The following is a 269276-nucleotide window of genomic DNA, read 5'->3' as shown; positions in this document are numbered from 1 at the left end:
AGGCTACTCGTGTGCGAGGAGGTGCTAGAGTTGAGAGAGGAACTGTCCCTGAGTCGATTCTGCTGGATACGGATCTCTCTGCTGAGTATCCCGTCTTGGTCAAGGTGCGGCATATGCTGAAATCGGAGGTTGCATCTCCTCGAACTGGGGCGCATAGTATTGCCGAGGATGGGAGTTTGAAGCCGGAGCGAGGTTTCATTGATGCGTTTGGAGGGGATCCACATGAGATTTCTTCGAGTGTTGGTGGCAAAGAAGGTAGCGTTGAGACAATCCGGGCCAAGTACGTTATTGGAGCCGACGGTGCACACTCTTGGGTGCGTAGAAGTCTCGGTCTGAGCATGGAAGGAGAAACCACCGATGCCATTTGGGGCGCCATTGGTGAGCGGTTGGATTCTTTGAGACGATGCTCATAGCTTTCGCTGACCATTCTGCAGACATCAAACCGCTTACAAACTTTCCCGACGTTCGCAAAGTCACGAACATCTTCTCTCGGCATGGATCTGCGCTGTTGATTCCTCGTGAGCTCGGTCTCGTCAGAGTATATGTTCAGCTGCCAGATGACTACATCCTTCGAAAGGGGTATGAGCCTGAGGAAGGCGTGAGCGATATCATGTCCACAGCCCGGAAGATTCTGGCTCCGTACACGATGGATTACAAGTACTGCGACTGGTTTACAATCTACGCAGTTGCACAGAGGATGTGTAAGACCTACTCTGTCTCCAATAGGATATTCCTGGCAGGTGATGCCGTGCACAGTACGTTGTTCTCATCCGAAGCATTGATACATCGCTGACATATGACAGCACACTCGCCAAAAGGAGGTCAAGGTCAAAATGTCTCACAGCAAGACACGTACAACCTCGCCTTCAAAATCGCTGCAGTACTACGAAACCAAATGTCTCCATCGATTCTCTCAACCTACCAAACGGAGCGACTCCCCGTCGCATACGAACTCATTGAGCTCGACCAGATCCAAGGCAAAATCATGGACAGTCGAAAAGAACCTTCAGCAAACGACATCAAGCTCATGGTCGATCGTCTTCTCAAGCAGAACGGTACGGGTGTGATGTACTCTCCAAACGCTTTAATTGCCGGTCCTGAACAGACGAATCAAGAAGCTGCCAAGAAGCTCAAACTTGGGATGCGAGTACCCAATACTTCCGTCTTCAACCAATCGAATGGTGTGGCTACTAACGTACAGTCTCTGCTTGAATCCACGGGATCCTGGAGAATCCTTGTATTYGCTGGCGATGTCACGAAAGCTGAGCAGCTCGAGAGGATCAACAACTTGAACGAAGACCTTGACGTCTTGATCCACAAATACCCATCAGCTTCAACACGACAGCCGGAGAAGTTTGCGGAAATCTTGACTTTCCATTCTGCGAATATCAATGACGTCGATTCGAAGGTTTTCCATTCAGCTTTCTTCCCGCATGATGCTGTGGATGGGTATAATTATGATACCATCTTTGGAGATTTCACGGATCTTGCGGAGGAATGTACGGGTGGAGCTTACAGGGCATATGATGTTGATCTTGAGCAAGGCGCTCTGGTGCTTGTTCGGCCTGATCAGGTTGTTGCTTGGGTTGGATATTTGAGGGATTTAAGTGTGATGCGGGATTGGTTGGCTACTTTTATGATATCGAAGGACGTGAAGTTGAATGGGGTTTTGAAGGAGAATGGTGTGCAGGACGGCTCGCAGAATGGTTTGCCGAACGACCTGCAACATGGCGTACATGCATAACTTTGATATCATATGTCAATGTATCTTTCTCTTTGCAACGAAATCATTTGATACAGTACAATTTCTTTCTACCATGACACAGAATGGCGTCCGTCGATCTCACAGGAAGTCGCATCGAGCCTTGAATGGTCTATCAAAGGCCTTCTTGCCTACCGATGGCGATGTAAAGCTACTGCTTTCATCCTCAGGGATGACGATCAAAGTGGCCTGGCTTCACTTTCGGAGTTGAGCTTCGCAACATATCACGAGGACCTGGGAGGGATCGGAACTTTCACTTTCGTCTCTGCAGAAAATGAGAGTTCCGCAAATCCCTTTCTATCAATCGAACTATGCAGATTCCAAAGGATCAAATTGCGGACTCAATCCGATTCTCCTGTTCACTGCCTATCGGACCAAAGAATTTCGTAGTCTTGAGCTGCCGTCCCGCAGTATAAATTTGTATTGCCACGGTAGATAAACCATGAGAGAATGAATGGGATAGAAGGTAGAGTGTCGACTTGTGCTGCATCTTGGGTATCGAGATGTAAAAATCGAGCACGGTATGTAATTTGCCAGCGGCGGAGTCCTGGACGAAGTGAAGCTCGGTCTTTGTTAGTGTCAATCGCAGTGCCCGGAATGGCTACACGGATGCTAGCTGGCAAGGTGCACAGTCTCGTCAACGTCATTTCCGAAGAAGGTCACTGCCAGTGGAGTGGTGAAGTCGCCTTCTGCATGTGTTGACCACCCAATACATAGAAAGTCTCCTCCACATTCAAGAGAGACGAGTGCTGATTTTTTAGATTCCCCTACGGGCTTTCCGTAGGACTGGTATTGGTCAAAGTATGAGTACCGTATGAATAGAGCTTGACAATCTATTGAATAGACATGATCGAGACTTGATTCCGTGGAAGCTGGGGCTGAGCGGCAAGGATATTTGATATGCACCTTCGTACTATCTCCCAGAAAATGCCAATCTTCACCCAGTTCAAGTTCCAGATATTTCGGCTGCGTCACCTTCGCCGCCTCACTCCGTACCAGGTAACAAGAGATTGTGTGCTTACCGATCTGAAAACGCGTGAGAAACGACAACGAGAGAGGCGTGAAATGATGAGCTCTAGGACTGAGCATGAAAGCCTACTCAAACCCCGGCAGCGGTCTCATCGTAAAGTATCTGCCATCCGGAAGATCCTGTGAGCGGCGAGCAACAGATCCATGACGACCACGCCCAGGAATCACAGTAGACTCCTCTTCCTCTTCCTCTTCCTCTTCCTCTTTCTCTTCCTCTTCCCGCTTCTACTCCTCAGCGGAGGCAGCAGCAGCCACCTCCAAGAATGAGCGTGGTAGTCCACTTGAGTTCTGGCCGCAATCCCTTCGCAGAGGATTGATCACGCGAGGTTTCCGGCAGGCGACGAGCAATAGGGTCATACCCTGCAACCGCAGCAGATTCCTCTTCGTCTTCTTCTTGCCCCTTAGCAGCCGCGGCGATAGCAGAGCCCGGAAGCGATGGAGGATCGCGGAAGTCAAGGCACCAGAGTCGTCGAAGTCGTCGTCGCCGTCATTGATGGCGGCGGCAGCAGGTGATACGTGGGCTCCATCTTCTGCTCCTTCTTCCTAGGTCGTCTCGTGGTGGTGGTGGGTGGAAGACCGCGGGCCTCTGCGTCGGCGCGAGAGATCTTGGGAAATCGTAGGCGTTTTGATGCTGGGTTGTGGCCCAGTCGTATTATCAACCCGAAAACAAGATTCCAGTCATGTCTATTCCTTCACTTTTCCCGCAGCAGTGTAAGGCACTCTCATCACCCTCTGTTCTGCTCTGAAGGTTGTTGGCTCTTCCTCAAACCTATAACAACATGCCAAAGATGTCCTCACCTCCAGCAACATCGAAGGTTTTGACGATCGGTGCAGTTCAATCGGCTACTAGCATTCTTGCAAACTGCGTCTCATCCCACTTCCACCCACAGCAAGACCAGCGCCAGCGTCGCGCTCAACTATCGGGGCAATTCAATCGGCCACTAGCATTCATGCAGACGGTATCTCATTCCCACTTCCACCTCCAGCAAGACTACCTCCGGCAAGACCGGCGCCAGCGTCGCGCTCAACTATCAGCGCAGTTCAATCGGCCATAACCAGTCTTGCAGACGGTATCTCATCCCCACTCCTACCTCCGACAACACCGACACCGGTGCCGGCGTCACGCTTAACTATCAGCGTAGTCCAATCGGCCACTACCATTCTTGCAGATGGCCTTCTGACCAAATCTTGTGAACTCGCAGAGCTGTGGATATGGGAAATCATCAACAAAAGCAGCGCCCTGAACTGCTCTCTCGCACGATTAACGGCCACTATGCTAGTAGTAGGGATCCTAATAGGCTCCAAATTATCAAGCCTGTAGAGAGAGCGAGGCCTCGAAATATTATGGAGATGAGTGAAGATGCCTTGTCCTGACGGATAATCCACATATCGACAGCTCTGAGGAGTTGAGAATTATCCATTTCTATCATGTCCATTTCTCCGTTTTCCCTCCGACAAGAACGCGAGCTTTTATTGATAGAGTGCGCTTCACTATAGCACAGAGTTCGTGGAGCGATGGTGAGAGTCATGTTAAAATGCATAATAGACAAGCGAAATGGTCATCCATGTTGGTGGGAGGCTTTCGCTCTATTAAAATTTCCCAGATTAAGAATTCTCTGATTTTTCTCTGTGCCCATTTCTCCACTCTTTTCCCAACGAGACAGAGAGCTATTATGGGTAGAGTGCACTCATCTATAGCATAGATCGCGTACAGCAACRCTGAGAGTCACAGTAATATGCATGATGGACAGGCGAATTGCTCGTTCAAATTTGTGGWGGCTTTTATTTCATCGAAGTCTTTCCAAATCGAGAATTCTCAAAGTTTCCTCTAGGTCCATTTCTCCAATCCCTTCCCAACAACACAGCGAGCGATTGTTCATAGGGTGCACTTATCTATAGCATAGACCGCGTACAACAACAGTGAGAGTCACAGTAACATGCATAATAGACAGGCGAATATTTGTGCTGCTTTTATTTCATCGAAGTCTTTCCAGACCGAGAATCCTCCATGTCTATGTCCATTTCTCCAATTCGTTCCCAGCAATACAGTGAGCATTTATGGATAGAGTGCGCTCATCTATAGCATAGATTGCTTAGAACAACAGTGAGAGTCATAGCAGAGGACAATAGATAACGAATAGGCGGAACGGTTATTCGATTGGTGTAGAACTATTACTCCAACGAAATCTTTCCAAATCGAGAATTCCCTATTTTTTTCCCAATGTCCATGTCCATTTCTCCAATTGTCCCTCAACAAGAAAGCGACTTATTGTTAATAGAGTGCACTCAGCAATAGCATARACCGCGTAAAACAACAGTGAGAGACACAATTGGGGACAATGGAGAGTAAAAACAGGCAGAACGGTCATCCAATTAGTGTGGAGCTATTGCTCCGTCGAAATCTTCCCAAATCGACAATGTTCATTTTTCCCCATGTCCATGTTCTTCTCTAGTACTCCCTCAACAATACAGCGAGCTATTGTAGATAGAGTGCACTCAACAACAGCATAGACCGCGTGAAACAACAGCGAGAGTCACAGGAGACAATGGATAGTGAAACAGGCGGAACGGTCATTCGATTGGTGTGGAGCTATTGCTCCAGCGGAGCCCTCACACACGCAGAACAGACACAAAAAACTCCCCCCCAAAACTCCCCCCCAGCACACAACACGCAGCCCCAAAAAAAAATCCCTTCACGGGTTGTTGTTGGTGGTGGTGGTGGTGTTGGCGGCTGCGGCCGCCGCCGCATGCAAGGCCGCCACCTCTCTCGCCAGGAGGTCATTCTCCGCCTCCGCCTCCGCCAGAGTCACCGCCATTCCCGCCGAGATCAGCCTCTCCCTCTCCAGGAGCCGGTCCAGATGCACAACTTCGCCCTGAGAGCGACGGAGCTCCTCGTCCTTCTCGAGCAGCAGGCGCACCAGCGCCGCGTGCTCCTGCTCCACTACGAGCGAGTGTTAGCGAAATTCACGTTGAGAAGCTTGCTGGATGTGAACTTACTGTCGTCGCAGGTCTGACAAGCCATTTTGGCTGYTACTGCTGCTGCTGGTGTTGCTGTTGGTGTTGCTGTTGTTGCTGTTGTTGCTGCTGTTGCTGCTGCTGTTGTTGTTGCTGCTGCTGATGTTGTTGCTGCTGCTGATGTTGTTGCTGCTGCTGTTGCGGCGGTGGTGGTGGTAGTGGTGGTGGTGATGGTCGATGTTGTGTCGATGGAGAAGCGAAAGTGAAGCTGAAAGAACAGAATTTATATAGTAAAGGCGCTAGTACCACCAATTCTAACCCCAGAATGACCCTGCATGTCAAGAAACAGGCAACAATGCCATCAAAAGCCCACAATAAGATCACGCGCTGCCAGCTCGCGATGTCAACTTGAGCGGCAGATTGTCCCTGAAGTGCAGCACCTCCTCCGTGTCAGGCATCCTATTCCTGAAGGATACACCAGAAGGGTGATCAGTTGAAGTGGTATGCTCCCGAATGTCACTCCACATCTCTGCACAGTCTGCTCTATCTGCAGGAAGCTCTGCTAAACATCTCTCAACCAGATTACAGAGCTTCGCTGTGTGAAGGGGTCGTACCCAACTCTTGAATTTGAGGTTGGGAACCCCCTCCGCGTACGTGTATGCATCCTCTTCCTTCACGTGCTCGACGTTCATCAGGGACAACATGATACGCCCAACTCCCCACACGTCAGCGGCCGTCGTGGTTGGCTGTCGGTCGAACCTGGATACAACGCCCTTGGCCTCGTAATCGAATTGCTCCTGGGAAAAAAGTCAGCGGTGGCACGGCGGTGAATACACACAAGAACCTCTTACCGGTGCCTTCCAACCAGGCGTGCCCTTGCTCGTTTTCTCGGAATCTTTGTCTGTCTCTAAACAAGCCAGTCCGAAATCGCCAAGCTTTGCTTTCGGGAGTTGAGGCCACTCGAGTGGGCTGGAACGAGCTAGAAAGACTGAGATGGCGATGTGAGCAAGACACCTTCTGAAGGGCAATGAACAGGAATCAGCTTACCGTTGGGATTCTTGATGTCCAAATGCATCATGCGTTCAAAGGTCTCGTCTTTGCGCGGCGTGGGAGGCGATCCGCCTGGCAAACATCCATCGCGCATCAGACACAAGGCACCGATCAAAGATTCAAACACGGCCCAGAGCATTCGAGTTGGAATCGCACTAGAACAAGAGTCAGTCAACTTGGGATACCAACAAGAGGAGGGTCATGCTTACACTATCGCCCCGGAATTTCTGCCTGCTACGATGTGCTGCTGCAGTATAAAGAGCAAGTCTTCATGCTGGCAATACTCCATATACAATCTGTACATCTTGATGCCCTCATAGATTGCATATGCTCTCGGCTTTGTGATACAAGATCCACCTGGCAGCTCAGCAAGATACTTGGCGAAGAAGTACTCTTTGGGACGGCGAAGATCGACGTCTCCAATCCACCAAGTTGGATCATCCCACGCCGTCGTGTATGGCGTGTATGCCTCTTTCACAATCAAACGATCAATAACGTTGTTGTTCTCATCGATCTGATGCCAGCTGCTGACTTGACCGAAACCACCTTTACCGACATTCCCCTGGAACTTCCAGGTACCTTTCAAGCCACTTCGATCAGTTCCACTACCTCTTGCTCTTGGATCTTTATCAGATTCAAGTATAACAGGCAATTTCCAAGGTGCAAAGTATGGCCCTCCTTTACGGATGTTGGTTTGCAGCGTCCCAACAAGGGCTTCGTATGCAGGCCTCTCCTCTTCGTTCACAGCCACGTGTTGAAACTGCGTACAAGCTTTCTTTGCCGCCGAAGACATCCTCTTTCTCACCGAACGCGTGAGCGCGGCGAAGTTCTTTTCGGAATACACAAAGTTTCCCCGCGAGGATCTCGGCCTTACAAAGGCTCCAAAGATTTCCACAAGCCCCTCTACTTCCTGATGCAGATCTCGGAATCGACCAGCGAGCACACTTGAAGGATCTGGAGCCTCGAATGTATCTCGCAGCTTCTCCCACATCATCCTCCAATCTTCCTGTTCTGGTCCATAGATAGGTCCATTATCGGATCTTGCCTTGTCCCACATGCGTGTCTTTGCAGCAATGAGGTCAGACCGCTGCATGTACATGTTGGGATTTCTGATGGCAAAGCTGTCCCAGATCGGACCCCAGTACGCCAACTCGTACTCAACGAAAGCCGGTCCAAGGACTTCAAACACATATTCGGCTGCTCCGACGCCCGGAAGAAGAATCGGAGGAGCCACAAAGATTCCACTGCCGGCCAGAATATGAGCCATGTTTGAAAGCCGGCGGAACTCTGCTGCTACAGTCGATGGAAGCCCCAGTGCATTGAGACGTCTTTCGATGCTCAGCCAGAGATGCTCTCTTGGACGACGATTCTCCAGACCATACGCCCAGCCCGCTTCGACATGAGTGTGCATTATCGTAAACCTTGACTTGAGCTTCCCGCGTTCATCTTGATCGGTGGTTTCGCCGAGGACTCCCTTCCACCTTTCATAAACTTGGTCGACGCTCATTTGGAGCTCAATTTCAAGCGCTTTCCACATGGTGTCGCAAAAATCTTTACAATCAAAATTTGATCCTTCGACTCTCTTGGGCTGTGGAAGTTGCAGCGTTCCGTAGCGTGTGAAAAGCTCTTCCACGTAGAGAAGGATTGCATCATACTGCACTTGATCTTCAGTCGTAGGTCTCCCTGCAGCAAACTTCTTCCCCATAAGTCTCCATTGAAGACGAAAGTCCCATCCTCCAGGTGACATTGGACGACGCTCACCGCTCTCAGATTCCAAAATTGTCTCTTTCTCCAAGTTGTTCGCCTCGGAAATGTAATCCTGGCCCCATTTCCGACAAGTAGCGTACTTCTTCACCAAACGGGCATCATTGTTGATGCTCTCCAATGCCGACCATGTCACCCTCTTCAATTGATGTAAGAAGCGAGCAACAGTGGCATTGACACCTTCCGCCCCCGAGCTAAATAAAGAAGGCAAAGTCTGAAACGAGTACAGCGATCCAGCTTTCTTAGCATCTTCACAAAGCGAAGCAAAACTTCCAATATCATCTCTCGACGCACCAATGACCTCCAACTCCCTCGCCCTAGATCTTCGACTTTCCACTTCCGCCTGCGAATATGGATCATCCCAGTCTCCGCCAAAATCCACACCGCACTTGAGATATGTATCAATCGGCCAGGCATGCTGCCAAATTTCGCCCGGGCCATATTTTTTGAGTAGTAAAAAGACCATTTCGAAACAATCCTCTGAATCGGATCTTTCTTTGCTCATGATGCCTTTAACGTATCGTGTGCAGAAGTTGCTGATGCCTAACTGAGCTAAATCGTCGTTTCCTAGGGCATCGTGCGGTAGCTGGAACATCGTGCGGACCGCGTATTCGGCTGGTCTTGCATCTTCGGGAGATAGAGGTTGTGTTTGTTCAATAGTGTCGGATTCGCCGTCCAGAGCAGCTGCATCACTGTCTCTTGGAGATGTGAGCTGTAAAGATGCCATTGGCAAGGCTCCTACGCTGTCCCTCGAAGAAATAGCGCCCGCTCCAGCAGCCGAAGATGACGTTGACCTCCTGGGAGATTTCCTCGCTGACTGTGGCTCCGGAGTCGATGCTCTCTTGACGCCGTACATTGGTGATCCGACCCCACCGCCTGGCGATGTTGCGTTCCGGCTCGATCTTCTCCTATCTGCGCCACCGCCTGCGCTGCTTAATGGGAGATTTGACATGATTATTGTTTTGAAGCAATAAATTCTTGATGGATGGTCTGTGGATGTGGATCCAAGACGGAACTCTTGTATTTGTTCTTTGTTAGAAATGGGACTTCATGGAGAATACCGCATCGGGACGAATGTCGATATTGACGCTTTGGGACCCCCCCCCTTTGTTCTTCGAACGAACTCATCAAACGCATCCGAATGAAGAATTTCTGTGGGAAGGTCACAGCTTGAGGAAAGCCGGTGGGATTTCCGGAGGTACGATAAATTCTGTGCTGCCGGCGCTCAATGCTCGTCGGTAGGGACTGCTTCTGTCGAATCCTCGCCAGAGTCGGGCATCAGTTCCGCATCTCAGATTCATGTGTCGATCATCGTTCAGATGTCCAAGGTCGCCGAGATGGAAGTGAAGGCCAGGAGAGGCACGGGATAGCGGCAGTCAGGTCTTCTAGGCGGGCGCCATCTACCTACGCAGAGCTTCCCGATCGATACTCTGCGCAGGATGAACGATGATTTGATCCTCTTACCGCGACTCATAACAGAAAGCGGAAAGTTGGGCATAGATGAGCCAGTACCCGCAGAGCCGGTATTGGGAGAGAGAGTGCAGAGTCCAGGTAGTTGGGATGGCCTAGAAGGAAATAGGATTTTGGATCTTCTAATTGAGTGATCTTGGCAGGTGGAGAGCTTTTCCTGAAATGCTTCGAAGTGCCTTCGTGTGTGCATGGGAGATTCATCGCGATGAGGAAGGACTCTTGCTTCGCTAGATCGGAAATCTGGAGTACGCATGGAATCGTCATTTGCTATCTCGGTATCATGTCTGTCTCGGATGCTTCTGTCTGTCTTCTATCAGCAGGACAAGCCTCCCCAGTTTACAGCAATGTCGCAAAATGGTATTGTTCCCTGCTTCTCCAGCTCGTTCGACTACATCGTATGTGAATAAGGCGAATATTGCCCAATGACCTGAGTATTGGTGTGGGAACTTTGCTATTCCATTCAGTCGGCTTTGTGGAGGCGGGATAATAAGGTCTATCGGCATCCAGTAAAGGGCATTTGGTTATGGTTCTGCTCCCACTGAACGGAATGTTATTGCTGTGAGAAATGCAACGAATGACCAGATTCCCCAAGCAGTAGCCCAAGCAGGCCGATATGTACACTGCATGAGGTACTTGAGCAGCGTACCGCTGGCCACAAGCCTCAAAAGGTCATTTTGAAGTCTCTTCGTTCATGGCGGTGTCATCTGGAGTTGCAGCCCGTCAGTATGAGAGCAACGACTCCGGCCACGATAATGTCCGTAGATGTTGTTTTCGATGAATCTCCAGTGATGAATGAAAGCACCGTGAATGATTCGCTCGTCAAGGATTTGTTACCTGGTAATGCTTTGCGCTCATCGCAATGGTCGTGACGCTCCATATTAAAATACAGCTTGACATTCTGTAGATCATGACTGAATCTCCTCCCTAAATATATACTCCGGCAAATCCATGCCACTCGCAGGCGGCTCACCACCAAACAAGTTCGCAAGTCCACTCCAGCTGACGAATCCAAAGATCAGATGAGCCAGCCAGATTCCCCATGCAGACTTGGGATGAAGGATCCAAGGCACACCAGGAGGCAACTTCTGCGCACGATCCACAAAGTCCTTCATCCCAATTTGATAAGCCTGAAGTGCTGCAGGAACATCATCTGTATTTTTCGAGAGCTCTCCAGCGAGTATGTAGGCTCCCACAATGGCGAGTGTGGTTCCCATTCCAGTTACCTGAGATGGCGAGTATCCTGCATCGCCGACCAGGGTAATTCGGCCTTTGGACCAGCCGTTGGGGAGCTTGATTTGCGCTACCTTTTGCATGTAGAATTCATCTGTCTGTTGGAGGCCATCGAGAAGTCTGTCCTTCTTCCAGGTCAAGTCTGAGAAGAGCTCTGTCCAAAGTGCTTTTTGAGTGTTGACGTCTGCTTTCATGACCTTGTCGAATCTGTCGTCTTCCGGCATGCAAGAGAGGCTTGGTCGACTGATCTTCTTGTTGTCGGGTCTGAACAATATACTTCTTCGGAGTGGTAAAAGGAACCATCGAGCCCAGCCATCGTCCTCGGGCTGGTATGGAATGGTGTAGAAGCAAGACCAGAGTCCAAGATCATTGATGGCAGCGTTCGAAATTTCAGAACCGAATGCTAGTTTCCTCGTACGGCTTCCCAACCCATCACAACCCACAAGCACATCAACTCGTCTTGATGGCAAGCCATTCTCAAACTCCACTTCCACCCCATCAGTGTCCTCCTTGATGGTTTTCACACACTCTCCAAACACATACTCCACATCATCCTTGGTGGCGTCGTAGAAGACACTGGCAAGATGCCCTCTCATAATCTCCACCTCAGAGGTGAATCCCTTTCCGTCTCCAACAGGAAAGGCTCCTTTATTCCGGTTTAGGTCGTCCACAAACATCATACCCTTTTCATTGGTGATGTGAGAGCGAACAGCCGCTTCAACTCCCATTCGACGGACAAGCGAGATCCCATGGCCACGGATATCAACACTTTGTCCTCCCAGGCGAGGTGTAGGAGAACGCTCGATGATGGTGACTTTGTGGCCAGCTTGCGACAGGAAGAAGGCTAGAACTGGACCTGCGATTCCCGCTCCGCTGATAAGGACGTTAAGAGTGGTCATGCTGATTGTATTGACCCGTTGAGTTTGTTCCAGTCGGAATACCACATACTTTAGTGAGGTATGAGCTACCTCTTATGTCTTGTTTCGATGGTAATGGCGCAGGATCGTGAACGGAATCTCGGACGAGACTCTCCGCACTGCGACGGAGCTCGGGGATCCAAAAGACTGCTGCAGTGCAGATCCTTGAAAGCTTCTTGTTGTTGGAGGCTCCGTACCGCCTCAGACACAATCAAACAAAACAGATCATCCCGAAGCCGACTACAAATATCAACTTTACGTTCTGCCACTGTGGTCTGTTCTTTACTAAAGAATCCGTTGCTTGCACAATCCGTTTGGCTGCGCTTTGACATTCGCAGCCAGCTTTGCATGCATGCATGTAGACGTCATGACTGAGCCGCTTCCAAACCGGATCCTTCATCCTTCGTGCTCCACTGTCCCTCATACTTCTTGGAAAAGGATTTTAATTCGCATCACTYACGGTCTTGCTACAACCCGAGTCCCGACTTGAGTCACAAGGATATCTAATCGTTCTCGGCACCGACACCTTGGTGTTGGAGGTGCATGCTACACGGCATGTTCTAAGGATGCGGACGGTAGGGTTAGGGTTAGGGCTGAACCCTAGTCAGATAGCAAGCCATGACTACCTTACTGCATGAGACTTACTGACACCGGAGCTGTCAATTTGCGGAGTCGTTCAGAGAAACAAGACACTGTACCTTCAGTTATCTATGGGTTCGTAAGTCGATCGCAGCACACGGGCAGCTATGCGGCATCGTGATCGATTCCGATGTTGAACAAAGAAAGCATACTACGCTGYATGCAGTTTCCCAAAATGTTTTGTGGACAAAAACAAAGCCACCCAATCCTAGCCGCAAATCATCGCTCAGCAGTGGTTCTTAGATCTACTGCACAATTTCTGATAAACTCAATAAACAAACGCGATCATGGTGACAAGAAGCGGAAGCAGACAGGCAAATACTCCACTGCTGTCATATTCGGCGCTCGACGAGGCAAATCGCGAGCGGCTCGACAGTATGAAGAGGAAGCGTCAAGAAGACCAAGCCGGAAACAGGCCGCAGCTCGCACTGGCCGCGGTCTCGGAGGAGCCTTCTGGTGATGAGGAGCAAGAGGAGCAAGAGGAGCAACCAGCTCAGCTGACGAAACGTGCCAGACTGAGTGATGAGGACCAACAATCGGACTCAGACGGCAGCAGCTCGATAGATCCTTCTGCTTTGGATGGCAGAGACTCAGAGGTAGCTGTCGCAAAGGAGGTAGATGCTGGGACTGGAAGCGAAGACGGTMAATATGGCGGGAGKGATGTGGGGAGTGGACGCTCTGACGATGAGGACCAAGATGCCACGGCCACCACCGCAATGATCAAAGAGCTGGGAGGTGGTGAAGACGTCCATCAAGGACTCAGATACTACGTCTCACGAGTAATAAATTACGAAGGAAAACTCTTGCAAAGGGCCCAACAGATCATCCGAGACATGATCAGGGTGTCGAGTTCCTTGCCGAATGAAAGGAATTGGAATCGTCCGATCCTACCGATGCATACCTTCTTGAGGCATTTCAACGAATTGGATCACCCCTGGGTCGAGGTCGACACCAATGTGCGAGCGACTGTATGGCTATTCATTGCTGTCAAGATATACGCCTATGGAGGAATGGATCACGGTCCCCAACTTTATGACTTTCTGCAGCTCTACGAAGATGTCAAAACAATGGAAATACTGGAAGATGTCAGAACAATGGAAATACTGGAAGATGCTATTTCATTTCTCCCTAATGATTGGCAGGATAATGAGTCTCTGGATGATTACATCCGAAGCGTGAGGGAGGGTGTTTGGAGATTTGCTCCCACAACTGCGAATTGGCGCACCATTGACGACGCTACTAGAACAGAGATTGCAACGGTCTTTAATCAACACCTTGCCGACTACTTCGATAACGGACGGCCGCTTGGTTCCCCAGCGCGACTGTTGTGGGACATCCTGTGGGACCAGGTCTGGCAAGAATTTCAAGAATGGCGTCTATCCACCGACGCTGAAGCAGGTAAGTTTCAGGCGCTCTGGGAAGGGGCTTATCAGGCCGCCCATCTGCATCAGCTGCATCGATTTCCTCCCCTGCTCGATGCAACTATGCAGGCAGAAGATGTTTGTGATAAAGTAGACGACATTCGCGAACGAAGTGTGTCTCTCGCTCGTGATCAATGGGCACTGGGAAACACAAGGGCGCATCAGGAGAGCCAGAACTCTTTCCAGGATCGCTTTGATAGATTTGAAGAGGCAACTTCAGCAGATCCCTGCTTTAACTGGGGCTACGGTCCACTTGACGACGTGGAAGACTTCACCATTTCGTACTCGATATACCGCGAGCGCCTCAACGATCGATCTGTGGAAGACGAAGTTCGAGCTTGGGCAAGAGAACTGCATCTCCTGAGATCGCGATTTGATCTATATGGTCTTGAACCATACTGGCGGCACGATCAGCCAGCGAGGAACTGGGTTTTTAGCGATTTGCAAAAAGCTCTGTACGCTGAAGCCAGAGCAGCCGCGGCGCCGCGATGGGAAGCTAAGATCGCAGATGCAGAGGCACGAGCTGGGCAGTTGAGAAATTTCAGTGCAACGGCGGCGGATCTACGCGCCTACCGGGACCAAGAGATCAACGAGAAGGGAATTCCATTCGGACCAACTTACGCCGCTCTCGCCCATTCATGGAGGATGGTGAGGATGATGGTTCCCGACACCACGGACACTGTCACGAAAGAACGGATCAAAGAATTGCATATCCTTGCCAAGAACACGGCTTGGAGGTATGAGGGAGACTGTATCTTTCCCCTCGCGTGGAAGGCCGGGGAATCGGCGAGTGACTACTGTGCTCGTCTTTCGCCTTACATTTGGAGCGAGCTTTGGGGATACTGCGAGAAAGCATGGCGAACAAGGAAAAGTGAAGCGGAAGATGCAGGAGAATTGGCATCTATAGAAAAGGCCATGGAGAAGATGGAGAGGATGCGAACGAAGTACGGAAGGTTCTACAGACCCTTGGAAGACCGCCCCGCTATCAGCAGAGAATCGAGGGATGGCGATGTGTTGATGGATCTTGGTGGTGGCGCTTTTGCTCCCGAAGGACATTGGGAGTTTCTATACACTGCGGGACAAGGATCTTTTGGCCATGCAGGTGTATGGGCCCAGTATAACAATACCCTCGGTGTGATTGCGAAGATTGTCATCAAGGAGACGTATCTTCGAACAGATTGGAACGTGGACTGGCCATGGCTTGGAGCCCGTGACAGGCGTATCCCGTTGGAATATCACCTTGTGTCCAGGCTTAACACTTTGTCGGACTCCTTCAATATTATAAGATACATCGGCTACGGAATCTATGAGGAGCTGAAAATGCACAGAATCTACATGGAGGTGAGTTGAAGAATACGAACACATCATGAAAAGTCCCTAACTTTCTCTAGCTGTGTCAACATGGCAGTCTGGCAGACGTTGCGCAGTTGTATTATGATCTGAAAGTTCCCGGCTACAAGGACCGGGACGGCAATCCTATTAATTGGCAAGTATTTCATCTCCACGGAATCGCTCTCGCTAATACAGACATAGGAAAATCCCTCCGAGAATGCTGTGGGCCATTTTCGAAGCACTGACGACTGCTCTTTACCTCATGCAGGAAGGCGTTGCACCGCCTGCTGAACGGGAACTTGAGACTTCGGTCCTACAACAGGTTGTGCATCGGGATATTAAGCCGCTGAATAGTAAGCAACATCTTACCTGTTTGGTATGGGCTATCAGTGGCTAACGGTCATCACCTCAGTCTTCATGGCAGCTCCGAGCGAGAAGTTCTGGCGTGGAATCCCCACTGCAAAAGTAAATTCCCCTTCCACCAAAATGGATACTGCTTTGCTGACATGCAATCTAGCTTGGTGACTTCGGCAACGCGGTAACAATAACAAGTGAAAATCTTCAGGCACTTGAAGTCGGAACTCAAGGCTATCAAGCACCGGTACGTTCCCATCCTCAAATCCATCCACATAAAAAGCTAACACATCCCAGGAGCATCTCAGATACGCAGACACCGACCCCGAAGCAAACCACGGCTTCGAAATAACAACAGCAAGCGACACCTGGGTGCTGGGAGAAGTCATGCTAGACCTCATGAACGTCACAGGAGGAGGCAAAGCCTATCCCTTTGGATCAGACCCCGAGATCCCTCCTTTTCAAGCTGGCGTAGAAGCTTACTATCCCGCGGAACTTTGTCGATTGGTGAGATCGTGTCTGGAACCTATCCCTTTCGATCGACCGGGTATTGTGCAACTTTGGAAGGAGGTGCATGGGTTGGTTGCGAGTTTTGTGGGACTTACGGGAACTGCTATAAAGGATTTGGAAGGGGGGGATGGGGAGGTGTTGCAGTTTCCAACGGAGAGTTATCTTTTGTTTGCTGCGCCTGCGTCGTAGGAGGTTGTTTTGTGAGATTGCTTGGGAGATATGCGGTGTGGATTGGGTTTTTGGTGATGCGATATATGTACTTCAGAAGGGGTTTCGGCCTCCAGTCACGGGTTATTTTAGATCATTCTCTGCGGCTTCTCGACTTTGGAACATGATGTGAGGTGAATGTGCGGGTCCGAATTGGAGACGGACCGTAGCTTATATACGTAGAGAAAAGTGATCTAAGAGGTGCATGAGCCTCGTAGTTTCAAAGGAGASCGATTGGAAGTCACAAAAGTTCCTTCGCCCGAATGCGAGACTGCTTTCACCACACAAACTCTCTCTCTGGAGGAAACGAAGACCTTCCCATTTTTAATGCCGCCCACCAGACTATTGAGACGTCTCCCTCAAGGAACTCACCTGGTTAGAAAAACCTTTTGCTGGAAGCGCTGGCATCTTGCTCGAATCACTCATCAAGAAGCGATTCCTATGACGAGCCCGACACATACACAGGAGAATTGAGATAGCCTCATTTTGAAGATTTCCAGGTCTGGAACAAAGGCTCCGAACCACATGCGGTCAAAATCTCGAGCTGAGAACAAAGAAGATTTCGAAAAGTCGTTCATCTCCGCATGATCCCCGCTTGGATGCATTTTGCACGACTTCATCTAGCCAAGAAAAGTTATTGGTAGTGATGGTGAACACAAGGTCAAAAAGTACGCCGCTGATTGGAAAAGATGTTCTGGACAGGGTCACGAAGAGAACAAGGCAGCCACGGGCATCAGCAGCAGCACCAGCAGGACCAATACTAGCACCGATCAAAGCAGCGGTCGCTGCAGCTGTGCAAGCGGCAGCACAAGTTCAGCAAGAGGCGCCAGCAGTACAGCAGGCACTGGACATCGGCCAGGCTCTTCCAGAACCGCAAGATGATAGTACACAGAGCTCTGATGATAGCCTGCTAGATGGAGTGCAAAATGAAGAGAGGGAGATTCTGAGCTTCATCCAGGAGTCCGGCGGTACAGATAACCCACATCCAGCGTTTTGAGAGAGTACGTTCGTGGATGGCTCCGTACTCCCGATGGACCCGTTTCTCAACGCACAGAGACTATCATCGCTGCCATGATCAACTCCAAGGGCGATGGCGTGGTTTGGGACAATCCTCTCCCCATACATATCTTCCTAACGTATTGGCCGGACTTGGAACATCCTTGGACAGACGGTGATTCTCCAGAGGTACAATGGCTTCAAGGCGCATGTGCATTCACTAGAGCGGGCGCATCGGACCTTGAGCTTGAAAAGTACGTCGAAGCATATGAGGAGTTCAAAGCGCTGTCGGTCCTTGAAGGATACCCTCTGGTCGGCCCAACCAACTTGGATCCTGGGCCTCTTGTGGACCATCTCGTCGACTTGAAGGGACAGATCTGGGACCATGCGGTTGCAGGAGCTGCTTCGCTCGCGGATAATGACGAGGATGCCGCTTCCTTCACACAGCAGCTTACCGATCAGAGGGATAAGGGCCCTGCGACTAGAGGATCGCCCGTTCGTTTTGTTTGGGAACTCCTTTGGGGTCAAGCGCGGACATCGTTTTCCAAGAAGGAGCCTCCAGGAGAAGAGCAGGCCGAGTTTGACGTGCTTTTGGAAGAAGCCTACCGTCTCGTCGAGATGAGTGAGAGGTTCAGGTTTCCCCCAAGAATCACCATGGAGATGGCTCCGGAAGATGTTTGCCAATCGATAGATGAATTACGCAGACAGAGCGTCGACGAGGCCGTGCAAGAATGGGATCGAGGTAACATCACGAACGACGGCTCTTTCAATCAGCGAAGAGATCGCTTCTTGAACGAGATTGGAGAAGACGGATATACCGGCTGGGGTTACGGTCCGCGAGACGAAGTCCGATGGGAGCGCAACATAGCCAAGTCCTTCTCCAAATTTTCAGCACGTTTCAATGCCGAACGCCCACCAGGACTTGCCTTATGGGACGAAGTGATGAAACTGACATATCTCAAAGCTCGTTTCAATATGGAAGTACTCCTCCCGCACTGGCCTCTGGATATGCCAGCAGCGGGTTATGTCGTGCCAAGAGCCAAACCTGCAATGTTTGAAAAGGCCATTGAGTTGATGACTTCACAGTGGGAGATAGCGATCGATCAGGCAGAGGCAGCTATTGGCGAGGTGGATGAGTATCAGGCGAATGCAGACCAAATGCGCACTCAGTATGACCAGGTCTTGCGCGATGCCAGAAATCTGACGGAATGGCCGATTCTGCCAGATCAGTTCAGGTTGAGCTTTGCATGGGATGCATTGTACGAGAGACTCCCTCAGTCAACGGATGTGGTTGCTAGATCGCGGATCGATGATCTTCGTAAGGACGTCTACGAGGCAAACTGGCGCTTTGGTGATCAAAGCATCCTTCCTTTGCCGATAGACGACGACGAGAGCCTCGAGAGCTATACGAGCCGGCTTTCACCACATGTTCAAGAAGCACGGAAAGCAGCACCTTTCGCAGCGTGGCAAAGTCTTATTGATCGGACACCAGTAGGAGCAGAGAAGGATGGTTGGACCGCCAGATTCCAAGTGATGAAACAGTCTGCCAATAGAAATGGAAGGTATTACAGGCCTGGGCAAAGAGCGGCTGCTGTCCCACCCCTTCCATTAGGCGGAAGAAGGTTGGGACCTGGATCCGGTCGTGGTGCTCCGGCCGGAACGTGGAAGTTCCTCGCGACGGCTGGAATTGGAGGACATGGACATGCAGGTGTTTGGGYCGAAGCAAACAATTTCAATCTCCCGGTCCGCAGAATCGTGATCAAAGAGTCTTATTTGAGGAGTAATTGGAACAAACCCAGGATGTGGCATAGAGACCAGAATTTCAGAGTGCCTCTGGAGTACAAGATTGTCTCTGATTTGAATGCACTTGAACAATCCGTAAATGTCATTCGATACATCAGCTATGGAATCTACGAGAGGCTGCGAATGCATAGGATATATATGGAGGTGAGTAAACCTTACCGGCGTTTGGACTGACATTGAATCTGACTGATGTTCTTACAGCTTTGCCCGCATGGAACCCTGCACGACCTCCAGTCACGACATAGAAACATCTTCACCATGGGCCAGATAGATGCGTTCGGAAACTTGCTCGAGTCGTAAGTGCGAGCATGAGATCTGCTCGACGACGAAAATCACGACTTAGTTCACAGCTGACCGCTTTCAGACGTATCCCAGTCCGCGCGATCTGGTGCATCTTTGAGGCTCTAGCCTCAGCACTGTACCTGCTGCAAGAAGGTAGCCTCCCGGGACTTCCGAGACCAGCTGTTCAGGCCACGCCAGTAATTCATCGTGATCTTAAACCTGCAAACAGTGAGTGAAGCGTGGATTACGTCAAAGAAGATAATGCTGATAGTCTAGTCTTCCTGGCCTTACCAGACCAGACTCTATGGAGAGGAATACCGATACCAAAGGCAAGTGAATTACCACGAAGATCAAGTTCCATCACTAACAATCCGCAGATGGGAGACTTTGGACAAGTGATCCCAATAACGAGCGACGACCTCCAAACACTCAACGTTGGCACATCAGGATGGCGAGCACCTGTTCGTATCAAGTCCAGACCTTTGTAGAATCAAGCTGACACAGCACCAGGAACACATGACCTACCTCCCAACACACCCTCACTTCGACCACAACAACCCCGTGTCCGTCGCATGCGACATCTGGGCCATAGGCCGAATCATGCTAGCATTAATGAATCGCGACCCTACTACTGATATTACTCCGCATCCCTACGGCAGCATCCCTATCATTCCCCCTTTTGCCCCAGGAATCGAAGCCTACTATCCAGCGGAACTAGTCAGGCTTGTGCGTGCCTGTTTGGAAATGGATCCGGCTGATAGGATCAGAATTGATGTTCTTTGGCGAGATATTCATTCTGCGGTTGCTAGTTATGTCGGATTGTCGGGGATTCCTTTGAAGGCGAGAGATGGGGATGTAGGGGAGGATATTCGGTTTAAAGGTGATACTTATTTGGCTTTTGCGCCGGATCTTCAGGGGGCGGAGTTGAATAGACCTTATGAGGGGTCTGGGACTCCTGTGTGAGAATGGCGTAGAGCAGATCTCGCGTGGAAGTGAGAGATAGTGGATGTTAGCTTCCGCAGTTTAGTCTCTAGTCTTGAAATTTTGCATTTAGACTCTTATCTCACTCATGCCATGCTACGTTGTGAAGCCGCATCATCATGTTGGTCGGAAATGCCAAGTCGGATTCTTGTGCCGGCATTCCCAAACGGGTTAGCTCGAATTGGAAGTGAATGGAAAAGCCGCACCTCACTACACAATGTGCAATCACGAAAGGTTTTGTTGCGATGTAGACAAACATCGCAAGTCGATCACGAGTTAGACATGGTGGAAGATTGAGATTACCTGTGATCGATGGCCAGGTATGCAAAAGACTGGTAAATTTCCGCGGCCAAAGCTGAATTCACTAAGAACTCGATCGATCGACTGACTCTGGTTGAGCTCCATCTAAAGCTTAATACTTGCACTGTACTCGATTCGCTGTCTAAGAGCTTTCTTCACTGCTCGATCCTGCCAGGAGATTCACGGACAATAAGCCGACGAGTGCTTTGTGAACCTTAGCTTCCAAGTCTTCCATCAATTACGATTGTTAGCAAACTAGTCATCCATGGCTGGTTCTTGTAAGACTCGATGCCGTTTCCTTAATGAGCACGCTGGAGGTCTGCTTTGTGAAACAGGGTTGCGACAGCTCCATCGGTACGCCTAACGTGCTGAAGGACGGCTCAACCGCCCTCCGGTGAGCATCCTCTCTTCTTTTGATGTTCGAGGGGAATGAATGTGAGATGTTTTTGCACTGGTTCCGTTGGTATTCCGTCGTTGACGCTAAGATGGCCTCTTCACAGGTGGCGTGAAACGACTGGAGAACGACCCCAGTCAAGACCTCAATCAAGAAGTGCAGAAGTCTTCAATGTTCTCCTCTGAYCAATTCTGGGGTCGGAGCGTAGACCTGGACTTTCAACTCCTGCTTGAGCGCAAAGCGTCCGCTGCTACGGATCGCTGGTGGTGAACGTGAGCCCGCCACAGGTGAGCATAGATAGTTCGATGATGCATACAATGCTTCAATCTCAATAGTTCCACCAGCGTGTATAACCGTGTCCAGCTTTTCCTCATTGCCACAACCATCGACAGAAGCGCAACAACTTCCCATTCTCGAACTGACAATGCCACAATTCTTCTCCTCACATAGAACCTACCAATGACCACCCGATGATTTGCTGCATCCCGCACCGCCCGGAATCTTCCTCCGCGAGCTGTCAACGTCCAGAAGTGGTCCCGAAGTATGTCGAGCAAGAACGGGATCCTCCGTGAGCCGCCGCAGAAGCAATTTAGCTCTTGCACCCACGCTTGTTGCAGTTGGCTGGAGGGTTCAACCATCGACCCAGGTCCCAGATAGCAGCGCGAAAGATGAAGATGTTCCCATAAGAGGCTATTGAGTGGATGGCGCGAGTGTACTGGTTGACGTGGAGTRGGTGGATGGTTGTGAGCCTGTGGCCAGTTCTGATGCCTAAGAGATGGGGTAAGAGGTCAGCAATGTCTTGGACAAGTGTCGCGTGGGATGGGCCCAGAGTAGATTTAGAATCATCTCGAGAAAGCCCCGGAACATTTTTGCTGCTCGACTTGCTTGCCTGCTGCGATTCMGAATGTTTCAGTCAGGATCTTGTTAAGAACCTCACCCGAGAGCGCTGCGATGTGTTGCGAGAGAGTAATGACGGCCATTGTGCTTGTTCATCAGCCTGCTGGATGTGCGACCGTCTTGATGTTTGGAAATGTGTTGTGAGCGAGGAGGTTGTGGAGCCGGGAAATTGTTGGAGCCGAAGCGCACTGGTAAATTCCTCAAGCTGAATGAAAACCATGATCTACATACTCTCTCTGCGCCACCTGACGAGCTACTCAACACACGCACACTTTGAGCTACCTGTATCACCTCTGCCGCCTTTCCCACCCTTTCGGCACGACAGCAGGCCAGCTTAGCGTCCACGAACCGCACAAAACAGCACATCACGTTCGAAATCGAGCTACAGAAATGGCCCAACCAGCATGTCCAGAGGGAAGACTTGAAGAATGCATCAAGATCATAGTCCGATATATGCAGACGCCAAATGCGCAGCATACCCTCCACCACCAAAGCTATATCCACAGACTTCAGCCCCAAATCGAAGCCCGTTTCAGTGAGCTCCAGGGTACGGCCAGCATACCTCCACAGCCCACTCAAAGTGGAATCTTCTTCGAAGCCATCATGGAGTACGACCGCATCTTCTTCAATGGCAAGCTCAGTGGAAACATCACCGTTGAATTCGGCCCACTTCGTCCTGATAGATTGGGAGAGACCCATGCCTTTCAAAACAAAATATTACGCCCTCGGATCATCATCGACGCACGCAAAATGCACACCGAGGAGGAGTTCCGTGCTACTGCGCTGCACGAAATGACACACGCATGCATTTATTTGCAGAACTGCTGGTGTACGGAGTGCGAAAGGACAACGTCAGACTTGTTTCAAACAGGCAGAACTTGGCATGGATGGCTTTGGCAGCGGGTTGCTCGCGAAGTGGAGACACTTGCTGAGAGGCTATGGGGGAAACCTATTGATATACTTAGGAAGGATGCTGCGATGATTGAGTTGCGGGAAGGTCATGATATCTCGGCGTTGAATTATCTTCGGCTGTCGTTTGGCCAGGTTAAAGGAACCGAAATTTACAATAGCTTGTGATCGAGGGGTAGGAAGCAATGCCGAAGACTGTCTCTCTAGAGCCAATTGTGCCATTGCTCATGTCTCACTGATTGTGATGTTCTACTAGTCAGACGCGTGAGAAACCACATTAGAGAGATTGCAGTCGAACTTGTATGCACCAAAATTCAGGCGGAAAACAAGCCATGTTGAGGGTGTTTCTAGCAATCGCATTGCTGAAATTGCCTGGATTCGCTAACATCCATCGTTCATGATTGAATGTTTCCCTATTCATCCCTCACACATACATCGAGACACCGTTACTGAGCAGCATACCATCAGCTTGTTCTAGCGATACAGATACGGAGCAGCAACAGAGAAATGCTAGCATATTTCGATTGCAACGGACATTGAACGTAAGTTGGAAGTGGTGTGAATGTTGATAGCCCTACCACAACGTAGTATCCACATCGAGATACACTTCTACGCCCATGCTGGGCGAGTAGAAAAGCCGTGTCTCAGGTTGATCTCTTATAGGTGTGTAAGAAGGCTACTACTGTCCAGTTCCCTGTATAGACATACTCCCGAATGAGATTGGAAGCAGCGAAGGAGGAACCGCAATGAGTCTCGATCGCAGGCGGCAATGATCGCTGCTTGTGCTGCGTGTTTACTGGCCTTTCCGCCGCRGAGTCGTTTTATGTTGAGCCTGACTTCTACGCCAGTTTTGACCCAGTGGGAGAGTCATGCTTATGGTCTCGTGTTGCTGCACTGCAACTCTGACATTGTGCCGTCTGCTGTGTAAACTTGCTGAATGAACCGACGAGGAGTAGCAGCGGAGATACCGCTAGAAATACATGTTGAATGTCAGCACAGGCAGCAAACATCCCATCGCAAGGACCTAATTGTTCCTTCAGAAGCAAACGTTCGTGCTGAGACTTTGATCAGCATCTTGTTGCAAAAGCGCCTTGACAGCAGGAGTTGTTGTGGCTCGACGTAGATTTGGCGAGACGATGTCGGCATACTCTACGCTGTCGTAATATATGAGCACTTTGCATCGGAAGCAATGCTGGAGTGACCGTGTCCGAAGCCAAAGATATTGACATTGACACATCCGACGGGCTCCTCGGTGGTAAGCCAAGGGTCGCTTTCGCAAACGGCGAGGACGAGGAGGAAGAAGGCGAAGACGAGTGGAGCGGCGAGAGCGACGGCGAATACCAGGTGGAGAAGGGTTCTCGACCACAAGCCAGTGCGAGGTCAGATTCGCTCTCGCATCAAGTAGCTCGGCTACGACGATGAGACAGCCGAGACGTGGGAGCCAAAAGAGAACCTGTACGCCTTCCGTTGCGATACCATGGGCGAGCAATGCTAACATATGAACAGTACAGCCTAGTGGCAAGTCATCCGCCCAAAAGGCCGCCCGGTCAGCAGCAAAAAGCAAAGGCAAGCGAGCTGCCTCGAGCGGAGACGACTCACCGGTGTCCACTAAGAGAGACAGAGTGCGCAAACCAGAAGGCGCCATCAATCGCAACAACTTGGCACCGTCGATCGGCTCCAACCCAACCGAGGCGATGGTGGGTTGCGTTGTAGTGTAGGCGCCGTAGCAACCGGAGATCATGGCGCTCGGGTTTTTGCGTAGTGGTATGCTACTTAGAGAAGTTCAAGATCTCGTCGAACAATGCCTGGCCTATGTTCGACGTTCAGAGAGCTTTTAGAATCAGCGTAGCAGTCAGAAGGCCAGAAGAGAGAGTGGGCTTTGTTGTTTTAGGCGGCTACTGTCGCCGTCCCAGCTTGGGTGATGGAGCCCTCCAGACCGTCTGGAGCGTTCGAGGAGGCTGTGGGATTGTGCGATGGGTAGAACGGAGCCGCAGAGTCCCGGGAAATGCTCGAGCTCAGTGTGACTCCAGGCACCGAAGGAGCAACCCCTGAACATACTTACACTACATGTCAGACGGCCATACTGTATTGAAGTGTCCAGCAGCCACAGTTGATTCGGTAGGTAGCGACATAGACATAGGTGGATGAGGGRGATTGCCCCTTGGCCGGCTGGGGCATATGAGCCAGGAGATGGGCAATAAGTCGGTCAGAGAACCGTGGACTCGAGTGAGAATGTCCGTCCCAAGCACTACCAGGCGACACACCAGAGAGGGAAGCACGAGTTGGCTGTTTGAATCTTCCAGGATGAGTGAACCTCTCGCCAGCACGTCTGACATGCGAACCATGGCCAAAGTTTCCTGTAAAGACAGCATAGCGGCAGCTGTCTGGCCGAGTGTGAAGCCGAAGTGCTTAGATCCGATCTGCTTGGCTTGGTCGATCGGGATTGTAGTAATGACAGGCAACACGTTGTTGAGGGCTGGTATCTAGAACAGATGCTTCGGTATCCGGATATGGACACAGAGAACTTCGCCGTCTGTGACGCAAAGTGTTAGCGTGGGTTGTTCAAACTCTCGACCAAGAAAACAGGGAACTTACGGACGGCGCCATCGAGCTTGAAGATCTGCTCGTGCCAGATGGAGGCCGCAAACTTACGCGCCCACTCGACTCCTTGGCCCTGATGCATCTTTCCTGCATGGCTTATCCCAAAAAGTTTCTCATACAAGCGTGCCATCGAGTTTTACACCTTGCTCAAGCTCTTTTGGCTAGTAAACTTCGGCTTTCATCCTCCTAAAGCAAACCTCGCCTCGTCAAAGATGTTGTAGCCAAGGATGTATCTTGAAGATTCATTCTTCTCCGACCATCGGGTGGCGTGCTGTGAAGCAGTGGTGCAGATGTTGAACTTCCCCCCGCATCTTGTCCATGTACGGGCAGAATCGACTCTGTCCTGTAAAGTATCTCGGCCTCACGAAGACTTACGCCTGCAAGGCGATGAATGAATACTTCAGCGACATGCTTGGTGGTGTACTCTTCGTTTCTGTAGCTCATCATGCCGGTCGTTTGTGGAGAGAAGTAACGTTGGCCGATGAACGGGTTCATTGCGAAGAACTTGCGAGTACCTGTCGAGTGTTAACGGGCATAGTGCCGCACGGGAATTTCAAATACTTACTGACGTAGTCTACTACCAGATAGTTGGGAACATAGGATGCGCAGCACACTAGGTCGTCAACGCTCGCGTAGTTTACATATCTTGCGGCCAGGGAAGTATCATAGAAACTCTTTCTGAATGTACCCAGACTCTCTTGGTGGATCGTGAATCGTGCGGAACAAGTTGGTCATCAGCGCCTGTTCTTGGAATGCAGTGTTATGCTTATCGTCGCAAATTCGACGGTGATTGGTGGTCTTGGTCGCCATTCATTCGGAGGAGTCTGCAGGAGCTGCGCATATGTCACATTAGACCCAGCAGCGAGTTTCACGGCTATTCTCGAGCGTTCTAGAGGCGCATCCACACCATCGCGGAAGGCCAGAGATCGGAACAGCAAAGGGTATCGGATGAAACAAAGGTGTTCGGTCTTTTCTTCTCCATTTTTGGCGTTGGACGACGAGGTGAAGGAGGGCTCGTGTATCAGCTGGTGGTATGCTCGATTCGGTGGAAGGTATGATGCCTGGAGAGGGCAGAGGCCTGACTGAATCCGGCTCCCAACACCATCGGAATTCATTGTCGTGGAGAAAGATGTGTTGCGTAGCATGTTGGTGCGCCGCATACGCTGGATGATTTCGATGTGGTTGAAGAGGAATTTATCTCGGCAAGTCGATCCGTTGCTGTATTGGAATTGAAGAGCGAGGGAAAGCTGTAAGGCATCGTCTGGGTCGAGTTCCCTCAGGACCATGTCGCACAGGTCCGGGATGAGGTCACCAAGCCAGAATGCCACTGCGTATGACAATTCGTGTGGCGAGCGGTGCGCGGAGGTAGACGGCCTGGTCGGATGGAAGCAATTTGAGTGTTGGGACGGCCTGTGGTTTCGTGTTTATAAGATATAGATGTGGCTGGATGGCACCTGGATGAAGGTGAAGGTGGTGTCGATCCTGACCTGACGCTAGATTGAAGGTGCAGATCATCGTGGTCACTGGAGAATCAAACCCCAAGATGCATGGATGCAGCAGGCAGTATGAAATACGTATGATTGTTACGACTTCATCTTCATATGACGGATGCCTCAGGCATGAGTGCATGCTGAGTCATCCTTGAACATCTTTAACTTCATTCTCAAAGCTTAGACTTAGACTCTCCGTACAACTACGTGTCTATCCTTTATATTAGTCCCTTTTTATCTACGCTCCGTAACAGTTAGTTATACCAAACATCTCTGTTTATAGCGAGGAAGCAATTTACTTCTTCGATTTACGGTCTCCGACCGCTCTTCACGGTCGCAATCCAAAAAGAACTGATGTCCTCTTCTCTGGTTCTGGAGCGCAGGACTGGCTCACGTCAGGATTCCTAGTATGAGAGCATGCGGTGTCTATACGACTTACGAACATGATCTGGAGACTCACATTCCTTCTTTGGACATCACGTCGCCAAAGGACTTGTGTATCCTCTAGGTGCGCTTTCCCTGCTTACACGTCGACTTGAAGCACCATCATCGCCACACACCACGCTGTTTGTGCGGATCAAACAAAAGCAAAGGAGCCCACGAAACTCTTTTAGGCCCACGCCTGGAGAGTGGAGCCAAGTGATGAGGACACGGAAAGCGCATATAATCAAATGTAACTGTCTGCTGTTCATCCCAGGTTCTCTATTCCTACATCAGAATTGCTGCTACACACACCTTGACATCACTTCTACCAAGTAAGCGAGTAGTAAAGGCTGTGTTGTGATCCTTCACAGCAAGCTAGTGTCGGGATATAAATCAAGTTCCTCGAGCAAAGAGACAGGTCGCGAATCTCAGCCTGAGAGAGAGAGAGCAAGAAGCGGAATGGATTTTCCAGTGGCGACATCTACGCCAGCCGGGCTGGAACTGACCACCGGCATGATGAGAGAAGACTACAGAAGATAGTTCAACTGTATTGGATAATGTTGGCCTGTAGTTCTATCTGAGCTCACTCGATCGCGTTCAGTCAATTCATTCATCGCTTTTCGGGAGTGCAAAGGAAATGAAAACATGCTCTCCGAAGTTGGGACAAGCCAAGAAAAAAAAAAACCAACGCTTTTGTGGGAAATTGGGCAGAAGAACGCGCCAGTTAGTGCCAGTCATCCTCCGATTGAGGCGAACTGGTCAAGTGAGGATGGAAGGCTGCTTGCGCAGTGTGGAGTATCACACTCCGTTGAGATGCTGCGCCATATCATCATACTCGTCAAGATCCATCGGGTCGTCAAACGCCACCTGATAGCCATCGGCTCCAAGATTCGCTCCAGAAGCGTTGAGGCCATTGGTGTTGATGGCGGAAGACAGAATAGTGCTGTTTCCGAAGACGGCCGTCGACAAGTTCGCTCCAATGGTCGTCGTGGCGTCTTGCGGCAGAGGAAATTGAGTGGATGTGAAAAAGGAGCCCTGACTCGTAGAGGGAGTAAAGTCCAAAACAAGTGGCTCCAGTTGAGAGGACTCAGTCGCGGGACATTCAGGGTAGCTCGCCAGAAGAATAGGCATTGGGGCCGTCCGAGCCGCAACCTCATACCAAATCGCAGAAGGGTATGCCTCATGATTGAAGCCAGCCGCGATGGCTGCCATGCTGGGTGTCCAAGCATATGGCTCGTCCCTGGGAATGTTCTGTCGAAACATCCAATACCTCAATGGCACGTGTGTGGGTGGCGGCCCGAAGATTCTTGATGGAAGCTCGTCCCCGAGGACAGCAAGGCTGGCGATCAAAAATACCATATCATTGTCATCGATTTGGTCGATAATGATTTTGACCGCTCTTCTCACCACAGCCACGAACGGAATGTCGACGGAAGTGTTCTGCAAAGATAGCATCGCACACGCCATCTGAGACAAGGTGCAGCCGAAGTAGTCGTAAACCACCCGGTTGGCGTCCGGTAAGGAGATGATGGGCATCGTTGGATCGAAAAGGTCCGCTGGCAGCTTGAGATGTACAATCAGGACGTCGACGACTGCGTTCAATAGTCAGTTTGTGCTTGCACTCATATGAAACTCATGGATCCAACTTACGCATTTTTTCGGTCTCCTTGAACAGCTGCTCATGCCAGAAGTGGGTAGCAAACTTGCGGATGTATACATCCTCTCCCAGCAAGATCTTGTTCGGATACTGCCCGGGCAACTTCTCGTAGTAAGAAGCCATGCACTTGTAGATCTCGATCACACGCTCAGCTCCAGACAGGTCCACTCGGAGCCAGAAGATACATCGCAAACTCAAGTCAGGTTGGATGTTGTGATAAAACTGCCCTTGTGGAGAGCTCTGCTGGGCTCCTTGGGTGTACCATTGAGTCGCGAGAGTTGCAGCGGTACTGCAAATGTTGAACTTATCAGCCGCCTCTTGTCCTCCATAGCCTACACCGTCAAGTGGCAAGGGCATCGGTCGATCGCGAAGCACGGCGAAAGTGACTCCCGCGAAGCACTGAGCAAAGATTTCGGTGAAGTCTTTGCTAATCCATTGAAAGCCCACCCAATCTTGAGTCGTGAACTGCTTGACCCAGGCAGTGTCAAGGTGAACTCTGCGGTTGATTCGTTGAACTTCCCCCAACACTCCCGAGATGACCACCAATGATATTAGGTCGCCATAGAGGTGACCCGTAAGGATGTGATTGATCGAGAGGCGCTTATCGCCACACGGGCCACAGTGTACAACGCCGAATACTTTATCGTATGCAACTCCGGGCCCCGTTTTTACAGTATGCACGAGGCAATTCCGGCAGGTACGTGGCAAGAAGAGGGGATCCTTGAACAGTTTGTAGATAACTTCCCCGAGTCGGTCTGCTTGAGCTTTCATCCTTGTTCTCTCATCACGAATGCGCTGGCTCTCAAATCCCACTCGCTCGCGTTCGCTTGTTGCCTGGTTGATCAGTTGCACGTATGTATCAGAGTTGTCTTCCCTCAAGCCCAGCCTCTCCTTCGATTCGCTCAACGGTGCATCTCGATCATTCCGGAAAGCATTAGATTTGAACAGCAAACCATCCCGAAGTGCAGCCAGATGCTCTTGCTTCTCGATGCGGACCAAGTCGCGAGGCTGTGTGGGATCCTTCAAGAGTTCCGCGTAGGTCCTGTCTTGAGGTAGACTCGAAGTAGGGAGAGGCTTGAGCTTGCGTGGGTTACGAGAGTTGCGCACATCTGAACGCAGTTTGTCGCAAAATTTGGTGTTGTTGATGATGTTGTCTTGTTGGTCCCTAGTGACGTTGATCCAGTCGATGGGGAAAGTGCGAGACGCCTGGTGAAGGTGTGCAATGTCGCAAAGGTCGAGGTAGCGAAAGATTAGATCATGCAGCTCGCTTGGCAAGCCAGAAAGATGGTCTCTTGGCGGAGAGGGCGTCAAGAGTATTGGTGGAGGTATTGTCCCAAACGTTGACGTAGACATCGGTGCGGACATTGGCGCGGAAATGTCGTGATGATGAGGTTGTAGGTCGAGAAATTCAACAGATTAAATGTAGATTATATAGGAAGTGTCGGTCAGGCGCGCTCGGAAATCTTCCTCCACACTAACGTCGAAGCAGCCAGTAAAACTGTGGGGAGAGTGGAGAGGAACAGTGAATATGTGTAGATTTAGGGCTGTGTAACCTCAAGCACGGGACAGATAGACATTCACTAGATGTAATGATAATCAAGAAGCCGGTTTCTGTCAATTCGGACATTATGGTAGACAGTCGAGAGATGGCTAGATAGAGCCTTTTCCGACAACACTTTCACCTGTTCTCTCGTGCTTATTATCTTCACATTTGAATACCGCACGAGAATTCTTCGCTTAGGAGTCGCGTCGTGTGATTTTCGAAGACGCGTCGAGTGCTTCCTCCGCATGTCGGTCGCTACGGCTATATCGTAGCCAGAACCATTTTATACCACGGTATGTACGCCGCCAGCCTCTTTATCAGCCGCTTAGGTTGAGAAGAGGGCTTTGAAGACAAATCGCAAACTTCTTTTCCCTACTCCTAATATGCCCCTAAAGTGATCACAGCTGCCGCATCTCTAGCCCTGCTCTTTAATGAGCAATATTTACTCACCTTCACGTAGTCTCACACGGCGCACCCTCTGGTATTAAGCCGGTATATGGAGCAATCTCGCGAACGCGGTTAGAGACGCGACTTTACTATAGTCTAGGGTCGCGGCTATGTATAAGCGGGGAGAAGACGCCCGGCGAGCTTCTGTTAATTCGTCAATTGTTCCTAATACATAAAGAGTAGTCCTAACTATCGCTTGCTATTGTATAGGGGTATATGACTTCGTCGCGGCTACTCATCCCTACTTCCTATCCACGATATCCTTGGCATAAGATACTACCAAGCTCAGGGCACGGGTAAGGGAGTAACGTGAACCTAGAGTAGGGAGCTTGCTATAGAGGTGATTATAGTCGCAAACCACCCTAAGATCTTCGTGAAAACAGATGAAGTTAGCGCTGTCCCTGCTTTCCTACGCCTGTTGCTAATATAGCCCCGAAAAGGGACCTGTCCGCCGCTTTCTCAGCCACGTACCTTACACGTGTCTCACTCTGTACTTCTTACCCCTCGCTTTTAATCAAGCGTGGAGACAATGCTTGGTGTTAGCAAGGGGCATGTACTTTACGGCGCTGCCTCGTTCAGGGGTCGAAAGATGCGTTCTAGTCGCCTTAGCGACATTCACTACGGAGAGGTGGGGAGCTGCGAGGTGCTAAAGGTCTGCTAAGTATGTCTACTCAGATTGCAACCTGTTTGAAAGCTCTTAACGAGCGGTTCCCTTGTCCCTTGCTTTAGGAAAGGGGAGATGAAGGGACGTGTTCATGTGGCCGTGGCTTTCCCATGTCGATCGCAGCTTGCCAGTGATTTTGAACGATTAAAGGCTGTCCAAAACCGATATCAGCCTCTGCTTTCCTTGACTCTCCGTGTAAAATCTCAAGGATACCGTCGTGTTCGTCGCGTCGAAAAGTCAGGGGCAGTCTCCTAGTACCGTTCGACGAGTAGATGCTTACTCTTCTGACATTCCTGAATATCCTCAGCTTCTGCATTCAAGCATGTGGTACAAGGGTGTCCTTTTTGATTCCTTGAACAGAGCTGCCTAAAATATCCCGGCGGTATGTCGAGCTAGCGACGCGTCGTAGTATCCATTGCGCTTTCCTCCTTTTCTCGTGTCGTCCGTCAGTTCGAGGAGACTTGGAAATGACTACCTTGCTGCTGCCAGCTTTGGAAAGCGCGTGAAGGCCATGTCGCAGGACGAATCGTGTCGGCGACGCGTCGTGCGGCGGAAGCGGCCATCCCCTTTTTCTCCTGCTAGCAGTTTTCCGCAATCGTGAGGATCTGGAGGGCCCTAATTTTTCCGCGGGATATCGAAGGAGAGCGGGAGGAGTGGCGAAATGGTGGCACGCTTGCTGTTCAACTCCATATTAGCATTGTACGGTGCGAAAGGAAACGTTCGCGAGAGACGTAGGGGATGGAAGTAGCGTGGCCAAAGCAAAGATGGGTGATGGAGTCCCCGCTCTCACTTGTGGCCAAGCTACTCGTGCGGTACTCGTCGGGGGAAGTTAAGTAATGGATGTTCTCACAGGAGCTTGCTGCCTTCGGCCCTCTTCAACCAGATGAGATCACCACGATCTGTCAGAATTCTTTAACAGGAAGGGGAGGGGATGCTCTATGGCCGCTACGGTTGTGCTAGAGGCAGTTGTCGGAGTCAGGGATGCTCAAGTAGTACGACTATGTTTGCTGATCAAACACGTAGAAGACTTCGTGAAGTCAGAGACGCGTTTTATGGCTTTACCGGAGCAAAAGACCCATGGTGATCGGAAAAGTGCTCTCGACGTCCCGCTGTACATAGGTGTATGACCATTCTTTGCCCTTTATGTTCTGATCGCTACGAATAGGGACGTTGCAGCAGTTGGTATCGTACGAGCATGCTCGACCCTCGCCTCTGAGCCGATAGAAGGGCAAGTCTAGATATACGTCCTTCCATGTGCTTGTATATCCTCTCTTCCGCCGTGCTCGGTGGAGAAGTTGCTTACGGCGCCTCGTCTCCTTTACGAATGTATGTTTTGCTTCCTCCTTCCGTTCCTTACAACCGTATGTCGGTCTCCGTCAGCCTATGTCTCTATGTAGACAGCAGATATCACGACGCGGCTCATTGCAAAGCTCGCTAAAGCTGTAGACGCGTCTTTCGATGGTTTCGTATGTTCCTCATCCTTTCCCGATTGCCAATGTATTCACGACGCGGAGGTCTATTCGGTTAGGTAGTCGGCGCTCCGGTTGGTATCGTCGCGACCATGGAAAGAGGTACGTTCGTTATGGTAATTGCTTAGCAGGCTCGGTGCTCGAAAGACTGTCTAGAGATCTCCTACCGCCGATATTAGAGACGCGTCTCGTCGACATGCGGCCATCACGTGCACTGTGGCCAGCGCCGCGTAGAGTCTCATACTCCCGGTGCGTAACCATAAACGAGAGATGCTGTCCTTATGTCGTTGTCGTAGATCGTTGTAATTTACTTTGCTACGGCACGAGGCGCGTTCGTTGTTCGATGATTCAGGACTACGGAGGTTTGCTAAAACTGAGCATACACGCCTTAAGGCTGTACTGTGTCTGGCGCTATAGGCAGCGGTCTAATCGCCCTTCTTCCTCCAATTACTTCATATGCAGCATGCTCGCTACGTTCGAATTGTCATTACCTAGTTCATGTAGCCGCTGTAGGCCTCCACACGGCGCTGCTACTCTACGTCCCTCGAAAACAGAAGAGATGTGCTCAAACTAAGCGGGCTGGTATCCTCTGGCTCTTCCATCGCCAACAGTACTTTAATCGCTCTTGTGCTTTTGATCGCTTTGGGTACAGCATAGGCGCTTCCCTTACCATGTTCCCCCGTTACACTTAGCGGTGTGTCTTTGCTCTTGTAGTGCGGCCATATTCCATCCTCCAGCATTGCCGACGCTCAGCAAGCTTCTACGCCTCTTGCAAAGCTGAGGCCGGCTCTTTCACCATCAACAATGGTCCGTTCCCTCTCGTGGTTTGGTTGGGCTTGAATAGAGGAGGCGAAGTCGTCTTCAATGTCTCGTGGTTTCGTTTTGAGCTACGTGCATGGTGTTGTGGTGCGAGCATGTTCGATTCTGCAACATTGCCCGATGCTCAGCGAGCTTCCGCGCTTCTCAAAAGATTGAGGCCAGCTCCTTCGCCAAAGATGGCKAACCGTTCACTCTTGTCTTCTTCTGGAGTTGAAATATAGGATAGGCGCTTCATTCTCAATGCCGCATTGTATCTTTTGGGCTCGTGTGCATGGTGTTGCTGTACAGCCATTTTCCGTCCTCCAACCTTACCGATGCTCAGCAAGCTTACACCCTGCTCTTGGGAATGAGGCCACCTCCTGCGCCATGAATAATGGTCCGTTCGCTCTCCTCGCTTCGTTGTATTTGAATACAGGACAGGCGCGTCATTCTCGATGTCTCGTAGTATCGTTCGGAGTTGTGTGGATGAGGTTGTATTGCGGCTATGGTGGATGCTCCGCCTCCGCCCATTTCGACACTTAGCAAGCCGCTGCGCTTCTCGCCCAAATGAGCCGTCTCTTATGCCATGGAACATTGTCCATTCGCCCTCATTGCTTCGATGTGTTTTATTACATGACCGGCGCTTCGTTCTCGATGTCTTCTAGCATTGTTCGGAGTTGCGTGGATGGTATTACGGTGTTGCTGGATCTGGCGCTCCAACTCCGCCGACTTCGACGATCAGCAAGTCTCCACGTTGCTTGCACAAATAGAACCGGCTCGTACGCTATGGAACATCGTCCGTTCGCTCTCGTTGCTTTGATATGTTTGAATACATGATCTGCGCTTCATTCCCAATGTCTTCTCGCCTTGTTTGGAGTTCTATGTATGGTGTTGCGTTGTCGCTGGATCTGCCGCTTCAAATCCACTAGCCCTTAAAACAGCGCTGCATCTACCACCATCCACCACCTTACATCTCAACAACCACTCGGTGGAATCACTCAAAATTTGCAGGGGGCTGTTGCATCAAGATGTTGTGATGTTTTGCATACTCATATTGTCCATATGTTGCCAGGGGAAGAAGTCATCTCTCGCCAGCTCAAATCTCCCAAAGGAGTTTCCACGGCTCTTAAAGCTCGAAGTGTACTTATTTCCCGCAGATTCCAGCATTCTCGCCGAAAACCTTGGAGTCCTTAGGATCTTGGTTTAGCGGTACCGCTTCAGAACATTGGCTAACTTATTCGTGTGTCTAGGAAAGAAACCCTCGGGGAGGTTTCACTGCGCTGCGGCGTTGATCTTTTGCTCTTCCAGCGTTCATTTTGCCTGCTCATACTATTGGGAGTTGGCATTGGCAACAAGCTATATCTTTTGATTCCCCGATCGTCCAAAAGCAGTCAGGTCGCGGGTTCGAGACCCCAACATAACCCTGTTCGAGCCCCAACTTGACAGGCTCCACCCTAAGTCCCACCTTTTACTCACCCACCATTCAGCATTTTACTACCCAGACAACTCCGATGAATCAAACCATCATGCACTTCCTCAACAGCTACTCGAATCAAGCGCTGCGCACGTTGACATCGCCGTAGCAGCTCATTTTGAACATGAGAGAACTCTCTATGCACCCCAATACGCGTTATGGCATTTGGCTGGCTTCTGCACATTGCACCTTCACCGGTGGGGACGCGTTCAGCTCTTCGACGTATCCCCGTCGACAGTGCGCAATCACTGACTCCATCATCGCTACCTACCCGACGCAGCATCCATTCACGAATCACACAGGCATTAACATGCACCCACCAGCAGACGGAAGCATCGCGTTCTTCCATCCTTCTTAGCACGACGACGACCAGAAAAGAGCTGATCCCGTGGTCAACATCCTCCATATCGAAGAGCATGGCTCAAGGAACCTCATTAACTCCAGCCACACCGCCAATCGCGACCAACACTCTCGGTCTCGCAAAGCTTGACTCGATCAATTCTGCTGCAGAAGCGCAGTCCGAACAGGATCGGTCATGCGAAGAGCTGGATTGACGAGGTGGAGCATGAGAACAATAACAGGTTTCGTCCTGCGACGAGACTAAACAATACAGAATAGCTGGTGCAGTGCGCACGACGTGTCAAGGCTGCATGTCCGCTGCTACAAACCATCTTCGAATGAGCAAGAGGACTGTTCAAGCGCTTGAGGATCCATGGGACATTGCGTATGCATGTCACTGAGTTTGGAGTTCACCAGCAGCCAGAATCAGTTACAGTGGAAATGAGATGCATGGCAGTGAGATAAAAGGCAAGGAGATTCACGGCAAAGGTATGCACCGCAAGGAGATGGACGGCAACGAGATACGAGGCAACGAGATGCAGGGCAACGGGATACACGGCGAGGAGACACGGCAAGAATAGGTGCGGCAAAGAGTTGCAAGGCAGTGAAGCTTCTCTGCCTTCTAACGCAACATCCAGTCTTCTCTGCTACGATCACTCGCCAAGCTGTCTCTGCTTCGCGTCTCCGATAACCCCAAATGCTTCATGCACTATGAACTGCCGGTTCCCTTTCTGGCTTCATTGCCCTCGACTTCCCTTGCGGCTTCTTCACCTCTGTCTGCCGCTTTCCAGCAGCAAACGGCCGCGCCGGACAAGGCGACAATTTCTTTTGTAGCAGACAGTCACCAGCCAGATACTCGCAATCCTCCCCCAACAGATTCCTGCCTCAACACATTCGATCTATCGAACCGTTATAATGAACCCGAACGGTTCACCGAACGGCCCGTCCACGTTTACCGTGGAGAATGACATCGCCGGCATCAAGCGGAGCATCGAAATCCTCAACACGCAAGAAACTGAGCAGTAAGCTGAGAAACAAAAGACGCTTCAGGAAACCGACGATAAGCTTCTGAATCATGACGTGAAGCCCGTAGAAAGCTTGCTGAGACTCAAGAAGACGAAGCTGGAAAAAGTTTTGGACAAGCAACGAGATCCGGGTCACGCGCTTGTACCTGTAGGTACACATGAGAAAGAGTCGTTTGTGCAGATGCTGAGTTCTTATGGTAGTTCTTCATCACCCCCCTGGGGATAACATGATCTAGATTCTCCTCTTGCTGTCGCTTCTCTCTTGTTGCCGCTTTCTCTCCTGCCTCAGCTCCTCCTTATCTCACCGCCACAGGCTCCAGGCTTCGTCGCCAGTTTGTACACCACGGCTGTGTGGATCACGATGTCCTCATGCGAACCAAGTCATACACCAGGTTCTCGCCATGTCCAAGATTGAGGCCCGCAGGGCCTGTTGCTAATCGAGCAGGAGACTAGCTATGCGCTGTACCTGCAAACTACTCTCCCAATACGCCGCCGTTTCCTCCGCAGACCCTCCGACCGCAACGCAGGCGGAGTCCCTGTTTAATTTGGCTCCAAGGCCGAACCTACGTCAGTAGTGAAGTCAGGAAAGCGCCGTCGTGAGTCCTCCTCGGCTCCTCGCCGCGACCTCCTTCGGGATCAAATCGCGCAGCTCTCAACGAAGACCTCGACAAGCTTTCCCCTGGACGGCTGTATGCCAAGGCTGCTATGCCTGTGCCAGCACCAATTCTTCTCGCTGCCGGCACACCGGACACTAGGAATCGAGTTGCGTTCCGGGGGGAGTCCGTCAGCACTTCGTCGTCCGATGGTCCTAGCAGCAACGATGGCGAAACGCCTACGAAGCGCAGCAGGAAGACTGTTGTCGTCAAATACAAGAGGACGAACCATTGCCGGGGAACACCTGCTCGTGGTAAGGCCGCCAAACTCAAGAAGCGCCGCCAATCCGTTCCCTTTTGCATCCGCTAGCCGTAAGGACCTCGCGGGGGCATACCTTCCGTCATCTGAAGATGACGACGCCATAGACACCCGTGGTGATGGCTCACCCGAACCTCGCGAGGTTGAGTCGAATGCCTCGTCGTATGCCGATGGGATCACAGACTTGGACAACATCAATTGGTCCGCGAAATCTTCCCGGCGTAAGAGTCGCAATAACAAGGGCCGTAAAGCCAAGAAGAGCAAGGAGGATGATTGCGGTGCGCTCACGGAGGTAGAAGAGAAGGAGCACGGCGCCAACCTAGCAAGCGGAGAGAGAGCAGCATGTCCAAGATCTCTCCGCTCGAGCGGCTTGTCGACTGGCTTTTCGGCATGAGCCACTGGCTCCTAAGGCTGAAGAGGACGCGGTCTGTATCACCTCAGAGGAATAAGAGAGCGTGGTCGATCGGCGCGTCTCTCCATTCCATCGTCCCGTCGGTCCCCGAGCCGGCTTAGTCTAAGAAGAGCTTCCTCATAGTTGACGCAATTGACTGTCCAGAGGGTCGGGTCGTGAAGTCAGACAAGCAACCGGCAACTCTCAGGACATATTCACTACGGTGTATTTGCAAAGGAGGTATGTAGCAATCGATGTGAAGGTTTTCAAACAGCTGTCATTAAACCATGTCGTGACGCTCCTGTCGGGCCTACGGGCCTCTGGTGCGATAGAATCTTGACCCGCCTCTGTGGAAATGTCTCGCAAGCCCAAGAGTGCTCGAACTAGACAGACAGTACAGCAATGCCGAGTGAAATCTGACCTCGCATCTTCGGCACAGGCTTGTCTTGGCAAGGCTACTCAACTCAACTTCTACTTAAGGAGCCGGATCTCTTCGATCATGTGCTTCAAGTCTAACGGAAGGAATCGTGACTTATATTGATGAGATCCGATGAGAGCGTGTCTCATCAAGGTGCCCAGTATCGCATATTTCTCCCTGAACATCACACTACGGGACCAGGAGAGTGAGGCGGCTCGCAACGGCGAGTAAGTGTCAATGACGCCGCTGCATGATCCTCGCTCGGAGGCAGACGTGGCGATACTTATGCCATTCCGTGCCCGCATGACTACTAGTACCCACAGTTCGCAGGGTCCGGGGCCGCGTCTCCATGGCCCTTGTGTAGTGAGTACTTGCGGTACTCCTTAGCATCGGGTTCGCAGTGGGTGTCTGCTTGCTGACTTTCATTCTCAGCAAACCATGCTCCCTATCCGCCGATCGTAACATGGACGGTGTGGCCGCTCGACGTAGTTCGGTGGCTGGTGCTCCTCCGGCCAGTAGTCGGCCTTTGTCTCTGCAGCGTCGTCGTGTAGCGTTCCCTCCTCGTGACCTTATAGCCGAGCATCGCGCCAAGATCAACAAGGAACTGCCCCTTAAGAGTACGAAGCGTCATTAAGGAGGTCCGGCTAACGAGATTGCTTTGCTGACGAGCGCTATCCGTTCTTCCGGACTACGCAGGAGCGCGGGCAAGCATGTCTCCTTCAGCAAGAAGTCCGCACGGGGTCGCAAGGCCTTAAAGACGAAGGTCACCGCGGTCATTTCAACTGCGTCTTGGCTTCCTCATCCGCTCTCTGACTCTTGTTGAGTTTCCTAGAGCCTCGTTGCTCGTCTCTTGCGCGGGAGTTGGAATCAGAAGCCTCTGCTAACCCGCTGCTATGGAGTGCAATGTTTGTCTCCAGGCGGCTGCAAAGTGTGACGAGGGATGAGGGCGTTGCAGCAAGGCAATTGCCATACTCCTTTCTTGGAGACATTGCATCGAGGCAGATAAAGCCAAGCCAGGCTACTGCTCCTTGATGGCGAATTGTCTTCGAACATGGGAATCTTTCCCTGTTCGACATCGCGAAGCCGAGTTGGACGCTCTGGCCGCCCCGGCTTTTCTATTGTGCATCCGCTGACTGTGCCGATGATGGGTGCCTGACTTTTCTTCGATGCTGCGGAATGTCTTGATGACCAGTGCCGCTACTACTCTGGAGACTGTCGTGAGACGATCTGGGGAAAGGGACCTGGGGAGAGCGAGCTGGGAGAAGATGTTAAGAATCAGCCAGGATCTAAGCCTGAAGTCGAGCTTTCCAAAGTCAAATCTCGGGTGGCGGCCAAGAATCGCCTTTCCCGGTAATTTCTCGAGCATGATCAGCGTTCACACTTCATGTAATTGGATCTCAGTCGCATTGACTTTGGCGGAGGAAATGTGCCATGTCGAGCAGCTGTAGCCTTCGGGTTGGTAAAGGCAGGACAACGAGAGTACTTCTGKCAACTTTGGAACTTGGTGTTACGTGGCGAGGTATTTGCTTCAGCAAACGCCACTGCGACTGCATATCGCTGGCGAGGTTGGTGTTGTGCTCCTTTTCGGCCTCAGCCGCCTCTCAATTCTTTGCCTCCGCTCCATGAGCGCACCGCAACCGGACTCCTTACTCTTCTTGGCCTTGCGGTCCTTCTTCGTGCGACTCTTGTGCGACCTTATGCGCAATCGGCCTCTTCGTGACCCCTTTGCCGACTCTCCTGGCTTCGCTGGTCGCAGGGACCCGCAGGGAGACCGCCACGCCCTTTCCTTAGTTGAGGCCCGCAGACCTGCCGAGAAGGACGTTGGTGAGATCGCCATGGAGAGGTGTTGCGGAGCGGAGTGCCGTTGTTGACGAGCTCGCTCGAAGAAAGAGTTTTGCAAGCACCCCCAACTGGCATGAGATAGGTTCCGCAGGAGAGGCCAAAAACGTCGAATTTGAAGATCATTCTATCACTGGCATCCAAAAGTACTTTTTCGACACAGGAATGCAGCCATCTGTGCCGAAGCAGGGTTTGGGCTGAAAGACTTCCGAGAAATTGGATAAAAGTTCTTGCCAAATGTAGATGGAACTGCATCATGAAACCGTTTTGGCTTCTTCCGAGCGAACCGCTCTGTGCCGGGAATTGACCACCTGTTGATGTCCTTCAGCGCCGTCTCGTGTAACAAGACATGAGGGCTATCATATTATGGCCCTGCCGGCCTGAACAGTCTAAGATGTCGAACAGCGAAGCGCCGAGCTGGCTTTTTACAGGCCACTGGCGACAGGCCACTGGCGGATGCTGAAGGATGCATGGAAAGACATCTCCGCATATTTAGCAAGGCCGTTGGAGCTCTTCACGGACTGGAGGAGTATAGCTGAAATCGAGATTGGCGCGAAGTCTGCTTAATCCAGCCCGAGAAGGTGAGGCTGGTTGTAAGTGTCGGTTTGCCGAGCTGGTTGGAAACGATTTAGTACCGCTGTAGGGAAGGACGCCAGCAATTGCTCCATTCCGGTAGCCCCGGTCTATGCTAATGCTCGTAGAGCTTTGTAGAGCGTTAATTTAGATCGCCTTTGCTTATCCGGTGCCTCGCTTGACTTGGAATACCTAGACAAAGATGAGTTGCGTCAAAGACGCCACCCTAGTCGAAAGCTAGTTTGAGTGACCGGGAGGATGAGTGAATGTGTGCAAATCAGCGAATCTTCTCCGGCTCCAGTTCGATTGCGGTGCACCAACTGGACTGTCAAGACTCCCGGACTACAGCTTGCTGTCGCGTACTGCCTGGACTGTGAAGACTTACGGACCTCAGCTCTCTGCGGCACTGCGACAAGTACGGCGTGGAATGAACTTTCTAGCTAAGTGGTATGGTTAGAGTCACGACCCGGCGAAGGATGAAAGGCGTCCGCACTGAGATTTGGAGCGCGGAATGGTCGAGACAGTGAGCTGGCTCCCTTAGCCGGGACAATTTGCAGCGCATACAGCTTGAACACCGGGAAAAGCTTGCGGAAAATATGCAAAGACAGTCTGCCTGCGGGTGCGGAAGGGACGGTGCTTGAACCCGCTACCGAATGGTGCAGGCCTGCGGGCTCCACATGCAAACCCAACTACTGCAAAGTATCTGCTGAGGCCTGACTCTGACTTACAGTAGTTTCGAGCCTTGCAAAAGTGCAAGAATGCTTGGAGAAGACACGTCTGGGATTCTGCCGTGGAATAGGTCTGACCGAGGCGCACGAATTGTAGGATTACCAGATTGAGGTCCTTGTTGTCTTGCCTTTCATTTTCCTGGTGGAACTTTCGATCCGGCTGTGCTGGTAGTCTTGATTTGAAGTGTTCTCCTTCTCCAGCTTCTCTTCCCACCGCACGCGCCGGCACGGTGTATTCAAGGTGTATCCGCGTCAAAACATCTCCGCCGCCACTTCTTCTCCAGATCAAACGCAGGTGCTTGGCTAGTTCAGATTGATCCAACAAGGCCACTGCTTCGCCGCGTTTTCCCGTTGGTCAAGGTTCCGCTCCAGCTAACGAAAGCGTCCTGGTTGAGAAGTCAGAGTCTGAAAAGCGCTCTCCATCAAGCTGGCAAATGCCAGTAGATTCCTCCACTGTGCAACCTTAAGCTCGTCCACGTATTATCTCTGTCGGAGGTGGCATATTCGATTTTGCCTCTCTTTGCGTCCGCGAACGCAACTCATTGTCCCCATGAAATCTTTATCCTGGTCTTGTGGCGGTCTGTCTGACGAGAACACAAAAGCGAGGCCTGGTAGTATCCGGAGGAGGACTGTTCGAGTTGAGAAGGGACCAGGCGCTAAAGCAGCTTCCAGACTACGAACGGCGTCTCGACGAGCACTGACAATCTTGCCGGTTGTGGCGCGTGAGTTGCGGATGGGCTTGCAATGTCTAATCCTTCTAGCGACGAGATGCTCGTTAGGTCTGGTTGGAAGTCAGTCACAGATCTCTGGTGACCTTCATGGTCTGCTCCGGCGGCATGCCGTGGCAAGCGAGCTTCCATGCTAGGAAGCCCTTGGATAAAGGAGTAGGTAGGGGAGGAGGAGGATGAGGAGGAGGTGATCTTCTTGCGGCCTCTAGCAAGTTTCAAAGGGGAAGCGCTGGGGTTTGTCAGCTCCGAGAGTTGAGTAGAACTTGTTCCGTGAACGTGGATGGGTCAGAGTGGTCAGACTGGTTCGTCAACCTGTACACTTGAGCATTGGACACGAGCATGGAGCTCAACCAGAAGAAAGGAAGCAGATGAATGAGGCAGATGAATAGACGAATGAGCAGAGATGGTATTACTGCTACTCGTGGCAGGGGAGTGGAGTTCCGCAAAGCGTCCATGAATCCGATCTGCACACCCGCGATCCGTACCTAGTCCTCGGATGTGACCCTCCATCCCGCCCTCACCCGTACCGCACCGTCATCGGCGAGGCCTCTCTGCGTACAAACTGTACCTAACGCGCGAGCTGTAGCACGTCGTTAGCGCCGCGCCGCAAGCATAAATATCTTCGTTTCTGTCTCAATCTCTTTCTTCTGCATACGAAGTGTGAATCTGATTTTTTCAGATTCGCTTACAATGGGGTAACACCCATTGACCTTCTTATCAATTTTTGGAACCGGCTCTTTTGAGCACCGTGTCGCTGGTATTGCACTGCCTCCAGCTGACGCAACCTTTTCATCTGTCWCTTGCCTTGTGCAAGTTCCAGGAGAAGAGCTTCTTCTCCATCGTCGTCGTAGTCTTTCCTCTGTCGCCGTGACTGTCGTGGTCTTTGATGCTGGATGTTTGTGAAGTGTGCCTGTCTCTTAGGACGCGGTGTCCGACGTGACCGGACTTCTGTCGACCTGGCCGGTGTTCAGGCCTAGCATGTTCACGACACGGTAGCACAGTAGTAGCAGTTGCTCCATTCTCTGAACTCGCGTCCATTCCRATTGCTAATTATCACAGCTCCATTGATGCGGTGTCCACCTTCAAGAGCGGAGGAAGGCGAGAATGACACAGGCATTCGAGAATGGCCTCTTCTTCGGTCCTACAGCTCTCGAAAGACCATTGAGAGAGACCTGAGGCTCGCCACTGTATTGACGACGACTCCAGGAACTGCAGATTCACGATCACGGCCTCCATTCCACAGAGTCAGAGTCCACAGCCTTAGCGGCGGCACTCTACCACGAAACGGCAGCAACGCTCTACGGTCACCAGTCTCAGCCTCGCCCATCCTGACGCACAGAAGCTCAGCAACGGCGACAAAATCGTCAGAACATCCTTCGTGGACGAACGAAAACTTCGACGTGAGAAAAGGAGGGCAGCATCGCTCTTGCCAACACCGTCCTTGCCACAAACTTGAAGCTGAAAGCCGCAACATAGGGAGTGAAAAGCTGGAGGAAGATGTGGGACATTTCAAGACATCTCTCGGTGGGGGACAGAGCTGTGGAGCCGCACAAGATACTGTAGTTGGATTATGGAGTAATGATCGCTCCCATTGAAACTTCCCGCATCGGCGCAGAAACGCTTCCTTCTAGACCTGTGTATAGATTCGTAAAAGATCATTTCCCACCGCTTGGTGTATCCGTGCGGTTCTCTTTCGATCGTAGTATTCTCCCGCCCAGTATCTCGCTACCGGACCAATGAAAGATTGAGCACTGTCCACGCACTAGTGAAGCTGCTGCTTCGTTTTCCACTTTTCTCGAACCGCTTTCTGTTTTACAACAGCAACCATCACGCTGTCACAACCGCTCTCCCTCTCTCTCACCATCACCACCACCACCACAACAACAACAACAACAACACCATCACCATCACCATCACCATCATCAAGGAGATGGCCCTGTCGTGGAATCGGCGGCAGCTTCTGGCGGAGGTCGAGGAGCGTGGCGTGGAGATCGACTTTTGTATGTTCGCTCGCTCATTCTCACTTCATAAGGGCTGGATAGCTAACGCAGCATGAAATTCAGGCTACGAGCGGATCGGAGACCTCGAGCGCCAGGTCGAGGCGGTCACCGCCGAGCGTGACTTCTGTAAGCCTTCCTACCCGATCCCACTTCTMATAGCTCAGCTAGCTAACGTTATATGTACTACAGTCCGTCGTGCTTGGGAGGGGCTCCGGCGGCGGTTCGTCCGCTTGGCGGACGCTGCGTGGGCGTTGGCCGCTGTGCGTGTTTGGGGTCCGGCGGACGAGGAGCRCCTGCTCCTGCAGCACGTCCTGCAGGACGTGGACAACGACTAGCTCTCTGTCCTGCTTGCTGGTGGCTCCGGTGTTTGGGTGTGTGCGGTGTGTCTGGGCGGTGGCGGCGGTGGAGAGGGCCTTGGGCTCCGCGCAATGAGCGCACCATAGCCCAAAGGGCATAGTCGGCAATCGCTTTGTCGAACTTCGAACACATCAGGATTTATCAGATCTCACACTCACGTCTCAAAGTTCTCTGTTATGACGCTGGCAAGCTACCTGCTGCTCTGCTTACTATTGTATCTGTGTTCATAGAGAGTCGCTGTGCATTCGATAGGCGGTATTGCTGTCAGCTCGTATGCGTAGACATGAACAGGTATTTTATGGGACTTGAAAGTGTCGGGCTCTGGATTCGCAGTGTGGAAATTGAAACGGCTACGTAGTTCGCCAAGCATATACATTCCTTCAGTGCTCATTTCTCAACGTCCGAAGGATAGCATGCTACTATTGTCTAAACCATAGGTTCATTGTATATCAGCAGCTTCGAAACATGGCCACAGCTTTCCGGTGTTACTGCCTGTTCGTATGTGTGGAAGTGAACAGGAAATTTATCGGACTTCAAAGTGTCGAATTTGGAATTCGCAGTGTGGAATTCGAAACGGGTACGTAGTTCGCCAACTATCTTCATTGATTCATTGCTCATCCCTCAATTTTCGAAGGATAGAAAGCTACTATTGTCCAAACCATAGGTTCAATATCAAGCAGCAGCTTCGAGACATAGCTACAGGTTTCCCAGCAAGTCGTAGCTTTGGTCCGGTGGGAGATCATCAATGAGCAGAGCGACAATCTCAAGAAGCAGAACGACTTCACTCAGCTCAGGATGCTCATTCGTCTATGCTCATCTCCAGACAATCTACGCCTACAGTGTAACTGTTCTCGGAGTTCTGTATTCAGCGTATAGCTGTATTGTTGAAGCATAGGGTTGAGATGCATCATATTAAAAGCGTGGGTTGAACAGGGTAAAACGAAGACTGTGGGCTAGCCGGTGGACTCATCGATGATGCTTTACTTGCCGTATTTTCTATGGATATTTTTTCCCGAACATTCGAAGACCAGCATGCAGGAGAGGTCGTAATCATAACCCGGCGTGTGTCAGATCTCTAGCCTCTTGGAGTAAGCAGCATGGTTTTCGAGCAGGGCAGTGGGGCCGACGGGCCAGCTACGAGCCCTGTCCGGTGTATTCGTACTTCTCTCGAGACAGTAGAGGCCTGGCATACGGCTGTACTTGCAAGACTTTATCCCATGTGACTTTGGCTCCTGAAGGCATGGCAATCTTGGTAGTATTGAAGATGGGACGAGCTCTCCGAACGTTCGGTCAAGATCACGACGCGTCGAGCAACGCGTCCAACGCATGAGCGGCTTCCTCACCACGAGTCTGCTCTGGCTGTCTGGTCTGAGTCCCTGATAAAAGCATACGCTGGACTTCCTAGTAATCGATCAAAGTTGCTGGATCCGTTCAAGAGAAATTGGCAAGTTTCTTGAAGCAACGATGGGAGTGGTCGAGATAAAGTTTCGACCCCTGAAGCCATTCTTGGCAACTGCTAATATGGTACCCCAAGGAATAACTCTCAGGATAAGTGCTCGCTGATTACTCTGAGCTTCGATTCTGTTGTAATGACGATCTTGAGCAGTCCCTTTCCACGGATATTGAGCACTGTGCGTTCAGCGATACAGCGACCAAAGCCTGGAAAAGGGGATGTGTCGAGACTGTAGAGGCATCTTTGGCAGTTTTCGATGTGAAAATCRAACGAGTCGATCGCGGGCGAGGCCTTCAATGGAGACTGCAGAGCTCCTCYAGCTAATCTTCCCGGGGTTCCCTCTCTGAACGTCCACCAACGTCGCGGGACGACCGGCGTAGGTGGAGTTCATCGGAGATATGAAGGTACCTTCGGCTTGCGTGACACTTCCGCCGGTGATGCCAGCAAAGAACACCGGGAAAGTGCTCACTGGATGGTTCGGAAGTTGCATGTGGTGCCGTTCTGGAAATCCGGAAATGTGGCTGCAAAATTGCTTCCTGCAGTTTGCCATATGCCGCTCCCGTGATTCAACCACATTCTCAAACCGCTTTGCCACTCGATATGACGCCGCCACCAACAGTCAGTTCTCAATCTTCCGGCCGTTTCTCTCTAGTGCTAGACGTTCGGACTTTGAAAGATGGAGCGAGAACATTTCGTCCATCGATTCTGATGCATCGACGGAGTTTCCGACATGTATCTGCATCTCGCGGCAAACATGGAATCAGGGTCCTTCCTTTGCAATTCTAAAGTCGTTGCGTTTGGTCCTTCAGGCTTCACTGTCCTTGACCTTCCGCATCCGTCATGTCACCGTAAGTCCACCATCCCGCTCCGTGTGGGATTGGGTCCGGCGACACACATATTTGAGAAGGAGACATCCGCTAGCCTGGTGCCAGAGGATATCGAGAAGCAACAGAGCGCCAATGTTCTCTGCAGCGGTATGTGTGATGAAGTCACGGTCTTTTTTCTCAGCCACCGGCGCCTGGGTCTATGGAATCACCAGTCAATTTTATCTTGGTCTTACATCGACATGGTTTTCATCCAGTGCGGGGAAGTTTCAATGTTTGGTGTTGTTGGTAGAGTATTGAGCATTAGTCGGCTTTGCGAAAGGAAGCCGTTGGACTCCCCGTCGATCCTGTATTATCTTCGGTTTCCTCCCTTGAAGCCTCTACGATAATCTGCGATGCTCCGGGTCACTCGTTGCCGATTGCTCAACGTTGATCGTGATACAACACGTCTGGCCCCAGGAGGAGGTGTGTTCACTGTTTCAGTGTCGAGCGAGCGTCGAAAAGGATCCGGCAGAAAGCCACTGTCTTCCGTAACGGGTTCTTGCAGAATCATCCGTCCTCTACCGGCTAGCGATTTGCCTTGCCTGGTCTCGAAGCTCGTGCGGGGACTAGTGGCGTTGCCAATGGCTTCCCTGTGGTTCCGCAACACATTGTTCATCGGATTGTGCGGCTGCCCTACTTCAGCGGTGTTTGCTCGTTGGAAGAGGCAGATTTGTTGTGTTGGCGGAGCTCTACAGGTTGCCCGTCAGCAAGAGCATGTTGTTCGCCTCATGTCTTATTAGAACTGTTGCTCATCTTCAGCCATCTCGCCTTCGGCTGGCGTATACAGCAACGACACATGGAGCTGTGGTCTTGTTGCCAACCGCGCTTGACGGCTGTGCTCCAGAAAGAACTCTTGCCAAATTTGGAGATATTTACTACGTTGCTTTTGGTATACCACGGAGGTCTGGTAGCGGTGTAGTGCGTGGTCCTTTCCGCCAAATTGAGTATCCTTCCTCCAACAGCTGCATCTCAGACCAACGCAAACGTCACATGCCCAATCTCTATACCGCCTCGTATTGCTCATCGCGCTGTTTTAAGAGGGTTGTTCTTGCGAGAATATTATCAGCGGTGTGTCTCAGTATCAACGACGATGCGTCAGATTGATGGTCTCGGCGGCTTGAGAATGTTGAAGTTGCTGTCCGTCATGTCAAAGCTGTAGGACCGTTATCATCGAAGGAGAGGATGACATTAGCGGTATTGTATCCTGTGAACGTTGCTATCAGTCCTCCGGTAGACTCGCTTGAACTAACGGCGCCGCGGCGCACTACCACCTCTTGTTCTTTCCACGACGCGTACAACATGGCGCAGCGTAGCCGCAAAGCGAGAGTAGCCTTTGGTGAATGCAAGGGGCTTGTAGGTGGTGTCGGTGGGCTGTTATTCAGGGCGGAGCGGCAAGATGTGTTTTCTGCGGCATTCCGCATGGAGTTTGCTGTTCATTGTCCACGTTCTACGACCTGCGCTTAGCACGATACTGCTGCGAATAACTCCGCTTCCTCTGCACGGCGCGTCTGAGATGGGGCTGGTGGTATGGCCGCGAAAGATGGCAGTCGGCAAACGTAAGGGGCTTGTGGGCGGTGTCGATCAGACGTTGTCAGGGACGCGGTGGAGGAATAGTCCTTAGCGATGCTCCTCCTCAGCCTTGCTGCTCAGTTCTCATGCTCCGCCAGCTGCGCCTAAACGGTTGCCGCTGTGGTAAGCTCCACGACGCCTTCGACGTGGCGCTGTTCATTCCACTCCGAGAATGGTATCATGTAGGTTCGAGGGGGATCTAGGCGGTCTCCGTGGGCGCTGATTGATAAAGAGGCGGCGAGAATGATGCTCCTTCCAACATGGAGCACGAATGATGCCAGCCTCCCACCAGCCAAGACTTCAGTTCGAACCGCTAGTTCGAACAACCCCAGAACGCGTTCGCACGATCGCACGGCGCTGTCGATTCGAGCGCTGCCATTTGTGACAAGTCTGTGATCATGTTGCCGTCCAGCTGATGCCCTGGATGGTAGAATCACAATAATTCTCTGTGTTTTCATTTTTGGAGGAGGACTCGAACGCGGACCAAAACATTCTCTCCTTCGTGAAGCTTGGCAAAAGTAATTCCCCAATCGCCTGTGTCCTGGGTTTAAAAAGCAATTCCGTCGACAAGTCTTTGGACTTGGAACGCTGCTTATGATCACCCTACTATTTGTACACTGCTCAACTTGAATCAATGGGTGTATTGCTATCCCTCCCATGATAGTAGTTCCTGGGAAAGGTCTACAGTTGCCGAGTATGATGGAGGGTGAATGTACGAGAAAGGAAATGCAACTTGATACTCCGTCGATTGTTCCATGCCTCTGCTCTTGACTTCCTCCATGCTGACATCCTTCTCGATTCCGCTGTGATCGACAGCGTCTTCTAAGGGCCTTTGAAATAGTGCAGCTCAGTTTACAAACGATATGGCCCATTCTCGAACATGTTGGAAAGCGAAAGTGCCAGAACAAACATGCCTCTTGACCATGTATCCACTGTCGTTGAGGCTGACGAGGCTGTTCGCGGTTCATTTGCCTTGCGTACAGCGAGTGAGATGTCGAACAGGGGTTCAAAAAGATGGATGGGCTTGATTTCAACCACCCCGTTCTATCAATAAGTGCTCATGGTCTCGGCAATACCCCCAACCTTCATCATGCTAGCATTATCGTTCATTGCCTTTGTGGGCGGTAGCTATCGCAGAGAGGGCCTGGAGTATTTGTAGCTGATCAAGAATGATATGGCCTGCGTTCGAGCCTGGCGGAGGGAGTCAGCGCAAAAAGAGACAGGGTTCGAACCACAGAAAAGTGCAAAAAAAAAAGAGTCCGGTGACTCGCTCGGCCACTATTGGGGATAAACCCTCTAGCGCTCAGCATCGTTCGTAATCCCCCTACGGCAAAGCCGAAGAAGGTTGGTTTATTAGTGCAGCTCTGCCCAATGTTTGTGGTTGTGCAAGGACTGTTAGTGTGCAACGTGAACCTTCCCACTGAACCAACAGTGGGAATCGAAAGTTCTAATTCTGAAATGATTTGTATACCCTCTTTTGCGTGAAGCCAGGCCTTAGTCCAGCCGGAGCTGAGGAACGCTATTGTGGCTACACTTGGAGATCTCGACACAGGACGCTCAGATATTTCCCTAGATACTTCGAGGTTTGAACTACAGGGGTATGGATGGCTGCATCCAACTCGCGTGATGAACTAAGCGTTGGTTGTGGAGTGTTGAGCTCGTCAACCATATGGCGGCGTTGACGTTGAGGCTGTCGATTGCCGGAGGTGGAAGCGGCCGTTTCTGCAGCCGGTGAGCTCGTCCCGTGCAGCTGGGATCTGGTTTTTCCCACGTAGAATACCTCAGAAGTGCCCTTCTCTATCGCTACACGACGATATGACACATTCATTGAACATGGATTCATTGCATTTCATTCACGGAACGCCGCCAATACCACCGTAGACGCGAGCTCATAGCGTTATGAAGCTGGGGATGGATGCGGCGTTGCTACAGCCGGTGGGCTCGTCTCGTGCAGCTGGGATTCGCTTTTACCCATGCAGAATACCCCAGAGACAGCCTCCTCCATAGCTACACGATGATGTAATATATTCATTGAACATTACTTCATTACAGTTCATTCATGGAACACCTCCAACACCACCGCGAAGGCGAGCACAGCGCATTACGATGCCGGGGATGGGAAGCGGCGTTACTACAGCCATCAAGCTGCTCCCGTGCAGCTAGGATCCTGTCCCTGCCCTCGTATTATGCACCAGCAACAGCCTCCTTCACCACTACACGACGATATGACAAGTCGATTGAACAGGATCGAATCATATCTCATTGATGATACGCCACCAACACCGCCAGGCAGTTGAGCGTAGAGCTGCATGWAGGCAGAGATGGGAGCGGCGTCCACATGGTCCAGCGAGCTGCTCCCGGGGCAGCTGAGAACTCCGCTTCGTGCTGATAACAAACACCATAACCAGCGCTCCCTTCTTGTTCATCACGATATGCTACAGCCATTGCGCAGAACAACACCGCCGGAAATCATCAGGGATAAGCCGACGACACCACCAGAGAGATGGCGGTAGAGCGTTAGGCGGACAGAGGTACATGTAGCTTCACGACCAACTCCGGAGCTGGCTATGGAGCAGCTAGAACAGCTTCGCCTTTCGAAACTATAACAATACCCCAAGGAGCAGCCTCCTCTGCTTCTACGCGCCGGTTCGATACGCTTGCCGAACACGACCCCCGTTGTCTTATGCAGACGGCAGATCTTCAAATCATGAGCACAGAGCAACGAGCATAGCGATGAGCAGCAGAAGGCATAAGCGGCGTCAATACAGGACAGCGAGCTGTTGAGGTGGGAAGCGAGATCTTGACTTCGACGCTGCAGACCTCCGTAGACACCAGAGGTAGGCTGCGCTGACGCTCCATGACAATACAATACCTCCATCGAAGCGGAGGGCATCGAATGCCACGTACCGTCGGGCACGAACATCATGAAGAGAGGGGCATAGCAAAGAGCGAGACGGGGGTGAAAGAGGTGTCGCTACAGTTCCGCGAGGGGCTGCGGTTGAAAGCTCGCAACTCAGCTTCGACCATACAACTTGCGCACATCCATCAAACGCGGTCCTACGCGCGTCGGATGGGCAATCACAGACGAACGACACATCCGCCGCACGGAATTCCACTCAAAGCCGCTGACTCCACGCTTGCTGGTTGCAGGGCGATGAGTTTAGAATGTTAGGCGGCCGGAGCTGGAGAAGAGACCGCAGCGATTCACCGATCCAACGATCTAAGAAATGCAAAGTTGGAGCCAGGACTCTCCGCCAGAACCCTCGCACATGGAACAAAGGCGGCCAAACACGATGCTAGACAATCGGCAGCATGGACTTTTCCTTCCTGCCGTACAGGGCTATCTTGGATCTCGCCAGTGCTACATCCGACAATAGGGGGATAGTCAAACCAGAGCGAAAGGCGACCGCATGACGAAGAGACATCGCGATATCTCAGGGGTGGAAAGAATCCAAGAGCTGGCGACATAATATTGCCTTTCGGCCACGGCTTCTACACAAACGCCAATGCTGGCTGCATGAACTCCTACAAGAGCTGAATATGGAAGATTTGGCGGACACTACAAAAAAATCAACTTTCCAGGCCCCTGAATCATGATAAGGACGAGGAGGACCGGGATGGCAAGTTGGCGAAGAAAGATGCGAGACGCGTCGCGGATATGCAGCTACCTATTTTCCAAGAGCTCAGAGCTCAAAGCTCAACCCTGAGCAGCGCCTCCGTGCAATCGCCGACGAGAGCCTCGCAAGATGCCGGACGCACCCCACGCGTCGAACAGCGTAAACGCGTAGCGCCGACGCACCATGATTCGAAGAGCAGGGTTGAGGTGGCGGATCAACAAGGATAACAGGCAACTCGCGGTTGACAAGCGCTCTATCGACTTTGGAGCTGGAACAGAAGCTCGATGATGCTCGGGCCCTTAGCACACACGCGAAAAACAGCTGCGCCAGATGCTAGACGTTCTACACACAATGACGGTGATACAGACTCTGCACTCCGCGAGCAGCGCTGTCAAACTTATGGACAACATCTTGATAAGGAGCACTGAGGTGCCGAGGAAGAGAAGATTCAATATACGCTGAAGCGGTTAAATTGAGCAATTGAGCGGTAGACAATCTTGCCTGCCATCCTGTACACACGCGGAAGGGAYGCCGTGAACAACATCAAAGGCTCCTCTAGCTGACAGGGCTAAGAAGACACGCGGCACATCCTCTACCCGGGTGCTCTGCATTTACGAGACAATCCTTCATGTCTTTCAGATTTTGACAATGCCCCGGAGGGTGGTATGAAGAAGGCAAGAGAGGTTGGATAAGATGATGTGTAAAGGCAGGAGACAGTATCTCTATCCGTCTGTAATAGAGTTTATTCATTCAAGATGTGTATCTCCTTCGCTCTCGAATTGGCCTTCTGTATTTCCTGAACAGCGGTAGAAGATGACATGGATTCAGAAGCAGCTTACTCTCGTCCGTTCTAGAGAGGGATTGTAGCCTCTAGGTTTGGTAGAGCAATCCATCCCCTGAGTCACTGCCGGTCGAACAAAAGAACGACGCGTCGCGGCGCGTGCTACGGTCAGTCCAGAAGCTAAGTCTCCATGTTTACTCTTGGGATTCAGTATTAAAGGGCGCAAGGCACAACACACGACAACCACAGCTGAAGCTATGCATCGTGTATGTGCTTGAGATGAGGAAAATATTTGTAGTACCTCCTCGAAAGAATGGACAGCACTATGAGATCTTGATATTGCCCTTTGCTTAAGAGGCTCAGGGCGATCGWTCAACGAGGACACCTATTTTGCGAGAAAATGACTGAAGAAGATTCGATAGTCTATGTCAAGTTCGAACAGAAGCTGCTATTTGTAGGCCCTACGTCCATACAAGGCTACTACCCTAGAGGAGGTGAGTGCCTAAGCTATTAATACCTACCGCAAAGATATTCAGGCACGACAGAGTAGGACCTGAATGCCATCGTCTCGACGCGTCTTCCGCGTCCCCTGCACCAAGTCTTTGTAGATTCTTTCCAAGATTGAACGTCTCCCGTATGACTGACACTTTTCACACTTGCTCGGGAGAGCAAAGACCGGGACACCAGAAGGATTTCTGGAGTCGTGGGGGAGGCGGCAGGATATCTGAGGCTGCTGACCAGATCAAACCGTAGTATCCAGTTCAGTTTTGACTCTGAGAAATTCCGACCCCTGAGGCAGTTCTAGTTGAGTTTGCAACTCCAGAAGGCGGCTATATCCAGTCTTTTTCATTCTCCTTCCTGGACGTTTCACGAGGCAGGTGAATGTATCCTATCCGTAGAGGTGGTGCTCGAAGTAGTGGTTTGACAAATCGGAGGCGTGAGACGCGTCGTGGACGCGTACAGAGGTGTACGGCGAGAGACTGCCAATGTGGAATTTGAACTTGCTGTGACATCCTCATAGATACGCCTACACCTGCTTGGGGTATTGACAAAAGATACTTATGCCAGAGATCTTTCAATCATTCATTCATCTGGTATTAACCTTACCGAGTTCCTTCGCCTCCTGCTGGTCTATGCATATCATCCATTCAGTTAGCGCTGTTTTCAGTTGCCTGATGCAGAGTGGTGAAGCGGCTTCATGCCTCGTGAGGAGCAGTAGCTGGATGAGAAGTTGTCCGGAGAAGCTCGACTCCAGCATCAGCTCGCCAGTTCAACTTCGATCCGAGAACCCGTCCCGTAAAGCACTGCCGTGGATCTCTGGAGGCACTGCCGACCCCTGTGGCATATAGTATGTTTGCGGCGTACGTAGATGCCGGCGTTCGGTCGCGATGGAGCTCCACAGACTCCTGCCAATCGTCCTTTGACTCCAAATCAGGCGGAATGCAAGTCATCCTAGTGGCAGGTTCGACCGACGCATCCTCGAAGATACCCTGGCCGGATGTTTGCCCAGGAGTAGAGCGGTGGGCGGAGGTCAAGGGAGGGCAGTTCGGTGATAGCAAACTCGCGGAGCAATGACCCGGAAAGAATGAAAGTTGGCACCATCACGAAGGATCCGGCTAACGCAGTCAAACCATGTACCGCGTGTGGGACTGGCCAAGTGGCGACCCCAAAGGCCGAGTTCCAGAATACAGCTGAGAGGATGCACCTCTCGCTGTTTCTACTCAAGGTTCGAATCGCAGCTGCTGGTTAATGTAGGATTTACCTCCTACGGTATTAGGACGACCGGGCTCGGGTCGAAAGGGGGGCCAGAGGTCTACTCCACGGAGGAAGGAGTAGAAGCAACTGCATACCGTGGAGAAAGCCGGGCTTTGGCAGCAGTCTATGCGCTGGGAATTGTCAGCTCGGCGCACGTATAAGCGTGAACAGACTGCCCCTGAGTTGATGAGATGCGTTATATTTCGTGTGGAACTCGTCTTCGTCGCTCGGGACCGATGGTCTACTGCCGTGAAATAAAAAGTATTTCAAAGGTGAAGCATCGGCGTGCTGTCTTAGTCTCAGATTATCTGGAATATCCGACTTCGGCCAGAATTTTAAGACTAAGTCCCTACGCACGAGACACAAACACATTTGAACAAGACAACACAGCATTCCACCAATCTGACAACATTTCCAGCGCCGGCAAGCATAACGTCTCAGCAATCTCCCCGCTCTCGTCCATCATCACAATGGGCGTCTCGCAAAGCAAACCCGAGACACGGGCACGCGACACGCCTTCGCTACACGCTCTACCCACCGAGACGCTGAATCAGATTGCTCTTCATCTCCGCTCCGCAGCAGATGTTGTGAGCCTCCATCAAGCACTCTGGCTGGCCAATGATCCAGCAGGGCCATCAGGCAGGCTCTTCTGGGCTGACATCCTTCGCAACTTGGTCGAAGGACTTGGGCGTAATGCTGCCCTTGCCGCTGCTCACGGAAAATTGTTGCACAAGGAGCACCGAGACTTCGACATTGCGGCCCGGAAGTTGATGGTGACGCACATCATGCGCACTAAACGCAAGGAGCTCGGTGGTCAACAGGGATGTATGGACTGCTTGGGTCCATTGGAGCATGGTCAGATAGCCAAGGACTTCCAAAACGGGGTTCAGCTTTGCAGCAGATGCCACGTTGGTCTGCTTCGATTTGCAAGATTCTTCGAGAACGCCACTACGGTGTGCATATGGCCTTGGCTGGTAGGCATTCATGGTCGGCCGCCTGCCGCTTCGCCGCTTGGTTGCATCTTGCCCTCGACTAGGAGCTACGGCAACAGCAAGATATACTCCATCACTGGTGAAGAGGCGTCCTTGATCACAACTACATACCAAGGTTCGCATCTCGACTGGCAGGCAGTTCTTCCCCATCCATTCAGTGGTGTGGGGACTCAGATTACGAACAGGAGTCCAGAGCAGAAGAAGATGGCAGCTTTCCGGTTTGAGACTGTTTTGCGTACCGCGAACCTCATCTTACACTGGCCATACGAGGCACCAAGGCCAGGAGAAGTATGCGACTGGTCGTCTGCAACCATGTTTGATTTAGACATGGTGCTGATCTCGAGCGTGGGTGTCGATGTGCAAGCTGCCTGCCAGCCCATGCGGAGCACCGAATTCAGACGTGACCTGTTCCTGGCCATTGGAACATTGTACGACCACGACGCCGAATCTCTCAAGCTGGGAAACTACGGTCAAGATCAGGCAGACTACAAGAATCTCCTCATCAGACAGTGGGGCATCTGGGCTACACGAAGATTCTTTTACGCAAAGCTTGCATCGTACGGTAGGTTCCCACGTCTAGCCTGGTCTCCAAAGATCTGAAGGTTCGTTAGCTGACCTTTTTGAATAGACCAGGAATCAATCGTTCTCAAACCACATCGTCCTTCACGAAACGGATCTCATGGTCAGGGCAAGTTTTGAGCGTTGGAACATGGAACTCAATGTCAACATTTCAGACAAGCTGTGCCAGCGCATCTACGGTTACAACCAGGCCGTCGTGAGCCTGCCGGCAGAGCCCGGAGTCCGCAATATGCAGTTGGGGAAGTACCTCTTTATACTACCTGCAGTTGAGACAGCAATGCTGTCCTACGACATTCGCGCTATCCACGCTCTGAACTACTTGCTCCTGATACTAGAGAGAGATCCAGTAAACGGTAACTTTCGCCGGAACGAGTTTAGTTCGTTTTTTCTCCCCAGCATAAGACATCGGCCGAAACTGCTTATTCGAGCCGTGACAGATTCGCTCTCTACGATGATTGATGAGCTGGACAAGCCGCTGCATCTTGCTCCTGGACCCGATAAGCGCCAAGCACAGCTCGAGGATCTAAGCGCTCGAATGTGGAACTCTGATTTCCTCAAAGCAGAACTGGAAGGGCTCAAGAAATGGGCTCTCAGCAAGTATGTGTGGATCGTTCTGGATGTTGATCCTTCCACTGCTCCTCCACCAATTCTCGACTGGATTGAGCAGTCCACAGCCGTGCAGGTTGCATATGTGAGGCGGGATGATGTACCTCATTGGGCTGCGGGTTGGAGTATGAAGCTCTTTGCCTATGAGGTCAAGCCATATGTTTTGTGACGCATTCTTTGGTTCGAGCATGATCCCGWGAAGCACCCGACTGTGCCTGACGAGAGATGGCTTGTTCAATGAAGGGCTGGGGCCGACTGAGATTGACCTCCTGTACAGAATCGTATCTTACATAACGAATCAACCGCCCTTAGACCCAGTGCATCATCAATTACAAGAAGTCAGGCTTCATGCAGCTGATGTCCTTCTTCCTCGTCTTCTTGAAAAACGCAAGTTCGCGGAACTCTTCTCCGTGGATCGCCTTCCTTTTCCCGCCTGTCGCCATGTTCTCGCCATCGCTCTGCTTTTTGCTTACTGCACTCATTGTTGAGCCATTGGACTAGCTAGGCCATGCACCCCGTGCTCTCCGCTCCACAGTCGTGCACTACGCCACTCCGAAGGACTGCCGCCGTTCGCTCCAGCCTGTTCGAGCGGTAACCCCGTCAGCACACTTGATATGTTCAGCGAAGTCGGTTCAAAGAAAGCCGAAATTAGGTGAGCGAATGCGCATCGAAAGTCCCCAATCTCGCGTAGTATTCGAATCCCTCAAGACTGTCCTGTCACCGGTTCACTTACACGTTCTGGCAACGGTAGGTCTCAGAGTGGTTAGCCAGATCAGTATAGTGGAGTATATTGTTACATTCGTAGAGTTCTTTCGATTGAATGGAAGCACAATATAGATGAGCAGAAGTAGGTTGAAGAACTTGATTCCAGTAGAGTACTCCAACCACTTACCTCTCAGCCGCCACTGCCACCTCTTTGCAGCGATAGCGACTCCCATAATACTACACAGGCTCCAGGTAACCGAAGGTTTCTTCGTTGGAGTAGACTACAGTCTATCAAGAGGAGTTTGCGGGAACCTCGCCGCCTGCGGGTGCCTGGCCAATGGCAACTTTTTGAGCACTGTTCACACGCTAGTGAAGCTGATTCTTGTTCGTTTCTCACTTTCAAAAGTTCCCTTTTTCAACAGCAACCATTCAGCTGCCAAAATCTCCCTCCTTCGCTCCCACACCACCACCACAACAGCAACAGCAACAACAACAACAGCACCATCTCCGCATCTCCTGCCGAGATGCCTTCCTGGAGAAACCGCCTGCTCGCTCGTCTCCGCGAGGCGGAGGCTGAGAACCGCTTCCTCCGCGAGGAGAACCGCCGTCTCCGCGAGGAGAACGAGCTCTTCCGCGAGGAGAACGAGCTCTTCCGCGACGGGGCCCGCCGCTCTCGCCGCCGCGAGAACAACTGTACGTCTCCAAAACCCCTCTCTCTTCTTCGACACTCTGACTGACTCTGTGTCTACTAGTGCTCTGGCTGCTGGAGCGTGCCCGCGCTTGGATCGCGGCGTTTCTGCTTGCGTTCTGGGAGACGCATGACAACATCGCCGAGATGGCGGATGATGGAGAGCTTCTGTTGGGTGATTTGGACCGCGAGTAGCTCCGCCCTGCTTGTTGGCGGCTGTGATGGGGGGTAGTGTGCTCTGTCTCTGTGTGCTGTCGGCGCTGGTGAGAGTGCCTGCGGGCAAGATGGGGCGGGTCTGGCTGTCATGTCCTTCGGGGCATAGGTTTCCCCCCAAAAAATGCAATTCTTGACTCCGTTTTCGTTGCCTTCTGAATCTCGTTCAAATCGTGTACATTCTGCATTAAAGCGCTAGTAGGCCGAACTAATCCCAAAGTGTACTAGCTCACGTTGCGGAGAATAACCCAATACTTCGCGCTCGCTTTCTTCTTCCCTTCCCTCTTCACCAAGCGTTTCGACGCAAAACAAGCATGTTCAACCCATATCAGATTCGTCTGAGTGTCGACGGGTTGCGTGCGAGAGCAAATTATGGACTTGGTAAACCGCGCTGCTGCACTTCATTGGCAGTTGTCGTGATAACCGGTCCTACATTCCCTTCTCCTCTGTGTTGAAATGAAGCTTCCATCCATGAGCGACATGATCGCTTGTGCGTGAGCATTTAATATGACTTCCTTCCTGTTTCCATGCTCGGCTCAGACCTCTGATGCCTCCATATGCCTCTGTCGACCTGCTTGCACCTCAACATACTGCAGCTCTTCYCTACAGTGCGCTCTAAGACTCCGACGCATCAAAAGACGCGAACCGTGCTTGTTGTGATTGATCGCAACAGGACTAGCTCCCTTTCGATCCCCATCACAAACTTCTCGCGACACCGCTCCCCCTTCCCTTCTTCATCCACCTTCCGAGGAAGCGATTCGTCGCGGATACAAGCACGTTCAACTCTGTGTGTTTAATTCAGCTGGTCTGAGTGTCAATGAGCTGCGTGCGAGATCAAAGGGACCATCAAACCACACTGCAGCCTCATCATGGCCGCAGCTGTCAACAATGAGTCCGACAGTCCCATATCATTTTAGTTTGACATGCTTCTTCCATGCTTGTTCAGCTCCTCACTCCAACCAGTGCCATGTCCCATCGTACTGCCTCAACCTTTACCGTAATCCCTCCCAAAAACTGTACTTCTCACGCTGCCGGAACGATTCGTGTGACACATTTYATGACAAAGAAGCACGCAGGTCCAGAAACGGCCTAGCTTACTTCAGCTACCTACCTAGATTTTGCTTTTTCCACAACCTTCTTCCCTTTCTCCTCCACTACTTCAGAACACACCATTTTTCTCGAACTGTACCTAAGCAGGCCACTACAACTGAGCTCGATACTCTCGCTACCTCGCGTGCTTGAGTGTCCACCAGTGGCGTGCAAGATCAAAAAGGGTTTAAGATAAGTACTGCTGCCGGTCAATGGCAGCAGAGCTTTAACAGAGGCCCGACATCTCATCCACCTTCACAATTATGCATCGCTCTCTTTGTGTATTTGAATTTGTTTCCCTGCCTGATAGTTCTATCGCCTTTTTCTCCATGCTCTGAACCACCGGCTCGTCGTCTTCACCGTTCCGAAATGTGTATGGCAGTGCCTCCAGCCCGACCGTGCAGGCTCCATCGGCGAGCTTCGCCAAGTCTCTCCTTGCCAGCGCACTTTCTCCATCTCATAAACCAGGCATCAAACTCTTGAATGACATCCTCGCATCCTTGCGCGACCAGGCGTCTATCGATTGCCTTGGAGATTAAAAATTGTTCGTAAAGAGCGCTGCTCGCCGAGGCCAGTGGTAGCGGTCGTGTTTCCGGACCAAACATCCTCTTATCCTCATATTACTCTCCTACTGTCTCCCAACATACCCCTCCTGCCTCATCGCTGTGCGTTGAATAGCTAGCAACACTTCCTTCACGCCTGTCGTCTACTAACACAATGCCTTGTTCGTCAGTTCCGGGGCCCCTAACACAGATCATGTTTGCGGCCATCGAGCAAACTCGGCTGACGCGTCAACTTGTAGCAATACCTCTCAGGCATGCCCGCGAGGAACTTCAGTGCAGGCCATCTGCGTTCAAACGCCCGATTGCAAGCTCAGGAGGTGCCTTCCTCCATCTCGCGGATGCCCGACACCGCTCCAGGACCGCGAATTATAAAGAAGTCCGCGGTTTTCCATCAACTGGGAACGCGTCTGAGAATTTTGCGTCCACTGGGATAAGCACAACCCCCAAGAAAGATCACCAGAGAGGTCCTGCGCCGCCGCAGAGTTCAGGAGGAGCCGACACGGACATTCAACCGTCAAGAAACGGAGGAAGATTGCGATACACTACACAGGGCACAATACATGGGACATGATCGCTTCCGATGCCGCAAGTCTGTCTACTTGTAGGGTTCAATCACGTTCACGCTTTTGGTCGAAAGATAGGGCGAAGGACAGGTCGTAGAGGAAGATTGAAGTTAGAAGGATATGCTCATGGGAATCTGAGCTATCGTCCGCGATTCCAATGCGCTTTCTGGAGCTGGTCATTTCACTGGGTTTCGAAGACTCGCGCTGGAAATAGTCTCATATCTCTTAGGGATAACTGCAAGAGCAGCCTCCAAGCTCGCGGCAGAGCATCTTCAAGGGAGTACAGCTTAGCGGATGAACATACTTCTTGAACGGCCGCGGGCCAGCAATGGAGAACTGCAAGAGGTTTTTCCAAGAATCTTCGAGCAAACTCACCAACCTTATGTTTACCAGCTTGGCAAAAGATAGGATCCATTCAGACACCGGCTACAACACACCACTGCTCAAGTCAGTAGCTTTAACATTTTTTACCGCTATCATCGAACTGTGCACCAGAGGGAAGCGTCTAAGACAACGCATACACGCGTCAAACTTCGTCTACTATCCCTGAACCCTATGTCGTCGTTCAGAGAAGGTCGCACGCGGTACTTCCAGCGTTTACTTTCAGCTTTTGCCTCCTTACTCTTACCTGGATATGGAAGCTTTGTGCTTGAGGGTGGAGAACCTGATACTACGCGTCGTACACACGCTTGGTGAGACTAGCACTACCAATCACGGAGAATGACACTGAAAGACGCGAGGGTGCTTTACTTTCCTGGTGCTGCGATGGACAAGACGAAGACGGTCAAAAAAATGCTGGGTACTTTCGAGCTGAGCTCTTTGCTACTGTAGCAGCGATTCTGTGGTGCTAGAAGCGAGCTCTTGTATAGTATCGAACCAAACTCTTAGAAGCCTTAGCCTCGTTGCTGCACTTCTCGCGCAGGTCTCAATCTCCAATGATGATTGGGTTTGTCCAATCGTTGCCGCTCTCCGCGGTTGGATCTCCGGATGTAGCATCAGGATTACAGCCATTGGCAACATCCGTCGTCGAAAAGCAATCACACCTCAGCTTTTCCTTGTTCCTTGGATCTGAGCTTTCAAAGAACAGCTCAATCTCCTCCGTCGAAAAGTGCGGGCATTTCTCCTGCTTAACATCATATCTTGCCGCGAATCGTCGACCAAGTTTGACTCTATCACCCATCAATCTGGTCATCTCTCTCTCCACTGCCATTGCCAGAATCTGCCACTGCTTTCCGTGATGCTCGCTCGCATTTCCCAAAATCATCATGGTGAAGACATGGCACATTTCGTGCAACAGAGTTTCCAGAATCTCCCAGGGAGTTCCATTCTCATGCCCATCAACGCAGATACTCAGAAGGTAGCTGCCATCTGAGTACATTTCTGTGGCGCCGAGTCCTCCAACTTGGCCATTGCCGAGAGTCCAGACTTCTTCCTGTCTCTTGTATTTGATTGTAAGACAGGACTTGACGAAAGCGTTGTTGAAGAGGACCTTATCGAGGCATTCCAGGGCGACGTCCATTCGCGTGAAGGAGGCGAGGTGAAGTCTGGGGTATAGCTCGTTGATGAAGTGGTGCCATTGATACACGCCGCTTAGATCGTCGGGGAGATTCTCCAGAAAGCCGACGGCCTCTTCGACGCGTGCTGCTAGTATCTCTGTAGCGAGCGCCATGGTACTGCGGCTGTGGTCGTGTCGCCGTGAGAGCTGTTGTAGTGAGCAGTGTTGAATTAAAAGTTGATTCCGGCGTGGAGCTTGGTGGGATTGAACCCATAAGCACGGGCCCGACATTCATAATCTGAAGCATTGACTTCCACCGACACGTACTGCACAGTATAATGCAATTCAGATCAGAACCACCAGAAATATACTCGAGCAAGACATCTCAAAATGGCGTGGCAAAGATGCAGGAATCACGAACTGGACTGCCTCGTCGACGGAAGGGGCTTATGTTGACGAAGAATACGACCGTCCTCTGTGAGATGCAGCGACCGCAACTCCACCATCCGAAGGGAATGGCACAGATCTTCCAATTGAATTGTTCGATGTGGAATACCTCTGCAAGCGCAAGGCCAGCCTGAATCAACGGCGACTCCCCTCTCGATGCGACCGCCAGATTGGCCGACGATACAGACCACGAACAAATGGTTCGCAGCAGAGTCTCGCTGAGAATTGCTCGACTCAAAAACTTGCATGGCAAATCGGAATACAGACTGGGGGTGGCGTCTGGGGCCCGATCATTGAAATCGATCTGTACCCTCACAAGCGCTCCTAGAACTTCTACGCCACTACGACTCACGAGTTCGGACATGGAGTGAGTGGGGTTCATTCGTTGTAGATATAGCGCAGAAATCTGCATCGGGAAGCAACACAAGCTCGAACATATTAGTCTCAAGGGACATGAAGGACACTAGCAGCGCCTAGACATAGCAGCGGAGACCCTCATAGGAATTTGCGGCGGAATCAAACAGCTTGAACAGACAGGTCACCGCAACCCAAGAAACGGATGTTTTTGGGGCGGACAACTGGGATGAGGTGGTGACAAGCCTAGACGCTACGTTCGGTCCACGGATCGGGAGCAAGATGGACTCTAACTGGAAGGCAAGAATTGAGACTGATGTTGGCGAGGAAGAGAGCAACGCAAGCACGAGCAGTGATTGAAGGACTAAGAAGGATTCGAAGATGTTGGAGGACAGCAAGGAGGAACAGGACCGAGTCTCGAGCACTTCAATAAGCTAGCAACGTTTCAAGCGTTTGCCTAGAATTCGATTTGTGTCTCTTGGTCCTGAGCATTAATACAAGCTACGAAGCCGGGGAGCAAGCAGCGCATTGGTGATACATGATAATGCCGCACGCCATAGTGGAGGGAAATGCGCTTCATTTTGAGACGCAGAGTTGGATGACAAGATCGCCTTCGGACAGMATATTGTCTCGAGGTTAATGGATGATAGCTCTGGAAGACTGAACACCGAGCGATGGTGAGAGTCTGTTCGATTTGAAAAGGCGTATGGCATGAACTGTAAAGTAGCATTGGAGCGATGTTAGAATAAATGGAGCTGGTTCCAATGAATCCCCACAAGGATGGCGCTGGTAGATCGAGTGATACGCTGGCACTGCTTCATAAATGCTGCAAAAGGACAGATGAATCATGGCAATGCCTACACGATTCAAACATACACTGCTTCCCGGGTATGGTTGCTGGCAGTGTTGACGGCGTAAACGAACGTGGACTTGAGCGCCAAGGGTCTGTGCTGATCTTTGCGGAGGTCCATTTCTCACTTAGGGCAAGTTACCGTCAATTCATTCCATCAACATCATCCTCAAGCCTTCACACCGCAATAGCACAAGTATGGCACAGGAGATCTGCACACGGGCCCTCCTACGACCAAGAGTCACCTCGATCATTCATCAAATGCAGTCCATATATTTGGCAAAACTTTTTGGCCCCTGGAGAGCTTCACAAACACCATCAATCGATGCATGGATGGGTTGCGCGATGCTGTTTGCAGGACCAGCAAGCCACGACACCATCTCGGGCCCCATATCGAGCGCTCCCGCAATTCTACGACCTTTCTGGTGCACCAATGCGGMTTTGAAGTTCATTTTGGACATGGCTGATGAGATGTACTTCGACGAAAATCTCAAAGATGTCGTCTCCATCGAATACACGTCCTTCGAAGATAGAGATTACGGCCAGACGCACACTGTGGTCTCCCAAGATGGCAAATTGCGATTCGAGATTGAGATCAACGCTTCTGTACACCATGATTACTGGACGCTTTTGGGGACAGTGGTCCACGAACTAGCACATGCTGCTGTCAATTCGTGTCTGTGTCGATGTGGTTCTGGACTTTGTCTTGCTGAGAAAAAGAAGCTTGCTCAAGATGGACCACTAGGACATGGTCAGGAGTGGTAACGTCTCGCCAGAGCATTGGAAGACTTGACCAGGGCGGTCTGGGGTGTAGATATCGATTTGGGCAGAGCAGATTCGGCGAAGGGGGACATTGAAGACGAGATCTCCAAAGAAGAAGTGTGGATATATCTGCGGACCTCTTTTGACGAACACGAGGCCAAGCAACTGTACACGCAGTGGGTCAAAGATCGCGAGAGGGCAGATGACACAAATGAGACAGTGTAGTCGGGCACTCCGATGTCGCAGTCTCCGTAAGTAGACATCATAACGGATGTAGTTTGAAGCAAGCGATACGCATACAACCCTTCCTACGCTCTGAGTACCCATGGCGGCGAAGATGGCGTATTTACTTCACCAGAGAGTGAGATCTGGCGTGACCATTGAAGGAACTACAATACACGCTACTTGAAGATACAACCGCAGTGTGATCGATCTAGTGGACGCTGCTGGCCTGTTGTCAGTCTCAAGCTCGCATTCAAACCGCCATGGAAGGCTGAGGTAGCTCAGCCGACGGTGGTAATCTTGCCTTTCCGAATGCTCTCGCTGGATGTGAGCGTCAAATCAGCGATCGCAACGCAAGTCCATTGCATGTATTGACATCAAAAGAAGAGTCTCACGTGGTCTATTCATTGGCGGACGCCCTGCTCTCAGACCTCTTCATGCGCCTCAAGCCTGTCTATTGTCGGCTGTGGGACTAAGAAGCAAGACAGAGGTGCATGTTATTCTCCCTTGTTGAACGATAGCGTCGTTTTCGGGCGCCGTGCTACTCTTCGTTGACAAAGTGAGTGGTATTCTGATGAGCGTGAGACTTTTGACCTCAGATCTCGCGTGCTTCCTTGTTGGGTGCTTGTCGACTTCTCATCTTTTCGGCCGTCTTTCGGATTGCCCAGAGCTCTGGCGCTTAGGAGTCAAAACTTATCTCCCTATTTGTTCCGCCGCATGACAAAGACCTGACCTGCTCGGCATATGTGTACACTGCTCCAAATCACCCAATAAGGAGCGTGGAGACAAGTGCACTTTTCCGTTGGCCACATGCTTCCGTTCCCGGGCTTCCAATATAATCAATCAGAAAGCTCGTCTTTCGATTCCAGGAAAACTTGCGAACCATGATCTGTGCCCCTCTGCAAAGAGACATGGACGATGACGCCTGTTGTATCAGCGATTCGATCTTCAATTAAACGACAGATGTAGAAAAGCTGACACGCATAGTTTGTGCAATATGCTGTTTCATCATTGATCAATCCGTACGTCAGGCTGCGAGAAATGCATATTGAAAGCGATGCCCCCCTTGAACCAACCAAGAGCTTCTCTCGCGAATTGCAGCATCTCCTTCTCGTTTTTTCCACGCGTCCCACATTCCAATTCACCAATCACAGACTCCCTTATCCCCATGTCCATCGGACGCCTTTCCTTCCATACCCTGGCGCTCAACTTCTCTGCCGCATCAGCGAGCATTTGGAAGTATTGCCCGTGTCCTGTCAATCCAACTTGTTCGATACGTCTAGAAGACGTAATACAAGCCAGAGATCTGCAATGGCATCGATGGCTTCTGACAACCGCATGCAAGAATTCGTGTACCAGAGACCCGAAGAATTCCCATTCCGAAGTATGTTTCAAAATATCAATCTTGATAACGATTCGATGGGYCCCATTCTCGTAAGACTCCTCACACTCCGCTTTACGATCCTCGGGGAGTCCGGCGATGATGACATCGATATCGTCGCAAAGGTTTTCGCCAAAGTACATTTCCTTCACAACTCTTTTTGCGCCGCCTAAAGCTGACTCGAGTCCTCCCGATAGCGTTGCATTGGTGAGTATGTCGGTCGCCGTGCTATTGGTCTGGAAGAAGGTCTCGAAGAGAGGGCGAATGTTGGTCAGGTAGAAGCGGCGGAGTTCTTTGCGTTTCTCGGTGGTTGCTTTGTCCTTGCGCTGCATGATGTTGATGGCGTTTCTGACGTGTAGCCGGAGCTCTTGGCCGGAGCAGCGAGCTTGTTGCGTGCGTGTGGTCATCTTTGAGAGATGCAATGTTATCGATGAATCTTGGTGTTGTTCTTAAAGGTCCACTCCAAGCCACGAATGCTGAAATTGAGCCGGGGTGCGGCTAGCTTGGATTTTGATTGAGAATTTCTGCCCATTCCATTTTTGAACGTATTGTATGCACAACTGCACAGCACCCTGCATTACTACAGCCCGACTTTCTGAGAATACTTTTTGGCAAGGTCGTCAAGGATAGTAGCTCTGCTCGCTTGCCACCTCTCGCACTACTTTTGTAAGCACGTAGCAATCGCTTGGTGCGCCTCGCCATGACCAGTCCTTCTCCGGGGCAGACTCCTGAGCCACACGAGTCTCAATCTTTTCACTATCAATGCCCGTTTGTTGACTTAGGATCTCAAGATTCAATCACTTTTTCCAGTCATCGCTCAAGGCCGGAAAGCGTGGGATGTTTGAGAGCGAACTCGCGGTTCATTCAAAAGATATCCTCTTTGATCTTGCACAGTCTTAGCACCAGATGAGTTTTCGAAGCACTTCTTCAGTACTTCTRTGCAACCAACCAATGCTGCTTGGAGTGTCGCACTTTCATTCACTGACCGGATTCAGGGTCAAGTGAGGTCGGGCGCTCCCGCTCGGAAGCTCGTACCGAGTACGAACCTTTGTCTCCGCCGACCACACGCGTTACTGGCGCGTCTTCCATCTCAACTGTTGAATATTGGCCGCACGAGTCCAATACTTACGACAAGCTGCATCTCTCAATCTCAGCTCCAACTCGATGCATCCCTCGCATCGTTCTGCTGTCACAAATGGCGGCTCAAAATCCCGTCGTCCTTGATTCCTCCTCGCCGCCGCCCGCATTCCGCCACCCGTCTGTAACACCACAAAGGAGCGCTGACGCTTCCTCTTCACCGGGATTGCCGGAAGTTTCGTCATTTTTCCAGTCCAATGGGAAGGTTACGGGAGATGTGAGGAGGACGGCGACAGCATTGCCGGGATTCACTTCTGCCGGGACGCTTTGGAAGGCAGCTGCGCTTGAAGCGGACAGGAAGGAAGGAGATGGTAGCAGCAATGCTGTGGAGAGGAAGAGTACTCGAAAATTGGCTCGGCCGGCAAGGCAATTGGGTGAGGGTGCAGGGTCTACAGGTCGAGGAAGGAACGGGACACCCAGTGTTCCGCTGTCGGAATACGACTTCAAAATTGATGCCATTTCTGGGCAGATGCAGCCACCTCTGGGTGTTAAGCAGGCAGCGAAACGGACAGTCAAGGCGAAGGATGGCAACGAAGTTGTCAAAAAGAAAAGGCCCACGGGTAATACCAAGGAAACCGGAAACACTGCGCCCAAAGCACGGAAAAGAACTACGAAGCCTGCGTCAATTGCGAATGCCGTGGAAATTGTAGGGGCTGGGAAGAAGCAATCAACTGCAGTGGCTTTTACAACTTCTGTGGACACTGCAACGTCTCGACGGCCCAGCGTTTCAATGTCCGAGTTCAGCTATGATGGAGGAGAGCCTGCTGCTGTCGAGGAAGGCAAGCAGACCAGCGCTTACTTCTGTGCTCCTGCCCCAAAAGCTGGTCGATCAACCAGTAATCATCTACAGGACCTCAATGAGCCGGCAAAGGAAAGGCATGCGACCAACGTGGCAACATCAGCTGAGCATATCGCTATGCAAAGTGCTGCACCGGCAAGCAAGATTCAAGATTTACCCGAGCAGAGTTTCCGCCATAATAACGTGTCTCTATCCGCGTATGAGCACATACCGGATGCTCATTCCGTCGAAGTCGAAGTATCCACAGCAAAGCCAGCACCAGCGAAGAAACCACGAAAGCGGGCGACAAACGCGAAAAGTGCTCCTCAAGATGCTCCGGCTAAGAAGCCTAAGAAGCGATTTGCAAAGTCGGCATCGATCATTCTGAATTCAGACGAGCCCGACCYTGCTGGTGGGGATGATGTGCCGGCTCTTGATGATCGACGACCTTCTGTTGACAGCATCCAGACCCCGGTTTATGCACCAAAGTCTAAGGAGCTTTCGACCACAGCCAAAGCCAGCACTTCGCAACCATCTTTCAGGATCGCCGAACCTAAGATGTCTGTTGAGGAAGGGTTCGCAGTCTGGAGTCAATCCGTCTACTTCAATCAAGCGCCAGGCGCCCAAACCGTCGAGATCGACGACACTGCAGAGTCTCTTCAGACCGTGTTCGCTGCCGATGGGCATGCAAAAGATGCCAACCCTGCTGATCGTCCAGCCTCGCCTCTCCCGCAAACATCGTTCTCTCGACGACGCAGCTGGACGCCTGCGAAGAACACTTACGACACACTCGATCCAGAAGTTGATTCCTCGGGAGAATCTCCAGCCGCAAGAAAGTCTTTGGCAGATTTGGTCGGCGGCTTTGGGTACGACGAACAAACAAACTCTCGTCCGAGAAGTCCGACCGGCGAACGTCTGACGAAGAGACGACGCATTGACGTTGCTGACGACCCCGCCGCCGTCCCGGCTCCGAGAAAGCCTGTGGCGGCAAAGGAGAAAGTGAAGCGAGTCAAGGCGCCGAAGAAGAAGCCGCAAACCATCACTGATTTGGCCACCAAAGCATACCGGCCCATGGAGGAGCAGGCGCCAAATGCTCAATCTACTGTGTCCGAGTTCTTCACGGCCCAGAAAGAAAACAACCCCACCACTACCGCTGCAGTCTCTACTGAGACTGGCGAAGTACCTGCGACTTTCAAGAAACCTCGAAAGCCGCGAGCTAGGAAGATTGATGATGGAACATCCACCACGAAGAAGACGCCCAAGGCGAAGAAAGTCAAGGTGAAGTTTAACGATGCGGCACATATCCCGCCTCTCCTGTCACCACAACGGGCTCGAGCGAAAGAAGGCCAACAGGGATTTTTATTCGGGACAAGCAGTCAGCTTGCTCTTGAAGAGGATGTGGACTATGTTCGGGACCTGCAGGTGGCTATCTTGGAGTCTGAAGCTGTGGATGCCATACCWCCCAGTCCGAGGAGGCTTGTGACAAAGGTGTCTGTAGGTCATGCGGAAAGACGATTGTTTTGGAGCGCGAGCCGCGATTCGTGGGGACAAGTCATCGCTGCCAATGGGGTGCGACGGAAGGGTATGGTAGCCACAGCTCAGCATACGGTTGCGAAACCACTACCGGCAATGCAGTCTGACACACCTGTCGAGCCAGCTGCAGATGATCAGCTCGGCATGGCAGCGAATGCGCTGACGAGGCAGGACAGTCTCGATAAGTGTGGTGCTGCTCCTTTGCAGCTCGAAACCAGTCAAATCGTTGATCTTTGCGGAACGTCACCACCTGCCGCTGCGGAAGATGMTCAAGAGGCTGTCATCAAAACTGCTCAGCTACCATCTGATCATTTACCCACTGGAAACGTCGAGGAAGCAATTATGCCAGCTTCCATAGCTCCAGCACCTGATGACAGCTGGATGCTTTTGACCAGCGACGATTTGGACATGGACCTGCATCTTGACGACATTGCAACTGCTCCGCCTGCGAACCTAATAATTCAAAAATGTCCCACTGCAGAACGTGCTGCCTCTCAGCCCTTTCGCACGGCGACTTCACCAGTTCCAAGTCCTGCACAGCAAAGAACGGCGCTTACAGCCCTGGATAGGAACATCGCAATGCTTGCCCAACGTTCACCTGCGAAGCAACAGCGAGCCTTCCTTAGTCAAAAATCTCGATCCGGAGCCGAGAGTCCGCAAAAGACATTGTCAAAGGAGAAAATCTCGACGTCAGCAGCGCTATCACCCAGAAAGAGAGGCAGGCCTCCGAAACCTGCCGTCTCTGAGCATGTCGATGCCTGTAAGCAGCCAGCGGCTTCAGTCCCACAGCCTCCACTCTCTTCGGACTTTGTAGCAATCGACGATATCTCAGACTCTGACTCTGATGATCTGCCATTGAAAGACAAACTTCTCGCCAAAGCTGCGTCCGAATCTCCAAAAAGACGAGAGAGACCGCGGAAAGCATCTCAGCAGTCACCTGTGACCTCGCCATCCAAAAGCTCTTTCGTCAACTTGGATGATATATCTGATTCTGACATTGCGAAACAAACACCTTCTCCTCGCAGACAAAAAGCTGGCGGCACTGCTCCAATTCGCACTTTGGAGCTCTCGCCTTCAGTCCTTGCAGATCCTGGTCCTCCACCTATTGCCGAAGGCAAGGCGGCGATGAAACCTTCTGATCCTTGCTGGGGTGTTGTGAGTCAAGTTCTTTTCAAGCGGATATCTGCTGTGGTTCAATCTACGAAACCTTGTGACAAGAAAGAGGAGCTCAGCTGGTGGGAGAAGATTCTCATGTATGATCCGATTGTGCTTGAAGATTTCACCGCTTGGCTGGCTGGACGAGGGGTTGACGTTGAGGTGAGAAGGAAGGCCGTGAAGGAGAAGGTGAAGAAAGCCAGGWAGAAGAAAGCGGAACTTGAAGAGGTTGATGTGGTAGAGGAGGAGGAGTGGGTCGTGGTGAAGGAAGAGTTAAAAGGTTGGATGGTGCAGAAGTGGTGCGAGGAGAAGAGCGTTTGTTGTTTGTGGAAGGAGGGTTTGAGAGGTGGTGTCAAGGTCAGGTATTGAGTACGATGCAAAGATCAGGTGAAAAGGTATGGTTGATGCATTGCAGGTCGCTGTATTTCTCCTTGCCTCTGCTGCCCTCCACTTCTCAACATCTTAATTGTTTCCCTCTCGGTCCATCTTTCTTTCACTCGTTGCCGTATCAAGGTATGTCATTCTCTGCTTCCTTTCTCTGTGTCCTTCACAACATCCTGCTCACATACTTCCCCTACTCTCTAGTCCCAAAGCCTTCTGCTTTTGAATAATCGACTTGTTCCACTTCTTCCTTCTCCAGTCTGCGAAGGTCAACCCATGTCCCTTTCCATCGTCATCATCTCCACTTTCRGTGTCCTTCTTGATCGAGATTGTAGATTTGCAGCGAATTGGCTGCTGATTCATACGGCTTCGGTGACTGCAATACCAGTGATACGAGTCTCTCATGCGGCGGAGTTTCTTGAGGAGAGGGGTGGTGGAGGTGGAGGGAGGGAGGCTGCTCTCGGAGTCGGCGGTGTAGGAGGAGAGGCTGGTATCCTCTGTGATTGGAGAGATGTGGCTAGCTAGAGAGGAGGGTGTGTGGGCGGTCGATGTGCTCGTCGTTTGTGCGGCGACGGCGAGAGAAGAAGTGGCGGCGGAGGCGGTCGCGGAAGAGGGGGGGTCTCTCAGGGGAGTGGTGGCGGCAGGTTGGTTGGTGGTGGTTGGAGGCGGCATTGTCGATGGTGTGCTGTTGAGAGACATTGTGCTTGATGGTTGTGTTGGAGTAGGGTTGGTGATGGCGATGTTTCTGGGTGAAGGTGTTTTCGACTTCAGATTCGATTTCTACGACTGGATCTTGAACGGACCTGAGGACTCGAGAAAGACACCTGATGACTGACTAGGGTCCACAACTTCGCACCGTGCCGCACAAAGAGAATCTTCCAGAGCAAACAACAACTCGCCGGCTTTTTTCGTTTGAGACCTTTCCTTCCAACATCTTCTCCACCACCTCGCCATCGGCAGCAAAGCTCTCGGCATGTCTGTCAGTATGTATCTTGTAGCGTACATCATGAGGCGTTCAAGCAGCTAACAACGCGCAGCGAGCCTCCAAGTCCTCAGCTCGTCCATGGTGGCGGAGTTGACGAGAATCGGACACACGTATCACCACATCCCGCCGACCCTCGTGAATCCTCCAACGATCGAGCACTCGCGACCTCCTCAAATCCAAGTCGCCCTCGATCTCGCAATCGGCACCATGAATCGCCTTGAGAGTGGTTCGGACAGCGTGGGCTGGACCGGAACACAACATGCAAGAGATTGGTTGGTAACAGCAAGAAATCTCTCCACAGACCTCTGGCCGATGGACACTTTGGTCAAGATCTTCAGCGATGTCTTCTTCCTCGACGATCCACGATACCCAGTGACCTTCAACTGGGACGACACTATCGAAGAGGAGAACGAGATTGTTACCGGCAGCAGCCTTCATGTTGGCACGGGAATCCCTGGACAAGATCAAATCTGGATCCGCGTCGATCCCATCGAGCATCACCAAGAGCAAGGCCTGCCAAACTTCCACGTTGGCTACCTCTCCACTTTCGCGAACCAGTCGATCCATTCCTACTTGTCGTCTTGCTGCTGCGCAGGTGCAAATGAGCATGCAAACTTCTCCAACACAAACGTCTGCCGCAGAATTGGAAATCAAGACTGCCCCGAGAAGTTTTTCGTCGAACACACCATCGCTTGGTTCTTCCTCGCTTCTCGCATTGAGTTGTACATGCCCAGCTTCTTCGGCTTCGAGGCCAACTTCAACACCTTTCCTACTCTGGTCAAGCAATTTCGGGCGCGTGGTATGCGGATGAGTGCTGGGGATTGGAAGTTGTTCTTCATGCATTTCACTTGGGAGGAGGTTACTTTTTTGCTTGGACGTTTGGATATGGAGGACTACCTTGCTTTTGTGGGCTTCGTGGTTGAGGATCGGTTTGTGATGCAGGTTTTTGCGGATCTAGGGTTGAGCAGAGATCGGAGTCTCAGACTTGGATGAATCCCTCATGCGAGCTTGGAACTTTGCAATGCACTCATGGAGGAATATTGAGATGCGAACGTCGTCACAATCGATGAGTCCGCCTTGATAGGGTCTGGTCGGTTGCTCATATGGCCATGGACTCTGATTGCGAACGAGATAGCCTTTCCTCTGAAGACTTCACTTTGCGTATTTAGATCGTGGCGAATGTCATCTCTCTCGGTTTGGTCACATAAGTGGTGCTCTATTAAACATCTTAAAGGCTTCTGCCAGCGGTGAACGAAGTACTCAATGGAGTAAACCCGATCCTGAGTGTCATAATGCCATGGACGGTCCAAAGAATTGGTCAGCAATGTTCTTTCACTGTTCACCAGCTAAGAATCTACTTCACTACTGGGTGGTCTTTACGACCTCAGTCATACATTCACATGCCTCCGATCCTTTCCCGCATCTCGCAACGGAACCCAGATGTTGGGGAAGTGAGGAGGCTGCTGAGGCGGCTGAAGTAAAACCGGCTGCCGTGGATGTCTGTGCGGAATGGATTATGGGGCAAGAARCACATTTACGCGCCCTCAAAGGCCCTATTCATCGAATAACGGGCCTCTATACTGGTATTAAAGGTTCTAGTAGCTCCAGAGTCGTCGACTCTACAAAGGTCAAGGCCTCAAGACGTCACAAAGACGACTGAGGGTTTCTTGTCCCGATGGCAAACCCTCATACACGCCTATCCCACCGTGCCTCCGGACGCCACGCTTCTAGCGCGAAGACGGACACGGAACTCCTCCGCATGGAGAATAGGATCATGGTCCCACTACGATTAAAGACATCGTCGCCAAGGACACTTGGTACCTCCGCCAGCTCGACAATACAAACGACTCAGAGGGATGGAGATATAACGACAAGGTCTCGGTCATTCCTCCGTGGATGATTCGCATTGACGAGCAAGGAGCGCCCAAGGGAGTGAGGATACCAAGTGGTATGCTATGGGAGATTTTGGTTCAGTGGCGCAGATATCCTGGCTAGAGGTCGTTGATTTGGCCGAAGGGTAGAGATATCTTGACAATGATCGCCTCGGCCCTCCTCCAATATCTCATCCGAATCACTACCTCGTAGCGAAATCGCTTGCTAATGCATTGGGCTTACATTTCACGTGGCTAGGTATCCAGTTTCCACGGAGTCCCAGCAGTACAATCTAGAAAATGTTTTCGAAGAAGGCCAAAGCCCAAAGGCGCAAGCACTTCTTCATGGTCGAACTCCCGCGAAGACATTCAAACCCACAAACACAATCGCCATCGGCAAACATTAGATGCTATTTGGACAGCCTGGTTCTCCTCCAGACGACACGTCTTTCCTCTCAGCATCGCATCATTTGCCAACCGAAGACAACGCTTGGCTTTCAAGAAGCACCATGTCTTCCACAATCACCAACAAGACGTCCGAAACACTACTCAGAAGTTTCTGCTCGGTTCTACGCACCGATTTGAATGGAGACAAGTGGCAAAAGAGGTCGATAAACCCGACTAGGCCGGGAGGGGCGATAACTACACGCGACAAGGGTTGGCAGGGACCTGGGAAAAAGAAGCGAACCAGTATTGATAGCCCACTGGCCCTTGGAGTTGAAACGGTAGCGCGACTTTCCGGTACTCCAGACAAGACGCAGAAAGAGGGATTCGAAGAATGGAATAAATGGTACGAGGACAACAAGTCTTTCCAGGTGCGAGATTGGAAGAGGAAGATGCAAAATCTCGCCGAGATATTCAGCAAGATTTTCTTCCTCGACAAGTTGAAGTGTGCTTTGGAATTCAATTGGGATAAACAGCTTTCCGGAGATGGTGGACCCGTCTATGGCAAGACTACGCATCCTGACCACAATTCAGTGCATATTCGGATGGATAATCGCGATCACTCAGTGTTCAAGAAAATAGATCACCACGCCGATATCATCTCGACCTTCATCCGCGAGCTGATCTGCGGCCATCTCTTCTGTTTCTGTTGCGAGGGAGCTGTTCCAGGCCGCTCAGATGTTTGTCGCTGGAGCGGTGATCCCGGCAACAAAGGTGACGGGCGCTTCTTCGGATGGTTCATCGTTGCTTGCAAGATCGACTTGTGCATGAAAGATCTGATCAATATAGACGGCCATTGCTTTAGCTTGCGAGCTGCCATCTCTCATTCTGAGAAAGGCGGTAAGATTTCGGCGGGAGACTGGTTGCTGTTCTTTACATTGTTCAACTGGTCGGAGATCGCTAAGCTGTTTGATTACCTTGATTCCAGTGCAAAAGAGCGAATCTCGTTCCGGAGGATGCTCCAAAAAGAAAACGAGGTGGCGCAGGTTTGGGCAGAGCTTGGTGAGAAGAATCCGAACAAGGCTGTGAAGGATTTGAGATGAGTTGCGCCAGAGATATGGAGATCCTTAGTTTGAAGAATGGCTTTGCTTTGCATTCCAGATATGTGTTGATGAAAGCGATTGTATCGACAGAGGTTTCTGAGCCCAAGGATAGTGCAGTGCAATCGTATGTCCCTAGCGATTCCTTTGTCAATGAAATCTAGCCCGTCTTTTCAACCCAAAGCGAAGGCTACTTGAGCAAGCCTTGGTCTTGCGCTATGACAGCATGAGTTAGTCTTTTGCGTCGCTCGTAAGGGAGTCGTCATTTACTCCACGACATTCTTGATTGATCAGAGCCATGGCTGGTACTTGCGAGCGGTTCGCGCACACTCTCTTGTTTGTCAGGCGCCAGAATGTGCCGGTCAAATCAAACTGAGCCGGTCTTTAGCAAACTCCAAGCCAGATACATACAGTCAGTCTCGGGCCCATACCTTCACCGCCTTACCCACAACAGCGGCTTTCATATCTTGCAATAGGGTGACAGACACGAAACTCTTTTCCTGGCTCTTTTCTCAAGGTTGGTTGTTCAGCTGGCAACATGGCGAAACCTCTGAGTCTCCGAGATCTCTGCAAGGAGTTGCGCAAGTGCTTCGACCAGTCAGCGGAAGGCGTTGATATGGATGCAGAACGAGAATCCCAGACTCAACCAGGTTCGGCGMACACCAGTCGTGAAGAGTCCCGAGAGTTGAAGACAGATAAGTGCAGGACAGACACACCACTTGATCTGGCCTACGCTACCCTTGGGAGGCTTAATACCGAGCCAGATGATTCCCAGAAGAGTGGGGTCGAAAAATGGAATCATTGGAACAATAAACACGGTGGGCTGGAGGTAAAGGGTTGGACTGTGGGTGACATGGTCAATTTGGCATCCATCATGAGCAGCATCTTCTTTCTTGATGAATTCCGATGGCCGGTCACCTTCGAGTGGAAGCCGAAGAACTACATCCAGGGTACGAAGTACCTCTATTATGGAACTGCTCAACATCGCCGAAGCGGCGAAATTCACATCTGCGTTGACCCGAACTGTCACAACGAGGTGAAAAAGCTGGACAGCCACAAAACCGCCATCATTTCGACCTTTTTGCATGAGCTTACTCACGCTTATCTCTTCTCATTCTGCTGCAATGGAGGGACTCATCATGGTGATACAGACGGGCCATGTCGCAGAGATGGTCAGATCGTTTGGCCAATGGATAAAGGCGGCAATGGGCACTGCATGGGATGGTTCCTGATTGCGTGCCAGATCGATGTTCTCGTGATGAAATTGATTGGTATCAACGGCCATCTTTTCAGCTTCCGGTCTCTGATCTCTCACTGCAAAGGCAGAGAAAAGGTCTCGGCAGGCGATTGGCGGCTGTTTTTCTCGTCATTCGATTCGACGGAGGTCAATAAGCTGTATGAGAACCTCCACGACAACGAGAAATTACATGAAAAGACCAATTTTTTGGACATGCTCAAGAGAGACAGGGCAGTTATGCAGGTTTGGGCGGAATGGGGCGAGAAGTCTTTGTAGATGATYTGTTGAGATAGGAATCGTTGATGGGAAGGTTTCGATATCAAGTGTCCCCACTATTCAAACAGCCGCTTTCCCAGTCGTGGGTAGCGAGTAGCGAAGTGCCTTCTGGAGAAGAGGTCTCGAGTTTCAAATCTTCTCGCGAGACAGCATTCACTCATGTTGCCTTCCGGTCCCGGGATATGGCGAACATAAAGAGGACCAGCTCCCAACCTCTCCCGTCTGTATGAAGTCCTCACAAAGGCGATGGTAATACGCCTCCGTCACACGAGGGCGTAGAGCATGCTGCGGTGGAAGACATCTACCCTAGTATAATGGTTGTTCGGGAGAAGAAGGTGGCTCTTGTTTGCTGGCGGTGATGAAGAGGTTGGCACCTGGTCTCGCAATGTCTCGATAAGAGTCAACACCATTGCCGAAGACTGCGACGAGCATTTTGCCTGTCCGTTCGATAAGCCTTCCGAGTGGTCTCGGATGATACCCATCTACAAGAATGAATCACTTTTCGATCCTCGATGTTGGTTCCCTATGAAGCGCTTCGTCTCGAAGAAGCCGAGATCTCGCCTGCTATYGAGATCATCGTCTTGTCGTTACCAGTAACATGCTTTTTGGCTACTATCTTCGTCTCCGTTGTTTCTGAATCGTCGCAGTGTCCATGACAGAAACATGAAGTATGTTCACGTCTCCCAGATCTGGACAAGCGCATGGAGGGTTACTACTTTATCGTCGCCTGCGAGACGATCTCATGGGCTTGTAGCCTTGTTGTTGTCGGTATCCGACAGACCCTCTTAGCATCAGGGGGACACTGAGAGATACCGTTCGATCGTTCCATGCGTWTCCTGTACATCGACTGAGCGACTGTCGAAGAGGATCGTCGACGGAGTGTTTCGCTCAGTTTCGCAAAGTCATAGCTTCCAGCGTGATGTCGTGAATGGCAAGGAAGCGGRGAGATGTCCCAGATCGTTCTACCAGTGGCTTCCACTCAAGACTCCGCTTGCTCACGTAGCGACCTCGCTCTTCATATCGACGTCTTTCCGAGCAAGACATCAGTACTCTCCTCGGTATCAAAATGTGTCCATCGCTCATGGACGATTACATTAGTGGCGGGAATCCTGCAGAAATGGTCCTCCGCGGAAAAAACATCGGCTCCAAGAGTATCGAAGAGGATGGGCCTCAAAAACGTGGGTGTCCCTGATCATCGTTGAGTTTGAAGCCAGCTAATAGTGGCTCAGCACTGCTGAAGAGGCTTTGCGACGACTTGAGGAGCATGCTTGCCGTCAAGCACTCCAACGACAGCATCCTCATCCCTTCTACGCAAACCGCACGGATCTCGCAATCAGAGGTCGACAGATATCCTCTCGACTTGGCACTTGCAACGATCCAAGCACGGGATTCGCATCGCCTCGGTGCGGCGCAGCAGGAGGGCAAACAAGAGTGGCATACCTGGAGATTCAGACATGCCTCTGGTCTAATACTGAACRCCAAAGGCCATCTCTCTGAGAGCGACACCTTGGCGCTGGTGCAGTGTTTCAGCAAAATGTTCTTCCTGCCCAGGATGCGCTCTGTGCAGTGCGAGTACAAGTGGATAGACGGACTTGCAAAGAAGAASAACAAGAACGCATATGGACTGACTGATCACCTCCCACAGCCAGATGGCGAATACTCATCTCGAGAGTTCCAAGTCCGGCTGGATCCAGGAGATTTTCGAAAGGATTTGGAACTCGGCACGCAGGTGGAGGTCTCTTGCTCGATACTGCTGCACGAAATGATTCATGTGTATATTCTCGCCTGTTCATGCGATGGTATCCACACCAGAAGCAACGAATGTACCAGAAATGGAAGAATCCTATGGCCTACTGGATCCGGGCATTGCGTTGCGTGGTTTCATCTAGCATGCCACATTGAGCTCTGCATGTCGCGGATCTGTCCGGGTTTTCAAGTTAATCTGACGGTCCTTCCTGGACTTCTTCAGGAGCTGCAGGCAGGTGGCTTGCCACTTGTTGCAGCGGAATGGGCAAGATTCTTCGATTCGTATAGCTGGGTAGAGGCGTGCGGCTTGTTTGATCGGCTTCATCCGAAAGAGCGGGACATTCTTCGTACTCACTTGGCTCACGACCCTTTCGTGATGGCGGTCTTTGCCAATCAAGCTTGAGCATGCGGTTTGAGTGTGGAAGATGGGCAAGTGCCGCGGGAGGGAATCGGAAGAGGTCAAGGTAGACATCGAAAATGATCTAGCAAAGATCCAGAATCTGATTTGAGGGCTTGAGGGTCTAGATCAAAATCCAGGTGAGTACAAGGACGGTAGCAAATTCTCGACTTCGTGGCCTCCAATGTTCACTGTGATATCAATCTGATCATCATCGGCAGCTGCGTTGTAGAGCTCGCCTCAAACGCRATGCCGTTCTTCGCTCCGGAGTGGAGACACTCCTTCAATATCTGTAGCTGGGAGGCAACATGTAAGCTATTCAACCGCATGACGGCCGAACAATAAGATCATCTCGCCAAGTGTCTTCTCCTTGGCCGAGCTGCCATCAGATCTTTGCTGAGGAAGTCAAGAAGCACATGTATGGTAGAGTCAGAGCAATGATGATACCAGTGACTTGTGGAGAGAACACTGGCTTGGAGGTGATGTTGATGTGCTAGGGGTAGGGAAGTGTGGAATCTCCGAATCGTATGTTGCGCAACCCGGAACTTGACAAATCGGCAGCGTCGGAATGATCGGCGTGGACTCCGCTCGATCGCGATGAGATTCTGGTGAAGGCGATGTAGATGGTATGTGTGTTGTGTGCTATACTGTAGCTACATGTCCCGTTTCCATGGCCCTCGCAGCATTATACCATCCCATTACAGCTTGCAGTTGTAAGCATTGCTAAAGGTATAAAAAACATGTATTGGGTGCATCTCGCTTTGCCGTGTGTGGCTCGCGTGGACAAGGATGTTGGGCATAAACTTAGCCCGATACGAGGGGTCGTGTGCACATCAGCTGCTGCGCCTCTGCATTGGGTTGGGTTGTTGACGCGTAAGTTACCCGTGCTCGAGCTCTTTTCGACGAATAGATGCTTCTCTTACTGCGAGAATGCGTTGTTACACTGCAGGATGCAGAGAACAGGCAATTAAGCGCCTGGCGCATCTGAAAACATTCCCGGAAAATGTGCATGGCCCGCGTCATCGTCGAACAAGGGTCTTGTCGGCCAGAACGGATTGCCGCCGGGGTGCTGCGTGGAGCGTGGAGCGTGGAGCTGCCGTCAAGCGCGTGGCAGCGATTTTTGGTTGACGGATCGCCGGATCTTTCGTTGAAAACAGTTCCTGCGGTTAGAGATCGTTGGTACAGCAGTCAATCAGTAATATTCTACCATTTAATTCGACCAACCAATACCATATGACCTATAGCTTATACGGTCATATTGTCCTCGTGGGAAAAGCGTGTTGAGTGTTGAGTGTGTTGAAGGTTAAAGTTGTCGGGGGGGACACACGTCCAACAATTTCTCCACCTGCATCTGCATCTTTGCAACCTATCGTGCCTGCGGACTCCCGCTTTACATCCTCCTTTCACCACCTCACCTTACACTCGCTACCTCGCCCACCTTTGAAGCCCCTCGATCTCGACGACGACCACGACGACCACGCTCTCCACCGCTGCTCCAGTTCTCACCACATGCACCGCGCTCAATGAGAGCGTTCGCGCTCGGCGGCGTGCTTGCCGCCGCTCTCTTTCCTTCCTCCCGCGCCGCCTTCATCTCCTTTGAGAACTGCTTGCCGGACTCGTTTATCAATTCATCTCCGKAGCAGCTGCAGTTCAGGCCTTTATTCGTCGAAGCCTCCTTCCTCGGACCAAACCACAGCCTGAACCTCACCGTATACGGCAATGTCACTGGTCAGCAGTTCCAAGGCGCATATCCACCGGCGAGCAGTGAACAGTGGAGCGACGACAGCAACGCCTTTGGAAAGATTGTCAACGTCACAGATGGCAAGATTGCAACGCTCACGGCGGAATACGAGGTGGTGACATTCACAGCATATCGCAGTCCAGGAGAGCCCTTTTGMGATGCGCTGACCCAAGGCGACTGTCCTCTGGGACCCATCTTCGGCTCCAATGCCAGCGATCCTCAAGAATTGCACGCCTTCTCCGTCTCTCACGACTTTGGTGGCTCCTTCGCTTTCAGCACCATCTCTACCACATTTCACATCATCTCCAGCGGAGCAGTTGCCACGAACATTGGCTGTATCAGCGCTCAAATCACTCCAGACCTGGGAAGCCAAATCGTTGGACTCCTCACTTGGCTGCCCGCGGCCATTCTCATCATCAAGGCAATAGCGACGCTCATGGCAGCGATCGGCTCACCATGGGGCAGTTCAGACATATTTCGCTGGAGCAGCAACTTTGGAAGAGACGAGGATCTGTTACGGCTGGTGACGCCTGGGTTTGGAGATTGTCTGCAGTACATACAATGGGTGGTCTTGACGGGAAGTTTGACACTGCAATATCCAGGCTTCTTTCGCCCAGCTGTGAGTCAGACTGGATGGTCAATCCTGCTGTTCAACGAGAGCTATGTCAGCGGTGGAGACGGATACCATGCCCTGCAGGATGGCTTGTACAACACCAATGCCACCTACGGCCTTACCCGCATGAGCCAACTGATTGGTATGGAACGATCCCAGGACATTTGGGCCTGCATRGCCATTTGGCTGCTCGTCATTGCCGGCGTGCTCGTCCTGCTATGCCAGCTTGGCTTTTTCGGACGCTGGATCTACCGATCGGTCACCAACACCACCGAAGAGGACTTGCGGCAGAAAAACCTGCCCTTTACGCTGGGAAACATCATACGCCTGCTGTTCAACTACTTCATCCTTCCGATTGTTGCACTCAGCATGTATCAGCTGGTCGTTGCGCCCCGATCCCCGGTCAGCGTTGTGGTTTGTGCGGTCATTCTTCTGGTCATCATGATTCTCAGCACCGCGTGGATCCTCAATGTCATCTTCGCTACCAAACCGCGGACACTCCTTTTCGACGACATGCCAACGGTCCTGCTCTACGGACCTTTGTACAACACATACAGCGACAGCGCGGCACCTTTCGCACTAATACCAGTTTTCATCACATTCGTTCGTGGCGTCGCCATTGGAGCCGTCCAGCCCAGTGGCATTGCCCAGATTATCGTTCTTGCTATTTGCGAGGTCATTCTCATTCTCACCCTCAACGGCTTCAAGCCATTCCAAGGACAGACAAGCATGAATCTCTACCATACCTTCTTCGCGGCCGTGCGACTCATCACACTCATGTTGATGATCGCTTTCGTCCCTTCGCTGGGTGTGACGGAAGCGCCCAAAGGATGGATCGGATATGTCATTTTACTCCTCCACGCCTGTGTCTTGGTGTTTGGCTTCTTCTTGAACGCTGCTGCGACAATCATTGAGGTCGCCATCCGAGCCATGGGCGCAGGTGGCAGCACTCAATCTGGCGTTGTGCGAGGTAGCATCTTGAACTGGCGCATGCTCAAGAAGCGACAGGACCGACCGGATCCAGGCCATCGAAATAGTATGATGAGCAGTGCCGCCATCCTGCGCAATTCGCAAGGGGATGCAATGAGCCAGACGTTCGGCGGACGCAGTAGAAGTGTCTCCGCTAGCAGCGCGCAGCTTCTCAATCGCATGAGCGGCTTTGACAACTTCTCCCAGCCTGGCGAAAGTATGACGACTCCGGATCCTGGCTCTGWCATTCCAGGCGATTACGGACCCAACACCAAGCCCCTCATCTTTGGCAAAGCAGACGGCGACAACTTCTACAGACCTCCCCGGCCGCGCAAATCAACGTTGGACGAGCTCAACCCCGGCCCCAGAACTAGAAAAGTCAGCGCTGCCGATGTTCCTTACCAAGACTCTCCGGGCCATGCTCGCGAGGCCAGTTATGACAGCGGCGCCGGCCATGGCTCTCCTCCGCCAGTTCACATCCGCGATCGCCAAGAATCCGCCGATGAGACTGGTAATCGTACAGATTATGCGGTGCGAGAAGTCGACCAATACTATCGTGGACCGGCGCTTAATGAGCAAGCGACCCGGAGGCTCAAGACCGGGCCAGCAGATCCTACTGGCCCAGCATCGACCGCCCAGAGCTGGTTTCAGAAATTGATATTTGGCGTGCAGGGCAAGAAAAAGGACCAGACCAAGGGCTTTGAGGTTGTACGTTCCGCCCGTATGCCGCCTCGACAGGACGACGGACCAGCAGATGAAGGTGTTGAAATGCAGACTGCACCAGCGATGCGCGATGTCAAGTACGATGATAACCCTTACAGTGACATGCCAGAGAGTCCTGGAAATGAGTTGCAGACTGTTGCAGGCGCCGAGAGGCCTATCAGCCCGACTGATGACCAGCGAACCAGTATCGAATTGATCGATGGCGCAAAGGGTGGCATGCATAAGCCAAGACTTGTTTCCATAGGCTCTGCGGGGTCCAGATCGAAGCACGCCTCGAAACTATCGCGAACAGTTGGAATGGGTGCGTCGGAGGGGACCAACTTCCTAGGACCGAACCTCGCAGGCCCCGAGGACCCCACTTTCGCTCCATTCTTTGGTGATTCAGGCATCTACGATCGCGGCACTCCGCCCATCGGTCGCAGCGATACCATCTCACATCCGGTTCTCCAGCCCATTAGCACTGAGCATGCGGCTGCGGTGGGAGTTGTCCCTGTCTATCAACGCAGACTCAGCGAAGCAACCGCTGAATCTTCCCTCGATGGATATGGAGGGACTGCCGTGAAGACTGAAGACCGTCTTCGATTTTCCGACCTCCCGATCCCGACTCTGGCACCGATTGATCCAATCGGCGGCATTGATCTTCCCTCGCGCTTCAACTCGAATGCAAGCCGCTACACTACCACGTCGTACAACACCGCCCCTTCTAGATACAACTCCTCCGCAACAGCCACTGCTTCACGAACAGCAGAACCTCCCGCCTCATCAGCAAACTCGGAATGGTTGAGAGCTGTTGACGGACTGGATTGGGATCATACACCCAACACGGCTCCACAGCCCGTGCAACGCCGTACTCCCAGCGTCCCACGGAGAAGTTCCCGCCGGCATCCCTCCTCTGAAGCTGGTTCAAGTTCACGCAGCCGAGGAGCTGCTGTCGAACACACCTTTGCCGGATTCGATTCCACAACCTACAAAGGCGACATGACGGAACATGAATCCTCGGTCAATGGACGAGCTTCGAGAGACGGGGTTGTGAATGTTGACAAGGCGGTTCGGTCGACCAAGGTCAGTACGCATAGGGCTGTAGATAGTTTCACGAGGAATAGCCTTGGGGTCAATGCTGCGCTGAAGGAGAGTCATGGAGAGGTCGAGGGTGGAGAGGAGTCTTGAGATGGGACCTTGGGCCTGGACTGGATTTGAAAGTTTAGCGTTGGCGTTTCGGGGTGTGGGTTGTACATGAGCTCTCTCTCTCTTCCCCATTCTCTGATGGATGAAGGGGTTGAGGAGGGAAGAGAAGAAGAAAAAGTTGTAATAGTCGTTAATGCTGTAATGAAGATTCTTGTGACATTTCTGGCTGCAAATTCTCGTGATTCATTGATTGATCTACTCGTTTGCAAGATATCTTCTACGAGATGGAGATCTTGACGAATTCTTTCTGTGGTCTCTGATATGGAGGTATTGGAGAGATAGTGAGAAGATAGGGTTAGGGTTGGGGTAGTGTTTTGGTTTGAGCAGTCAATGTTGTGGGCGACTTACACGTATATGTAATGGACATGGACTTTATACGGGACTCTCCAGATCTGGTTCGAAGATTTGTTTGTTATGACATAAACTGTGGTCAAGAGTACGCATATCGCGAGGACTTTCTTAAGTTGAAGTCGAGCAGCAATCGGTGAGGGTGAGAGACGATTTCTCCTGGTCCTTTCCATTCTATCGCTACGAGTTCAGTTTCGTGCTACAATGTCCTCGAAACCAATAAGTAGGTCGTAATCACGCCAGGTCAAGGGAGCCAAGACACCCGTACTAGATAAGTCTCTATCCGTCTACCTGTCAAAAGGAGTGCCCAGCCTAACGAAGTTGTACAAGGATCTAAGCGAGCGTTTAGATAGATAGATTGAACCGCAGATCTTATAGTGTTACTAGCACTTGAAAGAGCACACAAGCTCCATCTCCATCTCCTTCTTCTACTGCAGACAGGGTTGATTCAGTCCTCGAGGTGATCCGTCAACTCAGAATCTGACAAACTGTAAGCATGGATACGACGCTCCAGTTGGACTGCCATTGATTGGACATGAAGACTTTTGATAGTGCTGATGGTGCTGGACTTTCGACTCTCGCGAGGAATCAGGGACGAGAGACTAGCAGGTGATTATCTTGGTGATACTGTCGCATGAGATTGCCTGTGCTCTTGGAATTGTGATGGACGATAAGACTGTGAGGAGTGTCAGTCTGGCATGCTCTCGATCGTATGTTTTCGATATCTACAAGCGTGGGAGAGCGTTCTCTGCTGAGGAGTGGGCAATGTTCTTTGAGAAATGTAGCTGGGAAGATAGGGAGGACGTTTTGAGAGGCTGGACTTGGCTCTGGCGCAGAGTTTGCGGAGATCCATTGAGGAGGATATGGAGGGTTTGAAGTTGTAGGTAGTGAGAGAGAGAAGAATAGGAGCGAGAAGCTGTGATCATGGTACGTGAAGTGAAAAGTGCAGTAGCTGCTTCCTCGTCCGGAGACCATGATTGCCGATGCATGTGGCTCGAAGTTTTCGAAGAAATGTTCGGTGATAGAAAGAGAGAGGGAGGGAAGTTAGGGATGCTGAAGAATCTGCGTGTATCGGAATCTGCGTGTATCGCACGGCAAGGTAAGAGATACTATGACTTGCCTTAACTGTTCTTTAAAAGTGTAGACTCGCTCCAAAAGCCGATAAGCAAGGTGTTACATGTCAGGATCGCGGACCTGAAGTCTTACATTCCCCCCAGAATCTTAGAGAGGGACATGCAGCCGAAATTCCGTACCAACGTTCGGCACTCCTTGCAGCATGCATCAAGCTTACATCGCCTTTTTCCACTTACTGTACTTACTTGCCTCCCTACATCCAACTCGAAAACAATGCATCGCCGCAAAATGGAGATTGCAGCGAAGATCAAATTGAGTGGTCTGTTCCACCTCGTTCGGAAGGAAATGAAAGATGTGCGAAAGGAGATCCAAGAGTTACGGGCTTCTGTTGCGTCTTTGAATGTGGTCGTCTCTGAGCTGCAGCGGAATGGAAGCAGTGGACAAACTCTCCGAGGGCCGAAAGAGATTTTGGGGCGTCTGGGGAGGATTGAGGGCTTGTTCGACGTGGAGTACGAAAAACCGAAGCCAATTCTCAAAGGGAGCGATGTTGAAGAGGTGGAAGACGAGGAGTATGCGCTTTCCAGACCTGTGCTAGAGGAACCTACTACCGGACAAGTTGAGAGCAGCGATCCGGAGGTCGAGAATGCTGGTCCAGACACAGTTGCCTTGGATGTCAAACCTTCCGCACCCAAGGACAGAAGGTTGCGTATTCCCAGAGCCAAACATGTCACTTTTGAGCCACCTCTCGCCAATTCGGAATTGCGCCCAACGCAGTCTCAAGACACTCGGCCGACCACCTTGGAAGTGACCGAGGAGAAGGCCTCAGATATGCCAGCCTCGAAGAAGTCGTCCGGTGAAATTAGTCCTCAGGACAAGCGGTTTGATGCATTGTCGTCGCAGATAGCGCAACTGGTCCAAGGACAGGCCGAGATCATGGGACTTCTGAAAGGGTTAGCAGAACAGGAAGCAACACCGACGAAGAATCCGGTTGTAGTTGCGCGGCCGAGGAAGATACGCCGGAAAGTGGTGGGGTTTGTCTATGAGGATGATAGCGTAAAGGTGTAACAACATGGCGGTTATTTATGATAACGGGACTCTTTGAGAGTGGCAGTAATGGTCCTTGGCACCTCATGGGCAACTTAATACCAGTATGCAGCTTCAAACATGTGGAGAGCTGCCCAGTTGGGCGTCGAGAAGTTGATTCTGCATCTTAGCCGTGGCTGTGGAACAGTCAAAGTTGTCAATCATCACATCAACCTCGTCATTGGCGGCCTTGCCTCTTGCAGAGAGGTGTCTTTCTTTTCCGCGTAGACCCACTCGGTTGTTGAGTTTGGGAAAACTGCGGATGCAAGTGGAGGAGATGAAAGATGGAGACTCCACATTCAAATATTGACTCTGGAAATTAGTTCACCCTGCCCCAAGGTTTTCAACCCTTCGGTACCAGACGGCCGGTGAGCCTTGCCCCGATGCCGTGTTCCTCCAAAACGTGTTCCATTGAGCTGTTGGTGCGGCTCACGTTGGAGCGTTATGTGTGTGTTGAGGTGAATATTGCATGGTGAAGTCGTTGAGTATAGTCAGTGCAGTGCAGGGAGGAAGAAGTGCAGGTGAAACACTTGTAGCATCCGATCAAGGCTCTCCCTTTCATTCAGATCTGCATCCTCCAGAAGCCGATGCTCTAGCGAACATCTCCCACAAGCCTGCTGCGCATCCAACGCAGCTCAAGTTCGGGATAGTTAAGTGATACTGCGGGTGTGCTTCTTGTACCCAGATCTCCCCAATCCCAAACCAGCTTTTGACCGTTGGTACCTGACGATGCCGTTGATCGCCACGAGTTCATGAGTCGCCGGACAATAAATTAGGCGGTGCGGAAGGATAGGCTGCATGAACCGTAAGACTTCGTGCATGCGGAAACACCCTCTTTCTCCAAGCCTCGTCTTGAGGCGTGCTGTGTTTTGAGATGCCCTTTTCTTCCTCCAAACGGCCTCAAAGCGCCGCGATCACCCTACGCGATGGGACGGGCGCGGTGGAGCAGCGGAGACGGACTGTGAGCTTTGCGCCGGAGGAGGTGCAGAACATATGGGATCGTCCGAACTGGCCTCTGACTGCTGCTTCCGACGACATGGAGGAATTGGAGCCGGGGACGGAGCTGCGTGAAGGACAGGCGGTCCAAGGGGCGGTGGTGCAGAAGTCGCAGGATCACGGCATGCAGCTGGGAGGGAAATACGGATACACGTTTGACGAGCACGAGGTTAGCGATATCGAGGAGGAGGAAGAGGACCTGGAGGAGGATGATGCGGAAATGTTGCAAACCCCATCGACATCGACGCTGTCACAATCGCAGTCTCGGTCTCCATCCCACCACCGACGACCGGATTCACCGTCGTTTCACCTTCAGCCCACGCCCTCCACCTCTGAGTCGCACAAAACCTCATTACGAGGCTTGGAACGCCCAACCGAGCCATCTCCCCAGCCAAACGTTTCACTTGTCCACGAAGGGGAACCCCAGCAGCACCATGCCATTACCAGTAGTACGGCCTCTTCATCAGCACCCACGTCAGATCAGCAGGACCAGCAAGGCCAGCAAGACCCACCACCACATCCGAGCAGCTTACAACAACCGATACACTCACAATCAAATGGGCAGACGACGACGATCACATCCGACGACAATGCTTCAGAAACGCGAGACAGTCTAGCCGTTCCCATCACGCCCAGCACCGCCACCAACAACAACYCCCCCGTCCTCCAACAAGGCTCACGTCTCAGCTATCACGCCGTCCCTTCCGCGAACAACAGCCGCGCTTCTCTCGCCAAGGCGCCGATGCATAGTCCGCCTTCCCACCGCCGCACATCCACACGATCTTCGCACAACCCCTACAACACCACCCAAATACCCTCGAACAAGGAGCGACTACGATATAGTTGGCAATCCCTACAAGATGACGAGCCGAACCGTCCACGGATACACATCATCAAGCTGGTGTCGAATACAGCGACGGCTTCTGCAGGGTTTCCCACCGGAGAGGCCTTTGGGTTCTCCATCTCACCTGGCGGGAGGAGGATCGCGGCTTACAACAGTGCGAGGTTGTATCTGTTGCAGACTGCAGCGCTGCCTGTAGGCATTAGCCAGGACTATGCATTGAAGAGAAGGCCTTTGGCGGTGGAGCTCACCGACGAAGGAAATATCATGGCCATTTTGACCGATGGTCATACGGTCAACATCTACGATCTTGAACATGAAGTCAAGAGAACACGGACAATCAAGCTGGATTTCCATTCGAGTTGCATTGCGCTGGCTCCTACGGGTGGTCTCCTGGCTGCTGCGTATGAGGGTGGTGTTGAGATCTTCTCGCTGGATGCTAGTGCGTTGCCCACGGACAGGAGAGCTGTGAGGTCGATCAGGATGGACCGGATGACCTTCTCAGAGGATGGGTCGACTTTATTGGGGACCACAACAAGAATCAACGTCTCTTCGACTGTGGTTGTGTCGGTTCCCGTCTTTCCCTCAGCRGCGGAGGGAACTCCTACACACGCAGAACTCAAGGAGGCATGGTGTTCTGAGCTCCTCCACCCTGAAAATATCCGCAACAGTAGTCACGCAACATTCATGCGCGATGCACGGACAACCTGCAACGATCGACTCTTCGCATGGAACGGACTGGAGGACACCTTTGGCCTGCTTCATGTCGCAGATATGCACTACGGGAATGCAGAGTTCCCAGTTGTGATTGACCCGCCGCTGTCAACATGTGGAGGGCTGGGAGCAGCAATCCACAGCTGTCCTGCGATTGACGAACACGGAGACACGGTTGCCATGATTGTCAATGATCGCACAATCCGCTTGTACATCGTCCCAAGGAAACAAGTTGATGAGAGTATACCAGTGGAAGCGCATAGCATTGACCATGAATTGGATGAAGGGTATGGATGTCCGTTCAGTGAGGTGCGATGGGTGCACAGTTCTGCGGCATTGCCCTCGCCTGCGGATACTTTAAACTCTGTCAAAGGCAGATTGATCGTTACAAGTCCTGGAGGCGTGAGCGAATCGGGGATTAGTGAAGAGAGTGTGGAGGATATCGAGGGCGGAAGAATCATTCTTTTCGACTTTGATCCGCAATTTGCAGGACAACCAGGTCAGACTTTCAGTCTGACTTTGGGGAAGAGTCCGCCTCAAACTTTGGAGGAAGAGCAGGTGGATGTTGCTGAACAAGTTGCGCTTGTGAGGAAGCGGACGGTCAATCAAAGAGAGCGGGGAGGACTCAGTCAGAGACCTACCATGCTCGGAAGGGCAGCGACAACATACAACACTCACCTGCGAAGAGGGCCGAGTGCGATGGGTGGGAGGAGCGCACGAACGAGTATGCTTTCGATTGGAACGCTACAATCTGAAGGTGCGAGGAGTCTCCCCGATCTAATGGAAAATGGTGAGCAATCGGAGAGCTACGAAGAACCGTATGTGCAAGGTGCACCCAGATCGCAGGCAAGTCTTCAAAGAGCTGCTTCCAATGCGCAACGGCATCGATATCAAGCTCTTGAAGAGAGAAGTCGAGAGAGGATTTCTGTTGATTCCAATGGGAACTTTCTTCCCCTGCCGGAGTATACTGAAGAGCCGAATGCTCCTCTGCCCCAACGTTTCCGTGCTCTGGCTGGATTGGAGACGCCAGCTGCACTCCCGGGGAAACCCTCGTCAGGGCTTACTCCAGACTCCGCAGAGTCCATCTCACCTCCTGCCCTGAGCGAGAGCTTCACCGCGGACCAACACTTCCGCCCTGCTACCAACACACCACCCTCGGCAGCAAGCATTCGCCCCTCACCAAGTCTAGATTTCCACCTCGGCCGCTCCGCATCCCCTGCAAATGGACCCGCGGCGAGCATTCGTTCAGTGTCGACAACGAACAACTCCTCCTTCTATCCGACGCTACGAGGAGGAGAGTCTTACCGACCTGCCAGTCCAGCGGCAAGTACGCGGACACTCGAATCTGTCAGTGCGCATCAGCAGCAATTGAGACCTGGTCCATATGGCACCCCGAACTTCCTGCCAAGAAGCCTGCAGAGGGCATACAGCAATGCCGTCTCTCCACTCCCAGCGAATGAATCCCGAAGTGGGAGTCGCGCAGGAGCTTCGTCCGCTTTCGGAACACACTATGCGGGGTCCGTGCAAGAAGAAGATGAAGCGGGATGGGATATCATCTCTCCGGTCGCTCCGAGTCGGACAATATCACCGTTGGACATGCGAAGGATGAGTGCGAATGCGAACCCGAATCGCTTTTCGCAGCAGCATTTGCAACAGCCAGGGACGGAGAGTAGAAATGCCAGTGTTGTTAGCGCTTCTACTGCTGGAGGATACGGACCTTCAGCGCACCAGCGGAGTTTGGTACACGATGGGAGGAGATTGCCGCCGCATATTCTGGCGTTCCGAATGGCTGCTGCTGAGAATGCGCAGGCAAGTGTGAATGCGAAAGCCCTTGCTCAGGCGAATGTGAATGTGAACGGCTCCCATGCGCACGGCAATGGGAACGGTAACCATCATGTGGATGTCGATAGCCAAACCAGCGCAAGCCTTTTCCCGGCTACAGTGCCCCTCGACCAAATCCCTCTCCGACAGCAGCCAATTCAAGACGGGAGAGCGGGAGTTCAAGCACATCCCATCACTGGATGGAGACCTCCTGCTCCTGCTGTCAAGCCGGGGAGTTCAGGTTCAGCGGGGGGCAAGAAGAACAAAAAAGGGTTGTTTTCGACGAAGAAGAAGGAGAGGGTGGAAGAGTTTGGCAAGACTGGTGGTCCGGATGTGGACGCCATGTCGGTGTGGATTCCGGAGAAGGCAGGCAAGGAGAAGTGTGCAGTAATGTGATGAAACCGACAGGTTGTCGTGGGAGGAAAGGCAGCATTGCGTGGGTTGTGATCTTTTGCATGTGGGAGCACTCCGGACTGAGTTTGAGCGTATGATGACACCTTAAGTAATATAGATATACCCCACCCCTTTGAGGGAATGTGAAGAGTTGATTGTTGCGCTGAAGTTTTGCCTAATTAGATGATGGGGTTCATTTCTACTATGCTGCATTTCGAATGTATCGGAAGTGCAAGATGTGAGGTTTTGCGTGACTTGGTCTTTGTAGAGACATTCGGGTGGCATTGATCAGCAACAAAGTGAAAGTGGAGTGGCGAAAAAGTGCCCGCAAATGCATGACAWCAATGCCACCTCGACCCTTGCAGCTTCGATAACTTCCCAAGGTAGCAACAACAACCTCCTCGCTCACCTTTAACCTCCTTACACCACATCACAAGCTTATACACTTCACTGACACCTCCAAACTGAAGCCCACCACTCAACTCACCTTCCTCTTCCTCGGCCTCCTCAGCGCCTACACCATGTCCACTTTCCTCCAACGCCTCTTCCGGCCCTTCTCCTCGTCCACCATGCACTTCAACCCCGAAACGTCCGCCACATCCACCATGACGTTGCCGGAAGGCGCGCAGAAAGCTACTCTGGCCGCGGGATGTTTCTGGGGAATTGAACACATGTATCGACATGATTTCAAAGACAAGGGATTGTTGGATGCCAGGGTCGGATATATTGGCGGCGAAGTCGATGAGCCTAGCTATAGGGCTGTTTGTAGCGGGCGGACTGGACGTGAGTATCTTTTATGATAATAAGGGATATATGGGGATATACGGAGTGAAAATGTCTGCTGATACTTGGGGTTTTGATGATGTAGATGCCGAAGCCTGCCAGATCGTTTTCGACCCCGAGAAAGTGTCCTACAGAACCCTCCTCGAGTACTTTTACAAGATGCATGATCCTACCACCACGAACCGCCAGGGACCGGATACGGGCAGTCAATACCGAAGTGGAATCTTCTATCATGATGATGAACAGAAGAAGGTCGCGGAGGAGGTTACGAAGAAGGTCAATGAGCAGTGGTGGAAAGGTGGCGTTGTGACGGAAATCTTACCTGCGGGTCAGTGGTGGGATGCGGAGAAGTATCATCAGTTGTATTTGCAGAATAACCCCGGAGGATATGAGTGTCCCAGCCAGTAAGTTTTTTGTTAATGTTTGGTCCAGATTGTGGGTGGTTGTGCTAACTTTGTGTGACTTTTTGTAGCTTCTTGAGGAAATTCCCGGATCTTCAGTAGGGACGAGAAGTGGTGTGGGTTTTGATCAGATTATGATGGATTGTATTCATAAACAGATTGATTGAAGATGAGGTATCAGAACGACGTACTTCGCATTCGCTGTCGTAATCAAGCGCGAGTCGACTTATTTGACTGACATATATGCCCTGGAGCGACTTTTATCACCGAAAAGTCGTTCATCGAAACTGTTCAACTCAAACATATCTACCTTCAAGGAGTTCAATCCCCACAGAGCTGCTTCCAGAAAATATCTCGACCTCAACTCCTTAGGGTCGAAACCAAACCAACCTGGAACGATGTCTTTAGCAAGATGCTCTCAGACTGAGCGCAACTGATCCAATTAATACAACCTCAAGGCGTTGGATACTTTGGCCCTCCTCTGCGTATGAAGATACACTCCGAGTGCACTTGAGGTGTTTGCCTAGCACGAACCTCTTCATCGTTGCCACTTGCAGAGAAAAATTTGAGATAGTGTTCAATCAAGATCATTAGTACAGATTCCTACACCCTCTCCAATGAATTCTTCTCAGCGCATGGAATCAGAGTCGCGATTGTCATACTTCTTTCTCAGTAATCTCTAGAGCCGTGCTTCCTCGAGCGTCATCGATGGAGAAATCGTTCCCCCTGCTCGGAGAAGTAGTTAAACWAAACCCTCAAGTCTAGTCCTTGCTAGATGATTGGTAACGGTATATATTTGAAGCCGTCAGGGTGTTATGTGCAGCTRGCAACTGAAGTATAAGTTGGCGCCGTGGTTCAAGAACCATGTATTCAAGCCATGTCAGAGTTGGTCCCGATGACATATCTGTATCCCAAGTCATCGCAGGATACATTGTGGTGCATCACTTCGCGAGAGAAGAAGAGGGGAGCATCATTCTGCTCCTTGGGTGATATTCCAGCCATGCTGTAAGGATCGCGAAAGGGTCACGACGGAAGGTTGTCGGACGGCCGCTTTGATATCGATTGTGTTGTCATGATTTCCCGAGATCATCATGTAGATGAGCAATATGTAGCTGCCGTAGCTTCGCGTACATCTCCGGGAGCTTCAACTCCCGCAATCTCGGCGCCTTCAGGCTCAAGCTGGCGATGGCGAAGGGTCTCTGTGGCACTTGAGGGCGGTGGGAGGTCAACGAGCACAAAGTGAGGCGGATCGAGATTTATTGTAGGGAAATTGTTCAGAAGGTGGGCGAAGATGTCGTTCCTGGCAGCCATGAGTGTGCTCGAGACACATCCATCGTCAACCTCACCATCTTCACGCTGCCCTGCTGATGGAGTTAACAGCCCGCCTCAGCAAAAGTGGTGCTAGGGCAACGAGTTCGTAATCCGCATCTGAGGGGAATATCTTCCCATCATTCCCGAGAGGATGCATCACGCAACAAGGACATGTGTTGTCCATATCCCAAGTGGCCATGTTACATCCGACGGTCAAGTTTCAACCTCGCTGTCAGACATGCAGTGACACCCGCAAACGTGAGCAACAAGCATTTCCCGAYAGTAAAAGGACGTTTCATCCGAAGCGTCACGAAGACGTCTTGGATAGTTAGCGTTTCAACAACCAAGACTGCAAAGTCCGTAAGCTATTATTGCCTGGAGATGATGGCCGAGTGACCAACGTAGGAACAATGCAATGCTGGTGAGGGTAAGAAGATGTTTCGAACATGGCCTTTTCCGCATGCCGACTTCTGCAACACGATGCCATTCCAGAATTCAGCACCAGAATAGCTCAGTACTGTAATACGCAAACGAGGAAACAACCCCGTCTCCGGCTCTCCAAACACCACACAGGTTTCATCCCGCCGCCCTTCTCACGCGAATCGGACCCTTTACATCTCCCACACCGACCTCCTCTCCCAAAGCCTCACCTTTCTGCGTGACTTCACACGCTCCATCCGCGCGCATCTCCCAGATGACTTCTCGGATGAGAGGCATGGCATCCCGCCATTCTTGACAGCCGAGGGAGTGAAGATGTGCAGGTGAGAGGGCGCGGGCAACTTCGGAGGGACAGAATGTCTTGGGTGGGTCTCTGCGGTGGAGGAAGGAGGTGATGTGGGGTTTCAGGATTGATGCTGTGTTGGTGGGTGAGGTGGACATGTTACAGTGTGGTGTTTGTTGGAAGAAAGGGTGAGRGGGGGTGTTGAATATGCTTGACCAGGTCAAAATTCTTCTTGCTCATGTTGATAATAAATGTTCATTCAGTAGATGTGGGTGAGTTGTGACTTTCACCGCTCCGTCAAGATGTCGTTGGCTACAGTCATGGTATACTTTCACCTGCCGAGACCGCCCAGCCGTCTTGTCAGGCATGGGTGTGGAGATTGTTTCAGGTTGAGAGTTAGAGCTTCGCTGGTGAAACGGCGGATCGCGAGGTACCTTGGTACAAGCTGCGTGGTCGGACCAACGAAGAAGAAGCGATCGAAGCCGAACCGGGCGCCCAAGAACGAGGAAGAAGAACGTTAAAAGTGTGAGATTTGTCTTTTCCAGTATTGCGATCGCTGCGCTTATCGGTCTGGGGAAAGGGTAAGCCAGCAAGGACACACTCTCTTTTCTCGTGGTATACCATCTTTTGTTGTTGCCGTCGTTGTCGTTGTTGTTGTTCGCCAGCATCACTGTGTTGTACCCGCCTCGTTGCATGAATTGAAGGGGCTAGACTGGAAGGACTATTATTAGCAGCGCTTCCTGGCTGGGCTGGCTGCTGCACGACTGACCTCTCGTTTCCCGTGCGGCCGGAGACGATCTCACGCTGCATCTTCCCTWTCCCTACTCCACCATCCCACGGAGGAGGGCAACGCCGTGCTGTGCCGCGCTGTTGGTCGTTTGGATATAAGATACCACTGTCATTGAAAGAGCAGAGAGGGATAGTGTGTGTTGTAATAGTATAAAAAAGGAGGACATTGCGACATTGCTGGCCATTGGAGACAGTGTTCGGGGGCGAAAGACGGAGACGGCGCATCGAGAATATAGGCACGACGAGCGAGCGCATACACGGCGACGACTTTATATCTCACTGGTCACCCCCACCAGAGGAGTCATCCATCCCCAGCATGGCAACGGCCATGTCTGCCCCTCCGCTAGACGACTCGCTGAATTTCACCACCAACCTCGACAATCCCCACCAACACAACCTTCACAACACCAGCAAGATGGCCGCCGACGACGACGACCAGTACACGGTGGAGCGCCCGCGTGCCGTGGCGTCCTCCATTGATCGCAACGGCAGCAGTTCGTCTTCCACCAGCGACACGACACTGCCACCACCGCCGCTCACGAAGAAGGTGTCGCGCTTGGGATTGGCCAAGAACAAGGGCAAACTCGCCGTCACCACGCCCAGTCAGGAAGACCTGCACTCGCGCTGGGCCGAGTTTCAAGATCCCTCGTCGGTGATCAATTCCAACAGCTTCAAATCGGAGCAACACAAGCACTTGAGCCCCCTCTCGGCCGACACCAACAATAGCACCATTGACAACGGCCAAGGTGAAGCCAGCATGGCTCCAGCGTATGTCGAGCCGGCTCCCCGCCCACTCTTCTACACTACCATCATCCGCGACTTCGCTTTCCCAACCCACCATTACCTTCACAACGGCAGCCCAAGCCACATGCCTGAAGAGGACGAGCTGCCTCCCGGCTATGGCCTCAGCGCCACAGCTCCTAGCTTCACACCGGGTCGCAACGGCGACGCCCCGGGTCCATATCGTCACTCCAACAGCCACCGTCGCTTGTCCGACTCCGCTGAAACGTCCACCTACAACAGTGGACTCGGCGATGGTGGTCACTGGGTGCCCGGAATCTGGGGCGGCGACGGCGCCATGTACGAAGACATGCAGCCCCTGCCCAGCACGTCCTTCCGCGAGGAAGACGTGGGCTGGAACAACACCACCACCCCACAGACCATCAAGAAGCAGCACCGCAAGAGCAGATCCTTCGCCGACACATTCAGCTATGAGCGTGGACGTAGACGTGGAGAGAGCAACGCTTCGAAGCGCGGCAGCTATCACCAAGGTAATGAAAATGGCGGACATTCCGATCCAGCCGGCCGAGAAGCCCTTCGCGCGAGTCGAGGCATGGAACCTTCCGAGACAGGCGATTTGGAAGATGACATGTACTCACTCTCCCTCTCGCAGCAGACCAGGCCGAGAAGAGACTCGCATGTCGCCGCCACACAGACCCTACCCAGCCGGGCGTTCCACGAGGCACAACTTCCCCATCTGCAATCGCGGATGGTGGACAGCGACCTCCCTCTCGATCTTGAAGACTTCCAGCACAGCTCCCCTCAGCGCGAGAGCCTCGGGCCCGAAGACGAGGAACTCTACAACGGACCCAGTCTGGCGCTCTACGACTTTGAACCCGAGAACGACAATGAACTGAGGATCAGGGAGCGGGAAATCATCATGGTTAGTTACCGGCATGGTTTGGGCTGGCTGGTCGCCGAGAATGAGAATGGCGAGAAGGGGTTAGTTCCTGAGGAGTATGTGCGATTACTGAGCGAAATGGAGGAGTGGGAAGGTGTTGTTGTCGAGGAGTAAGGTAGTAGWAATGGGAGAAATGAATGGTGGTGGTGGGTTCGATAAATGAGGTTTACGATTGTATGAGCGATGAATTAAAGAGATTCTCCTCCTCCGCCTATTATTCCACCCCGAGGACTGAGGCAATGAGAGACTGACTGGTTTGGTCTGTTTAAAGAGGTCTTCTGTTGTAGTCGGAGGGTGTATATGAACAGCGAGCGGGTAATGTTGTATTGATGCCCTGTTTCACTTGTGGTGGATTGATGTTTTGCTTGCGTGAGGTGTTGCGGGGTGTGTTAGAAGCGGCGGGCAGGCATGGACTTGTCCTGGGGAGGAAGAGCTGGCAACTAGGTACTGAGGATTGGACAGAGGACTTTACCATGCATCGGAGTCCTGAACTGATGATGAAAGGCTCTACTTCTGGAAAGCTATAGGGCGTTCACTGGTCTTTTCGGGAAGGGCGATTGTTGGTCTCATTTCTTTGAGTTGAGGTGATGTGTGGGCATTCCCTGATTGGATATCCGCCTTGTTTTGACATCTAAAGCCCTGTATGGTTCGATAATAGCTATCTCTCATACTTCCCACAAGGATCTCGCGACTCAGATTCTTCGCAGTCTTTTCCTTCACTTCACATTACTTTCTTTCTGCAAGCGAATAGATGAGTAAATCCCTGGCGTAGGTGAACCCGTACTGATCTTCCGAGGCGGGGGACGAGTTCAGATTCCCAGTAATTTTCATATCGATCGGGTGGATATATATATTTCAGATTGGCGGGTTCTGTGTGGAGGGAGTCACAGTTGTGGAGGAGGAGGCTGGGAGAGGGGACCCGAAGAAAACGAATTGAAGGGGGAGGTGGTGGGTGCTTTGCTTGCATGGATGGATGGATGGTTGGTTGGATGGAGGGCTTTCATAAGTGTAGAAGCGGGAGTATACCATGGATGAGAGTTCTAAGATGAGGACGAGGGTTCTTCGGTTGGGGAGCATTGAGACATTTGATCGGTCCTGAGGAGAAGAAATCGAAGAACGACTTGATGTAGTTCATGCGCGGATGGATGGCTTTCATGAGTGTAGGAGTAGGAGTGTACCATGTATAAGAGTTCTGGGATGAGAATTGGGGTTCTTTGTTTGGGGAGCACTGAGAGACGAATCCGATCGGTCTTGAGGAGAAGCAATCGAAGAACGGCTTGGTAATGGACGGCTTTCATGGCTGAAGGGGCAGGACTTTCCCACGGATCAGAGTTCTGGTATGAGGACGAGGGCTCTTCATTTGGAGAGTACTGAGATACTGATCTATTGTAAAGGGTGGGTGAATATTGCGGCCTTGAAATTGTGTGAGGGCTTCTTCTCGCAGAGTGCTGTGTGGCTGCCTTACGGCAAGGAAGAGTCCAGTGGGAAGAAACCTTCTTGCTGGTCGGAATTTGCTTGGTGATGCGAGAGCCGTGTCCAGTCTATTCTCCAGGCCGGGTTTTCTGTACTGTTCTTATTGGGGAGGGAAACTTCCACCTAGGGCGTCCACCTACGAAGTTCCATTCACAAGGATGTGCTTTGTCAACGACTTTGCAAGTATAGCAGCCCTCCACGCTCAGAGGATGGGTGACTTGCTACTGCTGCTTGCGTGAGTTGCTCAATTGTGGCGAGGAGGATGAGCCAGGAAGGAGAAGCAGCTGGAGGGAGGACTCTCAGTCGTCTGGACGATATCATTCTCAGGTTCGAGGAAAAACCGAGTATCCGGAAGACGGAGGTGGCGCCATGGTTAGATGAATAGAGAAAGGCAACTTCGAGTATGAATCGTGGTATGCTGAGATTGATAGTGTAGAGGCGCTAATGTTGATGAGACAAGGGTGCTGTTTCTGCATTACATTGCGACATTGAGATGGTTCCTGTGAGCTCTCGATGTGTTGCGTTGAGGTTTTCACACATCATCTACAAGCCTCGAACATCGCCTCCCGCTCTCGTCGAGAAGAGACTGCGTCGTTTTCCTGTCCTGCGGGCTCAGCCTTCCTCTCGACTTTCCCCTCGACCTTCTTCTCAACTTCCTCATCGCTAGGCCGCCAGATCATCTTCCCAGCAGGATGCTCAGACACGGGCTCGCTCTGTCCAGGACTGTTCAGTAGATTTTCTCGATAGGTTCCTCCTGGTACGGCGTAATCTTCCCAAAAGATGCCTCTTCTTCGCAGCTCTGGGATGAGAATCTCTACTACATCCTCGAAAGTCTGCGGCATGAGGGCATATGCCTTGGATCACCAATCAGTAGGTTTCTCAAAAACATAGAGGGTGTGTAACCTACAATATTAAACCCATCAACTCCACCTTCCCGAACCCATCGTTCCATCTCATCAGCCACGACCTCTGCCGTCCCAATACATGTAGCACCTAACCCTCCAACCATGATATGTTCCGCCAACGTCCTCTTCGTCCACTTCCCACCATTAACCTCAGGTGCAGTCTTCAACAAACCTTCAATATAACTTCTTATCGCATTACTCTCTACATATCTCAATTCCTCATCATCTGCATAAGGAGCCATATCCACTCCCGTCCAACCCCCGAATAATGCAAGTGCGCCTTCATAGTCGCCATATTGAATGTAATCTCGATACTTGCCTTCCGCTTCTTCTTGCGTACGWCCCAAAATCGGGCAGAATTTGGCCAGGACTTTGATGGAAGTGGGATCGCGGCCGTTGGAAGCTGCTGCTGCGGAGCGAATTTCTGCGATGCTGGATGCTACACTTATAGGAGCGTGTGCCGAGACAAAAATTGCTTCTGCGTGTTTTGCCGCGAAGGATTTTCCTGCTTTGGAGGTTCCGGCTTGCATTATGACTGGGGTGCGTTGTGGAGATGGGGCGCAGAAATGAGGACCGGGGACTTGGAAGTACTTTCCTTGGTGATTGATTTCTCGAACCAGGGAGGGATCTGTGTAGATTCCTGTGCTGCGATTGAGTTGCACGGCGTCGGATCTCCAGGAGGAATTCCAGAGGGCGTAGACTACGTCCATGTATTCTTCACAGATTGCGTAGCGTTCGTCGTGGTCGGCTTGGTTGGCGCCGTTGGTGAGGTTGCGAGCTGCGGAGTCTAGATAGCCGGTCACGACGTTCCAGGCTACTCGTCCATTTGTGAGGTGGTCTGCTGTTGAGAGACGGCGGGCTAGATGGTAGGGTTGTTCGTAACTTGTGCTTATCGTTACGCCGAAGCCGATGGATTTGGTGACTGCCGCCATTGCGGGGACGACGGAAAGAGGTTCGTTGACGGGCCACTGCGCTCCGGATTTGATTGCTGGAGTGAGATTCTTGGGTCCACCGTAGACGTCGTAGCCGCCTAGGACATCGGCGATGAAGATTCCGTGGAATGAGCCGCGTTCGAGGAGTTGGGCGAGGGAGGTCCAGTGGTCTAATCTGTTGAAGTTGGAAGACTTGTCTTCGGGATGTCGCCATAGACCAGGAGACTGGTGACCCGAGCACATTTCGACAAAGGCATTGAGGATGAGTTTCTTCTTTTCTGGAGTTGGAGGTTGAGTTGTCTCTTGAGACTTGGCGTGAGAGGGAGTTCCGTTTGGGAGGTGGTTGTTGGTGTGAGRAGATGTGTCATTGGATATGTCATTGGGTAGCTCTTTTGTTCCATTCAGCGATTCTGTACCATTGCTCCCTGCGATACCATTCGGAAGGTCATTGGACTGGTGGCTGGGCTTGCTRAGGACGTAGCGATTGTCGGCCATGCCATTTGGTGGCATCGTGTCGCCAGTCGCTTCTTGCCTTCGATATTGTTCAAACAACGCTTCCCGACTCTGTAATGTTAGAAAATCTCGAGAACGATCGTGTTGTTGTGCTGTACGTCGTCGCCTGGCAGACGATGTGTTGTAGGCAGCTCGGCAATTRCTCCACCGAGGGGATGCATGCATGCATGCCTGCCGATGGCGTGCGCGATCTTGGCCCGCCGGCCTTCTTCATCTTTTCCACACACAACATCATCCCAACATGCTCCTCCATTTCCTCTCATCGACATGGTGAGCATGGCCAGGCTGCCGACAATAAGGCTAAAAGTCCATGAAATTGTCGTGCAGAAGCTTGCTCATGAAGCGACGATGAAGTAACAGCCCTTCATACGCTTACCTAGATCTGAGAGATGTCAACATGCTTGAAATTATCACACACCGCAGACGAGTCAGAAACAAGGTGGATGGAGACAGCGATCAAGAACTCTGCCATTCGTTACGGGAAGACGACGATCTCGATAGCTGGCGAGAATGCAGCCTTCTCTCAATTACAACAAGATCTTCCGGACATCCGCTTTGACATTTCTTTCGAAGGACCATCAGTGGAAATACAGGCAGAGCATTCGAGAGTGATCTTGGTGACAAGCAATACCAACAATGCCTCTGTTTACCGACGCTGTTCCTTTCATGTGGCCGATCTTGGGCGTCTATTCACCTGGACCCATCCAGCAGGACTACTTTGCTCGGTTCTCGCGGACGTTCCTATTTGAATTAGCTGGCTCGCGGCGGTTTACCACAGAAAAGACATATACGATGGAAGCATTACACGAATGCCGATGGTTGTTCCAGATTTTGTCGCACGAGCGCAGCCAGGTGTGTGCGCAAGACAAATGCCTCTCTACTAAACTCGCCATGCAGTGTCACGTCATAGTCATTGCTGGATGACACTGCGCTCAGCCTATGCTTATGCGATCATCTTTCCCACTAGCTAAGAAAACATGCCTTGGACAGGCGCCTCCGGCGAGTCACAATACGGAACGCCCCAAAGTCCAGGAAATCCCCTCACAACCGCCGCCTTTTCGTACTCTTACCTGAACACGATGATGACCGGCTTGTCAGTCGTATCTATGAGATACCACTCCAAGCAGGCACATTCGTCCTCGTTCAACTTTCCCATTAAGTCATCAATTTATTCCCACGAGGGCAGTTCGAAAAACTGTTGCCATTCTGCCGGGTCGTACTACATAGCATCTTCCGCGTTGCATTCTCTCACCAGGTACCGAAATACCCCAAGGTCAGCTCCCAACGCGAAATTCTCATCAAGAACCAAATCCAAACCCGCAGTATGATGAGACCAGATAATGTCATCGCCTGTTCCTAGTCTCCATAGCGACTTTCTATTCCGCATTCATCCATCAAGAATATGCGGCTCTCCATCACAGCAGAACAGATGAAGATATGCGTGGGCGCACTCGTGGAACAGCATGGAGAATACCGCGGCCTAATGAGTATGGACCTGCTCCAACTCATGCCAATCTCTGAGATCGATCTGCATTTGAATGGTGCCATCATTTCTGTATGCTGAGGATCCGAATCGAAGCCGCATTGCCGTTATTGTTGAGTGTGGCAAGCACTCTGGCGACTTTGACCATCTCTGGCTCAATATTTTTCAGGTAGAAAGCTTTTCTGAGGAGCGAGATGCACTGGCTAATGCTTCCTACGCTACAAGTGGTCACATCGCTATCCTTGAACCACTGCTTCAACAGGTCGAGCCCGGATCGTTGGAGTTTGGAAAGCTGCCTGATTTACTTCTTGTTGAAGTTCTTGACAGTGGCGATTGTGAGATCAAGCGGCTTTACCTGAGGAACAGGCGAATCCTGCTTCTTGCGCGTCGCTGCTACTGCATGCTGGACCGGGAGATTCCATACAGGCGGCACTTTGAAAAGCTCATTTCCTCGGAGCAGGTTGAAGCATAGACGAGTGAGGTTACTCATCGAGACTTTAGCATCATGGTATAATGTCGGTCCTTTTGCGAGAGAACTTACCTGGGCCTATCAATAACGGATCGGGCATCTGCCTTGCACATTTTGTTGGTCTCATGCTTGGTTTTGTATTTCTATGCGCTGGACTACGGGTAGTACGGAATGATCCTCTAGCAGGTTGCGCTGATGCTTATACAGTATAGTATGTCTCTGTCCGTTGCGCATGAAAAAAAGAGACTGTTGATCATTTGTCAAGACCTGGAAGATTCTCGCTGCAAGACATTGACTTTTGGAAAAAGACTACATGCTCCAATTCCCTCGAATTACTCACCCATCCCAAATCCGGACTTATCGCAACATTCTCGTTTCCACACAGACCGCGTTCGAATGACATATGCGGTACTACGCCAGGTCTCGTCATCCCTTCTATCCTTTGAGGAAGAACATTACCTGAGACTCGCGACTCATAAGGTGGACGTTCAGCATGGGAATTCGACCTCCAAAGTGGGAGTCATTAAACAATACGGAAAACGGATACTTTCAATTATGATCGATCACACATGACCTTGCCATTATGCTCTGGCAGGCAATATGCAAGCGCTGGGTGATATCACTTCGAACATCAAGACGATCTTCAGAACTCAGCTATACCAGCTGCACGAAGCATCATCGTCGAATCGTGTTCACTCCATTCATCCAGGACTTCATAGGCGTCTTCTTGGAATTCATATGGACAAGTGAGACTTTCGCTTCTTCCTTTCGGTATCCTCCATGGAATCCTCGACTAATGCATCATTGCCGAGGAAGACATCTATCRAGGGATCGAAACTCATTCTAGTCAAGCCTTTTCAACAGAGAGTCGATTTCTTACCCACTGTACTGCTTGAACAACCGCCTCTACTCCTCCGTCGTCAAGTGGATTGCTTCGTTCCCGAATGGACAGGTAAGCTGTATGCAATAATTCGACTAAAGTAATGCCCTTTTGTTGGATGAGGCTCAGATCACTCTTGAGCTTGCTTTCGAAAGCGTTGACGGTGTTTACTACTGGTACGAGTGGATCATTCTTGGTAGTGCYGGACGTCTGGCGGCTTGCTGCTGCAGAGTGTACATGGGCCATGGTCAGATTCGGCGATCCAGCATTTTAATTCTCGACTACTTGCAATTGGTTCCGGCAGAGACAGCGGAGACTGACTGGAGGAATGTAAGTATCTTTTTCCATGGACTAAGAGAATGCTGACTTTCTGCGACTACTAGCGACGACCGAATCCCACGCCGAGGGTGATGGTTGGTTGATTTGATGTCTGCTAATCACTCTCGTAGGCGACCGGAACTGACAGGATACGAAAGATTGCTACCTACATACTCAACGACAAAGACAGATACCGTGGAGGATTGTGGAGCCAAATGTCAAATGAGTGTGAAGTTGTATCGATCGACTGGTCGTCTCGCTCCAGTCAGTGCTTTCCAGAACGACAGAATTATCCTCATTGTTATGGCCAGTGGGAGATGTTGGAGAAGCTCCAAAAACCGCGGGCGATGCGGCTATCGACCCTTCATTCCGATCCAGCATGGGCGAAGAACACGCAACTATAGTGCCCGTCTGAGGAACTTCCGCCCGATGATCGTCCCTTCTACACCGAACGCTCTCGCCAGAGAAGAAGACATTTGGAATGAGAGATTCACTAGCAGTCGTTATGTAGGTTGAAAACTCTATGAGATGACCATGAAGTTCACAGACGAAGCTCGAGGCTTATGGGTCTTGGACTTTGGTTCTTTGATCTCTCAAGAGATAAGCACCGGTATCACTGCCCTCCGCCTGAAGATCATCTCCCTTGCATTGCACGCTCTCGCTGGAGCAAACAGTGTTTGGGCTACGATGCTACCCTGCATTGACTATGCGAGTCTTAAATCGAGCGAGAAGACTACGAATTTACACGGACAATGTAAGACTTATAGGCACAGTACTTCGATGGTTCCATTCCCCTATTCTGAAGACCAGAACAAGCACTACTGCTCCTCTGGTCATTTACGGTCCAAACTTCTTTCGATACTCCGCCAGCAGAACATTAATCACATTCCCATCAGCATTCCTGACCAAAGCGTGACCAAATCTTTAAAAATGTCCTTCAGGCAGCTTGCACACAAGATAATCGACTCCCTCCCAACCAAAATTCGCAAAAAATCTCTTCCACTCTTCAGCAGGGTATCTCGCCCCCTCATCAGAATCGTATTCCACCAGCACAGATTTGAAGACGGACAGATCTGTACCGAGTCCCAACAGCTTCTCCAACGCAATATCAATCGCCGCGGTCAAATGCCACCAAGCTGTAATGTGGCCAGCGCCAACTTGATACTGATCATCTCCATTCCTGCAGGGAGTGAATTTTTTCCTGTTATGATTGGCGTCGCAGCAGAACATATCGATTTATGCGTGATTACACTCGTGGAAGAGCGTCCCAAGCAAGGCAATTTTGTGATCCGCAACGCCTTTTGCACGGGAGTGGTCCCGAGGGTCGAGGCGAATTCTATGCTTGTCTTTGCCCAAATGCTTGGAGTCGCCGTAGAGGATTTTCCCCTTTCTATTGAGCTTCTCAAATTTCACCACCATCTTCTTCGTTGGCATATCTTTGAGGAAGAACACCTTGCTGAAGGTCAGAACAAACCTTGACATTGCAGAGCTGGACAACTTTGTCATTTCCGCAGCAGTGTATTTTTCAATCCAGGTCTTCATCTTCTTGAGAGCTTCGTCCTGGGGTTTGGTCAAAGGTTGATTTTTCTTGAATGTGTTGATGTTGTGAATTGCCAATTGGAGAGGATCGACCTTGCCAGCAGGCTGTACTCCACGCTTTAGTTCTGGATCTTCTAGTTCTACGTCGGGGTAGGAATCGGTCGGAGGCAAATTGATGTATCTTTCCTCCTCGGGCAATAGAAATTCTTCGCAAAGACGCTTCAGGCTGACTGCGAATTTGTTAGCAGCATCTAATGACTTTTTGATGGAAACTAACCTGCTGCCATGATTCTGAGTCGATGCTGGGCAATGTCTTCTTTGATGACAGCTTCACTGCCGTTAAGGTACTCCTTCGAACGTCCAGTGACTAGACTCACGGGACCTATAGATTCTAAGGGAATGATGAGTCTTCTTAAAGGACCACGTTCGAGAATGCAAGATTGCTATGTAAATAAAAAGACAATGGCGGAGAAAACAACTTTCCGGTGAAGTGAATAGAGCCGCTGCAAACAACAGTACATTGCGTTTGTTGCCTTCCTTTCCGCTCTGGAAACTTAAACACCACTGGCAGATGATAAGAGCTATATTGCTCTCATTGCGTGGTTGAACGGAGCGCAGAGTGTGAGGGCAAAGCCACCCGAGCTTCTACTACCGGCCATAAAACGGAATGTTTCTCTTTCCTCTCACTCTGGACACGACAGATTAAGGATCAGTACCTGATGCAAAAGCTCAGAGACGTTGCGGTCATTTCGAAACAACTTTGACTACCCCAACCCTTACCCTAATGCCCCTTTTCACTTCTGGAGGATTGAAGAAGAGGCAGCAAGGTTTGCCGATCAAGTAACTCTTCTTTCACAGGACCAGGAGTCTTAAATCGAACTACCTTCATCCACTGTATAGTATCTCGTCACATTCCTGGTGCTGTCATTGCATCGAAGCAATTGAAGTGTTATCGGCGAAGTGAGGAGCTGGCTGTGACTTCAGAACAATATCAAAGCCGCATCTCTTGCAAGGATCTCATTTACTTCTATTGCGACTGATCTCATGCTTCGATACTCAACAACTCATATCCTTGGAAGTTTCTGACCACATGTACCACACAAAACCCCCGCCGTTCTCTCCCCCTTTTCCTTAAGGAACTGTTTCCAGAACACTGCAATCACATAAGGAGTACGCTCGCTGTCTTTATTCCTCAACGAACTGGCCAATTCCAGGTACTCCTCTTCACTCATCTTGCCCAAAAGCGAATTAACTCCCACCCACCCCTGCTTCGTAAAGAGTCGCTCCCATTCCCCAGGTGAAAGTACCGGCGCATTAGGCGTCCTGTACTCACGACAGAGAGAAGGAAAGACTCTGAGGTCCACCCCAAGATCGAAGTGGTTGTTCAATACAATTTCAATCCCAGCTGCAAGATGGAACCAGGCAGCACCATGAGCCGTGCCAAACCCCCAGAGAGGAACACCTTTGCGAGAACAGAACCCGGAGGAATGATCATCACAGCAGAAGAGTTGAAAGTATGCATGCACACACTCGTGGAAGAGAGTGGAGAGTAAAGCGGTCTTGTGATCGCGTAGTTTTCTGAAAATCGAGTGATCATTCGAATCGAGCACGATCTCGACCTGGTGGTCAAAAGAGAGGTGTCGAGCGAAGCCATACGGACTCTTGGGATCCCTGTCGCGCATATTGTCGATCATTTCGAATTTTATCATGGCAGGCTCGATGGTTTTGAGCAGGTAGGCTTGACTGAATAGTTTGATGCATTCTTTCACTTCTGACGGGGTGGAGTTTATGACGTCGTTATTGTCGAGCCAGATTTTGAGGGAACGTAGAGCTGTTTKTTGTGAGTCGTTGAGACGTTGTGAATGATTGAAGTTGTTGACTGTTGCTATGGCCAGGTCAAGAGGCTTGTCTCGCGGATTTTGTTTCAGGCGACTTGCTGCTGGTCGAGACGTTTTGGGTATGGCTGGTACATTGGGTATGTCCATGTAATCGCGGTTGCGTATGAGATCTGAGCATAGGCGTTCAAGGGAGACTATTCATGATTATGTTTAGCTGTTATTCGTTGCGTTGAAAAGGTCTTGGAAGACTTACTTTTAACCATTTCGTTGGGTGGCCTGAAAGTGGGCTGCAGGAGGGCTTTCGATATTCGTCATGTAGTGGAACGGCAATTGCTTCCAGAAATGCAAACGATATCAATCCGATCCTCAGTTGATCGCCGCCATCTCATCGCAAAGTAGGAGCAAGCATTTGTGCCAGATCGCCACTTTACAAATCTCCGGACCAAGCAAGACCCATTAAAAGATCAGCTGTAGTTCATCATCTTGGGAGAGGGATCAAAAATCATGACTGTATACAATAAAGGTCTCGCTGGTTGCTCGTCATGAGAGTCTCTCGACGGGAAAATGAACTTTCATACGAAGGAGGTGTTGAACGGTAGCGTGGTAGAGCCACAGCATATTAGTGCAGATTAAATGAGAGGATGGATCGTGGAATTGTTACTGCTGCTACTCTGTCTCGCGAAGCTATGGTTCTTCACCCCTTTGCCTTCATCGAGTCAGAAATATATCTCCGCCCCATTGAACATCATCCCTCCCCTGCACTGTACCCAAGCCTTACAAACGTCCATAATGTGCGTTTAATCTAYCCCGTCGACAATCTTCGGCCTTCTTGTACTCATCCATAAAGACATGCACGACATCTTCCTGCTCCGCCAGGTACTTGCCCATCATCTCAAAATCTTCCTCGAAAACCTTGCTGATCAAATAGTCAATTTCATCCCACGAATAAAGTTCGAAGAACAGCTTCCACTCCCCTGCAGATGCTCTGACTTTAGTGTCCCTGTAGTCTAACATCAGAGAACAGAACACAGCCAAGTCAGTTCCCATATCGGCCAGTCGATGCGACGCAATCTCCGTACCAGCTGCCAGAACAAACCAAGCAAAAGGGTGCTGAGATTCGGGATGCCACAGGCGAAGACGATCCTTGTCCCTGCAGGATGGAGTTCTGTGATGTACACAGCAAGATGCGGCGAAATATGCGTGAGTAGTTTCGTGAAACAAAGTTCCCAGCAAGGCAGTGGAATGATCTTTCACTCCCTTGTAAGAAGTCCAGTCGCTCGGGTGAACGCGTATTTCGATTCTTGTACCTTTTTCGTGGATCTGTTCTCCATAATAGGTGCCAAGTTTTAGATCCTTGAGTTTCTCAAAAGTGAATTGAATATTGCTTGTTTCAAGTCGCGAGAGGAAGAACAGTCTGCTGTAAGTGAGGATCAATAGTCTCACCTCTTCTTTGTTGACATCGGTATCTGTTATGTGGGGTGCAACATTCTCGGCGCTCCAGGCATCCAATTCACGGAGTGCTTCTTGTTGATAGTAGCTGAGGTCGCCACGTTTCTTTTGGTTGAAGGAATGTACTGCCTCGAGAGCTGCTTTGAGGGGAAGTTTTGACACTTCCTCGCTTGCTCCAGAAGGCTTGGAAATTGACAGGTGTGCTAACTTTTCTGTTGGCTCGGAGGGGTGGGACTTGAATTCTTTGAAAGCAGGCTTGATGTACTCGATATGAAGACGATGGAGGCTGAAGACGAAACGAGGCCCGGCATCGGAAGTGGTGTTGCTTGATGTCTCGGACATGATGCACAAATGACAATACAACAGTCGTGTAGCTTCAGCGGTGGCGATTGTTGCAGGTCGTTGTTGATTGGAAATGATGGTCTGATGTAAGGGAGGGTCAGCGGTCTGAGTCAAGCATGCTTTTATGATTTGAATGTTTGCCATTACTGGAAAGAGACAATGGAAAGGAAACTAGTCACAAAAAGTAGTCAGGAACATACGAAGACACAAGCAAGTCTTTTCACTCCAGACCTGGCCCGACACGAAAGGTCATTGTGACGTCAAGAATTGTAAGTGAATGAACGATGCGATGGTTTTGTGATGACAGAGCGGGAACTGATCTTTCCGCAGCAGGATGCTTCGCTCGTCAACACTGTCACCGCCTATTCCTACATCAAGTGCAGAGTGGAAAGAAGCTATTCAAGCTCAACGCTGTTCCTCAAAGTAATCTCGTGACAGAACTCCAATATCTTATCACGCCAAGAGGAATGACAGAGCAGCCGGTGCGATTCGCTAGGAAAGGTCCCGAAACTCTCGAAATCAGAAGTCAGCTCAACCTTCGGAGACCCAAGGTCAATATCGGGCTGGAGAAGCTCTCGTGCTCTAGCCTGAACGTGGGAAGCGAGGATAAAATAGGAGCTTCCGTGGCCTGTATAGTCGTTATCCCCAGCGGACCCCTTGACGCGATATAGACCGGCTATGCACTGCATATCCGCACACGAGTCTCGACAGAAATGTTTTGATTGAAAGGCGTGGCAGCACTCGTGGAGAAGCGTACCAAAGAGTTCAACCATGAGCTTTTCGGGATTGTGATACTCGGCATTCACGGTAATAGAGGCATCATTGCGGCGTCCTTCATGGTGTTGATAGAATTCGCTTGGGGTGTAGTACCCATAATCACCTGTTCCATTTCCCCAGGAGAATCTGACGTCGTGTAATGTGTCGAAGAAGAACAAACAGCCAATGTCCCGAATGATTCGCTTCATGTACTTGGGGCTCGGTAATCCAAGCTCAGTCTGGGAAGCTCTTGGCCAGTTCTCCATCGCTCGCAGTAGAGAACCTTGGGCGGAGCGTTGCGCGGGAAGCATGTCGGAAGTGTGGCGAGAGAAGAAGTCGATAGCTGCTAGAGTCACTGTAATTGGTTCATGTTCGAGTGTTCTGAGAACGTAGCCTTGGTATTCACGACCCCCTCTCTTCACAAGTCCGGGTAATACTTCTGCATGCATGACAGTATCTTGGGCTGAAGGTGGTGAAGCCATGGCTTGCTGGATCAATGCCGAAGAGGATCGAAATGAAAGCAGGAATGATAGTCCAGCCAACAAGGGAAGAAGTGATTTGGTCAATGCCAGTTCCAGTCGGACAAGCCGGTACCTGACCTGTGAAAAGGTATTCTAGGTTTTAGAACATGTCTCCAGAGATGGGGCCCGTGTATGAGTTCGAGCGTCCGAAACCATAGTCGATGGATGTCTACCTCGCAGCTCGTTCTCTGACCGTTCCGAGTCATATCTGAGTCTGGACTGGCTGGAGTGTGAATGGCGGAAGACACCATGGATCATGTGTCTTATTTCTGTCTGAGACGCTCGTGCAGTATAAGCGGGCGGAGCTTCGAAAGACGTCTTACCAGAACAAAGCCATTTGTATTGGACGTCTTCCTACGATGGAGAGGTCTTTTTTGGGGAAATGTTGCAGAGTGCTTCGCCTCGAAGAAACGTCCATCGCAGGCGCATGGCGCGGAGGGGTGTCTCCACGTGACAACTGCTTCCCAAGAAATGCCGGACGCCAGTCGTACATGTTCGATGAGGATGCCTTGCACTCTCGGTGGGATCCCTTTGGTGATTCGGTTCAGCAAGACAGGCACAACAAATACAAAGAGCTTCTCGGACATCTGTTAGGCGGTCCTGATATTCCAGACTTTCCTGTTGCACCCAGCGATCAATCTTCTCCAAGCGACACCTTCAACCCTACCCACCTTTGTTCAGCAGACATGGGAAATGCATAAGAAAAGTGTCAAAGGAAGATATGACCTCTATTCCAGCTACTTACTCTACCCATACCTCATAAACATCATAATTTCATCCCTCCATTCAAACTCCACTGTAGTCGCCTTCGCAAATTGGTCCACCGCAATGACAATGCAATGCGATGCCCCAGCGCTTTTGGAAGCAGTGCAGTCCAATCTTGCTGCCATGCCCATTCTTGATCCCATGAACCCCGGCAAGCGCAACATGACCATCCATGCATCAATCATCATCAACATCCTCAAGATCGACCCAAATGCTCACTAGTCCACCTCCTCAATCTCGCCCGGCTTCCCTCTCCCGAGCTCCCTTCATCATCACTCCTCGGCTCATAAGCCGGTGGCGGCGCCACGATACTCCCATATGCCGGCGGCGGCATATCCATGGTATCCACGCTCCGTCGCAAATGTCTGGGCCGTCGGACTGTATAGGTATCCGCGACGCCATTTTCCACATCCTCCAAATGCCTCACCCACAAACTGACGAAAGGTGTAGAGCCGGGGGTTGGGGAAGGCATCATAGGAGGCAGAGCGGCGGGAGTACTGGAGACAGGTGCAGCGACTCTTCTTGCAGCATCAGCAGCTTCGGCTCGAGCTTCTTCTTCTTTGTGGTATGCCGTTTCCCTGTCCGGTCTGCGTTGTGGTTGAGAATTGTCTGAATCCGAAGAAGATGAAGAGGAAGAAGCCGAGCTCTCCCGCCTTCGTCTGGAAAAGTCGGCGATCCAGCGCTCACGTTCTCGACCTTCCATGACCAGAAACTGGACCCACTGGCTCTGACTCAATTCATCGGGTTCGATTTCGCGCATGCGGAGTTGCGAGGCGGCGATGTGGCGGCGCTGGATGGAGAGGGGTCGGTTGGTGAGGGATTCGACTTGGAGAGCGCCCATGCCGCCTGTACGGATGGCTGGAGTGTTGAACATTGCCGGCCGGCGAGGGCGAGGTCGAGATGGCATGTTGAGGGAGTAGATTTGGGGGGGTCCTGCTATCAGCTGGGGTGGATTGTTGGAATCAATCGTCTTGGATGGAGAGTGAAGAGCGGGTGGGGAAGTGGATTATAGATAATGAGAGGATGAAGTGCAGTGGGAAGAGAGAACTTGGAAGAAACCCACAACTATCTCCCGCACAGTGCACCACCTCCTTGGAAAGCAAACAGGTCGCGTGGGCGTAGACGGGCGTGCGGCTGTAGGATTCCGTCTAGGCAGAGGGTAGGTTAAAAGGGTAGCACGCTGCTCTGATTCATTCCCACTCACCGATTTGCCTGCAGGTACAAGTGCCAGCATGACCGAACGCAAGCCCCGCGGCATCCACATTACRACGATTGGGGGGTTCGCGCCATCGGAGGAGGACGGATTCAGATATGCCAGCTTCAGCTCTTACAGTATTGCAGCTCTCTGTACTTTTGCTTCGTACCCCCCTGGTAAGTAAGCTGATGTCCTCCTTACTCCTCACAGCCAGCCRAAGCTGTCATTCGCAACATAGCTCTGCCTCTTCTTTTCGAGTCATGCTTTTGCTGCATCGATGGCTCCCGTGGACGACTGCGCGACTTTCTGGTAATAGGCGGGGTTGAACGTTGTGGAGACATCAGGTGGAGAAGGTCTGGAAAGGCATCAGGTAATCCAAATTGGCGGGCTTGGCCGCGGAGAGCAGCGACTTGGCGTCATGGATTCACATGTGATGACGGTGAGAGGTTGCTGGTGTCTCTTGTTGATGATAATGCTGTGAAGGTTTGATGTAGATGTCATTGGTGCAGCGCTGCACAATAGGAATCCTCCTACGATCTGTACCAAGCAGCCCATTGGAGAGGAGCAAGAGCTTCTTTAAGGAACATACCTACATGGATGTCGTTATCAGATTGCCGTGCTGTAACCGGGGCTGAGACGGGCCAAGCCGACCCTCTTCTTCCTCCCTTTTCGGGGGGAAGTTGACGTTGGCCGAGCCTTTTCATCACAATCATCAGCTCCACGATATCGATCATCGCAACGCGTCTGGAGCACAGTCTCATCCTCGGCGGACACGGCATCATCTTGCGTCTGCAAAACAAGGAAATCGCTGCTTAAGTGCAGCGTCAATATTGTGCTAGCACAGCGTGCAAGAGCCGCGCGTCGATACAAAGTGGATTTTGCGAGGCACTGATTCAGTCGAATAGCGCTTTTCGTGAGCATTCGGTCAAACCTGCAATGTTTACACAAAGCAGCAAGCAGATTGTTCCCACCTATTATTGACGCCCGCAGTCTTGCAAGGTCTGCAACCTGTCGAGCCAGCGCCAGCGACGGAAGGAGGGAGAAGATATCCCTTCAAGGAGAATCTAGCTTCCGAACAGGTGAATGACATGCTGATGCTTTGTATGTATCATAAGCTTTGAGATGCAGCGAGAAGTCTAGCGGAGATTCCCCTTGCGTTGAGAAAGTGCAGCTGGTGTACCACTGCTGGGAGTATTATAACAAAGTTGTATGGTGTTTAGGACATGAGTCGCAGCATCACCAATATCCTACTCTCGTACGTATGCCGGAGTGCAGAACCCCGAGACCTCGGAGTCGGAGTGCACCTGCCGGATTCCAGGCCAGACCGCGGCGTCTTTGGTAGCCGTTACAAGTCACAACACTTTGCGGCGGAGTGGTGATGAAGGAGTTGATGATAACGGAATGGAGAAAGACAGCGCATCCGCTTCGAGCTCCACAGTCGTTAGGACGGGGACTCCGCTCGGTGGCCGTAGTTACGGCCTMCGAACCCAAGCGACGTACAAGTCCGAATCCTTCAGCACGATGCCGATCTCTTCACTGGCCATTCCCAGACGGAAGCTAGCGGGTGACCGCATCGGCGACTCTGACAGAGTCATCTCGGTGCCCGCAACCACCTTCTCGGGCTCCGAGTGAATCCTTCGTACCGCAACGAGTGCTGTTCTCGGCCAATCACAAATCGGAAACATACTACACACGGGGACTGCCAACACCATCGGGCACCGACCGGCGTCTTCACCATCATACGTTGTCTCTCGGAGTCCGTTGATGGTCTCCGTAACGTCCCACTCTTCTTCCTCACTGGCCATTACACAGCGGAAGCTAATGGAAGGCCACAATCTCGGGCACCGTGGACAAGACGCCGTTCGTCTTTGGGCTCCGAAACACATGCTTCCCTGACCACCGATGCTGCCCACTGGCTGTCGTACCTTGGAGACTAGTGGAAGTCATGTCTCGGACACCGTGCGTCCATGACTCTTTCCTCTCGGACTCCGCGACGAGTACCTCGACGTCTCCAAGTGGTCTTGTCGATGCGGTAGCTAGTGGGATGTCGCATATCCCTTTTACGGACCGTAAGGTGTCCCCGAGCATTCCGGACACGAGGTCACAATCCACGGCGCTCGACATTGATCTCGCCCATGCACTCCGGCATACTTTATCAGAGTCAATTTTGGCGCTCATGGAGCTCCGAGAACCGTTGGAATCCATCAGGTGCCCGTTACCGTCGGTAACATGGCATGTTGAACGATGCGGATCTCACCACTCCTGCTCATATCTGGGCAATGGTGCTCGAAGATGGACCGCCCGATGCTGTTCCGAAGATGACTTTCCAAGAGCCGTTGTGCCAGCGTCAGGTGTACGAGGGTCATGACCCACCAACCACTACAAGACGGCAAGCCATGCCAACCACAACCTCTCACGGCCTTGATGCGGAGTGGTTGTGGATGGTCCTCTTGGGTGGAGCAACGAAGCCCGATATCAAACTTGGAACACGTTGGACTAAGCGTACTGGCGGTCCTGTTGCGGCGACTATGTGCTTGTCGACGCACATGAATTGACATGACACCAGACAAGCAGAACACGAGCATCACATTTTTGGACCGGCAGGCTTCATTCGAGGAAATGCTTGAAGATTCCTCGACCTCATCACACTGGCGGTTTGGCTGCGGCGACTAAAGGGTGTGTGCATGTATGGGTCTATGGGCCGATAAGAGACCGGAGCAAGACATTGAGCAGCATGCCGAGCAGCGCGGAACTGGAATGATCGGAGATGTCTTCAAAGCGGAGTTGGAAAGTCTAGGCTTGCCAACATATGCGACCACCGGCACAGAAGGTTCCACTCCGGAGCATGCCGTGATATGAGTATACTGGAAAAGAACAACCCAGCAAGCTTCTGCTCGACGGGCACGGCATCCCTTCTGTATGCTTCTTCTCACATTCAGGCTGCATGGGACGTAGTTAGGTGAGCATATAAGTTTTTCTACTTGATTTCCTACATCTCTCATTTCTAGCCACACATGTAACCGGACCGGCACCTTTTCAAGCCATCCCTGCAGGTGCACTCGTTGTCTTCTTGCCAAGCCGGGGAGCTAGAATTAACAGGGCAGCTTGGTCCCCGAGCAAACAGACCTCTGTTTTTGCCAAGTGAAGCGCATTGTATGGGTATGCCACACCGTACCGATACGGAGTAGATGTGCCACATACATGCCGCACGCCACATGCCACGCCGCGCCGGGTGCCCTAGATCTGGTAGAGCTGTGGCGTAATAATCGGAATTCCGATACTAGGTAACAACAGCTGGAAACCCCGCCTACATTGGGAAAGCTTCTCAGAGTTCTCTAGCTTCACGCCCTGTACTACTTATTAACATTGCAGTGAGTCAACACAACACTTCGACAATATAACACACTTCTCCCACAATCCTGGGATCCTCAAGCAAAGCAACGAGGGCGAACGGTGCTTCCAACCAGAACAATGGCAGGCAACCCACTTCCAATCCCCACCCCAGGATCCGCCCTCAAAATCCTCTGCATCCCAGACCTTCAAGCAGCAGCATCCGCCAAACTCCCCAAATCCGCGCGAGAATTCTACAACTCCGGCTCCACGGACCAAACCACGCTCTTCGAAAACACAACCGCATACAGCAAATATCGTCTCCGCCCGAGAGTTCTCGTAGACGTATCGAAATGCTCCACCAAAACCACCTCTCTAGGCCAGGAAATCGCCTTCCCTCTCGGAATCTCCCCCGCAGGACTCCAAGCCATGGCACATCCTGACGGCGAACTGGCCACTGCTCGCGCGTGTGCGAAGAAAGGGATCAACATGGCTATTAGCTCTTACTCCAATCACTCCATCAAAGACATCCGAGATGCTTCCGGGAGAGGGATTTCCCACGCGATGCAAATGTATACCCTCAATAACAAAGACCTCGAATTGAGTATTATCCAAGAAGCGGAACGACAAGGCTGTAAAGCCATCTTCTTGACCGCGGATTCCCCCGTTTTGGGAGTGCGATATAATGAATGGCGGAATGATTTTCGCACGCCAGAGGGGTTGGCATTACCGATTTTCGGCAGGAGTTCAGAGGATATCAGGAAGGATACACATGATGATGGGTTTGTAAGTCTTAATAACATTGGACATAATTGGGCGGAGGAAATACCCTGGTTGAGAAAAGTCACGGCGATGGAAATTTGGATTAAAGGCGTCTTAACAGCGGAGGATACATTGAAAGCGATTGCGATGGGCTGCGATGGAATTCTAGTCAGTAATCATGGCGGGAGACAATTGGATGGAGTGGTGGCTAGTATCGATGCTCTACCCGAATGTGTGGAAGCCGCGGCCGGGAGAATTCGAATTCATGTTGATGGGGGCATTAGAAGTGGGACGGATATTTTCAAGGCTTTGGCGCTTGGGGCCGAGTGTTGTTGGGTTGGGAGACCTGCGCTGTGGGGTTTGGCTTATGATGGGCAAGAAGGGGTTGAGTTGATGTTGGAGACGCTGGAGACGGAGTTTCGGAGGTGTATGCAGTTGACGGGATGTACGAGGGTGGAGGATATTACGAGGGCTTGTTTGGGGGTTTATAGAGCTGATGGGCCGTTGGCTAGACTTTGATGGAGGGGAATGGCTGTGGGTGGGTCTTATTTAACGTTTTACGATTTGGGACAATGCAAGCGATGATATATCAGCCTACTATCCGATGAATGGCCTGTCGCTGTTCTCCTGTCTGACTTCATCTTGAGACTTGGGATTGACTTCTGATAGATATGCGAGCATTGATGATGATGGATCCAGTGCCTCTGACTTTGTTCCTAGGTCCCAGGGGCTCGATTTTCCTACTCGCGAACACCTGAGTCGTCCAGGCCTTCCGCTTCGACGCCTCAAAGGCTTCAAGAAAGCTATCGAGACAATTCGAATCTTCGCGCACTGCAACGACAAGAACGACCATCCGGGTAGAAGAGCTWCGAATAGTACTCTGCTGCCAATCAAACGATCCCAAGCATCCCATACATCCTATCGCGGACATCAGCACAGCATAGAGTAAGTCGGAGTTTCCGTCCACAACAGCGCATAGGTTGCCTTTGCTAGTCCCACATAATGAGATTCGATGAATATTGATCGTGAGATCTGTTTGTCAGATTGCTCAATCCCCCTCCAGACTAACAAACATAGTGTGAGAGGGCTGGTAAAATGAACCCCATACAAGACTCGCGCTTCAGATCTTGCTGTTGCCGCCGCTTCTTGCATCACCTAGAGTCTTCTCCGACAAGGGCGCTCAGAGAATTGAGTAGAAAGCTTCAGAAAGCGAGGAAGGCGAGCTTATCCTGGAAGTCAGGAACATTTGATGCCATGAAGCGTCTCTCGAAATTGCACTGTCGTCGCCTTCGGGGATGAACGTTTTCAAAGTCGACTTCATACCGACCCATCAAGCCGAAGTGAAGAAAGTGCAGTATGTTGCTTAGAGAAATCAACCATTGACTATCGTCCACGTGGAGTCCCACATGTATAGCGAGACCAACTGCCTTCTTGAAAAAGCCATCATTGGTTCGTTGTGATTGATACAAATCGACTCCAGGGAGATGTAACAATACCGTCAATGTCGCAAGAGTGGGAGCGAGCATTCAAGCGGAAAAGCATCAACACAGTCGTAAACGATCATCTCCTTCATGACAGTTTCTCCCTGAGTGTGTGAAATGGCAATGGACGATGGAGCTTCATCGAGATTTCCGGGTTGAGGTCTCGGATGAAGACATTTGCTTTGGTCCCGGGGACTTCGATATCTTGGACTGATGTGATCTGACTTTAAGACTACTCAAAGGCTTCTGACCCAGACATTTCACTTTGACTCCATATTGGATCCGAAGCCATGATGAAGCGTCGAAGTCGTCGGAAAGATCCTGTAGCGAGAGCTTGGATACTGCACAGCTTTTTCACACATCCAAGCCACCGCCACCTTGCAAGGGGGACACTGATACGCATTACTGGCGGTCTCCTCGAAGTTGAGCACAGCAGGAAAGCTGTATGAGTCGCGGGATTGTGAAGGTCACGAGGTGTAAGTTTGTTGACAAGTGCTCAAAGTAGCATGGAGGAACGGCTTGCATTCACTCCCATCTGTGATAGCTGCACATCACCGAGCCGGAGACGCATCCAATTCATACGCGACTCCTCTCCCGTCAATCTCATGAAGAGGTCTCTCTCTCAGATCCTCATCAGATCCCATCTCATATCGATGATGATCATGACCGTCAAGTTCTGGTGGATGGACTTTTTGACTATCGAGCTCTGGCGGGTATAACTTCTGACCATCAAGCTCCGGTGGGTGGACTTTCTGACCATCTAGCTCCGGTGGATGGAATTTTTGACCTTCGACTTCATGTCTTTGAGGCTCTCCGCCATCAAGCTCGGGATGGTCTTTGATGTCATGATATTGGCCTTCATTCCTCTCTTCTGGTGAGCTTTCAGCTTTGGGTACAAGCAGTGCTGCTTGACTCTTTCTCCTTTTTCTTCTGCATGTCCACCATATTCCAAAAATGAGAATTGCGATGAGGGCAACAGCTCCGATTGCGATTCCAGCAATGACTCCAGCACTCAACGATGACTCCTCCTTTGAATCATTCGATGTGGGAGGCAAGATGGCATGAAGTTCCTGCGCTTGAGAAGTTGACGGAAACAGTGCTTGAGCCACTGTGAAATTCTGCCGATCAAAGTCTGCAATCACATACGCCTCCTGGAGGAAGACTCTACCCAGAGTGTATTGCGTGGAGTTTTGCGCCTGTTTAAGGGGAAAGTATCGTGAAGATCCGCTTTCCACTATGGGCTGCGAGACCTCCAAATCGAACGCAGCATACGGTATGGTGATGTCAGTGGTATCGTTTCTGGTACCTCCAGCTCCAAGCGTGAATGTAAAGGTCGGGTTCTCAGCAAGTATGGCTTGGTGAACGGCATCGTCGATCAGATATAACTCCAGTGTGGAGTTCCAGGTGAGGTTGAAAGCCTTTTCAAACGCCTCGCAGGCATTGGTAGGTAGCCACATGTGAGGGACAAGAGAATCAATAAACATGAATGAGGATCTTGCCAGTAAAGGCGAGCTGCCAAGTGTGCTATAAGTGATGGACTGCAACTCCACCACCAAGTCTCGTGAGAAGTCCGCGCCGAAACCAATATCCGTCAAAGACTGATCGGCGTTGAATCGTGAAGCATCATAGCCGCCCAATGTCAAGCTCCCATAGATTGGCGGATCGTGGTACGCAGCTCCAGCGGTATATCCCCAGGATGAACCAGCAATCTTACTCTGATTTCGAAGAGTACCCATCATACTCGGAACCGGATCGTTCAAGTTGGTGAAGTTGAATGGCACCGGACTCAATCCAAGACTACCCAGCCAGAAGTCATTGGTCGCAATGCCAGCAACAAGCTGCGACTCCAACACCGGCATGTCCGAACCACCAATCCCGAGTTGCACTGTATCGAAGCCATAGAATGCGTTGCCTGTAAGTCCCAGTTTGCCTTCTTCGAGCGTGTTGAGCGTGTACAGCCCGTCATTTCCAAGGGAATCCGTCGACCACGTCCGGGATTCATTTCGCGTGAAGATGTGGCGATTTTCTGGACAATCTTCCAGACCTGGATTCGCATCGGTGCATCCTTCTGGTAAGACTACCTAACCAAGAAATCAGTACGAGTTGACGTGGTAGATTGACTACAGTACATACCCAAAGTGTACTCCCAGCAGAGGCAGAAGTCCCCGGAAGAACTCGCACAGATTGCGGCGGCGTACCAACTTGCACGAAGAAAGTCGACCACGCTCCATCATTGCCATCACTGAGTGTTGGAATCAGTCAGTCCGCCGAATCGCCTTCCTGCATCCCACGCGTAAACACTCACAAGAATTGACTGGGAGGAACACTCAACGGTCCGACTCCCTCGCCGTCAGCAGCCCACACCCTCACCACCACACCAAGCGCCACAAAAGCGCTCGTCCAAGAAAGCCGCATTTGCTGCAGATAAAGCGCAAAGACGCTCACAAACAACAACGACCCCCAGAAAAGGAAAAGAACCAGGTCGGAGGAGCTCACGCAGGTCCAAAGGTCTAGACGGCAACATCTTTCAGCCGCACGCCCATAAGCATCCACCCACCTTCGCCTACACCACCAACAAGGCGGCAATAATGAGATGGTCCGACAATTTCAAGCCAATCATACATGCATGCGTGATTGGGTAGGACAGGATCCGGGTGGATACTATATGCGGGCATCTATTTATTTGTGGGGAGCACCAATCCTCAGCCTCACCGGTTGACCAGGTACGGAATCCTTCAGGATGGGGATCCATAAAATGACTAGCAAGGACGCCAATACTTGTTTGGCGATTGATTTCAGGTCCCGATCATCTCATACTATCGTTGAACTTTGAGAGAAAAGATGGTGTTTACTCCCATCTTGCTGCTGCTCGCGGCGCAATTTTGCGGGAGAGTGACTTGTGCTTTGTCTTGTTCGTTTTTGCTTCCCGCCTGACTGGTGGTTGAGGTAGATCTCGACTAACTGCGAAACAGACGGAAATGCGACCTATGGACAGACTATGACCTGTAAGTACCAAAACATCACGAATGGCGAGAATCATCTGCTGCACCACTCAGATCAGCGACAGCATTAGTCAATCGACTGACACACACACTACAGATGGCAACAACACCTACGCAGAAACATACCTCACCCCGACCGCCCACGGAACATCATGGACCTGGTCCCAAGCCATAACGCCCGCGATCCTCGGAACAGTCTTCGTGGTCATCAACGACCACAACCAAACAATCACTAGCACCTCTACCAACAGCGCCGCAGTCGCCAACAACACCCAATACCTCAAGAACGGCACCTTGAGCCTCCTCACCCGCACCGATGTGAACGAATTCGGAACAGTCACAGGGATCGTTCCCACTGCTCTTGCGGGCCATACCGCCATGTGAGTCTGTGACATGACAACTTGCGATGGGGTGAAGTGTTCTGACTGTTTTCCTTCCAGCACTTATCCAACTCCATATTTTACGGTCGTCGATCCCATTTCCTGGGAGGGTCTCTTCCCAGAGGTGCAAAATAGCGCAACATGTTGCAATCCAATCCTCAACACAAAGTCCGCCATCCCGCAGAATCACTATTCCTTTCCTCCCCTGACGGGCAGCACCAACCCGGCCGATCCGCGAGGTTGGCTATATGCCTTGCAGACACACAATCCAGTAGTCAAACTTAGCGGTTCCCAAAACCTTTCGTCGCTCTTTGCTCCCGCGACCATTGCAAGCGTAAGGCAACACTGTCCGTACGCCTTGTGTCCCGAGCAGTCGACCGTTGCCGGTGCAACAGCGGCTCAGATGGCCGGCGCTTTGCTTGAGACCTCGACGGTTCGTGTGACGGGGTCCTTCACAGATTCGGCATCGCCAGCAGCCACGCCGACGAAGCAGAGTGGAGAGACTTCAAAGACTTCGGCTAAGCTGCCAGAGGAAACTAATCGTGTGCCAACGCCTGCGACAAAGGTGTCCACGACGGCTAATCGAGCTCCAACCCCCGTTGTGCAGGATTCAACAGAAGCCCCATCAGAACCATTGCCATCAGGTCCGACATCCGCACAACGAGACTCCGAAGTCCCCGTGAAGCCTAGTCCTGCAGTATTGCCAACTTCCCAAACGTCAGCAACAAACATTGGTGTTGCACTGGGTCAATTGTTAGACACCAAAGTACCGACCGGCACCGATACCACAACTGCCACCAAGGTTGGAGCTACAGCCGCGCAGGAAGCATCAAATTTGTTGACGATAGACTCCAACTTTAATATAATCCCACCAAAGTCCGCGACCACGCAGCGGGCATCCAAGGAGCTTGATCCACCCCTGGTTACGGATATCCCGTCAGAGTCGAGAACAAATATTGGAGATGTGATTGCATCGTTGTTGCAGTCTGCTGAACCCAATCCAGACGCTGAGACGCAGCAGTCTAGCGTATTTGAGCCTCCCCAAGTAGCGGTCGGATCAACAAGTCTGGCTCTACAAGCAACGCAGCTGGCAACAACGGTATCCGGAGTCTCCACCGATATACCCGCAGTCATCGTGGGCTCCCAAACAGTCGCAATGGGAGCTTCCAACTCGGTTGATGGCATCCCAGTAGCCGTCGTGACATCTGGAAGTCAAACCGCAGTAGTCATCGACGGAAGTTCCACAAACATCCTGCCTCAAGCAACCCCCTCGCAAGAAGTGGCATCCCCACAGCCCATCGTGATAGGAAGCAGCACGATAACCGCCAATTCGGAATCTCAGTACATCATCGCCGGCCAGACATTACAGCCAGGATCCTCGATCACGATTGGGAACACCCCGATAGCTTTGCAAACAGATGGACCAGATGGTAGCGTGCTGGTAGTGGGATCCTCTTCGTCGGTTTTGCAGCAGCCACAGCAGCAGGCACAGACAGCCATACCACCACCTATCATCGTCGGAAGCAGCACCATAACTGCCAATTCGAACTCTCAGTACATTGTTGCCGGCCAGACCTTGCAGCCGGGATCTTCAATCACCATCGGCAACACACCAATTGGTCTACAAACGGATGGACCTTCGGGAACACTTCTCGTAGTAGGAACCTCCTCCTCATTATTGCAACAACAGCAACCAAAACCATCAGAAAAAGCAGTGCCCATTARAGTTGGCGGAAGCACCATCTCCGCAAATTCCGCTTCGGAGTACATCGTAGCAGGCCAGACTCTCAAACCCGGTTCCTCAATCACAGTAGTAGGAAGTGGATCCTCAACTTCTGTGATTCAGCTTCAAACAAGCGGCTCAGAAACGATTCTCGTCATCGGTTCTTCATCCTCCGCCTTGCAACAACAACAGCCAACGACCGAGGTCTTGACCATCGGTCCAGCGAAGATCACGCCCCTCGCAAACTCCGAGTATCTGGTGGGCTCACAGACGCTTACGCCAGGTGCTTCGGGTATAACGGTTTCCGGGGTGGAGTACAGTCTTGCTTCCGATGGGGGAGAATTGGTCGCGGGGTCAAGCACACAGACTTTGACCAGCGAGGGGGATGTTGGAGGATATATCTGGAGTGCGTTGGGTGGAAGCAGCAGCAGCCGCAGCAGCAGCAGTGGGAAGAGCAGTGCCTCCACGACCAGGGAAGCTAGTACGACTACACCCTCCACAGTATCGAGTACGTCTGCGAGTTCAGCGCAGACCGGTGCGACTGAGACCCTCAAGGCTGGCGCTGCGGAGCTTCTTGTGCGGCCGATATGTTTGTGGGTTCCGGTCGTCTTGCTGTTCGGGAGTTTGATTTAATTCAGAGACATGCTGGGACATGATGCCACGATAATGCTACTTCTTGATGTGTATGACCGAACGAAACGATGGAAATTTTCTCACCTAGACTCTCATCCTGACAGCCATGTCGCACTTGTTCGACAAAGACACTCACTCCCCTGGTGCCGAACGGCAGCAGTCAAATGGTATTGGTCGGTTGGACATCTCACTTACTCTCGCAATACTGCTCTCCTTTACCAATCGACTCCATCAATCCCTTCGCCTGTCCCGCAGAAGTGATCAAGTTTGGTTGAGAGACAACAAGTGCCACCATCACACGCCCATCACTTTCTCGGTAAGCTGCGCTGCTATTTGTACTCCCTCCCTCCCCTCACCAAATCATCAAATGTGACAAAGTGACTTGTACAACCCCCGCAGAAATGCGAAACCTCACAAATGAAATTTGTGCGTATCCAACCTGTCAAATATCCGTCCCTGTCTCAACTAACGCGTGCATGGGACACTGATGGTGTGTGTTGTTGTTTGGAGGCACAGCACAACACTGTGATGGCTTCCACGGACTTCGTGCTTGCTTTTGCGGATCGGCAGATTGGACTACCTTACTGCAAATGACTCGTGGCTCTTGCTCTTTGTGCTTCTCGTTTCGGGGGTATGTGACGGATGTGAAAGAATTATTGCGTTTTGCGGCAGGGTGCATCGCATCACGGGCAGGATTTGCGTTGAGAGAGGGACGGGAGGCGGTGGGAAATGTGTGAGAGGGTCGATCATCAATCAATCTGGAGATTTGACTTTTCCTCGCCCGGGCTCGGATAACGATCTTTTTGGGTTTCTTCTGGAAGGACAAAGGAATGGGTGGGGCCTTTGATTGCTTCTTCCAGTTCTTGCTGTGCATGCGTTGGGTCTTGATCGAATATGATGTGATCGATCGATTGTGAGGAATCGTTGTTGCTGTCGTGTTGCATGTAGGGTATAGACGCACGCCACTGCCGCTTGATCATCTGCAGAAGTCAAGGGGGGAAGGGGAGAAGGACAATGAAGAAGGCGTTCACTCTCAAGCAAGGGTATTGTATTCAACCACCAACCACGATTCATATCATCAACTTGTGGAGTGGAGTATCTTTAGGGCATCTTTGTTCGATACACCATCCCAGCTACAGTCACAACGCCTCCTCGTTGCCTCTCCTCCACATCGGCATATCAACGGTGACACGTGTATACCGCCTTGTAGCCGCTTGGTGGGAGACTTTTCTCACCAAGAATCACCAACTCTCAGCAAGCCTTGACATGCATGCACATGCACATGCACATGCACCATCGTGCCGCCCGAACTAGTAAAGGCATCCCGGATCCAAGGTGGAGTCCTTTTGAACGTATCAAACCCCCCAATGAGCCCTTGCACCACCCCTCCGGCACACGGCCCGCAAACTGAGGCGGGCTGTTTTTGGAGGGGGGAGAAACGCAATCACCTAAGCTCCCACATTTTTTTCTCACCTGTGTGAGATTAGGAATTACCCGACCTTCTTGCATACGTGATTCAGGCAAACACATAACTACCTCTGCTACATCTGCACCGTCCTCCTTCCCGGCCGCCATGTCCACCATCCCCCCCAGCAAACAAACCTCGACGCAGTTGTCCGACGAACAGACTGCCACTTCTGCTCACCCGCCGCAGTCCTCGCTCGATCCTACTCTGACCTCCAACGACCCTCACAACAACAACAACAATGCCGCCGCGGGAGGAAACACCGCCGCCGATGCCACCGGTCCCTCCAAACTCGCCCGTCTCCGAAGCGAGCTGAAGGCCGGTCTACGCCAATTCCCCGACTTCCCATCGCCAGGCATCCTGTTCGAAGACATCATGCCCCTCTTCTCCGACGTCAAGCTCCACAATGCGCTGATTGACGCTCTCGCCATGTTGGTCCAGCAGCACTACAACTCGGTCGATGTCGTCGTCGGTCTGGACAGCAGAGGCTTCTTGTTCGGCCCCAGTCTGGCTCTCCGCTTGAATGCGGGTTTCGTGCCGGTTCGCAAGCAGGGCAAGCTGCCAGGTCCATGCGAGACCGAGGGATTCAAGAAGGAGTACGGCGAAGACTTCTTCCAGCTGCAGAGCGATGCCATCAAGCCGGGACAAAAGGTCCTTGTCGTCGACGACATCATCGCGACTGGTATGTCAAATTGGTGGATGATTAACAGTGTATCCAGCTAACCCTCTACAACAGGCGGCAGCGCTGCAGCAGCTGGCAACCTCGTCGCCAAAGTCGGCGGTGAGATTCTCGGATTCGTCTTCCTCATGGAGCTCGACTTCCTCAAGGGCCGCAACAAGCTCAACGGTCCTACCCACACCCTCCTCTCCGGCCAAGATGCCGCTCTCAACTCCTCTTGAACGCTTGCCGATAAGGCAAACACAGCAAATGATCATACAGAAGGACAAGAAGGACGTCCGCAAGGACTGGATGGAAGGACAGAAATGCACCATGCATGCGTCGGACATGAAGACGCGCTTGGGCATGGCACTGGGCGTAGACGGACAGAATAGGAAAGAAGAGAAGAGCCATGGCAGCAGTAGCGCCTTCAACCTGCTGTACAGCATGGCCGTTGCAGAGACAGCGGCCGCTGCAGAGACATGCTCAAGCAGGCACGATACCCGTAGGCTCAACACCTACAAAAGAAAGAACTCAAAAGACTCGGAGACCATGGCTCCCTCCTCATCCCAGTTCGCATGTGGGTGAAATCTACTAATCATGATTTACATTTTGGGCCGGAAGCTATAGGATGCCCCAACGCTCACCCTTTCGAACCAACCACCCTCGCACATTCCCCTCCACCATGACTCTCGCTAATCAAAGCAGACCATTCATCGAGAGATGGGAAGTATCAAGCAAGAGGGCGGTCTTTGTCGTGTGAAGATATTCCTCGCCGCGAATCGATCTATACCTCAATGATCGCCCCATTCATGAAGGTATGATGCCGTCACTCGGAGGGCCGATACTCACGCTCTGCATCGCAGTTCATTTCTCGCTGTTCAGATCCAGTTGGCATTTGAGAGATGATGAGGAGGCATGGTGATATTGGAGGTAGGTACTTCTTGGTAGTTTCACTTGTGGGTGGGAATTATTAAGTCTGGGTGTTCTCGTCGGGTGACTTACGCTGGTGCTATCTGGCCGAGTAATGCGCTCTTTTACACGAAGAGGTCAGTTTTGTTGGACCGAGACAGTGGCCAGCAATCCTGTTGCCGGTTGATTATTTGTACACGGATTGACATCTTTGGAGTCAAGATGTGCTTGTTGGCGAGAGATGGGTGCTTGATCTTGAATAAACCCTCCCAAAAGACCGATTCCACCAAGGCAGGTGGATTCATTTGAACAGTATCTTATCATGAACATTGCCTCCCACAGCCTCAAGTTAACAAAAGTACCCTGTTTGAGATGCGCCCGCCACCACCGTAAGTTAGAGGAGAAGCGACAGGGTCACAACCGCGGACACTCGTTTGTACAGGGAACAGACTTATACCCGACTGGCTACCCATTTCCCACAAACTAGTTCATGTTCCCTGAAAGGGTGCGACGTTGGAAAACGCCGGCAATTCGAAATCATGTGCATGTGCTTGGAACCTGAAAACTTCGGGTAGTAAGKAAGGAAGGAGAGGATCGATTGGATGGCAGAGTGGGTAGAGCTAGGCGATGTTGTGTACTTGGCAATAATGCAATGCCCGCCCCGTGRGTGATTTGCAAGGGAGTGGGAGTGTGGCACGGCGGGGTTTGTGGCGTTCGTTTGAAGTGGTGTGGCCTATAACAAGGTACGTTTTGGCTGTGAAGAGATCGACGACCATGGTGACTTTTGGAGTGGAAGGGAGACCTTTGGTGTTTTGTGTGTCTTCTGATTTCCCTGATCTCATTGCGAGAGGTTTGGCGATAATCTCTTCGTCAGCTGCGATTTGAATGAGAGAAGGATGGTAAGTTGAGCCACCTTCCAAATCGTTTGCATTGTAAATGTACCTGCTACATGGTAGCCGCTCTACTCCTAGGATCCACTGTTAGGTGCCAATCTGAGACGCACGTAGGCACGCTGGAGGTATCATAGTAATCTACTGGCCGCTCGCAACTGCAAGCTAGTTAATGTTCAGGTAGTACGAGCGTGCACTGGAATGTGGGTGGCTTGCATCCCCGGCGGGTCGAAAATGTACAAACGTATTGTTGGAAGCTCGGCCAATGCCTTGGACATGTACCCTGCACATCCATCGATCTGCCAGACGTCGAAGAGTAGACGTTCGTATGCAGATAGGTATGGACGTCGCAACTCTCTGCTTCGGATTTACGCCAAGTGCTCTGCCGGCAGTGGGCTGATCGATCACCGTTCACTAGCTCCTTTCGGGAACGAATATAACAGGCGTTCCCTGTCTCTCAGATTCGGAAGCTCAAACCATCGACGTTCCAGTCTCCAGCACCCGCTTGCGCTCCACTCCCTCCAATTGGCTGGCGGGGCCTCCACCAAAATAACTCACGTCCCATATGGATGATTCTCCCTCAAATCTTCACTGCCCTGAGCTAGAGTGACTGGCTCGTTCCGATCCCAAACTAATTCATGTCCCCCGTGTCTTCAAGCGCGCCACGCCCCTCACGCACTTGTTGGAACAATTTTACCGTTGGAAGATTGGGCTGACATGGCGTCATTCAATCCTTACAAATTGTATATGCACACCTGCTGTTTCGAGGGCCCACACAGTAACGTTACTACCGTACCTGACTTTTCGGATTCCAGACCCACAGCATGGCAGTACCAGCAGTACCAGCAGCAGCAGCAACGACAAGAGCAACAGCATTCACAGAGCCTCAACTTCCTTCCATAAAACACTTCAGAGATGTGGGGATTTGCATCAACAGCATTGCGAAACGAAGACTGTTAGCCGAGGGTCGATTGTTCGTCAGTACTTCCATCAGCGACACCTCGGATGCCGAAGATGAATATCTACGAAATTCGCTGGGGATTCGAACGGTCGTGGACACAGCATGGCAGAAAGAGGAGGAGCAGCACCTTACGCGCACGATGAACACTGCGCTTGACAAGGCTCCAGATGTCTCGGAACAGCGCTCATGGTTGGAAATCACCAGAGTCGACGATAGGACCTATTGTGGGGTGAAATGGAGGCGAGGGCCATATGTGACACAGCTCATTGAAGAGTTGTCAACCTGGCAGAAAACGTATGCAGAACACACAAGAGTTGAAGTTTTGACGGGAGCCTGATCTGATTGAATGGAATAGGAAACTCTATGGACACGCTTTTCTCGAGGAACCAGACGCGAATAATGCCCTGCTCAAGAAAGTAGCCCGCAGCCCGGGAGCCACCAAGGAGAGTCTTCGGGTTCTGGGCTCTTCCAAGGCCATGATCGCAGAGCTGTGGAACAAGGTTTTTGGGGATGAGACCTCATATCCCATCCTCATGGTTGGAAATCGGGACTCGTGCATGTTTCTCATCATCTTGTTGTTGTTCCTCGATGTGCCCACCAAGGTCATTTCCCAGGAGATCCAACAGGCGATTGAACATGCTCAGGGTACCGTGGCGGCACCGACGGATGAGGTGAGCATCAAATTTTCCGTCGACTTCATGCAGAGTGCCGGGACGTGGGTGGGAGATGTGGAGCAGTGGTTGGGGAAGAAGTATAAAGGCCTTGATGGGTACCTTGCGGCTGCGGGTGTATACGCTCATGCGCAGGATACCGCCGAGAGGATGTTGCTGGTGCTATCGGGCGATAAGCTGGCCGTCTCGACCGAGAAGGTCATGGGGCGTATGACGTGATGCGTGCAGCTCGATGCAAACCTCCAGACAGCAATGCAGACCACCAGCCTGCAGGTTCGCATATAGATCGCAGTTTGAATAGGGACATATATAATCAGCCCGTCATACTATCAGTGTCAACGGCCCTTGCGGCCACGACTGATTCATCCCAGCTTCCCCATCTCACTGTTCAGGTTGACACAGCTTCAGTCTGCCTGCGCGGCATATATCGCTGCTTCTACCTTTCTACGTCCCAGCTGGTCCATCTCTCCCTGTATGGCCGCTTCGGCTGGCATATGCAGTCATCTATCCAGATAACCCCGGACGACGTCCATCTACAGTGAGTCGCCGTCTTGGTACGATAGCCAGGGATCGCATCGCAAAGATCATTACAGTATTAGCCGGTATGTCGACATGCGCAGATGCGCCAGTTATTCTTCCCTTGTGGTTGAAAGCACTTGCCGCTTCCGGAATCCTTGTAAAAACAACAGGTTCCCCAGGCCTTACAACTAGGACATGGATAAGATACTTCCTCGTCTGCATCTGTCTCTTGTGTGCGTCCGATATGCGACAAGTGCCTTTTGTCTGCTTCGCTCTTCTCCTCACAATGTGGTCTGGCGTTTGTCTCGTGGCTGTAGAAGGCGTCCAGAGCCTCAGAACGTCGAATGTGGCTTTGAAACCCTCTTGGCCTTTTCCACCGGCGGGGCCGGGTCGGCTTCAGCATTGTGGACACTGAGCTTGCCCGCTTGTTCGCTAAGCAGGAACTCGACCATTGCTATATTGGCGTGGAGTTTTGACACTTATTTCTTGATATCGTACTTGGATGCCGAATCTCTTCCTCGTCCAGAGCAATCGTCGTACGGAACAAGTCTTGATATCAAGCTCGACCTCTTTGCTGGATTCGTGCATTCTGGCAACTCTTCCTCTTCCTCGAGCAGTGTGACTTCCAATGCGGCGTCATCCATCTTGAAGTATGGCAAGATCTAGAAGCWACACCCAAGATCTCGGTTGCTGAATGTTGTAAACAACAATTTTCAATGTCGATATTGAAGAGGGGACGAGGACGACGCGCAGGCAATCGCGAGCTGAACGCGAACTCCCGGCCTGTGCTTGCACACCTCCCTGTCGACTTTTACGTACCCCGACTTCTCCACAACCGCCGTCATCATCTGTAAGTTACTCCTAGGCGGACACGCGCGAATTTACCCATAAATCATGCCATCCAGCGAACGAGAAGTCAGTTCTTCCTTCTCCGCCAAAAGGATCAACTCGACGACATGCGTGATCCAGGAAGATGACGTCTTTCGAGAGCATCCCCTCATCTATGTAAAAATCCACCCGAAAGTTCCAATCATCATACTGTCAGATACTGGCTGCGATGAGCCTAGCGAGGGGAAGAAGCATGGTTCGTAGGATCTCCTCGTCAGTCGCAGTATAGACTCAGTCGAAGCATTCTCCAGTCCGAAAATCTCATCCATGTTTTACCCTTTTTTGTACATGAGCCATGGCCTGGATGCACAGCTAATCGTACTTGCAAAGCCCGCTTTACACAGCTCCGGGACTACATCGAAAACTGCCCAGTAACATGCAACAACGACAAACCCATGAACCCTCATGGTGAGAGGCAGTACTACATAATCAGCACCCATTGCCATTATGACCACCTTGGTATGTCCTGCAATCCCTACCAAGCTACTCCATCTTGAGACAAGAATAGGCGGCATCACCCAATTCCTCGCCGGCGGAACGACAGAAATCATCGCCTCCGCCGCGGGGCGAGATTTCATCGAATCAGATCTAGAATCCCATGGTCTCTTCAACCATGTCAGGAAACCGGCTCCTTACTTCCAAGTCACCTACTGGGCTCCAGCTTTCGCACGACTCACTCATCCTCTCAAACATGCCAACGAAGAGAACCTCACTACTGCGAAACCCGTGGATCTGGGTGTCACAATCATACATACTCCAGGCCATACCCCGGACGAACTAGCCTGGTATGATCACGACGAAATGCATCTCTATATCGGCGATAGCTTTTACGAAGCTGGAGAGGAGGAAATGCCGATCGAATGGCCCGTGGATGGCAATATGATAGAATGGGTCTTTTCCATGAGGAAGTTGATCTCACTGGTTGAGTCTGAAAACTCTCGAGCTGCAAAGGGAGAAGCCGAAGATGAAGATGGGTGGATGCAAGTTGCACGCAGGGTGAGACTTGGTGCTGGGCATCAAACTTATGCTGCTGATGCGATGGATCTCATGGAGAGGTTGTGGGATGTTTGGTGGAGGACTGTGAAGGGTGAGGTTCCTGTTTCGAGGAAACGGGTCCTGTGGGGTCAGGAAGTGTTGACTTGGAGGGAGAATGACTTGAAGTCTGGGATCTACTTTGAAGGTCCTGCGAGTTTGATGGAGGATACGAGGAGGTTTTTTGAGGGAGGCGGACCTTCTCGGGGTAGAATGACTGATTGAGAATGAATAGTGAGAGGAGCATCTACAGTCGCAACTTCTATGATTGTGATCAACGTCCAAACTTTCGAAGCTCCAGCCATCTCAGCGGAGGGTATACAAGCAGCGCCCAGGAAAAGCCAACGTAGTTGCCCATCTGCAGGTAGTCAGTATTCTTCCCAAGTTTCAAAGGAAAGCATACTCACATCTCCACCATACTCCGACACCAAAGCCGCCAGAGGCCCAACATACCAGACCTGCGCCATACACAAGATGGCACCCGCCCATCCCACAAGAAAAGCAACAGAAGCCGCAATGCCAACAGGTAATCTCGTCCGATCATTCCACATCTCCCAATCCCAACCTCGACCCATCCATTTCCGAAATAAAAGATGCTCTTCAAGAACAATGGCGATCCATATGCTGACCCAGTATCCCATCAACGACAAAAAATTGGTGAAGATCYCCGCGAGGTGTTCTCGGCCTGCGATAGCACAGATCATAGGAATGACAATCGCAACGGTATTCCAGAAGATCCGAGGGACTTTCTCCCAAAGCCTACCGAGCGCTTGGAAGTCCAAACCGGAAGCATATGTGGGTAAGACCATGTTTGAAATCATCCCCAAAGCGACAATGACGCTGCAGAAAGATCCAAAGGTTCCGAGAGGTCGGAATGCTTCGACTAGTAATGCTCCCGCTGAGACTTCATATGCATCCGCCCAGGATGGATTTCTGGCGGTTCCGGATCCGAGACCAATTCCAACGACCAGCGCAAACGTAGATGAAAGCATCAGGCCGGCGAATGTGGAGAGGAAGACCTTGACTCGGGATGCACTAGCAGGATAGTACACGAATAGATCCGCCGCGGATTCCGCATATGTGATCTCAGCTGCCAGACACAAGCTGAAGAAACTGAGGCGATTCCCAGCTATCACATTCGCCGGTTCGCCCTCTGAAGGATTTCCCGTGAGATCGAAATTCGGCCCAGCAGTGCCACAGAGGATACAGATCACAATCAGCTGAGGAAGCCAAGCGTATCGCTGATAGTAGTGGAAGATGCTGTACCCGAAACTCGTCACGATCCAGGTAATGACGCAAACAATCACAATCCCCACAATGACGCTCAAACTCCCCTTTGCGCTCACAGCGCTGAGAATTTGACCTCCAACGACTGCATTCAAGATCAAGTAGCCCATCAGGATGATCAGCGTGAGGACCACGATGACTTTGCTCGGCCACCAGCCCGTCACATAGCGTGTGAGAATCATGGTGCGATTTCCGGATCGTGGGCCAAAAGTTGCGATGTAAGCTACGGGGATGATTCCCGTCATGGCTCCGAAGACTGCTAGGAGACAGCTGTCGAGAAAGGGGAGTTTGTAGACGATTGGGCCGAGGAAACCGAGGGTTATTACTACCGCTGTGAAGTTGATGCTGGTCCAGACGAGGGCGATTTGGATGAATCCGAGTTTATCCATGCTATGGCGGTCAGAAGGGAGGACTCGTTGAATACCTCTTGATTCGAGACCGGCTATGCGTTCCAGGGATTTGAGCAAGCGCTGGGCTCGACTCGTTGAAGTTGTCGTCGAAGCATCGGGCGAGAGAATCGTATGCTTCTCGACATCCTCCGAATTTGGTCTTTGATCCAGCATGTTGGAGGTTCTTCCATCTGTACAGTGTCAGAAACTGACGACGAGGGAGAGGATAGGATAGCATGATTCTTCGTCGCTAGCATTATCATAGTTCAAGTTCGGCCGTTTGATCTCAGCGAGGCTTTTTTCTTCCCCCATCTCTCATCACCCACTCCGAAGAGAGGTCAAGAGAAGTGGAGTGGAAAACAGACCAAGCACCGGCTCATGCTTTTGCTCACTGTACCTCAACAACGAGAACTCTCTTCCATTCTGGTCTTGCTGCTTGGAAATCTCATCGTGATTTTTGCTGCTGTCGTACTTTCGTGTTGCGGCGTGGCGAAATGCTCGCTCGCCACTGCTGGTTGGGCCATGATTTCTGGCTTCCCTTTGTCCTGGAGCTCCTTTGTGAGCACAATCGTATGGAATATTGAGGATGATGAGAAGAAAATTGTAGGAGGAGGTTTCTTCGATTGAAGGCCAAGTCAAATCCAAGCCCTGCTACATCTTGCCGAGCCGGTGGTATTCTTGTTCTTTGCTGACCGATATCGGTTACCGTACGATATCCATGTATTTGTATGCAAACCTCGACTTTGCGTCTTCCACTTCGTTTTCGCATCTTACATTGATATACATGTCTTCTGCCGTCGACGAGCTGTTTGACCAGCCTTACCCTCGCACTGTTCTTGCACACGGCATATAATCGTGCTTGAAATCCCACGGGCGGCATTTGGTGCGACACAGTCAAGAGGTCGGTCCGATGTCCTCTGCAGCTACTGTATGTCTGTACTTTGAACCACCGACAGGGAAGGTAAGACAGACTATAATAATGATATCGCCTCTGCAAAGCGAACCATTGCAACATGTCACAAGAGGTCCATGCCCACCCGACCGTTGTGCTCAGTCCTCGCGATTCTTGCATCATGACTCTCGCGTGAAAGGGTCCAGCGCGTCACCGGGCCATTCTGCACGAGGCCATCTCTGCAGCTCCAATGCACAACACACGCATTCTGACATAGATATTACATCAATCATCATGTTCACCTCCGTTCGTCTTTGCAGAGCTGTTCCCTCCACTTTCAAGTCTGCACAATTCACATMCAGACGTACCTTTACAGCCAGCACTTTCGTCAGAATGCCCGAAGCACTCAAGCAGAGCGAGGTCTCCTCGCAGACCGACCCATCAGTCGCAAAGCAGTTTGACAACGAGACCTCGACCGAGGACAAGTTCAAGGATTTCTACACGCTGGCCGATGGCATGAAGATTAGCATGATGTCGACTTACCGGAATGGACTTGGCGTGCGTACTGTCCGTAAATGTTGACATATCTTGACGAACTAACACACCATTCAGCCAGTATCTCGCTCAATGGCCGTCTCGAAGCGTAGTGGACCAGATTTCCTCTACCTGGCCAACAAGCACAGCAACAAGATGACCGACCTGTCCCAGAACAAGGAGGTCAACATCACCTTCCACGACTCCAGCAAGCAAGATTGGATCTCTGTTACTGGGGAAGCAGTGACGACCAGCAGTGACGACCCGCGCATCAAGCAGATCTATTCCAAGATTGTGAGTGCGTGGTTTGGAGACTTGGGCGATGGTGTGCACACTGGTGGACCCGAAGACCCTCGCATGTCTCTGATTGAGATCAAGGCAAAGTGTAAGAACTTTCTCATTGATTGTACGGAGTTCTTCATCTCGCTGACAAGACGCTACAGACATATCCTACTACAAGTCGACTACCGGCAAGCTCAGCTCGATGATGGAGATTGGTGGTGCGGTCATGACGGGCAAAGTTGCTCAAACTGGAGACCTGAGGGAGATGCACGAGGCTGAGATCAAGGAAGCTCGTGAGAGGGATAGCAAGTTGAGCTCCTAAACTATATGAAATGTAACGATGATACTTGTTTTGGTTGTACCAGCCAATAGTGGTGGTGGCTTTTGTTGGCAACACTAGCGTGCTGGTAATGTTGACGACGCCACTGTTAGGCAGCGTTGATAACCTCTCTTAACGCCAAGAGTCATAACGCTAGTCGTTATCGGCTGATATCGATTTGCTCAGCATCATCGTTTGGCGCGTGACGTAGCTATTCGATTGGTCAGGAGGCTCGGAATGTCTCGGACCGGTATCTGCAAAGTTAGCGATATTGCAATGTCGATGCCACGATATATCCCTTGTTAACAGCACCCACACCAGCCAAATTGACATGAGGACACGCACCCCGGCCACCACTTTATTAGTCAGAGTCAGCAGAAGCCGCTCAAATCCGGGTTCTTTTCCTCCTCGCCGCCGTTATTCCTCCTTCATTATCGACCTGTATTCACCCGCCGAGAGTTGGAATCCTCTCTTTCACGCCCACATTCGGTCGCGATTTCCCTCGCGTTCATTCCACTCCGCTTTACGACACGATAACAGCTCCACATCATGCCGCGTCCCCCAGACAATTATACCCACGCGCAGTTTGAGCCCGTCGACTCGGAGCATGCGGGCGAGACGGTGCAATGCCTTCACTGCCGCAACTGGACCGGTTCCGTCAAGACGCTCAACCGCAAAAAAGCCCATCTCCTGAACTGCACTCAATACGCGCAATGGCGCGCTCAAGGGAACGGCCAGGATCTGGCTCCCCCGAACAAGTACAGCAGGCGCGAGTCAGGCATGATGGGCTGGGACGACCGAGGAGACGCCGGGTAAGTAATTCCAGTTAAGAAAATCCCCCGTCTTTCACAAGGTTCCCACTTGCCTACTTTGGCATGGCTTTACCGTTCCCTTCCCTCAAAACAACCATCGATATCCCTTCGATACATATGTCGACATGTCGCTAATCAAGGGAACCAGAGATGGCTACAATTCTTCACCCTACGCTCCCCAACCTCCTCAACATCATACGCCGTTGGTAGCTCGTGGGAGGAATCTTGATCTCAGTAAGTATTTCGATGAGTTTTGGGACGATTCGGCGGCACAAAAGGTGAGATACTTTTTTATTCGTCAATGTACTCCAATACTTGTAAAGAGCTTCTCCTCGCAGTCTTGCAAAGCAAGCAGCAAACGCCCTCCACGAGGAGGTGCAGGCTGTGGACGGTCTCCTCGAGAAGAAGCCTAGCAATTCTGGCTCGTTCTGCATTCAATGCTTCATTGATTATTGCGGAAAGGAGAGTGATTTTATAAAGACTCTTGTAGGGGAGGGGGCATAGAACCTCGTCTCATCATCACACTGCGAACAATGCTCTACGGATTAGTACCATGTAGAGCTAGAAGCTGACCGCCAACAGTGCATGCGGGTACGTTGCCTCTCATGCGGTTTTGTTCGAGCAAAGAATACCACACGCCAAGTTGAGCACCTGGGAACCTGCGAGCTGTTCAAAAACTCCCCGGAAGGGGCCGCTGCTGTGGCCAATGGCGAACTCGAGATGGCCCCCAGCGGCAATCGCAACTACACCGGCGGCACCGACATCTGGCGCGGCGGTGCACCCAACCCCAACCTTCTCGTCGGCTCCACGCAACCAAACATGACCCCCATCCGTCCAATGGCCACCAACAGCCGCCTGCCGCCGGCGAGACCAGCTCCATCCCTTGTGGCTCATCTCCTCAACAAGCATTCGGACAAAGCCACCAAGGCTACACAGCAACCATTCTTGTCGCATGCGGGCTACGGCACTCTATCAGGATCTGCTCTGAAGTCGTGGCTCGTCCAGAACACCCACATCTCCCGCGCGCTCATGTCTGCTATTGGCGGCTTGATTTCGAAACTCCGCCTGCCAGATGTCGCCAACATCAGAGCCGACACGTCTTTCCGCGCTCTCGATCTGTTGATCTCCACCATCACCAACATTCGAAAAGAGATTGACTTTATCGAGAACACGAAGCATAAGTACAGCTTCGTCACAGAGTCGGAACCTCCGTCGACAATGACCAAAGCATACATGGATCTCCTAGCCAGCGTATCATCGCCCCAAGCAGATCTGTTGGAAGGCATGGTCGCACTGTGGGCAACCGAGCACGTACGTTGTTGAAAGAAGAAGCATTGATTGCACCCTCACTGACACCTTTTCAGGCGTACTACGCGTCGTGGAAGTATGCGAGCACCCTCACCAAAGCCTTTCCACCAGCTGCAAACTACTCCGTTCCATCCTACCTGACGGCATCAATGGATCCGATGGGCTCCGGGATTGGCTCTACTCGGCCAGGCGCTCCCGACCAGCGTTACATCACTTCCCTCCACGAATGCATGATTCCCAATTGGACATCCCGCGACTTTAGCAAATTCGTGGATGCATGCCGATCTATCGTGGACGAGATTGCCAGCAAAGAAAGCATCGGCGACGGCAAGGCCCAGCTACTGCGCTKCGAAACCGTTCATCAACAGATCCTCTATCTGTGGGAGCGCATCTGGCCACATGTTGATGGCATGGGCGAGAAGCTCGGTCTCGAGGATGATGCTTCTTCGCACAGCCCTGTCCAACAACGAGAGAGCAGCGCCGTCGCGGGTCCTAGCAATACGAATGGTACTGGTCCTGGAAATGACAAGAGAGACGCGATTGAGATTCAAGACGACGGAGACGACGATGTGGACTCACCATATGGAGGCACTGGACTTGGTGCCGTTGCGGCTGCAAACCAATCCGCTTAGAGCTCGGAGCCGGTATGGTCAGTCAATGAGCAACCAGCCTGGTCCAGTGATCATCAGGGAGTGACTTCGTGGTCACCTTACATGAACTAGTGCTTCTTAAGCTGGTGGGTCGGTGTTAAAGACAGCTGCATGCATGGATGACCACCAAGTCGTTATCAGGCGTGGAAGACTGAGATTTCGAGAGCCTTTCTTTTCCAATCGTTTTCAAGCAGTTTATACCCCAACTCGTAAACGAGTGCTATTCGCAAGCAAAGTCATGATGAAAAAAGCAAGATGACTCTCCAGCTTTCAAAACTTATCCCCTACCGTGTAGTTTCCGTTGTGATATCCTTGATCCCTACCTGTCGATGCGCCGTGAAGTTCAGTGCTAACCACCATCCCAGCAGAGCTGTCGATATGAGAGATTATCAACAAGAGCAGGCGTCCTGAACTGCTCCCTCAATTGGATTGGCGGGCTACTCTACTAGTGGTCAAGACTCTAGCAGGCCTAGATTCGTCGAGCCTGCAGAGAGAGAGAGAGCGAGGTCTAAGGACATTGTGGGGGGAATGGATGAGGATGTCTTGTCTTGTCGCGATGAACAAACAATCCTCATATCGACAGCTCTGCATGATGAGCCCAGTGCCTCTTCCCTGCCTGCAGCGCTGCCTTCCCGCCATGCAATCAATCAATAACCCTTTGGTTTGAAAATAAACGCTTCCGGATCAAGGGTACTCTCTCCACTGCTTGACGTCCAGCTCGAATCGGTACTACTCTTCGTCCTATGTCCTTGCTTCTTCTCCTCAACTGGCTGATGCGAAGAATTTTGCACCGGGAAAGTCGGCAACCCTCTCAATCCCTCTATCAACATGAGCTCTTCGGGTTTGCTGGTGCTGGCGGAAGAAGCGAACTTCGCAAGCGGAATCTCATTGTCATTTCTCAAACTCTGCTTGTTGTAGCTCTTTTCCTCAGGCAGGGTAGTAGTGTTAGTAGTAGTAGTAGTGAGGAGGGGGACTTTTCCGCGAATTTGTTGCACTGGAGGAGTAGTGATCCAATTATTATAATAAAAACCTCTCTGTTGGATCTGCAATCTCTCGGCTTCTTTCCTAGCTTGAAGCAATTTCTTCTCCGCTTCCACTTTTTGTGATGTTTCGATTTTTTGGATGAGGTTGGAAAGTTGAGCTGCTTGGGCGATTTTTCCTTCTTCTTCTGCGGTTTCTGCTTGTGTGGTGGTGGTTGTTTGCTCTGTGGGGCGGAAGGGGAAGTAGAGGTCGTCGTCTTCGAAGGAGCGTGCTGCTTCGAAGGTTCTGCGGAGGGTTTTTGTGGGGGTTTGTTGGGGTTTGATTTTGTTGGGTGAGCGAGGGGGGAGATTTGCATGGAGGGGTGAGAGGTTGTGGGCTTCCTGGTCTTGAAGGCTGTTGTTTGGCGTGTGATTTTGAAGATCTTGTTGATGTGATCTGCAGTGCTGGGTGTCTTGTTGGACGATGGACTGCTGCTGGGAAGGCGTGCTGAATTTGGAGGTGTGAGAGATTCTGCTGGTGCTACGGGTTGGAGTTGTGGGTTGGTGGTCGCCGCTGCTGCTGCTGCGAGATGAACCTGTAGGTGGATTGAATGGCTGGTCGCGCGCAGGATGTGCCGGTGTTGGATAGGAGGGAAGATCCCAGCCCGAGGGAGGTGCGTTGGAGGGAGGACCCCAGATGTTGTTTTGCATTCCGTTCATGGTTGCGAGGTCAACTTGCGATGTTTGAGGTGCTGGCGTGTTGGATGAGGAAGCTGTTTGGGTGTTTTTCGAGAGGTTTTGTTGTTGTGGCGAGTCGAGTTGAGGTTGGCAGGCTGGAAGCAAGTGAATCTCCCGCGTTTGGTCGGGAAACTTCCTTTCGATCCGTCATGAGGTCCGGTGTCTTCATTCACTCTAATGGGTTCTTCTGCGGTGGATCACTGGATTTTCCGCCGGAAGATAGATGCATGTTGTTGCAGCCGGTCAGCTGTAAATGGACAGACATATTCTACCGCTGTTGGCAAGACTTGTCCTCGCGCGCTTTCTGTTTGCTGCATACGCTCGCCTCCAACCTCAACTTCCACCTCCAATCCCACTTCATCTCGTCAACATACCGCGTACTTCACTGTACCTTTCCTCATTACATACCTCTCTGTAAGTTGCGTATCAACAGCTCACAAGCCGTGCACCGTATTGCATGCCGGACAGCATGGCCGAGAAGAATATGCCAATCGAGAAGCCTGGTGTCGATAAGAAGCGTGGCCGTGGCTGCATCCAGGTGAATGTGTTGCATGCTGCGATCGATATGCATRCTTGGAATACTACTCAGGCCCTTCACCTCGCCATGGGATCCGTACTTTCCGCCCGAAGTGGTCTTACCATATGCCTCCTTCTCGTTTGGACGGGTCCATTCACTGCCAGTGCATTCTCGACTTCATTTGAAAGCCTCCAAGTTTTTCATTCACCTTCTTGAAGTACAAAGACTATTATAATCGTCAGAGAAGCGATGCGAACCTTCCTCTTCACTCGCAAATGCCTCTGAGCGGTTGCTGCAGTATTGAAACCTTCCTGTTGACACAATCACTTCTTCCCCTTCCACCAACACTTCTCCTTCTTGCACTGCACTGCACTGCACTGACATTACACGCAAGAACTTCCCTCTTCCCTGCGCAACATGTCATCCGCAGCAAAGTCAGTTCCCACGTCTCCCATTCCTGCTACGCCACCGGAGCAAGTTCCTGAGCAAATTCCAAAGTGTGCTGCCCTTCCGGACGACATCATCATTCGCCAGCACAGGCATGGCAAGTCGGCGACCCTGACAAAAGAGCCTGTCAAAGAGCGCATGAAGCACATCCACCGAGACATCAAGTTGCTTGCCGACGGCCTTCCGAACGGGATCTATGTCCGCTATGCCGAGACGCGGCCTGATTTCATGAAGATACTCATCGCAGGCAGTAGCGGTACACCATACGCAGGCGGCCTCTTCGAGTTCGATCTGTTTTGTCCCGCAAATTATCCACAAGTTCCACCAGAAGTGACATTTCGTACGACAGGTAAGTGCAGTCCACGCCTGGAACAATGCTTGCCACATCGCTAATGAATGCTGGTACTAAGTAACGCAGGTTCCGGTTACTTCCAGTTCAATCCCAACCTGTACATCAATGGTAAAGTCTGCCTTTCCGTCCTTGGTACCTGGGATTACTCTTCTTGGGTACCAAACCAAGGAACAGTTCTCGACATTCTGATCATCCTGCAAGCCTGCGTTCTTGTCGACGAACCGTTCACAAACGAACCAGGCAGAGAGGCTTTCAAGGGGAGTTCTAGAAGTCTCCATTACAATCGAGCACTCTATGGGAAGACTGTACAGTTGGCCATGCTGGGTTGGTTGGAGCAGAATGGCAGTCTGTGGGACGATATCATCAAGCAACACTTCACCGTCAATGAAGAGGTGATCCCCGAGACTGTCAAGGAGTGGATTGAGGATTACAGCCAATCCGGGGGCGTCGGTGGAAGGAAGAGGAACCTTTCCAAGCTCGACTCTCATCCCTCAAATGCCCCCGGAAAGAAGACTCAATCTGCGATCGGAGATGCACTCTCAAACTACACTTCTGCATCTGCTGGAAGCAAACTTCAAAAGCTCCCAGGTGGCATTCAAAAAGCTCCCTTCGCTTTGAGCCACTCCTCCTCCGACGGTAACTTCGACTTTGCCTATCCACCACACGGCGGCAAAGACCTTTCCGCCCAACTTATCACCGGCAAGCCAAGTCTAGCATCGAGAGCAGCCAAAACGCCTCTTCCTTTCGTTAAAAAGCAGAGGACCCCGACGCGTGCGATACGTGACCCGTATGTTAAGGACCCCATCGACTTCGCAGATCCAGCAGAGGATGATGAGGATGATGAGGATGACGAGGATGAAGAGGATGACGAGGATGAAGAGGATGCTGGATTTGATGAACCTTTGCAGGAGTCTGTAGAGGAGGGCGAGAGCAAGGTTGTGGGTGAGAATTTGAGGAAGTTGGTCAAGGAGTTGAGGAATGCTGTTGTCGCTTTGAGCGGCTGATGAGCGTTGTTCTCGATGGTAGTTGTATGGGACTACGCATGATGTCTTTAGGCGTTTCTTGGCATGAGTTAGGGCAAGCATGATGTTATGGCGCTTGGGTAGTTTAGATTCATGGACTCTGACTAACAGACGGAGATACTATGAAGGCTTTGAATCTCGTGTGATTTTGCTAATGGAGCAATAGAGGAACCCCGTATTCAATGTATCATGTCTCCTGACACCCTCCGCTCTTGCTGACGAAGAGCACGGCACGTTCCCCGAATACTTTTCCGAAAGTCTTCATAACAGCCTTGAATTTCCTCCTCGGTCAAGACTTGCCTGAACTTTTATGCTCCGCTCGAATCCAAGGGAAATTTTCTCCCAGCAAATCCCCGACTTACCGCTTCGATATGAGAGCAAAGCTGTATATCCAAGGCACTTCCATGTTGTGATGAACGTCCAAAGGCTTATTCCTACAGGAATCATCCACCTCGGAATGATGAGGCCAGGAAAAAGACGCGCAGGTATATTGCTGAAGAAGAAAAAAGCATGTACACACTCGTGCAGGAGTAGTGTTCCTAGTACCCATTTTAGACGTCCCGAAAATGTATTATTATTCTTGCCGACGGAATTATTGTTATGTTCAAACCAATAATCTTTCGATCCCAGTTCGATAATGGACGAATTTATCCGAAGATGGAGGACGGGCTTGTCCTAATAATGCAAGTGACCTTGTTTCCATGTATAAGTAACCCGAGTGAGTTTTTCCCATGAAGAAGATGTCGCTGAATAGGGGGATAAGAGATTGTATGTATTCCTTTGAGGGGATTCCTGGAGGTTCTGGACTGCTGTTATTATTACATGCTGTGTGTCATTGGGATAGTGCGTGTCGTAGAGATTGTAGTGCTTGGGATTGGGTTTTTTGAGAGTTTCAAGGCTTTGCCGGAGAATGTTGTGATTGTTGCTGAGGTGAGGTCTGTTGGGTGATGTTTGAGGGGGGTGAGGTCGCAGTAGATGGTGTTTCTTAGGGCTTGGATGGAGATTTGAGGGTGGGTGGATTTTGGGGTTGGCATTTTTGTGGGATGTGGTGTTGAGGGATTGGAGGGTATTGTTGAGTGATGTGTCGTGGGGGAATGCTTTGTTTTTTGAAGATTGGGTTTCTGTGAAGTTAGCTGGGTGGAGGGCATGGATGCTTTTAATCCCATTACAGTGCTGTGTTCAAAGAAAGTCYCAGAAGTGTCTGACTCTTGCGTGATGACTTGCCTCGATCTCAGAGGTCTTAGCCCTCTCGAGTTGCTGAGTCCATGTGTTGCTATAAATAGCTGAACACGCTGTGCTAGGTCTATAACAAGACATCCTGCATAAGACTGGTCGTTGATGTTCCGGTACTGCCGTTAGTGAGAGACACTTCGCAGGATTCAAGACAGTGTAAGAACTAAGAGAGCAGAAGGGAGAGGCTTGTATTCCAAAGCGCACAAGACTCAAGATCTCATGTTACTAATGTAGGTGCTAAAATTACTGCGCAGAGAACCATCGGCCAGTAAGTGTGGCAGACGAGCAGCATTATCGGCCCCTGAACCATGAAGAAAACAAGGAGAATAAGCTCGCTATCCCAATCGAAAATATCGTCAAAGCGGATCGGGTAATGTGATGCTCGAATCGTGGTTAGGCAGGAAATCTCTACGAGACTTGTGTTGGGTCTGGTGCTAAAGGRGGATCTGAGATGAATTTACGCCGCTACTTTTCCCCTTTTCTATCCATCATTCATCAAGTCTGCATATTTATGGCTAAAGATTTGGTGGTGAGGTCTGTTACAGGCTTTTGGGAAGGAGTTTTCAACAAGATGGATACGCAGCTTAAGATCAATCACCGTACGACCGCCTGAAAGGGGCTGATAGGGTAGTCAGGGGGAGCCTTTTTCCCGCATTATGACTTTTTTTTTTACATATTTTCTTGCATGAATTTGAGATCATACACGGCAGAATCACTTCTCAATCTTTCCGCTTTCTTGCTCTCTGCCCCGCATACTCTGATTTATTTGCTAAAGCGTGGTGTCTTCTAGATCCGCGGCGACATAGCGGAACCAGATCTCAAGCCAAGAGATTCCATGAGTGCTTCTGGATATCCCTTAAGATACTTCTTAAGTTCTCCTCGGTTGTTGATTTGACTCTTTCATAGTGTGAAATTGCTCATGACTGCTCAATGGGGTCAACATTGCAGTACAACCATAATACACGCTCCTTTACTTTCCTTCCCCTTTCGCTATTCTCCCTAATCACGCTCGWCGATCACGCCTTCCCCACGGTCTCAAGTCCTCCCATATGACATATCAAGACGTTCCAATCTTGCCAAATGCTCAAAAGTTTGCGAGGACGGAATCCCAAGATCCACCTGAACGGACACATGCCGCCTAGCTTCAACTTCCACGCTCGAGGCGAGGGAAACCCACGAGCTTCCATGACCAGTAAGCCCTGTACGCTGCACATACGAAGCCTTACACTCCTTCTCCTGACATGTATCAATATCAGGCGAGCAAGAGTACGTCGACAGGAAGGCATGTACACATTCGTGCAGAAGAGTGCCAAGGAGGTGCCCTTGTCGCTTTAAAGGGTCAGAGAGGTATGAATCTACATCGGGGGATTTTTGTGCTCATGATTATATCAGACCAGCCTCCAGAGAGGGTTTTGGCGGAGCCGTAGAAGAATCCATCTCTGTGGTCGCTATTTGGATCATACTGATCCGTGCCAGACCACTTGAAATTTACTTTCTTGAGGCTTCCGAGGAAGTAGATCTCACCAATGGGTTCGATGAGAGCGACTATGAATGCTTTGGAGGGAACTCCATCGAGTGATTATTCACATTCTGTAGGCCACTGCTTGAGTAGGTTCCGAAATTTCTGGATTGCGTTGGATTGCTGCCGCGTCAGTGGGCTTGTTGTGAATGAGTTGATGGTGAAAGAAGCTAGATATATCGGGAAGTGTGACTCTAGGATGGTACCGACATGGCAAGAGTTGGGTGGGAATTGAACGAAGATGCGGCCGTACGCTCTTGAAAGATGGAATGCAACAAGTAGTATCTTTCTCATTGCAGAATGGAAGGGAGATATAGAAGATGTGGAATGGAGGAATTTGCAATAGCTTTTATCAATGAAGATTCTAGAGGCCCCTAAGACAAGTGAGACCCAGTCCGACGGCAACAGAAATCTTGAGACTCGAACTTGGTACAAGACATCCAAGCATGTCTTTGGAATGAAATCAATGGAGTGTCGACCTGGCCGGTGATAATGGTGCTATTTCAATCTCAAAGAAGGATTCCTACTAGGAGAGTACTTGTAATGAATCAAAGGCGGGCCGTATGATGATTCCTACTGTGGTTGGTAAGTGTCATCACCAATTTCAGTATTATGACTTGGCGATGAGACTAAGACACGTCGAATCTCAAAGTGAATTTCATGTATATCTTTCGATCTCTCCATTATCAACTACGAGATCAAGCTCAAGTGAGAGCTTCCAAATCATCTGAAAAGCGTCGTGTCTTGGCAAAATCAATTCCCAAAACTCAACCAGCACCAACCAAAGCTTTATATCGGTCTCCCCATTTGTACCCAGCTCTCGCATGCAACAGCTTCCTCTACATGCAGATCCACATGTATGCCAATATGCTCACGAGCTACAATCTAACCAAATGTTGATAAACTCCTCCAAGCACTTCCATGCCCAGTGACTCCGGAATGTTGCATATACTCCGCTCTACAACCGTCATCCTTGCAGATATCCTGATGATGAGTACACGAAAACTACCATGCAAACACCCATGGAGCAGAGTACCGAGTATATCTTCAGCCCGCTGCTGTCCTTGAAAAAGACCGCCGCACCAACATGGATCCATGGAAATACTKCTGGACCGATCCAGAAAGTTTGTAGGCCACATCCTAACTACGTTCTAGTGGTGCCAGAGATTCTGGTCCCAATTGAAGGGCACGGGATCGAGCTTTCCCATAAAGAACGGAGATGCTGATGCAGACGATGAGACTGTTCATGAACTCTACAGAGGGGACTCCTAGGCCTGGTAGACTGATTCCTGGTGTAGGTGGTGACCGCACGGGTGCAGGCGGAAGGAAAGGTGACCTTGCTGGAAACGTCGTTGCTGCTGTTTCGCATGCATCATACCGTCCGGCCATGAGAATCTGGAGCTGGTGTAGTGCATTTCTTTGGACCCTGATACCAGTTCGACTTTGAATCTACAGTAGTACATATAGTAGCAGAGGCCAGCTCTGTTGGGTGATGTGCTCGCTCGGTGAGGGTTAACACTAAGGGCAGAGCTATCGATATGAGGATTATTCATTAGGACAAAGCGTCCTTAGTTTAAGTCCATAATGTCCTGAGGCCTTGCTCTCTACAGACTCGATGATTCGAAGCCTGTCAGAGTTTCTGATACTAGCAGAGTGGCCGTTAATTAATGAAGAGAGCAGTTCAGGGTGCTGCTCTTGTTGATGATCTCTCATATCGACAGCTTTGACCAAGGGTTGCACAAGGTCAGATCTCAATTCTTGCTTTGAACACTAATAGGTGCGAAGGCTTGATTTGCGGGTATCTTAGCATCTGGAGAGTAAGTGAAAGATTTGGGGGGATGCCGCTTGCGATATTTTGGTGCACTTCAGATGATATGCTCAAAGTATTGGGCGGTTCTGAGCTGGGAATACTTGGAAGACTTGAACTTGGGTGGATCTTGTGTTGGTTGTAACCATGATTCGTGGTTTGAATCCGTTTGTGAAATGTGAAATGTCACTCACTAGCGAGGAGCGAAATGTCTTACTCGAGTCTGAATGTCTTACTCGAGTCTGAACGAGGCAGTCTCGAACTACTGCATCTCTCTCAAGCGTATCCAATCTGTCCCAAAGATGCGCTCATCAATCACTCGGAGCTGTCGGTGCATTTCGGGGATGGAAGAAGCAGCTTTTCCGCCAGGTGTTGCTCTTGATTATCATGTTGGTCGAAGCCTAGGAAATACCATCGGCCATGGCGAGGAGACAGACCTCAAGGTCGTCTCAGCTTCCTTCRTATGCGTATGCTACGCATTTCCCGACACCACAACTTCCTTCTTCTACATTGCTATGGTCTTTGACCGGCTGCACCCACATCAGGGCATGACTTGGAGTCTGTGCTCCGGATACTGCGAGGAGAGCTGTCCCGGCTCAACGAAGCATACATCCCTTCAAGCTGCCAAAAAAAAAAGGACCAGTTGCCTTGGCACTGTTCAAAGTTAGCAGTACTCATCCGGGCCAGCGGGGACAAGAGACGCACGCATTGATATCTGCTATTCTACGTGCAGCAAGCTGTCTGTACTTCGTCATGATTTCTTCTCGCGATTCACCATGCCAACGTAATGTGGACTTAACGCTGGGAACCTGGCCCGAAACTCTAGCTTCGTGAAGGACGCCTTCTGCGAGACCGAGATCAATGTCCCGGTTGAGAAAGCATTGAGCAGTGAATTCGACATGCGAGCCAAGCTCCGTCCATATGCTTCCATGTCCGGTTAAGCCAAGTCTCTCGATTCCGGTAGCTGGAAAGATGCCGGGAGGACTAGTCGTTGGGTCTCGATGACAGTAGAGGGCAAGGATAGCGTGCAGGCACTCATGGAGAAGGGTGTCGAAGATGTGTCTTCCTGGAGGCAGCTCGACTTGATCGAGAAAAAAATTCGAGTCCATGGAAATCATACAGCGGCCGCTGTCACGATTGTAAACACATCTGCCGATGCATTTTGCGYGTGAGACAAGAGCCGCGTCCCATTCGAATTCCACCCTGTGGAGCGCGCCGAGGAAGAAAAACGTCACTGCATAGGTCGATGAGTCGTTTCATCAGGGTTGCAGGAGGTGGTTCGGCATGACCTGGGAATCCGTATGCTCGATCGAATAGCGGACCTTCTAAGAGCGTTCCGACTTCGTGATGTAGTTCACCCATGGCAGTGCGCTGCTTGAAAGACCATTCGGTGCATGGTCTGGAGAAGGACGCAACGGCGGCGGCAGCCAAACTTCGGGGATCGTGCGCGTGGGGGTGAAGCACGTATTGAGGGCCTGTCGGCGTAGATCGAGTGGTGATGGGCGTATATCCAGGTTGCGCTGGCTTGATGCCAGCCTTGTTCAAAGAGGTTGAGCCAGTAGCCTCGGACATCTTGGCTCAAAATCAGGAGAGTGCTCGAGTGTAGCGTATAGCAAGAGCGTTTGTGGTCCTGGATGACTGGTTCGTGTGCTGTTTAGAAGATTATTTCGCTCTGTCGAAAGTCATCTCAAGTTATAATGCTAGAGTCGTCAGAGTGACTCTGATTCGAACGAAGTGACTTGATATAAAGGATGCACGGACGGAAAGGAGGCCTAGAAGTTACACTCCGGGGATTATTCACTAAGCTCGTCATCCCACATCTCAGCTCGAGCCCGAGTGTACAATCTGAAGCTCAAGAGACTCTCTCAGCTAGAAGTGTCTAGCTCACATCAAGGCATGGTCCTCTTAGCCATTGGCCCGAGGAAGCTGACGTCTATAAGAAATTCCATGTTCGGCCACAGCCGGCCTCCACTGTCCCTGGAGATTGGAATGATCGCCGCGTTTATGAGGAGCTGAAATGGTTTACAAGATAGAACTGATCGTGAGCATCGATCGATCGAATAGAGAAGATATCTCCGCGCGCGCCTTGTAGAGGGCTTGGGGCTGCTTGCCGGACCACTCGTCGACTTCTCTCGAGGAGGTGGCGACAGTGTAGGTGGCTAGAATGGCGCTGCGTGTCTGTGGTGCAGATTTGCTATCAAGGCATGCAGTAGGTCTCATCGGCAGGTGTTGTGGGTATGAGACTGGACTTCGCAGAATAAGGAGGTCCCGGGAGGTCTTCTTTAGACATATTTAGGAAATGACAAAACTGTTGCTTGCGTGCGTTCTTCAAAGACCGATGAGCTTCAGAGCGATCTTGGTGCAGTATGGCGACTGCTTCGATGATAGAATTTGTGGTCGTGCGGCATCCTATTCTTCGATCGTGCATGAAGTCGCCGGAACGATAGTCGTATTCAGGTCAGAGTGAACGGAGGAAGGTGCGTCAGGGAAGCTTCAAGCCTCCAATCGCTTCATACTCCATCCTGGGGATCCTTCTCCTACTTCGGTACGAGAACTCGTTGTACTGGAGGAGAGTAGCAGGTGACTCTCTGTTCAGAAAGATCTCAAGCTTCAATGAACTTGATGTGCTGTTTTTAGTTGTGCAGTTTGACAAACGACCTATTGAACAAAGCCAAAACAATGCGACTCCGCTCGCCAAAGAGTTTGATACTTGATTGCAGCAGAATCCATGTTCTTTGGCTCTCGATCCAATGGGTAGAGTAGACTTGATTGGCCAGCAATAGGAGTAGCAGCAGCTGCGGCATACGATGATGATCGAAACCCGAGCGTTCCAACTTTCAAGGACTGACATCCACATTGGCATTGTGGAGAGCTTCCAGCGGCAGTCCTCGTGCTCCCCAACATGCATGACGCCGAAGCTCAGGAACTTTCCGGCGGGAACACTGGCATACTCTCTGCGTTCCCTCTTATTGAGACGTCGACTCCCGAGTTACGCTACCAGCAGCACGTTTGCTGTTGCCGGTCCGCAATGACGATCAGACCTCGCGGCCTGCCGGACTGAACTTTTGTGAGAATTACTCCGGCAATCGAGGGTATCTCTGGATGCTTTCCGCACTAGTTAAAAGCGATAAGTAGTTGGCCAAGACATGGAGTACCATTGCAGTGCATGCTCAAATACAATCACATGCTTCCTCGTTGGTAGAAAGTACGCCCGCCCGGCTCATATCTGGCTGATACTCGTCGAGATCCCCTGCACTGTGTCCCTCTTCATCAAACGCAGCTTCGGGATGCTTTGAGGGCTACTGATTGGGAATGTGGCTTTGGACAATGCCGGAGAGCTGGGTCGTAAGCAGCGTCCCTTCAACTCTGGGGTTTGGGTGTATGCGGTTGATTGTCCGTATTGGTCACAGCAGGCAGTAGTCGAATGGCAGGTTCTCATGGCTACAATCAGAGCGTCGTCGGGTCAGGGCGCCTTTCCGCGGAAAAGATGGTCCTTCTCAATAGTTCCCCAACGACAGACCAGGACTGCTTTCTTGCCTCCCCGCTCGCTCACGCAGAGAGCTGCGATAGATAGGCGATAGTCGAGATAGGATGCCCGGACAAAATGGTAGTGATGAGGATTGCGCCGGTAGCTTGATTCTTGAGCAGGAATGCCCTCCTGGCATAGCATTGAACTGGAAAGCTTCTGGAGTTCGGCTCCCTGTTCTGGTCGCTATTGGCTGTGTTAGAGAGCCTGAGCTGCGGCGTTGTAGCGCTGGGAGTCTTTCGGTGTCGGCTTCTTGCGGAATGTAGATTGCGGGTCGTCGAAGTGAATGAAATTAATCCACAATGGCGTGGAGATCAGCCCTCTGCCTTTGCTGCACAACTTCCTTTCCCCTGCCAACACTGTCAGCATCGCTTGTGCGTTGTCGAGCCATCAACCAGCAGCGCCGGGGGCAGCGAGACAGCGCCGTCACTATCAACCTCTCACCACCCCGTGTTCGCCTCTCTCCGGTCCACCAATGGCTCACAGACCCTCTGCCACCAAGCTTGCGTCAGCCGCCATCACCGACTTACACCGCTCCCATTCGGCACCTCTCTTCGACCCGCTCCACTCACTTAACGACGTCAATCACCAAGTACTGCCGGCGTTGCGTCACGAGACGATCGATCCCGGCTTCCCAAAGGTTCTTTTCTGGCTGTTCTTACCAGCGAGGCGGCCTTCGGCGACGATTATGCAGCAAATAACGCTCATGTTTAGTGATGTTTGCTTGGTTGGGGACAACGATGATGTTATTTTCAAATGGAATGGGAATTCGAGGCCGATTACGAGAGCTTTCCCTAGAGATGGAGATTCCGGATTGTGGCAGATTGGGGAAAGTGTTTTTGGAGACGGAACCCGGCGGTTTTTTACCTGGGAGTATTGGCTCATGAATGTTCGCACTGGTTTTTTCGGAAGAAATCATGTTGAGAAGGATTCAGTACGGGGAGTTGTATGTGTGAGGAGGTGCGATTTGCGAGTGTGGAGTATCCGGGGCATTCAATACGTTGGRTGAAGATGACGTTCCATGTTGAGAACATGGAGAAGAGGTACATTGATTCGGGGATTGATCTTTGCATTGCTAGAGGTATTGTTGTGGAGGCTAGAGAGACGGTAAAGCAGTCATGGTAGCTAGACTGGACGGGTGGAGAGGACGATGTACCTGAAGAGCTGCAAATACGGTGAAGCGCGCGAGAAGGCGTATAGAGCACGGAACGATACAAGAGATGTGGTAGCAGAGGTCGTGATGTCGATGTGGGAAAGAAGAAGCCTACCTACATGTACCCCTGCAAGGCAGAATTGGCCAATCGTAGAGCTTCCAATTCCGATCATGCATTCTCGTTCCCTGCAACCAAACAAATGCATCAACTTTCCACCCTCGTATAGTCGCACAGACCTTCCTATAAGCAGGTACCTTACTGCACAGGCACCGGCTCTCCTCTCCCGCACATGCAGGGCAGTCCGGGGAAGCTTTACAGCTAAGTTCTCAACATCTTCCATCTCCATCTTCTCTTGTACACAAGCAACCAAGGACGACAATAGCACCCACAACAGCAACAACAACATTGAACGATTGCCAACATGTCGAAGTGAGCACAGTTCAGCCCCCAACACAAGTCCCAGCAGACAATTACTGACTGACATGACTGACAGACCCGTGCACCCAGCAGCAGTCCACTTCCCAATCGCCTTTCTCTCTCTAGCATACAGCCTCGACATCCTCTCCACCCTGCGCCTGCCCGCTTTAGCAGCATACCTGCCCACCCCAACCGAAAGCTCCCGCTTATCCACCTACCTCCTCGCTCTCGGCCTGGCATCCGCCATCCCCGCCGTCCTTACAGGAGGCCAACAAGCACTTCTCATGATCTCCAAAGGGGGATTGAAAGATGAAAGCGGTAGTCTGCGACCYAAAGTCAAAGCGACCTTCACGCATGCGATTCTGAGTGATATTATGCTTGCGGTTACGACTTATGTTTGGTGGGCGAAGCATAACGGGGAGAGTGCGGCGTGGATTGTGCCGGTGGAGGGGTTGTTGTTGGCGAGCATGCTGGTTGTGGGTGGCACGGGTGGGACGTTGACGTATAACTATGGAGTGGGGATGAGCATTGGCAAGGTTGCGAAGAAGGAGCTTTGAGGATGGGGGAAAACATGCAATGGGGATGTGTAAGGTATGAGTGGTGAGTCCTTTGCGGGAGATGCTGGCATGCGTGGTTACAGATGCGGTCGTCATATCCTCGCTGCTGCACATGCAAAAAGCATGGAAAGTGGGACGTTGGCAAGGAATCAATCAGCCAGCGGTGCATCGCAGCAAACTTGGAAGGTGTATGAACACGTCATCCTCGTCAAGCGCAAAGTACGCAGGAGCAGGAATGAAGCAGCTGGRCAGGATGAGCACTGAGCAAAGACATCCAACGGATGCCGAGTGGCCAGTATGTCTACCTTATGTATGTGTTGTGACCCTCCATCTCAGCCCGTTGTGAATGGAAAAGCGTCCAGTGCAGCTCGCCCATCACTCGTCTCCATGTAAGTCAAGCAGTACGTTCCTCAATTATCTTCAGTCCTACATCCGTGCAGCAGGCACCCTCTCCTCAAGCAGCGCTCAGCAACAGGCAGCATGACAGCACAGCACAGGCATGCACCACATCCATCCGCGCCCCCACTCGAAGCATCATCATCATGTTCCTCTCCAGCATCAAGACCCCGCCTCCAACGACGCGTACCAAGTTGATAAAGATCCCCTCTCCTTCTCCAAGCCCATCGCAAGCGACAGCACATGATGARAAAAAAGAAAGAGTTTGTCCAAAAATTCGATCACGACACAAAGGCCATGATCAGCTAGTCAGTTGATAGTTTTCAACCAGCAAAAACACAATCTCGGACGAATCCTCACTGATATGCGTAGAGCCCGAGCACCTATATGCATTGAGATGTATTAGCTTGAGGTGTTTTTGGTTTGGGGGGTTGTGAGGGGAATTGCTTGCCAAGATGAGGAGGAAAGGAAGACGGAGACGGAGGGTGGAAGAAGGATTGTTTACTCGCGGTGAGATTTTGGGTTAGCGTGATGGAGCTCGCGCATCTGTGTTTAGATGTTCATAGAAGGGGTGTGGTCGAGGTTGCTTTTATTGAATGGTTGTTTGAAGGGGAGGAAACTCCTCAGTGTAGGTACAGCATTCGTTACTCCGACCTCCTCCTCACCAAGCATCTATTGGAAACACCGAGAAGTATTACATTTCTTAGCTTTCATCTCCAGTCTTCCAATCATAGGAGGGTGAAAACAGAACAGGAGAGCCAGAAACTCCGTATTCCTCTGACGGGATGGGATATACATGTTTATGCAGTAACTTAGCCTCACGATCGTCGGAGTATTTATTTCCTTCCTCGGGGTATTGTTACCATCTGCAACATCCCTTAGCTCGCGTCTACAAACCACCAATCGCAACATGATTTCGGACATTTTGAGAATCCTCCACACCACAACACCTTCCCCATCGAATCTTCAATTTTCATCTCATATCTCCACCACATAATCTAAACTGTCTCAAAGATCCAATTACCTACCCAACCAAAAGAACAAGAAAAATCCAAGCCCAAGAGAGACAAACAGGTCAACTGACACAACCCTCCGAAATCACCCACCCCAAGATTCACAAGACGGATGCTTCGGAGTATTGTCTGTACATCTACGGGGTATATTGCTTTGGTTTTGTCCCGTATCTGCGCCATCTCATTAGTCGCCGCTTTTCATCCTCCAATCACACACACACATATAGACACACACATACACACACAGAACTCTCACAGGTATGTACGGTAGGTGCGGCATACATGCCACTTGAGGCCTATTCCGCAATGTCAACGGACTTGTCTGTCCGGAACGAAAACGACTCCGAAGGAGCAGCGGACTTTTCTCAAGGTCCGATTCCGATGCAGCAAGGGGATAGAAACGAACTGTCTAACAAGTCCGGGATTCTGATGAGGATATGTCGGTTACAATTGATTGACCAGTAGTACTGAGGATGAGCTGAGAAGGTCCGGATCGTTATTTGTCCGAAGATGTCGCCGGAGTTTTGGTTGTGTGCCCGAGTGGTATGGCATGCCATTAGCTGCCGTTTAGGAATGACCAGTGAGGAGTGGGAGTGGAAGGTGGAGGGTAATATGATGGGTGATTCTTCTTGGGACTCCGCTGGTTGGGGGTGTTAGGAAGGAGGATATGGCATTTTGGCTCAGAGAAAACTGGGTTGCAGTACTACTTGACTTGGACGTATCATCCAGAGTTCGTCTTCTGCGCACTGTGAATCGGTCTCCGGCACTTTCAATGCCTACCTGGTTCGGAATTGTCACTCCCACGTGCAAAGCTGGTGTCAATGAAGGTCATTATGTCGTTTAGCAGACGGTCCTGTAGAACTGTCCGAGTCTACATCTCTCTTTACAACTTGGCCCCACCACCAATAGCCTCCTCCCTCGATATGACCGCCAACCGTCTCGGCCCGTCCTTCTGAAACTCCACCAGGACACACTCCTCTTGAAGTCCCGCCCTGCCCGCGTTCTGCGCTTCCAACTCCGGCCCTGGTCTGTTCAACCCCAGGATCGACCTTCCATCTTCCCTCCTCTTGCCGTCCCTTTGCGGGGAGACAATCGGAGAGATGCACTTCTCCGTCCACGGCGGCGTACCTCCCTTGACAAACTCCATCAAGCTCTTCCTCCTCCTCTCCAGCTCTTCTCTTGATAGTGACTCTTTCTTGATGCTTGCGTAGTCTGTAGGAGCGGCCAGATCGTCAAAGTGCTGTGCAATCTGATGCAACAAGAAGAATTGCGGGGGAAAGAGAATCACCCGTCCTTCCTGTGCTAGACGACACCATGCACTCGCGGGTAGGAATCTCGCCGTAGTATGTTCCAATCCTCCATCCGTAGTGGGTGTCGGAATCTTGACTTCATCCTCCGAACCTCCCTGCAGAGGCGTATCCGATGATGTGGGCAAGAAGTAAATGTACATTTGCGTAGTGAATCTTTTGGGGACATTCGTAGGCGTAATCCATCGCGTGAAAGGTACCAGTCCGTCGAGATCTGCTCTCCCGCCTTTCTTGCTCAACCACTGCTGGAAAGGCACCTTGTTCCCATGTACGGCTTTGCGTCCCTCTTCACTCTCCTTCTCATCCAATTCGATCAATCTCCCAAAGCCATTGTTCCTCGCCAGCAAGATGCCGCTCTCTTCAAACGTCTCCCTCACGGCTGCCATGCGGTAGACCTCGCTGTCCACATGTCTCTCCGGGGATTCGGGGTCTGGAGCGCGGCCATCGTGGAATTCCGAGACGTTTCCGCCGGGAAAGACATGTGCGGAGGGGAAGGAGGAGGATTGCTTCACTCGTTGGAGGAGCAGGATTTGATTTTGAGGAGAGATGACCAGGACTGAGGCGCTGGGTCGGGGAATTGCCGGTGCTTTCTTCTCCTTCTTGGGGCCTTTGGACTCGGAATAGCCCTTGTCGGAATAGCCCTTGTTGGACATGGTCTGGCGGCGCAATTCTTCTTCGTGCAGGGCGGAGGAGTTGTCTTGTTGTTGGACGATTGAGGGGGTGGTGGTCAGGGTACGGAGAGCGGGTGGAAGGCGGAGGATCTGACTGAGAAGAGGCTTCGCAGTTCGTGGGATGGAGTTGTTCAAGAGCATTCTATCGTTTGTACGATGGACTCTTGAAGAAGGCATAGCATGCCCGTCGGTTGCAATCTGTTTGGGCCGAGCGGGGTGAGCCGAGGCGCGAGAACATCGCGTCGCATTCTGATCCTTGTCCTGAACATGATTCTGATATAACCATTTCTTCCATGTCTTTCCTACAATTCTTACATGTCCTACTTGACCATTAGGTACCAAGCACAACCTGTGTGTGGCATTTCCTGCATTCTGGTCTTGTCATGTCAAGACGTCAGGGAGCTTCCACACTCTCAACACCTTTCTTCCACACTCTCAATACCGTTCAAAGCATCTTCGACATGACCTGAGCACCTTGCTCTTACGCCCACGCGGACGTCATGGCCTGCAAGATACGCTACGGTCTATGGGTGACGAGCGAGACTCAAACGGTGAACAGGCATGTAATCCCTCCGACATACAAGAAACGATCCCAAGGATACAGGACCCGATCCGATGCCCTTCAATGATAATCAAGTGCGCGGGAGGTTGAGGTTGAGGTATTTGAGATCCAGCATCGAGCTCAAGACTTGCTCATAAAGACTTTCTCATGGAGACTGGCGCAACTCATGCGTACGACGGCTCGCAGACTCACCTCCGTCGAAGATGAAGCCATTCAGGCAGTGAAAGCCCCATATCTGCGCTTCCGCACGAGTATGTCATCGGCTTCTTCCTCCACCATCCTCTGAGTTAAGCTGCTGCCTCTCTGCGAAAGGCGCACGGAGACACCTTCAACATGTCTCCATTGCCGTCTTGTCTGCAAGACAGTGGCGGAATGTACTCACAGCCACGTAGTTGTGCTCTCTGACCGGAACAAGACATTTTGCACCTGGTCCGCGGAGAGACGACCCAAGGTGAGATCAGGTCTCGCATTTTATGTTGCTCCAAATTCAAAAGAACTGGAGATGCCTCGACTTTGACTGCTTCATTCCATTTTCCCATTCACTCGCTACTCAAGCTGGTCTTGAGGTTTCCTTTCCATTTCACTTCCGAGCAAAACTCAACACACAAACACCATGCAAGGTCAGAGAAGCCACGATGGGGGAGCTCAAGGCATCTTCGGATCTCCTTGGGCACACAATGTAGTCAGTCGGCGGAATTATGCTCCTGTGGCAACGAGAGACACTTTCCTTGGCCCGCAGCTGGTGCTTCACCGAGGTCAACATCACCCCGCTACGCTGGTGACCGTCACTACTGCGACCTTTACCGGGGGTGGGACCACATGGACCGAGAGACAACGCATCGCCGTGAGAGACATATTTGCCCAAGGTCCCGGCATTCGCAGTCTATCTATGATTAACAGCACACTGGCCAATCACCGCACTCTTTCAATGCTCCCACCAGCCGAAGCATTGCACGATGTACTTATGTTCTTGAACGACCTCTTCTTCYCCGGTTCCATCGACGACGTTCATCTGCAGTGGGATAGTTCAATAGACCCTGCGCTTGGAACAGCACAATACTCTCGAGCCATTGAGCGACACCTAATCTGTCTAAATCCAGACCGTTGCCTAAAACATACTCCCTTTGGAGCAAACGTCCTTGGGGTCATGCTCCATGAGTTGTGCCACACTTACTTCAACATGTTCTGCTGCCGGTATCACACCACGTTCTGTCCATTGGAGTGCAGAGACGACGAGATGAAACACATCGGAGTCTCTGGACATGGACCTGCATGGGTTCGGCTCGCAAGCCATGTGGAAGGCATTGCCAAGCAATACCTGGACAAGGACATCGACCTTCACATTGAAGACGCGCTGTTCACAGAATTGGCGACACCGGGGCCGAGTTCGATCCTGGACGAAGAAGAGACTGCGAGATGCCATGTCGAGTCGCAGGCTATGTTGATGCAGTTTCGTCTGTTGGCCGATGTACCGGTCAGTGAATTGAAGCGGTATATTGAGGTGCTGGAGGCTGCCGTCGAGTCGCAGTATATGATCGTTGTACCGGTCAGTGAAATAAAACGACATGTCAAGGTGCGTGAGGCTGCTGAGCGCAACGCTTTGCGACGGCAGCAGTGAACCCTGGAGTTGCGGGAATGGCTCACGGGTTAGGATCGAAGGCGCAGTACCATCTTATCTTGTCATGGAGGGTTCAGAACATTGCRTATAGAGGAGCTGGCTCCGCTACACAAAGTCGTTCCTCGCTGCCTGCCGCTATTGCAGGTATGTGGCATCCATGCAAGCACCATGTCCAAGTACCATGTTCAATCAGGTCCCAGCTCGAAGCACTTTTCCCTTGACTGCTTGTTCCTTTCCGTCGTTGGTGCAATGGACACTTGTAGGGTTAGGGTTGATGTAGTGAATTCGCAGCAGCAACATCTGCGCTGGAGTGTTGTCATATTCCTGCTAGGTGAATAGTAGCTMCGAACGAAGGTCTTGCATGTAACTTCAAGCCTATACATTGATTTGGGAGGGAGGAAGCACATTTTCGAGTGGAAGACTGCGTCTATTTGTTTCCTGAGGTCCATCGATGTAACATTGGCGGAGTGAGGAGGGTCGTCGAACTTGACTCAGGACTATGTTGCGCACGAATTGATCGAAGTGCCCATGAGCAGACCTCTTACAGCAAGACATGACACAAGAACATCTTCAAGTTAAATCAGTTTCAACCGAACTTGCATCTAAACAGGTTCACCAATCTTAATTGAACATCATCCCCGCGGGCCTCGAATCACCTCTCCCGCAACTTAATTTGAATCTCCGCACTCTCAGACGGCATCTGAAACTCAGCAATAAAAAGACTCTCAGGCCTCTTTCCCCCAACAACCCTCACGTCATACTTCATAACAATATGCGCCAGCATCAACTTCATCTCCTGACTGGCAAAGAATCGTCCAGGACACGCATGTCTTCCATACCCGAATGTCAGATAATCAGGACCAACAGCCGTCAGACTCTGGTTCTTCTGCTCCAGAATCTTGGTCAGGCCGACCGGTGGTTCTCGTTCACGAGGCGCGGAGAAGCGGAAGCCATCCCAGTTCTTGGGATTGTCGGGATAGAAGGCGGGATCTCTGTGGATCGCGTGGCTGGCGAAACCGATGTGGACTCCATAGGGGAGATGTGTACCATCTTTCAGAGTGATGCCGCCGGGTTTGATGACCTGTTGATAGCTGTCAGAATCAAAACCTTGCATGTTGGTGCATGATGGGGAGTGCTTACATCGCGTCTGATGCCAAGCTGTGTAGCTCTCATGCGCATCGTTTCGCGAATACAAGAATCAACACGAATGAGCTTGTTGACGGCTTCCTTGCACCACTTGCCGTTGTACTCTGCGGAGATGGTGTCGCATTCTGCCCTCAGCCCCTCGACATACATGTCTGCGTCGGGGTGACTATACAAGTCCAAGAGAGTGTCGGTGAGGGTGGTGCTAGTAGTGTGAATGGCCACCATGTTGATCTGCATCAACTGCCGCACAGTCAGATCCATGTCAATTTCCTTTGACTCAGCTTGAGCACGCCTGACAAGTTCTTCTAGCAACCATTGCAAGGCGTCGGTTGGTGCTTGATAGGTCTTCGCCAGCACTGGATCCTGCATGTTCCGTAGCCTCTCCGCGATTATTGGAACACAAATTCGCTTAGCGATTGCCAAATTCCTCTGCACCGGCCAAGCTATTATGCGTCCCGCGATGGGATGCATCCACAAGGGAAAGAGCTTTAGCTTGAAGCCGGTTTCGAAGATTTTCAAGGAGTATTTCCGACTTGCTTCGAGGAAGTCCGGATTGCGACAGAGCTGCGTTCCGCTGAAGACCCTATTCGCAGCTCGGCTTACAACGTCCACGACCGAACTGAACACCTTGACCGTTGTCCATTCGTCCCGCTTAGGAGTCCATCCCTGATCCAAACCCAGCTCTATCTCTTCGTGGATGTCCTCAGTAAGCAAAGGGAGGCGCCGAGTGAGTTGTCTTCGAATCAAATCAATGTGGGGGCCGTCAGTAACGTCATGGCCATACGTATAATCCGGCTGCGTAACAAGATTACCCGGCCCATGGTGATCGAGCTGCTCGTCGGGAAAGTGCAGGATTTCTTGCATCTTTTCTGCGGGGAGCATCACAACGGGATCAGAGAGTAAGTGCGGCAAGATCCAAGTCTTGCCTGTTCTTGAGAACTGGCATCAAGTTAGTACAACTAATGCAGCAGCCGCAAAGACGAGGACGTCACCTTTTCATATCCTTCAACTACCATCGACGGAGTGCCCATCAGAGTGGYCAATCCCGCACGGAACCGTGGAAACGATTGCTTCTGCACACCAACCCATGGCTGCGAGTCGAGCCATCTGCCTTTGGTGGAGAAGATTGGAACGATGTAAAGCGTTACAAATAGATAGCCAGCGAAGACGACTGCGGTGCTGGAGGCAACGTTGAACAGGATGTCCGGAGTGAGCAGCATTGTTGAAGTTGGTGATCAAGCGAGGGTGCGCGGAGGCTGCTGAATTATCTCGTCAAGCTGACACGCGTGGGTGCATGTCGCCTCTGTCATACGACCATGATTCGGGTACTTGCTGTATGGGGTATGTACGAGTACAGCCCCAGTCCTACATGGGAATAGCTGAGCGGGAAGTCCGAACCAAATCGCGAGAGTTGTCGATAGAACGGAGTGCTCGTATTGGATGAAAACCTTCCTGTTTCTTTAGCGTGCTCTCTGTATGCGGGATACCCTTTATATGTCTCAAAACTCTTCTGTCACACCTGTTTCGAAGTTGTTTCTACTAATCAGCGTCCACGGATTCGGATCCGCAGATGTTTTGAACGGCGGTTGGTTGCATTTCAAGTAGATTGGATGTACTAGATCGAGACTCATGAGGCCAATACTGCTCCTCGACTTCATCTTATCGCGTTTGATGCAGCTTGTGGTGATTGAGTCGTGGCGGGAGATGTTGAGGATAGACGCTCTGACGCATCATGCCATCATGCTGTGAGAGAGTTCTTTCGTAGCGCGGAACGCACCCCGGCCTCGTCTTGGCTACGAGCGGCAGCGGGTGGTGACAGGCCCGTCTTGGGAGATGTAGTTGGGAGAACCCAGTCGGCTCTTGACTTGCTTGCGTTGGTTGCGTCTCACTGGACGTATCTCTGCGCTTGTGGGGAGTGAAAAAAGAAAGATGAGGTGGAGCGATGCTTTTGCAGGAGGCACATCCTTCGCCACATGCTTGCCGGTTCTCCGTGCGCCGTTGAACTCAAACCCAACCACACCATGACCCCCGCTCAAGGTATGTCAGGCACAAAGCTGGAGCTCATTGGTGTCGCGTGCCTTGTGAATGAAGAGAAGTGAGTGGGCGAAGTGAGATCATGTCAAAATGTATTGTAATCCGCATCGAGCAGGAGATTGAGGGTGACGGAAGTTGCGAGCCCAGAGTTTCAAAGTGAAGAGATTGATTGAGTGGTTGCGAGTCAGCGAACATGCTTCTTTCGAGTGGAACTACGATCAAGTGCGTAGAGCACGTGGTATGCTGGGTAGTCCCAAACTCGGTGACAATGCGAATCCAGCCCGCGTGCACTTTGGACGAAATCTGGGCCCGGATATGTGCACCACACTGACCAAGGTCTGCAGTTGTTGGATGGCTCGACTGTTGACAGTGCATTCAGTCTTCCAATCTGCTCAGATGTAGACGTTGCTCTTGCTGCTCTTTTGGGGACACTCATTGTGATCCATCTCTTCTTCATAGCATCGATGGTTCTGTCTTCCAGCGTTGGCATGCACTTGTTTCCGCACAAAGGCTGCACAGTAGCGAGTGCAGCATGTGCTGGCTACGTGCGCTGAAAGCAGCCGGACAGAGTCTTGTGGTTGTCTTCTCGCCTTCGTCAGAATTGTATTCACTACATTTTCCACTGTCAAGTATCCCATGAGATCCGCGCTTGCACGACTCAGATCTGTTGTATGTGTTGTACCCGCACTTGATGCATTGGAATGATATGTCTGGTGTATCTTGCGAGCCTCTCTGCCACCTTCCAACTCCTGTCAAGCTGCGCACCATGTAGATGATATTCAAATTGCCTGTGCGCTTCGGAGAAGAGGCCCGCCAACCCAGACTTGCGGAGCAGTATCTTGCAATAATTGAGCAATAGAATTAAAGCGAAGTTGACCCATGCCGCTGCAAGACAGAGCTGCGCAATCTTTCTTGAAACCGTCGACCTCGGAGATGTGTTGAGGCTCGAGAGGGATGAAGCTGCCGAGAGGGAGCTCATTGTGCAACCTGACACGCTCTTCCAGCTTTGTAGCCAGCATCGCGGAAAGGTGTTTCTCGTCCCTCCATCGGCTCCGTGTGAAGATACGAAGCAGACTGGCAATCTTCTCTTCGGACGTGTATGTCCCGGTCAACAGCGCGAGTGTGATTTGTTGACTGCAGGCCAGGTACCGCTTAAGCGACGCTGGCTCGGATCGTTGTGAGATGAAGTTGCGTTATCGTTTCTTCCGTTCATCGATTGTTGATGATGGGATGCCGCCATGCCCCGTCCATTTGTCCAATCGAGCATCGGTGTTTGCACTCTGGAACGATGATGGGCGGGGATGAWCGTCGATGTCGCGCTGTGCGGTGTCGCCTGCATATTTGATGGCGTGGACGCGTCGCGAAGGCTGTCGGGCAATCTGGATGCCGCGAATCTGGTGGAATTCAGTCATCTTGGAGGATCGTAGCGCAGCTCGAATCGAACCTAGTAGTCCCTACGACGACGGCATCGTTCCTGTCGCTCTGAATGATGGGAAAGATGAGTGGAACTGTTGTGAGGAAGAGCTCGGCCGGCTGAACTCCAGCAGAGTCAACACGTTCAAGGTGGACGCATGCGTGAGCGTGAGCTTCTTCGGCCATCGACGTGCCGTCACACACTATGCTGGTGGTAGGCTGCGGGCTACTCTGATGATGGTTTGATGCTACCTTGATGGCCTGATGCTGCCTTGATGGCTTGATGCCGCTTCGATGGCTTGATGCCGCTTCGATGGCTTGCTGCCGCTTCGATGCCATGTTCAATATTCACACGTTATCCACATGTATCTACCACTCGCCATCGAGCAAGGCCGCCGTCAATACCTTCACGGTCGCGGCGCGGCGGCGCAGTACGGCGCGTCAAAACGTAACGGGCGCACTCATGCCACGCGGTCACGCACGACGGGCTCACGACAACAACAACAACGACGACGACGACTACAATGAACATGTTGGAGATGAACGACGAGCTGTTCTTCTCCAGAAGCTGGTACAAGACCAACAAACTGATGAAAAAAAGGTGGTGTGCATAGCACGGTTGCAAGCAAAAATTACACCAAAGGCCCCCCCGAAGAGAGATGCACACAAGCCCAACACCACGGTTGTGCAATGCAGGTCAGACTCATGGGTTCGACAAATTCATGTGCTTGCGGAACCTTGATAAGGTCTGTGAAAGATGTTAGCTTGATGTTCAAAAAATGTATGGGAAATTTGGGGGAAACGGACAAGTATAGTCAAAGGAAGAAGGAGCAAATCGCTCTTTTAWGTTGCAAGTCGGCGCTCGCAAGCGTGATACAGCTCGCGTGTTCGTTCTGGAGACTGCGCGCCGATGACGGTGAGGTCGTCGTCAGCGGGAGGGAGGGTAGGTCACGGGGGGTTGGTATGTGCTTTCCAGTCCCTTCTCTCCCTCAGCTCTTGGCACTCCAGGCCGTTGGAAGCTCGTAGGCTGTACCTTTCTTTGATATCATAAACTCCTTTCTATATTCTCTTTGTATCCAACTCGTAAGTTCCGGCTGTTTGACCATGTTGTATGGGTTGACATGTAGTAGCTGGTGGTAGAGGCAACTGTTCGTTTCTATGTCACGACATCCATCCGCCAGCCGGAAGAGGAGAGCGGCAGTTCTTTCATTCCCTGTCTTGTGAATAGCTCGTGAAGACCGATAGTTACAACCGCTTTCTCATCTTCCAAGTCTGTCATTCATCGTGGGACTGTCGATGACCTGTGTGTCCTACCTGATGAGCTACACCACCGGAGCATCAAGTCTCTATTCTTGCAAGCTCGTTGACGGCAATGATTTCCTACGGTGGAGTAAGGATATCAAGATTGATCAATGACAAGCAATGAGATTTAGACCCAAGGCCGCAGGAGAGCTCAATCGCAATGCTGCTTCATTTGACTCTACRGTATGCTTCTCGACTTGACCGTTCACGTTTACGTACCTCCGTCTTCCATCGTCCATTGTAGCGTTCAGCATCCCATCTTGTCCTCTCCATATCGATTAATGATGAGTCTGACCATACGATTGCTGCATGCTCTCCTTTATCGGACTACGTGTCAACCAAACCACATCTCAATCTGATCTGTAAGTGAAAGCGAATATCGGCGATTCAATCTTGTTTGCTGCTGCTGCCTTGCGGTCAATTCTCACAATCACTCAATCGCMGCCGTTTTTCATCGACTTCCACCGCACCCTCACCACCACCATCACCCTCAAAACATCCACCACCACCACACACACCATCGCTCCTCTCGCTCCCTCAAAGCAACCGCGCAGCATGAAGCACTCCATCAAAATGCACGCCTTCAACATCCTCGCAATGGTGTATTTCGCGGTCGTCAAGACCATCATGTTCTTCTTCCCTGGCTGGTTCCCGCAAGACCCACCAGCAGCCCCGGAAGAACACCCTGCTCTCCCTCGCGAGCGGGAATCCGCCCTCCAAGCAGAGCGTCGCTCTGAACTCGCCGGCTTTGCGGAAAAAGCAGACCGCTTCTTCGAGGAAGAGAGCAGAGAGACTCCTGCGAGCGTGGCAGACAATTCGGTGAGTAACTTACAACCATGTCCTCATTTCTGATGCTGATTTCTCGTTGATAGGCGTACCGCCGACGTATTGCCCGGGCCTAGACGGCCGCACCGTCGACCCACGATCGAAGCGATGAACAATGTCGCGTTCGCTGCTGCTGGGAATGGGAAGGGAAAAGGCTCACATTAAGACTGTTGAGCACGGAAATGGGAACGGAAAAGGCTCACATTAAGACTGTTGAGCACGGAAATGGGAAAGGAAAAGGCTCACATTAAGACTGTTGAGCACGRAAATGGAAAAGGAAAAGGCTCACATTGAGACTGTTCAGCACGGAMATGGGAAAGGAAAAGGCTCACATTAAGACCGTTGAGCACGGACATGGGAAATGAAAAGGCTCACATTAAGACTGGTGAGCACGGAAAGGCAGATCATCACTTGCACAAAATGAAGGATGTAGGACTGGAGAAGAGTCCTCGTGAGCCTGAGATGGCAACTTCATGGACGATTGATACCTTGAACCGACGATGAACACAGCGTATCATCAAAGGAAACGAGATAGATGATGCAAACTTCACTCTCGTTCCACGATAATCACAGTTGTCTTACACGTGCACGCTGTTCATGAATGCTACACATGGCAAGTCGAGTACACCAAGTCAAGGTTCGATGTGTTGTAGAATCGCAGTCATTCAAAACTCGCTGGGAAACACAACCTCAGATAAACTAGAAGGCATGGTGGTTTGCATTACAGCATCTTCCAGAGAGAAGATAGTAGTGCGAAGGATTAAATGTTCTTGATTTCACTAGACGAGGAGGTATGAAGCAATTGGCACCTTACATGGTGATTCCCAAGCATTTCCATGACCAGCCTCCCTTGCTCAAAAGATCTCAAGCAGCATGAAGGCAGTTTCCATAAGTAAGGTCAACCTCGGTGGCAACGATCTCTACGTACAGTCTGAGGACCTCCAATTGTTCTTGCTCTTCACGACATCTTGGTGTATACGCTTGCAAAACGAACCATGGTCACAATGCTGGTGCGCTCCGCAGCCCACTGTACAGCGATAATGCTGCGTCCTCGTTGGCGAGAAGCCATATCCAAATGTACCGTCCCAGTCTTCTTCTCTTTTCTCCAGATCTTGCCGACACCTCCAGACTCTCCCGTCTTGCAGATGATGTTGCTCGGGTTGGAGAATCCTGCCGTCGTTGTGAGTCCTTCGGCAGAGAAGAACGATATCGCTGAAAGCTGTGGTTGCGTCGAAGTGACTTGAAGTCCGGAAGTGTGGAATTCCACCTTCGCAGAAACGAGCACGTAGACCAGATAAAGCCACAAATCTGGCACCTCTCTATCATCTTGCACCGTACCACACAGATGCTACACGCTCGACCTCTCTCTCAGACGCTGCGTATAACGAGCTTCGTTGGCGTTCGGTGGCACGTTCTAATCATCAGCGCTGATAGATCAGGTACATTCCTAAGGACCTCATTGGGAAYATTCTGGTCAAGCTGCAGCCGGTCGAGCAACGCTTAGATCGGCAGGCTGATTGATCGCCCTTGAGTGAGCTCAAGGTCAAACCGATCTTACGTCTCCAGGATCTTGAAGTCGGAGACGCATCTTTCAGGAGAAACGTCTTACAACCTGTGAGTGAGCGGTCGGTAACGTGCTCCRGTCATCAGCGCTGATATGCCGGATGTAGAGCGTGTGAATTCCTACGGACCTCATCCAGAACATTCTGATCCAGATGCAGCCGATTGAGCAACTCTTGAACCGGCAGGCTGAGTGATCGCCCTTGAGTGAGCTCAAGGTCAAACCGGGTTTACGCCTCCGGAGACGCATCTTTCATGAGAAACGTCTTCCATACGTGACCAGCAACCCGGCAAAGGCTGTCTGCATACTGGAACAAGGCGAGTCTCAGTGACTCGTGCTTGTCTTACGGTCGAAGGTTTTGCAGAACTGTAATCGGATGGCCCTGCTCGCATGGTGCGCGAAGTGCTGTTGAGATCKGAGAAACGTCTTCCATGCGTCAAACCAGCGCAGCGAGAACGGTCAGTATATTCGTTCATATGCATCCTTGATCTCTTCGCTTGTTGTAAAAGCCCAGGTTGAGCTCGGCGAGAATGCCAAAGTTCCTGACACCACACTCAGCCAGCGACAACGATCTGCATTCTCAGTCCTGGGAGCTTGAACACTCGGCTTTGAATCCTCCAACCTTCGCTTGCCGATCTCGACGCACAGCACTCGCCGCGCTGCATTCAAGCGACTGACTCCATTCCGGGAATGTTGCCGGAAGTTTGTGAGGCGATGTCCATGCGCACGATCGAAGCTGTCCTGCAATTCAATGACCCATATCGCCGCGAGTAGTGCTCCTGATCTTTGCCGCCAGAGTCATGCCTTTTGTGCTGAGCTTCCGCCCAATGACGCAGGTCTCCGAAGACAGTTCTGCATGTCTCACTTTCTCATGTCATATCTTGTTGTAGACACTCTCGTTGGGCTGGGCCTCCATGATCGATCCGTTGCGGGTGATGTCCTTGAAGGTTTCCCAAGCGGAAGGTGCGAGCGAGAAGTGAAGGAACAAAGTGAATGCTCAATCGAACATTCAAGACCACCTCTGAGCTTACTGGCTTTGCACGGATAGGTCTTCGCGTTTCAGCGGCCACAAAGCGTGTTCGGATACGCGAATGCGGCGGATTGCTGATAGCCTCGTGGAAAAGTCAACGCGTCGGTCGAATTCTCATCTCTGCAGATCAACAGCCGGATATCGAAGATGTGAACGTGCCGACCTTGCGCGAGGTGACAGATGGTTGAACTCATCTCGCGGACAGTCTCTTCACGATCGCTGATGAAGATACCGGAAGCCACATCCTTGACCAGATGTGGACTCCAGTCTTCAGCTCTGCGCGTCTTGCCCTAGGAAGCAATGAGCTGTCCATGCAGCGCTTACTCTTGAATTTGGAGCAAACCCGCGACCATCGACGCAAGTGTCGAAGGCCCGGGATCTTTTGGAACGGTGTCGTCCTTCTGAGCTGGAACGGTGTCATCCTTCTTAGAGCGCCCTTTTGCTTCATCGGTTGCCGAATGGTGTCGTTGATCTGCGTGGGTGCACTGATCGCCTGCGAATGAAAGCGGCGTTCGCAGCGCCTGGTCCATCATCGAACGGCGCCATCGCTGGGATGAAGTATGCTCGGTGTTTGTTCGTGGTGTAAGACTTCATGAAGCATGTATCGCGGTCGATGACACTGGGAGACGGTAGACCTTTCACCTGATGTCCATCTGCCGGGCAGCCAGGTTGGAGTGCAGCCCAGCGGTCCAAATGTCCCCTTCAACTCGCTATTACCACTGTGAGAGTGCGCTCGCAAGTTCTCGAGGTTCGAGTGATGATGAGGCATGCCAGCGAGGCTCTCAATCGTAGCGTGTTCTTAGATTGACCAGGGCTGTAGTGGGCGATCTGCATTCATGTCGCTGAACAGCTAAAAGTCCGGAGTTGTCGGCGCCTTCGAGGCCGCTTGTAGTCGTGTAACGCTGCTGCGTGCTGCGGTGTCGTCAGAGTGCCTGCTGAATGAGATGTTGTGGCGTAGTCGCGTCAAATGTGGCGGTCCGATCGATGAGCAGGCCTGGTGTGCCGGAGGTGAAGGCGAATGTAGGATGAAGTTGCGGACGCATATCAATCGCGTCAAAATGTCCATTCTCACCGGTCTGGTCTCAAGGGTAGCGAGAATGGGCTTGTCAAGAGTTTGTTGCGGAAGTCTTCGACGCGTGCATCCGCCGTCTCTTGGACAGTATGCAGCGCCTAGAGATTGCCATGTAGTCTCAACGCAGGACACTGCTCACATCGTTGTAAACTGCTGTCCTTCAGGAGACGCGTTCTTTCATAGCCATTGAATGCTGTGATCCGGCAAGCCCGCAGGACTATTCAATTCCAGCACCGGTCTGATACAACTCGGAGAACATCTCATGCTAACGTCTCTTGAGGCGTCGTACTGCATGGTGTGTTACTAGTCTTTGCTGCTCTTGTCGAATATAATCATCTCCGGCATACGTCAATCGGCTGTAGGTAGCACTGAAGCCGCGAATGGGAGTTGTGATGGAAAATCGGGTCAAGGTAGCATTTCCAGCCCAAATTCCATACCACGGCGCGACTACCTCAAGTCCAATCGATGAGGAAAGACGGCCAACCACGCCTCATCATCAATAGTAGTCCACACCCTAACGGCGGCTCCATAAGAACCGCATGCAATGTCTGCGTGACTCCTCCTTTCAAACCTCCCACTCTCCACCATTCTGTAGCTGCTCTGTGGCGGAAGATCTCAAGTGAGGCCAAACAAGTCGTGTACTCTAAAGGCCGCTCTACGGCTCCGCTTTGCGAGTGTACTTATGATTCGCAATTTCCAGCGGCTCTCATGCATTGGCAAGCCTGTCTGTCTGTCTGCTGTCTGCCGTGGCCTACTGGGATCGGATTCGAGCAGGCAATGTAACATAACTAATACTGTTCAAATAGGATTTCCTTCCTGAGGAAGATGATTTTTTTGCTTCTGGCTTCATTGCGATATATGTTTTGGCCGGTTTTGAAATTTTAGCGACGGTGAGGTCGTGAGTTCAACTCCCCGTGTTGTTTCCGTAGAGTGGTCTTGATTTGAGGGGTTCACCTTGCTTTTGCTTTTTGCAACGGTGAATGTCCCACCATACATCAAGATGACGGAAAGCAGTAAGCAATATCCATCACTACCCTCGATTCACCATGATGCCTCCGCAGCTCAACTGAATGCAAGACTACGCGTGTCTAAAACGATCTGAGGGAGTTCGTCACAGCAATGGAACCAAAAACGTTTTACGCCGGTTGCCTCCTCGGATGCCAAGGCTTGTCGAGCGATTCCCCATCGTCACCCACCAGCCGAGCCATTCGACTCAGACCTCAAACAATCTATTGTGAGCAATTCTTCATCCAGGCTAGAAGTGACGTGTGCCATAAAACGCGTCCAGAACGCGTCCATTTGCGAGCATTCATCATGCAAGAGCATACCTGCTCCTCTCGTACCGTAAAGACGTCACCAATGTTAGCCAGTTCGACATTCACACTCGCGTTTCGGTTGATTTTCCGGACTCATGATAAATTCAAAGAGATGTACACGCTACACGAGGGTTCCGAAGCGACCAGAACCCCAGCAGAAAGATCCATCGTCTACACCATGTTTGCAGGGGGCGCACCACGCGTCTCGTGAACTTCCACCGAGTACATTGAGCTTGTAGAGGCCAGCCTCGTCACCAAGTCTATCAGGACAAGTATATACCATGCTAGACCATTGTTGCAGAATCCTTCCATCCCTAAAGGCATAAGCAGGCGTCACACACCGCATTCGGTGGCGTAGGAAGATAAATACACGCGAGGATCAGAGCAGTCTACAGACTCGAGCTTCCTTCATCTTGTAGGAACGAGCGATGTGGATGAAGAGCTATGTACAAGGAATATGTCGTGGTGAGGCAGGTCAGAGTGGTAACGGCTTGAGATGGATCCACGCTGGAACAAACAGCCAGGAGCTCCTATAGAGACGACTGCCCTGAGATCTCTTCGACGAGGTCGCCATCAGAAAGCGTGGCTCTGCTGCACGGAAGAGTGGAGCTCGGCGCAGTGCAGACCATATCCCCCTGTCTCCCCTGACTAGCACAGAATTGGAAGGTCGGACCTGATGTCCCGACCCTTTCTGATCCTCAATAGTCGCACCTGCCAACGATCGAGGCGACACTTGTGCTGTCTTCCAACTTCTGACCACTCCTACACTCCAATCCCAACTCGATGTCTTGCTCTTGATCGATCTGCTCACGAATGTATCCTGTACGTGTTCATCTGCATCCTTCTTGACGCTCCCCTGAGGCCATTTCATCTGCTGATCGATGGTATTTCCTTTTCTACGTCCTCAAAACTGCGTATTACTTGCGATCATGCCGATCATGAGCCCAAAGTCCGGGAAAGGTACATGTTATCACGGCCATGCGGTGCAGCTTTCGAGTTTGCTGTGCGCGTTTCTTAGCAGGATGTCTGGCATACTCATGCTCCGTGCTCACAGCGATGATGTTGTCAGAGTCGACTTTTTTCTGCCCTTTCCTCCACACTGCTCGACGTCTTTTTCCGGCTCCCATCTTACTTCGTTCTGGATCGCAGCGCTCTCGTTCGTCAAAAGGAGGTGGCAGCACCGCAGTATTGTCGGGCCCGTGACTTTGATTGTGATGCTGAGATATCTGCACCGTCGTAATTCGATCAGGGATGTTTGAGAGAGCGGATATCGTGCGGAAGGACAGATGGGATTTGGTGTAGGCGGAACGTCCGGAGGCCAAAGCCGCGCTGGTCGAGAAAGACTGTGCGCCGGAAGGTCGATTGYATCCATCTTACAGCCAGCAAACCAAGCTCCAGCGGAATCATCGTAAGCGTGACTGATTCTCCTGCCTTCGGGGCCTCCCTTGGCCGTGAGCGCAGCTACAGCGGCGAGGGTGACGACGAAGGCGGAGGTTCTGGTAGAGACTACAATCTCATACTACATCATTGTAAGCTTGTTCAGCTCTGCTCGATGCCGCAGGAGTTGACGGTCAGTATCGTGGATACTCGGCCAAGCGCAAAGACCACGATCAGGATTCGGCAAACCGTGAGGGGCACGACCGTGACGGCTGTGATATGGTGATTTCAGGGCTCCTGCGCTCTCTGGATCTATCCAAAGCGCTGCRGGCGAGTCAATACTGTCCACACTCTCCTCTTGGAATGTCTCGAAAGCTCTCGTCCATGTCTTAGCCGCATCAAAGAATTCAGGGGAACCACCGGCGACGGCGGCGATACTTTGAGTCTCTCGCCGCTGGAACAGAGACTGTGTGAATGTGTAAAGTAATGACTTAGATATGTCGATGAGTGTGTCGAAAATGTAAGTGCTCGTCCATCAACCGCAATCTCAATATTTTCGCACCACTCCAAACATTCAGCCTCGTTTCCGCATTCCAACATCACAAACAAACCACACACAAAGGCTCGAACGAACTCTCTCACGCACAGCAATCATGTCCGTCAACTCCGGCAACATCGAATACTATGCCGCAAGCATCGCTTTATCTCGCCACAGCGTCCTCCGCTGGCGACGCTCCGTTGCTCTGGCGCTCGCACTCCAATGCCCATTACCCGTGCTCCGGCCCACTATGCTGGGCATGTTGGACTGGAGCAGAACACTCAAGAGAATGGAGATGGCGTTTCCGAAGAAGAGAGGGCCGGCTGCGTGGTGTGAGGGAGCGGATGGCGCTCCACCTCCCGTTTACTGGGACGACTCGGACGATGGTATTGACCCACGAGCAAGCGCATAGGTTGTGTGCTTTCTACAGTCCTCCGACAAGGCCATGGGGCCGCGGCAAAGACTGTGCACGGCAGCAGCTTCTCTTCAGCGGAGCATCGATGCGGCCTTCAACGACAACATTGCGTCCACAGCCGCTGCGGAAGACCGACCGAAATATCCGCAGCCTGAAAGGGCCAGGCTTCCTCCATGCGGAAACACCAGCCTCGATTTGGAAAAGGTTTGAAGGAAGAGCAGCGGAAAGGAAGGAGACAAAACAACTAGAGCCAAGGACGGCGGCAAACAGATGGTATCAAGCCGCTATAGTATGGTGTATTCCATGCAGCTTCGACAGCAGAGGTCTTACTTGGACTACATTTTCCAGGAGCTTGGACTGACCGCCAATCTACCTTCGGCCCAGTCTCAAAAGAGACTTCCCAAAGAAGTCTGCAGAGTCGACTGAGCGCCAGGTCTAGCCGCGAATCTACCCATCGAAATTACCGCCATGTGCGCTACCACATCCTGGTCTGAAAGTTCCAGTTCACTGTCAACGTCGACCGATTGCGAAGATACTGCTCAGCTTCCATGCGCTTCAGATCTGGATGGCTGTATGTGCACGTCTGCTGAGACTGTCAGCATTGACAACTGCAGGCGAAATAGACTGCACGTACTTCGCTTCTTCTCACGCTGCATTCCTGGAGAGTCATTCTGCGTCTCACGACCTTGAGATTGGAACGCAAGTGCCGGCTGTTTCCAACTCTTCCATCCAATTCGCAAACCAGTCCTTGTCTGGCAGTGGCCAATTGAAAGTCCGCTGAGAGGCCCATGACCAGAAAGATGCAACTTGCTCAATTCTTCTTCGAGGGCGGTCGGAACAGCCAGGCTCACGCCTGTACCTCACGGAGAGGTCAAAGAGTCATGCAAGATGGGTACTTCGAAAGCGTTAAACAAGCTGAGTCCTGGGGCACATCCTCGGACTTGTTGTTGAGTCCTTCTGTGGAGGCTGCAGAGGGGCCATCTTGACCACTTCGAACGCAATCCGGCGAAGCTCTGAAGGCCATGCTTGCTCGAGTGCTTCTTGGTGCCGGCCACGCCGGCAGGAAATATTCCTGTACCTCGTGGAGAGATGGAAGATTCAAACAGCTGCAGTCGACTTCGCAAGAGACAATGCATACGAGAGTCTGCGAGATCCATCAACAACAACTGCCTGAACTTCTGAAGCAAACGAGCAAACTTTGCCCTGGAGCGATGCGACTTGTCCTGAGATGATGGCATCGGGAGGCTTGAGCTTGGTCATCTTGTGCTCGTTCGATCGTCCAAGCCGGTGGAGGGAAGCTTCAATCCTCCAGATTCGATGGGTGCAAAGTCGGACACAAACGCACCACACAAGGCTCGATTCTCGTTGCCCATCTTGCTTCCTTGAGGCGCCGGCTTTGCCGCGAGGAGGTATTCCTGAACCACAAATGTGATAGGAAGCAAGATGATAGAGCCAAGCGTGGTCTTCCAGCTGGGCACAATTTCCATGCTGGAGACACAAAGATCAAAACGAACAATAACGATGAAATCCGCACCACACACCCACCGCACACACTCAGTACCCATCTTGCTTCCTCTGATCGCCAGCTGAGCCGCGAGATCAAGATGATCTTGAACCACAAAAGTGGTAGGAAGTCAAGATGATTAGAGTTCCGCAAGGTTCTTCCAGCTGGGAATGCCCATCCAGTCCTTGGAGAACGTGAAATCAACGCTGGGCTCCATCTGGGCAGTGCTCCATAATGGTGACCGCTAAGCAAGAAAGAAAAGAGGTTCGAACAGCCACTCCAGTCGCCACACTCGGTTAGACTTAGAGATCAGGAACACACACGCAAAATGAAAAGACAAGTCGGACAGCCACTCCAGTCGCCACAATCGGTTAGACTTGAAGATCAAGAGCACACGCAAAATGAAGAAGATCAAGAGCACACGCAAAATGAAGAAGAWCAAGAGCACACGCAAAACGAAAAGACAAGTCGAACAGCCACTCCAGTCGCCACAGTCGGTTAGACTTGAAGATCAAGAGCACACGCAAAATGAAAAGACAAGTCGAACAGCCACTCCAGTCGCCACAATCGGTTAGACTTGGAGATCAGGAACACACACGCAGTAGCCTCGAAGGACAATCCGCTTCTTGGCCGATATCAAAACCGATCGCAACGCAGCTCCAGTCCGGCCGGATCCGAGGAGAGCAAACGGGGCAAACGAAAAACAGACCCACTTCTTGTCGACAAATGAAAGGTTGGAATGACGGAGGTTGTTGAGATTGATGTTGTTGATTCTGTCGCAGTATTCTTGCAAGTTCCGTCGAAGGGCAGTAGGATGAGGACGGATCCCAGCCCTCGGCAGAGCCACGTCCGCCGCATGATCCGCGACATCCAACGAGAGTAGACCAAGGCCAGCACAAGAGACAAACTGAGAGAGTCTGCAAGATGCGAGCCGAGGAGACCCATCGCGGAGATGTACTGCGGGTGCGGTTTCCGAAGCAGTGCCAAGGGAGGTGAGTCCGCCGAAACGGTGTCTTGATGGAAAGTCTTGAAGTCCATTGGTCGATGTCGATGTCCAGCTGGGTACGATGTCGTCCGCTCCAGACTGTTGTGCAACTCCGGACAAGCAATGCAGAAGGCGACGTTCATGAAAAGTCGGCACTTGCCTGCCAGTGTCGAGAGTCGAACCGCAGGCGCGGGTGTCGGAAGTACGCCAAAATGGATGTCGAAAATCGTCCAGAGATTTTGCTTCAAGCTATCTTGCTTCAAGGTCGAACGTTTTGCTTCAAGCTATCTTGCTTCAAGGTCGAACGTTTTGCTTCCAGCTATCTTGCCAGGACCCGGAATGGAAATCGCACAAGTTGCTCGCCAACCGAAACCGCTGATGTCCTGGCCGCCGACGGATCGGCAAACCAACCACAACAACGGATCTGAAGGCAAGACTTTGAATGGACCACGTACACGATGAGGCAGTAGACATCGCAAGGATGTGCTTGATAGCCCTCGCTGCAGCAGTCCCCCCTCGAATGCGATATGAGGCGATCTCACACAAAACAAGCGTACCCATGCCGTTTTGCCGTTCCCGTCTTGCCATTCATACCGTTGAGCAAGGTGAGCTGAGCAAGCTGTCAGAATGAAACACTGAAGTCTCAAATCCCAACGCTCCTCGACTCTGACCTCTGCGGTGGTGAAGGCGTGGCGGTCTTGAAGTAGATCGAGCTGGGATGAGGCACTGAATTCTCAAATCCCGAGACAATCGTGGTTTGGGACAAGTCGGAACAGATCTAGAGGTAGCGATGACCAGGGCTGATACGATGCGAAGCATCGAGGCGTGGTATATGTTCTGCTGCACTCGGAGGCAAAGTCGGGATAGATATCTGGAGGCAGCGATGACCAGGACTGATACAATGCCGAAGCACAGATGCGTGGTATATGCTCTGCCGCACTCGAAAAGCAAAGGGAAACAAAGAACAACATGACAGCAAAAGGGACCACCCCGCCACGCACACGACAACAATGTCGAATGCATGGTGGATGGGGTGGGCTTACACCGGGCACGAGTGGCCTCGCGGCTGCCACGAAGAATGGGAGCGATGCCGTTAGATGTATAGCTCAGAAGAGCGAGAGCTGGTCAGGAGGATTTCCTTCGACGTCTTGATGTCTTGATGACGGAGGGCGCCGCGACTTGCGATTTTTGATTGTCGATGGTGGCGCTGAAGATGTCTTTGTGGGTTGGAGGCGGCAGGGTCTTGATGGGCGAATCATGCATTCTGGATGTGCATTGCCAATTGCCTTTGATCATTGAAGGTTATGCCACACTTGGAGAAGGTCCGAGTCCAAGGAAGTCGAAGCCATGGTCGGATATCGGAGTCGGGGATGCTGAGCACGTGACCATGAGGTCTGCACCTTCAAGAGCCAGCAGCGGCTGGCGACGACAACAAGGTCTCAACGATGCTCGTGTCTATGCCATGGAGGTCTTTGTCTTGTGTGTGCCTGACGGAACGCCTCCTTTTGCAAGTCTTCAAGTCGACTTTTGGTTATGTCGACCTGACGAGCGGACCAGCACAGCGGCGGTGCATCTCGCACTGCTACATTGCATCCAGAGATGCACTTCATGTCCAGCTGGAAGGTTGTTGAAGGCCATTGACCGAGTTGGTCAAGTCCGAGGTCACTGCCCGCATGGATTTTATGCCTCGAGGGTGCGGGGGAGTCGGAGTCGGAAGAAGTTGCGACGATGGGTGTTATGAGGCGGGTGATGAAAGCTGAAGTGGCAGAGGCTGTTGAATCAGCTACTGCTATTCCGCCGGTGCAGGTGTTGTGGCGGAGAGGTGGAGCATCATCGTCGTCGTTGTTGGGCTGCGCGGGCTGGCGGAGGAGTTCCCCGGGCAGCAAGTCAGTGGCAGCCGCACAATTGAGCGCATTGCCTGACAAGCATGGAGCAGCAAGCCATGGTGCTACTCAAGGCCTGTGGCATGTCGTTGTGGTTGCCAAGCAGCTGGTGTGGGTGGTGGTGGTGGTGGAAGGAAGTGTGATGTGTTGGAGCAGAAGCCGCTTTTTGTGGCCTTTGCTCAGCGACCATCCATTGCTGGATACTCAAGGCATCCACATAGCTACGCTCGCATGGCCGTGAAGATCGGTTGCCGCGACGGCGTGAGAGCTGGCGAATGTTGTGGTGGATGTTGGCGAGGATGTGTGGAGGAAGAGGGAAGCTTCGGTGATGGAAGTGAACTTGAGTGCTCCGAACTCTTGCCAAGCCAACCATTATCGCTCCCCATTGTCCACACAGCTACTTCCGGCTTTTGATAGATGCTGTGGGACGAGATCGTGAGCAAGATGAGGGTGCTTTGGTGCATGGTAGACTCCTGCAGCTATGGAAATGACTGTACAGGGCTCACGAGGCCACAACAACCATCTTCTGGTGGACGAAGAAGACTCGGACTGCTGCTACTGCGTGAGGGCACGCTCGGGCCTCGCACCGCCAGCAGCACTTGGAGATTCACAAAGGTTCTTCACGGCGAACAAGCGACGCTCATAAGGCGATTCATGCCCGGCTGCAGCACTCACTTGCGAGCGCCAACGTGGGAGAGACGGCTGCAGATTCTTGTTTACGGAGGAGACAGCCATGCTTGCATGAAAGGTCGCAGGCTGCTCTCCCCTGCCACAGTTTGACAATATCCGGACTTGGGCAAGCAGAGCGCTCCAGCGCAGTCGCTCGAGAAGGCGAGCCTGGCAGATGATCCTCCGCATGGGTAATGTAAGTAAGGCCATCATCCTTCATATCCATCTCCAGACTCTTCTCCAAGTTCTCGCTCCTGTCCTTCTCCGAAAATCCTTCAGGGCCCGCAAGCCGAAGCAAGGGACTCGCTTCATTTCCTCGTAGCTGCCTTGAAGAACATGTTACACCGCTTCCTCCATCGACTGTCAGGGAGAAATCACAGCGGCGATACTCTCACTTCTGCGCTTTCTCTCTGTTAACGCCGACTTCCGCTTGGAATACTGCTGAGCAACGAGCTCATCCCACCAAGCGCCATTCTCTGCCTCGCTACAGCAACCACCCGGCGCCCAAGTCTCTCACCTGCTTGACAAGCTCTCAGCAATGCACCACAGTATGATCTTCCACCGGGAAGCGCAGAACTCGTGTGCCCCTTTCTCACAGATCATCCGCTCCGCCCTTGTCACCGCATCCTCACGATACCATACACAATCAGTATTCAAAAAGCGGCCTGCGAGTAGAAACTGAGGGGTAGACAGGGCCATGCGTCGCGGCACGGGCGGTGAGCTGCTCCTCCGTGCATGATGAGCACGGCTTTCAGCCATCTTGAAACCACGCATGGAAACTCTCCCCTGTCTAGCAGCAGGTACCAGGCGCAGAACGTGGCTTGAACAGCGTCTTGAATGTACACAGAAAGAACTACGGGGCTCGGGAGGCTCATAGGCCTTGTGCATGAGGTGTTTGGCGAAGGATGCACGAGATGTGCTGCTGCTGAGCCCGGAGCGGCGAAGCCTTGCCCTTGGAGACTGGACACCACACACGCAGCTTACAGCCTACATGCGAGAGCGAGAGCAGACAAGAAATCCAGACTGGTCAGGCTTGGAGGCTTGATATGACGGATATGGATCATGCCGGGATGCTTTCCCAGCTCTGCGAGCCTATTGACATCGCTGGTACATCAGTCAACCTTTCACGGCTGACAGCGCCCTTGAGTCAGGACAAACTCCGCAACAGTCAGCTGTCTGAACGTTGGTTTGATTGATTGACTGAGCTATGATCCTATCATAAATTCAATCAATCAAGCGCATCTCAGACAGTCAAGGTGATGCCTCAAACACACCTTCTCCTTGCGCTAAGACTTGTGAGCTACGATAGGCGTGACACCTGCACATTTCTGTCCTTCACATTGGACTTCCTTGAGATGGATCATTGAACCATATCATTCTCCAGATGCCGAAGTTGTTGATGTCCAAACACTTCATTCTCTCTCTCGATGTCTCAATATGTGCTCCCTCCCTGCACATGCCAAGACCTCTGGTCTGTGAAGAGGAGGTTGATGAGGCTGACATAAAGTTGCCTTCTGAGCTTAGCGACACCGTGGCTCAAGTATCGGAGCAGGTTGACTCTTTGTTCCTGAAGTTGTCATCATGTCTGTACTTCCCGTTCCCATACAGTGTGCTTCCCGGCATTGAGGCTCTCTTAGGGTTAGGGTTGAGGTAGTGGGGTTGGGCGTGATGGACGATGTAGTGGACGACCTACCGATCTTTTGTTTCGGATCATACAGCATGTAGATAGCATTGATTGCAACTCAGTTCTGCAGTAGTCGATGTGTATTCGTCCGATAATGGGCGTGGAATGTTGAGCTCAACTGTCCGTACGTCGTACTCGAAATCAAATCTACATTGCCACCACAGACATCTCTCCATGCTCGAATAACTTGACACATTCACGTCACATGGATCTAATGTCATCAGCTTAAATACCCGACGACCATCCTACAGCTCTGGATGAAAGGTCGAACATGCTTCGAAAACCAACTCCTCTAGGCCCAAACCTCCTCCCATCATCCACCATCAAGATCGTCGATAGGTATCTTCAAAAGAAAACTCCCGAAACTCCACTACCTACGAAGTCACGCATCATCAACATTCTCACATCCGATCTCGGCATCAACAATTCTCCTCCCGACATCGTCCCCACCACCAACCTCCACAAMCCTCCAGAGAGAAAAAAAGTATTACGCACAAAAGCCCCGATAGCCTACCCTCTGGACTCAAGAAACAATCGAGATCCCCCGCCACTAACACAAGAAATGCCACAAGACCAGGACCAGCAGATCTCTCTCGGCTATCATCGGTGACTCCACAATTCGTAGATTCTCATAGTGACCAATCATATCCCAATTTCACTTTGGAACTTTGTGCCGTCGGGTTAAAATCATAAAATAGGTGCAGCTATAAACGGGTGTGCCCTAAGGTACCATTGGGAGCGAAGACGTTTTAGGGAATTTTTTCCAGGTGGGTTTTTGTGTTCCTGCATATCGGGATTTGGCGGTTGGCAACAAGCAGATTGGTTGTGTTGGTTTTTTTGGTGGGAATTATCGCTTGTATGTGTAAGGTAAATGGCTTTGGATCTTTGGATTTGATGGCGATGGATGGGTGTGATGTGGTTTCAACTGTCTTGGGATGAGATGTGTTTAATGAGAGATGGAGAAGGAGTACGGTACATGTTGRATAGCTCCGTCGAGAGAGCATCTGGCACATCCATCATCGCAAACATAACTTAGCAAAGTCGGCCTCGAGACAATCACAACCTGTTGAGATGTTCAAGACTCGGAAATTGTATCAAGTAAAGTCATTATGCATCATTATCATAAGCAAGCACGAACACGTCCTCGTGCTCGTGCCTGCAAAAGGATCTACTATCTTCATGCAATCATCCAAACCGTCCCAAATCGCTCAGTATGCCAGGTCGCTCGCTCTCGCGCTCATGCATTGCAAAAGTAACCCATTTCACCAATCAAATCTCTCTTCAATCTTCAAGTCCTCCCTCTTCAAGCCAATCCAAAGACTCCCTTCAGTCTCCTCCACATCTCCGCCTGCATGGCAGCCTTCGTCTCTCCAGTCCGGCTCGCTGCGTCCTTGTTCTCGGCAGCCCGGCGAAGGAGATAGTTCAAGCATTCGAACATGGATCCCCAGCTTGTGAACTTGTAGACCTTCTCCACCGGTTCGATGCCCTTTGCCTTGTTCTCCTTGGCGGCTGCGAGGAGGCTGCAGGAGACTTCATCGGCCATTCCTTGGAGTTGGGAGTAGACCAAAGGAGTCAGTWCTTCACCTCGAGCGGCTTGCTCTTGGCGGAGTTCCTGAGCGATCTTGACGGTAGCTGCATTGTGTGATGCTACGACGACTCGGACGGCGGGGAAGGTCTCATCGCTGGTGGCTGGCTTGAGGAGGTTGTTGTATTTGCGCTTGATGAGGCCGGCCATGACAGTGTCGTATGCGTTGTGTGTGTCTTCAATCGTGGGCCAGATCAGGTCTCGCTTCTCGGTCGCGAGGTATGCGCCGCGGACGAGCTTGGCGCCGAGAGTGAAGCCTTCATCCTTGGCGATCTTCAGGTGCTGGGCGAGTTCGCCAGGTGCTTGCTTGAGGTAGAGCTGGTACGTGTTGTACATGATGCACTTTCCATCCCGGTTGAATGCGCGCTGGAGGTTGAGGGTCCACTTGTGGTAGCCTTGCAAGTTCCACGTCTCTTCTGCAGATGGTAGAAGTGCAATGTCCTTCTCGGCGGCGGACTTACAGACGGTCTGCATGGCAGCATCCATCTCCTCGCTAGGAGATTTCTCTTCCGCCATTCTCCGCATCGCTGCAGGTCCCATGCCTGACCACTTCAGTGCCACAAAGTCACCTTCAGCGGCCATGCGGATCGAGTCAAGCATGCCCTTGCGCCAGATTGCGACATCTTCGAGCTCGTTGCTCTTCACATCTTTGAGAACCTCGAGTGCGTACTCCAAAACGACTCCGGAGTATCCGAGCTGCCGAACCTCTGCGCACGTCTTTGCGACTTCGGCATCATTTCCGCCCGCGCAGAACTGCTTGTAGAAGGTCTTCATGAGGAGGGTCTTCATGATGGGGTTCTTGTCTATGCGGAGGAGCGGGTTCTTGGTCTCGAGCATCGTGCGCAAGATTCCGGTGGATGCGCTCAAGAGGATCGGGGAGCTGGACATGGCCGTGATGAGGTAGGTCCGTAGGATGTGAGAGAGGGGGAGTGCGGCGAGTGGCGGTGCCATGCTCGCTTCTGTTGACTGTGGGATTGTTGTTGTTGGTGTGGGAGTGAGAGTGGCGGCGGAGGTTGTGATGGCAATGTCCTTGGAGGGTGTGGAGTGGAGGTTCCTCTTTGAAGAGTGAAGTCTTTGCTGTTGAGTCGAGTGAAGTGTTTGCGCCCGGCAAAGGAAATTGGTGTGCTTTTGGACGATGCCGGTGATGATGGCGCTCTCATTCCTCAGGCCCCTGGTGGGCATCATGACGGACATTTTCTGAATGGCTAAACCGGGGGATACAAGTCGGTGTGGAAAGGGTGTCAAGGATGGAAGTTGGGGTGGCACGGTGAGAGGACAAAGAAGAGATGTTATACTTGGCCTGGCCGTTCCCCGGACAGCCCTACTACTCACTGACCACCTGCAAGCCCTTATCGAACTGGTGATGGTGTTGATACAAGAGGATCCATGGATGGACTGGTCGCAATCAGCGGTTACCGTCGGCATCTTGGCGAAATCGTGGAAATTGAGACCGCATTGGCTCCGAACGTCATCATCTTTCACCCCCACTTCCRGCAAACGACGGCGCCGATATCGGACATGGCCCGAAATAGGAAAGGCTGGATTGGAAGCTAAGATCTGTCGGCAGGTGAGATTCAACGTCACTTGATGCTGCATTTCGATGAGATTCGACCGCATCTTCTCGCAGAAATGTTTGATGAGATAGACTGGTATGCGCCTACTTCTCCGTGATTCATGCACATCTCTCCGCTCTCGCTTCGATTACACCGGACTATATTGTGCTATTGACAGTCCACAAAGATGCAATGTGGGATGTTCCCTCCCTAGGGATACTCCTCTAATATGGCAAATGGAGGCTCTTAGGGCGGATCTTGTGCTATTATTACAGCTGCATTGTGGGAAGAGATCCATCTTGCGGTGATACAGCCATAAATCGCCCGTAATCTAGGTATGTCTCTCTACTCTCGCTTCGATCACACGGGACTATATTGTGCTATTAACAGTCCACAAAGATGCACTGCGAGCTATCCCCTTCCCAGGGATACTCCCCTGATATGGCGAATGGAGGCTCCTGGGGCGGATCTTGTGCTATTATCACAGCTGTATTGTGGGAAGTGATCCAACTTACGGTGATATAGCCACAAATCGCCCTAACTCTCGGCATGTCTCTCCACTTTCGCTCCGGGTAGAAAGGGTCATATTGTACTACTGATAGTTAACAAAGATGCACTGTGGGCTGTCTTCGTCCTAGGGAGCCTCCTCTGATGTGGTAAACGGAGGCTTTTGGGCGGATCTTTTGCTATCATCACAGCTGCATTGTGTGAAGAAACCCCAACTTACGGTGGTATAATCCCAAATCGCCCCTACTCTGAGTGTATCTCTCCACTTTCGCTTCGGAGAGAAAGAGCCATATCACACCACCGGTACTTAACAAAGCCGCACTGTGGGTCGGAATTCATCAGGAGAAGGCTCTAATCGAGCATTTTCATTCTCAAATCTATCTCTTGTTCGCTTAAGAGAGCGCTGTCTCTCACTGCGCGCTCGTAGTCTTTCCACCCAAGCTCGATTTTCAGCATTGCGTGCAGCTGGGATTGCAGCTCTTCGCCGAGAGATCTCTCAAATTCGACTGTTTCTTCCGCAGCGGCAAGCACTCTGCCCATACCAAAAGGCTTCTTGTGCAGGCTCTCTGCACGGAGCTCCAGTCTTCTGGCTAGGAGTAGCCAGTGCTGGCCGTGGCCGGTGACTCCAAGGCGGAGCTTGCAGTCCGATTTTTCGCAATTGTCGACCCTAACCTCGTTTCCGTGCACCATTATCCAAGCATGAGCCATTTCATGGAGAATGGTCTCCAGTAGGTCCTTATTGCTGGTATGCTTCTTGAAGTCGACCTGAATGAGTATCTTGTACTCATCTTCATCTTCATCCAATACCACAGACGTCAAGCCCATGCATGCCCATCCGTCACATGTCAGATTCTTCTTTGACCTGAGAATTATCCATTGATGTAGCTGGCTCTTGAAGTAGTGGGCGTCCAGGCTACGGACAATATCCTCGGAACGGTCTCTCAGGTCTTGTCTGCTGATGAGAGCGTCTTTCCACTTCTCAAATCCAGCGCCTTTGCCTACAGCCTCTTCGAATGATGTCCAATAGTGCGGCAAAGGGTGCGGACCGTCGACAATGGCGTCTGTATGCTCATAGTCGTTCTCCGGATCGTCCATCCACTCCAGAAGCCCTTTGATCTCCGTATGGTCGTGGTGTTCTYCTGAGTCTGATTGCGACATTTTGATGGTTTGATGTGGTGTATCTGGCCTGGAAGTGGTGGAATGTGATGAAATCCGATAGAAGAAGGCCGCAGGAGATGGTTGTATTCAAAAGAAGTACAATGGCATCGACTAAACTGCCGTGCGGCCTGATTTGGTGTTCCAATATGTCTTGGCGGTTGCCTCCAGCAGCACTTCTTGATGTTTGTAGATCGATTTTGAACCTCCGCCACCCAAATCACGCCCCAAAACGCGACAAAAGCCCAAATAACATCCGCCAATAGCTTCGGAAACACTTACAGATCCATATCTCATCATCCAGCCACACATCCAGCCCATCATATGACCCAAGCCCCAGCGAGGCGMCAGCGCACAACGTCAAGCAAGAGTAGCCAGACCGGCGTCTGATTGCTGCTGTTTTCCGGCGCCTGTCCAGCCTTCGTATGAAGCTCCACTTGACTCTGGTGCCTGAAAGCAGACACTTGCATCGCCAACCCTCTTCATCGCACGCAACTCTTCCTCTTCCCCTGCCTCCTCTTCCTCGTCCGACACTAGACACTACACCACCATCAAGCAACAATGACGACGAACAAGGCACCAAACCCAACGTACACCAGTTCCAAGGATGAAGCTGAAGCACCATGCCTCCAGTTGCTCGCGGATCGATGACCGGGGACATGATCCATCTAAGCGCGGCACCGCAGCCTAGATCCATAAACTCCTCAGCGACGGCTTCTGGCAGCAAGTATGTCACTCGCGCTTCCCAGTGCCGCAAGGCGTAGGACTTCTGAAAGACAATCCTACAGCAGGGCGACGAGAACAGCGGCGTGGAACGCTCTGCCCGGCCGAAAGAGAAAGAAAGCTTTGGAGAGTGCCAGAAAGTCTCGCTGGAGATCCAAGAGATGAAGCTCGCGCTTGCAGTGGATACGTGGCTGCCGAGTGAGACTAGAAGCTAAGTATTCCAACGCAATTTTCATGAAGCGGTGGCTTGCTTGGGGATTTCCTCTCTTTCACAAGAGTCTTGTATGCCAGTCCAGGTGGTGTAATTTGATAGATGGTCTCTTTAGGTTTGCGTTGTGAGCCCATAATCGAGAGCTGAGTCTTCAACTCTCACCCACAACGAGTGAGGCACCTCCACTGTCTCCAGGAACGATAGCAGAAGTCCAGGGCCGTCCCGGAGCCGCCCCATAGCCCGAGCAACTCCTGCCACCGAGCTTAGCTGGACTGCAATTCGGCTACCCCAAAGTACCGCCTCACAGCAGCTCCCGCCTGGAACGATGACCCAGCCCTACCCGAGATGAGACGCATTCTTTCAGGAAGAGGATCGAAAGTCGAAAGATTCTTTTCAGGCTTCATCCAGGCCCTCACATACCACGGTTGGAACATAGGCCCTTTGATGGATCTCTCCATGCCTGGATTCGGTGTCTGTCGACTACAGTGAATCCCCGTAATGCTTTTAGAATTTCGAGGAATTGGAGGCTTTGGCCGAAAGGTCTTGAAGTTACGCAGAATTTGTTCTACTCAGTGATTGAGCATTTCGCCAGAGACTCTGGCGTCTTTCCGAAGCTACTCTGTACTATGGTTGGGGACGATCTTCTCGTTTAAGCCTGCCTCTAAGGGCCTGAGACGAATGCTGCAGAGCGAGAGCGAATGTCCAGCGTTCCAATCGAATCTTCCAAGACTGGAGGCGGTTCCATTGAAACATTGAAGGATTCTCCATGTTCACCGACCGGAGTTCTGTTGCCACCCGTTTCCTTCCCAAAGCTTGACGGCAAGCTATGTCTTTGGGAAGACTTCCCGATGCATAAAGCACAAGTTAGCGATTGAGAGCGATTTGCCTTGCTTTCATGATATACTGTCCATTGATGCGGGACGATGCTACTGTAGCAGCGATTCGATGGTTGGAAAGAAGATTGATGTCCCAAAGCGAACCCTTCTGCCCTTGAAATTCGTCATGGCCCCCGGATCAATCGTTGTGGGAAGCGACCTTCAAAGCCTGGACTTGCCGGTTTGCCAACCGGACTGGGAAGCTCCAACGTTGATCTTTCTTGTGAGAGGAGAGCAAGATGGACCAATTGTATCATGCTTTTGACGAAATTACTTTCGTGGTAAGCACAAGATTGCCTGTTTGGAACGTTAGTTCCGTGGAATCAAAGCCAGATCCATCGAAGCTTGATGTGACATCAACCCAGAGCTGAATCCACAGCTCTGCACGGGAAGGTAAGCTATATCCCTGATTCAAGTCTCTACAACTTGCTCGAAATCCTTCATCCTCTGACAATCAGCTATTCGACTAATCCTCACTCCCAAGCAGTCACTGGCAGATCTTGCTCCAACAAGATGCATCCAGAAATCAAGAAACTGGCCATGGTTGGCTGCGGTGCCATGGGAGGTGGAATGGCACTGCTATTTGCTGAGAAAGGCATCGATGTACTCCTGAAGGACCCCTCCAACGAAGCCATGGACAAAGTCCTTAAAATCGCCAAAACGGATGGCGTCGCCGGCCGGATTTCGAAATATCAAGACTACAAGTCATTATGCCAGAGCTTTKATTCCATCAAGGTGTTTGTATGGTCGCTGCCGCATGGATATGTGGGAGACAGAGTACTTGATGAGCTCATGCCTCATCTCGAGGTTGGGGATATCATCATTGATGCTGCCAATGAGCATTGGGAGAACTCGGAGCGGAGGATTGGCAAGTGTCACACCAAAGGCATCAGATACGTTGCCATGGGTGTTTCTGGTGGTTATCAAGCAGCGTATGATCGTCTTTCATCTTGCTTTGCTGATACATTAGCTGACATGGGGGATGTAGCCGCCGCGGACCTTCCATGTGTCCCAGCACTGACGCAGAGACTTTCGACATCGTCATGCCACTTCTTGAGAAGGCTGCGGCCAGAGCACCAGATGGCACTCCATGCGTAGCGAGAATCGGAACAGGCTCTGCTGGACATTACTGCAAGATGATCCACAACGGTATCGAGCACGGCATGATGTCTGCCGTTTCTGAAGCCTGGGGGATCATGAAAAATGGCTTGGGCATGGATAACGATCAAATTGCCTTCGAGTTCCACAAATGGAACACTCATGGTGAGCTCCAAGGCACATTCCTCGTTCGTATCGCCGCCGAAATCTGTGCGACTTTCGACGATCAAGGCAATCGAGTTCTGGATAGTGTGGGGGACAAAGTCGTGCAGGACTTCACTAGGGAGGAGGGTACGGGAATCTGGTCCAATACTGAGGCTATCATGCAGCATGTCCCAGCTCCGACATTAGCTGCTGCTCATTTCCTGCGCTTGGCCTCWGGCAATCTCCACGAGCGCCGCAAAGCAGCGAAGAACTTTGGCAACTCGACCTGGCAAGCCAAGAATATGGAAGATATTGACTCTGTTGACGGTTACCTAGAAGGCCTACGTCTAGCAGTCTATGCCACCTGTCTTGCCTCTTATATTCAAGGCATGAACATCATTGACAAGGCGGATAAGATGTACAAGATGAACGTCAATTATCTGGGTCTGCTTCAGATCTGGCGCTCGGGATGTATCATCCAAGCAGATGCAATGTCCTCGAATGTCTTGATGCCCATCTACAAGAACTACAAGACCAAAGCCGACAAGAATCCAATGTTCGAGTCGATCGTGGCGAGCGAGTTTAGGAATTGCATGGAGGGTAATGATGTGGAAGAAGGCATGAAATGGACTGTAATGCACGCTCTCAAAGGCGATCAGCATGTTCCAGCCATGACTGCGGCACTGGAATGGATCAAATATCAAACCAGCACGGATTTACCGACGAGCATGTATGAGGCGCAGCTGGATTACTTTGGCAAGCACATGTATGATCGTAAGGGAGAAGTAGAAGATGCAGAGGGATTGCCCACTGTGGGCAAGTATCACTACGAGTGGAAGAAGGCTTGAGCGCATGTACAATGATCGATTGTGGAATGGAATGGAATACTTCTCTCTTTGTCGAAATCGCATTCCAACCTGCTGACTGGACATGAAAGCGATTAAGTTCTACGTATATGTATGATAGCAGTGGCGCTGGCGTGATGCCGGGATATGTATAGTTCCAACCAGGTTACTCCGAGCTCTGAGATGGAGATGGATGAGAACTGATGGTTTGATACTCTGCGTTCTTTGTCTGCTCTTCAAATCACGAAAAGGCAGATCAAAATTACGGCCAGGATGTACGTTGGTTGAGACAGAGGCCCGTGGTTTATACGTAAGGGGAGATCATCTATTGCTCATGCAGTCTATGTCTTTGTTTCCATGCGATCCAGGTTGTCGTAAAGTCATTCTCATGTATCGTGTCTAATCCTCCAACTCCTCCATCGCTTCCCTCCTTTCCCTCAACATCTCCCTCGCATCTCCCTGCTCCAAAACCCTGCCCTTGCCCAACACAATGCAAAAATCTGCATCCTTGACAGCCTCCAGCCGATGCGCAACAGTGATGACTGTGCTTCCACCCAGCTCCTTCTTCAACACCTCTTGAATCTGATCGGCAGTCGCACGATCGATGCTCGCCGTCGCTTCATCCAAGATGATTACTGCACTTCTCCGTAGTACTGCGCGCGCCAAACCTACAAGTTGACGCTGTCCTTGGCTGAGATTCCGGCCGCCGCTTTCAATGTTCGTCGCCAGATCCCAGCCTTGACGAGCACAGACTCGGGATAAGACAGTAGAGCATTCCTCATCTGTGTGCTCGTCTACCGGGTCAAGGTTCGCCCGCATGGTTCCGGGAAAGAGCACTGGATCCTGTGCGAGGAAGGTAATTCTAGTGCGAAGAAGCTGTTTGTCGACTTCTGCGAGGTCAATGCCATCGATAAGGATGCTTCCCGAGCTGGGGAGAATGGTGGCGAGCAGACTGAGGGCTAGTGTGCTCTTCCCGCTGCCGGTACGGCCTAGAACAGCGGTCTTACTGCCGCCTTTGACGGTGAAGGAGACCTGGTGCAGTGCAGGATCCAAATGCTGCGCATACTTGATTGTGACGTCTTTGAACTCGATGTCTCCTCCGCAGGAAGGCCACCATGCAGGCGGTTCGACGTGTCCCTTTTCCTCCTGTTGTAGGTGAAGAAGCTCGACGACCCGCTCGACGCTGACGAACTGCATTTGGAGATTGCCATACTGTTTGCACAGTCCATGCGTTGTGATGACGAACTTGGTTGCGGAGACAAGGGCGAATGCTGTCAGTCCGGGGCTGAGGTCTGTCAAGAGTGCAAGGACGAGAAGGAGGAAAGTGGCCAGAGATGAGAGGATGTCATAGCGGTACATGAGCCAGGCTTGGGTGCTCCAGTAGAAATGATCCATCTTTTGGAATGTGTCGACGACGTGGATTACCCTGTCTTGGAAGCGAGATTGAGCATTGAAGGCACGCACTGTAGCAAGTCCATTGAGAAGCTCGCCAAAGTTTGACATGAGAGGGGTGAGTGACACCATTTCCAATCGACGCAGACTCTGACTTGTCGGGATGAAAGTTCTGAAGACCAGAACGAACAGGGCTGCCAGGATGATGGTGAAGATGAGGAACATTGGAGTAATGCTTGCAATTACCACCACAGCACTCAGCCAGCTGAGCAACATCCAGGAGATTGAAGCAAACTGTTGGCTGATCCCGCCGTCTATGACACCAATGTCCGAGGTCATGCGATTCATCAGTCGACCGACGGGTGTTGTGTCGTAGAAGCGGAAAGTGGCACCGGCGACCTTCTCCATGACTTCCTGGAACATGTGCTTGGCTGCGGTGTACACTATGCATAGTAGAACCGCTTGGGACAGGATGAAGAACAAGGACTGGCCAAGAGCGAGGAGAAGGAAGATAACCWGCCAAGGTTTGATGTTGTCCCTTGGGGATGGTAGGTCATGGAACAGGAAGGAGCCGGAAGCCTGACGGGTGTGGAAGATCGGGTCGCCGTAAGCCGAGAGTTGAGGTGACAAGAGGCCAAAGACTTCCATGTCTGTGGTATGATTGTGAGCACCTCCAGACATGAAGACCCCGAGAGGGGTGCTGCTGGCCTTCCGATCGTAAGCCTCGCCCCATGCCTTGAGGAACCAGGTCTCCCCGAGCGCAAAGAATCGATAGATGACCAAGATGATGACCGTGAGCGCCCACAAGCGCAAATCTCCCGCTTTGATGTACTGCCAGTAGACACTGGTCTTGACGCCACCATAGGCCCGGAATTCATCCTCGATAAACTTCTCCGGAATCGCAGCGGTAGACTTCTGTTTCCTCACTTCTTCGCCAATCTCTTCTTCCTCTGATTTCATGGCTGCTTGTGGTGCCAGAGTGTTCTCGGCGGCAAGAGCGTCTTGGTCCAGGACATCTGCTCTTCCACCTTCGATTTTCACGATCTGWTCTGCGCAGTCAAAGACCAAGTCCGTACGATGCGTAATCAGCACAGTCGTTCGACCTTTCAACAAAGGACCCCTGATACACTCCCGTACAATGGCCTCGGCAGTTTGTTGATCCAGTGCAGCCAGTGGGTCGTCCAGGAGAAGAATGCCCGCTCTGCTATATACAGCTCTTGCAAGTGCAACTCTCGCCCTCTGGCCTCCACTCAGCCCAATTCCGTTTTCTCCAATCAGAGACAGGTCCCCGGCTTTGAACTCGGCCAGATCTGGCGTCAGCGCGCAAGCATCCAAAACAGTTCGATACCGCTCGCTCTCATACGGTGCATCGAATAGAATGTTGTCTCTTATTGACATGCTTTGTAACCAAGGAGTTTGGGAACAGTATCCCATTGGCTCCTGAGGGCGGATGAGTTGGCCGTCGAGCATGTCTAGTTCGCCCAGAAGTGCTTGCAGCAGTGCTGTTTTGCCCGCTGCGACTTGACCACAAATGACCGTCAGACCTTCTGGGAAAGAGATGTTAATCTCTTTCAAGACCGGGGTAGTAGAGCCGGGCCATGCAAACGATGCGTGATCCAAGGCAAGTTTGTCGCCGATCAACGCTTCGGTCGCCATCTCCTGCAGGTCATCCTCGGCCATGAAATCTTCAATTCGGCCAGCTGCTACCCAAGCATTGATCAACGAGATGATGAGATTGGGAAGCTCTCGAAGCTGAGAGGTCATCATGCCAAAGAGCTGCAATGCTGGAAAGGCAATGTCGACTGTCAAGTCTTTCTTCGCAATCACGGTGTAGCTGTAGAAGGCTACCACAGGCGTCAGATCGTAGCTCAGCGTGTTGATGAACCCGACAACGAGTCTCCAAACAGTGGTCAGAACCCTCAGCCAAAGCTCTTTCTGTCTTGCCGTGAGAATCTTGGAGAGCCATGCGCCTTGCCAGCCGTACCATCGAAGATGACGTATCGCCTCAACAAATKGCGAGATGAGCTGGAGTTTCAAGTCGGTGGCAGTGCGTCGTTTCTTCTCGTACCAGACCAGGACACGAGCGAGGATGGCGTTCATGAATTGTGCCAGAATCACGAGCGCCACCGACATAAGCGCAGGCCAGCCGAGATAGGCTACCACCAGCGAGACGGAGAAGATTATGGCGATTGGTTTGCGGAYGATCTGATCAAATTCCCAAAGACGCTGAGCAACCTCGTAGACATCATTGCGCATCAAGTTGAGAATCTTGCCCATGGAGGCGGGTTCTTTGGCGGGAGGTGGCGGAGATTTGGCGAAGGTCATTTTGGAGAGCGTCCTGCTCCACCAACCCGACGGCGTTGGTTTTGGTGTTTCTTCGCCGTTGCCATTGCCATCGGAATGACCGTTCTGGGCTTTTACGATCTCGGGTGGCTGAAATGAGATCTTCCGGCCGAGTGTCTTTTCGTACAACATCGTGATCATTTCTCCTCTTGACCGCTCGTAAGCTCTTCTTCCAAACCATAGGTTGAAGACTCCCGATTGCGTTTTCAGTAGGCGTACGCAAAGAGCCATCCCAGCATATGTGAGTGCGACTCTCTTGGGGCTTGTTTCATCCCGCATTGATGCCAGAATGAGCTGCAGAAAGATTGGTTCTGCATACTCCGCGATTTGCTCGAATATTCCCAGAAGAGTAATGATGAGAAGGTCGAGGCCATTGGCGCGCAGAATGCGGCGGATGACTGTTCCCTTTAGCTGGCGGAAGTTATGATGCAGGAACCGATGTTGAAATTCATGGGGTAGCGACCAGACGTCTTCGTCTTCGAGCTGACGCTTGCTACCCACTGCCAACAAAGGTGTCATCCATCTGACTGTCATGAATAGCCATGGGCTGAGAGCTTCCTCAGGGCTGCGAAGGTACGAGGTCGGAGTGGTGAAGGGCATGCTAGTGTCCTTGGAAGGGAGGAGCGGATCTCTGAATGGCATGACCAGTGTAAGCGCCGTGGCCAGTACTCCTAGAGCAGTGCTAATGCTGTTGAGAATGAATATACGGGTATCATTCCACCGGTAATTTTCCAGTAGAATGGCTTCCGCGATAGTGCTCGCCACCAGAACTCCCAGAATCGCATAAGGCACCGTTCGAGGGCGGTACAGCATGATCTCCAACACGGCAATGAACCATGGTAGAACAGGAGTCAATGCCAGCGCGGAGCGGTGGTCGAGGAGGAGCGAGGCTGCCATTCGGACAACGAGACCAGAGGCGCAGAGCACCGCAAGAGTAAAGGACTTGGCGGTCCATCTTCCTTTGACTCCCTCAATTTCGGGAAAGACTTCGGGGAAGTCTTCCTGGACGAACGGCTGCGTCCATTTTGGGTGCCATTTAATGAACACTCGAAGGACCTGTACGAGGAGGATCACAGCACCCAAAATCGCAGGGAGTGTGGCAATGAAAGGCAGGAAACATGGCCGAAAGTGCGCGGTGCTCGAGTTCCAGACGTGAGAGAGGCAGATTCGATCCGGGTCGAGTAGTCTATCGTTCAGTATGGCGTTCTGTTGGTCCATGGCCGCGGATGTGGTATCGTCAATGACGAAGATTGTGGTAAGTCAAGTGTGGTGGCGCGGCATTGCTCGACGTCGTTGACGTTCAAAGCCGAGTCGTCGTCGTTGTCGTAGAAGAAGTCACTACAATCTCAGTCGAGGTGCTGCCTGGAAGGAAGGTTAATAATGATGCGCGGGAACGGAAAAATGCAGGTCGATCGAGGACGAGGCGGATGCACGGACCCACACCAAGAGGGCCGCTCCGTTCTGTGGGGCCGACGTGCCGACATTCACTTGATCACCGCAAAGGACGAAAAGGGAAGGAGCTTGTGGAGTGTCCTGCTTGGACTGGCCGAGTGTCTTTAGAGTTATAAGCGCTGTAGTGGTTACATTCATTGGAGCTATAGGTTTGCTGATAAACGATGATCGCGAAGGATATGTGTAATACTAAGCTATCTAATGCGACGATAAAGGATCTATATCCTTCTTACAGTGGTTTGCCTAGCAAGTGAATGGAGAAAGAAGCCAAACATAGAACTGATTAGAAGGGCGTAGAAGGCACGCGCCACACCCTCGAACACATGCCACAGTTGTGGGGGGAGCTCCATCCATGTCGTTGGATCTGTTCGAGTGCCAGCTCACAGAACCTCAGCTAACTTTCATCTCACGAACGTGTTGTAGAGTCCTGCGTCCTAGCGTGATAAGTGCCATTGTAAGAGACGCACTCGCGAAACGAAAATCGTAAAAGCCAATCCTCGGTATGGTCGCTCATCCCATTCGGTCGCTGGAGTGTAGATGTTACCAAATGCCTGATCGGCTTCTGTGCAAGTCTTCAGATCAAGAACTGTCTCTGGACATGAGCCTTTGTATTCAATCTATACCAAAGACCCGGGTAGGTAGTCTCTTCCAGCATGGAGATAAGTGCTTCGTTGGACATTGACGGCCAATTTACGACGCCAGTGACCCAGCATTTGGTCCGTTTGGGTATCATGCTCTGTAAACATCTCGAGCATCATTGTTGTCGAGGGGATGTATGTCAAAGGAGGATAAAGAGTCTTGAAAGATGATCACTCACCCAGAGCTCACACCCGGCCCGAGCGCGCCGAACCTCGGCTTCTTCCACACACGCGCCTGACAGCGAAACAATTCATAACATCTTACAGCAACGACCACACTCTTTTATACGCTCAGGTTATGCCATAGCACCCTCTCAACATGGCAGACTTCGCCGCCGCCCAAGCGCGAATAATCGAACGCCGCGCCGCGACCGCACAAGCCCTTGCCGCTGAACGATCCGCGTCCGACGCTCTACGATCCGCACAACTCACCCACTTACCCCCTTCACTCCGCTCGCATGTGATATCTTTGTTGAATTTCCCCCAAAACTCACTCTTTGGAAGTCGGCCTGCTTACCGGGTGGGACAAGTCGACTCGGAGCTCCTGGACGAAGCGCTGCTTTCTCTGCTCAAGAAACAGGCGAGCGAAGGGTTGAAACTATACGGAGCGCATCTCAAAGACGACTGGGATGCGGAGTTGAGCTTGTTGCTCAGGGCTGTGTTGTGGAAGTTGAGCATTTGGGACCATGGAGCGAGTTATGGTGCCAGTCTGCAAGGGTTGAAATACATCGACGCGAGGGTCAGGGAACGGGAGAAGGAGAGCGATAAGTGGCAGCGAGGAATCTACGGATTGGTGACTGTGGGAGGAAGATATGCCTGGCAAAGATGGGAAGATTGGTTGAGCAACGCAGAGAATGGTTATGAGGAACCCAGCCGATGGACCAAATTGCTGGGAAATGCGACGACAGTGCTGGATTCCACGCACAATGTCGCTGCTTTTGCCTCCTTTTGTGTGTTTCTGGTGAATGGGAGGTATCGCACCATCACAGATCGGGTGTTGAGGATGAGATTGGTGCCCGCRAGTAACCAGACGAATCGGGAGGTGAGCTTCGAGTACTTGAATCGACAGCTGGTCTGGCATGCTTTTACGGAGTTCCTGCTCTTCTTGCTGCCGTTGGTGGGAATCTCAAGATGGAGGAGGTGGATTTCCAGAGCATGGAAGAAGACGAAGATGTACGTCACAAAACTGCGCACGGGCGAGGATGAAGACGATGAGGATGTCAAGGGTGGAGAATTGGCCTTCTTGCCAGAACGGACGTGTGCGATATGCTATTCAGATCAGAATCCCGCGGGTGGGAGCACTGAGCAGGAGATTGTTGCTGGAGGTGGAAACAGCGGCATCATTGGAAGTGCGATGACCGACATCACCAATCCATACGAAGCCGATCCCTGTGGATGTGTGTATTGCTTCGTCTGTCTGGCGCAGAAGATCGAAGCTGAGGAAGGAGAGGGATGGACGTGCTTGCGTTGTGGAGCTGTTGCGAAGGAATGCAGGCCATGGAGTGGAGATGTGGTTGTCGAGCGCAGCCGTCCGTCAAGCCGGCCATCGACTGGGAGAGGGAGGAGTGCAACAGGTGCTATGAGGAGCGCTGGGGGAGAAGGCAGTCCGCAAAGTTTTCGTCGAAAGAGCGTAATGTTTGATCTCGATGATGAAGAGAAGCGGGCGATGCTGGAGGACGAGAGGGATGCTGAGGCTGATCTCGAAACGCTCGATCCCATGCCTATTGAGGAGGGCGAAGAAAGCATGGCGTGGAGTAAGATTGATGGAGACGTTGTCGGCCAAGAGGAGTATGATGAGCATCAGGAAGATGATGGTTATGGTTCCAGGTCGGACGATGAGGAGAGTGAGAGATGATAGGTACACATCGCATTACATGCATTTACCTCCTTCTTCACATGCTGCCCAATCAGTCTGAGACAGCCTTGGTTGAATAGACACCACTATCGAGTCAGCCGACTCTGTTTGGAGTCCTCCAATGAGCCATCAACCAAGCCTTCCTACGATCCAGCACTCTGGGGTTCGCCGCATTGCACAATCCATTCGGAAGCACGGATCTGTGCCTTCAGGCCACTCACTTAGGTCACTTCGAAGTTGCCAAACACGCCTACGCAAGCAAGACCGAGACCATCAAGTGTCCAGACAATCAGCAAATTTGCCGTCACTTCTCATACTCGCCATGCCAACGAACACTGAGATGCTCCCGACCTCGAGTGCGAGACTTTGTCATAACAACATCTGCGGCCGACCCTCTGCCTGCTTACACCTATCATGACCACTAACAATGTACTCAGCTGTTAGGTTCTTGCCCCAATGCATGACCAACCTTGCACTCGTAGATCGGATAGTCTCATTTGTGACCAACGTCAAGCTATGGCCTGCTGGCATTCAATATCGATTGCAAACAAAGCGTCACATTCGACGGAGACGAAGGGTGTAATTAATTAGACTTGGACTTCTATGAAGGTCTGCTAGCTACCGAAACGTATACCGATTTTTTTTTCACAATTTGCTCTCTTTTTTTCGACCCCAAAAACAACCTCAAAACTCAACTCCATCTTTCTTTCCTTGAATTCCGTCCTGTTCTCTCCTTGGACTGCATGTCTGAGTACACTGAGGTGCAACTGCGCACCGCAGTCGGCATCATTCAGCCGGGAGATCACGGCCAACTCCATCGCGATGGGATTTGGCGAGGAGGGCGACATTCTCCTACTCCGCGCAGTCTCCACGCACCGCTGCCACATGCCTCCGACTCACCGAAGCGCTTCGTGGGCGCCTGTTCAGCAAATTGGCCAAGTAATCCCGAACTAGAAGGTTCGCGGGATCTTCACCGTGCGTCGAGTCGCAGGACGGCTGCGTGTGCTCCTGCTCAGTAGTCTCGTCGTCGGACCTCTCGCAGGACTTCATGTCGGCTTGCTCGTCAGGCCTTTCCTTGCATTCCTTGAAGACATTCATGTTCTCGTGCTCAAAAATGTCGTCCTTTGATTCGAATGAATCGATCTGCTCCTGGGTGATGCCCCCTTCTTCGCTCCGAAGCCCGCGGAAGATTTCCTTGGCGATATTGGTCAAAGCAAAGTACATGATCTTGTGCACGAATTCTTTGACGGAAGCACTCATCCTGCGGCTAGGATGACGATCTTCCCACCTTTCGTGGATCATTTCCTCCACGTCTTCGACCAGGCAGATTACATTTATGTAATCTTTTCTCTCTATCCTGCGGTAGACCTTTGGCTCCGTCGCAACATACTCCTTGACCAACGAATAAGGGAGTTTCAGGACGCATTGGAGCATGCAGTCCATAGCCCGGCGTCCATCGACGCTGGAAGCGACGTCTCGCATGAGGGCTTGCATCTTCAAGCCCGCCGCCCGCGCTTCGGGATCCGAGAACTTTCCAGATACGCTGGGATCGGTCCAATCGTGACGGCTGCTGTCCTGCACTTGCAAGCCATATGCTATGTTGCAGACCAGATCCCGAAGGCGATTGGGGAAGTGCCCTGGTGTCAGGGGTGAGCTTAAAACCCACTCGGCTCTGAAACGGCCGTTGATCTCGAGATCTGTCCTGATCTTGAGGACTTCCCGGGCGCTTCGAACGTCTCTCCCGGAACTCCACCATTCTGTTTGGCAGATGGGACATTCGTTGTGGTATGAAACTCGCAGCATGTTCATGCATCTGTGGTGGAAGAGGTGCGGGCATTTGGCATTGGCAAGTCCCTCTTCTGGTGCGATTGGGAACGGGCAGACACCGCATAACTCTCTGAGTCTTTCCGCCGGAGCTGCAGAAGTAGACTCTAGGAAGGCTTCTCGGGTGGCATTGAGGCCCTCCTGGACAATCAGCGCGGCTTCGGCGGAGATGAAGGTGCTTGGAAGATACGACATCTTGGAGTAAATGTCGTTGAGTGAATACGGTTGATGGTGTGGAGTTGAGCGRGTGCGGTTGTTGGTGAGATGTTGAGTGAGTGCAGTTGACGGCGGTATTGGGATCAAGTGTTGGAGTGTGGTTTTTTGAGTCTCTGGACCACGCCGAAAATTTGTTGTGCTGGAAAGGTAAGGCTTGGTATGGTAATGGTAATCGGTGGGAGAGAGGGCAGGTAGCAGTAAAGACTGTAGATTTTGTAGGCTCGATTGTTGCTGTCCTCAAACCCTCCGGCCCACTTCCGCAGCATCTTGGGTATACGTCTTCAAACGATGTGTCAACTTGCGGCTTTCGAAGGTACGTCCTCAAAGCTGATGAGTTAACTTTAAGCTTGAGGTATATGTCTTCAACTCAGGTACGAAGTCTGCGGGTTGACTAGCGAGTACCAAGAACTCTACACATACGTACTGGGCTTCCATATGCGCTGATGTGTCCAGTAGAAGCAGTCTTTCTTGGCGGTCCCCCTTTGGGGTATCCAGCCGGGATTCAGAAGAGTCGGCAATGCATTCAGTATCTGGATGCCGCTTAGATAGGAGCCGCCGGATCGAAGCAAGTTTACATCCAGGCAACTAAGTACCGTCCCGCCGGTGATGGACATTCCTGTCGTTGTCGTGATTGTTGGTGGAGATGGAAAAGCCAAAAATTCGATGATTGACAGTTGTATCCTGATACTGGCACCACRGAGCCGCACAACATAGAGCTATGCACATTCGTAGACTTCTGCTCATAGTTAGCATCTGGGCAAACAAGCATCGACATTGGATTCTGTCTGTTGTCTTCCTCCAAGTAATTCCGCTTGCGAGCTGCCCGCCTACCTCCCAAAGCCAAGTGGTATGAAAAGGCTTCGTTCAATTTCTTGTAGCAATTCTGCGTTTCAGGAGAAAGTGCCTCATAATTTGATATGACCGCGGTAAAATTTGAAGGTGGTTAGCAAGAAGCATTGCGAACCAAATGCAGACTGAGTGGAGAGATCAACCTTACCTATCTCGGACATGGATCTTACATCTGGAAGACTCCCACTGATCCTGCGCAGTTCTGCAGCGTTGCGGCAGTACAGCGAGCGTGATGCTTCTATGAGAATGCTGCGTTTCATCTCTTTCATGTGAAATCGTGCTGGTCGGAATGTCGCGGAAGGAGACCGGAGCCTAACACTGAGTCGTCATCGGCCACCAACCGAACATTCATAGCTGCACCGGTGCAGCCTCCAAGAAAAGCTGTGCAAGGCATATCTCATCTTCATGAAAGCATGAAGCTATACAAGCAGGCCCATCTGTACGGTTGAAAGTCAGTACAGGCGGTAAGTTCTTTGATGTTTGGATCTTTCCAAACTCGCAACTGCACCTCAGCCAACACCATCCTCGGCTGCGTCTCGAACTCTTCTCTCAAACGAAACTTCCACCACAACGAACGATACCAAGAATGTCGAAAAGCRAGGTTGCTCACCTCCCTCTTTCGACTTCTGGTCCGCAGAGACGGGCCTTGACCGGCACTGCTCTTCGCCAAACCCCATGCCTGAAATAAGGGCTCTGCATTTACAGAAGCTGAACGCTCGATCTTCAATCTTCAAGGTCTTCTTCCCGCTTCAGTCAATACACGTTCAGAACAAGTTTCGAGGGCATACACACAATATCAGACCCACAAGATGGATCTGGAAAAGAACACTTTCATGACCAGCGTGAGAGCGGGACGAAGTTCTTTACTATCGCCTCGTTCATAAGCACTGGCAAGAAAGTTTCCATCATCTACACGCCGACAGAGGGAGAGGCCATTGCGGATTTCAGCAAACTTTTCCGCGGGCCGGAGGGTTGTTTCCTTGCCATTGGCGATGGAAAGGAAGTGGTGGAGAAAGCAATGGAGAGCTACGGTCGTGCGGAGGATATCGACGTCATTGTAGTGAGCGATGGCGAACAGATTCTCGGGATTGGCGACCAAGGAGTTATTGGCATCCTGATCAGTATCGCGAAGCTCGTCATTTATGCGCTGTGCGCTGGTGTCCATCCGAATCGAGTCTTGCCCGTGGTTCTCGACATTGGAACAGATAATAAGGGCCTCATGGTAGATGATCTTTACCTCGATGTGAAGAAGCCACGGACAAGAGGAGGGGAGTATGACAATTTCCTCGATACGTTTGTGCAAGCTGCGAAGAAGAAGTTCCCGGCTGCGTATCTTCACTTCGAAGACTTCGGCCTGGCAAATGTGCGGACCATCCTTGATCGATATACGCCGCAGATTGCCTGCTTCAACGACGATGTGCAAGGAACGGGGTGTGTTACTCTAGCGACCATACATGCTGCACTGCATGTGTCCAGAATAGACATTGGAGATTTGCGGGTTGTAATGTTCGGATCTGTGTCTGCGGGGACAGGCATTGCGGATCAGATTCGAGATGCGATTTCGGTGGAGAGTGGAAAGTCGAAGGAAGAGGGTGTGAAGCAGATCTTCTGCGTTGAGAAGCCGGGCTTACTGTTGCAGAGCTAGAAATATCAGCTTACGCCTGCGCAGCATCCATATGCAAGGGACGATGGACTGGAAGGATGGGAACAGAGAGCTGGTAGATATAATCAGGAAGGTCAAACCGCATGTTCTGATGGGCACAAGTACCACGCCCAAGGCTTTTACCAAGGATGATGTGCAGGAGACGTCGAAACATGTGGAGCGACCGATAATCTTCCCGCTTTCGAATCCGACGAGGCTGCACGAAGCCAGTCCCAAGGATCTGTTCGATTGGTATGGTGGGAATGTCCTTTTTGCGACTGGGTCACCATTCCCACCTGTAAATACCAAAGATGGCAAGAGGGGGATCGCTGAGTGCAACAATAGCATGACATTCTAAGTTGTATCCAGTGTCGAAGCTGGTTGGTGAAGTGACGCTAACCCGACCAAGCCCAGGCATTGGTCTCGGTGTTGTCCTTCCTCGAGCCAGACTACTCAGGACTGAGATGCTGGTTGCTGCACAAGTCTCTTGCTGCACAGGCGTCGGCGCTAAAGGATTACAATGCTGCATTGTTGCCTGATTTCAGCGATGTCCGAGAGATAAGCATCAAGATTGCTGCTGCAGCGTTCAAGCAGGCAGTCAAAGAGGATGTGCATCAAGGAAAAGGACATTCCTTCCGACGATGCTGACTTGGAAGAATCGATTCGCGATCAAATGTGGGTTCCAGAGTATCGCGCGCTGAAAAGATTCGAGCGGCGATGGGCGAAACAGGCAGTAAACCTAGGTGTCGAACGCTCTCACAGCCATGCATAGAGGCAATGGTGTTGGGTGGTCTTTTGTGTGAATGTACATTGTCATCGTTCCGGTGTCGTCGTCGTCGTCGTTGGTGGACCGTGCGTATCGATGTCGCCGCCGCCGCCGCCTTTAAAGCTCAATGCGAGCTGCCTTGACAACAGCAACACCTTCACACTGCACCACCACCACCACCACCACACCACACCACCGCCTCCGCCGTCTCCACCACCACCACGCAGCATGAGACTCGCCGTGTTCCTGCACGGCGACTGGGGAAATGTGGTGCTTTGGGTGCGCGTGTACGTACAAAACCCGCATCTGCTGTAGAGGGGGACTATGTGATCTGACATTGCGTAGCGCGGGTCCACCGGACCTGTACAACGCTTGGGATCCGAGATCCCAGTTTGTGTGAGTTCCCTCTCCCTCATTGGGCCTCGCAAGGATGTATGGACTGACTGCAAGTGCAACAGCCGCACCGCCGCGCCGCCAGCGCAGTGGGGTGGGGGCACCACTCCAGACCCCAACTTCTGGGACTGTTTGTAGGTCACACCCTCTCCGCAAGTGAACAAMAGCACTGCGAGGATTAACGGTGAGCTAATCGGTTGCAATGCAGCGAGATCTTGGGGATGGAGGACCAGCGGGTCCTCATGGCCGGCCTCCTGGCGGCCATGTGGGCGCAAGTGCGCCCACCGCACGGGTTTTAGTGGTATGTTGCGTGTTTTACCTTGCATTCACTCCCTTGTTGCCATCAACGACCCTCGAAACTCTGGCACTCTTCCAGCTCGGCAACAAGCCAGGGAAGAAATTGCTTTGCTATGCCGTTCATAACGAGGAATGCCATCGGGAGCCTGCTGGAGCCTTGGCAATTAAATGGGCGTCATTCGCTGCCATAGGGAACATCCTCAACCTGGTGCTATCCACCGTGCCAGTACGCCCAGATCCAGGACCGGCGTAAGCTGTTCTAGGTGTCTGATTTTCTTCCAACGCGGCATCACGCTCAGCAAAGCTTTACCGCGCTATATAATTCAAGATCCCGCTTCGTTTCCGGAGCATATCAGAGTGCGTCGCGGCGTTCGGTGGCGATCGCCAATGGATGGAAAATGCCACTTTCTCTGCATACCCTCGCTTGCTCCGCCCGTCTCTGGACCAGCTTCCGGGCAGAATCAAGAGTTTCAGCACCTACGAGAACATTGCAGAGTCTTTGAGACCTATCAAGATCCACTGCCTGCTGGAGAGTAGCTGGGAAATGGTCGAGCGAGAGAAGGGGCAGCGCCCCTGCACATGCGGAATCCGAATCCGGGACTCCAGACCTGGCCATTTGAGACTCCGCGCTCATCTCATTTTTCTTCTCATGCACTCGCTGTCTGCTTTTATGGTCCTCAAAGAACAAATGCTGACGATATTCGCAGACCGTAAGTTCTCGCGATATCTTCCTTGAAAGAGATTCATCCGGAAGTCGCGCGCTAGCGCGACACGCTACCCCACAATCGTCATCTAAACCTTATCGAAACCTTAATCGTCGCGACTGCCTTCGCGACGTTCCCCCACATTAACATCACTTTTCCATCTCACCCATGCTGACCGCCCTTTAGCACCCACCATGGCGGACGACAGCGACGACTCCCTCGACATCATCAGCAGTCGCGTCGCTCCTGCGGCGCCCCCTCGACCAACCGGCTTCGCCGCGGCTACGGGGAACGGACATGGCGAGCGCATCGCTTTCTCGGACGATGAGGACGCGGACGCGGCATATCTCAACTTCAAAAATCGCAAAAAAATCGCCGCAAAGAAGACGAATGATGCAGCAAAGAAATCAAAGGCGAGAATGGCGAAGAAGGGCGCGGTCGTGGGCCGCAAAGAGCCTCGAACTGCCCTCCCAACAGCCAAGAGAGACCGCGAATCGGACAGCAGCGACGACGAACACGACCTAATGGAAGACACCCTCCCCGAATATCTCAAATCCCGGCGCAAGGCGTGGGAACAGACCCGCGCAGAACTCGGCAATGCCGGCCTCCTCATCCCTCCTCACTTTGAGCCCGACTTCTTCGGCTATGTGGATCTCGAAGAGGTGGCAGAGAGACCCAGCTTCCCCGTCACTCCACCACTGTCATATTTCGACATCAAACTCCGCAGTGCTGGYGTCATCCCCGCCGCAATTGCACAATGGCTGAAGCCGTATCAGATCGACGGCACCGCATGGCTGCATGAGATGTTTGTGGCGCAGAAAGGATGCCTTCTTGGAGACGACATGGGACTTGGAAAGACCATCCAAGTCATATCGTTCTTGACAGTCGCATTTGGCAAGACCGGAGACGAGCGAGATGCGAAGCGCATGCGCATGTGGCGGCGACGATACCCAGACAACAATCTCAACACATTCAACCCGAAGATATGGTATCCGCGGGTACTCATCATCTGTCCCGGTGGATTGCTGGCGAATTGGCAAAAAGAGCTCGAAACTTGGGGATGGTGGCATCTCTATGTCTTCCACGGCAACAATGCGGCCAAAGAAGCTGCACTAGCTGCGGCAGAGAACGGGCGGCTCGAAATCATGCTCACAACATACCACACCTACCTTCTCAACGAGAGCGCCATCAACAACATCCATTGGGACTGTGTCATTGCGGATGAGTGCCACACCATCAAGTCGCGCAAGACGGAAATTACTCAGGCCATGTGCAAGCTCAATGCTTTGTGTCGAATTGGTCTGAGTGGGACGATGATCCAAAACAACTATGACGAGTTGTGGACGCTTCTCAACTGGGCCAATCCGGGGGCTGTGGGAGCGATTGCTTCGTGGAAGCGGTGTATCAGCATACCCTTGAAGATTGGCCAGAGCCATGATGCGACCATGTCACAACTCTCAAAAGCAAGACGAGTGGCCACGAAGTTGGTGAACAAACTGCTTCCTCGATTCTTCAAGCGCCGAACCAAGGCTTTGATTGCGCATCAGCTGCCGAAGAAGAGCGATCTAGTCGTGTTTTGCCCGCTGACCGAAACTCAGTCTGAAGCATACAACAACTTTTGTGATTCCGAGCTGGTCCACGCCATTCGAGACTCTGCGCTGCCATGCAATTGCGGTTCCGGAAAGAAGCAAGGATCGTGCTGCCGGGCTGAGGTTGAGGGGTTCGGGAAGTGGCAAAATCACGTCTTCCCAGTACTGGTCACGTTGCAGAAGCTCTCGAACCATGTCGCGCTGCTCGTTCCAGATGGTGTGACCGACCCTGAAAAACTCGAGAAGGAACTTCAGCGACTGGAAATGGCCTTTCCCGATTCCTGGAAGGAACTTTATGCTGCACGCAAAAGCATGCTGACTCACAAGAATACTAAATTCTGCGGCAAGTGGTTGGTGTTGAGGAAGCTTCTCAGACTGTGGTACGACAATGGAGACAAGGTTCTGGTGTTTTCTCACTCCGTCCGGCTGCTCAAGCTGCTGCAGAGTCTTTTCAACACAACTCCCTTCAACGTGTCCTACTTGGACGGCAGCATGAGCTATGCCGATCGACAAGCGGCAGTGGATGACTTCAATTCCGATCCAGGCCAGTTTGTCTTTTTAATCTCGACGAAAGCGGGTGGTGTGGGACTGAACATAACCAGCGCGAACAAAGTTGTGGTTGTGGATCCGAACTGGAATCCTTCTTATGATCTGCAAGCTCAAGATCGTGCATACCGCATCGGGCAGGTCAGAGATGTGGATGTTTTTCGGCTTGTCTCGGCGGGTACTGTGGAAGAAATTGTCTATGCGAGACAAATTTACAAGCAGCAACAGGCCAACATCGGCTATAACGCATCCGTCGAGCGCCGCTACTTTACTGGTATCCAAGATCAGAAGGACCAAAAGGGCGAGATCTTCGGGCTGAGGAACCTCTTTGCTCCTCAACAGGGGAATCTCGTGTTGAGGGACATTGTCAATAAAACCAACATTGCCGAGACGAGAGCTGGTGTGCAAATCGCTGGACTAGATCTTGAGGCTGCGGGTGAAGATGAAGATGGTTTCGGTCCACTGGATTCCAAGGAAGATGCGGCGATCAACTTGCTTGCAGCGGAAATCATCGACGAGCCAGCGCAGAGACGCATGTTGGCCAACGCGAAAGCCAAGCGCAAGGATCCCGTGCAGGCCATTCTACAACAGGCTGGGGTGGAATATACACATGAGAATGCTGAGGTCATCGGTACGAGTAAAATCGAGACGAGAATCAGCAGTCGTGCGCAAAAGGCTGGCGATGATGCAGATCACATCAACGAGCTCGCATTTGCGGGGAATCAAGAAGACTTGGAGGGTTTGATGATGGGTGGGGATGACGATAACGGTGTTGATTGTGGAGATGGGCTTGGAGAGGTGCGTTACAGATTCCGACCGCCTGAGGACGTGAGGCGCAGGCAGTTCTGTGCCATGGCGCAATTCTTTGGGTATGGGGAGAAAGTCACCGAGTTTGCGCTCGTCGTTGAGGGATGGACGCAGGCTGAGCGGAGGGATTGTCTGGAGAGGTTTTATTTGGAGAGGAGGAGGGAGTTGGGTGCGAGAAGATGATTGTCCGCAGTCGTCAGCGCGCGAGAACGTTGATTGGGCGGAGTTATGGTTTGCTTTTCACTATGATACCCCTGGGCATAGACTCTCCGGCGTGAGAGCGGAGTTCTTTTGATTGCATGGTCTTGCATGCATTACGAGATGACATGAGAATGAGGATATGAATGCATGGCTTGAGATGAGCTTTCTTCCCGTCCCTCGTGCAATGCTGTTGTTCACGATGCTGTGCAGTGCGCCTCTTTTCTTATGATGATACATGTGCAGTCTTCCTGCGGGGGWTCGTTGCTTTTGGAGAGCGGTGGACCGTTGACGAGGTATGTATTGTACAATCTGAGAGACGTTCTATGACGTCCCTCTCGTGAATAAGAAGGAAGTCTTGGATCCGTTCACGAGCGAAAGTTTCTGGATGACTGGTCACTGACACGGGACATTGTCATGTTGTTCGAGGTTTGAGCTGCTCGTCAATGCATACTTTGTGCATGAGGGTTGCCTTTTGGCATGTAATAGCGTTTGCGGAGAATGAGACTGTGTGTTGAGAGCACTTCGTCGTGATGTTCGAAGTAAAGACTTGTGTTCAGCCTGCAGAGCATACTACCAGTAACTTCAAGTTGCGGAAGTGATGGAACCGCAGTTAATTGATCGATATCAGGTCTTTGATGGCAGTGAGCTCCTGTATTTCTTTCCAACGATGATCAAGATGATCTGTATACTCAGATTCATGACCAGAGCTATGTGTGTGATTGATACCGTGCTGTCGACATGAATAGCTACTACCCCAACCCTAACCCTTACATGCCCGAGTTGAATGGGCGCGATGTGTATGTTCGTACAACTTTATAACAACACATTCTTGCTAGGCTCTGAGTCGATGATGTTGTGAAGTATACTATATTTGATAGCAATGTAATGAGGTCGGGTCTGTGAGTAGTCGTCTTGCGGGAGGAGAGCGCCTGGCATCTGCCGGTCCGGCACCATCACAACAGCTTCACGGCAAGGCAACGTTGCTTACCATCTTGAAGAGCGAACCCTATTTGCTGAAACGGCACACTGGCTTTGTGTAGCAAAGCTGCTGCGTTCAGGAGTCTTGCCGCGGAGAAGCGGCTGCTTTGCCCCTAAGTCGCACATGTCTTTGCAACATCACGACACCGCYCTTTCGTTACATTGTGAGGCACTTATGTTGAAGAGGAGATCTTGTTCATTCAATCACTACACTCGCTTTGTAGTAACAGCGGCGCTGCTTCGCTCATTGCGGTATCCGGAGACACATGCCAAGACTTGGTGAAGATATGGGATTCAACCGCCTTTTGCCCACTATCTTTGAATAGATTTTCGATCTGCCGGCACGAGAGACAAGTAAACAGAGTATGCCCTTCAATTTGGTACACTCGAGAAGTCCGTAAGCGGTGTAGTCTTGGAGAGACCTCCGAATTGAGTCGGATGTTCCTCGGCCACCTGAACATCTCATGTACTAGTACTACCAAAAATTTCTGGCCATCATCCAATACAGCGTATTGGTCGCATTGTGGCGCTCTGGCCGAGGTTCGTTTCATCACACTCACTGCAAACAGTGGCTTTACTAACGCATCTTACAGTGGTTATGGCGCCGTCTTCAGGTATCCTGGATATGGCGGTTCGAAAGAGCGTGGGTTCGAGTCCCACGGGCGTCAACATTTTTTTGCTTATCCTGAGGTGCTCCTGCTTGTTCGAAGGGAGTGCAAGATCAAGATTTTTGCAATTTTGGCAGGTGCAAAGTGAGTGGAAGCCTTGCCAAGACTCCACACCCCCTCCGCAATCCTCTTTTGTTCACGGAGAAGCTCCGCTGAGTCGGCCTCGAGGTTCTGGGGCTACTTAGGGGTAGCTGGTCCATATGTCACGATTTGACACTCGGAGTCTTGGACTGTTCCACTGAGCATGCGAAATGTCCCACTACATGTCAAAGAGCACGCGGGAATTCTTGAATATGTGGAAGGTCGATAGGTGAAATGTTGCATAGTCATGCATGGTGTTGTATAGGACCAAACATAGATTGGCCTATGCTGGGGTCTCTAAGGCAGAGCTCACCTGTCACTCCTTCGCGAGTTCAGCCAGCACAACGAATAAGATATGATAGTGTTATCGGGTGCATTGTGATTGTATACGTCGCTAGATACTCAGGCTGGATTGCCATGGTACGGGTGAGTATGGAGTCATCAAACAGTAGGTATCTGCCATGACAATGTGCAACACCGAATAGCAATAACATGAACGACACTGGTCCTCCTTGCATCCGAATACGCTCATATTTGTCTAGACCTCACTGTCCGACCTAGCTCTGGCCAGTCATCCATACGCTTCATCGAAAAGATCTGCTTGGAAAGACTCATATGAAAGCAAGCTGAAGTGGCAGACTTACTGCAAGCAATGAGATTTCTCGCCATATCCATAAGCGTGATGGCCAAGCATCACCAACTCGTGCAGCTTTCTTGATGAAAGTGTGTAGGGAGGAGCTTCCAGACGATCATCGAATCGTGTATCGCAGGTTTCAGGTAAGCGTGCAAGGCTCGCTCAACCGTATCAAAGATGTCTTCCTCCTGCTACTCCTCAGTGTATTCCATTACTGCCATGTGAATAAGTGTAAGCGGGTCTCCCGGGGGTTTGCGTGGACGGACGGGCGTTGAGGTGGTCATCACGAGGTAAAGGAGGTCGGTTTCGGACAACGGTGCGAGCTTCGATCGTCAGTCCCGCATCAATATTCTTACAGCGGAAGTCGGGAGGCTGTCATTGCGGTCTGAAAGGAGGGTGACAGAATGCTGTCTTTGTCAAAGAAGAAGGAGAAGAAGCTCCAATATCGCCGCGGAGTTCCGGTCCCACCAGTTCTTCGAAGCCCAGGTTTAGCGGCCAGCTCCGCAACGTTCATGCATCTGCAAATCGTACAAACCGCGTCTGAGATCCGGATGGAAAGAAAATCTCAACAACATCCTGGTACCAGAACTTTTCAATCGACCTCAATGCGCCACGGCGCTCTTTATATAGTGGAGCTGCCAGCCAGCCAACGGTCCGAATGAACTGTAAGCTCATTTCTTATCTCAAGTACCTCTGAACCTTCTCTTATCAACTCTGTCACGTCTTCCCGTTCTCTGTTTATTGACTGCCCGTTGTCGTGCTTCTCCACTGCCATTGGAAATTGACCGACCTCATCGAACGACTCGGAAGAGGTCACGACCCCAACGGACTCCTCCCCGGCATCACTACGGTACCGGTACGGAGTGAGCTTTGTGGCATTGCATCACCGCTAGCGGGGTCTGTCTGTCACGAGCCCCGAACTCCTCATCCTTCTGTATTCACGAACGATCAGGAGATATACGACCTGCTTTGTGAAATGGTGACAAACGAGCGACGCTCCTCCATGGAGTCCTTTGAACGATGGCGCTCCCAATCACCAACCGGATCCGAGCGGAGGAAGCTGTCCTTCAACCCGGTGGGAGAATGGAYGCCGGCCGTGCAAGAGGTTATGCCCGTAGGCGCATTTGAGGTCACCAAGGGGAAAAGGATACTCCAGACGGCAGTGGCAGTGCTATACTGTCTATTCGCGGCTGGTGTGGTGTTTGGCTTTGCAGCTATCAAGCCAGTGCTCGTTGAGGAGGGTGTGTACAAGGACAAATGCACCCAGAAGGAGCTGGAAGATGGGGTATGGGTATGCTACGAGCAGGAGTTGAGGCTCAATCTCATGTTTACAGTCGCAGCTGTATCAACCAACGTTTGCGCTCTTCCAGTGGGAACTATCCTTGACAAGTTCGGGCCTCGAGTCGCAAGCATAATCGGAACCGTCTTCCTCTTTGCAGGCGCACTATTCCTCGCCTTTGCCGCAGAAATGTACCAGTACTTTGATGCGTACATTCCTGGATATCTCTTTCTAGCTGTCGGAGGGCCGTTCATATTCATATCCTCCTTCCAGCTGAGCAACACCTTCCCACAACATTCCGGCCTCATTCTCGCCCTCTTGACCGGTGCCTTCGATACCAGTAGCGCAATCTTCCTTGGATTCCGTCTTCTCTACCAAGGCACGGGAGGCGACTTCAACACCAAGAAGTTCTTCCTGATCTACCTCATCGTTCCGGTCCTCGTCTTCATTGCCCAAGTAGTGATCATGCCGTCCGAGTCTTACAAGACTGTTGGCGAGCTTGTGAAACAGATCGAAGACTCTTCATCATCGGTCCACTCCTCGGACTCGGAAATCTTGGACGACAACCGCCGTCAACAGGTTCAGTCCGCCCGTCGTGCTCGTCGCGAAAGTGCTGCTTCCGAAATCAGCGCTCTTCTTAGTTCCAAAGCCGGCGATAAGCATGCGAAAGATGAGGAGGCAAAGGCCGCACGTTCAGGCGTTTTCGKAGCCCTTCATGGTCAGACTCCCGTCCAGCAAATCCTCACACCATGGTTCATCCTCATTGCCCTCTTCACCATCATCCAGATGTTGCGCATCAACTACTTCGTTGCTACCGTGCGCACTCAATATAGTGATATGCTGCATTCGCACTCCAAAGCAGTTCAGATCAATGACTTCTTCGACATTGCTCTACCTTTAGGCGGTGTCGTTGCAGTACCATTCATCGGATTCGTCCTCGACCACACCAGCACAACATTTGTTCTCGGCCTTCTGGTGACCATCGCAACGACAATCGGTGTCTTTGGTCTCATTCCTGAGATGTGGGCTGGATACGCCAATGTCATACTCTTCGTCATCTATCGGCCTTTGTACTACACCGCGGTCTCGGATTACAGCGCCAAAGTGTTTGGCTTTGAGACTTTTGGAAAAGTATACGGCCTCATCATATGTATGGCTGGTCTGTTCAACTTCACTCAGGCTGCGTTGGACGCTCTGACGCACAAAGTCTTCCACAACAATCCCATCCCTGTCAATGCGATACTATGTGGCACAGCTGCGGCTGTGGGTGTTGTTCTGGTTGGATATGTGTGGAGGAAGAGCGTTACTTTGGCGAAAGATAAAGTGAAAGCGGAGGCAGAGGAGGCGAGAGAGGTGCTGATGCCTGATGCGGAAGAAGAGAGAGTGAATCGGCCACATGGACATGAGACCTACGGAACGGCTTGAGAAGATTGATGTCATATGATCTGACGATATGGATGAGTGCAAGAACTGGAAGCGTTTTCAGGCATGGGCTTCGATGAACATGGCGCCGGTTGGGTATTTGGAGAGTCGAGATCTGAGCAAAAGCTGTACCTTACGATGTATATCACAAAATAATGACAAACATGGAACCCTTCACTTTCCCACCGTTCGCTCCACCCTTCCCAGTGTCGCCTTCCAGGAGCGTCTTGAACTCCGCAACCCGCAACAGTATCCGCATCCTTCWCCAAACGATACGCCACAGCATGTGTATCAACTTCAAAGGTATATGCCGCGCATACTTCTTCCCATCGCGGTGAATCGCATCGATACCTAGCCTCCACCAATCGCACCGCAGCTCTACCTGAGACCGACTCAGCACGGGCCACGCTGGCCGGAGTCGACTGACCGATTTCCCTCACTCGCCAGCTTCCACATCAATTCAACACGCAATGAGATTGACCAAATGGAGTCGAGTTGTCCGGAACTAAGGTACAAGGCAGCAGCAGCTCACGGTGACTTGCGCGGTAACTTTGGTCTCTACGTCCATTCAATGCTCTGCTGAAGGCCCAGAGATCAGCATACAGTCGCGATGAGCTCTCCAACTTCATCAACGAATCTTTTCTCACCAATGAAGTCAACGCCGTCAATCGACGCTATCTCCAACTCGAACTCGATGAATTGCGCTCCATTGCCTACCGCTCTGGAGGCGCATCAGCATTCAAGGAGGTTCAGAAACTGGAGAGTGGTTTGAGCAAAGCACCCATCTTGATGAAGCTGAATGACATCGAGGCAGTTGCCAAGCTACCATTCAAGACTGCAGGGCCAGCTCACTATACGACTGCCTCTGAGGTTGCCCTCCTGCGGTACCATGTGGCCTGCTTGCCAATGCCTACATATTTCCTACTGACGTCTTTTCCAACAAGCAAGGCAATCTAGGCACCCAGGATACAGCTTGCCAAAGTCTTCAGCACGATGCTTATCAAGACCACTTTATGTTTACCAGGAACTTTTGCGCTCTCGAGCCTGAGCTTGCTGCGATCGGCTTTCCTACCGACGGATTCCTCATCAAACCGGATGTCACAACAGATGGACTGACATGCATGCTAGGGCTGAGCCTGCCGGCTTTTGATCAAGCACTCGTGGAAAGTGAGAACGCCCGTACCAAAAGTATACCCGCCGGGCTGGAGCCTCGATCACCATGCCTCATCTCAAAGGCTGAGCAAAAGGTCAAATTACAGCTAGCCGAGGAATTTGTGGCGCGCAAGTGTGCAGAGAGTCTGCCTGGAAACTCTGGCCCTCGACACTCTAGCACAGCGACTTACATCCTGGAAATATGTGCCCAAAGAGGATCCAACAGAGATTGTGTCGGTAGTAGACTGGCATTCTTTGAAAGTTTTACCTCTGCTTTTTCAGGTCCGTCTTCCAGGATTCCTGGATCTTCCTGAACAACACGAAATCGGATGGCCTGTCTCCGAACATCTGGATAAGCTAAGTGATATGGAGGAAGACGACGGCATGCTAGCGGAGCACGAGTATAACYAAGAATTTATGGGCMAAGCGTACGAGGCTGCGAGCGGGTTCAAGAACGCACAGGTGTATAAGGCGCTTCAACTGCCTTCCTGCATCACGGACTTATTCAAGCGAGGTCTCAAGAGGAGGGAGTTGTTCCTCTTGTGGACTGACTGACACCACTGTCAGAATTCTGGGAAGAAACGGGCTGTGATGGGAGTGTCCAATCGACTTTACCTCGGAAGATCTGGTCAAGCACGAACGGGAGTTTGAAGACTATTCGAACCTTCATTGTATTCGAGCATTCCCCGCGAATAATTGGACACAGATATAGAGGGATGGTCACCACCTGGAACCGACTTCAAATCCAAGCGACACTAGAAGCAGGATTTGTCGGATTTGACGATAGAAAGAAGTGCTGAAGCTGGCAAGACTCCAGAGGAAGTGCATGCGACCTGGCCATTTTGACACTCGTGAGCCGCTACGACATGCGCCTCAAATTCGGGCCCGCTGAGTATCGCCTACCGTCGAGCTATGTCTCTCGAGAATGAGCAGGAAAATCGCCCAAGACTCCAGATTCCAACGACGTTATCCAAACTACCCGAGGTGGGATGATGTCGTCCTCTTCCACGTCATGTTGGAGTTCGGTCACTTGGGTGCTACGCTGCTTCAAAGTCTGGCTCCAACCAGACAGATGCCAGCGGCGGCGAGTGGATCCAGCATGCTCCTCGACGTGAGACGATGCAGATGAGATGGCATCAGTATCTACGGTATTCCTACTGATCACACGCTCGTACATCTTCTGACAATGAGCAGTTCCCAGCAGGCACAGAAGTTCGGGGACAGACATGTGATCCTTAGCATCAAAAACAGCAGAGTAAATGGCCTCATCTGCAACCCGCCGCCGAGGAACATAAGTAGCGCCAGAGTGTCATACCCTTCGAGGTCGGCCGCCACAGACCGGCCAACTCGGGATCTCATGTTGCTCCATCTTCCGCTGCCCAAACATTCACCGCGATATGTCTCGATGTCGATCGAGCGGCGATCGATGCCGCAGATGCTTTGTCACTTCCTGCCACACCACAAAGGATCTTGGGAGATTTCCCGACGGCAACAAAAAGCGGGTTCTCGCATGGACAAGAAGATTTGGATATATTTTGGTATTTCCACGGAATTATATCCCGCTTTTAGCGCCGGGACGGTCCCGCTGCAGGTCGGGCCTTTGTGGCTTGCAGCGCCCACAGCCAATCAGCATAAGCGCCCAACACTTCCTGAAACTCTTCATGATGGTGTCTCGGCGGAGGAGACCTGTCAATCCTATGACAGACGGCCATGGACAGAGAATTGCATCGCTTCGGCCTCGATGCGCTTGTGCAAGTATGGTGTTCATGTACCAGAAACAGCCGCGAGCCGGCCTTCCTCCTTTGGCAGTCTTCTGGGACCCGTGAGCCAACCAATGCTGGTTGTTGCAGTGTCTGCTTTGTTCGACGAGACTTCATGTCCTGCAATAGCAGAGGCTCGGGATGGATCACCGCGGGTTTCGCACAGACTTCCCAAGACTCGCATGTGTGGTGCGGGAAGCTCAGATCAAGTCTCCACCACATGGCCGCATCACGACCTCACACTGTACTCAAAGGTTCGAGGCCACGCTGCAGTGCACACCATTCGACTTCCTTCAGGTGTTCTTGTGCTTTGTGCCTTGTGCTGGGTCATTTCGCGGTGAGATTTCCATTCACTGCGTTTGCCACATCCCATTGTCCTTCTTGTTCCATTTTTCCCATTGTCTCACGCCGGCCGTCTTCCGTTCTTTGTCGCACCTTCGAGAACATAAACGACAACAATCGTCTTGTTCGCGCGGATGATTCAGATCCTCTGACTTTTCCCGACCAACCTCCTCATCACACACACGCACGCGCACACGCATTCGAAGTCGGCTGGCCTGCTTCTTCTCGAAAATCGACGCATTCACCACTGCAACCGTCACCACAGGACATACCCCACCACTTCACCTACTTCTACCCTCCGAAGCTGGACTTCTGCCCTCGCACACACGTCCACAAACACGATCCGACACGATACGACACCATATTCAAAGCATGTTCGCACTTCGAAGATACCTTGCGCTCGCCGCACTCATAGCAGCCTTCTCTGCCGGCGCCGCCGCCCACACCTGGGTTGAAGAATACCAAGTCATTTCGGAAAATGGAACTTACACTGGCGCTGTGGGCTACACCCGCGGCTATGTACCGCGTTCTGACCCAACCTTCAATGGATTCTCCATGCTCTGGCTCCAACCCGATTCCACCGCCCGAAACAGCGACCAGACAACGCGAACCCRCATCAACTCCACCGACTTTGTGTGTCCACCCCAACAACGAACATCAAACTACACAGCCGCCTTCCCCAAACTTCAGGTGTCTCCTGGTGACTTTGTCGCAATGAAGTACCTCGAGAATGGTCACACTACACTTCCCTGGAACATCACCGGCAAGCCTGCCGCCGGTGGCACTGTCTTTGTTTTCGGAACCACCCAGCCGTCTGACACCGAGACCATCGCCGACGTCATGCAGTGGAATACCGCCGGCGATGGTGGCAACAAGCGCGGATTTCYCTTGACGGCCCAGAACTTCGACGACGGACGATGCCACCAAGTCAACTGCGGAAGCATCTCCCAACAGCGACAAATGCTGACTCCCAACCACCCTGTCGACCAGAACACCACTAGCGTCGAGTCGTGGTGTGAGTCGGACGTGAAGATCCCCGAAAGTGCCGCTACCGGCCTCCTCACCATCTACTGGGTTTGGCAGTGGCCCACCGCACCAAACGTCGATTGCAATGCTCCCGCTGGCAAAGACGAATACTACACCTCCTGCGCCGACTTCGACGTCGTAGCTGCCGGTTCGGCCAAGAATGTCGCAGTCGCCGTCGCCAGTGATGCACCCGCCGCAAATCCGCAAACCGCTGCCGTCAGCGACTGGAAATCTCGCACCGCACACACGACCTCTCCATCTGTCGATCTCATGGACAACACCAACAGCAAAGTCGCAAGATCTGTGGCGCCTGTTCAGACCGCATTTGCCAGCGCGTGCTCCGTTCAAGCTAGCATCATCTCGGCCAACAACCTTGGCGTCTGGCCACAAGTCTATGTCCCAAACACATGTTCCGTCGTAACTACCTTCGGCACTGCCGCTGCATCCGCAGCCGCTGCTGAGTTTGACAAGGCCGCTTCTTCATACTCAGCCGGCTCAAAGGAGGCCTGGAATGCTGCATTCGCAAAGGCTGGAGTGCCAATTCAGACACCCGTGCCCTGGTCTGCGGCTTTCTCGACTGGAAGCGCTTCACCTGCACCGTCAAGTGCTCCGGCATATGTCCCGGCTGAGACTGGGTCATCGAGCATGGCAGCTCCTTCAGGTGCTCAGTCAAGTGCTCCTGCAAGTGCTGCTTCTCCCGCACCCACTGGGTCGGCGCCTCAAGCCGTGGCAACGAGCATCGAGACTGTAGTCGTCGTTATCACATCGACTCTCCCTCCAGGCGTGCCAATACCGACTGATGGTGTCTACACTGGTGTACCGATACCGAGTAATGGTACTTACACTGGTGTACCGATACCCACAATCAGCACAGTTGGGCGTCGTCATGCGCGAAGCTTCTAGACAATGGATGGAAAACAGGACTGCTACGGAGTAAAATGTATAGACACATGCAAGCGTTAGTATAAGGCCAGCATCTGTGGAGTTTGGGTGGTACTTTGAGGCATTTAGCGTATACCCCTTTGAGTGAATGAAATTTCTCGACTGGAACATGTGCTTCACTCCCAATTCTCACAGTGTGAAGTGTGCATGACAGCCTGTTTGAGAGATGCCCAGGTAGTGGAAAGTGAGAAGAGCAAGAGGTATAGGCGGGTGTTGCCCGATGCGAGCGGTTTGCCCATCAGGTGATGAAAGTTCACATGTAAAAGGCTCACATCATGCACAACTACTCAGGCTCCACTTGAGAGCATTGCAGCAGTATTGAACATATCTCAAATCATCTCCTGAGCAGTACAGTAATCTCAAAGATTTAAGATTTGTACACATTCCCAAATCTCAGCCACGTCTCCGAGTCTTTTGTTCCACGAAATGAAAGTCACACTTTTGTTTACTCCGGCATTGCTTTTTGTACGAGGCAGTGTACCGGGTTGTTGGAAATGTATGACAAAGGGCAAAAGATATCGGTCCCTGAATCACAGATTGTTTCAAGAATCCGATTCAATCGGATGTGGCACTCTTTGAGGCAGGGAGTGGTATATATCCTTGAGAGTCTAGATGTGCTACCGTTACCCTGTGGAACCTGAGTATTGATATGAGATGGGAGGGTTTTGATCAGTGCTTGATGGTGACAGCTGGTGGAGCTCTGGGATTTGTAGCTTTCAGTAGCACTGTGCTTCTTCAAAGTAAGTGTAATATCACGAGTATCGTGCCGTGATAGAAGTGGAGACCGTCCTTAAGCAAAAGAATCGGTTCCAGAAGGAATCGAACCCCCTCTACTGGGAATACAGAGTGCGTTCATGATGCTGGAATGATCAATCGTTCACCTGTAGATCCGCAATAGCCCAAGCGTGCTACCATTACACCATGGAACCTCTCAATCGGAACGGACTGCTTGTGGAAAGGATGCCATTTGTAGTATGCTTTTGCCGGAGGGCTAATGGACTCATTGAAATTGTCTGTGATTGTAGTAGAGAAGATCTCCAGCAAGAACGCAGTCCTAAAGAGCGAAAGAATGGTTCTAGAAGGAATCGAACCTCCTCTGCTGGGAGACAGATTGTGCCAGGGCAAAGCCTGATACGAACTGGCCACCATGGATGCGTTTTACGGCATGCATGGAGTACCCTCATGAGCCCAGGATGCTACCATTACACCATAGAGCCATATGTTGGGATGAGTTGGCGAAGAATCAGATGGCATACATACTAGGCAATCGCAAAGCATGTGAAAATAGTGCCTGTTGAGAATCAGTGATTGGGAGAAAAGAGATTGAGGCATATGCTGATTGAACTTACAATTTGTAGCTGCTAGAGCTCTCATCTGCAGCCTCCGAAGTACCGGGATGGAGATCGAGAGTGACTTGTCCACCGACATCCTCAACTTTCGATATCCTTCTCAGCAACCCACTCAATCTCAAAGTCCCTCGCAGACATGCCTTTGATCTTCCACCCACTGACTTTGGCATTCTTCCATCCCAGCTTCTCACAGCTGAGAGTGCCATCAAACTTCTCGCAAGCATTTCCAGAGAAGACGATATAACCACCATCCGTGATGAATTCTTCTTCCGCTCCATCAGTCAGGAGCTGACCTTGCCATTTAAGCCAGAACTTCGGAGAGCGAAAGCTGTTCTTCTCGAACTCTGCTGCTTTTTGTCTTTCTTTGCGATCATCCTGATCGCTTTCATTGTCTTCATCCTCTGGCAATTCGTCCTCATCAGCAGCATTCTCATCCCCTTCTGCTTGAGCATCTTCTTCGTCGTTCTTCTCCACCAGATCTCGGATAACTCGCTTCATTGTCTTGCGACTTCCCGCCATCAACACATTCGCACTCAAGCATCCAGGTATGWACAGCTCTCCAATAAGAGCATTTCCCTGCTCATTCAGAGTATAAATTTCCAGCTTCGCAGACTTGGCATCTCCATCCGGATTGGGAGGAAACTTTGGACTTTTGATCTCGTAGCTCCCGAAAGTCTTCTGTACATTGAAACCATGAGAATTCGATTTGCCGCCTCTTCCTCGCTGAACTCGATTGTGTGTATGTCGATTGGAAAATGCTGCTTCTTGCCAGTCGTCGCTCATGTTTGGATGGGAAAGTTTGATGGTGAATGAGGAGGAGGTGGGCGTCATGGAAGGAGGTGAGCTTAGAATTCACTCGAGTAGGTTTGATGACGTAACAACAACCACCGCTTTCTTCACACCAAGATAAACGTGTCTGCGTCTTCCTCTTGCCAGTCTACCAGCTCTCCAAACATGCCTTGTTCCAGCACGCAGGATCCCACATACTTGTAATGCTCACTATCAACTTGTCGCAGTATCGCAGGATAATCGTGACCATGTAGAATACAGATGACATCGTCAGCCATTAGCATGTGATTGGAACCGCCAAAACTGTCACTGGAAGTCACAAAGAGGTGCTCAATAAGCGGCTGCCTCACAGCATCCGCACATTTGTCGGACGAACCTCCGAGGAGCTTTTGCTCCCGTTCCAGACGGGAGATGAATTCGTGCTCGGCCTCTGTAAGGTCTTCATACATCACCGTCGAATTCTCCTGTATCTCGCCGGCTTCTCGAACCGTTACTTTTTCTCGATGCTGGAAGTAGACCTGACCGACCTGATCGACGTGCTCGTAGAAACTGAGCTTGGAACCATCTTCATAGCTTTGGTATTGTTCGTGGTAGTGTTGGTTTTGATCCGCTGAGATCATCAGTTTTATCAAGTTGCGGTCATTGACGACTACACCTCTGCGCTTCATGCTTCGCTCCAAACGACTCAAGCAAGCAGCGAAAGGTATGGGGTAGTTGGCAGACTGCATGGCTGAGTTGAAACAACTGGTGACGAATCGAGCATGTCTCGGTTGATAAGCAACTTGTACAGATCCGATCCTCTTGCCTTGTACCTTTAGCTCGGCGGGGTTATCATCCAAGCGCGGCACATACCGGCGTCCAGCAGAAGCGCGAAAGACATGCGATGGTTCTTGGGCTCCGTTTCGAGATTGTAAGGTATGGAGTGGAAATCCTGGATATGCACTGGACCAGTCTGGAACCCACGATGGGAGTCTTATGTGTTCATCGCCACGCTCGTCCCCGTCTGCATGATTGACACCATCACTGATCAATAGCATATCTAGCGCTCCTTCGAGTGCAAGAATCTTTCTCGCTGCGATGGAGTAGACCAAAATCGTGTTCAATGCGTAGTCTGGTCTGATCTGTACCTCCTCCAAGTCGTCGCAGAATCCAAGTATGCCATAGACAAAGTCTCGCGGATCGGTGGCATGCAGTCTACCCTTGATTTTGAGGTAGCGCATGCTGGTGAGTATGCCGTAGAAAGTCCGCTGGAATTGGGTGTGGTCTTGATAGTTTGCCATGAAATCAAACACTCGCCATCCTGGAGTTGAGTCCCAGAGAGAATAGTCGTAAATCCTGTCGCCGCGTATTATGCTATCAACAGCTGTGACAAGTTGATGAATTTGGCAGGGTGCCCATAGATCACTGCCAATCAACATGTACACCTAAGTTTGAGTGTGTTGTTTTAGCTCCATTCAATGATGAACTCCTCACGAATTCACGCACTTTTCTCGCTCGCTTGACTTCCTGCAGAATCCACACGCGAGTGAACTGCTCTGTCAGCGTGTACATTAGACTTGATTTTTCGGTTCTCGCTCTCACCCAATCGAATGACATAAGTTCRACAACCGCCTGCAGAACTGCCCGAGAAGCAACCTCATATTCGGCAGGGAAGTCTCGCATGAAGTTCTTGATCTCATGTCTCACTTTGAGAGGTTGCGCGTAGCTTGCATGGCTGTCGAACCTCGTCCATGCGGCGTCCTGGATCTCATAATCTCCCGTGTTGGGTAGTGCGCAGATCATCAAGTTGATGAGAATAAGTCGCGAGAACTCTGTAGCTTCACCTAGCCAAACTACACAGCTTTCAGCTTGGCAGTAGATGTCCGCCATGATGGCTACTTGCGAATTCCGCTCCTGAATGTCATCTTGATCGATGCAGATTTGGTCGATCCACATCAGGCCGGTGTAGCATTCCTTCGCTATGAATGGTAGGGCTTTACGCAGGGTGTCTGTGATTCGTAAAGACAGCAAGGTGCCACCTTCAGTCTCAATGGGTAGCGCAAGATCGCGAGCTCCGATCCCCCAAGTATAAGATAGCGTTTGGTACGGGGGTACTACGTCAAGAGGGTGGTGGATCAGCCGAAACCGTAAGGGTCCGCCAACAACATCGCTGTGTATAGAAAGAAGTCTGATATGGCGGCCAGACTCCAGAGGTTGGTAGGTGTATGATGCCAGATCAGGGTCCAGTGCTATTGGCTTTGGCGGTTCGGCTGGGAGCAGGTCGTAGAATACCATGTTGCTAGATTCGATTTATTCAGCAGTGAGTTCCGCGTTGCTTTTTGTATTTGAAAGATTATTCTAAACTAACCTTGTGGTGGTCTGATATCACATTAGTACGTTGAGCGCCACCGGACGGCCGAGATCATCTTGGCATTTTGAGGCTGAAGACGAATACAGTATGTGTGCTAAAGGTTTTGTGAGTACTATCCGCAGAATCAGAAGTATCAATATCGAGTCCATGCCTTGGTAATGGAAATGCTTGGTCAGAACTTGCCGCTGCCTGACGCTACAAATGAACTTGCCTTCGATGGAAGAGAGGCCCAATGTTCCCAATACTTTCTGCCTATAAGCAGCCAAATGACGGGAAATGTAGAACATTACTGATGCTGTTACTTGACGCAAACCGACAGGCGTTGAGGGGAAGCTTGGTAACGAACACACCCCTCGAAGACTCCCATCAAAGCAGAAGTGCCAAGAATTCGAACGCTTCGACTTCCTCGCAACTCCTCTCCATCGCCCGTAATCATGTTTGGTTTGCGAACGCTTCGCTGAAAACAACGCCCAACAACGCACTCGCTAGATCAATCCTTGCTAATACGGAGCTTGTTGCGCGGCAGGTTCCGACAAACAGGGCAGAGCCATTCGCCCTTGGGTTCTTCCGTCACACCGACGCACTTGTAGTGAAACCATTGATATTGACACTCGTCGTTATCGCAGCCGACCATATCGCCGTATGACACCTTGTGGCAGAGACAGTAGATAGTCTCGTCGTCGTTTTCATCGGCCTCACCACTGCCATCGAGCTGTGTAGTTCCCATGGCCGAGGAAGGAGACACAGACCCATCATCGTCAGAGCCGGATAGCGATGCGTTTGTGGAAGGAGTCGTGGTGCGATCACGAGCAAGCTGGCGTCGGCGATCGGATGAGGATTTCTTGCTTGGACGGTTAGATCGGCTGGATCCGCCCTTTTTGTGCGAGTTGGAGGGTGGCGGCTTGCGCGCAGGATTCGCAGACTGGGAGAGCGGTCCTTTCTTCTGCCCCGATGCAGCCGGTCGAGCTGGCTGTACGCTACCGGCACGAGAGTGAGATGCGGTGGGGACCGGCGTTCCTGCTTTGGGTGTTCCAGGTCCCAGTGAAGATTGGCGAAGCCCGGATGAGGTAGCAGGTGCCATGGAAGCAAGTGACGATCCGGCAAGACGACGGCGCTTGGGATCAGAACTGCTTTCACGAGACGAGCGCGGAGCAGACGCTGCAATAGCACCGGCGGCCGGAGAGCTGCGGTTTGCTGCTGGATTGAGGCGCATCTGGGCGACGTTTGGAATGCTCCCCGTGCTGACAATGTTGCCGCTAACAGCTTGGAGTGGGAGAGCAGTGTTGATGCCGGGAGCTGGAGTATTGGCACCTGTACGAGGCTGATTGAATGAAGGCGGAGCCTCCCAATCAGCTGGGAACTCGCCTTTGACGGTAAGTGCATTGATGCCGCTGTCGAGCTTCTTCGTTACACGGTCAATGAGAATCTGCGCGCGTTGCGCGAGACCACATTTTGCTTCTTGCAGAATCTCGCACTTGTCGAAACACTCCCTGATGGTCTTGCTGAATGCTTCATCCTTCGGGTTGCGAACATGACCACCGTTCATTCGAGTCCATTTCTGGAGTTGGCCCTCCCGCTTCTCAATTTCCGACTTGAATTGGGCAATTTGCATATCCTTTGCTTGAATCTCCTCCATAATGTGGTGAATCTCGGCGGGGATGTTGGCGACTTCATGGATCAAGTCAGTAATCTCATCCTCTGTACCTTAGAGAGCGAAGACGCGTTCCTCGTCTCTGTCCACTGCAGTGTTGTGACAGGGTAGAGATACAAGAAGAGAGAGTAAGCAATACTATCGCGAGATGGTGTGTTTACTCACCATCGTGTGTGAAAGCTTCTAGCACAGCGGCCGCATCTTCCGGTTGAGCAGTCATACTGCCAAGCAAGTTCGGAGGAAACGCGCGTGCTTTCGACTTCCGGGATACAATGCAATCTACAAATCAGTTGCGCGGTATCGCGGGGTAGTTCAATGACGACCCAAGGACAGCGAATGAGATGCACCAATCTGTGTGATGGAAAGTGGGACGATCAACGGGTGATTGATGAATGTTGTCGACGTCCTGTTGGGCGCGCTCGCAAACGTGATGTCGAAACGGATCGTCCCCGCCGATCTTGCAGCCCTACCCACGATGCTAGYKYKKWTYTAAYSGWACGGCKMCCWCCRRRRTCYACACATGCCGGTCGTTTTGACATCTCAAAGGAACAGCAAATAGCAAGCGCATTCGTCTGAGATACTTCTGGCACGACAGGAAATGATGCCAGGATGTCTGAAGCGTACAATCCTCGACAAAACATGCACGCACAAATAGTTCAGCCGTGGGATGCGCCCTCGCCTCGCTCAAGATCATACACTCCACCTTCAAGCTCCCGGAACGGGAATGGAAACGGCCATCAGAATGGACTCGACACTTCTTGCGGCCACGAGATTCAGACTCCGGCCACTCCGCCGATAACAGCCGAGGATGAGAAGCTATGGCGCGACCAGGAACTAAATGCCAAGATCATGCAGCAGGTCGAGCAGAATGGCATTACACGCCCCAAAGGCCATACAGTGTCATTCCATTATTCCAGCAGAGTGGAGGATATGCATTTTGGTCGCACTCATCCAATGAAGCCCTGGCGACTCAGTCTAACCAAGCATCTCGTCCTCGGCTACGGACTACAATACTCCATGGACACCTACGAAGCAGTGTCCGCTGGCAAAGACGAAGTATGTCAATTCCACGACCCCGAATACGTGGAGTTTCTGAGCAAAGTATCACCGGGAACATTCGATTCTCTGTGTCAACTCCCTCAGTTCTCTCGCGCTATTCCTACAAAACATGAAGGCGACTCGGTGGAGTTGGGACCATTCAACCTGTCTACCAGCCCGGGAGCGGATTGTCCCGTTTTCGACGGCATGTCGCAGTACCTGTTCCTCTACACAGGCGCAACATTGGCCGCCACTCACAAACTGACGACTGGCCAATCTGACATTGCCATAAACTGGAGCGGAGGTCTCCACCACGCCCACAAAGCTGAAGCATCGGGTTTCTGCTACATCAATGACATTGTGCTCAGTATTCTAGACATGCTCAGAATCTATCCTCGAGTCTTGTACATTGACATTGATGTGCATCATGGAGATGGCGTGGAAGAAGCGTTCCAGCGCCAGGCGCGAGTCATGACCTTGTCGTTCCATCGCTACGGAACGTACGATGATACGGGCCACAAATTCTTCCCGGGAACAGGAGACAWTGAAGATATTGGTCTCAAGGGCACAACTGGCGAGCATTTTGCATTGAACGTGCCCATCAACAGTGGAATCGACGACAGACAATACAAGTATCTCTTCGAGGAGGTGACAGGCCGGACGATAGACGCCTTCAAGCCAAGTGCAATCGTACTTCAATGCGGCGCAGACAGTCTTGGCGGTGACAGACTTGGCCAATTCAACATCAACATCCGCGCGCATGGAGAGTGCGTGTCTTTTGTCAAACGGCAAGGCATACCCTTGCTAATACTAGGGGGCGGAGGCTACACGGCCAGAAATGTTGCCCGCGCATGGTGCCACGAAACAGCACTGGCCACCAATAATGTTCTTCCAGAGTCCATCCCAATGGACATTGTTCCGCGACCAGAGGCGTTCATGGGGAGGGCACATGGAGATGGGAAGATGTATCCCGCCTTTGACAGATTGCACAAGAACGAGTGCAAAGACTATGAACTGGAGGAAAAGGTCAAGAGATTGGATGCCGAGCTGAGATATGTCAGAAATTCGCCATGGGTCAAGATGGAGCAGCTGCCTTCCATGAACCAGATGCAGGAGATAATGGACCACGTGGATGAGGATATGAAGAGCATGAATTTAGACCCTGAACGAAGAAAGAAGGAAAGGAATCCCGGTGGCAGAGGCGAATTGCGATGATCATTGGTGGAAGAGTGGGATGTATGTGTCGGGTCAAGCGAATGAGCCAAGCGAATGAGCATGAGGTACAGCGAAGCCACCAAGTCGGCGACATACGTGGTTGGTTGTTGCCAAGTTCGAGCAAGCGATGAGCGATCCATGGCACAGGCACAGACATGTCAAGTACGGAATCGCTGCAAGCTTCAGCCACACTTGCTGTCTCAACCGCTGATGGGAGGTCGCCACTCTGTACCTTGGTGGAAAGAGCTGGCGTTCCTCGCAGCTTCTTCCAGCTCCTAGCGGTCTGGAGGATATAATTTCACTGGCCTGTGTGGCACAAGTAGATTTCGTAATCGTGTGTTGTTCGCGGCAAAAGAACCAGCCGCAAAACTCGTACGATAGATCTGGGCAGTTATCGCGTGCGCCACCCGCACTGCGCGTCTCGTCTAGATTGAGTTGCCGAATTCGAGATGCTGCAGGGCACTCGCATGCATGATGTCGTGCTGCTCTACAACGAATTTAATTGTGGCTGTCACCGTGAACACTCGTCTGCTCACTTTCTTATTATTATTACACGTTCCCTCAATTGTCCTACGACTTGTTATACCCACTCGTCGAACCTAGATAACACGCGGCCATCGCAATTCCTAAAGTGGAGCTTGGTGACCTTGAATTGAGTTTAGTTTGGTGGAAGTCCGACTTGCGCACCAATCAGACGAGGACAGCGCGGTCTGGGAGCGGAAAATTGTCGGCGGTGTGAAGAAACAGGGGACCAGAGAAGGCGGTATCGACAGGTCGATAAGGATTGAATATTTGTCTTGAAGGATTGACCTCAACTGTTTCTTTGTGTTCGTCGAGGAGGATATCGTCTTACGATTGTTCCAGAGCTTCGACCACCGATCGGCAAAGGAACTTGGATTTTCGGAAACTTGATTGACGAACAGGGGCCCAAATTCCGAACTTGGGTGAGAGACGACGCGAACCCGAAAATATTCTACGGAGAACTGGAGGAAAGGAAGAGGAAGACGAAGAGCCGCCATTGGGAAGGAGGGATGCACTTTCGTGACTGCCTGACTTAGTCCACCTTCACGCCATTGCCTCTGGGCGATTGTACCTACGCATCCTCTCCTACCGACCTCCGTTCACCCCAACCCGCCGCCGCCGCCATGCTGGGTTCCTCGCTCATTCCCACGCGCTGGCGACGCAACCACGACATCACCGCCGATCCGCCCGCTCCTGGCTATTACAACACCCTCGTCACGCCTCGTTTGCAGYACATTTCGCTCAAAGCCTGCACACACCCAATCCGCACCATCTGCTTGGTGGCTGTGCTGGGATCCGTCTTCTACGTCAATCTTCTCGAGACGGGCTTCTTCGTGCCCAATGCTGCGAGGGATGGCGCGAACAGAGTCGATTTCGCCGCATTGTCTGCAGGAAGCCGCAAGCTACATCTTGGTCCAGAGACGGCGTGGAAATGGCAGGTGGAGGAGAATGGCGGGAAACAGCAAGGTGCAGAGGATATTACTTTGATCACACTAGATTTCTTGGAATCTGGAAACAACTCGCCCAACGTTGCACCGCAGAAGTTGGTCTTGCCAAAGGGTAGTGCGGCCGAGCTTGTGCCCTCGAGTGCCAACATTCTCTCCCCAATCTCCAGCGACACCACCCTGGCCTTCTCCGTTCCATTCGCCGAGACCGCGCAGTTTTTGGAGAGCGTCAAGGAAATTCCMGACACTGCGGAGATAGCCACACCTGAAGATGTCGACGACACACCGGAGAGGAAGCTTTGGCTGATGAAGTCGGCCAAGCAGCCCAATGCCTCTCAGGGTTGGTTGGAATGGGCGCAGAACTCATGGTCAGCCTTTCTCGATCTGATCAGGAACGCCGAGACTCTCGATATTATCATCATGTCTTTGGGATATCTGTCCATGTACTTGACCTTCATCTCGCTCTTCCTCAGCATGCGACGCATGGGCTCCAACTTCTGGCTGGGAACTACCACCCTCTTCTCCTCGGCATTTGCTTTCCTTTTCGGTCTGTTGGTCACAATGAAGTTGGGCGTGCCCGAGAATGTGGTCCTCCTTTCCGAAGGGGTGCCATTTATGGTCGTGGCTGTAGGCTTCGAGAAGCCAATCATGCTCACTCAGGCTGTCCTGTCCGCCGCCGTGCAAGCCAAGAACGGCAATTCTATTCAAACTGCCGTTCAAACTGCTGWACGCGAGCGTGGTTTCGAGATTGTCCGCGACTATGCCATTGAGATTGCCATCCTTTGCGCTGGTGCTGCGTCTGGAATCCAAGGTGGTTTGAGGCAGTTCTGCTTCCTTGCAGCTTGGACACTCTTCTTTGACTGCATTCTTCTCTTCACCTTTTACACATCAATTCTCACCATCAAGCTGGAAGTCAACCGCATCAAACGTCATGTCTCCCTGCGCAAAGCGCTGGAAGAAGATGGCGTGAGCCGTCGTGTGGCCGAGACTGTTGCATCAAGCAACGACTGGCCGAATGGCGAGAGCGTTACTCAGAGTGGGGAGAACAGCATCTTCGGAAAGAAGGCGAGAAGCAGCAGCGTTCCTCGCTTCAAGGTTTTGATGGTGACTGGGTTCATCATGATCAATGTGCTCAATCTTTGCTCCATGCCATTCCGTGGGACAAGGAACAACTCACCTGTAACAACCGCCGGCCTCAGCAGTGTTGTGACGCAGCCTCCCATGGACCCCTTCAAGGTGGCCGGGAATGGCCTGGATTACCTGTTCGCTCAGGCGAAGAGCAACAACCAGCCATTGACTGTGACTGTCTTCAACCCGATCAAGTACGAGCTGCAGTACCCTTCAGTACACTACTCTCCTCCTCAGCAGACGGAATGGTCACTTTTCGAAGGCGACTACCAGAGCGGCCTCTTCTCATCCTTTCTGGGCGGGAGGATGGTGGAGAGCTTATTGAAGAGCTTTGATGATCCAGCGCTCGGCAAATGGGTCGTCATCGCACTTGCGCTCAGTCTGGTTCTCAACGGCTATCTGTTCAATGCCGCGAGATGGAGCATCAAGGAATCCGAAGAAGACAGCAAGACAAACGGTCACGCCATTCCCCCGGTTGTCGCGGTGGAGCCCGAGAAGCCTCTGCCAATGCCTGATCTCGAGCCAGCTGCCCTTGACGGATCTCGGGTCCGCACTGTCGAAGAGGTCTCCGCTCTCCTCGCGGCGAAGAAGGCTCCTCTCCTCAACGACACCGAGCTCATCGACTTGGCACTCCGTGGTAAGATCCCGGGGTACGCATTGGAGAAGACGCTCGAAGACAAGACTCGCGCGGTCAAGATTCGCCGCGCAGTCATCTCCCGCACTCCTGGTACGAGGGAGCTTACCGGGAAGCTGGAGAACTCAAAGCTTCCTTATGAACACTTCGATTACGATCGTGTGCACGGCGCTTGCTGTGAGAACGTGGTCGGCTACCTTCCACTTCCACTCGGTGTCGCTGGCCCTCTCACTATTGACGGTAAAAGCTATTTTCTCCCCATGGCCACCACAGAAGGTGTCCTTGTTGCCAGCACATCTCGGGGTTGCAAAGCTATTAATTCTGGCGGTGGAGCTATCACAGTTCTCACAGCAGATGGCATGACCCGAGGACCTTGCATTGGATTTGAGACACTCGCTCGAGCAGCCGCAGCCAAACTATGGATCGACTCCGATGAAGGATCAGGCATGTTGAGGAAAGCATTCAACTCGACCTCGAGATTTGCAAGATTGCAGACGCTCAAGGCTAGCATTGCAGGCACATATGTGTATGTGCGATTCAAGACGACTACTGGAGATGCCATGGGAATGAACATGATCAGCAAGGGAGTCGAGGAGGCCTTGAGGTGAGTAAAGAGCATACGATTTTCGCAGCTAGAACTGACGCCCGATACAGAGTCATGCGCGCTGAAGGTGGATTCTCCGACATGGCCATCATCTCCGTCAGCGGCAACTTCTGCACAGACAAGAAGTCCGCAGCGATCAACTGGAYTGATGGCCGAGGTAAGTCCGTTGTCGCAGAAGCTATTATTCCAGGAGATGTAGTCCGCAGCGTATTGAAGAGCGACGTCGATGCGCTTGTGGAGTTGGTAAGTTGAACAACACTGTCAGACTTGGAGGGAGTCATGCTGACATTGAGTAGAACATCTCCAAGAACCTCATTGGCTCCGCCATGGCTGGCAGCATCGGTGGTTTCAATGCTCACGCCGCCAACATTGTCGCAGCAATCTACCTCGCAACCGGCCAAGATCCCGCACAAGTCGTCGAATCAAGCAGTTGTATCACCGTCATGAAGAACTTGAACGGTAATCTTCAAATCACCGTCAGCATGCCTTGCATCGAAGTGGGTACGATTGGTGGTGGAACGGTTCTAGAACCTCAAGCCGCCATGCTGGATCTACTGGGCGTGAGAGGACCGCATCCGACTACGCCCGGAGCGAATTCGCAGCAGTTGGCGAAGATTATCGCGGCGGGTGTCCTCGCGGGAGAGCTGAGTCTGTGTTCTGCGCTGGCGGCGGGACATTTGGTTAAGGCGCATATGAGCCATAATCGCAGCGCGGCGCCTAGCGTTGTGGCTAGTCGGGCTGGGAGCCCGGTTAGGCATAAAGGGTTGGAGATGACGAAAAGGTAGATTTTCTCGAGCGAATGGGGATGAGCTTTTCGTTTGGTGGATGAGGATGGAGAGAGGCCAAGTGTATATTGATGAGGCGAGTGTAGATATAGACGCCGACCTATCTACATTTTCCCCAAAGCTTTCCCACCATCTTAGTTGCAGAGGAAAGAGAGGGAGTGGTGTGTATGCCTCCAAAGTCTGCAAGCACAAGACGTTTGTATCGAGGCATAGACCCGGCCTTGAATGACAGTCAGTCCCACTTGATATTCAATGGTGGGCAGTGGAAGAAAGATTTCTCATCAGCATATTCGCCTCTCACCACCATAAAATAAGTAGATAGCAAGCACATTATTTTGCACTTGCAGACACCCGACAGACGACCAAAGATACAACGCCACCCACGCCCACGCTAATTCCTCAATTCCATCCCGCCCCTTTCGCCGTCCACCTACCTGGATCGCCATCCCATCGCTCAAGACTAGACAGCCGGTCCGCCACCAACGTTATGACCGCCACCCATCATCTCAGTCGCTGCTTCGCCTTCCACATTCACCAGATCCCTCTCCCTCTCACCCTCTGCTCGGGCTTCTTCTTTCTTGGCGACTTCGGATTCTTCTGGCGCTGCGTCGCCCATTTCTGTATCTTCACCATTCTCATTTGCRGCAGAGGTTGGTGCGGCAGCAGCCGCTGTTGCGGCGGCGGGAGAGCGAGGAGGAGTGTTGATGCCCGCGGCGGTCGTGTCCACATCAAGATCCATGTCGTCGTTTCCAGATGCAGCAGTCTGTGGCGCAGCTTCATCCTCAGCTTTGGGGTCGACGGTGGAGGACGCAGCGAGGGTGTTAGCATCGCCTGGGCTTTTAACCTTGACCTCCACGTCCCCTTCCACCGCATCGGCCGTACCATCCATGCCAACGTCCTCTTGATCTGCATCTCCGTTCAGACTTCTTGAATCGTCATCAGCAGGTGTGTTGGCTCCACTTTGATCATTCGGCGCATGCGGGTTGATGTGATCCATGATTCCCCTCCGTCGCGGTTGCCCAGGCTGCCGTCTCACACCATTGGCAGTCGCAATTTCTTCATCATCACTCTCTTCAAACTCATCATCTCTTTCAACTTTGGCATCCCACATCCGTGAGGTATATCTCCGATCCTTTGAACTCTCGGCATCGGCGTCCTCGTCATCCAAACGGWCTTCTTGCTCTTCGAATGTTTCCGGCTCGCCCTCGGGACCGGCGTTGTTCATCCCCAGAGGCTCTCTCGGAACGTCCTGCATCTGCACACTCGGCGCATGCTGTGTGGTTCGCTTGAGGTTCTCCAGGACTTGATTCTTGATCTTCTCCAAGTACTCGGGGGAGTTTGCATTGTCCATGTTACTCGGCTTCACGTCAAGCTCGAAGTCAGGAGAGTAGTACTCATAATAATCGGTGAAGGGGAGATCAGGTCCCATCTCCACGCCTACCAGCTGACCGGTCTCGAAAGCCCAAGTACGGGCGACGTTGCGCATGGTGTAGCCTCCTCCGCCGAGGATGAGGGTGGGCAGGCCAAAGGACTTGACAAAGTTGACGCAATTGGCGTGGCCTCGCATGCTCAAGTTGAAGCATCCCAAGCGGTCTCCCGAAAGAGAATCTCCACCACATTGCAGCACTACTGCAGTCGGTTTGTAGTATTCCATGACCCAGCCGATGGTAGGCTCGAAGATGCCCTTGTAGGATTGGTCGTTGATGCCATCGCGGAGAGGGAAGTTCACGGCGTAGTTCTTGCCAGCGCCCACTCCAATGTCTCGCAGTTCTCCCGTGCCAGGGAAGTATTCGCCGTATTTGTGGAAGGAGACGGTCATGACGCGGTCGGTGGAGTAAAAGGCTTCTTCCACGCCGTCGCCGTGGTGGACATCAATGTCAATGTAGAGGACGCGGGGATGGAAGCGGAGGAGCTCGAGGATTCCGAGGACAATGTCTGCAGTATCGCCATGTCAGCACGAACCCAGGGATGGAGGGGGGAAGAAGGAGAGAATGTGGGACGCACCATTGATGTAGCAGAACCCACTGGCTTCACTCTTCTTCGCATGATGCAGTCCGCCCGCCCAGTTGACCGCGACATCACATTTCCCGCGGTTCAGTCTCGCCGCACCCTCCATGCTGCCGCCCGCGCTGATGCCACAAAACTCAAACAGGCCATCAAAAACGGGACAATCATCACCCACATTGTACCTCGACTGCTCCTTGGAGTAGGCGTCCATGTTGTCCGGCGTCACCTTTTGCAGGAAATCGACGTACTCATCCGTGTGGAACTGGGTCATTTCGTACTTGCTGGCGGGTTTGGCGCGGTAGATTTCCAGCTTCTTGTACAAGCCATAGTTCATGATCAGGGAATGCGCCATGCGGATTCGGTGGGGTTTCATGGGATGGCCAGCATTGTAAGCATAGTTTCCCACGTCGGAATCGTAGAAGTAGGCGACCTTCTTGGGCTGGGAGGAGACAGCATTGGTGCCGGTGCCCGGCGCATCGAGCTCGGTGTAGCCACCGGTTCCGGGAGGCATGTTGACCATGGTGGATGATGTTGGAACAGAAAGTTATTGAACCCAGGTCAGGTGCATAGTCGAGCTTTGGGGGAGAAGTGGCTGGATCACGGGGGGTTGTTGTTTCAAGCGTGCTGCACACGGAGAGGTGGTCTTTGAAGGTGGTGGATGGAGTTGAACCTCTGCAAGCCAAGCTGGAACATAGATTGGAAGCAATGCGCATCCATGGCCGATGACCGGCTTTCTTCATCTCTCTCGGCGCCAAAAGTCGTGGGGCGGGCGGTGAATTAAGTCCGAGCTCCTCCGCATCATCAGCTGAAGCTCCGCGTTCGCCTGTCCAATACCTCACATTCACGACCCATCTCCTCCTCCACTGTCACCTCCACCACCTTCCGACAGCGAAACACCGTCGACATCCATCTACACCCCATCGTCCTCCTCAGGACATCCCCCGCGCACGACCCACGCGCACGACACGAGTACAGCTCCTCGTATTCAACACCACACATCACATCACCATGGACCGGTTATCGAGAATGTTGGCTGCGGCCCAGGGCATGAGCGGCGGAGGCGGCGGACAGGCACAGGTAAGCACTGATAACAGCATTTCCCCCTTCCCAATCCCCAGCACCGTGACGTGATGAGATGCGATGCGATGCGAGCAATCTACCTGGGCAATGGACTGGAGTCGAGTCGAGGATGATGGAAGTGCTGGCTCTCTTGGTAGCGGGCATCAGAGAGAAGGATGGTCCAGCTGGAGCAAGGAAGGAGAGGAAGCGGTMGCGCGATCCAGTTCGAGAGCGTTGAGGTGCAGCGGAGTGGCAAAGGCCGTGCCGGCGATGAAAAGCAACACCCGCAGGTTTATGGAGGGAGGGGAGAGGCGATGGACCGATGAGAGGCGATGGCTGTCTCTGCCACCGAGTCTTCATGCCTGTGCGGCTTTGGGCACTGGGAGCAAGATCCGCCGAGCTCTCTTCTTGAACACAGGGAAAGGCATCGGAGATGCTGCCCGCCGATTGCAGACCCTCGACATGGGACACAGCAGACATCAAATCCTAGTGTTCCTGCGCACATAGCTGGCCCGTCATGGGCTGATGCGGCTCCGGTCCTCCTGGCTGCATACACATGCCTTCCCTCGGAGTGGATGTAGGTACTCTCTCCACCGGCGCCATCCTCAAGAAGCTGGACGAGTAGAAAAGGTCGCAACACCAGCATCGGCTCAGCCGCGCTGGACGCGACAGGTGCAAAGTGCAAGATGGGCTGGATCAAGGACAATAGCATCTCCACTCCGCGCAGATGCAGGATCGCATGAAGCTTCCAATGTCGAGAGGGTGCTGCGCTCGAGGTCCAGGAGACGCAGCATGAGCTGCCTCCAGTGCCATCTGAACGGTCCTCAACACTTTCTCATAACACACCTCTCCGTTCCAGCGTATCCTTTCACCAAAATATACCCACCCACAATGCTGCGGCGGAAAGAAGAGATGCGCAAGACGTCACTGTCCCGCGACAACGTCAATTGGCTCAAGGCAGTTCCAGAAGGCGAATAATCCTTGTAAGAGTTGCTTTGTCCGCAAATCTGGGCAAGCAGCCGGCCACACTGGAATCACCAAGCCCGCAGTCCAGATATTGGCTGCCTTGGATTCTGCGCGGTCGGTGGCCTTTTGTTTGGTGAAGCGGGACATACGTTCCTCGCCGACGGTGCTGCAAGCTTCATGCCGACCATGCATCCGGTTTACTCTCCTGGCTCTGTCCGTTCATGCTCCCTCCAAAGTCGTGGCTCCAGTCATACAATGGCTGCCGAGGACAGCTCGTGAGCTGGGGTTAGAGATCGCTCGTTCCGGCATCCTTCAACAATGTGGTCCAGCAAGCCCTGTGTGGTACAGCGCAAGGCAATGATTCCAGCGCGACCTTCGCGAAGTCGTATCGGTCTTCTGAGCTCCCCCGGTCCTCCAGATGCGCCATAGCTGCTTTATACACTCCGGTGGTTCCAACCTCGACCAAACCTCTTCGTGTATGAAGAGCAAAGTCTGGTCTTATTGTGCCAGTCGGCCTCCACCGGAGGTCGTCGCTGTGCACAACGACACTCACTTCCACTTGCGGTCGCGCAGGACAATGTGGCGACGCTCTTGGCGTAACTCTCGCGTTTGCAGGCCAGGTTCGTTCAGGACGCTTGCATGAAATCAGGCCAAGGAGGCAATTTGCAGTCCTATTCTGGCCAACTCCACGGCCCATCACGTCGTTTCGTTCGCCTGTTTTGCCTCAGCTTTGCTGCTCACCGAGGTACCACGGCCTCCGACTTGCTCAGACATTGATGTGAGAGCTCCGAGCTATAAGCGATGGCGCCGGTTCGAGGGATGCCTAGTGTGGCAGTTCTTCTGCAATTCTTTGTGTGGTCCGACAGTGCAAGTCCGGCGCATACTTTGGCAATGCGGAATATCGTATTGCGTTTGTGGTATTCAGTCACATTGCGAGCATCGATTAACGACCAATGTTGATGTCGCCATCGCAATCGACGCATTGGACTACTCTGTCGCCGGCAATCTGGGCATTCATCAATCTGGGCGGCAGGCCGGTGTCCAGCTCCATTGAGCACTTCAATGAAGTTTCCGCAGCTGCAGCATCGGCATTGAAGCGGCGATTCGGCAGATTCGGCATTCCCATCGCCCGCCGCTCCTGCTCTTCATGTCTCCCGTTCGCTGGAAGCTCCTTTGAAATCGGTGCGCCATGCGCCTTCTCGGTGATGATGTTGTTGTCACTGGGATCTGGGTTGTCAGCACTTCGCTTTCACCACCGACATCGACCCATCAAACTCGACTCGCCCGCCCACTCGACGGCCATCATGCCTCCTCATCGCATGCCTCTCCGACGTCCGCCATCAAGGCCATCGAATTCGGATCAATACTCCCCGAACTTCAACTAGTCTGAGGATCTCGCTGAAATCGATTCGATGTCAATTTCCGGTCCTCCCGTGACTTGGAATCAAGCATGCCTCAATGGCTTTCTCTGCCATGCCGAAGGCATGGAATGGGAGTATGTCAAGAATCATCTCTGTCGTGCTCTTCTTTCAGGGCAAACGGGTGGAATAGTATGTGGTTGTCGCGGTTGTCGTCGTCGTCACCCGTGCGGAGCTGTTTGGTGGGGTGGTTTTGCAGCACTTCTCCGACTTCAACAGCACCAGTTCAACAGTGTTCGTTTCCTCAACAAAGAACCATCGCAACACATCTTGGACATGGCATCAAACGGGCAGGGAGCCGCCGAGACTGTCCAGACTGTCTTGGATGTACTTCGTCCGCTGGGTCCCGAGCAAAATCCCGTGAGAAACATCGTGGCGCGTGGTCTGCTGGCAAGAAATAATGTAGGTGATGGTCGTTGTTGCGGTCACTGCTTCAGAGCCGGTCAGTGGCGATGCCCGTTCAAGTGTCAACTTCGACTTCAATTTCGGCCCCCGCAGCTCGGCGGCACCTTTCGCCATCGACTGACACCCATCCGCCGCCTGCGACAAATTGACAATGGCCGCCGACATTGCTCGAGATGCTGTTCAGGAGCGCAATGGACAACATCCATTGGCAGCACTCGATCAACTTGGCCCGGAACACAGCAGGTGGAAGGACATGTTCGCGCGTCGAATGCTCAACAGGCCGAATGTTGGTGATTTTTCCCTTCGTCGTTGTCGTCACCGGCGTGGACCTCCGCCGCTAGCGGTCTTCTGCAAGGCATCAACGTCAATTTCCACAGCTTTAGCGACTGTTGCTTGATTCTAGCAACAACCATCGCACAGCATATTTCCGCCAGAATGCCACCCAATGCACAACCAAATCCGGCGCTTCTGGCAACCGCGTTCGTCAACTATCAAACGTCAATGGGATTGCAGCAACTCGACAAAATGGGCCCCGAAGAAAATGCCTTGAAAGACCACTCGGCCACGGAGGTTCTCAAACGCAACGATGTACAACTCTCCACCAGGCCAGGCCGCTCTTCGTTCGCATCTAACTAACCGTCGTCTTGGCCACTCAATCGTTATGACTGATGATTCGCACTGTCCATGCTAACATCAATTTCCCAGGATTCGAGCATCGTTGACAATTCCGAGAGAGTCGACATCTCGGCTCTCGCTCTTCTCAAGATGCTGAAGCACGGTCGCGCTGGTGTTCCGATGGAGGTCATGGGCCTCATGCTGGGCGAGTTTGTCGACGACTACAGGGTCAAAGTTGTGGACGTTTTCGCCATGCCTCAGTCCGGTACCGGTGTCTCCGTTGAGGCCGTCGATCCGGTCTTCCAGACCAAGATGATGGACATGCTGCGCCAGACTGGCAGGTAAGCTTCAATCACTCCCCCGCTCTTGCTCCTCCGCAACACCTCACTGACACTTTCAACAGACCAGAGACCGTTGTCGGCTGGTACCACTCTCACCCCGGCTTCGGCTGCTGGTTGTCGTCCGTCGACATCAACACCCAGCAGTCGTTCGAGCAGCTCACTCCTCGCGCCGTCGCCGTTGTGATTGATCCCATCCAGTCTGTCAAGGGCAAGGTCGTCATTGACGCGTTCCGTTTGATCAACCCTCAGACTCTCATGCTCGGACAAGAGCCTCGTCAGACCACATCCAACTTGGGTCACCTCAACAAGCCCTCCATTCAGGCACTCATTCACGGTCTCAACCGTCACTACTACAGCATCTCGATCGGTTACACCATGACGCCTGTCGACGAATACATGCTCATGAGTGTTCACAAGAAGAGCTGGTCCGCTCCGCTCGTGATGGAGGACTTCGCCGTTCAGCGCAAGCGCACCAACGACAACATTCAGAAGCTGTCGGAGCTCGCCGGCGACTACCTGCAGAGCGTGACTGAGGAGCCCAACCTCACCGAGGAGCAGCTTCGCACTCGCTACGTTGGCAAGGTCGACCCCAAGAAGCACATTGCTGCTCTTGCGAAGGACGTCATGGAGGAGAGCATTGTCAACATCAACAAGATGCTGATCAACAAGGAGATTGGTGCGCCTTCTGCTGGTATTGGCCGCAAGATCCCTGGCACCTCGTTCGCGAAGCCCGGTCAAGCTCCGCACGCCTTCGGTGCTGCTCGGAAGGCGAAGGCGGCCACCGCTGCTGAGAACGGCGAGGCGGAGGGCATGGAGGTCGATGAGGAGTTGTAAAGGCTCTCTGGACTTGGTCGACTGTAAGGTTGACGACGAGTTGAAATTGATCTCTTCTCTCATGGAGGAGATGTGAAACGATCGATCAGAGTGTACTTCAAAGGCGCCTTCTTCTGCTTATTGCTGCATAGCCTACGGCGTTAGGCGCATGGTTCAATGGGCTGGCTGGATTGCTGATCATGGGGTGGGTATACCCTTCGAACAGGAAACGAAATCAAAAACGAGTTCTCATAGTCCCTTTCTCATGTTCATTCCGTCTGCGTCGTCGAAACATTCTACCTCTCTCTTCACCCAACAGCACTGAGTCTACRGCAAGAGAGTCATGCTGACCTCAAACTACCACCACCCCTTCTGCTCCCGCCGATCACCCCCCTCCTCTCCTTGTGGCTTCGTTAGGCTTGCGTCAACTCTAACCCTCTTAGAACCGCTGCATTCAGAAGCAATGGGAGCAACGCCAGCTGACTTACGGCGTACAATCTACTGGCTTTGCTGCCAAGCTCGCCTCCGAGGATGGCTTTGTCCTTCCCGAGCTAGGTATGTTCRCCTCCCCCCGGCATGTCTTCCAACACCTCCTTCCTTCCCTTTGGCGTCACTCGCACCAGCACTGAACTCTCCGATGGTCGAACGTCGCCGCATTCAGGGTACGTACGATGGAATGAGCTGACTTCTGGCATATGGTCGTCACGCTTTCTGCTGGTACTTAATTCTCATCGATTGAGTGGCATTGCTGAAGTCGATTCAGCGGAAGACTGTCCGTGGCCACTGCACCAATGAACTTCCAAGCGACTGGTCCCTGGGAGACACTCCGCCATGACAGGACGCTGTTCAAGCCAATCSACGTCCGCTGCCGTCCTTGTTACCGTTCCGTCTCCTTGTGTAGCTGTGCCATTCCTGCTGGCGTGCTCTCTCCACCGCGAGAGCGGGAATTGCCAGCGCTTGTCGACGATACCGAAGGTGCTGGACACTGGTCTATGGCTTCTGGTGCAAGATTGTGGTTGGTGCCGCGAAGATAGGCGACGCGTGCTGTGGCCGTCTGACCGAGTTGTCTTGGGTGARGGCTTGGAGGTRGCTTGTCCCTCCTTGTTCCGGGGATTTCTTGCGAGGCGAAGCATATTCTCCTTCCATCGAGCCCAGGGGAGCCGAGTACAGACGTGGCTTTGGCGTCTCAAGGATCGTTTGGCTGGGACATGGTAACAGTTGGGCTTCATCTATGAATATTGTCCGGGCGTCAGCGATCGCGTCTCCGGCCTTGTCTCCTCTAAGCGTCTCCCAACACTTCTTCTGTCGGATGTCTTGCGATGGCAGATGGTCTGTAGAGCTCCGCAACTGCGAATGGACTTCGTCGCGTCGCGTCGCGTACAATGGATATGGTTCCGGAAACCATGGTGAAAGAAGGGGCAACATCTGTAGCACGCGAACAGCTTACCGGCAGTGTTGCTGTATTGTCAAAGCAGGCGGCCCTCGTCCTTAAGGCAACAGCTGTGGAGCATGGTACAGCCTGTACAGTGCTTTTATCTGCATTGATGGAGTGAACGGAGACTGCCAGGTCAAAAGCGAATTGGCACACGGAAGTCAACGAAATAAATACATCGCAAACCTCACACACACAACCACACAACCAACACCACAACCACAATCACAACAGCGACAATGGCTGCAATCGGCCCACAGGGCACTCTGGCTCCTCCGGTCCGTCTCGCAGGTACCACATCTCCGCTCCCCCGCTGCGTTTCCGCCAGTTCTAACGATGAACACAGACAAAATTGCCGAGTGTGAGGAGCTGAAGATGGAGAATCGCACCCTCCGCGACTCCAACGACGAGTTTCGCCAAGAGAGAGACGAGGAGGAGGAGGAGGTGGATCGCCTACGAGAGTTGAAGGAGGAGAAGGAGGCAGAGCACGCGGAGGAGATCAAGAAGGCCCGTAGCGGCACCAAGTGGGCTCGCCGCGACCGCGACGGCGCCAAGAAGAGGTTGAAGGCCCTTCGGGCTGCCTCTCTGGCTGTCGCTGCTGCTGCTGAGCGTAGCACCGCTCCGCTTCCTCGTGAGCTGGTGGAGGCGTTGGAGAAATTGGCGGTGGAGGCGGAGAAGGCGGGGTGGCCGTGATGGGGCGGTTTGCTTGTCGGGTGGAGTTCCTGTTGTGCTGTGTGAGAGAAGGTCCGTTTTTTAGGACTCTGAAATGGAAGATTTGTGCGTCTTTGGTGTGAAAACGACTTAACTTGGCCGATTTCGTTGCCTTTGATGTGCATTGCATACCCGCGAGATCTCTATTGACCGTACGCCTGAGCCATATGCGAACATCTAGTGCTACTGTCGTTGTCGCCAACCGCGGTAACAGTCGACTCTCCCGTTAACTGTAGGGAACAATATAGGGACTGGATTCGGGTAGAGCGTGCGGAGAGGCAAGTAGCAAGAGGGCGAGAAGACTTGAAACGGCGACGACTCCCTTGGAGTGATTATTGTTCACGCGAGGACAGCGGATTATGTGAAACATCGTCATGTTGATATATTGCTTTTCGAATGAGGGACTTTGGTTATTATTGAAAGTTGGACTTGGCCGGTTTGAATCTCTTTTGAGTGAATTATACACCCGCAGGATGCCATCGACCCGACGCCATAGACCCCAGATCATCACCTCAGATTGACGCCGTTGTTGCCAAGGAGAGCAACCTTCTCCTCTCCCGTTAGCTAGAGCAGGAACTAGAGGGACCATGTGGGTAGAGCATAGGAAGCGATGGTTGGGAATGAGGCGGAAGTGGAACAGTGTGAGGCGTGGAGTGACGATGATATAGTCACCATTCATTTTCACTCCTTCACTGTACATCCTTTTCAACAACCACGACCTTCAATACTTCCACGACCTTCAATCCTTCCACATCACATCACATCCTTCAACGTGTCTGGAAGCACGTACGGTACATGTATCTTGAGCATTTGTCGCTCAGTTTGTTTGATCATCGCTCAAAGATGCTGACCTCTTGTGTAGAGCGTTCGTCAGCACCCCAGTCTTGAAGCGCAGTAATGACTTTGGGATGCAGATAATTGCAGCCTGATACCGATGTTTTACCACATAAGCCAGTTGCAGATGTGGCAAGCTCCGTGTACTGCGTCCGATCCTGCGAATTGCGTAGAGCCGTTGACTGGTTCCAGTCAAGCCCAGGGCAGGCAAGCTCGAGGCAGGCAAACGTCCGCTACGGAATCCGACCACCGGATCGGTCGAGGAGGTGAAGGCACTGCAAGTCACCGTTAACATGGCTCGTCGTGCCGCAGGGATATCCACATTCGTGCCAGCGGGAACCTTTCCCACTCTGCACTCGCTCTGCAGAGTGTCGCAGCAAATCAAGTCAGGCCATCTCCTCTAACCGGAACTCTCTATGAGACTATCTTGAGGTGCTTGAAGCCCGCGTGGTGTGGAAGATGTCTTGTGATGTTGTTCACTTGAAAATTCCTTTGACGTAGAACACATGCACGCAGCAAGTCTGTTGTTCTTACGCCGTGAGCGTTTCGCTAGGTTCTCTCGTTTTCGTCGCTGTCCCTGAGCGCAAAATGCTACCCTTCTCCTGCGAGCCAGAGGTGGCGCTCAAGGGAGTAGCGCAAGCGGAGATATCAGGGCGGTAGCTGGGAAGGCGGCGGAACCAAGTTGTGGTGGTTGGAAGTCTCTCAGGGTGGAGTTTGGCTTGTGAAGAAGATTTATTCAAATCTTCCTTGGTTCAACAAGAATTTATTAATTTGCTGGTTTCATGCTGATTTCATGCTGACCGCAATGATGAGATCGTGCCCTTGCCCCCTCACAAGGTTGTTGGCCTTCCGCCTTTCTCGAGGCGATGTGCACAGCGAGTTTGATCCGTGCTGCAACGTGCCACGATCCTCTACCCTCACTCTGGTGCAATGGTACGGTCATGGCTTTGAGGGTTCATCGATACCATTCGACCAAGTTCTGTGAAAGAAAGTTCCTTCAGACGCGAGCATAAGCGTGCATAAGGAAAGCAAATCGGGTACCGCAACGGCGAGACTGCGTGAGAAAAGCGCCCAAAGCGAGTAAAGTACCGATGGGCGCACCCTTGGGCTTTCCCGCATGGTACAAACTTCGTCGAKCTCTCAGGGGCGAGGTTCGGGTGGAATTCGACTTCATCCAGTGACTCTCTCGACAAGCTTCTCTCCGGGGTTGAAGAGTAAGACATGAAAGTGCTCAACAGCATGCACGCTCTTCAAAGCACCCCAGTTCTTGAACCAGACTTTCTCGCTGACCTCGCTGAAAGTCTTTCCAACAAAATCATCGACGACTTTCCTGGCTGCAGAACTCATGTCGCCGATCTCAGAATCGGGATCAATGGGCAGAGCGAACTTGGTCCAAACAACCAGATGTACGATCCGAGGATCGAATCCGTATGGCCAGTCATTTCGTAAAATCCTGTATGTAGCTTCTGGCGATTAGGGTGGAATCCGGGAGCGGGAGATGAAAAGAAGATGAACTCACTCGCATCGTCGAAACTCATGCGTCCATCAGCATCCGCACTTTCCAACTCCCATCGCAAACGCTCTTTCAAGATAAAGTTCAAGATGCTACCATACCCCTGCTCAATATCGCTGCAGAACTCCCTGTACGCGCGCAGTTCACTCGGCACGCGCGTGAAGTCCTGAAGCCGGTTTTGGCGAATCAGCTCCTGGACCTCGGGCCACGTCTGACGACGATATAGCGCATCGGGGGTGCTGAGAACTGCTCGATCTTTGGCATTGTCAAAAGCATATTGAAGGTATGCTGGACATGTTGGAGTTTGAAGGTGTTTCGGGAGATTGGTGTTCCACCAGAGAGTATTGAGGGGCCGTGTTTGAGATGGGCGAGTTTCTGGGGGGACCACATCATTGCTGGACGTCATCGTCGTTGCTGATGTGTCGTTGCTATTGTCGTCTTCGGCAGTTATTCCGAGGTGCCGTCTTCAACACTCCTGAACGATGATGGGGAGCAGCGATGAGACGACTGCAAGGTTATGAAGCTGTACGATCCTTGTCACGCCCACCAGCCCAGCTGTAAGGTAGTCTAGGACCGAAGGTACCTACAATCGATCTTGGATGCCCCTTCCTTTGATGCTTTCACTCAATTCCCAATCAAGGCGGCGGGGCTCCGTGGGATGGCGGACCAGCAAAGAGGTGTCTGCCAACATGTCCGCGTGGTCGCGTAGGAAAAGGTTGTTTTGGCGCCGCTGCCAACCAAATTCCACGCGCATCCTTCTAACCTGTTCCTCGCAAAGCTTCCGTCAACCCTCCAACTCTATTGGCTGGTAGAGTTCGGTTGAAATGGGTGCGGGAAAGGGGCACACACCACGTTCCCCAACTTCATGGATCCGTCCGCCAGCCCGCGACACGACGCTCTTCCTCGTTGCAGTAACCTAACGGCCATCCGGGTTCGCACACTGGACGTTGCACCGATATCCTGTCCTGGCATCTTACCTGCTCTCGTTTCTTCCCGATCTTTACCTTGATCCCTGCGATACACATGCTTATTGAATGTTAATTGAAGCTGCAACCGCGACTCTCTGCACTGCTGCCGCCGGAAGGATTGCAAGCAGAAAGGAAGGCGCTTAGACTGGTTCACACCGTACACTACACTCTCTTCGACACGCACACCTTTGGGATCTCCATCCCTCACGCTCGTTCCTGCGACATCGACAGCAGCACCTGCCGCCATCTACTATACCCTCCTGCCTGCATCTGCCTCGATCCACGCGATCGGTATCGACTTCGGTTGCGTATGGTCGAGCAACATCATCGTCTGGCGTGAAGTTGGAAGTGTTTGGAAGCCGTAGATGTCGCGCCCCGGCAATGCGTTGACGCCCTTGTCGCCCTTGAGCATGAGTAGCAACGATTCCTCCTTCGTCGGTCGCTACGAGGGAGGCGCGGACGCATACAGCGCCAATCTCCCAAGCGAGGCGTACCGACCGCCCCCTTATGGCAATGCGCGTCCCGCTGGCAGCAACTCGCCGCCCTCGTCGAACCACCCCAGCGGCTCCACCGATATGTCACGTCCGTCGGCAAGTGGAAGCAGCATGCGACCTCCTTCTTCCGCCAGCTCCATGGGCATGTCCAGTGATGGGCGTATGGGACTGGGTGCGAAGCCAGCAAACCGCGACAGTGGGAGGAGTCAACAAATGCGGCCGGAAGGAGAAGATGCTCTGCAAAGACATTACGGCACGTTGAGGACCTATCTACAAGCCTCATTGCAGGACGAAAAGGGAAACATCAAACCCAACCGTGCAAGGGACAAGCTGTTGCGACTGTCCGTCACCCAGTTCATGGAGCTCAGCACGGATGTGTATGATGAGCTGATTCGCAGGGAGGACGACCGTCTACAGCGGGTGGAGAACGTCCCGCGCTTCCTCTTACCCAAACAGAACTTCCACCCGAAAAGGAACCAAGCGAGACAGAAGCTGTCCACTCTGCCCATTGAGCGCTTTCGACAACTGGCCACGGATGTGTTTTACGAGCTGGAGAGAAGAATGCCTCGATTGGGTGGAATGGGAAGGCCAAACAGCAACATGAGTGATGCAAGTGGGAGGAGTCGAGCGGCAAGCAGACCGGGGATGAGACCACCGCAAGGACAATATGGAGGCCCTTTCCCGCCCGGCGGCCCCGGTCCGCGGATGGCCTCGAATGGCCCCATGTCACCATATGGATCTGGACCGAACGGACCTCCGAGTGCGAGACGGCCGAGTGAAGCGGCAAGTCTTGGAAGACCACTACCGAAACAGTTCCAAACGCAACATGCGCAGAGTAATACTATTGTACCTAATAAGAGCRCTATGGTGGAGGACGACGACATGGACGATGATGAGGATGCATTCGGCCTGGACCATGTTGGATCGGGCTTGAGCCCCGCGCCGAGTAATACGGAGGATAGGCAGAAGATTGAGGCGCAAGCGGCTGAGATTGCAGACTTGAAGGCGAAGCTGGATGCAAGTGAGGACAAGATGTCTGCGGAAATCGAAGAGGAGAAAGGGCGGTGGTCTACCTTGCGGGAAGATTTGGAAAAGAAGAACTTGGACGCACGAGCGCTCATTGACCGACTCCAGCAGGAATTGGAAGACCTACGACTCCAAGCCTTGGATGACAACGAGGCCCGCAACAAGACTGATCAAAACCTTCTCCTTCTTCGGCAACAGCTCGACAAGCACGAAACGGAGAACGCCGATCTCCAACGAGTACAAGTCGATCTCGAACGAGTACAAGCCGATCTCCAACACGTAGAAGCCGAGCGAGATGACCTCCGCCGACAAGTGCAAGGACAACAGAGCTCAGCGGTCAGCTCCGTCGACGCGGATCGCTTGGAGCAGCTCGAAAGTGACCTTGCGAAGCAGGAAAAGATTAGCTTGGAGGTGCAAGAACAAGCCATGCTCTATCTCCGAGAGATGCGCGACCTTAGCCGCGAGAATGATCGTGCAATCGAGCAGGAGGAGAAGTTGGCCGCGAAAATCACCCTGCTGGAGAAGGAGAACAACGAGTGGAGACAACGGTACGCCAACGTCAAAGCTCAGAACAAGCATCTCCGTGCCAGCACCATGGGGCTTGGCCTGCAGACTGGGTTCGATTCGGGTGGTCTTGTGAGGCAGGAGGGCTTGATCTCCGACGGCGGACTTGTGCGGGATACGGATGTCACTCGCTTCCAGCTTTCCGTTGATGAGCTGCTGAAAGTGGCGAGGGGAAGCAGTACCGATGCCATGCTTGATAGTGTAAAGAATGTGGTCATTAGCGTGCAGGCCATCACTTCCGCTGCGGGTCGCACGGAGGACTATCCTACGCCGGCGGCTTCGCCAGGAGGAGATTCCAGCCAACCCACGACCAGCGTGTCGAAGATAAAGGCGAGAGTCACGGGAACTGCAAATTCTCTGATCACTGCTACGAAACAGCATGCCGCAAGTCATGGGCTCAGCCCGGTGGCGCTGCTCGACGCCGCAGCAAGCAATCTCACTGCCAGTGTTGTGGAACTCATCAAGGCCGTGCGAATCCGGCCGTCGAGCAAGGCGGACTTTGACGACGCAGGCTCTTTCTATGACGATCGTCTGACGCCGAATGATGAGGGTCACTTGCAGATCCCCGTACCTCAAGCGCAGCAACAACAATCGCAACCGAGTGGTTCTCCTGGCGCTGCGAAGAAGGGATGGTTCGGCTGGGCTCGTGGTGGGAATGAGGAAGAAAGCAACGCTGCGCCAAACGCCCCCGCCAACACAAACGGGACCACTCCACACGCAAGTGACGACAAACACCTCGAGGAAGACGCCGAGTATAGCGATAGCGAGTACGATCCTTACAGGTAGTACCCAAGGGAGAAACATTCGAGGACGAAGCATTGGATTGAGGGCAGTGAGCAAGAGGCGGTTTGAATGATTCTGATGATTGGCGGCGCTTCTTGCTTTCTTGAATACTCTTTTGCATCTTGAACGATTGGCTTGGAAGGTGGCGCAATGTTCTGAAATGGCGTTTTGGGTAAGAGAACTGCATGTCTCTTCGAGCCTTCACTTGGATTCGAGAGGCATACTTTGCTTCAGACTATGCTTATTGAAGCGGATCTTGTTTTATTGTCGACTACATTATATACTCTTCTGGGCGAGATTGGGTGGCGCTGCTTCGGCATAGGCTTGAGATGGTTTTGGATGCAATGAATGGAAGAAGCGGGCATGTGTGCATAGTTGAATTGAACTGAAGAGTTATTCCCGCCTTTTGAGGGCTGAGGCAATATGAGTTTCTTGTTGTCTTTTCCAACGAATGTGACTCGTTGGATGCCACTGAACGCGAAGACCGATCTTTGCACATTGCGTGACATGCAGAGGTGGTGAGGCGAGCCCAGCGGATGGCAGATGCGTATTTAGGTACGCATCCTGCCACACAGCTCGCTCTGCAAACTTTTATATAGAACGTCTTCTCAAGATAGAAATGTCGAAAGCCCACATGCTGCGGACATCTCCCAATAGCCCATCTCTCGACGGCTCTCGAATCCTGAATCTGGGATGGTACCTTACAATACGGTATTCCGCTTTCAAAAAGAAATGCGCGAAGCATCGAACACTACCCAAACCCGAACCCTTTGGCTTATCAACATTATGAATACCAGGTTGTCGGATCATGCGCAGCTCCGCATCAATGCCATCCACATTTGATGCATGAATACGAAACACCTCATGATGATGCAATGACAGCTAGCACCTCGCCGACACCTTTGAGGCAGTCAATATGAGTAGCAAAGACTGTAGTAGAAGCAGACACTGGCGGCCGGCTCCGAAGAGTGAACAGATGCAGATGCTTTGGTGGCTTTTGAGGGCAGAACTATGRGCATGCGTAGAGTCTCGTCGATAGGCTTGGGAGGGGTGCATGAAAGATGTTTGACCACCTCAAGTCGAAGTTGTTGGAAAGTCGTTCGCACGGCCTGAAAGATCAAGGGTTGGGTGCAGACGGCCCGGACATTTTGTGGGCCGCGGGCGAGAAAGGAAGGTCGTCCCTGACTGTGAAAATTGTGTGTACAGTCTCATCAATCTTGGAACCAACCAACCATACCTTACCTTATCTCTGCTGATTCGCACGTCTTTCCAATGCGTACCCATCAACTCCAGATTGGCAAATAATGCCGACGACAAACATAGCCTGGTGTCCGATGGCCGAGCCCAGGCCAAGAAGTCGATCAAAAATGCTTGTCGTGTGGGTAGATAGCAAGATAAGCAACGCGTGTTCGAACGTGGCCCCACGCGATTGTGGGCCTTGACACATGCCGGCACGAGGTACCCGTATCGACATCAACCTCTTTCAGGCAAGGCCTCCGGTCGTTTGCTATCAGGATGGGTGCGATCACGGCTTCTGGACCATTGAGAAGTCGAAGAACCCCGGCGATGTGCGCCAGCCATGGGATCCCTGGAAGTGTACTTCATGCCTGATGATATTGCCTGTGCAGATTTCCCTCAAATCTCTCTGCTTCATCATCAGAAACAGTCGTCTGTCTCCTCTCGCTCGCTCTCGAGCATCCCCGGAATAAACTTCTTCGTGAAGCCGGTTGAATACCACCGAAAGACCCACCGCACAAGTCGTTCGAAATGGCTTACGCTTCCAACCATGCGGATGTCGAAAAGCATGGAGGTTTCGTGAAAGACCAAGCCAGCAGCGAGCATAGCGACTACGAGAAGAGAGGAGGAAGCGCAAATGGGGCTGTTCCTGGAGAAAGCTTCGAGATTGGCGACAGCTGGTATGCCAAGATCCAGCGTGTTGCTGGCAAGTTGAATGTCGAGCAAAGAGGCATTGAGAGAGTGCCGGAAGATGAGCGCACCGAGCATGGATTTCGCGCGCTCCTGAATGTGGCCACCATGGTATGTTTTCGCATTGCAGAGGATCTTCCGAAGCACGGCTGATGAGATGGGCAGTGGTTGTCAGCGAACATGGTCGTATCGAGTTTCGCCATCGGCATCCTCGCCAAAAGCATATGGTTCCTGGGTGTCGCTGATGCCATGCTTGTTTGCCTCTTCTTCAACTTGATTGCCATCACTCCCGTCTGCTACTACTCGACCTTTGGACCCAAGTTCGGTCTCCGGCAGATGGTTCTCTCTCGTTTCTGGTTCGGATGGTGGGGTGTGAAGCTGAGTATGTGAATAAAGTGCTGAAGGAAGATGCTTGACTAACATCAGCTGCAGTCGCCGTATTCAATGTTCTTGCTTGCATCGGATGGTCGTCAGTGAATTCGATCGTCGGCGCTCAGCTCATCAATGCTGTCAACAGTGACGTTCCCGGATATGCCGGTATCCTCATCATCTCATTCTGCACCTTCGGCGTCTGCCTCTTCGGATACAAGATCGTCCACGCTTACGAGTTCTGGTCCTGGGTCCCGGCAGCTATCATCTTTTTGATCACTCTCGGAGTCTTTGCGCATAGCGGCGACTTCGTCAATGTCAAGATGGGCGTTGGCTCTTCTGAGATGGGCGGCGTGCTATCCTTCGGTGCTACGGTATATGGCTTCGGCACTGGATGGGCCTCGTATGCTGCAGACTACACCGTCTACCAGTCTGWTACACAGTCCCGCAAGAAGGTCTTCTTCTTCACTTGGATCGGTCTGATTGTACCCCTCCTCTTCACTGAGATGCTGGGGATTGCTATCATGAGCGCCACCGATCTCAACGGCGGCGACAACCGTTACGCAGCCGGATACCACGAGAGTAAGACTGGAGGCCTTCTCGGAGCCGTCCTCATCTACCATCTGGGCACTTTTGGCAAGTTCTGCTTGATCATCCTCGCTCTGACCATCATCGCCAACAACTGCCCCAACATCTACTCAGTTGCTTTGACAGTCCAAGTCCTCTCTCGCTACACCCAGAAGGTTCCTCGATATATCTGGACAGCAATTGCAACTGGTGTGTACATTGCGATTGCGATTCCAGGCTACAGCCACTTTGAGACCATTCTCGAGAACTTCATGAACTTCATCGGATACTGGCTCGCCATCTACGAGGGAATTTCTCTGACAGACCACTTTGTCTTCAAGCGCGGCTTCGGCGGATACAACCCTGAAGACTGGGACTCTCCTGAGAAGCTCCCTCCTGGTTTCGCAGCGATTGGGGCTTTCTGCTTCGGAGTCGCTGGAATGGTGACGGGAATGAGCCAGACCTGGTTCGTAGGGCCCATTGCGCTACACGCTGGCGCAGCACCTTATGGCGGAGATGTTGGCTTCGAGCTTGGATTTGCCTTTGCTGCGACTTCATATCTTGGCTTGAGGTATCTGGAACGAAAGCACTTTGGGCGGTAAAGAGAGCTTCTTTGCTGGATTGTATTACGATGAAACGAGCATCATGACCCTTCTCAGTGTTTCCTTCAGTGTTCGAACCCAAAACGACCACTTGATCTGTGACCTCCTCGCGTTGAGCCACCTCGCGCAATGACATGCCAGTGCGAACGCCTGCCGAGGGTTGGTGGAACGATTCACGCACGATGAAGTCGACACATTCGAAGGCTTACAGGAATGGAACGTTCTTCCGTTCGCAAACAATCGTCGCACAATCGAGGTATCTCCTGCTGCTGTGGTGGGTCATTCTAACATTGAGAAGAAGCCTTCTGCTCAAGGTCATCTGGACCGTACTTCGGCCATTGCCTTGCTGGCAGACCAAGCCCATTCCGGCTTGGACTGGACGGTCTGAAAAGGCCGCTACGTTACCCGCATCCAGCGTGGGATGTCCACCTTCACAACCGCACGGGAAGGTGCGGACATACAACCAGGAGCGAAAGGTTTGACAAGAGAGAGTCAGTTCAAAGGCCATTCCTCACTGCCATGTTTGGAAGATCAATGCACTCTAGCTGGCATTGATCAAATGCGCTTGCTACTCATCCTAAAGTAAAGACCGACTTGAGCATCCCTCTCACCGCCTCACACAAGCATAGCCAACATCAAGGACTCACACGGCTTCCCCCGCCACCCAAATCAGAAAAGTCCTCCCTTGTTTGGACTCGTGAAGATCTCGACCAAGAAAACTCGCTGGGCAGATTTCAGAAATCTCCGATAGTCCTCTTCGATGAAAGCGCACTTGCCATCCTTGTAAGTAATTCCAGTCAAACTGTTGTCTTGGCAAAACTTTCCAAAGGCATGCAGACTTTTTAAGTTGCAAATCGATTCATCCATCTTGATCGGCGAAACTCCATGGCAGTCATAAAGAGCTTTGACACACTGTTTCTTGTTGCCGATCTCTTCACAGGTCTGCTCGTCGTTGGAGCAGGCCTGGTTGKAGCATACTTTTGCCTCCGCAGGAGTACAGTCTTTGGTGCAATACACAGCACGGCCGGCATATCCTCCAATCTCGAACTCTTCCTGCTTGAAGTCGCTGGGGCAATTTCCAAACAGGCTGCCACTGTCCAGCTGATATTGATTCTTGCATCGATTGTTCGCACCGATGCATAAGTTTCTGTCGGCCCTTTCGTCCAAGGTGTGATCGATGGCTCGGCGCTCGAGGTCTTTGAGCTGCATGGATTCCATGCTGAGAGCCTGCCTGACACTYCGGTGCTGCATAGCTACCTGCTTCGAAGGCAAACCAACACAGAGGATCCCAAACAAGATACAGAAAGAAGTAGCTCTGCTTCTTCGTTGTAATGCAAGTCGCTTTTCCATTCAAGTCATGGCAGATCAGCTCGGCGTTGACGGAATTTTCGTCCCCGCAGACCATTTCATCGTCGAAAGCAAAGTCGATTGAATTCTCAATGAATTCTCCGGCATAGAAGTACTCCAGGACGGCCGAGACATCCTCGTCAGCGTGCGGTTTCACCTCGCAGGTAACGTAATCACCCTTGTCGAGAGCCGAGCCGGAGATTTTCACTGCAGCTTGAACTTGAATGGTGGCGGCTAGCAAACCGCCGCAGAGAAGTTGCAGGTAAAGCATCCTGAGAATCGAAGAGTTGGCGATGAGTAGGATTACAGTTGCTCGCCCCTCTGTAGTGCTATATGTAGATGAGAGGTAGCACATCGCCACTGAGCCACCACCGCCAAAGGCAACGCATAGGAAAGCCCGGCCGTGTATAGTATCCATGGGGAACGGAGCAAAGCCGATAAGCCTGGGTCACATCTTACCGGATCAGAGGATCAACGATGCTGTGGAACCTGGGCGTCAGTGATGGGCTTGGACATGAAGACGGAATAGGCAGCACGCTGCACCCTCACATTTGTCCCAGTGATGAATACATCGAAGCTATCGACCCAGAATCGACGATCAATCGACGCGGAAGCTCCGCAGTGTAGGAGATACGCGGCGTTGGCCAGCAACCCGGYCGTAAGCCGCAGTCAAAGTCTGAACACGAGGGCAAGTCGTTGGTCCAACGCCTCCGGCACTATGCTCTTTGCCCGGAACATGCGTCGTGCAGATTCAGCGGGAAAGAGTTCGACGAGTTCTGTCTGAACATACAGAACGAGCAGTACTTGCCCGGTCAGGTTCCCTGAGAAGTGGTGGGTGTGTAAGGGGTGGTGGTATTATACCTAAAAGTTTCACGCTATGGTGATGGGAAAGTGCAGCAAAGAGCCAAGAGAGGAGCGAATCATCGTGGTTTCATGATCGAATTCTGACGATCTAAGGTACCACAAGTATCGTTGTGAAGATATGAAGACGCAGCGTCATAGACGACAGATGGTTGTGAACTCTGACAACCCTGTCACCTTGTCCAGCAGCCCAATCTTGGCTTTGACCACTTTCACCGCTCTCCTGCCAGCCACAATCATGTATCAACACTGCCGCTTGCAGTGTCTGTCGTGGGGTCTCGTTGTTGCGTCTGGCTTGTTCAGAGGTGGGGCAACTATGGCAGCAGAGCAAAAATGAGTCAGCAGATGCAAGATAGGTAATGGTTGAAGGTAGGAAAGGAGGAGCAGAAGCTGGTCAGATATCTGTTCTTTTACGGATGTTCATCAGCGCTGGAAGGCTACTCCGACCATGCCAAGAGCAACCACGGACGGGCTGCTTCAAGGAGGCTGAATGCGCCCCGCTCAGGATGAATGTGTACGTTATCATCATTCGCTCGCTGGTTGGTGAAGCTAGGACAAGAAGGAGGATGAAACATACCCAAGTACCGATGAGTTTCCGTGCAGACCATGGACGAAGATCAACGACTTTGAGATCTGGTGTGATTGCGAACTGAAGGTGCGAGTTGAATCGTGTGCGGTTCGAGACTGTTTACTGCAAAGGCTGKCAGTAAGTTTCAAWCGATTATCCGTGTAGGTATGCTTTGCTGTGATCACTTCATCAGACCGCACTAAGAATGTATTTATTATCAAGTGACATGAGCTGAGTTTTCACACCAACCATCGCAAGAATGTCAAGCAGGCCGAGTGTGTGATCTCCGATCTTATGCCACTTATCTTCAAAGCACAAGCTTCCTCATCACGAGAGCTTTCCAAGGGGGAAGAGGAGGGAGATATGAGTCGTACCAGCGGAGGGAGGTCTGAGAAGAGGCGGGGCGTTTGCCGAATCGTAGGTGATGCAGTCTTGGAGCTGCCCAGGGCGGTCTGCAGTGTTGAACTAGTGCGGTCCATCAGCATGTYCGTGTCAGCAATGTGCTGCTGTACGTCGTTCTTTTATTGGAACTCTAGAGCAACCTTGATCAGGCAGCTTCGAAGAGTGCAAAAGCCGGCGCCCGCAGCTGAGTTGGATGTGTTCTCATCATCAGAGCGTGGGATGCTTTGCGGACAAGGAAAGGTGCTGGTCTGACTTTCAATGCGAGACATTCAATGAGTTGAAGCGCGATGAGGGAGGATGAATGAATGCTGCTGGATCGATAGTCAGTGGTTGACGATTGTCGTTGCAAGGTGGAAGAGGAAGAGGCGCTTGCCGATGGGGGTGATTATGGTTGATTGATGGAGAATGCCTACCTAGGTATGATTGATTGACGAAAACAAGTGCCGAAACGGGATCGCCCTCACTGGCAGCACTGACGTAGCTAGCTCAGCGAAATGGAATGGATTTTGAACGATAGATTACCTGCCTCACTTCTGCGCTTCTAATTACAACCACATCGCACAACCTCTCCCTGCGACGACGACGACCATCACCACCACCACCACCACAACAACAGCAAAAACAACAGCAATAACAACAGCAGCAGCATCGTGAGTAGCTCCCCTTGATGCCTACAAGCCTGAGCACTCCTGACTGACCCTCGCTGCACACAGAATGGCTCAATCAAATGAGCCTACCCCGGAGTGGCCGTCGCCGCCACCATCGCCGCCCTCCCCTCCCATTCGGCGGTGAGCGGCATTGGCCGCAAGATCGAGTTTGCCCTCCGTAAGTGATGACGCCCCCGCCATCTCGCAACCATCTCTGACCTTTGCGCTTCAGACAGCACCGCCACCACCAGAGTGACGGCAGAGAGGAAGATGACAGCAAGGGACGAAGAGCGGTATGTCATCTTTTTCCCCAAACACAGCGCTAAACTGACATTCGCAGTGTGTCGGCACCACGCTCGGCGTGTTTTTGGTCTTCTCTTAGGAAAAAATAGATACCATCAACCGGCCCTTGCGGCATTCACCGAGTCATCGTTCACAAGAGGTCTCCTGTGCAATTGAAATGTACTTACTTGTAGGAGAGCAATCTTTCTGCTGCTGCTGTCTCCGTGGGCGTACGACGTCCACCAAGCTGCGCATGAAACGGCGCGGTTGTGCAATCAGCGGTCCTCGACTAACCTGCGTGCTCCCCGCGATAGACTCTCCACAACCAGCAAATATACAAGGCTCTGCACAAGTACATTAGAGCCTTGACTCAATGCCTTTGCAACGAGATGTACCAAGACGTTGAGTGTCGCTAATTGCGCAGGCAGCGATGGGCTGGGGGTAAGCATCTTACGCCAAGATTACCACCAATCCACACAATCGGTACGCCTTACGAATATGCTTATTCTCGAGACATCTCTGGACAAGCGCACACTACGCGGCTGGTCCTCAGAATCCCATGCGGTTGTCGTGCTCGAACGTCCCGCAAGGCTTCGATATCGTCAAGAACGACGCCTTGACACTCTACAGCTCAGCGCAGCCCGTATCTCACGATAAGAACGCTGCGGAAGCTTCTTTCCATGCTGTYAGGTCGCCCTCCAGGCGAGAACTGCTGGTTGAATCTCTCGTGAAACTTGCACTGCCCTGCGGCTACTGAGCCAAGCATGCCGCTGCTGTCTTTTGGCTTTCAARAGGACAGCTGCCACAATAAGAGCGTCTCTATCCAGCACAGCTCACATCGGGTAAGCTGCTAGTTCAACCCTAATGGGGCGCAACATTCACTCACCGCTGCGGACGTGAAGTCAAGCAACAAGGGCAGACGCTTGTGGCTTGGCCACGAGGCAAGCGGTAGATCAGTGGAGTTTTGCATTCAACGGACCGAGAACGGCCGACTGACTCGCGACAACCGCCCGACGCCGGAGTAGTCACTCACGCCCTGCAACAAACTGCTTATCACGCTCGTTTCCCAACGCTCAGATGCTTGCAGGACGTAGCAGAGTCTCAGGAAGACTGCCCATGATCATCTCCTGCCTCCACGACAATGGCCATTTCGAAGCGGCGTGAGAGGAAGCTGCCAGTGCAGCAGTTGTCCATTCTGGGTAAGTGAGTGGTTGTACCAAGGACGCCTCTGCCCTGTTCATTCTCCGGTACGCTTCTACTGGAAGAAGGCCTTATTTGCTGACATGGTTCTCTCCAGCAATATGCCGTTTCGCCGAACCTATATCKAGCACTTCGCTTTACCCGTACCTGCCAGAAATGGTCGAGTCCTTCCAAATCCCTCAAAACGAAGTGGGGAAGTGGGCTGGAGTTTGTGCAGCAGTCTTTAGCCTCTGTCAGGCTCTGATGGGCATACCATGGGGAAGATTCTCCGACTCGTATGGACGCAAGCCTGCCATCTTGCTGGGACTCACCAGCACCATGCTTACGACACTGCTATGGGGTTTCAGTAAAGGTCTGCCCATGGCCATCATTGCAAGAGCTCTGGCCGGTGCTGGCAACGGAAACGTAGGCATTTTGAGGACAAGTGTGGCAGAGATGGTTCCGTGGAAGGAGCTTCAGCCCAGGGCATTCTCCATCATGCCCCTGGTATGGAACGTTGGGAGCATTTTGGGACCTTCTATCGGAGGTGCCTTGGCCAACCCATTCAACGTGAAGCCCGGAGAGCAGCGTGCTAACGCGAGCTTACTTGAGACTTTCCCATATGCTTTGCCAAATCTTGTTGGTGCGTGTTTTTTTGCTGTCGGCATAACTACAGGTATCTTGTTTCTGGAGGAAACTCTGGAAGGCGCTGGACCTGATAAGCGAAAGGATTACGGTCTCATGCTTGGAAAGAAGCTTGCTGGTGGTTTCAAGTACATGTTCGGCACCTTCAAGCGCATGATTGGATTGCAGGGCAACGCAGCCAAATCCGAACCTCACACCAACGGTGAGACGGAGCCTTTGCTCAAGCGGCGTGCAACTGAGGATGAAGAGGACAGCCTCGCTTTCGAAATCAAACCCAAACTTCCACCACCGCAATGGAGAGAAGTGCTGAACCGTCAAGCGTTCATCAACCTGGTCGTCTACGCTCTGCTGGCAATGCACGCCATGGCTTTCGACCAGCTCATCCCAGTCTACGCTCAGCACGACCCAATTGGAACTCCAAATTCAACACCTTACAGTCCACCTCTCAAATTCGCAGGAGGATTCGGCTTGAATTCTTACCAGATCGGACTGATGTCAACGTGCTACGGCGTTGCGGGAATCTTCGTCCAATTCTTCATCTTCCCACCTCTGTGTCGAAAATTTGGAGTGCTCTACCTGTTGAAAATAGCAGCCTGCATCTTCCCAATCTTGTACATCCTGACGCCTTTTACAGCGCTGCTTCCCACGACGGCATGGCAGGTAGGATGCATGTTCACCATCATGGCGCTCAAATGCCTTTGTGGCATCTTTGCATTTCCTTGCAGTACGATTCTGCTGACGAACAGTGCTACGAGCTTGAGGACGCTTGGTACTCTGAACGGAATCGCCACCTCTGTCTCTGCGGTTGGAAGAGCTGTAGGTCCGGCTCTGGCAGGACTGATCTATTCTGCTGGCGTCAAGAGAGGCTATGTGATTGCTCCTTGGTGGTTTCTGGCCGGCGTTGCTATCATTGCACTAATTCCAATCTGGTGGTTGGTGGAAGGCGAGGGCTTTGGCGGGGATGGAGAAGTGAGCGACGAGGAAGACGACGACACCGAGATTGAGGACCATCTTCAAGTCGCGGCTCTCGAAGGAGAAGCGCAGGCCATGGGCAAGGCTGGGCCTGCTACACTTCCAGTTGGTGACGACGAAGAACATGAAGAGCATGCGTATGGTGGTCTTGCACCTCTAAGCCGCACGAACACTCAAAATTCAGTCTTCTCCAACGATCCGGATCCTGCAACCGGGGGGAGTCGTGGACACAGCAGAAGGCCATCTGGAGCTGGAACCGACCGAAACGAGCAGCAAAACGCCGGAAAGCCAACTCTGAGCAGGAGAAGCTCCAAGAAGGTCTTGAGAAAGATGTCGATACCAATTGGGATGGGCGGGCAAGGTATCAGCCGGCGGTACAGCAGTAACCTCGGGCAGAGCTTTGGGAGTGCTGGAAGCTTTCAATGATGCTTCCCATCGTTCCTGCAAATGGCGACGAGGACGAAGCATTAGTTGGGCATTGTGAGGCGTTTGTACAGCGCGGCATTGCACTCTGACCCCGCRATATGAGGATTCATGGCATTGTGTAGAAACGACTAAATTGGCCCACGACACTGGAATGACGGAGCGACTTTATTGACCATGATGATGTTGCGGCATGTCGAAACGATCAGTATTTTTCAATGTAATGCTTCATAATGTCGCGGGTCCTTCAGGCAGGCTTTCCTTCTGTCCGCCCGTCAATCGATCGTGCGGGATTATTGGCGTCACGCAGCGGGCTGCCAAGATGTCAAATGTTGATGATTTCCAAATTGGCCCCAAACGATAGACTAGCTTTCCTTGTAGAGTTGCTGGCCAACATGAGATCCCCCCATTTCTGTAACAAGACCAACGGGTTTGCGTTGTCAAGGACTTCCAGGTTGGTTTCAAGAAATTCCACTTCCGTGATCCCAGCTCATGCAGTGCAACCACGCGCGCGGAGGAGAGCCATCACATCACACCGCCGTGATTTGTATTGTGAAAATCTTTGCCATTGTCCCTTTGCCTCAAACGACGGAGAAGACAGGTTGCTACGTTCACACACTTACTCGCGCCTTGCTACTCAAATTGGGCTTTCGTTTCAGCAGCCATAGACGTGACTCGTTGTCGACAACCCCATCGTTCGTTCCCGCATTCCTTAGCTACGATCTTTAAAGGAGCATTCTCCGAAGCGCAGTCCCCCATCGCAGGTCTAGAACGTCTCTTCAAGTCCGCTGGATTTGCCGCTGGATTTGCCAAACTGGCGAGACCAAGCATTGATCTTGAAGGCCGCGTTCGTGACGATTTGAGTCTGGAGTCCAATCCATTGCGAGCGCACTGGTGCTGAAATCGCGCGACTTGCTGCAGCGTTGGAAAGACGCTGCCAGAACCACTCTTAGCATCCAACTCCAGCATCCACATCGCCGACCAAACTCGTTGCGTGTAATACAGAGTAGCAAGACTCGCTAGCGCGCAGACTCTTGCGATTAGAGCTTCTTCAATCGATCAATCAGACAGTAACGGCACCTCCAAGGCAAGAAGTTGAAGTGTCCGAAGAATTGAGACCCACCAAAGTCGTTGGCGCAAGCTTCTGCACCAAACTTCACTTTGTCGAGCCCTCTCCTCTTCTCCAAAACATCCATCACAACCATCATCAAAGATGGCAACCACAACCCGCGACCCGAACTTCTGGAAGCGGTTCTCCGTCGCAGCGCACCAGCAAGAAGATTTCGAATTGGCAGAGGCCCGCAAGGCCACTTCCAATCGCTCGCATCAAGAGTAAATCACCCCCGAGCTTCGACATGGCGTCTGCCGCATCGACTGACAACATTGCAGACCGACTTGGCTTGACCGCGAAAACCACAAGCGCTCTCGCAGAGCTTGCATCTGCTGGRTCTTTTGGCTGTCCTTCCTGTCCATTGTGGTGGTGCTCGTGACCATCATGTGGCTGATTCAGAGTGGGATGCTGGAATTCGGAAAGGGAGACGTGCAGGTTTCTGATGGTGGAACGGATGAGTTTGGACAGGATTGATAGCGCAGCATCAAGGCAAGAAATGTGTATATGATGATGAAGGATGAGACTAACGGAACCAGACCGAAACTGACCTACACGATTGTTTGCGGCTGTACAAGAAGCGGTGTGACTTCATCGGGCTGTACAACAAGCGGGCGAATCCGATAGAACTGCATAGCAAGAAGAGAGAATACCATCAGATGCTTTGATGTTCGAAATGCTTTGGCTTTTTGTGAATACTCACTGGTAAAAGTACACTGGACCCGCTCTCCTCGATACGTTGACACCCGTTGGCCTCTCCATACTCCCAGCAAACGCCGTCTTCCATCACATTGCAGCCCATGCCGGGGTCGCCCGTGAAGATGTGCAGACACAGCAGAGCCAGAGCCAGGTGCGAGCCGCTTTGCCGTGTTTGAAACCCGGCAGCTGCTCCGACGGTATTCTGCACTCTACATCACCACACGGCCATGACTGTCTGGGCCTGCCGCGCGCAGCTCGCAGTCCTAGAAGCTCCACCATCCGATGATTCGCTTCTTTCAACCTCAAGCATCTCTTCGCCTCGCCGGGTCCGGAGTAGGGCTTCTGCTCATGCTCCTCTCATCCTTTCCACGCATCCTCAAGAACTTCTTGGTGCTCAGCTCCAGCTCTCGATCCAGCTCCGGACTCGGCTCCTTCCTGTGGATGAAGTTGCAGAATCCTCCACGCACACATCCCTCCCCGCTGTTCAGCCTACAGCAGGCTTCTCGAAAGTCCGTCACCGGGCTGAGCTCGCAGTATATCGGTCGCGCCGCATACCATCTCGAGTTCAACTCATCACATGCCTTTTGCGCCGAGTCCTCGTACTTGAATCGCGCGTACACATTTCCAATCAGATGGTCGTTGTTGTTGTCGCAGACCACCACCTCCTCCACCTCGCCGAACTTGCACATCTCGCACCAAAAGTCCTCGTAGAAGGCATCGAAGTGGTTCTGGAGCTGAGATGGGTTCATGCGCGATTTGTTGTCGTATGCTGGGTTCTGGTAAAGGTTTGGGAGGAGGATCGTCTGCGAGTATGAAGGCTTCACGTGCTTCCGCGAGCAGCGGTCGCCGTGACGGCATGCGCCGATCTTGTAGTAGAAGGAGCAGTTGACCTTGTCCTGCTCAGTTCCGAAGATGGAGGCCAAACGATAGGATTTGTCAGTCAAAGCATTTGCATATGCCATCAGCATTGGGACTTACTAGTTAGCCATGGCGGCGGAGACGACGGTGAGGGCGGTGAGGTCGAGCTGGGGATAACGCTTGTGATGAAGTCGAGAGGGTTGGTGTTGACGGTGCTGGCAGCAGTGGTGGTGGCGAGGATGAAGTGAGAAAGGTCGCCGTCGCAAGAGATGGAGATGGAGCTGGAGCAGGGCATGTGTGATGGAAACGTGAAGAACAGATCTCGGATATCTCGGCACGGTGGATCACCGGCTCGTCTCGCCAAAACTTTTGAAGGTCGATCCGGCAGGTGCAGCTTCGAGTCCGACTCACCCCACCCATTCACTCAGCACACGCACGAAATCATTTCTTCCTCCTCCGACATCTCAGCTGCTCAGACATTCATGCAGCCCCGGTAACAACGACTCCGGCGCCGAGCGCACCGCAACCATCACCGCCACCGCCATCGGACACTAACGACGCTCATACCACGGCCATGTCGACAGACAAGGATGCCGTCGCGAACGCCAGCGATGCCCTCTACATCAAAGTTTCCGCCGCTTCGACCGACAAAGACGGGATCCGGAGCATCACCTTCGCACAGGATGAGCTTCTGAAGATTGGCGAGATCGAAAGCACCCGCGACCTCATCCCGCTGATCCAATACCTCACTAACAATGGCCTCTTCCGCACCGTCCGCTGGCAGGGCAAGCTCGGATGGACCGCACGTCCTCGCGAGGCAGCAAAGCAGATCATTGCGCTGGATCGAGACGAAAAGACCATTTACGAGATCGTCGAGGAATCACACACGGCAGGAATATGGACGCGGGACATCAAGAAGAAAACGAACGTTGCCCCGAATGTCGTGGGCAGAGCTTTGACCAAGATGGAGAAGGGCAACTTGATCAAAAGCATCAAGAGTATAAAAGCGCCTGCGCAGAGGACGTACATGTTGGCGCATCTCATACCCAACGAGGATGTGACGGGAAACTCATTCTTCGACGGCGGAGATCTGGACGAGAGCTTCCGGGATGAACTGATGAACCTGATTGTGTTCTGGGTGCGCATGCAGAGCTGGGTGGAGAACGCAAAGAAAAAGAAGGTGCGGGCCAAGCCAGAGCTGGAGGAAGGAGCGAACGATGCGATTGTGATCGGAGACGATGAGAACACAGGCGGCGGCGGCGGCGGCAAGAAGCGCAAGCGGGACGAGGACAGCGATGATGAGAACGATCCGCTCAATGCTTTTGTCAAGCCCAAGTTCCATTCCACGGCCGTCACACTTGATCCGGACGCGCACTACAGCCAGCTCATCTACCGCTCCGGAACGCACTCGTATCCTACCGCCACGGCAATTCACCAATTCCTCACCTCTTCCGACGCCATCAAACCCACCAAAGCTGCCTCTCTGACCGTGCCAGAGATCCAAGGCTGCATCGACGTTCTGGTCTGGGATGACAAACTGGAGCGCATCCAGAACTCCGACGGCATTGAGTGGGGCTATCGGACGGTACGAGGTGTGACCTTCAAGCCTCCTGGTGCTACTTTCGACTTGGAGGATATGGGACGAGGCAATGCGCTGACGGATGCGCCTTGTGGAAGATGTCCCGTGTTTGACGTCTGTTCGGATGATGGCCCAATCAATGCCACAGAATGTGTGTACTTTGACCAGTGGTTGAAGGCATGAGGATCCAAAGACAGGAAGGTTATTCGAGAGAGATGGACAGGAAGATTTTGGATTTAGCGTCGGCGCTGGCGGAAAAGGATTTTGAATTTCGTTGCAATAGTGGCATGAGGAAGTACAAGAAGTCTTGTTGATGCGGATCAGCTGGAGCACTCTTCATCGAGACATTGAATACAATCACTCTTCTTGCCGGTGCAGGATCGTACTTTCCAAGTCGACGATAGGAGGGAGTAGCTAACAGGCAGCTCAGATCTGATGTGCTGGAACATCCTCAAGAACTGATGTCGACAGGATCCAAAAAATATTGCTTGCCAGCTACGAAGGATAGCGACAACATCCTCGCTGTGGGATCAGCGACGAAGCACTGCTATCAACGGCCGGTGGAGTCGAAGGGTGCCGCCCTACCGGGAGTATTTCAAGATTCTGTGCTTTCTGCAATGACGACGACACGAGTTGGAAGATAAGCTTCAACAAGACCTTCGACTCTCCGCGCGGCTGCTTAATTTTGTGCCTGCTCGCGGGGATTGTCGTTGATTCACTACAAGGGGAGTAGGCAGCCCTCATTTCTACCGGCCCTTGTGTATGCCATCATTGCATCAATGCTGGTCCCTAGCCTCCCTTTCGTCTCCCATGAGATGTACACGGACACGCCTTCGACACTGGATCGTGCTGTGWTGGGCTGTTCAAGCAAGCACGAATGGATGGCCACAAGCAGACGATGCGTGGGACGAACAATGTTGAAGGATGGAAGAGAAGCAAGATGTCGTCCTGCGGCATCACTTGACTCCGACCAAAAAGATACAAGTCATCGAAGGCATTGCTTGCGTCGCATTTGGATGTGCTTTGTGTAATGAGCAAGGCCCGTCCCATGCAAAGTCACCCGACCAGGAGTCTACACTGAACGCGGATCGGAGAGCTGTGTTGTAGCTTACAGACGTGACCCGACCGAAAAATTTGGTGAGGGCCTGGTGGATGATCTCGGGAGCACATCGAAATAGGTTCGTCCATTTCAAGTTCGTTCATTTTCGATTTGGGAAGGACATGGTGAATGCAGCAGTGTTTCTTCGCATGCATCATTGAATGGCACATCTACTGCTGGGCTACACACATTTCTCCTCCCGGGAGCAAGTGTTCATCTACCAACAACAACAAATGCGTCCGTAACACTCCCGATAACTTGAAAGCGCACTCACCAAGTATCTTCCGGCCTGTCAATCTTTCAAATACATACTCTCCTCTGCCCTCCCCGAAACTATCCCATCGAACATGGATCGGAATACCACAGACGAAGCTGCCGCGAACAACCATATCCGCAACTACGCAATCGACCGCCACGTCGAAGTCGTCTTCACGAATGGATACAAGTACGAGGGGCAACTTGCACGTAGTAAGTACCGATCCTTGTTCAAAACTCTCGTGGTCCATTCTGACCGTTCGCAGGCTACACGTCAGGCGATCCCGTCATCCACCTTCGTGATGTAAAGGTCAGCGACACTTTGGGCGCTGTGGTCATGACACACGTCCGCTCCTCTCTATACACCGACCATTCCGAACCAATCGAAGACATCACGATCCATTGAGATGGATGTGCGTTGAACTCTTTGCGATGACGCTTCTGCTTTGTCAGGCATTTTTATGGTACGCTTCCATCGCAATACAAGCAAGTATACAGCGAAATCTTGCGTGGATCTTGCTTCTCCCGTCTGCGAATCTTCGGTCCTGGCATACTTTGTGGTTCGTGGAACTTCCATCATTGCATCTTTTCATCCTGCATCCAAACATGCTGTGGTTCGTGGAACTTCCACCATTGCATATTTTTATCCTGCATCCAAACATGCATCGAATATCTCATCTATCCCGCTCCTTTACAGTTTTTGCTCTTTAGAATCCTAATGCTTATGACCATGGAACAAGACTCCACCAATACTCCGCCTGCAACCTTGCCGTCTCCGCCATCATTGCCGCCATGTCTCTCACAACCTGGCCTCGAAATACTTCATCCATGATTGCCTGGAAAGGAGTGAGTTGTATTGGGTTTATCTTAGTCTCTCGACGCCCTGGGAATTGATGCCAGCATGTTATTTCAGGTTGATATTTAGCCATTCCAAGAGCTACAGGTGGTTGCGTTGTGCCGGATTTCCAGCAAAGATCATGGGCAACACTATGGCTGTGATGCAGTGGCTGCGGGAAGGGTAGGAAGCAGTCAGCCGTTGGATCGAAATGTGTTGGTGCTGTCGAAAGGTCGACCGCTGTTGATTTTCGACGAACCGGTGGCACACTTCTCTTACAACGGATGTGCCGACTGTTGTTGGCCTGAGTACGTTTGTTCGGCTTCAAAGGTCGTGTCTCGCGGTGCTCCTTGTAGATTTGGGTGCTGCGTTTTGGTCCCTTTGGCGCTTTTGTTACTTCTGGTACTTCTGGTGCCCTCGCTGCTGTGGATGCTTCCGGTACGTGGTCTTGTGATGGAACTTGGCAGAAGAACTCATCATCTCGCTCGAAGCTGAGATCTCGCTCCAAGTCGTATGCAAACTTACAGAGTCTTTCGGTCTCGGAAGTCATTTTGCGGAGTATTCAGAAATGTTAGTAGGAAATGCAGGAGCTTTGTAAAGATCATGGGCAATGTTTGCCTGTTCATGTGAGCAAATCAAGCAATGATCAGTGTATGATTTGTTGTCAATTTTCATCATTTCTCTTTCTGGAACGATGCCAGACGGGATTGAATCAGAAAGCAATGCGCATTCCTCTTTACAGACGCTTTGTACACAAGATCTTTGAATATAACCTTCCAGTCGTGGTCGGCAATAACATAAACAGTTTTAGGTTCAATTGATGTTTCTGATTGCCTACTGTCAAATGAATTTCTTTGCTCTACTCAGCTTTATTTGAGGCGTGGGTTGAAAAGGCAAAAACGAGTTCGGCGTAGGCAGAGTGCTGCAATGTCATCTCGAAGTTAGAAGTGGAATACATCGAAACATAGTCTTCAGCCGCTACACAAGCAGTAACTAAGTAGACTATTGTGAGACTGACACTGGACGAGATGGCACCGCAAATCCGTAGGAAACCCGAATACTGTGTTGTAAAGCGAACAGTTTTGGCGATGTCAAAAGTAAATCGGCTAGAAATTTTGCAGTACTCCAACTGCCGGAGGACATCTTGTGAGGCACCTCTCTCCTACTGATTGATTTGTTTTTGGAGCAGTATGATGTAAGACTACAACAGTGTGTACAACAGACGCTCCACGCCTGGGGTTCCCACGTGCACATGCTAATCTCTACCTTCCGAATGCGGTAATTCTTGCGATCAGCCGACGCTTGGCCTTCTGAATATGGCGATGGTAGCGACTATGCGGATCCGGCCTACGCTTTCCTTTTCTCTACAATCATCATCCTCAATCTGCGCTGCTAATGGAAGGCGTTGCGAGTTACACAGCCGCCACGACTATCTTTAGTCTGATCCAGGTCCTTGATATCGGTATGCTCTGTCCAATGCTGAGCGTTCTAAGCGGCCCCGTTCTCGAGCAGGTGTCCGGAGATTAGCTTCGAGCAACTCTTACCAACTCTCATTGATTCCTATTAACCCCCAGAGACGAGCCGTTGCTGTCTCAACTTCTTCGCCACACCCTCGGCTTCTTACATTTCTGCCCATAAAAGGTCAGGTCAGCTCTCGCAATCATCTCTTGACTTCGTCTTATCTCACCACAACCTGCTTCGTACATGAACTTACTATCGCATCCAAAATTACAAAAGACACGCGGTTCGACGTCCATTCAACGCCAGCATGTCCGCAATTGAAAGCAGAGTCGTGCAACGAAAGGCAAACGGTGAAAAGCAAACCATGTCCGGACCAGAGAAATGGTTCACAGGCCAAGTCTACCTTGACATAGGCGATTACTACACCACAGACGACCCCAGCAACAGTCCCGTAATATCGAATGTGACCTTCACTCCGGGCGCACGAACAGCTTGGCACAAGCATGAGAAGGGACAGTTGATCAAAGTCACCGCTGGAACAGGTCAAAATACCTTCTATGCATGGGTGATGTTGTACAGATGCTGACGATTCAATGTGCAGGATGGATCTGCGATCTTGGTAGCAAGGCCAAGWGAATCAGCGAGGGAGACGTTGTTTGGTGTCCTCCCGGTGCTCATCACTGGCATGGTGCAGATAACGAGGCGATCATGTCGCATTTCGTCTTTGCCTTGGGGTGGGACGGAGTGGTTTGAGAAGGTCACGGATGAGGAGTACAAAAAGAGAGAGGAATGAGATTGTCGGAATGTTACCCTTTGATGCTGTTGTCGAGTATGCTGTATACAAGGCAGACGGCTCGATCGACGGAGCCTTCAAGTCGCCCCTCAGGTTTCCGCAAAAGCGTTGGGAGTACCGGGCTCGTCGTGGTTCATCGATGCGACTTGTATCAAGCTTCCTATCGGACATGGGGCCGATGATGACCATGCAATATTGAGACCAAGATTCGGACCGCCACACCAATTTCTGATATATCAAGTGTAGAGTGACCCTCGCTTTCAGATTCGGCAGATCTTGAGTAAGTAATATGTATGCTGGAAATGCACACGACATTCGTAAGGCTTGATTGAAGCACGCAAGGAAGGATTGAAGGTGACATACCAACGTCGCGGTCAATGCTTACTGATACAAACCAGAAAGATCATACCTGCCGACCTGATTCGTGCTGATGGAAGTGAACCAGATTGCATCGCCAGATCCATAGTTCATTGCAACGTCGACAGCTGGCGGAATATCTCTTGATATACCCGGCCCTCCTACCTTTGCGAACCCAACGGGCAGTAGAACATAGCTATACTCAAGCGTATTCGTATCCAAACGGGACAGGATGTTGTCAGTGAAAGCACTTGGCCACACTCCGCCGTATTTGTCGATGGTATCTTCGGCGCCAATAAGTAGGGTCTGATTGGTGTGGAAAGTGATGTTGTCACGGATGTCCTTTTGAGGAATCACGGCAGCTTGTTGCTCGTTGGCAAGTGTCGTGGGTGCTCTATGCTTCATCTGGCCCCGAAGTGCGCCATCGGGTCCGTATTCGAGATCGCAAGGTCCAGTCAGAGGAGTGGGCAAGTCATACAACTTGAAGCGCTCGCGGGAAGGAGCTCTAAAAGAGCTCGGCGGAAGTAAGTCAGCAGCAGCAGAGAGTAGCGCTATGAGATGGTAAATCCTGAGGAGATTCCAGATCCGTCTTTCTCGATGCTGCTTGCGGATTTCCAACCCTTGAATGACAAAGAAGAGGAAGAGAAGATACCTACATCTCACCAATGACGGGTATAACGCTGGAACTGGAGGTACTAATAACGACGGCGGAGGTTCATCTCGTTCGACAAGAGCATTTGTGAGGGGTGAGCTTGGTGGCGTCGGAAATTGGTTGGATGGATGAAGACGACTGCAATAGGAAGGATGTACGGAGTATCCATTCAAGCGTGCCATAAAAGAGTCCGTCGTTCCCGTTTGACCCACAGGCAAGCCGCATCTTGGTGTAGAATCCGGAGCAACGGGAAGTAGAAGGACCATAGTGTCGGGAGCCGTTCTTCAAGTAGTACCTGTGGGCACGAGGAAGAGAGAACTACGAACAGCATACTCGCCGTCCATCAGCTGCTCATTATTACTGTAAAGTACTCGCCCGGGCAATTTTCCGTGTAGCGAGGCAGTGGGGTGGTATCTGTGTCGTCGTGGTTGTCGAAAAGTTGGAGATTGCTACCTGGTAGACCGACACCGGACTTGGCTCCGGTCTCGCTTCCGGCGTCCGCCTCGCCGCCCAGCTCAACATCCCTGACTTTGACAAAGACTTTTCATCCACAATCCACAAATGCTTCGCTGTCTACCATGCGTTTGATAAGGTACACACGTAGCTTATATGCGTACACGTCATCATGGTTTTGGAGGTATGTGGACAATGAATTTGTCCATGTCTATGCTGCTTTCGAATCACTTCGGCCTCTCGTCGTCCTTGACTCGACAGCATCTCGGCCTCAATGCGATATCGCATGCCCTTGAAACGACGTCTGCTTCGTTCTTTGAAGACGCACTGTCGCTCGCACACCCGAGGACATTGTTTCTCTGAAGAAGCAGGATGGAATCATTGAATGGGCTGAAAAGGAGCGATTCGAACACAGCGAGCCATGTGGGTCCGACGCCTTGCGTGCTGTGTCTCTGCYACACTTCCGCTGTTGAGAGATCATGATGCCGTTTGAGCATTTCAGTGCATCCCAAGCACAACATGTCCTGCTGTTTCAAGGACTCATGATGCTATCGAGAAATCCTTCTTGTCGTGGATCCTCTATTACTTTGCAGAAAGATTTCATCAATGCAATTCCTCTGATGCATTCCAATACAATGGAAGACACACCGCAAGATCAACTTCATTGGATGCAGATTTCAAGCCTGCTTTCTGTGATGCCACCATTTTCCACTTCATTCTCCAAAAGCTTTTTTTTCCATTCATTGCGGTCCTACAACTTCCTCTCCACACCTTACATCAAATTTGACATTCTCAACCCGCAATACCTCCAACCTGAAACGCGATCACCAAGATATGTCCCGTCCACCATGATTCCCTGAAAACCCCCCATGACCCTCAGCTTCGTCCGGGAAGTCGCTTCCTAGTTCCGGGGTTGAACTTGCTTCGAGGCACGCTTCGACGATCCGACTTGAGGGTCCGTTTTGGTGTCGGGACACTTGCGGGGAGTCAATGATGCTGAGGCGATTGTAGATGATGTAAGGGCCGAGTCTGTTGGGCCATCCTCGCCGCTCTTATGTAGCTCTTCCTCGGGGTGGTACACCAACATGTACTGGGCGGCCCATCGCGCCTTACCATCGGAGGACTTTTCGACGAGACGAGTGAAAAGCTCGTTGCGGAGATCCGGACGCACATTCGTTTTGGGATCTGTGCACTGTCTCTCAATCTCTCGGAGATGAGTTGCCGGTATGTCCATGCTCCTACGATCCAGCGGAGAGGTGGTGAAGGCTGAATGCATAATCTTGACTTCGGCAAAAGAATAGTAATCGAGGTCTGACATGGTGAGCTGTTTATGTGGACCGTGTATTAACTTGGGTATTTATCTATTGSTGGATGGGTACATCGTGTATTGATTGTATGGATGGCTGGATACCGAGTGGGCCTCATCCGCAAGTCGACTCTCTCGTTGACTGACGGCTCCTATAATGTTCAAGATCTCCCCTTTCTGTTGTCCTTCTTTGTCTGATTGATGGAATCGCAGATCCGGGCCGGAACTTCAAAGATGATCTGAAAGTCGGCACCGGATTAGAAGTCACACAAAGAGTCTTGGACCAAATGTGCTTGGGGAAGGTGGTACTGTACTCAACGGGCACTTTGCAGGAATAATACTTCAGTGCTTTTCAAGAGCAGTATCTCACATACATTGTCACACATCGAACCGAAAAGAAGCCGCGGTAAAGGTCCAACTCAGCCAAGACTGTGCAAGAACAGCATTTTTTGGACAAAACTTGTGATATTTCAGTGATGAATGAATACAATTAAAGCAGCGAAGGAGCAGGCTTTAGGAAGCCACGCTGATCCCTCACCATTCATGGAATCGCAAGACCCTGCTTCGCAGTCGCAATAGCAGCAATCAAAATCGCCCTTTCGGCCATCTCCCCTGGCGGAACTCCCACATCTTGATTGACTTGATCCCAGTGTGCTGGAGGCCCACCATTGTTTACCGAACGAATACGCATCGCGGCTTGACCGACCACTCTACTGCGAGGGAAGCCGTCGGCAGGAAATCCAGCCGCCACTATTTGTTGTGTGAACACTCGATTGAATATTCTCGATCGATCATCGGGTGAGAGGGTGGGTACGTGTTCCATTATGCGGCGAAGGACGTAGCGCATTTGCCAAGTCCAGACGRGACGGGGTTGAGCAGCGGGTGGAGCTACAGGAGCAGCGGGTGGAGCTCCAGGAGCAGGCGGTGCGATCACTGGAGCGGCTACAGGTATAAGAGCGACTACAGGGATAGGAGGAGCTGGAGGTGGCACTGCGTTGTAAGGTGTGTTGAACCCCTGATTTGGCGGTGGCATATATGCTGGAGTTGGGTTGTACCCCTGGTTTTGCAGTGGCATATATCCTGGAGGTGGGTTGTACTKCTGAGGCGACTGCAAGTACGGAGCAGATAGAGTAGGCTGTAATGTGTTTGGTGGCAGATACGGCCGAAAATATGGCTGCAGTTGTTGCTGTGTGGGCGGGTATGGGAATCGCTGCACGTACGTTGATTGTGCTTGCGGGTACTGCGGCTGATATGGCTGAAACGGAGGAGATCGCCGGTACTCTCCCGGACGGTGAGTATACTGCGTTGACGGGAGTCCTTGCTGTTGTCTTGGTGGCGCTGGGGACGTAGACGAGAGGACCGGATGAAGTGGAATTGTAATAAGCGGAGAATCAGCACCTGTAGCGGTGCACCATTGGGACTGTCCATTTGTATGGTTTATGAGACGGTACATGGTCTCGCGAGTAGCGTATGATAGCTCCCGGGTGTCACCTCGTATCCGTAGCGCCATGATCCAGTCCTCAGGAATGGTATGGACGGCATTATCCAGAGCATCGAAGCGGTAGATAAAACTCCCTATGGTGTTAATATCAGAGTCTGCCGGCGGGAGAAAAGAATCAGGGTGAGCTGGTTGTGGCGGATCGACTGCGTTTGGGAGCATGCTAGTGTGTAGGCGCTGAGTCGTCATGAGCATTGGCCATGCACGCATCGTACACCATTGCGCGCGTCCGCTTCCCCTTTGATTCTCGAGGCGCATCATGCTATCCGCATTGGCTTCAGCTTCATCGCTCACCGCAAGTCTTTGTCGAACTTCTCGGAGATGCGCTTCAGGTAATCGTGCGATGCTGTCATCCAAGACCGAGGTAGTGTATATCCTGGCTGGCTCGTCGTCTTCCGAATCATCTTCGTCGTCATCTTGATATGTCGGACGCTCATCGTATTGCTCCCCAGCATCCCCGTCGTTTAGGGTTAGGGTTAGGGTTAGGGTTAGGGTTAGGGTTAGGGTTAGGGTTAGGGTTAGGGTTAGGGTTAGGGTTAGGGTTAGGGTTAGGGTTAGG

At 51.8% G+C, this 269276-nt stretch overlaps 89 protein-coding genes and 2 non-coding genes; 51 read left to right on the top strand and 40 right to left on the bottom strand.

Moving 5' to 3' along the window:
* RCC_08034 (related to phenol 2-monooxygenase) overlaps positions 1-1744 on the top strand; it is a gene marked incomplete at both ends in the record, with an annotated part of 2135 nt that extends 391 nt beyond the window's left edge. Inside the window, 3 exons of the mRNA XM_023773286.1 lie at positions 1-378; positions 435-755; positions 804-1744. The exon at positions 1-378 is cut by the window's left edge and continues 391 nt beyond it. Of these exons, the coding sequence (XP_023629054.1) occupies positions 1-378; positions 435-755; positions 804-1744 (1640 nt within the window).
* A 3740-nt stretch (positions 1745-5484) lies between these two features.
* RCC_08033 (uncharacterized protein) lies at positions 5485-5813 on the bottom strand (the record flags this gene model as incomplete). XM_023773285.1 has 2 exons in its annotated part: positions 5485-5732; positions 5789-5813. 2 exons carry the CDS (start codon positions 5811-5813, stop codon positions 5485-5487), a joined length of 273 nt encoding a protein of 90 aa, XP_023629053.1.
* Positions 5814-6126: 313 nt separating this feature from the next.
* On the bottom strand, positions 6127-9512 carry RCC_08032 (uncharacterized protein; the record flags this gene model as incomplete). XM_023773284.1 has 4 exons in its annotated part: positions 6127-6543; positions 6598-6734; positions 6794-6951; positions 7006-9512. 4 exons carry the CDS (start codon positions 9510-9512, stop codon positions 6127-6129), a joined length of 3219 nt encoding a protein of 1072 aa, XP_023629052.1.
* A 1423-nt stretch (positions 9513-10935) lies between these two features.
* Positions 10936-12159, bottom strand: RCC_08031 (related to salicylate 1-monooxygenase; the record flags this gene model as incomplete). Its single annotated transcript, XM_023773283.1, has 1 exon — positions 10936-12159. The coding sequence occupies one exon, from the start codon at positions 12157-12159 to the stop codon at positions 10936-10938; it is 1224 nt and encodes a 407-aa protein (XP_023629051.1).
* Positions 12160-13103: 944 nt separating this feature from the next.
* Positions 13104-16622, top strand: RCC_08030 (uncharacterized protein; the record flags this gene model as incomplete). XM_023773282.1 has 6 exons in its annotated part: positions 13104-15578; positions 15629-15723; positions 15771-15922; positions 15982-16034; positions 16087-16170; positions 16221-16622. 6 exons carry the CDS (start codon positions 13104-13106, stop codon positions 16620-16622), a joined length of 3261 nt encoding a protein of 1086 aa, XP_023629050.1.
* A 664-nt stretch (positions 16623-17286) lies between these two features.
* On the top strand, positions 17287-20684 carry RCC_08029 (uncharacterized protein; the record flags this gene model as incomplete). XM_023773281.1 has 7 exons in its annotated part: positions 17287-17608; positions 17695-19346; positions 19404-19583; positions 19641-19735; positions 19804-19949; positions 19998-20182; positions 20232-20684. The coding sequence occupies 7 exons, from the start codon at positions 17287-17289 to the stop codon at positions 20682-20684; spliced, it is 3033 nt and encodes a 1010-aa protein (XP_023629049.1).
* A 5853-nt stretch (positions 20685-26537) lies between these two features.
* RCC_08028 (uncharacterized protein) lies at positions 26538-27089 on the bottom strand (the record flags this gene model as incomplete). The annotated part of the gene is made up of 1 exon (XM_023773280.1): positions 26538-27089. The coding sequence occupies one exon, from the start codon at positions 27087-27089 to the stop codon at positions 26538-26540; it is 552 nt and encodes a 183-aa protein (XP_023629048.1).
* Positions 27090-28514: 1425 nt separating this feature from the next.
* Positions 28515-30738, bottom strand: RCC_08027 (uncharacterized protein; the record flags this gene model as incomplete). XM_023773279.1 has 2 exons in its annotated part: positions 28515-29308; positions 29367-30738. 2 exons carry the CDS (start codon positions 30736-30738, stop codon positions 28515-28517), a joined length of 2166 nt encoding a protein of 721 aa, XP_023629047.1.
* Positions 30739-37952: 7214 nt separating this feature from the next.
* On the top strand, positions 37953-38438 carry RCC_08026 (uncharacterized protein; the record flags this gene model as incomplete). Its single annotated transcript, XM_023773278.1, has 1 exon — positions 37953-38438. The coding sequence occupies one exon, from the start codon at positions 37953-37955 to the stop codon at positions 38436-38438; it is 486 nt and encodes a 161-aa protein (XP_023629046.1).
* Positions 38439-44651: 6213 nt separating this feature from the next.
* Positions 44652-45056, top strand: RCC_08025 (uncharacterized protein; the record flags this gene model as incomplete). XM_023773277.1 has 3 exons in its annotated part: positions 44652-44721; positions 44785-44847; positions 44911-45056. The coding sequence occupies 3 exons, from the start codon at positions 44652-44654 to the stop codon at positions 45054-45056; spliced, it is 279 nt and encodes a 92-aa protein (XP_023629045.1).
* Positions 45057-50494: 5438 nt separating this feature from the next.
* On the bottom strand, positions 50495-50809 carry RCC_08024 (uncharacterized protein; the record flags this gene model as incomplete). The annotated part of the gene is made up of 1 exon (XM_023773276.1): positions 50495-50809. One exon carries the CDS (start codon positions 50807-50809, stop codon positions 50495-50497), a length of 315 nt encoding a protein of 104 aa, XP_023629044.1.
* A 4780-nt stretch (positions 50810-55589) lies between these two features.
* On the top strand, positions 55590-57465 carry RCC_08023 (uncharacterized protein; the record flags this gene model as incomplete). XM_023773275.1 has 2 exons in its annotated part: positions 55590-56668; positions 56745-57465. The coding sequence occupies 2 exons, from the start codon at positions 55590-55592 to the stop codon at positions 57463-57465; spliced, it is 1800 nt and encodes a 599-aa protein (XP_023629043.1).
* A 1060-nt stretch (positions 57466-58525) lies between these two features.
* RCC_08022 (uncharacterized protein) lies at positions 58526-58884 on the top strand (the record flags this gene model as incomplete). XM_023773274.1 has 2 exons in its annotated part: positions 58526-58694; positions 58754-58884. 2 exons carry the CDS (start codon positions 58526-58528, stop codon positions 58882-58884), a joined length of 300 nt encoding a protein of 99 aa, XP_023629042.1.
* Positions 58885-62042: 3158 nt separating this feature from the next.
* Positions 62043-62786, bottom strand: RCC_08021 (uncharacterized protein; the record flags this gene model as incomplete). Its single annotated transcript, XM_023773273.1, has 1 exon — positions 62043-62786. The coding sequence occupies one exon, from the start codon at positions 62784-62786 to the stop codon at positions 62043-62045; it is 744 nt and encodes a 247-aa protein (XP_023629041.1).
* A 1675-nt stretch (positions 62787-64461) lies between these two features.
* On the top strand, positions 64462-65028 carry RCC_08020 (uncharacterized protein; the record flags this gene model as incomplete). Its single annotated transcript, XM_023773272.1, has 1 exon — positions 64462-65028. The coding sequence occupies one exon, from the start codon at positions 64462-64464 to the stop codon at positions 65026-65028; it is 567 nt and encodes a 188-aa protein (XP_023629040.1).
* A 1227-nt stretch (positions 65029-66255) lies between these two features.
* Positions 66256-67035, bottom strand: RCC_08019 (uncharacterized protein; the record flags this gene model as incomplete). Its single annotated transcript, XM_023773271.1, has 1 exon — positions 66256-67035. One exon carries the CDS (start codon positions 67033-67035, stop codon positions 66256-66258), a length of 780 nt encoding a protein of 259 aa, XP_023629039.1.
* A 788-nt stretch (positions 67036-67823) lies between these two features.
* On the top strand, positions 67824-71600 carry RCC_08018 (uncharacterized protein; the record flags this gene model as incomplete). The annotated part of the gene is made up of 1 exon (XM_023773270.1): positions 67824-71600. One exon carries the CDS (start codon positions 67824-67826, stop codon positions 71598-71600), a length of 3777 nt encoding a protein of 1258 aa, XP_023629038.1.
* A 192-nt stretch (positions 71601-71792) lies between these two features.
* RCC_08017 (uncharacterized protein) lies at positions 71793-72284 on the bottom strand (the record flags this gene model as incomplete). Its single annotated transcript, XM_023773269.1, has 1 exon — positions 71793-72284. The coding sequence occupies one exon, from the start codon at positions 72282-72284 to the stop codon at positions 71793-71795; it is 492 nt and encodes a 163-aa protein (XP_023629037.1).
* A 301-nt stretch (positions 72285-72585) lies between these two features.
* RCC_08016 (uncharacterized protein) lies at positions 72586-73590 on the top strand (the record flags this gene model as incomplete). XM_023773268.1 has 2 exons in its annotated part: positions 72586-72595; positions 72650-73590. The coding sequence occupies 2 exons, from the start codon at positions 72586-72588 to the stop codon at positions 73588-73590; spliced, it is 951 nt and encodes a 316-aa protein (XP_023629036.1).
* A 1387-nt stretch (positions 73591-74977) lies between these two features.
* On the top strand, positions 74978-75955 carry RCC_08015 (uncharacterized protein; the record flags this gene model as incomplete). The annotated part of the gene is made up of 1 exon (XM_023773267.1): positions 74978-75955. The coding sequence occupies one exon, from the start codon at positions 74978-74980 to the stop codon at positions 75953-75955; it is 978 nt and encodes a 325-aa protein (XP_023629035.1).
* A 147-nt stretch (positions 75956-76102) lies between these two features.
* Positions 76103-76416, bottom strand: RCC_08014 (uncharacterized protein; the record flags this gene model as incomplete). XM_023773266.1 has 3 exons in its annotated part: positions 76103-76168; positions 76223-76324; positions 76384-76416. The coding sequence occupies 3 exons, from the start codon at positions 76414-76416 to the stop codon at positions 76103-76105; spliced, it is 201 nt and encodes a 66-aa protein (XP_023629034.1).
* Positions 76417-76490: 74 nt separating this feature from the next.
* On the top strand, positions 76491-77465 carry RCC_08013 (uncharacterized protein; the record flags this gene model as incomplete). The annotated part of the gene is made up of 1 exon (XM_023773265.1): positions 76491-77465. The coding sequence occupies one exon, from the start codon at positions 76491-76493 to the stop codon at positions 77463-77465; it is 975 nt and encodes a 324-aa protein (XP_023629033.1).
* Positions 77466-78531: 1066 nt separating this feature from the next.
* On the top strand, positions 78532-79614 carry RCC_08012 (uncharacterized protein; the record flags this gene model as incomplete). XM_023773264.1 has 2 exons in its annotated part: positions 78532-78643; positions 78695-79614. The coding sequence occupies 2 exons, from the start codon at positions 78532-78534 to the stop codon at positions 79612-79614; spliced, it is 1032 nt and encodes a 343-aa protein (XP_023629032.1).
* Positions 79615-81131: 1517 nt separating this feature from the next.
* On the top strand, positions 81132-84821 carry RCC_08011 (uncharacterized protein; the record flags this gene model as incomplete). Its single annotated transcript, XM_023773263.1, has 1 exon — positions 81132-84821. The coding sequence occupies one exon, from the start codon at positions 81132-81134 to the stop codon at positions 84819-84821; it is 3690 nt and encodes a 1229-aa protein (XP_023629031.1).
* A 1713-nt stretch (positions 84822-86534) lies between these two features.
* Positions 86535-87326, top strand: RCC_08010 (uncharacterized protein; the record flags this gene model as incomplete). Its single annotated transcript, XM_023773262.1, has 1 exon — positions 86535-87326. One exon carries the CDS (start codon positions 86535-86537, stop codon positions 87324-87326), a length of 792 nt encoding a protein of 263 aa, XP_023629030.1.
* Positions 87327-88218: 892 nt separating this feature from the next.
* Positions 88219-92112, top strand: RCC_08009 (uncharacterized protein; the record flags this gene model as incomplete). Its single annotated transcript, XM_023773261.1, has 1 exon — positions 88219-92112. The coding sequence occupies one exon, from the start codon at positions 88219-88221 to the stop codon at positions 92110-92112; it is 3894 nt and encodes a 1297-aa protein (XP_023629029.1).
* Positions 92113-92630: 518 nt separating this feature from the next.
* On the top strand, positions 92631-93395 carry RCC_08008 (related to peptide methionine sulfoxide reductase; protein-methionine-S-oxide reductase; the record flags this gene model as incomplete). XM_023773260.1 has 3 exons in its annotated part: positions 92631-92892; positions 92978-93296; positions 93365-93395. The coding sequence occupies 3 exons, from the start codon at positions 92631-92633 to the stop codon at positions 93393-93395; spliced, it is 612 nt and encodes a 203-aa protein (XP_023629028.1).
* A 1785-nt stretch (positions 93396-95180) lies between these two features.
* On the bottom strand, positions 95181-95483 carry RCC_08007 (uncharacterized protein; the record flags this gene model as incomplete). Its single annotated transcript, XM_023773259.1, has 1 exon — positions 95181-95483. One exon carries the CDS (start codon positions 95481-95483, stop codon positions 95181-95183), a length of 303 nt encoding a protein of 100 aa, XP_023629027.1.
* Positions 95484-96430: 947 nt separating this feature from the next.
* Positions 96431-97909, top strand: RCC_08006 (uncharacterized protein; the record flags this gene model as incomplete). Its single annotated transcript, XM_023773258.1, has 1 exon — positions 96431-97909. The coding sequence occupies one exon, from the start codon at positions 96431-96433 to the stop codon at positions 97907-97909; it is 1479 nt and encodes a 492-aa protein (XP_023629026.1).
* Positions 97910-99807: 1898 nt separating this feature from the next.
* Positions 99808-101615, bottom strand: RCC_08005 (probable coenzyme F420-dependent N5,N10-methylene tetrahydromethanopterin reductase and related flavin-dependent oxidoreductases; the record flags this gene model as incomplete). XM_023773257.1 has 2 exons in its annotated part: positions 99808-100122; positions 100176-101615. 2 exons carry the CDS (start codon positions 101613-101615, stop codon positions 99808-99810), a joined length of 1755 nt encoding a protein of 584 aa, XP_023629025.1.
* A 1787-nt stretch (positions 101616-103402) lies between these two features.
* RCC_08004 (uncharacterized protein) lies at positions 103403-103683 on the bottom strand (the record flags this gene model as incomplete). XM_023773256.1 has 2 exons in its annotated part: positions 103403-103586; positions 103643-103683. 2 exons carry the CDS (start codon positions 103681-103683, stop codon positions 103403-103405), a joined length of 225 nt encoding a protein of 74 aa, XP_023629024.1.
* A 2321-nt stretch (positions 103684-106004) lies between these two features.
* On the bottom strand, positions 106005-106594 carry RCC_08003 (uncharacterized protein; the record flags this gene model as incomplete). XM_023773255.1 has 2 exons in its annotated part: positions 106005-106537; positions 106585-106594. The coding sequence occupies 2 exons, from the start codon at positions 106592-106594 to the stop codon at positions 106005-106007; spliced, it is 543 nt and encodes a 180-aa protein (XP_023629023.1).
* A 777-nt stretch (positions 106595-107371) lies between these two features.
* On the bottom strand, positions 107372-108408 carry RCC_08002 (uncharacterized protein; the record flags this gene model as incomplete). XM_023773254.1 has 2 exons in its annotated part: positions 107372-108339; positions 108399-108408. The coding sequence occupies 2 exons, from the start codon at positions 108406-108408 to the stop codon at positions 107372-107374; spliced, it is 978 nt and encodes a 325-aa protein (XP_023629022.1).
* Positions 108409-108919: 511 nt separating this feature from the next.
* RCC_08001 (uncharacterized protein) lies at positions 108920-109936 on the bottom strand (the record flags this gene model as incomplete). The annotated part of the gene is made up of 1 exon (XM_023773253.1): positions 108920-109936. The coding sequence occupies one exon, from the start codon at positions 109934-109936 to the stop codon at positions 108920-108922; it is 1017 nt and encodes a 338-aa protein (XP_023629021.1).
* Positions 109937-110331: 395 nt separating this feature from the next.
* On the bottom strand, positions 110332-111174 carry RCC_08000 (uncharacterized protein; the record flags this gene model as incomplete). The annotated part of the gene is made up of 1 exon (XM_023773252.1): positions 110332-111174. One exon carries the CDS (start codon positions 111172-111174, stop codon positions 110332-110334), a length of 843 nt encoding a protein of 280 aa, XP_023629020.1.
* A 1000-nt stretch (positions 111175-112174) lies between these two features.
* On the bottom strand, positions 112175-112885 carry RCC_07999 (uncharacterized protein; the record flags this gene model as incomplete). Its single annotated transcript, XM_023773251.1, has 1 exon — positions 112175-112885. One exon carries the CDS (start codon positions 112883-112885, stop codon positions 112175-112177), a length of 711 nt encoding a protein of 236 aa, XP_023629019.1.
* Positions 112886-115407: 2522 nt separating this feature from the next.
* On the top strand, positions 115408-115728 carry RCC_07998 (uncharacterized protein; the record flags this gene model as incomplete). Its single annotated transcript, XM_023773250.1, has 1 exon — positions 115408-115728. The coding sequence occupies one exon, from the start codon at positions 115408-115410 to the stop codon at positions 115726-115728; it is 321 nt and encodes a 106-aa protein (XP_023629018.1).
* Positions 115729-116644: 916 nt separating this feature from the next.
* On the top strand, positions 116645-117784 carry RCC_07997 (probable glycolate oxidase; the record flags this gene model as incomplete). Its single annotated transcript, XM_023773249.1, has 1 exon — positions 116645-117784. The coding sequence occupies one exon, from the start codon at positions 116645-116647 to the stop codon at positions 117782-117784; it is 1140 nt and encodes a 379-aa protein (XP_023629017.1).
* Positions 117785-119297: 1513 nt separating this feature from the next.
* On the bottom strand, positions 119298-121161 carry RCC_07996 (uncharacterized protein; the record flags this gene model as incomplete). XM_023773248.1 has 3 exons in its annotated part: positions 119298-120827; positions 120880-120988; positions 121052-121161. The coding sequence occupies 3 exons, from the start codon at positions 121159-121161 to the stop codon at positions 119298-119300; spliced, it is 1749 nt and encodes a 582-aa protein (XP_023629016.1).
* Positions 121162-121587: 426 nt separating this feature from the next.
* Positions 121588-124484, top strand: RCC_07995 (uncharacterized protein; the record flags this gene model as incomplete). XM_023773247.1 has 4 exons in its annotated part: positions 121588-121657; positions 121719-121751; positions 121846-122128; positions 122189-124484. The coding sequence occupies 4 exons, from the start codon at positions 121588-121590 to the stop codon at positions 124482-124484; spliced, it is 2682 nt and encodes an 893-aa protein (XP_023629015.1).
* Positions 124485-126057: 1573 nt separating this feature from the next.
* RCC_07994 (related to adenine phosphoribosyltransferase 1) lies at positions 126058-126849 on the top strand (the record flags this gene model as incomplete). XM_023773246.1 has 2 exons in its annotated part: positions 126058-126631; positions 126686-126849. 2 exons carry the CDS (start codon positions 126058-126060, stop codon positions 126847-126849), a joined length of 738 nt encoding a protein of 245 aa, XP_023629014.1.
* A 2384-nt stretch (positions 126850-129233) lies between these two features.
* Positions 129234-130260, top strand: RCC_07993 (uncharacterized protein; the record flags this gene model as incomplete). XM_023773245.1 has 2 exons in its annotated part: positions 129234-129664; positions 129726-130260. 2 exons carry the CDS (start codon positions 129234-129236, stop codon positions 130258-130260), a joined length of 966 nt encoding a protein of 321 aa, XP_023629013.1.
* Positions 130261-131454: 1194 nt separating this feature from the next.
* On the top strand, positions 131455-132705 carry RCC_07992 (uncharacterized protein; the record flags this gene model as incomplete). XM_023773244.1 has 3 exons in its annotated part: positions 131455-131644; positions 131779-131907; positions 131957-132705. 3 exons carry the CDS (start codon positions 131455-131457, stop codon positions 132703-132705), a joined length of 1068 nt encoding a protein of 355 aa, XP_023629012.1.
* Positions 132706-132754: 49 nt separating this feature from the next.
* Positions 132755-134330, bottom strand: RCC_07991 (related to TPN1 Pyridoxine transporter; the record flags this gene model as incomplete). XM_023773243.1 has 2 exons in its annotated part: positions 132755-132838; positions 132888-134330. The coding sequence occupies 2 exons, from the start codon at positions 134328-134330 to the stop codon at positions 132755-132757; spliced, it is 1527 nt and encodes a 508-aa protein (XP_023629011.1).
* Positions 134331-135342: 1012 nt separating this feature from the next.
* RCC_07990 (uncharacterized protein) lies at positions 135343-136186 on the top strand (the record flags this gene model as incomplete). XM_023773242.1 has 3 exons in its annotated part: positions 135343-135606; positions 135661-135967; positions 136026-136186. 3 exons carry the CDS (start codon positions 135343-135345, stop codon positions 136184-136186), a joined length of 732 nt encoding a protein of 243 aa, XP_023629010.1.
* A 546-nt stretch (positions 136187-136732) lies between these two features.
* RCC_07989 (uncharacterized protein) lies at positions 136733-138935 on the top strand (the record flags this gene model as incomplete). XM_023773241.1 has 4 exons in its annotated part: positions 136733-136995; positions 137144-137273; positions 137578-138306; positions 138360-138935. 4 exons carry the CDS (start codon positions 136733-136735, stop codon positions 138933-138935), a joined length of 1698 nt encoding a protein of 565 aa, XP_023629009.1.
* Positions 138936-139600: 665 nt separating this feature from the next.
* RCC_07988 (uncharacterized protein) lies at positions 139601-140632 on the bottom strand (the record flags this gene model as incomplete). The annotated part of the gene is made up of 1 exon (XM_023773240.1): positions 139601-140632. The coding sequence occupies one exon, from the start codon at positions 140630-140632 to the stop codon at positions 139601-139603; it is 1032 nt and encodes a 343-aa protein (XP_023629008.1).
* A 952-nt stretch (positions 140633-141584) lies between these two features.
* Positions 141585-142970, top strand: RCC_07987 (uncharacterized protein; the record flags this gene model as incomplete). XM_023773239.1 has 2 exons in its annotated part: positions 141585-141963; positions 142033-142970. The coding sequence occupies 2 exons, from the start codon at positions 141585-141587 to the stop codon at positions 142968-142970; spliced, it is 1317 nt and encodes a 438-aa protein (XP_023629007.1).
* A 5173-nt stretch (positions 142971-148143) lies between these two features.
* Positions 148144-148665, bottom strand: RCC_07986 (uncharacterized protein; the record flags this gene model as incomplete). XM_023773238.1 has 2 exons in its annotated part: positions 148144-148201; positions 148253-148665. 2 exons carry the CDS (start codon positions 148663-148665, stop codon positions 148144-148146), a joined length of 471 nt encoding a protein of 156 aa, XP_023629006.1.
* Positions 148666-152648: 3983 nt separating this feature from the next.
* Positions 152649-153201, top strand: RCC_07985 (uncharacterized protein; the record flags this gene model as incomplete). XM_023773237.1 has 2 exons in its annotated part: positions 152649-152656; positions 152721-153201. 2 exons carry the CDS (start codon positions 152649-152651, stop codon positions 153199-153201), a joined length of 489 nt encoding a protein of 162 aa, XP_023629005.1.
* A 2292-nt stretch (positions 153202-155493) lies between these two features.
* On the bottom strand, positions 155494-156729 carry RCC_07984 (related to NUDIX family hydrolase; the record flags this gene model as incomplete). Its single annotated transcript, XM_023773236.1, has 1 exon — positions 155494-156729. One exon carries the CDS (start codon positions 156727-156729, stop codon positions 155494-155496), a length of 1236 nt encoding a protein of 411 aa, XP_023629004.1.
* Positions 156730-158387: 1658 nt separating this feature from the next.
* On the top strand, positions 158388-158768 carry RCC_07983 (uncharacterized protein; the record flags this gene model as incomplete). Its single annotated transcript, XM_023773235.1, has 1 exon — positions 158388-158768. The coding sequence occupies one exon, from the start codon at positions 158388-158390 to the stop codon at positions 158766-158768; it is 381 nt and encodes a 126-aa protein (XP_023629003.1).
* A 652-nt stretch (positions 158769-159420) lies between these two features.
* On the bottom strand, positions 159421-161134 carry RCC_07982 (uncharacterized protein; the record flags this gene model as incomplete). XM_023773234.1 has 4 exons in its annotated part: positions 159421-159849; positions 159909-160154; positions 160212-160853; positions 160907-161134. 4 exons carry the CDS (start codon positions 161132-161134, stop codon positions 159421-159423), a joined length of 1545 nt encoding a protein of 514 aa, XP_023629002.1.
* Positions 161135-165236: 4102 nt separating this feature from the next.
* Positions 165237-165565, top strand: RCC_07981 (uncharacterized protein; the record flags this gene model as incomplete). XM_023773233.1 has 2 exons in its annotated part: positions 165237-165482; positions 165536-165565. 2 exons carry the CDS (start codon positions 165237-165239, stop codon positions 165563-165565), a joined length of 276 nt encoding a protein of 91 aa, XP_023629001.1.
* A 6932-nt stretch (positions 165566-172497) lies between these two features.
* On the top strand, positions 172498-172794 carry RCC_07980 (uncharacterized protein; the record flags this gene model as incomplete). The annotated part of the gene is made up of 1 exon (XM_023773232.1): positions 172498-172794. The coding sequence occupies one exon, from the start codon at positions 172498-172500 to the stop codon at positions 172792-172794; it is 297 nt and encodes a 98-aa protein (XP_023629000.1).
* A 542-nt stretch (positions 172795-173336) lies between these two features.
* On the bottom strand, positions 173337-173821 carry RCC_07979 (uncharacterized protein; the record flags this gene model as incomplete). XM_023773231.1 has 3 exons in its annotated part: positions 173337-173380; positions 173432-173650; positions 173710-173821. The coding sequence occupies 3 exons, from the start codon at positions 173819-173821 to the stop codon at positions 173337-173339; spliced, it is 375 nt and encodes a 124-aa protein (XP_023628999.1).
* Positions 173822-179793: 5972 nt separating this feature from the next.
* On the top strand, positions 179794-180132 carry RCC_07978 (uncharacterized protein; the record flags this gene model as incomplete). The annotated part of the gene is made up of 1 exon (XM_023773230.1): positions 179794-180132. One exon carries the CDS (start codon positions 179794-179796, stop codon positions 180130-180132), a length of 339 nt encoding a protein of 112 aa, XP_023628998.1.
* A 693-nt stretch (positions 180133-180825) lies between these two features.
* Positions 180826-182301, bottom strand: RCC_07977 (related to proline oxidase PrnD; the record flags this gene model as incomplete). Its single annotated transcript, XM_023773229.1, has 1 exon — positions 180826-182301. One exon carries the CDS (start codon positions 182299-182301, stop codon positions 180826-180828), a length of 1476 nt encoding a protein of 491 aa, XP_023628997.1.
* Positions 182302-183518: 1217 nt separating this feature from the next.
* Positions 183519-184325, bottom strand: RCC_07976 (uncharacterized protein; the record flags this gene model as incomplete). The annotated part of the gene is made up of 1 exon (XM_023773228.1): positions 183519-184325. The coding sequence occupies one exon, from the start codon at positions 184323-184325 to the stop codon at positions 183519-183521; it is 807 nt and encodes a 268-aa protein (XP_023628996.1).
* Positions 184326-186644: 2319 nt separating this feature from the next.
* Positions 186645-188221, top strand: RCC_07975 (related to 6-phosphogluconate dehydrogenase; the record flags this gene model as incomplete). XM_023773227.1 has 2 exons in its annotated part: positions 186645-187063; positions 187120-188221. 2 exons carry the CDS (start codon positions 186645-186647, stop codon positions 188219-188221), a joined length of 1521 nt encoding a protein of 506 aa, XP_023628995.1.
* A 396-nt stretch (positions 188222-188617) lies between these two features.
* On the bottom strand, positions 188618-193171 carry RCC_07974 (related to bile acid transporter; the record flags this gene model as incomplete). The annotated part of the gene is made up of 1 exon (XM_023773226.1): positions 188618-193171. One exon carries the CDS (start codon positions 193169-193171, stop codon positions 188618-188620), a length of 4554 nt encoding a protein of 1517 aa, XP_023628994.1.
* Positions 193172-194362: 1191 nt separating this feature from the next.
* On the top strand, positions 194363-195898 carry RCC_07973 (related to peroxisome assembly protein; the record flags this gene model as incomplete). The annotated part of the gene is made up of 1 exon (XM_023773225.1): positions 194363-195898. The coding sequence occupies one exon, from the start codon at positions 194363-194365 to the stop codon at positions 195896-195898; it is 1536 nt and encodes a 511-aa protein (XP_023628993.1).
* Positions 195899-196750: 852 nt separating this feature from the next.
* On the bottom strand, positions 196751-197917 carry RCC_07972 (uncharacterized protein; the record flags this gene model as incomplete). Its single annotated transcript, XM_023773224.1, has 1 exon — positions 196751-197917. The coding sequence occupies one exon, from the start codon at positions 197915-197917 to the stop codon at positions 196751-196753; it is 1167 nt and encodes a 388-aa protein (XP_023628992.1).
* A 1888-nt stretch (positions 197918-199805) lies between these two features.
* RCC_07971 (related to NAD-dependent malic enzyme) lies at positions 199806-200432 on the top strand (the record flags this gene model as incomplete). The annotated part of the gene is made up of 1 exon (XM_023773223.1): positions 199806-200432. The coding sequence occupies one exon, from the start codon at positions 199806-199808 to the stop codon at positions 200430-200432; it is 627 nt and encodes a 208-aa protein (XP_023628991.1).
* An 859-nt stretch (positions 200433-201291) lies between these two features.
* On the top strand, positions 201292-201887 carry RCC_07970 (uncharacterized protein; the record flags this gene model as incomplete). XM_023773222.1 has 4 exons in its annotated part: positions 201292-201482; positions 201541-201591; positions 201654-201722; positions 201797-201887. The coding sequence occupies 4 exons, from the start codon at positions 201292-201294 to the stop codon at positions 201885-201887; spliced, it is 402 nt and encodes a 133-aa protein (XP_023628990.1).
* An 896-nt stretch (positions 201888-202783) lies between these two features.
* Positions 202784-205714, top strand: RCC_07969 (related to DNA excision repair protein (Rad26L); the record flags this gene model as incomplete). Its single annotated transcript, XM_023773221.1, has 1 exon — positions 202784-205714. The coding sequence occupies one exon, from the start codon at positions 202784-202786 to the stop codon at positions 205712-205714; it is 2931 nt and encodes a 976-aa protein (XP_023628989.1).
* Positions 205715-209096: 3382 nt separating this feature from the next.
* RCC_07968 (related to MFS amino acid transporter) lies at positions 209097-210797 on the top strand (the record flags this gene model as incomplete). Its single annotated transcript, XM_023773220.1, has 1 exon — positions 209097-210797. One exon carries the CDS (start codon positions 209097-209099, stop codon positions 210795-210797), a length of 1701 nt encoding a protein of 566 aa, XP_023628988.1.
* A 2554-nt stretch (positions 210798-213351) lies between these two features.
* On the top strand, positions 213352-214047 carry RCC_07967 (uncharacterized protein; the record flags this gene model as incomplete). The annotated part of the gene is made up of 1 exon (XM_023773219.1): positions 213352-214047. The coding sequence occupies one exon, from the start codon at positions 213352-213354 to the stop codon at positions 214045-214047; it is 696 nt and encodes a 231-aa protein (XP_023628987.1).
* A 373-nt stretch (positions 214048-214420) lies between these two features.
* On the top strand, positions 214421-215977 carry RCC_07966 (uncharacterized protein; the record flags this gene model as incomplete). The annotated part of the gene is made up of 1 exon (XM_023773218.1): positions 214421-215977. One exon carries the CDS (start codon positions 214421-214423, stop codon positions 215975-215977), a length of 1557 nt encoding a protein of 518 aa, XP_023628986.1.
* Positions 215978-216820: 843 nt separating this feature from the next.
* On the bottom strand, positions 216821-216945 carry tRNA. One transcript has 2 exons: positions 216909-216945; positions 216821-216855 (listed from the first exon to the last, which is right to left on the bottom strand). It is a non-coding gene; the product is annotated as a tRNA-Asn (tRNA).
* A 141-nt stretch (positions 216946-217086) lies between these two features.
* On the bottom strand, positions 217087-217233 carry tRNA. One transcript has 2 exons: positions 217198-217233; positions 217087-217121 (listed from the first exon to the last, which is right to left on the bottom strand). It is a non-coding gene; the product is annotated as a tRNA-Met (tRNA).
* A 213-nt stretch (positions 217234-217446) lies between these two features.
* RCC_07965 (uncharacterized protein) lies at positions 217447-217863 on the bottom strand (the record flags this gene model as incomplete). Its single annotated transcript, XM_023773217.1, has 1 exon — positions 217447-217863. The coding sequence occupies one exon, from the start codon at positions 217861-217863 to the stop codon at positions 217447-217449; it is 417 nt and encodes a 138-aa protein (XP_023628985.1).
* Positions 217864-218261: 398 nt separating this feature from the next.
* On the bottom strand, positions 218262-220428 carry RCC_07964 (uncharacterized protein; the record flags this gene model as incomplete). XM_023773216.1 has 3 exons in its annotated part: positions 218262-219578; positions 219640-219684; positions 219736-220428. 3 exons carry the CDS (start codon positions 220426-220428, stop codon positions 218262-218264), a joined length of 2055 nt encoding a protein of 684 aa, XP_023628984.1.
* A 566-nt stretch (positions 220429-220994) lies between these two features.
* RCC_07963 (related to PHD finger domain protein) lies at positions 220995-222375 on the bottom strand (the record flags this gene model as incomplete). XM_023773215.1 has 2 exons in its annotated part: positions 220995-222202; positions 222321-222375. The coding sequence occupies 2 exons, from the start codon at positions 222373-222375 to the stop codon at positions 220995-220997; spliced, it is 1263 nt and encodes a 420-aa protein (XP_023628983.1).
* A 419-nt stretch (positions 222376-222794) lies between these two features.
* Positions 222795-224408, top strand: RCC_07962 (related to histone deacetylase phd1; the record flags this gene model as incomplete). Its single annotated transcript, XM_023773214.1, has 1 exon — positions 222795-224408. The coding sequence occupies one exon, from the start codon at positions 222795-222797 to the stop codon at positions 224406-224408; it is 1614 nt and encodes a 537-aa protein (XP_023628982.1).
* A 1145-nt stretch (positions 224409-225553) lies between these two features.
* On the top strand, positions 225554-229025 carry RCC_07961 (probable HMG-CoA reductase; the record flags this gene model as incomplete). XM_023773213.1 has 3 exons in its annotated part: positions 225554-228240; positions 228291-228483; positions 228537-229025. The coding sequence occupies 3 exons, from the start codon at positions 225554-225556 to the stop codon at positions 229023-229025; spliced, it is 3369 nt and encodes a 1122-aa protein (XP_023628981.1).
* Positions 229026-229485: 460 nt separating this feature from the next.
* Positions 229486-231552, bottom strand: RCC_07960 (related to histone deacetylase RpdA; the record flags this gene model as incomplete). XM_023773212.1 has 2 exons in its annotated part: positions 229486-230960; positions 231030-231552. The coding sequence occupies 2 exons, from the start codon at positions 231550-231552 to the stop codon at positions 229486-229488; spliced, it is 1998 nt and encodes a 665-aa protein (XP_023628980.1).
* Positions 231553-234469: 2917 nt separating this feature from the next.
* RCC_07958 (related to 26S proteasome regulatory subunit RPN11) lies at positions 234470-236670 on the top strand (the record flags this gene model as incomplete). Of its 2 annotated transcripts, none has more annotated exons than XM_023773210.1 (3): positions 234470-234877; positions 235586-235836; positions 235899-236670. In XM_023773210.1, the coding sequence occupies 3 exons, from the start codon at positions 234470-234472 to the stop codon at positions 236668-236670; spliced, it is 1431 nt and encodes a 476-aa protein (XP_023628978.1). The 2 variants fall into 2 exon arrangements, with proteins under 2 accessions (XP_023628978.1, XP_023628979.1); XM_023773211.1 differs by lacking the exon at positions 234470-234877 and adding an exon at positions 235316-235468.
* Positions 236671-238320: 1650 nt separating this feature from the next.
* Positions 238321-238774, top strand: RCC_07957 (uncharacterized protein; the record flags this gene model as incomplete). XM_023773209.1 has 2 exons in its annotated part: positions 238321-238372; positions 238428-238774. 2 exons carry the CDS (start codon positions 238321-238323, stop codon positions 238772-238774), a joined length of 399 nt encoding a protein of 132 aa, XP_023628977.1.
* A 2022-nt stretch (positions 238775-240796) lies between these two features.
* Positions 240797-241545, bottom strand: RCC_07956 (uncharacterized protein; the record flags this gene model as incomplete). XM_023773208.1 has 2 exons in its annotated part: positions 240797-241092; positions 241146-241545. 2 exons carry the CDS (start codon positions 241543-241545, stop codon positions 240797-240799), a joined length of 696 nt encoding a protein of 231 aa, XP_023628976.1.
* Positions 241546-242517: 972 nt separating this feature from the next.
* Positions 242518-244977, top strand: RCC_07955 (uncharacterized protein; the record flags this gene model as incomplete). The annotated part of the gene is made up of 1 exon (XM_023773207.1): positions 242518-244977. One exon carries the CDS (start codon positions 242518-242520, stop codon positions 244975-244977), a length of 2460 nt encoding a protein of 819 aa, XP_023628975.1.
* Positions 244978-246741: 1764 nt separating this feature from the next.
* On the top strand, positions 246742-248438 carry RCC_07954 (probable purine-cytosine permease and related proteins; the record flags this gene model as incomplete). XM_023773206.1 has 3 exons in its annotated part: positions 246742-247011; positions 247066-247282; positions 247333-248438. 3 exons carry the CDS (start codon positions 246742-246744, stop codon positions 248436-248438), a joined length of 1593 nt encoding a protein of 530 aa, XP_023628974.1.
* Positions 248439-249107: 669 nt separating this feature from the next.
* RCC_07953 (uncharacterized protein) lies at positions 249108-250056 on the bottom strand (the record flags this gene model as incomplete). XM_023773205.1 has 2 exons in its annotated part: positions 249108-249669; positions 249740-250056. The coding sequence occupies 2 exons, from the start codon at positions 250054-250056 to the stop codon at positions 249108-249110; spliced, it is 879 nt and encodes a 292-aa protein (XP_023628973.1).
* Positions 250057-253686: 3630 nt separating this feature from the next.
* On the top strand, positions 253687-255767 carry RCC_07952 (related to E.coli tetracycline resistance protein TCR1; the record flags this gene model as incomplete). XM_023773204.1 has 2 exons in its annotated part: positions 253687-253744; positions 253843-255767. 2 exons carry the CDS (start codon positions 253687-253689, stop codon positions 255765-255767), a joined length of 1983 nt encoding a protein of 660 aa, XP_023628972.1.
* A 1210-nt stretch (positions 255768-256977) lies between these two features.
* Positions 256978-257349, top strand: RCC_07951 (uncharacterized protein; the record flags this gene model as incomplete). XM_023773203.1 has 2 exons in its annotated part: positions 256978-257096; positions 257154-257349. 2 exons carry the CDS (start codon positions 256978-256980, stop codon positions 257347-257349), a joined length of 315 nt encoding a protein of 104 aa, XP_023628971.1.
* Positions 257350-257873: 524 nt separating this feature from the next.
* Positions 257874-258539, bottom strand: RCC_07950 (splicing factor U2af subunit; the record flags this gene model as incomplete). Its single annotated transcript, XM_023773202.1, has 1 exon — positions 257874-258539. One exon carries the CDS (start codon positions 258537-258539, stop codon positions 257874-257876), a length of 666 nt encoding a protein of 221 aa, XP_023628970.1.
* Positions 258540-259003: 464 nt separating this feature from the next.
* On the top strand, positions 259004-260191 carry RCC_07949 (uncharacterized protein; the record flags this gene model as incomplete). The annotated part of the gene is made up of 1 exon (XM_023773201.1): positions 259004-260191. The coding sequence occupies one exon, from the start codon at positions 259004-259006 to the stop codon at positions 260189-260191; it is 1188 nt and encodes a 395-aa protein (XP_023628969.1).
* A 1263-nt stretch (positions 260192-261454) lies between these two features.
* On the top strand, positions 261455-261768 carry RCC_07948 (uncharacterized protein; the record flags this gene model as incomplete). XM_023773200.1 has 2 exons in its annotated part: positions 261455-261575; positions 261629-261768. The coding sequence occupies 2 exons, from the start codon at positions 261455-261457 to the stop codon at positions 261766-261768; spliced, it is 261 nt and encodes an 86-aa protein (XP_023628968.1).
* A 2197-nt stretch (positions 261769-263965) lies between these two features.
* RCC_07947 (uncharacterized protein) lies at positions 263966-264411 on the top strand (the record flags this gene model as incomplete). XM_023773199.1 has 2 exons in its annotated part: positions 263966-264200; positions 264260-264411. 2 exons carry the CDS (start codon positions 263966-263968, stop codon positions 264409-264411), a joined length of 387 nt encoding a protein of 128 aa, XP_023628967.1.
* An 852-nt stretch (positions 264412-265263) lies between these two features.
* On the bottom strand, positions 265264-265726 carry RCC_07945 (uncharacterized protein; the record flags this gene model as incomplete). XM_023773198.1 has 2 exons in its annotated part: positions 265264-265322; positions 265465-265726. 2 exons carry the CDS (start codon positions 265724-265726, stop codon positions 265264-265266), a joined length of 321 nt encoding a protein of 106 aa, XP_023628966.1.
* A 1088-nt stretch (positions 265727-266814) lies between these two features.
* On the bottom strand, positions 266815-267231 carry RCC_07944 (uncharacterized protein; the record flags this gene model as incomplete). The annotated part of the gene is made up of 1 exon (XM_023773197.1): positions 266815-267231. One exon carries the CDS (start codon positions 267229-267231, stop codon positions 266815-266817), a length of 417 nt encoding a protein of 138 aa, XP_023628965.1.
* Positions 267232-269276: the final 2045 nt, after the last annotated feature.

The sequence above is a fragment of the Ramularia collo-cygni genome (genome assembly GCF_900074925.1).
Source record: "Ramularia collo-cygni strain URUG2 genome assembly, contig: RCC_scaffold13, whole genome shotgun sequence".
Taxonomy (NCBI): Eukaryota; Fungi; Ascomycota; class Dothideomycetes; order Mycosphaerellales; family Mycosphaerellaceae; genus Ramularia; species Ramularia collo-cygni.
Note: the sequence above shows the minus strand (reverse complement) of the source record. Positions and strands in the feature narration are given on the sequence as shown.